The 243,793-nt window shown below is 41.5% G+C and overlaps 3 protein-coding genes across 3 annotated transcripts in view; 1 reads left to right on the plus strand and 2 right to left on the minus strand.

The window, feature by feature from the left end:
* Positions 1-526, minus strand: part of MEX3B (mex-3 RNA binding family member B) — a 4,284-nt gene extending 3,758 nt beyond the window's left edge. The window contains exon 1 of the mRNA XM_057544768.1: positions 1-526. This exon is cut by the window's left edge and continues 119 nt beyond it. Within this exon, the coding sequence (XP_057400751.1) occupies positions 1-173 (173 nt within the window). The 5' untranslated portion in view covers positions 174-526.
* Positions 527-78,581: 78,055 nt separating this feature from the next.
* Positions 78,582-213,806, minus strand: EFL1 (elongation factor like GTPase 1). Its single transcript, XM_057543843.1, has 20 exons — positions 213,652-213,806; positions 212,776-212,885; positions 210,065-210,132; positions 208,497-208,581; positions 199,876-200,009; positions 197,923-198,060; positions 196,097-196,311; positions 184,029-184,152; positions 182,226-182,302; positions 181,355-181,491; positions 180,217-180,339; positions 176,783-176,882; positions 172,681-172,832; positions 172,273-172,439; positions 161,090-161,228; positions 116,210-116,341; positions 110,792-110,939; positions 103,975-104,957; positions 93,374-93,558; positions 78,582-78,908 (listed from the first exon to the last, which is right to left on the minus strand). The coding sequence occupies exons 2-20, from the start codon at positions 212,864-212,866 to the stop codon at positions 78,720-78,722; spliced, it is 3,387 nt and encodes a 1,128-aa protein (XP_057399826.1). The 5' UTR covers positions 212,867-212,885; positions 213,652-213,806; the 3' UTR covers positions 78,582-78,719.
* Positions 213,807-213,834: 28 nt separating this feature from the next.
* Positions 213,835-243,181, plus strand: SAXO2 (stabilizer of axonemal microtubules 2). The gene is given in 7 exon segments (XM_057543844.1): positions 213,835-213,963; positions 216,089-216,203; positions 230,299-230,498; positions 238,085-238,255; positions 238,258-238,346; positions 238,348-238,626; positions 238,628-243,181. Coding segments are annotated over 6 exon segments (1,170 nt in total). The 5' UTR covers positions 213,835-213,963; positions 216,089-216,180; the 3' UTR covers positions 239,036-243,181.
* Positions 243,182-243,793: the final 612 nt, after the last annotated feature.

The raw sequence follows: 243,793 nt of genomic DNA on the forward strand, positions 1-243,793 counted from the left end.
AGCCCCAGCAGGGAGAGCTGGTCGAGCGCGAGCTGCAGGGCTCTTTGGTCATCCAGGGTCTCTCCCCCGCCGCTGCCGCCGCCGCCTCCCCCGCCGCCGCCTCCCCCGCCGCCGCCTCCCCCGCCGCCGCCGCTGCCGTTGCGCTCCAGGTCTGCAAACAGCGAGCTGGGCATCGCTCGGCCGTGCGCACCGCGCCCCGCCGGCCCTCTGCTCGGCGGCGAGAAACTGCGGCCACAAAGGCAGCCGGGAAGCGAGTGGTCAGGGGAGGAGAGGCCGGCCGGCTGCAGAGGGCTCCGTTGCTCCTTTCTCGGCGCCGGGAAGAGTGGGTCGCTCCTTGCGGTCCGCGCCGGGCAGTGGCTGCGGGAGCCCCCGCCTGGGTCCCCACCCCAGATCTGCTGGCGGGTGGGGTGGGGGCAGAGCTCGAGCGGCGGCCGCGCGTGCCCCCCAAGTGCCCGGCTGGCTGGCCACAATGCCGAGCGAGAAGCGAGCAGGCGAGCGACAGCAGCGTTTCTTTAAGGAGCCCCTCCCCGGCTCCTCCACTCCCTCCCGCCCGCCCGCCCGCCAGCCCTCACTCAGCGCTTTTTCCTCCTCTCCTCCCCGCCTCTTGACTGAGCCTCTGCAGCCAGACGGCTCCAGAGGGGGACGAGGGAGGCGCAACGTCACCGGCGGGAGCTGACTCTACAATGCTACTGACACTATCGCTGGGGGAGGCGATTGGCGCGCGCCGGGCCGGGGGCGGGCGGAGGCCGCAGGCTGAGCGAGCGGAGAGCGAGCGCCCCCCCCCACCGCCGCGCTCGCCGCAGCCCGCCCCGTCCTCCTCCCGGCCGCGCCCCTCCCCCGCCGCCGCTAACGCCTCTCTTTGTTGTCTAATGCGGGACCGGCAGGCTCGGGACACTTGCCTGCACCTATCAACCGATGACGGTCACTGTCTCCAGGTCTCCTCCCTCTCCAGATTAAGAAAAGGAAACGCGCCCAACTCTGATGCCAGGGGCCCGGCTCTAAGAGACTGGTCCTTAGAAAGTCCCGTTAGTGTCCCCCAAATAAACCACCCCTAGAACCAGAGATGCCACTGGAAGAAGCGTCTATTGTCTGCCCAAAAGGCGGTCCGAGCCCTCGGACCCGAAAGGCATGTCTCGAGGTCCTGGTGCGCACTGGCAAAGTGGCCCCCGGCGCGGGCTGCCCACCTGCACGGGAGCGCAGGAGACACAAAGGCAAACGCCCGGCCGCATCGCCGCTCGTGCGCGCGCGCGCCCGCAATTCTGTCCCCTTGGGCAACACTTCGCCCAACTGGCCCTGAAACTGCGGATCAGAAAGCCAGAAACCGGTTGCAGCGCGGACCTGGCCGGCCCCGCCTCCGGCGACCTCCGGAACGCACCGCGCTGGGGTCCTGCACATGCCACGCGCGCCAGCTGAGACCCCGCGGGCGCTGATACGCGCACGAGCGCCGCGCCGGCACCGCTGGGACGCCGGCCATACCTCCAGCGGGCGGTGCGGGCGTGCGCGCCCGCTGCTCTCAGGTCCCTCCCCGCCCCACGGTCGGGCCTGCGCAGTGCGCGCGAGGAGCGGGCGGGCCCTTTAAGGAGGGCGCGGCGGAGCGCGCCGGCCCCTCCCGCAGTCCCGCCCAAACGGGAGGTGTGCGCTCGCCTCCCGGCCGCTCTTTGTGCGTTTCTCGGGGTGGGGGTGGCGTCGGAGGGAGGGTGCGACGGGACCGGCCGGCAGGGACGGCGAGCTGCGCCCCCTCCCGGATCTCCTGGGGGCCGCCTCCGAGCGCTAGGGAGAAGAAAGGAGGCTTTGAGGGGCGGGCCGGAACGGGGCACGCTGCCCGCCGGGCCCGCCACTCGATCCCTCTCCGCCCGAGTCCCCCTCCGCCGCCGACCCGGGCGGATGCCCCCGGGTCCCGGCGCGCTCCCCTCCCTTGTTCCGGGCGCCGCCTGGCTCGCCGGGCCCCCTGCGCCGGGCCGGGGCCGTTCCGCAGAGCGGCCGGGGCCGCGGTTCGCGGAGTCGGCCAACGTTGGTGCAGCGGCACTCCTGCTGAGGACAATGAGGCCATGTGGCCGCAACCGCAGACAGGCTTGCTCGGGAATCCCCGTGGTGCCGCGGGGCGATCTCGGAACTCGAAGACAGCGGCTCCCCCAAGTGCTCCCTGCGTGACCCATAGAAGAGGGAGGGAGCGCCCCGGGCCTTGGTTTCTCATCCATAAAATAGGGGAAACCATTCCAGCCCTCCCCACCTCGTGGGTTCTGGGAATAAAATGTGACAATAGGTGGGAGCGCGCTTTGCAGGCAGTCGGGCAAACGCCTTTTGAGCAAACGAAGGTGTTTTTCCTTCCTTGCTCACCTGGAGCTGTCTTGGCAAAGAGGTGCTGATTATTTCCTTAGGGAAATGAGACTTAGAAGCCACTTACAGTGGTTATTTCCTCAGGATGTTTACATCAGCTTCCTGGTGTGTGTTTTGCTTCAAAGGGAAAGCTTGGTGAGGGGGCAGGGATTGGGATGGTGGGCGTGCTGATTCTTCTGAGAGAGCCACCACCTAGACCTCCAGTAGAGAATTCCTGTATTTTTTTAACCTGGTTTATGGACTCAAGTCCTACCAATTTGAGAATGAGGAGGGAGTGCCCTTGAGGATTCCTGCCGAGATGGAGGGCTGGGAATAAAGGGTCCTGGCTGGGGAGGGCCACAGAGGAGGCCCAGCCTGGAGTCCCTCACTAAGGGCCTGTAAACACCGAGACAGACAGGAAAAGCCCTCCTGAGTCCTTGGCATTTGTATCTTGCCGACACAACAGGCTAGCTTTGGCCTCTCAACTCTGTTTCTAGGGACTTCATAGACTCTGGATTGCGCCAACTGAGGTTTCTTTTTTCAAATCACAAACATGATGAAGGTAAAGTTGTTCTTCAGCTTCCACAGCTGATGAGGCCTGTACCCAGGTAAATGGGGGCCCTCCTCCCCAAGGTTGCCTGTGCTAGGGACCAGGCCTGCCATACATCCTCCCCCTCCTACCTGCAGTGTTAAGCTTTCAGATGGTCAGTTCAGAAATTGGTTTGGAGAACTGGATGCTTCCGAGTCCCTGGGTCATTCCCAGGAAGGTGAATACACTTTGTGGAAGTGACATGTTTCATATCTCTCTTCCCTACTAGATCAGGAAGACAGGAGCTCTACCTGCCTGTAAGTGCAAATGTTCAATGAAATCACCCATCTCACCGCCCCCCCCCCCCGCATGAAGGATAAGCTAAAACTCTGACCACAGGAATTCATGGAAAGCTGCCGATCGCGAGGTGCCCACGACCTTCCATGTAGCCCAGGTCACCCTCCAAGGGCCAGAATGCTTCAGTTAAACCTATACAAAGGTCAGCATGGTTTTCTGAAGACACCCACAAAATCAAAGCCCCTCCTGAGGGTAGGAGGGGGATGACTGTGGTGGCAGGAGCTGGGATGGCTGACGGATCCGGTTCCCAGTCCAGCTCTGTCCCAGTGTTTTTTGCCTGCAAAAAGAAGGTAGTGTCCCGCTTTCCATCTGCTTCCGGGGTGGAGGGTGGTTTAGCAAATGGATAATGATAGTAAAAGGTGACTCATTGTATGTTGCAAAGTCCTAAGCAGATGTATTGGTAAGTGGGTGCTTTCCCCACTGCCACTTCTTATCTACTTGTATCCAGTAATGACTGATCAGGGTTATTTTCTGACACTTGAACGCTATTATAAAAGGAACGATCTGGAAATTTTAACTCACAGTTAATGGCTTGAATAAGCCAAGACATCATAAAACTTGCAAAGTCCAGTTCTGTTTTTAAATGGATAATACACCCAACCCCAAAGTTTCTGGTTAGACTTTCCCAGGCGCCTTTAGGACCCCAGAGCTTAACTACTTTTCCTGATTAAGGACGTCCCCGATGTAGCCATATTATTTTTTTTATTAGCACAAGAGAGAAGCTTGCAGAATGTGATCTGGTAAGATAATAGAGAAGTTCAGTTGTCATAAAATAAGAAAAGGTAAAAACAAACCAAGATTAGCAAAAGACCACCTTGTTCTTGTTTCCAGAGGCTCCAAACTATTTTGCACACAGCTTGCTTCCTCTTGCAAACTAAATAGCTGGCAAAAGAAACTAAAATCCTCGTGGGAAAACAAGCACACTTTCAATCAACTCATTCAACATTATCGAGCACCTACATACTTTTTTAAAGGCACAGAGGAAAGTGCTGAAGCTACAGAAATGAAAAAGACAGAGGAAGCCTTTCCCTTGAAGGCAGTCTTGTCCAAATCCAGTTCCCAGCAGGGGTAAGTGCCCAGAGGGTAGTAAATCTGCCTAGGGTCCCAGGAAGCCTTCCCAGAGATGTGGATATTTGAGTTGTACTTTCAAAGGATGACATTAATTGAGGCTAGTGCCTAGCATAGCATATGATATCTCGTAGGAACTCAAATAATGTTTATTAAATGAATGAGTGAGCCAGATTGAGAAGGCTCGAGGTGTAACTTTCTTAAATATGTGGATGAATAACAGTCTCTGGGAAACAGCTCAGATTACTTCAGCCACAACTACATGATTTTGAATAATAATAACCACAAGTAATACTTACTAAGCACTTATTATGTGCCTGGCAGTTTTACCAAATGCTTTATAATGCAGTATCTTATTTAATCCTCTTAACTACTGAGGTCAATACTTTTATTATCTCCATTTTACACATGAAAATAGGTTAAGTCACTTGCCCAAGGAGAGGCACATTTATTCTTTTCCTTAAGGAGTACCCTTAAAATGATGTAATCTTCAAATATTAGATCCACTATTGAACCTAAGGTCTTGAAGTTAGTAAGTGGTACTTGAGCCTGTGATCTTAATCAACCCTAAGTTCCTTCCCATCTCTGAGCCATGGTTCCTCAGAGAGGAAATATTTCCAGCCCTGCTTCTGTAATGATCACATGTGTGAGGGGACTTGAAAGCATTTTGTTTTTCTGATGTTCTGTGGTTTTTATATCATTAACGTGTATGTGACATATAATACATGGAACACACATATTTTAAGAATATTTTAATAATATGGGAAATGTTCTCCTTATGTTGAACGAACACAGAAAAGGAGATAAGGAGTGTGTGTGTGTGTGTGTGTGTGTGTGTGTGTGTGTCTGTGTTACTAAACACTCAATAAGCATTAGAAAAAGCAAATGATGTATGGAAACACAAAAGACCCCGAATACCCAAAGCAATCTTGAGAAAGAAAAACGGAGCTGGAGGAATCAGGCTCCCTGACTTCAGACTATACTACAAAGCTACAGTAATCAAGACAGTATGGTACTGGCTGAAAAACAAAACAAAAACAAAAACAGAAATATAGATCAATGGAACAGGATAGAAAGCCCAGAGATAAAGCCACACACCTACGGTCACCTAACCTATGACAAAGGAGGCAAGAATATACAATGGAGAAAAGACAGTCTTTTCAATAAGTGGTGCTGGGAAAACTGGACAGCTACACGTAAAAGATTGAAATTAGAACACTTCCTAACACCATACACAAAAATAAACTCAAAATGGATTAAAGACCTAAATGTAAGACCAGACACTATCAAACTCTTAGAAGAAAACATAGGCAGAGCACTCTATGACATAAATCACAGCAAGATCCTTTTTGACCCACCTCCTAGAGAAATGGAAATAAAAACAAAAATAAACAAATGGGACCTAATGAAACTTAAAAGCTTTTGCACAACAAAGAAAACCATAAACAAGACAAAAAGACAACCCTCAGAATGGGAGAAAATATTTGCAAATGAAGCAACTGACAAAGGATTAATCTCCAAAATTTACAAGCAGCTCATGCAGCTCAATATCAAAAAAACAAACAACCCAATCCAAAAATGGGCAGAAGACCTAAATAGACATTTCTCCAAAGAAGATATGCAGGTTGCCAGCAAACACATGAAAGAATGCTCAACATCCTTAATCATTAGAGAAATGCAAATCAAAACTACAATGAGATATCATCTCACACCAGTCAGAATGGCCATCATCAAAAATTCTACAAACAATAAATGCTGGAGAGGGTGTGGAGAAAAGGGAACCCTCTTACACTGTTGGTGGGAATGTAAATTGATACAGCCACTATGGAGAACAGTATGGAGGTTCCTTAAAAATCTAAAAATAGAACTACTATACAACCCAGCAATCCCACTACTGGGCATATACCCTGAGAAAACCATAATTCAAAAAGAGTCATGTACCACAATGTTCATTGCAGCTCTATTTACAATAGCCAGGACATGGAAGCAACCTAAGTGTCCATCAACAGATGAATGGATAAAGAAGATGTGGCACATATATACAATGGAATATTACTCAGCCATAGAAAGAAACGAAATTGAGTTATTTGTAGTGAGGTAGATGGACCTAGAGTCTGTCATACAGAGTGAAGTAAGTCAGAAAGAGAAAAACAAACACCATATGCTGACACATATATATGGAATCTAAAAAACAAACAAAAAAAATGGTCATGAAAAACCTAGGGGCAAGACCGGAATAAAGACACAGACCTACTAGAGAATGGACTTGAGAATACGGGGAGGGGGAAGGGTAAGCTGGGACAAAGTGAGAGAGTGGCATGGACATATATACACTACCAAATGTAAAATAGATAGCTAGTGGGAAGCAGCCGCATAGCACAGGGAGATCAGCTCCATGCTTTGTGACCACCTAGAGGGGTGGGATAGGGAGGGTGGGAGGGAGGGAGATGCAAGAGGGAAGAGATATGAGGATATATGTATATGTATAACTGATTCACTTTGTTATAAAGCAGAAACTAACACACCATTGTAAAGCAATTATACTCCAATAAAGATGTTAAAAAAACAAAAAAGCAAATGAATAGTCTAGAAAGAAATACATCAAAGTTTGACAATGAATGTTCTTTAAGTAGCGGGTCACAATTTTATTTTCATTTTATTTTTCTGTATGTTTCAAGTTCATCTTTATTCAATTAATTTTTTAAAGTAATGCATGCTTAATTTAAAAATTGAATAGTGCTAAAAGTCTTAATAAAATAGAAAGCACCTCATCCCTGCTGTAAACAGAAGCAAAAGAAAAAAAAAACCTAAGCTAATCCTAGCACACATTTATTCATTTATTTTTATTAAAGCTTTTGGAATTGTGAAAGGGGAAAGTTTCATAAATTTTATTAATGGGCTTTTAAAAGTAGCTTGACTTCTAAAATTTAAACATCATTTAGTTAATAATCAGTAATAACCATCCTACAATATCAGAAAGGAATAAGAATAAGAGAAAGTAATTTAAAAATCTCTGATATACTGGAATTCAAAGAGCCTGGAAGCTCACCAATCTCCAGAAAGAAGTAATTCTTCTTTCTGAGCAGAGATGAAATAAATCAGTGGAATTCAAACTTGTTTTTGCAGTTGAATCCCCTTTTTTCCCCAGAGTCTTAGGTTGAACCCCTATCTATGAAACTGACAAAAAAATGTTAAGATCTCAGGTGTTAGTGTGTGGTCCAAAGCCTTCATTAGACAGTGAGCAAACTGAGGGCCAGAAATATATAATCTGACCCAATGTCAATTGCCCAACCCAGGGTCCTGACTTCCAATGTGAGGTGCTCTGTTCCCTTATTTTAGGAAATCTGGTATGGCCCCTAGTAAGCCCCTTCAATGTTTTATGGGTCATCTTCGCAGTGGTCTTACAGTCAAAACTGCTGGTATCAAACCTAAAAGGAATTCTACGATTGCTCCCCAAGTCTGGGTAGTAAAGAATAAGGAAGGGGGAGTGGTGGGGAAGATCTAAAGGCAGTGCCACTCACCTTTCCTCCCCAGCCTCTCTTCCCTGAACTAAATAGTGCCTCTTTAGTGAAGGCACTGTCTCAAGGAGCTATACAACCCTGCTCGGGAGAGACAGGTGATGCACCGGCAGTGAAGGTTCCAGACATCACAGCGGTGCTATACCTTCTTAGAGGGACTTCCATACCATAAATAAACAAAATGAGTGCTCCGTATTGGCATATGATACAAGTCAGGCACAATGCTAAACAGCTGGATACTTTGTCATCAATTCTCACAGCACACCCATAAGGTATGTACTGTCGATTCTATTATAGAAATTGACTTTCTCAAGGTCACATTTCTAGAAGAGTTGGAACTAGGATTGGAATCCAGCCACTCCAGAATCCAAACTCCAGCCGAACTTCTCAAATAGAAGTGTGTCCAGAAAAAGACAAACCAGGATAATGAAAAGCCTCAAAATCTTGATGTAAGAGAAATAATTGAAGGAATTATGACTCTTTGGACAAGAGGAGCTTCAGGCTAACAATATTTATCCCTCAGAGTTGAGAATGACAAGCAGATTAAAATAATAAAATAAAAGATAAAGTGTCTCACAATCATAAGTGCTCAGTAAACAGAGATTTAAAAAAATCAAAAGTGGGAAGGGACAAGGCAGGGAATGGACGGTTTTCTGATATTTAAAGAACTAGTCAGTGGGCGGCGGGTTCTGTGAAACTATGTGGGGTGAACAAGGATAGAAGCTACTGGAAGGTGTACTGGCATAGGATAAGAACTTGCTTAAGTGGCAGATGGGTGGGGTGGACCACTTCCAGGCAATGCTTACAAACACCTGAGGACCAGGAGACACCTACAGAGGGTTCATGCATTGGCTGGGCAGACAGGTAAATTTAATCAGTGGTGAAATTTCGAGTTTTTTTCAGTTGGTCTGTTGACATTCAACTAGTCACCTAGTCTCTGAGCTTCAGTTTTCTCATCAGTAAAATAGGAATATTAGTCCTTACATAGGCAGGTAACAAATGTGGGATAGTCTTTCTTGCCAGTGGGACGTAGACATAGTCTACATGAGGGTTTTCTCGTCAGACCTCTTATAAAAGTGATAGAGTACAGAATGAAAAAAGTAGTAAAAGCTCTTAAGTCTGTATCAGTACTTTATATGAGCCCATTGTCTCTGCTCTCATAACTTTTTTTAAAAGTAAGGAATACTTCTATAACCTAGAGAATTTGTGTGTGTACGTTAAACATCAGCCCCAAAGTCGAGATGCTAATTAATGAAATACAGCTGTGATATTCTGACAAAGAACTCTGAACTATCATCTAGTTTATCCTCATGATAAAAGCATTTTTTCCCATACATTTCAGTTCAAACAATAAAAATTATGTCAACAGGGCTATTGACATTTTAGCTAATAATAGAATCCATTATGTTACGTTAATAAAACAAATCTTCTGCAATTTTATTTATTAAAATTCTACCATTATCGCTGTAGTAAAATGTATCTGCTGCCATATAAAGAAGATTCACTAACCCTGACAACCAAAGAAATCAAGTGAAAGAGTGCTTTTGAGTAAGCGCAATCACTAGTGAACCTAACCAAAGAATTAAAATAGAGGTCATAAAGTAAATTCCACATCTCAGGGGAAAAAAAGAAATGTAGTCTTTAGCTGGAAGCATTATAAATAGGAAATAAAAAACAAAACACAATAAAGCATACAAAAGCATTAAACAACCAAATAAAGCAAATACCAACAAGTTGGTAATAACAGATATGAGGAGAATATATTCCTTCTTGAAAAGAGATTGATTCTCAGGTTGGATTTTACCTTGTAAAGGTCAAGGTCATGGTCTCTGGAGCTAGACTGCCTGGGTTTGAGAGCTTCCAGCCCTGCTAGTTTTGTGACCTTGAGAGCATGTCTCCCCTTCCCGTGCTCAGTTTCCTCATCTGTACAATAGAAGTGGTGATAGCACCTGCCTGCCTGGGCTGATGTTAGGTGTGAGGAGTGATGCTTGCAGAGGCACACATTGATGCTCGCATAGCTGATAAGAAAAACTCTGAAAAAAAAAAAATGAGCAGCACTTGCATTCTCCTGTGTTAAACTATGGTATGCAGCTGTAAAAAATTAAAACAGCATATAATGGCATCAGATGAGAGCTAGATAATTCCAATGGACATAAACATTTAGAAACAAACCCAAATTGAAAAGTATTTACTATATGACAAGGGTAGAAATGCAAATGAGTGGGGGAAAAGATTATTCCAAAAATGATGCTGAGATAGCTAGCTTTTTAAAAGCACTACATTGGGTTGATCTTTTTTTTTTAACCTCACAGCATACAATGGGATAAATTCCAGGTGGGTTGAGGAGTTAAGTTTGAAAAATGTAATCATAAAAGAACTGAAAGGAAATCACTGTTTCTATAATTTTGAAGTTGGAAAAGGGCTTTCTGAGCATGACCCTAATGGTGGAAATTATTTAGGGAAAGGCTTATATAAAGAAACCAAGAAACTGTACTGCGGGACAAAATAATGTACAGCAGGGCTTCCCGAAATGTGAGGTACCAGCAGTGACATTGGGAGGTACACAGATGAGTCTACTTTGTTTTAATTATTATATATTTATTTTAATTGTACTATAAGATCTTAGTTTACCAAATCTTAGAATTCACTGATATCAAGGCAAGGAAGAAGCTAAAGTTGGTATGTACACTTAGAAGGAAGTCAATTTGAACAAAAACATTAGATAAATAATATTAGAGTTTGTTCTCAGATATTGTAAAAATATATAATGCAACTGTTCACTATTTACAATAGCCAAGACATGGAAGCAATCTAAATGTCCATCAACAGATGAATGGATAAAGAAGATGTGGTACATATACACTATGGAATGTTACTCAGCCATTAAAAAGAATGAAGTAATGCCATTTGCAGCAACATGGTTGGGCCTAGAGATTATCATACTAGGTGAAGTAAGTCAGACAGAGAAAGACAAATACTATATGATAACATTTATACGTGGAATCTAAAAACATGTTACAAATGAACTCATTTGCAAAACAGAAATAGACTTACAGGCATAGAAAACAAACTTATGGTTACCAAAGGGGAAAGAGGGGGGAGGGATAAATTAGGAATTTGAGATTAACAGATACACACTACTGTATATAAAATAGATAAATAACAAGGACCTACTGTATAGCACAGGGAATTATAGTCAATATCTTATAATAACCTATAATGGAAAAGAATTTGAAAAAGCATATATATATATGTAACTGAATCAATTTGCTGTACTATGTATACATACATATATATATATAGCAATAAAATCACAAATGTATGGGTGAATGATGACTAGAGATGGAAACTATGGATGAGAAGATGTTCTAATTAAGCTAATTCTTTAAAAATTCATTTATAATTAGAATTTTATATAATTCCAATTAAAACACCTGCTTTTGAGGGGAAGTCTTTCAGAAGTACATCTGAAAGAACACAGAAGACCCAACAGAATAAGGAGTAGCCTTCACAATACCAGATATTAGCACATTTTATTTCACTGAACTAACAAACAGAACAGTGTGGTATCAATGCATTGAAACAGGAAACTCAGAAATAGACCCAAGAGTGTGTAAAGCTTTGGTAGAGACACCATCCTTTCAGCAAATACTTGGAGTGCCCATCCTGTGGGCACCGGGCTGGGGTATGGGAATAAAATGGTGAACCAGAGAGGGACGTGGGCCCTGCCCCGGCTCTGCGTGCAGTCTAGAAGGGAAGGTGGCATACATGAAATCACAGGGCAGGGCCCACGACTCTGTAAAATTGCATCTGTGACAAGTGCCATGTAGGAGGGGACCGTGGTGCAAGGAGAGTTTGTAAAAAGGGGAATTTGGCTTCTCCTTATCACATAGAGGACTTAATCTCTGACCTGGAAATAAATGAGACAAGAACATGTTTTCCTGTATAAAGTGACAAAAGCAGGATCAATTGTTCTTTATAACATTTTCTGGAGCACTTAGTATACACCAGCGTCATGCCAGCCGCTTTAATAATCTCAATAATCCAGTGAAATAGAGACCATCATGCTTTCCATTTTTGCCCTGAAGAGCACTGAGCCTTAGCTGGCATGTGACAGGCAGACCCGGGCTGTCCAAAGCCAGAGTTTTCCCTTACTCTCTTTTTCTTTCAACAGCTTTATGGAGGTATAATCAACATACCAAAAAACTGCACATATTCAATATTTACAAGTTGATGCGTTTGGACACACAGCACACCCGTGAACGTGAAACCACCACCACAGTAAAAGTAATAGATGTATCCATCACCTCCAAAATTCTCTTGTGTCTCTTTTGTGTGTGTGTGGTAAGAACACCAACCTGAGATCTAGTTTCTCAAATTTTTAAGTGCACATTACAATATTGTTAACTATAGGCTATGTGGACAGCAGAAATCTAGAACTTATTCATCTTGCATAACTGAAACTTTATACCCGTCGAACAGCAAGTCCCCATTAACCCTCACCCCGTCCATGGTAATCAGCATTCTACTCTCTGCTTCTAGAGTTTGACTACTTTAAATACCTCATATAAGTGGAATCATGCAGTGTTTGCCCCTCTGTGACTGGCTTATTTCACTTAGCATAATGTCCTCCAAGTTCATCCACATTAGCAGGATTTCCTTTTTTTAAGGCTGAATAATATTTCATTGTATGTATATACCACATTTTAAAAATTCATTCGTCTGTCTGTGGACATTTGGGTTGTTTCCATATCATAGCTATTAGTGAATAATTCTGCAATGAACATGGGATTACAGATATCTCTTTGAAAGTATGATTTCAATTCTTTGGGGTTTGTACCCAGAGGTGGGATTGCTGGATCATATGGTAGTTCTATTTCTTTACCTTTCCACCAAGAGTATACAAGGGTTCCAATTTCTCCACATACTTGCCAACACTTTGTTTTGTTTTAAAATAGCCATCCTAGTGGGGAGCTGCTACATAGCACAGGAAGATCAGCTTGATGCTTTGTGACGATCTAGAGGAGTGGGATAGGGAGGGTGGGAGGGAGGCTCAAGAGGGAGGGGATATGGGGATATATGTAGACATATAGTTGATTCACTTTGTTGTACAGCAGAAACTAACATAATATTGTAAAGCAATTATACTCCAATAAAGATATAAAAAAATAAAATAAAATAGCCATCCTAACAGGTATGAGGTAATATTTTATTGTGGTTTTGATTTGCATTTCCCTGATGATTAGTGATGTTAAACATCTTGTATGTCTTCTTTGGAGAAATGTCTATTAAAGTCATTTGCCCATTTTTTAATCTGGTCTTGGCAATGAAATCATGGATATGACATGAACAGCACAGTCATCAAGAGCATAAGTAAGATGTCTGCACAGCAAAGGAAACCATCAATAGAATGAAAGGGCAACCTACAGAATGGGAGAAAATATTTGCAAACCATATATCTGATAAGAGATTAATATCCAAAATATATAAGGAAAGACTACAAATCACTAGCAAAGAAACAAAACAAGGCAAAAAACAATAACCCAGTTGAAAAACAGGCGAAGGACTTGTATAAACACTTCTCCCTCTTAATCATTATACTGTGATACCAGCTGAATTTTAGGATTATACACACACACACATTTATGTATGTATGTGTGTCCTAAACATTTGCTCTCATGCCATATATCTAAATATTTCAAAGTTATAAATCAAGCTATCAGCTGTTGAATAAAATGTGTTCTAACCTCCTACCTAGACAAACAGACCTTCAAAATGGCCTGGGAGACCAGGTTAGAATTTAGAATTCTCAGCCTCCTTGGGGTTCTGTCCTGGACCTTGGTCACACAGGGAAGGGTAGCCTTGGCCACGACTCTGTGACTCCCACTCCTCTTCTTCCCACCCCCATCGGTTTCAGACTCCATCCCACATCACAAGGGGGCCTCAAGCACAAGTGTGTGGACTTCCCAGCTCCGTCCACACCTTGTTCCCTGCAGACAGTCACTCCCTTGGATGCACCTTGGGCCTAGAGGTGCACACACTTCAGTGCAAGACCTGGGTGGGCCATCAGGAGAGGTCCACACCGGGAGTATACTGGGGCCTCTGGGCAGGGAAGTCCCATTGTGACTTCATACTCTGGGGGCGGGGGGGGGGGGGGCATAGCCAGAGGACAGCAAAAGCATGGGGCCCAGGGCAGTGGCCTCTCTTGTCTGACATAAAATAACTTAAAATATTTAAAACAACAATTTGAGTTACAAAATAGCAATTGAGATAAGTACTATTATTATCTCCATTTTCTATGTAGGAAAAGATGACAAGTAAACCTGTATGCTGGGGGACAGAATGGTTGTAAAGAATCTTTCCACTTGTTACATTTCTCACTAGCTGCTTCTTTTCCTTCCTTTTTTTTCTTTCTCCCCCTCCCTTCCTCCCTCTCTTCCTTCCCTCCTTTCCTTCCTTCTTTACACAAATATTTAGAGAGTGCCCTGTGTGCCAGGCACTGCCTGGGCCCTGGGGTTCAAGGCTAATCAAGACGAATGCTCTCAGGGAGTTTACAACCTAATGAGGGGACTAGCATTGATCACACACAAATAAATGGATAATTACAAACTGGGACAAGTGTGCTGACAGATAAGCATGTGTTGATTTGTTGGTTGCCTTTGATTTAAGGTTTCCTGCTGAGGCGGGAAGGAATGTAAATCTGTTTTTCTCTTAAAGCCAGAGGCCTTACATATTTTCACAAACTTCCCAGTTCTGTACATCCATGGCCGGTGTAATGAAATTGTTAATATTCCCCATGTGGATTTAGGCAGAGAAGACCTAGAAGCTTATTATTTTTAAATAGCTTTGTGTCGAGGAGGAGAATCCTAGAAGGAAAATCTGCTTGTGCCTTTAACATTGGCAATTTGGATTTCTGATCGCCCATTGATCTTACATCTTTTCACTAACAGTGTTCATGGTTTCTCGTAAGGAGGAAATAAATCCCCGTGAACTTTACCTTGGGAAAGGAATGATTATATCTTTACCATACCTAAGGGTCACTTAGGCAAACATTCCCTAAGAGGCAAAAGCAGCTGGTCTTACCCTCTCCTCCTCCCCTGCCCTGTACTGAACAGTCAAGCTTTTTAAAATTTTTATTCCTTGCAGGGGAAAACCTTATTTGAGAAGTTGTATTTTAGTACACACACAAGACACAACACACACACACACGTTTTCCTGTACCTTTCTCAGGTTTGGTGCAGGTGCCCCAGGTTGAGGGGTGCCCACGGGAACTGGCACAACCTGGGATGGGTTTTCTGCCCTTCACTACTGTGTCCTCTCCTGCCAAACAGTCTCCGGAGGACTGACTTGGCTACTGCGAATGAGCTGCCCCCGCCCCTGGGAACGCTGGGTCTTCTCCATCTTCTCCATCCTGCCTGTGGTATCCGCCCGCCAGGCCTTTCCTCTAAGTTACCTACAGACTGCACAGCAAATATAAGTTTGTTTTAGAGGGGTTTTGCGGAGGGGTTTGTTTTGTTTTTTATATTTTTGCAGGATTTGGGAAAGCATCCAACACCAGAATCAGAGCTGAGAAAAGAATAAGGAAATGGCTGGGGAGGGGAGACTATCTTGTCTCCAAAGCATCTTTTATCCTACGAGCCTGCAACTTTTTAAAAAACCTCTCATATGCCCCCAAGCAGGGAGCGATCACCAGCTTGATCAAGGCAAGTGGGATAGAAACCAAACTCCTAGTGCAGCTTCTGAAGTGCTCCAAGACTTAACACCCAACCCACCACCACCAACCACTGTTACTACCACTGCTACTATTATTGCTACTACTACTGTTATCACTACTGCTACTGTTATTATTACTTATTACTATTGCTGCTACTGCTACTGTTACTACTGCTGCTGTTCCAGCTACCGCTACTACTAATACTGCTATTGCTACTGTTACAACTACTACTATGACTCCTCCTATTACTACTACAGTAAGTCCCCTACATACGAACAAGCTCCACTCCAAGAGCGCATTTGCAAGTCCAATTTGTTTGTAAGTCCAACAAAGTTAGCTTAGGTACCCAACTAACACAACTGGCTGTATAGTACTATACTGTAATAGGTTTATAATAATTTCACACAAATAATACATTAAAAACAAACACACACAAATAATAAAGAAAACGTTTTGACCCTTCAGTACAGTACCTTGAAAAGTACAGTAGTACAGTACAATAGCTGGCATCCAGGGGCTGGATCGAGTGAACAGGCAAGAAGAGTTACTGATTGGAGGAGGGAGAGGTGGTGGGAGATGGTAGAGCTGAAGGACCATCAGCAATAGGAGACGGAGGGCAAGCTGCAGTTTCACTCACGCCTGACGTTGATGGAACACATGTTCGAATCTTTGAAAGTTCGCAACTTGAAGGTTCATATGTAGGGGACTTACTGTACTACTACTACTCTTTCTCCTTCTCCTCCCCCTCCTCCTCCCTCTCCTTTCCTCCTCATCATTATCATGAACATTTTGCTATTATCATGAAGCACTTTTTAAGCTTGCAGGTTTGCTGCCACACTAGATGTGTATAACCCTGGGCGATGCCGTGATGCCTTCCATTCTCATTTATGAAATGAGGGTGGTCCTAGCTCACTTCAGAGAACTGTTGCTTTAAGTGAGTTGATGGATCTAAAGTAGATCCCGCAGTGCTCCAGCACGTAGAAAGCGTTCAGTCAAGGCCAGCTGTTATCCTCTCAACCCCCGCGTAGTTTTTCCACCAACGCAGCCCTCCATAACTCTGCCTTGAATCCCCTTCTCTTTAAAATTATTTTCCTTATGTAAATTTTCATCATCCTCTTAGGCGCTATACAAAGGCCACCTCCCCAATGAAGCTTCCCACACCAACCCCAGAATCAAAAGCGATTCCTCTCCCTTTTCATCTCCCAGCCAAGAGTTAGGGTCTGCCTTGGGCACCCCTTTCCTTCAGCCTGATATTAATGTTCTTCGTGGATTCTCTTACCTCCCCTGCGAGGCTGTAGGTTGGTTGGGGAAATCTCTACACCACTTTCTTCTAACCGTGTTACCTCAGAAACTGCTTAACCTCTGTGTCTCAGTCTCCACTTCTAGAAAATGGGGGCGGGGGGGGATATTCATTGCACGATGCTCGTGGAGTTAGCACAAGGATTTTAAAAAATGCTACACGTAATCACATCACGCGGTCCCCGGCAACAAGGAAGTAGATGCTCAGAAAATGTTTGTGGAGGGATTCTCATGGCAGCTGATGTATTGAAGGGTGAGAAGGTCTACAACTGGAGGGACACAGGGTCGCCTTGGTGAATGAAGTCAGCAGATGTGAGGGTCACAGATAGCCCTAGTTGTCCCCACTCACAGTGCGCAAGTCTGCAGCCACACAGACGCTACTGTCCCACGGCCCTGCGAGGCGGAGGCGGGGGCTCTCCGACTGCAGCCCCACTGTTCCGTGGCTGCAGGCCCGACACCACCTGCGCGTCTGCCCCAGCACGTGTCGGGCGGCTCCTCCAAGGCACAGACGTCACTGTTCTCCCAGCGTCACATCTGCAAGGAGACCCAACTGCCTTTCACAGAACTGGGCCAGCTGAACTTGAAACAGATTCAAGGCATAGAAATCGGGACAGAAAACCAGCCATGACAAGTCAGTCTGAAGGAACTCTCATTCAACCTCACCAGCCCCTGCTCCCTGTATTTCAAAGAAAAGCATTCATCACACCTTCTTCTCTGGAGTGTTGATTTTTCCCAAGGTCGGCACTTTTTTAAAACTTTTCATTTGGATGTAATTTCAAACTTACAGAAAAGTTGCACAAACAAGAATAGTGCAAAGAACATTCATATATTCTTTACCCAGATTCACGTATTGGTAACATTTATCCCATCTGCTTTATCATTGTCTTTCCCTCTCAATATAAATATAGGTACAGATAGAGATGGGTATAGATATACACAAAACTAGGGGGTACATCATGGCCCTTTACCCCTAAATACTTCATCATACATTTTTCTAAGAATAGGGGCATTTTCTTACAAACCCATGCTACAGTTACCAACTTCAGCATTGATACAATACTTTTATCAGTTCTACTGTCCTATTCCAATGTTGTCGATAAGGGTCAGCACTTTTAAAATTCTCTTCAAAATAAAAAAAGATGAAAACCTCAGATAGGTTGAATAGGGTCATATTTATTTTAAAACCCTCAGCTTTTGGAGTAAATCTTCACACACACACACACACACACACACACACACACACACACACACAACTGGCAGTGCTTTAAGCAGCCCACCTTGGTGGCCTTATATCCTTTTATGTTTCTGTTATCGTTGTGACAAACTGCTTCAGCATCTGTGTCTATTGTGCAGGCTGGTGTCACAGGTGTTCTAGGAAGGGAGCCCCGGCAGGTAATTAACATCTCAGGGAATGATCTACATGGAGTGGGGTCTGGCAAAGCCTGTAAAATGTACTCATTCTTTCAACAGTGAGCCATCGAGCACCTCCCCTAGGCTGGGCATCGAAGATACAAATATCAGAGACAATCTCTGTCCCAAATTTGCTTACATGACAGCTGAGAGCACAAACTTAGGAGCGGGATGAACCTGGGTTGTACTTACTTGTTGTGAGATGTGGGCGGATTACCAAGCTCTGAGCTTCACTTCCTTGAGCTGGGAAATGGGGGTGATAGTAAAAGCTACCTTCCAGGGATGCTGTGCTGATCCAGTGAGAACATCGGTCCAAAGCTAGTACAGTGCCTGGTACATGGAAGTACTCAGTAAGTGCTCACTGGTGTGACTGGTGGGGAGACAGGCACATAAACATGCAATTATTATAGCAATACAATCAACCGATTGCTATCATGGTGGTCTAGAGCACCAAGGGATCCCCAGAGATGGAAGCCCTGTGTCTTTCAAGTGGAATCAGAGATGTCCTCAGAGGAGACACTTGAACCAAGACTGGAAAGGTGACGTATATGCTGACCGGAGGGAGTCTGGAGGCTGAAGGGAAGGAAGAAGGAAGGAAGGGGAGGTAGTCCACGTCCCATGCAGAGGAAATTGCATGAGCAAAGCATGGACGACCAAAAGACAACAAATTACTTCATTGCGGCTGGCCTCAGAGCCAGAGGGGTAGGTCACTAGGAGGTGAGGCTGAAAAATTACCAGGGGGCCCAACGGTACCAGTGATGTGCAGGTAAAATTCCCACGAAGGATCACACACTAATGGAATCAGCCACACTGCCTTTCATCGGCATCAGGCACAGGCTACCAGGTGAGGCTAGAGCTGAGCAAACTAAGCCCCAGTGTGGTCCTGACCTTCCCCGTGTGGCCCTAGCTGGGGATCACGGCAAGTGAGTCAGGCAGCAGAGGGCTCAGCAGAGAGGGAACCAGCTCGGCGGGGGCGGGAGGGGGTGTGAGAGAAACTTCAGATAATCCATCAAGTAGTGATTGAGAGTTTTGACTGTGAATTAATTTTATGCCATAAAAGACCAATCCAATTCTGTTTGACTATGTAGCATCTTAAAAAGAAAACAAAATTAAAATGAAGCCCCAAAATTTAAAAAAAAAAAATTAAAAGGGAGGGGTGTGCGGTCAGCCCAGCCCTCCCTTTTAATTGCTCAAAATGGCCAGACGCTTTTTCACGAGAAATATTTTCTTCTGACAGTAAAATGAATAATGTTCATTACAGATGATTGCAAAAGTATTTCTTTAATCTCTTTTCCCACTTTCAATTAAGAACCTCTCAGTCATAGCTTCGTTATCTGGTGTGTCGAGTTAATGAAAGGCTGGTTATTGAACTCCCTGCAGTCTCCCTGCTTCCACCTTCCCTCCTGTCGTCTGTGAGTGCTGAGCAAAAACCACCTACCTCCATCTCCCAAGCACCTCTTCTCATCCTGGTGTTCCTTTCTATGGGGGGGGGGGAGCGGAGGGTCCCGTGGTGCTATGCCACGTGCTGGTTTCCCCAAAGGTGGCCCATTTTAAAAGCAATGGCTTGGGGGCTTCCCCGGTGGCGCAGTGGTTGAGAATCTGCCTGCCAATGCAGGGGACACGGGTTCGAGCCCTGGTCTGGGAAGATCCCACATGCCGCGGAGCAACTAGGCCCGTGAGCCACAACTACTGAGCCTGCGCGTCTGGAGCCTGTGCTCCGCAACAAGAGAGGCCGCGGCAGTGAGAGGCCCGCGCACCGCGATGAAGAGTGGCCCCCGCTTGCCGCAACTAGAGAAAGCCCTCACACAGAAACGAAGACCCAACACAGCCAAAAATAAATAAATAAATAATAAATTTTTAAAAATAAATAAATAAAAGCGATGGCTTGTGCTGAATGTAAAACCCCAAGCTTTTAAATAAGACCCATTAGCCGTGGTGTTTAACCAGAAGCTGGCAGCTGAGTTACCAGGGAGCTTTGTCAGCTCACACAGCCACCCGCTCCCCTCTTCCATCCTGCTTCACTTGGGGGGGGATGGGTGAGGGGACTGTGTATGGGGCTAGAGCTCCCCCGGTGATACTGACGCACAGCCCTGGTTAAGAACCTCCCCATCAGAAGGGGTTTGTTTATTCACTTCCTAGTCAGTGGCAAGAGACCCCAGAGGGAACTAGGTACGCCAAAGCCCGAAGCTGGAGTCCCCTCATCAGAGCTCCACTCTCCCCATTGTTCCTTTAAATAGCACAGTTCCCTGGAGCTTTTAAAACACAGTTTACTTTCAAAAAGTCAGTGCTCGCTCCTTCTCTTCCAGTAATAGATTTGCTCGGTGAAGTCAGGTTCTATAATCTGGCCTCGACCTGGCTCCGACAGCAGTTAGTGAAAACAGCACGGAGCAGAAACTGGATTTTTTTAGATTGCTTGTCCTGTTCACTGGGTCTTTTCCAAAATACTGCTCTTGTTTTCTGATTTTCAAAATATGATCTTATACAAATGCACATGAAGGGATTGTGGTCCACTTCACAAAGGGATTTTAAGAGGTTATAAGAGGAGAGTGTAGGTTCCCCCAAAGCACTGATAATCAGATTTAGTTTATCACCATTGGTTTTATATAAAATTCTTGGGGAATGTAGTTTATGCATCGGAGAGGCGCAGCTGCCACAAACGCGGCCTAGGTGTCCAAACCTCTGTACGGTCCACCTTTTGAATAAGGGCTACAGACTAGCAAGCAATGGCCTTTTCCAATAGCTCTGCCCATCAGAGCTTCTTGTCCTAGACCTTGAGCACAACCAGGCCTTGCTGTTAAAGGTGCACCTCTCCCACTCCCTTCTCCAGATGTTTGTGAAAAATTAAGACAAAAATCAAAATGCTCTTGAGAAATACCTGAATGAATTCTTAAGAGGAGTTAGAAAGAAAAACATCCTTCCTTCCCTGCCTTTGTGTTTTGATTATGTTTGGTGTTATCTGTGGTTTGCAGAACAGCAAACTATTCAACCCAGCTTTAAAACATACCCACACTGACACCCACACCAGGGAAATGTGTTGGAGGGACCCAGGATTCTCTGCCAAGGGCAGAAAATACACCCCTGCCTCGCCAGGGGCCGGGACCACTGGCTGGAGGGCAAAAGCTGTAGCTCACACTTTTCGTCTCTCTGGGGCTGCCCAGTCCCTGGCGTTCTCTGCATTTCTGCTTCATTCATTCACAGACTACCTTTCTCTGCTTATCTCCATGTAGCTCCTCAATCCAAGTACTTAACAGAACTTTCCAGAGTCTCTGAGTCACAAGTTTATTTTAGAAAATATCTGATTGGTTCAGCTGGAGTCCAATTAGCTGTAACAAGAGGAGGCTGGGTATCCCTCACCCACTGCCCTAGCATGCCTCCCCACGGCATCACTTCATCCCTGGCTCTGACTTTCATAAACTATTGTATGTTTCTGCTGCCTTTGTCCTCGCAATCCCTGTAATAAGCATTGCTGGAGGGTCTGTTGTTTTGGCCTACCTAACGTCTATTACTCCTCCTTCTGGCATCAGAACCCGCCTTTGCCTGTTGAAAAAAACCTTTGCCCCAAATGGCATCTTCCACTCCCCCTACCTGCCTGGCCAGTGGGTCGCAATGATTCAAATTCAGAAGATGAGCATATGTCACAAGCAGGGCCACTGAGAATCTTATCTAGGATTTTTGCTAGACCATTCAGGGAAAGAACCATTCTCTTTTTGCTGCAGGTGCCAAATTCAAGCCTGGAGCTGCTGGTGGCCATCTTGGCTTGCCCCCAAATGAAGCCAACACAGAATAAATGCAGAACCAAGAAACAGAAACAAATTGTGACAACATGGGTTTGAACAACTAAATCTGAACATGTCTGAAGCAAGTGGACCCCAAAAATCTCTTCTTTGCTTAAGCCAATTTGAGTTGGATTTCTGTCCCTTACATCCAAAAGAATCCCACTTAAAACACCAGTGGAAAGAAATTACTTCCATTCTTCTTTGTTGGTTTCAGCCTCATCAGCTACCACTCAAAGAATGAAAGAGCTGAAAAGCCAGTAGAGTTGATGGAGCCCAAGGCTTTATGGTGCAGAGAAGCTTCGAGCTTCAAGGGCTGGAGAAGTTTGCCTGAAGCAGGCTGACCCCTAACATGTGTGGCCTAGAATAAGAGGACAAGTGGAGGCCCACATACCACATGTCTAAATATTTAAAGGTTACCAATCAAGCTAACAAACTATTAAAGACTATATAGTCGGGACTTCCCTGGTGGTCCAGTGGGTAAGACTCCGTGCTCCCAATGCAGGGGGCCCAGGTTCGATCCCTGGTTGGGGAGCTAGATCCCGCATGCATGCCACAACTAAGAGTCTGCATTCCACAACTAAAGATCCCGCATGCCACAACTAAGACCTGGAACAGCCTAAATAAATAAATAATGTATTCTATCCCTCTACCTTGACATATATACCTTCATTTTTTACCTAGCAAGGCAGACCCAAATTTAGGATTCTCAGGCTGCTTGGAATTCTGCACTGGAGCAGATGGGCGTAGGAAAGCCCACCACCAGCATGGGGGCAACCTCCCCTCCCGTCCCACTCCCTCCAGCTGCATCCTCACTGCAAGAAACCTCACACTTGCAGGCTCACATCTCAGCCCACAGGACCAAGCTCTGCAGATCTGCCCTTCCCCACACACTCAGTGTGGTCTGCCCTCAGGAGGACGGACTCTGCAAAGGAGTTCGAGCAGGTCCCAGAATCAAACCTTGGAGTTTGGGGGGCAGAAAATTCCGGCAACCTGGGTGCCCAGAGAATGGCCTAAAATGGGGAGGCGCGGGCCTTGAGTGCTATGTTCCTTGGCCCTTTAGACTCCTCCCCTGAGAGGAAGACCACGCCTGCAGAGGAGCTAGGACAAGGCCTCTGAAAGCACGGAGCCCAGGGTAGGGCCCCTCCTGTCCAGGTCGAAGGGTAGTTCTAGGCTGAGGTCACACACAAGTGACTAGAACTTAGTTTGCAGGCCCCAAGCCATGTACTGGTTTCTACCTCATTCTTGGTATTTTTGTCTGACTAGAGTTTCTACTTTCTAAATTTGTATCGACCATTTAGGATCTGGCTTACTGTTTGATTAAGCCCAGGGCTACTGGGTTGCAGGGAACTTACACTGTCAGGGAAAGGTGTTTGCACGGCCCTTCTGACTGTGTCTTCCTGCAGGATGAAATTCAGTGATCCCGTCAGCTGAAGACATGTTTGCATTAGAAGTTCATTTTCACAGGAATGATCCTGCCCAGGCACAGACTACCCACCGTGGGGCAGTCCCGAGGACTGAACAACTTGCAGAATTACAGTTCATTTACTTCCTGATTTCTCAAAGCACTTTGGATGGTGAACATATGTAAACAAAAGTTTCCTGTATGGGCTCTTCTATGAGAATATTGGCATCTGCAGCTATTTTCAAGAGTCTCAGGATTATTATAATATTGGGTTGGCCCAAAAGTTCATTTGGGTTTTTCCATCACATCTTACGGAAAACCCGAACTAACTTTTTGGCCAATCCAATATGTTGCTGGTGGGAATAAGAGTTTGGAAGAAAAATGGACATAATGTTAAGGACCTATGGGATTCAGCAAATGCAACTTGGAGGCTCATACACAGATGGGAAGGCCTGTGTTGGAGTGTGTGACGGATAATTGTAGGATTTATTAAAAACTATTTATAGTACATCAGAAGCAATACAGTCCAGTCATGATACACAAGCACCAAAGTGTTAGACAAACTTTTTGTCCAATCCTATCGGTGTATCCCTGTGACTGTATTTATAACCTCATTTGGAGATAACCCTGAGGTGGAACTAGAGGCTCTTCCTGAATGGGAGGCCAAGTCACATGGCCCTCTATCCCCACCCAAGCATGTGCCTGGTCCTAGGTCAGTAGTGATCCTGGCTTTGGGGCAGATGCTCTGACCTCTGACCTCTGACCTGGAATATCAGCTTCCGGAGACCCACATGGTCCCTCCAGCCCAGGGCTGCTATTCACCTTGGAAGGTTTGCCCTCCTCTGTCTGCAGGTATGAAACAGAGCAGGACCCTATGGTCTATGCCCCCCATGGCCTCAGCCTGCCTTTTGTCTGTGGAAAAACTTTAGCCAAAGAATAAGTTTAATCAGAGAAGTGAGAAAATGTAGAAACAAAGGAAAACAGTCAAAGGAGACCAAATAATAATAGTTTAGTCATTAAGCATAGTCAAGGACTTTTAGTTCCTCCTTGAGGGCTGCAGAGAATATTCTGAGCCATATCCTGTGAGCTGTCTTATAGATACTGAAACCCACACCAGGTGGAGAAGTTAACCACATGATGACCAGACTGTAGCCATGACATAAGCTGCCACAATTCCAAGAATTGGCCTCAAAGAAATGGAAACAAACCAACCCTGGAACTGAAGACTAACTGTACTTAAAACAATCAAGATGATGCTGGTCAGACCACTGATGACCAAGTTCAAGATGACTGTCAGAGCTTCCTGTGCTGTTTCTGCATGTGGCCCCCTCCCTCCGCCTATAAAAGCTCTTGCCCACTGGTTGTCAGTGGGGAGAGTGGGCCTTTGGATAGGCTTCCGCCCTCCCCCGCTCCCCACATGGTTGCAGGCATCTGAAATAAAGCAAACTTTCCTTTCCACCAACCTTGCCTCTTTATTGGATTTTGAGCAGCAAGCCGCCAGACCCCGCTTTTGGTTACAGGTACCCAGAGGTCACCTTAAAGAAAATATTTTCTGCCCCGCTATGCAAAATGCAGCAATGGCTGTGGACATTGATTAACTCTCTTCCTGCTCCTATTTTCCCTACTTTTCTGCCAAATCCATGTAACACACTCCTTCCTTCAAAACTGCAGTGGAATAAGCCCTTGCTGGGCGTTGAAGACACAGAGCTAATAAGCAGTTGGTTCTCCAAGGCCTCTCTGCCCTAGTGAAAGAGACACGTATGTAGAGATAATCACCACCCAGTTGGATGAGTATGGAATTAGTTTTGGTTTATCTTTTACTTGATTTTACTGTTCATCTCCCCATCAGACTCTAAGCTCCTTGAGGATAGATGATGTCTGTTTTGCTTTCTATCTCCCCACGGCCTAGCACAAAGTAGGTGCTCACTAAATACTTGTTGAATTAGACAAATACTTCACGGACTTTCATATCTTGTTATTTCATTCGACATTCTTAGTGCTTAAAATGTCATGAGTATTTTTCAATACAATTACATTATCACTATAAACATCAGCTTCAATGACATTTCATATATTTCCTCTATCAGTGTTTTCCAAATTCATCTGACGATAAGAACCGCCTTGGAATGTAGATCCCTGGTCACCATCCCAGTCCCACTGAATCGGAATTTTCCAGGGACCGAGACCATAATCTGTATGGGTAACCAGTGCCTCGAGTGATTGTTAACAGGAAAATCTGGGACATTCTAATGAATTTATCAAGGATTACTTAACCGACTTCTATTTAGATGATTTCTAAAAAGTTTGTTTTTCCGCTTACAGATGATTTCTTTAGAATGTATGTAACAAGTGTAATTACTGGGCCAAGTGCAGCAAATCGCTTTCCAACAGGACTGTACCAGTCCATCAGCAGAGAGGAGCACCTGTTTCACTTCACCCCATCAGCAACAGCAGTAACAACTTCTTAAATGTCACTCATTGTATAATTGAATATTTCTCTCCTTGCATTATTTTTATTCCAGTTTTATTGAGATATAATTGACACACAGCACCTTGTAAATTGAAGGTGTACAGCATAATGATTTGACTTATGTATGTCATGAAATGATAATGTTCACAATAAGTTTAGTGAACATCCATTATCTCATATAGATACAAAATTAAACAAATAGGAAAAATTATTTTTCCTTGTGATGAGAACTCTTAGGGTTTACTATCTGAACAATAACATACAGCAGTGTTCATTCTATTTATCAGGTTGCACATTACATCCCTAGTACTTATTTATCTTATAACTGGAAGTTATATATAAAGTCCATCTGGGCTAATGTGTCATTTAAGACCAGTGTTTCTTTATTGATTATCTGTCTGGATGATCTGTCCATTAATGTAATTCCTTGGTTTATTTTGCATTGGTTTGATTCCTACTAAGACTGAACATTTTCCTATGTTTGTGGGAATACATAGTTATAATTATATTTTCTCAGAATTTTTTGATCCTATTTCTTGCCTGTTTAATTTTGGTGCCTTAATATTTTTTATCTTTAATGAACTCTTTATATATAAAATATCAAATCTTGGTCTTTCGTATTTTCTGCAAACATTTTCCCCCTCCTGTTGTTTGCCTCTTGGTTTGAGTTCTTTTTTGAACACAAAAGCTACACACACACACACACACACACACACATTCCCCTTTTCTTTTCTCATTCCTCCTATTACTTCCTTTGTTCCTGCATCACTCCATGGAGAGTCTATAAGTGTCATGTAGGCTAGAGGTCAGGGCTGAAGTTACAAACCTGGGGCTGGGAGTTCACAGCAATAGATGGCATTGAAGACTAGAGCCTAGATGACCACTTGGAAATAAAGTATTGAAAGAAAAGAAGTAAAAAATCAAGACCCAAAGGACTCCAACATACAGAGGTCAGGGCAGAGGGAGAGCTGGCAAAGGAGGCTGAGAAGGACTGGCCAGAGAGGTGAGAGCAAGGCCAGCAGCCTAGGGTGTCATGGAAGCCAAGAGGGGAAAGTGTAGAGAAGATGGAGCTCCAGGGAGAGTTTATGTCTAAGGGTGGACAGGCCTCACTCTTTCTTCGACTGGTTTCATGGGGTTTTTGGTGGGTTTAGTATTAACTGTTTCATCCCCTTGGAATTTCTTTAGAGATATAGTGCAAGGTGAGCCTTGGACTGCCATCAGCCTAGAGATGAAGGGAGGGAGCCCTGGACAGTTTAGCCCTTTCACTTTCTCCACCCTCCCCAACGAAGGGGTAAAGGAAGAAAACTGGTTGGGAATTGTTGTTTCCCTAACTGTGATAAGGGTGTGGTTTCCAGAACAGGCCCAGCTGTCTCTGCCTATCTCTCCCATTCTGATTAGAATGGATGCTTGAAGTGAAGGCAGAATTAGGGAGAAAAAAAGAATCTTGGCCAACCACAAGAAACTACTCTCGAAAAATCACTGTCAATTACCCTGTGACTCAGAAAGACAAAAGTTATGGCTTTGTATTTATAGATGAGGAAATACAGTCTGAGAGCAGTCACATGAGTTGCCCCAAATGCCATGCCTAGAAAGAAGTGGAATTGGAGGAGAACCCCTAGTCCAGCCGTTCCCCAGTGCACCAGGCGGCCCTGAAACTGGAAGAGCAAGATGAGGGAGTTCGACACTGCTTCCTTGCTTGAAGGGACATCTCTGGTCCCGACGTGTCTCAGAGAGACACAGACCTGAAGCAAGAGACAAGCGTTGAGCTCAGGTGATCTCATGGCTTTTTGAATTAATGTTGGGTTGACCAAGATGTTCATTCGGGTTTTTTGGTAAGATCTTATGGAAAAACCCGAACAAAATTTTTGGCCAACCCAATATGTTCTGCTTTCTTGAATGAGAGAGAGATTTCTCCAGGGCTACCTTCTCTCCTGGGGAAAGAAACAGGGCTCCATCCATTCCAGCCAAACCAGGCTGCTTTCACACTCTCGTCTGTTCCCTGCCCTCAGACTTAGCAAGGCTGAGAGATCTTAGTCAGTGGTGGGGCTTAATCACCTGACAGGCAAATCAAGTATATAATTAGGGTGCAGCAAAGCAGGGGCATTGAAACAATTCTTAGTAAATAATTTGATATTTTAGAAAAACATGGTGTTGCCATGGAGGAAATTAGCCATGTTGAACTTGCATTCACTTGTTTCAGAGTCTGGTATCGTGGTATATTTTGAATTTTACAGTGAGGTGGGATGGGGAGGGGCATGCCATAGTGTTTTCCAGGATTCAGGGCCTCTAAATATATCCTTCCTGCCTTGGTTAGGATTCAGGTATCTGAAGAGGCCTTGCTCTGCACCCCTGCCCTGGTATGGAAGGAAGAATTTGAACTTAAGGCTTTAACCTAATATCCTGACTCTGCTTAGGGAATCAATAATATGAATTTTAGAGGACTTGAAGTCATCTAAGTAAAGATTAACAACTGGCATGCAAAAGATGCTCAAAATATGACAGCTCTTGGTTCAATTACCACTAAATAGCTAGCCCTGCGGTCCTCTTCCATGTCAGGGATCAGCAACAGTCTTTCTGTAAAGGACCAAACAGTAAATATTTTCGCCTTTGCAGGCAATGCTGTCTCTCTGTTACAACTACTCAGCTTTGCTTTCTGTATCACAAAAGCAGCCATAGACAACATATATGAATGAGTGTGGCTGTGTTCCAATAAAACTTTATTTAAATATATGGAGATTTAAATTTCATAGATTTCACATTTCCCCCAAACCATTTAAAAAATATAAAACCATTCTTACCTATGGGCCATATAAAAACAAGCAGCAAGTCCAATTTGGCCCTCAGGCTGTAAGGTGCCAGCCTCCCATCCCCCCACCCCACCCCCACCTTGTTTCATGTTATCATTGGTTCTTTCTTACCGAGGACCAGCATCAAATTTTTTCTCACTCCTTAAAATGGAAATCAAGTACCAGCCTATCTTCCTTGTTAGAGCCACAGGGACAGTCCAGTCCCCAGAAATGCAACTGTTAACTTATTTATTAGCGCCATCACTCTCTCACAACCATGGAAATGTCGCTTTGATTGAGCCCCTTGGCCCCATGGGACACTGGCAGTCGCTCGTGGCAGAGAAGGGGAGCATTTGTCTGGTGATTTCCTGGCGAATGTGCCCAAATGGAACACAGAGGGTCAAAGTCCGGCTCCTCTGCTTCCCAGGCTGCGTGACGTCAGAGCATCTCCTCGGTGTCCACGCCCGTGGTGCTGATGCTTCCAGCTCACCGGAGTGTCGCGAGGATTCAGCGAGATAAGGCACATTCGGTACTCAGCCCACCATAGATGCTCGGCAAACGCAACGGAGATGATCATGAGCTACCAAAGCAAAAGCTGCATGCATGGTTTGTGGCGTGGGCTGGCACCTCAAGGCGGCACGCGACAGAAAGGGGCTTGGGGCTGGGGGAGCTCGCAGACATCTCCAACCTGTGCAGAGTGGCATGATGGGTTCAAGTGCTTTTTTGGCTTCCATGTGGCGGGTAGCAGGTTTGTATCTCCAGCTATGGTAAACAGAGTGTGCAAAGACGCCAATGCAACCAGCCAGCGCTTACCCTCCAACCCCTCAAAGTCCCTGCCTCTTCCCAATCACAGAAAAGAAACAATTTGGGGAGGAAAGTCCCTCCTAGTGTGACACCCCCCCGCCTTGGGTAGCTGCTCTCACTTCTGCAGACTGCTTTCCAGGTCTCCCCCAGTGCATACAGATGTTGACGCAGCTGCCAGACTTTGTTTAATGTTCTCCATCTACATGCACCTTATCCCATGTGGCTGCATTGTTGTCCCAGTTACCGGTGTTGGTGGCAGCATACTATCTCTCAGGATAGCTTAACCGTCATTGATGGTCTTAACATTTCCCGACTTTAGGACATCAGGTTAGAGGTTTTTTCCAATGTCAAATATAATGCAGTGATCTTTGTGCCCAAAGCTCTTTTATTCTGCTGAATCTTTTTCTTTGATTTCCTTTAGAGAGATTCTAAGGACAGGATCAAAGCAGTACTATACTTGGATCAGGCAAGAGGTGTCTCTCCAACCCTCCTCTGGCTGAGTCCTTCCCCACAGGGTAAGGAATCCCCAGACCAAAGGAACATGCCCACTTGAAGTCCATAACCCCCCTTCCAGGTACCTGGGACCCCCAGAAGTCCCTGCCCCAAGCTCATCTCCAGACCTGCTCCTGGGTCTCTCCTCCTGAGGTCCAATCTCATCAATAGGGAGCACAGAGCTGGACCCAAGAAATGGCTAAGGGGACCTGGGACAGTGGTCAGAGTTTGGACACGTGGGCTATGGTGTCCATACACATCCACAGGAGGTCCCTCCCAATGACAGATGACCTAGAAACTAGAAAGAAAATGGGTCTGGAGACCAGCGACTGGCATTCCCCATGTCATCACACTCCAATATGGAACTCCGAGGAGTCTGAGAACTTTAAACATGAACCTGGCCTTCGGTGGTTATGAAAATATATTTGACACAGTAGAAGGATAGAACACATTGTATTTAACAGTTCGTAACCTGATCTATGACTCAAAACTATTTAAGCATATGGTATATGAGGCTCCAGTTGTACTCTTACTTGGAACCCTGGAAATTATTAGGAGGAGTCCTGGGTTAAAGGTTGTGACCATTTTTATAGTCTCTTCTATGTCTATATTGCCACATTTCTTTTCCAAATAGCTATACTGGTTTACCATTTATGACTGTATCCATTTCATTATACTTTCTCAGCCACTGAGGATTATAGTTGCTGCTGCTATTATATTTGCTGATTCAGTAGGTGTGAGATGGTCTGTCAACATTGCTTTACTCTGCATTTCTTTGATCACTTGCAAGAATAATAATAAAAACCACCATTTATTGAGTGTTTATATGCCAGGCACTATGATAAAACGCTCTGCCTGCATTTTCTCATTCACTCCTCCTAGGAACTCTTTGAAGTATGTACAATTAGGATACCTATTTTAGAGATGAGAACAATGAACTTAGAGGAATAAAGGATCTTGCCCAATATTGCAGTTAGTAATCGGGGCAGCCAGAATTAGAAACTTGGTACATTTGACACCCAAATCTGTGATTTTTTAATTGTTATACACATCTTGCAGGTGTCTATTTCCTAAATGTATTTCCTCTTTGGTGACTGACTTTTTTATCATTTTAAACTTTTTATTTTGGACTAATTTTAGATTTTCAGAGGAGTTGCAAAGATGGAACATAGAGTTCCCATATACCCTTCACCCAGCTTCCCCTAGTGTTAGAATCTTACATAACCATGGTCCATTTGTGAAAACTTAGAAATTAGTATTCGTACATACTATCTAGGGACTTCCCTGGTGGTTGTTAGGACTCTGCACTTCCACTGCAAGGGGGCAAGGGTTCAATCCCTGGTGGGGGAACTAAGATCCCACAAGCCGCACGGCGTGGCCAAGAAAAAAAAAAAAAGAAAGAAACCATCAAAAAAACTATCAACTTCTCCTCAAAAACCAACACAAAAGGTGGAGACAACCACAACGTCCATCAACAGATAAGTGGATAAAAAATTGTGGTCTATCCATACAATAGAATTTTAGCCATTGTATTGGTTTCCCAGGGCTACCATAACAACCACCACAGACTGGGTGGCTTCAACAACATAAATTTATTTCTCACGGTTCTGGGGGCTGGGAAGTCCAAGATCAAGGTGTTGAAAGGTTTGGTTTCTTATGAGGCTTCTCTCCTTGGCTCAGAGATGGTGCCTTCTTGCTGTGCCCTCAGATGGTCTGTCCCCGTCTGTGTTGTCTGTGTCCTAATCTCTCTTCTTATAAGGACACCAGTCATATTGGATTAGGGCTCACCCATATAAACTCTTTTTACTTTAACTACCTCTTTAAAGGCCCTATCTCCAAATATAGTCACATTCTGAGGGACTGGTGGTTAGGACTTCAACGTATGAATCTTGGACAGACACAATTCAGCCTAAAACAGCCACAGAAAGGAATGAAGTAGTGAAATGCACTACAACATGGATGAACCTCAAAACACTATGTTCAGTGAAAGAAGCCAGACAAGAAAGGTCACATAGTGTATGATTCCATCTATATTAAATGTCCAGAACAGGCAAATCCACAGAGACAGAAGCAGATTGGTGGTGACCAGGGACAGGGGGGAGGGGGAATGAGGAGCAACTGCTTGGCAGGTACAGGGTTTCTTTTGGGGGACATGAAAACGTTTTGGAACCAGATAGAGGGGGTGGATGTACTAAATGCCACTGAACTGTTCACTTTAAAAGAGTTACTTTGGACTTCCCTGATGGCGCAGTGGTTAAGAATCCGCCTGCCAATGCAGGGGACACGTGTTTGATCCCTGGTCGGGGAAGATCCCACATGTCGTGGAGCAACTAAGCCCGCGAGCCACAACTACTGAGCCCGCACGCCACAACTACTGAAGCCTGCGTGCCTAGAGCCTGTGCTCCAGAGCAAGAGACGCCACCACAATGAGAAGCCTGCACACCACAATGAAGAGTAGTCCCTGCTCACCGCAACTAGAGAAAGCCCGCGCGCAGCAACAAAGACCCAATGCAGCCAAAAATAAATAACATTTTTTTAAAAAAAGGTTACTTTTATGCTCTGTGAAATTTCACCTCAACAAAACACCCACACACAGTTACCCACTTCCCAGAACCATCCTCCCTCTCATCTTCCCATCCGTTTCTGGGGTCCACCCCCAGCTTCCTGCAGTTCGCCCTTCAAATCCCAGGGTGCACCCCCTGACTCCCATGCTCTCGGTGCTAAGGCCCCCACTGCCCTCCTGAGGCCCTGGGAACATTCCTCCCTCCCTACAGCCAATTGAAACGCTGTCTTCTCTCCCAGCAAGTCCGGGTTTTCTGTTTTCCTGTATTTTCCCACGGAGCAAAGTTTGGTGCTTTTGTACAAGGCTGTGCCGTGTTCCCAGAGCTCATTAAACAGCCTCCCCTGAAAAAACAAAAACAGAAAACCGACTTGTCTACATATTTCTCCTACCTCTGCCCTGGATCCCTTCCTTTCTGCCTCTGTAGAGATCTAGCTTCATCATTTATCCTTGCACACTCACGTTTTCTCCCTCTCTCTCTCTCTCTCTCTCCCTCTCTCTCTCTCCTGTATCTTCAAATTCTCCCTCACGTATGCTCTCTTCCCATTACAATGTCAGCCTGTTCCAGCCTCTCCTTCATAAAGAGTTTCTTTCCTTCCCTCCACACCTCTCTCCAGTTCCTGACCTATTTCTCTGCCCGTTCGTGTGAGATTCTTTTTTTCCTTTTAAATTGGAGTATAGTTGCTTTACAATGTTGTGTTAGTTTCTGCTGTACAGTGAAGTGAATCAACTATACGTATACATATATCCCCTCTTTTTTGGGTTTCCTTCCCATTTAGGTCACCACAGAGCAATGAGTAGAGATCCCTGTGCTATACAGTAGGTTCTCCTTAGTTATCTATTCTATACATAGCAGTGTATATATGTCAATCCCAATCTCCCAGTTCATCCCACCCTGCCTCTCCCCTCTTGGTGTCCATACATTTGTTCTCTACATCTGTGTCTCTATTTCTGCTTTGCAAATAGGTTCCTCTGTACCATTTTCCTACATTCTCCATATATGCGTTCATATATGATATTTGTGACTCACTCTGTATGACAGTGTCTAAAAGTCCATGCACGTCTCTACAAATGATCCAGTTCCATTCCTTTTTATGCCTAATTGTCCATTGTATACATGCCACATCTTCTTTATCCGTTCCTCTGTCATGTAAGGTTCTTGAAAGAACTGTCACCTGTGTCCCCTCCGTTCACGCCTGAAGTCACAGAGGTACCCTGGTGTCAGTCTCACCCACCCACTTGAAACGACTCCTTCTGCTAGATAATTCCACCACCTTTAGCTTCCCAACCTAGCTTTCTCTTCCTCTAAGAAGCCTCTGCTGGCCCCCAAGTCTGGGATGAGATCTCCTGGGTGTTTCCCAGAGCACCCATGCTTACTTTGGCTGGAGCACCTGTCATATTGCACTGTGGTTGCCTGTTCAGCCCATGTCCCCTCCAAGATGGTGAACACCTGAAGGGACACATCTGTGTTTAAAAAACACTCTACACACAGCTCTTGAAAGCACTTGGCATGTTGTGTCAATGGACTTATACCCCTGTAATTTTCTAGGTGTCCAGCAACACTTATCAAATAATCTTTCATTGTTTCCTGGTTCCAAAATGCTAAATAATACATTTTTATATTTAGCCAAGTTTATTTCTGGGTCTTTTCTTCTGCTCCGTTAACCTATGTTTATTTATTTTGAACTTTCATGTATTTTAAATACTGACCTTTTAATAATTTTATTATAAATATTTCCTCTGTTTTTTAAAATAAAGTTTGAAATTATTTTGTGTATCTCCATTAATAAGTCTCTTGGCTTTTTTATTCTGATTATATTGTCTATAAAATGTCTCACAGAGAAAAATCCTCTTTCAATAACATTTAGACTTCCCATATGAAGCATAGTATAATTATTTATTCAAATCTTTATTTATATCTTCCAAAAATATTTTGTATATTGTTTTCTTTCTAGAGATTCTGTATTTCTGGGTACCATGTGCCCTTTCATTATTTTGCCTTGTAATATGTATATATATTTTGCTTTGTGTGTGTATATAATATATATATATTCAATCATGTGTATAAAGTATTTCATAATAAAAAATAAAAAAGATCTTAATATCTCAATTGTTTTATTCCCCTGTAATGAAATATTTTTATTAAATTCATAAGGATGATTTCTCTTTTAATAATTTCTTTCAAGTTTCTTCATCGCAGTGTGTTCAAGAATGCTCCTTTAGCTATACTTACCTGGCATCTAATAATGTACATTATTATGCCCTCTTAAAATGATGACATCCTTGTCTCTCTTTCCAATATTGTACTCCTCTTATTTATTTTTCACGTCCAATTACATTGTCTGATATTTGTATTGCTTCAAACACTCATCCTCCATCTGTCATTGGAAGGGAAAATCAGGGGTTCTGATGGGTGTGTGATCTAAGCTTAGTCAGAGGTACAAAGACAGCTGAGTTTCCATGAAATCCTTTATTGATGACAGTGAAAAGGAGGCGTGGTCCCAGGTGGAGGTCGGGGAGTTGATAGGGAAGGTTTCTTCCACTATAACTGATACAGACATTAGGTTGTTAAATCCACGTTCAGTTTTGACAAAAAGTTAGCCTTCCTTAGGAATCAGAACATTGGGCAGTACACAAATATGATTCTGTTTCATTTTTGTACTAAATGTTCTTTAATCCTGATAGCCAAAAATGGTTGTTTTTTAAGCTCTCATGCTTTTGATTAATTTCTAAACTAAGAAGGACAAAGAATTGTCTTCTGGCAATAAATATCTTCTGTCTGTTTTGAAGCCCCACCTGTCCCACCCTCCTGAGCAGTGCCTAGTCTGCACTCTACCTAAATGGCTTTCCTCTCTGAGCCTTAGTTCTCTTATTGATTAAAAAGTCATTGGACTAGATGACTGCCGTGAACTTGTGGGGATGTTGATCTATGTTGAAAGCACATTTCCTATTGGTATTAGCTGGCTGATTAATGGATTTGTTGATGATACCAAAACAGAGAAATGTGTTTCTATGGGTGTGGTTGCCAGGCATTAATGAAAAGCTATGTTGGGGGGTAAAATTGAGGCTGGGCTAGAGCTGGAGCTTCCAGGTTCCTTCTAAAAACAAATGTCAAGTCCCGGATTTTAGAAATAATTATTTGAACACATAGTTAAACATCACTTCTTTTGTGAACCTTTTCCAGATGTCCTTCAGACACAGAATTTCGCATGACTTCCTGAATGCTACTTTGTATACACCTCTGTTCCCTTACTTTCCACACTTCACCTGAATTATCTTTTTACTTGTCCTTTGCCCCCATGAGACAGTAAGTTCTCTGTAGTGTGGGGCTGTGGCTTATGACCTCTGTAAGGCTATAAGCCTTCAGCTAAGCACCTGGCAGGTAGCAGCTGGTAAGAGAACTTCTGTTGAATACGTGAGTGAGACAGAGAGTGAGTAGGTGAGTAAATGACTTGAAACCAGCTCTGTGGTGTAGAGCTATGCTGTCCAATATGGCAGCCACCAGCCACATGTGGCCACTTAAAATTCACTAAGATTAAATGCAATAAAAACTCAGTTTCTCCATCACACTGGCCACATCTCAAGTGCTCGATAGCCACATGTGGCTGGTGACTACGGTACTGGACAGCACAGACTACAGAAAATTTCCATCATGGCAGAAAGTGCTTTTGGACAGTGCCGGTCCAAACTCTTATCTGTATTACACACACACACACCCCACAGAGTTACAGGGGCTCTCCAGTGGAGTTACAAGGAGGGCCATCTCACTGCAAGAGATTTAGCTGAGTCACTACCAGATATGTAGGGCTCCACCGCTTTTGACGGGACGGGGATGGGGGGGGGAAGAAAAAGTTCTAGAGGAAATAAAAGGGGATGCCTTTGCTCCTAGACACCTTCTACTCCCTACTTCAAGCCCTCTTAGAGATCAGGATGCAAGGGGAGACCCAACTGCCATGATGTTAGACAGGATTTCATTCCTTTCCCAGACAATAAGCCTTCCATTATATTCCCATTACTCTATACTTTCGATTTATAAAGGGAAACTCCCATGTCTCACATGATAAATCATCTTTATTTATTTAAGGCTGGGAAGAGGCCAAAAAGCAAACTGTCAGTGAACAGCATGCTGTAACCACAAATGCCTGCCTGGAGAGCCCTCGTGGAGTGCACGCATTCCCTGCCGATTCCAAAGCACTCTTTGCTGGGCAATGTTTGCCAGGACATTTTCAAGTGTGCTGTGTGTTTGTCCCTGGGGCCTGATATTAAGCTCTGCTCATCCATCACCATCTGAAGGTCCACTTCTTCAGGAGAGATGCCTGGCCACAGAGATGACAGCCCCCTTTAGCCAGTTAGGGCTGTGCTCAGACACGGCCAAACTCTCCCATTCCCTTTTTGGAAACGGTAAGCAAAGGTTACTGTGGGCAATAGGGAAATGCAATCGCTGGATTCTTAATAAAAATTCAAAACTGCCCATGATATTCCAGGCAGCAGCTTCTATGAATGGAAGATTTTACATGAAAAAGATCTCAGAATTCTACTAAACAACAAATGCCACATAAACCATGAATTGTCACAATCTTAGGCTGGACAAATAGAAGGGGACCTTCAAATCAAGAAAGTAAGTGTCCCACTATGTTTGGCCCTGGGAATCACACACCAGTCCAGGGATGGGGGCAACACATTGGGATATTGTCTAGAGGGGACCACCAGGAAAGCGACAGAAATGGTGACGAACCATTGCCTTTGTCTGCGGAAACCATATTAGCTGACATTTCTCTGGACAGAAGGATGAGGATTCAAAATAAGCCATCAGGCTGAAATTATGACGAGGTAGATCGCAAACAGTAAGGATGGACTCTGGCGGCAAAAAAAAAAAAAAAAAAAAAAAATTATGTGGTGCCCAAAACATTATTTGTGAAAGTAAATGCCTAAGAGTTTCAGATAACCACAAGCTCATTATAAGGCAACAGCATAATTGGAATATTAAAAATAAAAATGTAAATGCTCATGAATGATACAGAGTGAGTGGGGGTGGCTAAAAGTGCCCCCAGCGCTGAAGAACCAGTGCTCACCTCCAAGTGCTATCTTAGGAAAGGGGTTCAGAGCAGCATAATCAGGATGGCATGGGCGGGGAGTGTTGAGTCTGGAAAAAAATATTGGCAGTACTGATGGATCTCTGTGGATCTCTTAAGGGTCACCTTACAGGGGAGAGATTAGATAGACATTTTACCTATATGGCTAATTGTTCTGAACAGGTTTCTGAGCAGAGAAAAGAGATGTTCTCGCTCTTTCCTCTGTGCTAGGGGCACCATGCCAGGGGCACGATTTCATTTATTCCTTAGGATAACTCCAGCAGGTAGGTCTTATTATCCTCATTTGACACCTGAGAAAGCTGCTTATTAAATATCAAGCTTGGGGCTTCCCTGGTGGCGCAGTGGTTGAGAATCTGCCTGCCAATGCAGGGGACACGGGTTTGAGCCCTGGTCTGGGAGAATCCCACATGCCGCGGAGCAACTAGGCCCGTGAGCCACAACTACTGAGCCTGCGCGTCTGGAGCCTGTGCTCCGCAACAAAAGAGGCCGCGATAATGAGAGGCCCCGCGCACCACGATGAAGAGTGGCCCCCACTTGCCACAACTAGAGAAAGCCCTCGCACAGAAACGAAGACCCAACACAGCCATAAATAAATAAAATAGTGTTTAAATAAATAAATAAAAATAAAAATAAAAATAAGAAGCCAGCTTGTATATCACCTGCTCTTTAAAAAAAAAAAAAAAAATCAAGCTCAAGGTCACAAGCTTATAAGTGGCATAGCTGAGATTCAAACCTGCACCTACCTGCCAACCGAGTCCCCTTCCTCCAGGGAGCCTCCCGTGACTATCTAGGAAGTCTACCCCCTTGACCTTTGACCTCTCTCAGGTATCACCTTTCCTCTCAGGCTTCTCCTCCTTCTCTCTCCATCCACTCCCTGAGATCTCTCCTCCTCCTCCCTCCACAGAACCCACATACAAGGTTTCAACCTTCATCACTCCCTGTTGGTGAGTCTTAATATTATCGCCTTAGCTGACCCACTTGCCAATTTCCATTGCCCCATTTCTACCCCCAGGGCAGTTTCATCACTGTTAGGTGCACAAGGTTCTAGGATGACTGAACAAGCAATCAGCATTGCTTGAACATCTACCAGGCTCAGGGTGAGCTGGGGTGTGTGCGTAGGGGGGGGGGGGCGGTGATCAGAAAGCAACCAACAGGAACAAAAAGATGCTCAGAAATCATCGTTTGATTGTCAAAGAGCACATTCTCTCCATAATTAGCTAGCACTCAGTCCCCGCCTTCCAGGAATTGCCCGTCCATTGGGAGAAAAAAGACAAAGACACAGTAACCAATAATTCAGGAATTGTGAAGCGATGCATGGGAGCACAGAGGGGGAAGAGCGAGGGCTGCAGAGGTGTCAGGGCCAGTGTTCTGGAGGAGTTTGAGGGGCAGACAACATGGGGAGGGCTTTCCAGGCAAAGTCACATTGGAAATAGAGGGTGTGGGGACTTCCCTGGCGGTCCAGTGTTTAAGACTCTGTGCTCCCAATGCAAGGGCCCCAGGTTTGATCCCTGGTCAGGGAACTAGATGCCGCATGCCTGCCTCAACTAAGAACCCGCATGCCACAACGAAGATCCTGCGTGCTGCAACTAAGACCCGGTGTAGCCAAATAAATAAATAAATAAATAAATAAATAAATTTTTTTTTTTTTTAAAGAAAGAAATAGAGGCGTGTGGAACTCCAGACCTGGGGCCTGCACTGCTCAGAGATGTCAACATGTGTGGGGTGATTTGGGGTGTTAATCACAAAGGTCAAATTGTCAGCTAATAACAAGCAGAGGTGAGGCGACAGGCATTTGGCATACACATGACTTAGGCACTCATGCTTGTTACTCATAAAGTTTGTTTACTAGAATAAGAGCACAGAGACTTTGGGAAGGGAATTTTGACTGTACCTGCTGATCAATTATAGATGTGCTACCCTCTGATCCAGCAACTCCACTCTCGGACTCTATCTTACAGGAATGCTCATTGTTCAGCTCAGCACTTTTTTTTTGAAATACTGGAACACTGGAAACAATGCAAATGCTTTTTGCCAAAGAATTACTTGGCAACTTATCAAACATCCGTTCAATGGAATATGATGGAGCTGATAAAAAGGAATGAGTTAAATACATATGTATCAACATGGAAAGGTAACCGTGATAAACTGCGTTTTTTTCAGTTGTAGATTAAAATATAGAGAGTGTAACTTCATTGTGCTTGTGTGTGTGTTCGCCCAGGAAAACATCTTAAAGTATATGTCTCAAACTGTACGTAAGGGTTGATGCTATATAGGGGAGGAAGCAAAGTGGGGGGGAAGGGAAGGATTTTGCTTTTTACTACACGTGCTTCTGGGTTGCTTAAAAGTTTTGCAACAAACGTGTAAAACTAGTCATTTAAAACATTTAAAATAAATTTTTTTGCCGCGTTGCACAGCATGTGGGATCTTCCCCAACCAGGGATCGAACCCAAGCCCCCTGCATTGGAAGTGCAGAGTCTTAACCACTGGACCGCCAGGGACGTCCCTAAAGTGTTCTTGAATGAAACAAATACAAAGAAGACACTGGCCTGTAATTAAATTAAGTAAAATCTAATAAAATATCTGCTCCATTCTTTCCCCACAGGGCCTCCCACCCACTGGATCTGAGAGCCTGAACTGAGGGGGTAGATATGCAGGCAGGAACCACAGCAAGTCGGTACCTTCCGCTGCTGGGCAGTGGTGAATGGTGAGGGAGGCAAAGTCTTGCAGTTCCAGCTGGAGGGGGTGCCACGCAAGGGGAAGACAGCCCGTACCGAGAGATGGAATTTTAGGAACCGACGTGTCTGATCCACTTCTGCCCTTCACCAGGCAGCCTCTCTGTCACTGACTGTCCTCTTACCGTCACTGTCCCATGTGCTAAGCAGACATCTCCCTTTTTCCTCCAGCCAGCATCACTCCTGGAGCCTGGCTCCTCACTCAGGCTGGAAGTCTCTCTTCTAACATAGCACATGTACACACAGAACATCAGAATCTAGAACCACAATATTAATGAACTGTATAAACCCACAAAAAAATGACATGGGTGCTGGACCAATGCCTAAGAGCATACCGTCTCTGAACAACTGACCATACTTCTTAAATGCACCTGCTAGCCTTGTACACATCAAGATTTTGAGGACTTATTACAAGACCATACCATGCATTCATCCAGTCTTTTACCAAGACTCTTACTCTATGCCAGGCTCTTTGCTAGTATATTAGTTAGCTATTGCTTTTGGCTGCTAGTTACAGTGACCCAAAATAAGAGTGTTTTAAACAAGCTATAGGGGGTATTTTTCTCTCACATAATAGGAAACCCAGAGGTAGGGAGTCCAAGACTAGTATGGTGGCTTCTTGATTTCATTAAAAACATTCTATAGTTCTGCTTTATCTTTTTTCCACCATTTTCATCATGTGGCTTCCAGTCTCAAAATTGCCTCATGATCACAATATAGCTGCTGCACTTCCAGTCATCACAGCTAAATTCCAGTCAGCAGGGAGGAGGAAAAGGAAATGACAATAAAGGCCTACTTTCCATCTGAATCAATCTCTTTCAAAACAGCTTTAATGGAAACTTTACCCAATTTTATTTGTATCCCATTGACCATCTCTATGTGCAAGGAGAATGGGAAATGTAGGTTTTTACTACAGCTCCTGACAATACAGAGGTTCTGTCAGTAAGGAAGAAAAGAAAAAGAGATATTAGGAAGACATTTCTCACAGCTGGTCACCATGGGTGATGCAGAGATTAAGACCCAGCTCTGCCCTCAAGGAGCTCAGTCTTCAGGGAGAACAATTTCCTTCCAAAACGGTTAAAAGAATAATTACATCTTGAGACATAAACTTTCATCTCGAGAAAGAGACTCTGTAATTTAGGATGGCATTATCTCAGAAGATTCTAGACTGTAGAGAATTTTGCTGAGTTTGTTTGTTTTCGTTCACTAAGAACTGTGTTTCTGTCTTTGAAATCTGCTTGGGCCCTGCTCCTATCCACCAGCATTTATATTCCTCACAGCTCTGTGCTAGGAAATGGGAGAATTTTTTGCTAATAGCAAATGTCCACAGAATTTCTGGGCAGATTTCCCTGAAAGACAAATGACAGCTAGAAGTAGAAGGTGCTGCAGTCCTGTCTGTCCCCTCCCCCTCCCTTAGGCTTATCCCAATCATATTCAGGTTGTGGGCACCAATGGCTGCGGCTTTATTAAGAGAGGGATTCCTCTAGGGAGGGTGTAAAACCCTCTGACTGTGCGTTATGTAGCTTTAACTCCAGACCCAGGAGAGACCCAATTTTTCTGTTTCATTTTGAGCAGATCCCTTGTTTTCTTAGATAAAGTCAATGTGGCGGGCTCTGATGGTTTTCTGCCCCCAGGGGAGAGGGGTGAATTTTAAGCTGGTTTCTTCTATTTCTATCTCCGCCTGGGGTGGGGATTTCCCCTGATGGAGCTAAGAATAGAGGAACCCGGAGCCGGAAGCCTGGGGGTGAGCACCCACTGCTGTCACCTTGACCTCTGCCATTCACCTGTGCCACTGCCCTCTGACTGCTCAAGGGGCAACCCAGAGGCTCAGCGGTAGGTGGGAGCGTCATGATGGGGGTGGTCCTGAGAGAGGGTGGGGCACCGCAGACGGCCTTGGGGAGTTCCCAGGAGAAGTGGGGTGGGGGGCACGGGAGGAGCAGAAGCAGGGCCCCACAGACACCCCGACAACCTTGAGAATGAGTCGCACATCCGCGCAGGTGTGTCTGACCCGGTTGTCTTTCATTCAGCCTTAATTAGGAGCGTTCCTTCTGCTGGGCGCTAAACCAGGCACTAGACACACTCTCCCTGCCCGGGGGCGCGGGGAAGTAGAATGTCCAAGGAGGGCGCTGTGCGAGGTCAAGGAGAAGCCCTCCAGTTGGGCTGATGGGCACAGAAAGCTTCCGGGAAGAGGCTCACCCAAACTGAGTTCCAAAGGATGGATCAGGCAAGCCGAGACTGGACTGAGCTGGGGCGGGGCTCTCTAAGCTTGGCCAGTGACTGCCTGCCTGCCCTGGGGGGATGGGGGTGGTACAAGGTGAGGCGGGGCAGGATGGGCGGGGCCATGATAATAGGACCACCCTATCAGGAGGAGGATGCTCCGGGGCCCAAGGTACGTGAAGCAAGGAAGGGCCAAAGATCTGCGTGGCTGCGTGGAGCACAGCTTTGGAGCTGGGCCGCCCGGCAGTCAGACAACAGCCTAGGAAGGAGAACCTGAACTCAGACTAGTCAGGACACTAGAGGCGAAGGGACAGATGCACAGGCTGCCAAAGAGATAAACCAATAACCACTGGTGAGTGATGGGGTGTTGGTGGGAAGTCAGGAGCCATGGAGGAGGACAGCCTGGTGTGGGGACTGGGTGACTTTGTCCCAGCCTCACATTCTGAGCAGGGGAAAGATGAGTCCAGAGATTGTCTTTGTGAGTGGGGGGTTTTGTGGGTCAGCTTGGGAAGCCCTCCCTCCGATCAGATCCGGGAGTCGGGAGAGAGTTGGGGAAATGCAGCCGATTCCCGCTCTTCTGCTGCCCCATAGGTCTGAAGACAAAAGAGGGTTGTCCCTACAGTAAATACATACAAGGTTCCCCTCGTGAGCATAACGTGCCATACGTAAGAAGGCGATGCCTCAAAGCCCGGCAGGGGCGGGGCAGGGGGGAATTTATATGGAGACTTTCTTGTCACTTGCAACAGGGAATATATTTCTTCAGAAAACCCCGATAGGTAAGTACTAGAATGAGCTCCATTTGACTCATAAAGAATCTGGGATCAGAGATGGAGAGTAACTTACTCAAGGTGACTCAGCCAGTTAGTGACAAACAAACAGAGCATCAGGTCCCAGGTCTTGTGATTCTTGGGTCAGATCCAGGGAGGGAGTTTCACCCAGTGGTTAGCCAATGGAGTTTGGAGTTTGGTTTGACTCCAAATTCTCCTTCTTACTAACCTCTCTGAGCCTCTGCTTTGTCACCTGTGACTTGAGGGTAAGGCTTCCGTCTTCTCACAGGGGCGCTATGAGGCTTGAGTGAGATAATGCACTGGAGCTACTCCACTGTTGCCGTTACTTAATAAGGGGACTAGAGGCGACCCTGCTCGGTGGGCACGACCCAAGGCCAGGAAGTCAGAGTCAGTCAATGGAACATGGATTTCCACTGGGTGGTTTTTCTTACACCCAGCATCCAGAAAAGCTGAGTTCATCCTCCCTCCAAAGCTACATGCAAACCAGAGTCTGGTCCCCAACTGGGATTGGAGGGAGAATTTAAAACCCACCCTCCTGGACTTCCCTGGTGGCGCAGTGGTTAAGAATCCACCTGCCAATGCAGGGGACATGGGTTCGAGCCATGGTCCGGGAAGATCCCACATGCCGCGGAGAAACTAAGCCCATGCACCACAACTACTGAGCCTGCACTCTAGAGCCCGCGAGCCACAACTACTGAGCCCATGTGCCACAACTACTGAAGCCTACGCACCTAGAGCCTGTGCTCCGCAACAAGAGAAGCCATGACAATAAGCCTGCGCACCGCAACGAAGGGTAGACCCTGCTCACCACAACTAGAGAAAGCCCACGCACAGCAACGAAGACCCAACGCAGCCAAAAATAAAATTAATTAATTAATTAATTAATTAAAAAATAAAAACCCACCCTCCTGGTGGGCCTGACTTAGCCTGAGGCAGCATACGACACTCCTGGCAGACACAGGCCAGCCTCCTTTGTGGACCCACTAGGCTCAGCGATTTGGTCCACACTTACCAGTCCCCCTCCTCCTCCCTTTCTGCCCGGTCCTCCCATCCAGGAGTTAGGCTCTGTGGAGCCGGGCCCAGGAGTGGGGCGGCCTGACTCAGCAGCAGCAATCAGAGGCCCGGTCTCAGGCAAGGGTGTGGGCAGGGCAGGCGAGAGGGGTCTAGCGAGGGGTGGGGGAAGCATGTCTTTGGGCTCTGCCTTCTGCACAGTCTGTGCCAAAGGCAAGCGGAAGATCTGACTCAGCCCAGCTGCTTCATCTGGGCTCTCATCACATGCTCATGGTCGGGACCACAGGCCCCAGCGACAAGGGCACTTAACCATAAGCGACCCAGCTGACAAGCCCACTGTCCCATTTCTGGTAAGGTCCCATAGGATTTCTTGAAATCTTGTTCATGGGGTTGCTATGGACCAGACACTCTTTTAATTCTAAAGTTCAAATGTAGCCTTTTCTTTTCCAAAAAAAAAAAAAAAAATCTGCCACAATTCAAAGAGAACTGTGTTTCTATAAAAAGGAAAAAAATAGTACTTTTTCAAAAAACCATAGCCCAAACTGGAGCATTTAAATATGAGACTGATGTATAAATATGCATACCCTCTCATAAAAATAGAGTGGTTTCAGTATATGTTATTTTTTCCCTTCATTGGTTGAATGTAATTGAAAATCCACCGAAAGCCATGCTGTGGTGAGTTAGCAGGTCACACCCCTCCCCCGCTTATGGAGACAACTGTTCATCCGGAGAATAGATCTTAGAGCCGCTTACAGGGGCATGGTCTGTTGATGCAATAGTTATCCAGTCCCCCGTCTCCGTTACCTCACACGGAGGTGCGTTTCCAGACCCCCAAACAGAGCTGAGGGATGGGCGGAGGCCTGAAAGAGATGGTGCTGAAGGGGCCACAGGGAGCATTTCAAAGGAGGGGAAAGTGGAGAAGACTTGGAGGTCCGTGTCCCCCTCAACGAGGTGCTGGGAGTACGCTTGCTCCAAGGAGAAGCTAAGGGAGCATCTCCTTGGAGGTGAGGCAACCGCATTGTGTAAGAGGCTTGGGTTCAGGTCCTGCTCCCTCTCTGTGTGGTGCTGGCCCAGTTATTTCATATCCCTGACTCACTCTAAACTGAGACGGATGATACTGATGCAGAGGTGTGCTGGAGTGACTAACTGAAAACATGCTCGCTCAGCTAGGAAAAGACGTGGGCAGTCACTGGGTCACCCACGGGAAAGGGCTGGACATGGTTGGCGCTCTGGCAGTCGAAGCATTTATTTTATTTCACGAGAACAAAGAATTAAGAACAGGACCAAGGATAGCCACGAGTGGGGATGAAAAGACAAGAAGAAAGCATCTCATAGTACCAAAAAGTAAGTAAGTGATTAAACACACAGGCACACGCATGGATGGGGGTTTGTCAAAGGACTGCAGGGCAGATTGAAGGAGCCCCCGCCTCCCATGGCCAAAGCTGGAACAATCTGAGCAACACAATAATTAAAGGAATATTGGATTATAAACAAAAGGATAACATAAATATGCATGCCTCCATACTGATGGAAATAAAAGACTGAATAAATTAATAAATGAGAGAGAAGAGACAAATGCCCCGTGCAAAAGAATCCCAAATCATTCCTGTTGGATGCTTCCCCGTACAGGAGCTGGAGCATAGCTCTCCATCCCTTAAGTGTGGGCTGTGTGTCCTGGCTTCCTTCAAGAGACCACGGGATGGGGCTTCTCTGGTGGCACAGTGGTTAAGAATCCGCCTGCCAATGCAGGGGACACAGGTTCGAGCCCTGGTCCGGGAAGATCCCACATGCCGCAGAGCAACTAAGCCCGTGCGCCACAACTACTGAGCCTGCACTCTAGAGCCCACGAGCCACAAGTACTGAGCACACGTGCCACAACTACTGAAGCCCGCGTGCTTAGAGACTATGCTCTGAAGCAAGAGAAGCCACCGCAATGAAAAGCCCGCGTACCTCAACAAAGAGTAGGCCCCACTCACCGCAACTAAAAAAGAAAGCCCGTGTGCAGCAACAAAGACCCAATGCAGCCAAAAAAAAAAAAAAAAAAAGACCACAGGATGGAAAGGGGGGGCCAGAAAGAGTAGCTTTACCATGGAGAAGCCTGACAAACACTGCTCACCCAAGCAATCAAGGTCAACGACAGCAGCCATAAATCACATTGACAGTACGTACTGTTGACGTTGGTGTGATAGGATGTAAATGGCACTTTACCCCTTTGGTCTTCCTCGAAAAAGGAAGACCATAACCCCAGTCTAATCGTGAGTAACACATCAGATCAATTCCAATAGAAGGTCATCCTACAAAATACCTGACCACAACCCCTCAACACTGTCTAGGCCACCCAAAAACAAGGAAAGTTGGATAAATCATCAACCAAGAGGAGCCTAAGGAGATGCAGTGACTAAATGCAATGTGGTGTCCTGGGTGGGATCCTGGGATGGAAAGAGGACATAGGGAAAAACGAAGGGAATCCAAATAAACTGTGGACTTTAATGAATAATAATGGACCACTATTGTTCCATTAATTCTAACAAATGGACCTTACTGGTATGTAAGGTGACAATAATAGGAGAAACTTTGTGGGGGGAAGGGGGGTATAGGGGAACACTCTGTACTATCTGCTCAGTGTTTCTATAAGTCTAAAACTCTTCTATTCTTAAAAAGTCTATTAATTTAAAGAAGAAGGAGGAGGAGGAGGAGAGAAGAAGGAAAGGTAATTCTTAGCACACGCTTCCATAAAGAGCTGACCTGAGGGAGGGCATGGTCAGCACATAAGGTGAGGTGACCCAGAGGAGGGGAAAATGGGGTATCCTCATACCCCTCAAAGTTGCGGGGAGGTGGGTGAACCTCCAAGATGAGCCAGGGGAAGGAGCTGGTGTCAGGGAACCGAGTCCAAGGCTGTCCGTGTGCCAGGGAATTCAATAGGAACACCCAAGGTGGGGAATTTCTGGTTCATTAAACTTGATTCTGTAAAAGAGGAAAATGTCTTTGCTATTTATAACCCCAAGAGCCTTCTAAGGAAGGGGTGCTCCATCCAACGAAGACCCTTTTGTTCTGCCAAGCACCTCTATGCATTCAGACCCTCCTGGAGCTGACTTCAAGGGGATGAAAGGGAGAGGGAGGAAGAGAAGAGATGGAGAAGAATCAGCAAAGTGGCAGAAAGCCGAGGGCTCCATGGGGTGAAAGGGCCAGTGAGAAGCCCTCCTGGAAAGTCAGCCGAAAGGACTTTTATAACAGGAATGTCAGACGTGCTGTTGTAAGTTGCTTGCATTCCTCCCCACCACCTGAACTTCCTTGGTGACCCACAACTCCCCCATAGAAGGTTCCACTAAAGCGATGGCCCAGGACATCCCCGGTGGCTTCCCTGGGAGAGAAAGAACGTGAAGAGTTTATGTGGGCAATCACTTGAATGGAGACGAAGAGGCAACTGCAGGGCACAGAGCAGGAAACAATAATTCAGTAGATGTGGGACGCTGGGTATGGAGCTGATTGTGGGAATGGAGATCCCCCCCGCAGTGGGAACCCAGGCATCTTGGGGAGAGTTGAGACTTCCATGCATCCTTTGGGGAGGGTCTGCCTGGAAGAGGGATGTCAACCAGTATCTCCTGGACCACCAGGGGCCAGGAGATGCCCGCTGACATCCAGGCTGCCTGCAATACTCTACCTCAGCGGTGGAGGGCTTGCAAGGGTGATCGGATCCATGTGGGCAGCATGGTGGGGGGCACATGTCCAAGGAAGTGTGCCCAGAGCCTTTCTAGGGAAGACAGGTACCCAGAGCTTGCACTCAGTTCTCACCATGGAGCCCTGCACCCAGCAGGTCCTCAGCATACCCTAGTTCCTTTTCCAGTAAAGCTCTGCTTAAAGAACATGCCAGCCTGATTGCGCCAAAAGAACACAGTGCAGTGCTGTTCCTTTCATCTGGGTGTGTGTTTGCCCCTCTGCTGACGATCATCTCTTATGGGTAACGATGAACACACCATTCACTAGTTAGCACCCACAGAAAACATCTGTTTTTCTTCTTTCTGGTTGATATTTGGAAATAGAAATCACTGAGTAGCTAAACTGATCGTGTGTGTGTGTGTGTGTGTGTGTGTGTGTGTGTGTTTGTGTGTGTTGGCAGGGTGGGGAGTGGGAGAGCAGGGAGACAGCAATGAGTGACTCTATTTAAAATCTCCCCCACCACCACTACTGGGCATATACCCTGAGAAAACCATAATTCAAGAAGAGTCAGGTACCACAATGTTCACTGCAGCTCTATTTACAATAGCCAGGACATGGAAGCAACCTAAGTGTCCATCGACAGATGAATGGATAAAGAAGATGTGGCACATATATACAATGGAATATTACTCAGCCATAAAAAGAAACAAAATTGAGTTATTTGTAGTGAAGTGGATGGGCCTAGAGACTGTCATACAGAGTGAAGTAAGTCAGAAAGAGAAAAATAAAGACCGTATGCTACCACATATATATGGAGACTAAAAAAAAAAAAAGGTTCTGAAGAACTTAGGGCTAGGACAGGAATAAAGACACAGATGTAGAGAATGGACTTGAGGACACAGGGAGGGGGAAGGGGAAGCTGGGACGAAGTGAGAGAGTGGCATGGACTTATATACACTACCAAATGTAAAATAGATAGCTAGTGGGAAGCAGCCTCATAGCACAGGGAGATCAGCTCGGTGCTTTGTGACCACCTAGAGGGGTGGGATAAGGAGGGTGAGAGGGAGGGAGATGCAAGAGGGAGGGGATATGGGGATATATGTATATGTAGAGCTGATTCACTTTGTTATACAGCAGCAACTAACACACCCTTGTAAAGCAATTACACTCCAATAAAGATGTTAAAAAAAAAAAAAATCTCCCCCACCAGCCGCAGCTTGCTGCCTAGCACAGAATAACTGGCATGGGTTAGGCTTTCAATACATGGTGTCTGTGGTTGCTGTACTGTTGTCAGGAGGCGCTGAAGGGTGGGGGGGAGATCGTGGGGCATGAGCATCGATCTCTGCAGTGGTAGAGTGAAGGCGGGTAGAGGGTTCTGGAAAAGCAGAAGCTTTAGAGCATCACCTTTGATGCTGGCCACAGGAGGACGAGCTCTCAGCTGGATGTGAGACAGATGTTTTAATCTGGACCAGACTTTTTAATACTGACATGTGACCAGTAAGTTTTTAGATCTTTCTGTGATGACATCAAAAGAACTGAAAAGGACTGCATGGCAGCAGCTGGGATATTTTTTAAGGCAGTTCCTTGTCTGTACCGCCTGGAGTTCCGATTGTTCAGTGAACCAGTTATATAGTTCTAGATGTTCATGTGGACAAGTTTAGAAAACACTTGTCTGTAGATAGATGGACATAAAAATCAAACTAGATAAGGAAAGAAAAGTATTATTCATATTTTTGTGAATAACATTACAGTTTTCAATGTAGTTTCTTTGTAACTTTTTATTTTGATGTCATTTCAAACTTGCAGAAAAGTTGCAGGATGAATACAAGGCGCTCCCATATACTCTCCACCCAGATTCACCGATTGTTCACATTTTGCCCCAGTTTCTTTATTTTTCTCCCTTTACTGTCCGTTTATTTTTTCCCTTTCTCCCCTGATATATCTAGATCGATATATACGTATATATTGTTATTTTTATAATATGTCAACTACGTTCTAATATCTTTATCAATATATTAAATGTTATTGTGACTATTAAAATAATAATAAATTTTAACAATATACTCATTACTCATATATTTTAGACAGACACAATTTCTGAACCGTTTGAGACTAAGTTGCAGATATTATGCCCTTTATCCCTAAATACTTCAGTGTCTATTTCCTAAGAATAAGGTAGTTCTTTTTTTTTTTTTTTTTTTTTTAAGGTAGTTCTTTTTCATACCCACAGTGCCAGTATCAAAATTAGGAAATTTAGCATTGATGCTATTATCTAATCCGTAGTCTGTATTCAAATGACATCATTTGTCCTAATAATCTTCTTTATAGTAAATTTTTTTCCTGGATCAGCGGCTAACCCAGAATGTCACAATTTTTTTAGTTTTCATGTCTCTTTCGTCTCCCTTAATCTATAAGAGTTCCTCAGTCTTTACCTTCCATGACCTTGGTACATATTTTAAAATACAGGCCAGTTAATTTACAGGAAGTCCCTCAATCAGGGGTGATCTGATGTCTCCTCATGATTCCATTTGGGTTATAAATTTTTTGGTACAAATACCCCAGAAGTGATGTGTCCTCAGTATGTCCTATCAGGATGCACGTGAAGTGGACTCATCCAGCTATTGGTGATGATAACGTTCACACCAAGGGATGGTCAGATATTAAGAAAATTGGGTTGCACCGGACACTGTTTTATAAACTGCTTTCTCACTTAACAATTTATTGCAAACATTTGGTATGTTTTAAATATTCTGACACAGAATCATTTTAATAGATGCATAGTTTTCCATTGTCACGTTATATTTACTTATTATAACTCCTATAATTTTGCCAAATTGTAACATTTTACCAAATATCTCCTACCATGAGCAATGTGATGCTGAATATTCTTGTAAATAATTCTTTTTGTATACCAAAGACTACTTCCTGAGGGTGAATCCCTAGAATTGGAATTGACAAAGGCTATACTTTTAAGGATAAAAGATGCTGTTCAAGGGGCTCCTGTCCTCACAAGCTTTGGTCCAACTTACGCTCCCCATCAGAGCGTGTGAAGGGGCCCGCTTCACCATCTGTCTCCCTACACCCTCCCCAGCTTGGGGTTTTGTCGTTTCCCCAAATCTTTTCTTGCTTTAATTTGTAATCCTTTAGTTAGAAAATTTGACTTTTGCATATATTTTGGACCATTTACGTAACTTCTTTTCTTTAGTTTCCTAATCATATCCTTTGCTAGTTTTTCCTTGAGTTTCCACCTTTTTTTTTTTTTTTGTCTGTGTTGGGTCTTCGTTTCTGTGTGAGGGCTTTCTGTAGATGCGGCAAGCGGGGTCCACTCTTCATCGTGGTGCGCAGGCCTCTCACTATCGCGGCCTCTCTTGTTGGGAGCACAGGCTCCAGACACGCAGGCTCAGCAGTTGTGGCTCACGGGCCCAGTCGCTCCGCGGCATGTGGGATCCTCCCAGACCAGGGCTCGAACCCGTGTCCCCTGCATTGGCAGGCAGATTCTCAACCACTGCGCCACCAGGGAAGCCCTCCACCTTTTGTTATAACATACAGTCCTTATTGTTATTATTGGATGAACAATTTGTAAATTGAGTTTTGAGTACTTTCTTGTTTTTTCTTTCCTTTGTGGTTTTTTTTTTTTAATTTCCAAATAGCTTTCCTTTATTTATAAGCAGAGTACATTTATACTTGTGTTTGTAATTTTGTCACATGCTTGTAAATATAGTTGTAAATAATTGCTCCACTGGTAATTAATTTGTGGTGTTAGGTCTTCAGGTTAAAGAGGACTACCTAGAAGCAAGTATAGTTTGGTGGCGAAGAGCACAGGCTTTGGGGTCAGGCCAACCTGGTGTTGAGTCCTGGCTCCGCTGGGTGAATCTGGGTGAGTCAGCCACACTGGGTCTCAATTTTCTCAGCGGTAAACTAGAAGATAATAATAGGGTCGTGGTGAAGATTAAATGAGATATTGTGTGTAAAACGCCCGCTCCTGGGCACTCAGTAAATGTCGGTTGTTAGACGGTTGTTTTGTTATTGTAACCGGTCTACTGAGGACCACATTCAAAGAGACTCTGATTCACCAGGACGTGTGGGAAGGGCAGACACAGTGTCCAAAAGTGAGCCGCTAAGGACGAGAAGCAAGGCTTTTAAAGACGTTTACGGCAGGGCTGGGTCTCAGGCTTGTTATGTAACATCCAGCATTGACCTGCTTAACTAGCTCTTCCAGGAGCCCCTGAACCCTCCTAACCCTTCCAGGCTCGAAGTTACAGCGTCTGAACGTTTAAGGTGTTGTTGTTTTGATGGGTTGACTTTTCTATGCTGTGCAGACGTCTGTCCCATGGTGACATCCAACAGCTATTTAAGGTCCCCAGATGTACATCTGCAGGCTGCTGACTTGGAGTTTTAACGTCAGTTGGTAGCACTTAAGAATCTCTAACTAAGTGAAGAATGAACTTGGAAAACATTGAGCCCAGTGCCTGGCACATAGTAGGTGCTCATCCAGTGCAAGTTGTTTCCCTTTCCCCCACTCTCTCTCTCCCGGTTACTAATGGACACAGCAGATGATGGGGAAAAGCATGAACCAGCAACCCAGTCCCAGTTCTGGTCCTGCTCATTACCTACTGTATAATATTGGGCAAGTTAGGTACCCTCTGAACTTCTCTTTGCTCCCCTATAAAATCATGGTTTTGGGGACAACTTGCTTTCAAAGAGCCCTTCCAACTCTAATATCCTATGATGTTATCATATGAGATTTGGCATAACTGCTTATCCTCAGAAGCTCACACTCTTGAGATACTTATACACACTCAAGAACCAAAACATGAGGCATGGGATGCAAACTTCCCCAAGAAGGGACGCCCGAGGGTGTTCAAAAGGGCCTCCACCCGCTTAGCCTCTTATCATCTGACCCGCTCACCAGGCACTAAATGCCCCTGTAGAAGCTCCAATTTGTCCGTCGCCCCCCAGAAGCCAGGTTTCCTACTCAGCTCCACTAACTCACTGCTTGCCAGGCCCCAGCTATGCAGTTGTTGGTAGGGGGAGGGCGGAGTTCTTTCCAGCCTCACGATGGAAATTTAAAGAAAATAATGCGAGACCTTCACAGATAGCTGCACACTCACCACCACAAATGGCAGCATCACAAAGACAAATATATAACATTTCAGAACTTGGGAGCGACCCATGCTCAGAAAGGGAGCAATTTGGCTGATACATGGCCATCCTGTGGTACAGCAGAGGGAAAAAAAGCAAAGTTTCTAATTACCCGGCCACAATCCTGTATTTTGATGTAAAAGAGAGGAAATAACTGAGCTCTCTTCTAGTCACAGACACACCAAGGGGCCAAGAGAAAAGCCTTCTGCCCAGATCATTGCTGAGCCCACAGCTGGCCTTCGGCCCAGGCGGGCCCAGCCAACGATCCTCAGATGAACCCCCAGAAGCCGACAGTGGCCCCACTTCATCCTCCCCGCCTTTTGCAGGGGCATCGGCAGCAATTTCCTTCTCAACACCTCTTCACCCTCTTCCGTGTCCTTTCTCACACATATGTGTTGGAATAGGAGGAACTGGGGTCAGGGAGATCAAGTAACAACCCTAGTTTACTCAGGAATACTGCAAACCAGATCGTGGCTCATCCTGTGCCCTGGGCACTTCTGATCTGGGCTCCCATTCCTCCTTCACTCTGTGCTTTCTGGAGCTCTGACACATCCTTCATCTCCGCTGCACGTCACCTGTGGCCACGAGGTCAGCCAAGGTCTCCTCTATTATTGGGCTGCAAAATTAACGGAATCAAGCTTCAATCCTAAGGTTTTTAGGGCATGACTCACAACCCATCTCAAGGATTTGTCAGAAGCGTCAGCACAGACAGTCTGGCAGGAAAGGATGCTGCCTTCCTAAGAATGCTTAGGGAACGCTTAGCTGTGCCTCAGTTTCCCTTAGCAGCCCTCTGAGCTGCGGGGGCTCGAGGCCAAGAGGACTTCCCCACTGTCCGGGGGAGACAGACTTTGCAGTGCTCCCTGTCTCACAGCATAGAAGCAATTATTGCAGCCCCCCTCTCCCTGACAACGCTCACAGAAACACACGCACCCTGCTACCAGCCTGTCTGGGTTTTACTAGTCATTCATTTTATTTTCAGGATGTATAGGCAGGAGAATGAAAGAGAGACTGCACGGCACGGGTGAGGAGAAAAGGAGAAGAAACTTGGGAAAGGGGAATGAGGGATCCTCTTGTGCTGGTGCTACCTTGCGTCCTGACACCGCTGACACTTGATGTATGATTGGTTTGACATTTCTCCTATCTAGACAACAATAAATCATAAACAAAAATCAGTTTATCAGAAAACATACAAGGAAAAAATATTAACACAGGTAGTTGTGATATTTGCCCCTCCCACAGCCTAACACAGCAAATTCCATATCTGTCCACGTTTCCCCTCCCCCTCCTTCCATGGGAGATCCTGGGTCTGCCATCTTGGTTCCTGGGCTCCTCTTCTGACAAAACGTGGTCATACCTCCAAGAGGTGAAACAGAGGGCAAACTGATTTCCTTCACTGATTTGGAAAAGGACAGAAATTTTGCTTACAGGAAAGAAGAAAAGATTTAAAGAGGGGGAGGAGGAGTGAGGGAGTCAAAGGCCAACCAAAGTTGGATTCGAGGACAGCTTTTCTTAGGCCCTGAGGTGAGGAAATGAGAAAGAGTTACTTCATTGGCATGTGAGAGCTGAGAAGAGCAAAGGTAATGGGGAAAGAGGATCTGTGGGTCGTGAAATTCTCCTTTGACAACCTTCGAGGGATCCCAGTAAAGAATTTGGAAAGACATTTGGAAATTCAGTCCTTGCCTCTGATAGTCCTCTTGTTTATTCTTCAAGATCTTCATCAGAAGCCATCTCTGGAAATCTTTAAAATGACCTCCTACTGACCTCCCATGTCTCTGAACTCCTAGTAGGCAAGTCCCATCTCAGTCCCCAGAGTCCAGTAATCTCCTCAGGAGTGACCCCTGATCTTGTGTCATTGGGTGGGAGGTGGAGTGGCTTGCTTACTTGAGTAGGTTGTCTTAGTCCATTCGGGCTGCTCTAACAGAATACCATAGGCCGGGTGACTTATAAACAATGAAAATTTATACCTCACAGTTCTGGAGGCTGGAAAGTTCAAGATCAAGGCGCTGGCAGATTGGGTAAGGGCCACTTCCTGGTTCATGGACAGCCTTCTTTCACTGTATCTTCACATGGCAGACGGGGCAAGAGAGTTCTCTGGGGTTACTTTTATAAGGGCACTAACCCCATTCATGATGGTGCTACTCTCATGACCTACTCTCATGACCTAATCCTCTCCCAAAGGCCCTACCTCCTACCTGTCTCTCTGGGGATTAAGTTTCAACACATGAACCTTGGAAGGACACATTCAGTCTATAGCACAAGACTTGCTTGCCTACATGTTCTGGGTTAACAAATGATGTCAGGGGGTTTGAGCCCCCAGTTTCCCCTCAGTGTGCTTTAGAGCCACAGACTGTTAGTGAGTAGCGAACAATAACAATGGTAGTAATAATAACAGGTGCTTATGATGTGCTAGGCACTGGGCTAAAGGCTTTACTTAACCTCATCTCACTTAATTCTTACAAAAGTCCCCAAAACAGGGATATTATCTTCATTTTACAGATAAGGAAATTTGGGCTCAGAGAGGTTAAGTGAGTTGTCCAAGTTCATCCAGCTTATAAATGGCCCTTCAGGATTCAAACATTGTCCTCTTTGACTCCAGAGTCCGATCCTCTAATCACTTTGACATAAGAACACACCCCCGTATCTATTTCTTTGTGTGACATATGAGGAGACCTAGGTTTACAGTGATTAAATCAGGGATGAAATCCTGAGGCTTCACCATCAGTGATTGGTGGAGCTTGGGCTAGAATTCCTGCCTCTTGGCTTCCTATTGGCTGCTTTATCACAGCACCCTCCTCTTCCAGCCCCTCCCTGAGAGGCTGGCCCAAGGCTTGAGAGCTTTGTGATCGGATGTCAGGGAAGGGGGTGGGACTGTGGAGCAGGGCCCACCCAGCGGAAGAGCAGCCCAGAGGACACTGGGAGGGGATGCAAGAGCACCCAACTGTGTCTTGGTTTGTCCCAGACTTCCCCAGTTTAAGCACTCAGGCTCTGGACAAACCCAGACCATTTGTCACCCTACTGGGACCTGAGCTGACAGCAGTGTCTTGGCCTTAGGTCCAGGCCTGAGGCCAAGGCTTCAGATATCGGAGGAGTCTTCGGAGCCCCAAGACCTGCCTGCACCCAATGAGAAGCCATGAGGTGGCCCAGGTCCTGGCTCTGCAGGCCAGCATCAACCAGGAGGGGGTCAGCTCTCTAGGTGAAGGGTCTTCAGGGCTAGAGGGCATTTTAAGTAGCCCGTAGTTATACCCATCATTTAACCGATGGGGACTCTGACATCCTGAAACCTCTCTCAAGACCCTGCAGCACGTGAAGGGCAGAGATGGACTGAGTCTCCTGGGCCAAATCCTACTCTTTGGTTAAGGTGTCATGTGGCTTAACTTCAGGTGTCTAAGTCAGGAGGTTCCCAAAGTGGGGTCCCTGGGGACTTGATAGAAGTGCAAATCCCCTGGGCCCTGACCCACTAAATTAGAAACTCTGGGTGCGGGGCTCAGCACTCTGTGTCTTAATAAGTCCTACAGGTGATTCTGGGCAGGGTCAAGTTTAAGAATTATATACTCCTAAGGCATGGATCTTCTAGAACACTGAACTCCTCAAAGGCAGTACTATATGACCTTTCTCTCTTCTTCGCATGTCCAGCATGGGACCTGGATGTCAGGCAGTCTCAGTACAGTAATAGGCTATGGTCCTGGGGCCCTGGGCCTCCAAAGGGGGTGGCCTCGATGGAGGTTGGGGGGAAAGGCAGGAGGCTCATTCTCCAAAAGGGGCGTCTGTTTAATGATTGCCCTTTAAGATAAAGTGGAGACTGTTAGGACTACGCTGAAAGGATGTTAGGGGAAGTGGTTGAAACCACATGGTGAGACAGGCAGATAGAGCAGGCAGAGGGTGGGGCTTATTTTAAGTGATCACTTCCCACCTCAAGCAGCCTGCTCTTGCCTGGTTCACTCACTGTTTTTAGAGCTCCCCAAGTGGCTGTCTGCAGGAACAGTGTCACCTGAACAAATTGACTGCTGGGGACAATTCCTGAAAGCAGTTTACTAGAACAGATCAATATTTAATTTCTAATGAGCAGTTTTCAATTAGATCCTAGACTGACTGCTGTCTGATTGGTCACCTGTAACCACTGCAGGCCTTTGCTCCAGCCAGAGGCCGAGTGCAGCTGATATTACAGCCATGATACCCTGCATGTTCGGTCCCACTGCTACACCTAGGGCAGCGGTTCCTAAGTGGGGCAGTTTTGCCATCCAGGAGACACTGGACAGTGTCTGGAGATATTTGTGGTTGGCACAAATGAGAGATCTAATGACCTCTAGTGGAGAGAGGCCAGGGGTGCTGCTAAACATCCTTCAACGCACAGGACAGAGTACCCACAACAAACAGTTACCTGGCCCCAAATGTCCATCATACTGAGGTGGAAACACCCTGTCTTACTTAGGGCTTCCTCTACCTGGTGATCAGAGTCACCTCCCTGATGGCCTCTCTACCTCCAATCTCACTCTTAAAAGCATCTTTGTTCGTGCCACAACTGTGTGCATGCATACACACACACGCACACCCCTTCACAGCACCAGTCACCTACAGTCCAAACTCCGCCCACTGTGTAAGCTCTGCACACCCAGGGCCCACTCGTCTTTCCATCTTTGTTTCCCCATCTCACTCCAGTCTCTGAACTAAAGTCCCTGTCCTGGTGACTCTCAAATTTGACTCTGCATCAGAATCTCCTGGGGGACTTGTTAAAACCATGGTTACCGGGCTTCGTCCCCAGAGGTTTTGATTCAGTAGGTCTGGACGGCGGGCTGCAGGATGTGCATTTCTTCTGGGTGAGGCCGCTGCTGCTGGGCTGGGGCCCACGCTCTGAGGACCTCCACCCACACCAGCTTCTCCTCACCTCTGGTCCTGTCCCCCAGCCTCTGCTTCTGTCCAGGATGCCCTTGCTTACTGTCCTCTACCCACCCAAGTTCTACCCTCAAGGTCCAGCTCAAACGCCACCTCCACCCTGCTGTTGCCCTCCTCTGATGCCCAAGGGAAGAAATATCCCAGCCTCGGCCCTCTTTCAGCACTGTGCACCTCTCCGTGGACACTTACTGTCTTCTTTCCCTGACAGTTACAGTAAGTCCTCTACATATGAACGAGTTCCGTTCCGAGAGTGCATTCATAAGTCCAATTTGTTCGCTAAGTCCAACAGAGTTAGCCTAGATACCCAACTAACACAATCTGCTATATAGTACTGTACTGTAATAGGTTTATAATACTTTTCACAAAAAATAATACATAAAAGACAAACACAAAAAATAAAGAAAACATTTTTAATCTTACAGTGCAGTACCTTGAAAAGTACAGTAGTACAATACAACAGCTGGCATCCAGGGGCTGGCATCGAGTGAACAGGCAAGAAGAGTTACTGACTGGAGGAGGGAGAGGAGGTGGGAGATGGTAGAGCTGAAGGATCGTCAGCAATAGGAGACAGAGGACAAGCTGCAATGTCACTCACGCCTGACGTTGATGGCCCAGGTTCCTTGCTGGAACCAGATGCACGTTCGCATCTTTAAAACTTCTCAACTTGAAGGTTCATATGTAGGGGACTTACTGTATTTAAATGCATGCTTTACAAGTCAGGCATGCTCCAGAAGAGTGGCTGGAGAGAGTTTAATCAAAGGGACTATTTACGAAGATGTGGGCAGGATAAAGGGAAACTAACAAGGATGCTGAAGCACCCCAAGGCTGGCAAGTATTGGAAGCCATGACCCCTGTGATGGACAAGGTGGGGAAATGGTCACTGGAATCAGGAGAGGGTCACCTGATAGGAGCTGCAGGCTTGGGAAGAGGAGCACAGACACCACTAGAGGGCAGCCTGGCAGGGAGGGAGTCTGGGGAATAAATACCCCAGCCTTTCTCTCCAGCACCCCCTGCTATCTTGCCAGTGCCTCCCACTGGCTAAACCCAATAAGAAAACAGAAGGCAAAGGGAACATGATGCAGCCCATAGACGTCAGCCTCCCAAGGCTCAGAGCAGGTGGAGAAGGTTGGAGAGTGGACCTAGTGGGGCAAAGAGAGGGTCTCCAGCACACGACTTCTCTCCCTACTATGAAATCCCAGAGTTATAGCATCCATGTCAGAATTGTCCCCAGGATCCACGACAAGCCTGGGCTTTGTATGATAGAGTAGGCTATTAATAAATATTTGGTGAGTGAATCGTTCATCATTAGCTGGTGAGTATGTCTGGAGATTAATTTTCAGATATTTTATGGAATTTCATCACTCAAAGAAGTTTCTCAGAATATTCTAAGAATGTTTATAGCTCCACAGAAAAACCTGCCAGCTGAGGCCCCCATGACGTGGCTGGGAAAACCAGCTTATCGTATTTCCCAGCCCTGTCCACCAATTTCTCACTTATATATCACTTTATCTTTCAAAGCAAAGAATATAAAATAGGGATGTATCAGGCTTGTGGAGGAATATTTTCTCAGATTTCAAGCAATCAAAGAAAACAGAAAGGAATGGAATCAACAACAGAGATACTAGTCTTTTTAAAGTGAAATATAACCAAACTAAAATTAAAGGGAAAAAGTTGTCTGCAAAACATATTTGCATTAGAAGTGATCATGAGTTCAAATTGATTAATTTCGTGTAAATATGTAAGAAAAACAACTTGAGCTTAAGAGAGAAGTGGTCTTCTATTCTAGCACAACTGGCAACCATTTATTGAGCACTTACTATGTGCTGGGAACTGTACTAAATGCTTTATGTATTCTATCTCATTTAATCCTCACAACTGGCATTTGAGCTCTGAACCGTTATGATTTTCATTTTCACAGATGTTGAAACTGAAGTACTGAGAGGATAAGTAAATTTTCCTGGTTCTCATAGTTGGTAAAAGGCAGTGTTGGAATTTAAATCCAATTTGCCTAATTAAATCCAATTCTCACTGGAGAATAGCTAAAAGTTGAAACCGTAATCACTATACAAATTCAATTCAGTGACTATCTGAGTGCCATTTACACCTACTAAATTAATTAACAATTTTAAAAATTATTATTCAGTTCCATTGCTGATGAGGCACTGGTGAAAGTTGTACCCACAGAGCTGGTGTCATGGTGGATGAATATACACTTCTGGGAAAGCAACACAGCAGAACCCATCAGAAATTAGAACCACATTCAGAGCGTTTCTACCATGATCAGAAGGCTGGTTCGCTGTCCTGTGGGAACAGGATTCTGCATGAGGGGCAAGGATGTGAGGTCTGGGTCTGGGCTTTGCACTCTTGGGGCAGGAGAAAGACGGTGTCTTAAGGTATGGGATCCACTGTGCTTTCATCTACATGACCCAGCCCCATCTAGGAGCAGCTTCCTCCAAAGGATCGAGGTCGGGGTGGGGTGCGGCACTGGTCAGCTGACTGGGCTGGATCAGGCACAGGATATGGTCCTACTGAAGCCCTGGGATGGTGTGACTCAGGCACTAGGACCCAGACAGATGGGCACAGCTGTGTTCGGAGTTGTAGCCTTCCCAGAAGACCCTTCGTTTGCTCTCACTGACCGGGCCATGGCTGGTCCTAGAGGTGACTCATATTGATGTCCAGATGTTGAGCAGGTGGAGCGAGGAGGTAGCGGGGTGGAGGTTCCTTGCTCCACCCTTCCTGAGCTGGAGGAGAGCGGTCTCCCTGCTGCCCCTGCTGGGAACTCTGAGAACTGCAAGGGGTTTTCTGACATCCCGGATCTTGATTTCTTCTGGTGACAAAGCAGGAATCTTCTTCTGCTCCTTCCCTGTCATCTCTTTGCCTGACGCTACCTCTATATTTTAGCGGAAGCAGCACGCCGAGCATCCCAGGTCTGCCACTCACGCGCTTAAACTCTCGCTTCCCAGCTCCGTCAACACTACTACCTGCCTCATAAGTCTTTCCTGAAACCACGAACATAGTGTTTCGTAAAGGCCTGGCACACAACAGGGAATCGATAAATATTCACTTTCCCCCTTTCCTTATTTTTATCCCTTTAACGGATTACAGGTGAAAACACCTCGGAGTGGTCTTCATTTTATACGATAAGGCCCATCTCGTGTGGGGCTTTCCCCTCCCTCACATTTTTCTTACAGGGCCAAAGGGCTGGACCTGGCGGCTGTTTCCAGCCCGGAAGAGTCAATCAACCAGGGGTGGGCAGGGCAGTATGGCAGGGCTCCACCAGGGGGCAGCAGAGAGCCGGGCTCCGTGGGCTCCGGGGCGCGGGGCTGGGGTCTGCACAGGTGACCTCAAGAGCAGGGAGACCTTCGCAGGCTCTGTCATTAGAGGCTGAAGGTCTGGGGGTTATGGGCTGTGTCACCAAACTGAAACTCTAGAGGCAGAGACCTAGGTGAGCGTGAGCCCAGCATGGCTGTTAGGTTAAAGAGGAAGTAGTTCCGGGACTTCCCTGGTGGTGCAGTGGTTAAGAATCCACCTGAAAATGCAGGGGACACGGTTTCGAGCCCTGGTCCGGGAAGATCCCACGTGCCGCGGAGCAACTGAGCTCCTGCGCCACAACTACTGATAGAGCCTGTGAGCCTCAGCTACTGAGCCTGTGCACCACAGCTGCTGAGGTGCACACCTAGAGCCTGTGCTCCACAACAGGGGAGGCCACTGCAATGATGAGAAAGCCTGGACGCAGCAACGAAGACCCAACGCAGCGAAAAATAAATTAATTAATTAATAAATCAAAGGCCGTTTCTTTAAAAAAAAAAAAAGAGGAAGTAGTTCTACAGAGTCCAGAAGAAACACTCTCAATCAGGGGAGTAATAGTAATAATAGCTGCTATTAACCAAATGTGCTGATATCATAAGGATATTACTGGAGGGATCTTTATATACATATGTACATATATAATACATATGTATATATGTATGTGTATATATATATATATATATATATATATATATATATATATATTTTTTTTTTTTTTTTTTTTTTTTTTTTTTTTAGGCCGTGGCATGAGGGATCTTAGTTCCCCAACCAGAGATGGAACCCGAGCCCTCTGCATTGGTAGTGCACAGTCTTAACCACTGGACCACCAGGGAAGTCCCGCCAATATATATTTTATCTGTGGTCATGTCTAATGTCAAACCTGGTAGACTCGGGCCATAGAGATTCTTCCGGAACATAGAGAAGATACCCCCAGCAGTCATGGGCTTCAGGACCTGGGGAGGGAGGAGGGTATTGAGTACAAGGAGATTCTCCCAGACAGGAAGCGGAAATGGAAACCCTGCTCTTTCCTCTTGATGGAGCGTGGAAGGAAGAGAGGCAGAGGAGGAGAGGCAGTGGGTCAGACGCGTGGGTCTTGGGTGCCCCGCGTAGCCCAGCTCCCAGGATGTGGTGGGGCTGGACGTTAACATGAAGGAAAAGCCAAAAGTGGAGGGAGGGGGGCTTGTGCTCTGCCGGTGCTGGGCGTGGAGCAGGCACGCCGAGTACACACGGAGACCCAGAGGCGTGAGGTGGAGAGGAGGCCTGGGTTAGAGCTCTCCAGCCCTCTCTTGGCCTGGAGGGGCCCCCGAAGAGCCGGCGTGCGACAGCCACGGGTTGAGACGCAGGGGCCTGCCATGGTAAGGGGTGAGGTGACTGCACCATAAAGGCCACAGAGTCCCCAACTTAGTAGGGGGCAGGTGGAGGGTGTGTCTGAGACTCAGAAGGCAGAGCAGCACCCTGAAGAGCTGGGGGAGGGGCCAGTCAGCAAGGGAGAACAACTGGACCCCAACCAAAACAAGAAAACAAGCTTCGCGTTAATCTCTGCACCCAGGGAGAAGAAGCCCACGGGGCAGGCATCCCTGCCTCTATGTCTGCTTTGCCTCTCGAGCCCCAGCCACTCCCATTCTCCTTCACAGCAGCCACGCTGGCCCTCTCAGGCCTTCAATGCTGCCATGCTTCCTCCAGCCACAGGGCCTTTGCACATCCCTTCTCTCCTCCCTCCAAACCCAGCCTCCTGGCTCAGTCCTTTTCTTCTCTTCCATACTCTCTTTTATAACACTTGTCATTTTATTAAGTTGTGATTTTGTATCTATCTTTGATTAACACCCACCTCCCCCCTAGGATTATAAGCTCCATGGGGGCAGGGACCACTTTTTAAAAAATATTTTTAATTTATTTATTTGGTTGTGCCGGGTCTTAGTCACGGCAGGCAGGCTCCTTAGTTGTGGCACGCATGTGGGATCTAGTTCCCTGACCAGGGATTGAACCCCGGGCCCCCTGCATTGGGAGCATGGAGTCTTAACCACCGCACCACCAGGGAAATCCCACCATGTTTATTTTCACGCATCACCGTGTGCCCAGCACCCAACAGACACTGGCAAATGACAGACCCTCCATCAGCGTTTGCTGAATGACCGGACAAACAGCTGAATGAGTGAACGTGTGGCCACAACCTTGTCTCCATTTTCGGAAGGAGGAACGGAGGTGAGCAGTGAGCTGTGTTCAGCACAGAAGGTGGGGGAGGAGGACGGTAGGGGGCAGGTCCCGCCCTCACTGAAAGAAGCAGACCTTTCCCCACATCACACAAGCTTTTCCTTTACCCCCCAAGTCAGAGCAGCATTTTCTTCTTCAGATGAAGAACCTGAGGATTTGCAGGGTCTTTAGGTTTTGTGTTTACTTCTCATGATGAAAATTTTCAGCAGACAAGAAAAGTGAGGAGGACTGTCCCATATCCATTGGAGAATAAATATTTTAAAGTAAATTACAGATATCATGGCAATTGACTGTCAAAGACTTCAGTTTGCATCTTTGAAAAATAAGGACACTTCCCTACATAACCCAAATACTGTTATCGCACCTAACAGACTGATCCAGAATTTCTTATTATCATCTCACACTCAGGCCTTGTTCATATTTCCCCAGTGGGCTCCAAAATGTCTTCTACACTTGGTTTCCTAGACCCAGGAGCCAAACAAAGTCCTTGCACAGAGCAGCATGTTTTGAAAACCATCTCAAATGTCTTAATTCAGACCATATGTTGACCAGCATGGAACACAGAACCAGACGTCTCCCATTTACATTCCGGTATCCTTGGTCCTTCTTCATTCTCATCCATTCCTGGATGGCAGGCAAGTCCAGGAAGGAATCGCCACGGAGCCCAGATCCCTGGGGACACAGGGCTCCTCAGGCATATTCCAGAAGCCCACGGCAGCCCCCAGGGGAGGCAACACGCAAGCCGCACTGCGGAGGAGCAGAAAGATGAACCATAAAGAATTTTCTTTTTCCGAACTTGCCAAGCCCTCCTGAGAAATCTGGCTACCACTTCTGAAGGAAGGTGCTGCCCCCCAGGCAGGTCCTGGGGGGCAGTGGTGAGGTCGACCTTTGAAAAGTCATCCACTTAAAGGACAAAGCACTTTCTCCGGTTCTCGGCCCCAGTGCAGCTGGCCTGGTGGCCTGAGGTCGGCCAGAGAGGCTGCAGACAGGCGTGTGTCACCAGAATGTGTGGAGGTCGAGCTGGGGGATGGACATGGGACTTGGCTGTGCCAGTGAGATTTTTTTTAATCTTGATGGGAATTTTGTGGTTTTCACAATTGCCTTGGGATAAAATAGGACCTTGGTTCATAGTCCCTCAAGTATGTAGCTGCTGAATTGTCCTTTAGATGACTCTCTTGGGTTTCCAACTTATACTTTTTCCCTTGGGCGACTGCAGGAGGGCAGCTTTCCCCGCCCCCTACCCTTGGCTTCCTTGCCTCTAAGATGAGGGAAAGACTGTGGGAAATTCCACCCCTAAAGAGAGTTTCCCCTAACCTTCCCCCTGAAACCGTGGGGTTTGGACAGACTGATACACGTAAGACTCAGTCCTATGGGGACGGTCACTCTCTGTGCTCCAGAAAAGCTGGGGGCAACCTGGAAACATCCTCAGTGCCTGCAGGAGCCCCACTCACCAGGTGGGTGCAGACGTGGTCGCCCAGGCCACCGTCCATCACACCTTTGCCCCCAAGCTGCAGCCTGGGCCCTGGCTCCCATCCGGCGTGGCCCCCACCACCTTTCCTGCCCATCAGGACAGGGTGCCAATCCCAGACAGAGAGCTGTGGGACTCGAACAGTGTGGAAGAGACTCCTTGCTCACCATCCCCTCCCTTCCCATTCGGTACAGATACTTCTCTGCTGTGGGGCCCGTCCTGGGAACAGCAGAATGGTTAGCAGCGGCCCTGGCCTCTACCCCACAAGATGCCAGGATCATCTCCAGACGTTGCCAGATGTCCCCTGGGGACCCAAATCATCCTCAGTGGAGAACCCCTGGTTTAGATCTCGTTTAAAAAGCCAGGAAAGTTGCAGAACTGTGTACACCAGCTGAGAGTTTCACTCTTTGTTGGGAGAACCTCAAACCATGCATTTCAGCAGTGTTCAGGAGAGCCCCCATTCTCTTCTTGGGGAGGCAGAGTGGCCACCAGGCCGGGCCAGTCGAGTCCCCTAGGTGTCCCTCCACTCATGCTGCGGAACAGTGCTGTCCCTAAGATAGGATGAATGGGGCGTTTCCCCCCTGGAAGTGTGAACCCACGAATGCTTTCCAGCCACCGAGGCCCTGCGTCCCCACCCTCTCCCTTCTTCCTCCCTTCCTTCTCACACCCTCATCCCCCAACCAAGGCCTCTGGCTCTGTCCGCCCTGAGCTGGACTCAGGCTGGGTGGCTTCTCTGGCCACAGCTAGAATGGCCCTAGGTTACACTCGTGGCTCTCCCAACACTCTAACTGCTGTCACCCCCTTTCTCTCATGTCCCAGAGGAGCTGCATCAGGGAGGTGGCCTTAGAGCCCTGGTTGACAGATCTGCAGGGCCTGGGTCTGAATCTGGACTTTGCCGATCCCTGGGCTGGCCCCTGGTCCTCCCAGCGGTCAGCACAGGGAATTCAGGTGATGAACGTAACTTCTGCGCACGGCGCCCAGCTCACCTCGGAGCTCTGATGTGTTAAGAAGGAGGCTTGTCCTAATATCATAAGGATATTATTGGGGGGATCTTAATATATATATATATATATACACACATACATACATATGCATATATATATACACATATAATATATATATATATATATATATATATATATATATATATATATATTTTTTTTTTTTTTTTTTTTAAGCATGCGGGATATTAGTCCCCCGATCAGGGATGGAACCCATGCCCTCTGCATTGGGAGTTCAGAGACTTAACCACTGGACCGCCAGGGAAGTCCCGCCAGTATGTATTTTATCTGTGGTCATGTCTAATATTTTATCTGCGGTCATGTCCTGCTTCCCTCTTCATCCAGTAGGGGATGGTGAGAGAAGGCTCAGATGGACCAAGCGGAGAAGAATGGGCAAGAATAAAAGGACAAGGGTCTGAGGGGACCAGGGAAAAGACACAGGAGGTCAAGGGGAAGCGGTGCCTCTGAGAGCCCTGTTGGGTGACCTTGAGAGCAGAGGGCTGAGGCCCGAGGCTCTGCACCCATGGGAGCGCCTGGCGGAGGAGAAGCCCCTGGGATGGAGCCGAGGGGTCACGCGCGGTCCTAGCCCCCTACCCCCGCGCAACAGACTCTGATGTAAAGGGGGGGACCATATCCCCTCTTCCCATCCTCTGTGGATGCTTGACGGCCTTGTAGTAAGATCTGTTGGCACATAGACTATATCCCTCTCCTCCTTCCCCAGAAGGTTTGGGGTGCTGGGCTCCCCCATAAATGGGTGGTTGTTTATTGTCACTTCTGCTAAGGATCCCCCAGAGGAGGTCAGCATCCTCAGGATCCAGGAGATTCTTTCCTGCTGGCCCTCCTGCCTCTCCCAGTCCCTTCTTCCGCCAAACCCACTTCCCCACCTCACTGAGCATCCCGCTGGGCCGGGCCTCTGGTTCTCAGTCTCTCGGACCCCTTCTGGCTTCAGTTCTTCCTTCGACCATCTCCCAGCAGCCTAAACTCACCTGCTCTCGTGGCCTCTCGCCTGAATCTCCATGCCTGCCCTGCTCAGCTCAGCAGTGTCCTCTGCCTGCCCTGCCTGGGAGCTTCACGGGGGAAAAAACAGTACCAATGTGCTGATTGACCTTGTCGTAAAGAAGGTCACCCAAGCCCTCCAGGCAGCCCTCCATGATGCTACAAGTCCTCCAGCAGCCCCGCCCCCCTTTTCCATGACTGCATCCTCAACCTTCACTGCTGCTCTCAGGGCGCCAGAACCATCTCCAGCCTCACCTCCTCAGGAGGATCTTTCTTCCTCCTTTCCCTGAAAAGCAAAACAAGATGAAGCAAGGACCATCAGAGGACTTGCTCTGTTTCGAATATAACCTTTTCTCCATCTTCACAGCTGCCACCCAGGTCAAGCCACCATCACCTCCTGCCTGAAGCACCACGATACTTCCCATTTGACCTCCACAGAGCAGCCAGAGTGACCATAAGTTAGCTCACGTCACCCCATCTAGAATCCTCCAAGACTCCCATTGCTCCTAGGAAAAAGATCAAATTCCTCAAATGGCCTTTTGGGCTCTGCCTGGTCTGGTACCACTTTCCCCCAGGCTGTCTCTGCTCTGGCCATGCTGGCCTTGTCTAAGTTCCTCAGACCTACAAAGATTCCCCCTGTCACAGGGCCTTTGAACATGCTGTTCTTTCTGGAACATGATTTCCTCTCCCATCCTGGTCTAGATATGCTCAAAGGTCACTTTCCCAAGAGAATCTTTTCTGGTCCCCCCCAGTAGGTCAGGTTGCTTTGGTATACATTCCTTCCTTCAAAGGCACTTATCCTAGATCACTGGGATGTCTTCCTCCCCAACTAGGGTCACCAATAGCTCCTGAGTGCCTGGCACAGCATTTGCAACATGGTTGGAACTCAATAAATGTTTCTTTGTTGAATGAACTTCACCTCCAATCCTTCATTCTCGGTGGACCATGTCCCATTCTCTCTCTCTCTCTCTCTTTTTTTTTTTTTTTGGCCGCACCTCACGGCTTGCGGGATCCTAGTTCCCCGACCAGGGATCGAACCCATGCCCCCTGCAGTGGAAGTGTGGGGTCCTAACCACTGGACCGCCAGGGAAGTCCCCGTTCTCTTTTCCTCTCCCTCTCTACCCACGCCCCACACCAAAGAGTCCATTAGAGGTGAACTCTTTCCACCGCTGTTCCCTTCACCACGCACCCAGCCAGGCTCTCACGTCAGAAATGGGCATTCGTGCCTTCACAGTCCCTCTGAGGCCGACCACGAGGATGCAGGGGGTAGATTCCACAGCTGCTATCGAGTCTTCCCAAAAGGCCTGAAAGTCTTTCCACTGAACACTAGATTGGGTGGATTTCTTGGAAACAATGTGCTTCTTACGAAAGAGATGAAGTTTAATGTTTTTCAGCAGCTTCTTCTTGGTCTGGCTGAATGTACCTAGCTAGCTGTGCTTTTCTGCCTTTTCTGGCTCTCATTTTCATCAGAGAGACAGCATGCCAACGCCCTGTGGGGCTGTGTTGAGAGCCAAGGCTCAGGAACGAGACGGACTGAGTCTGTTGTACCACTTCTTAGCTGTGTGACCTTTAGGAATTTATGGGGATATAACTAGTACATACCTGAGTCGATTGGGAGGCAGCCCAGCACAGGGTTTGGGAACATGAGGTCTGGTGTGAGAGCATCTGCATTCTAAGACCTTAATTCTTGTGTGTAAATAATGTTAAAACCCAGAGGGAAGGTGACTAAGGGTCACTCCATTTCATGAAAGAATTAGTAATCGGTGTGTGTGTGTGTGTGTGTGTGTGTGTGTGTTTCCCAAGAGCCCACAAGATTTGGAAAATATACCATTTACAAGTAAGCAGAGCTTCTTTGGGCCACCATCACAGGAAAACAGATGGAATCCCACCCCTCTGGCTCTTGTTCACCTGCCATTACATGACCTTTAGCTCTCAGAAAGGGGCCCCCCCCAGTTTCTTCTTGAAGTTCCCTGAGAGTATCTCTGAGATGCGTCCTCGAGGTATGAAAACGGAGCCGTGCTCCCTAGAGCCCTCGGGGTGTTGAGACTACACTGTGTTCTGGGCATTAGTGGGAGAGGTGTCTTTGCTCTCTCCTCAGCTGCCCTTTGGACCAGGAGGAAGGAAACTGTACGGTCTTATGTGTCTGGGGCTCAGAGATTTAGCGAGGCAGCTTTTTCAGTGTTTACTCACAGCCTGCAATGGGGTCAGGGAGATAAATCCGAAATGCAGATCCTCGGTGAGCTGAGTCGCTCCCGCCTTCTTTTCCCTGCCACTGTCTAGGGCAGTGGTTCACAGATATACGAGTGCATGAGAATCAGCTGGAAGGATGATGGGGCGCATGCCCAGTTCCTGATCCAGAAGGACTGAGGTAGGGCCGAGCGTGTGCGTTTCTGAACCGTCCTCAGGTGGTGTTGATGCTGCTGGTCTGGGGACCGCTCTTTGAGAACCCCTGCTTGAGGGCTTCCAAATCAAATCCAAGCAACTGTCCAAGTCCTCTTTCTAGAGTAGGACTCCTGCGACCTGGGACAGTGGCTGTAAGTCACCTAAATTCCTCCCATCCTTGCAGATGTAGAGACCTTGGTGAGGAGTCAGCAGGCAGCTGAGCTGGGTGCCGCACCCCAGAGCTGGTAGTGGAACTGAGCACGGCGTGTGCGTGTGCCATTCCGGGAGCCCAGCAAAGGGGATGGGGGTGTGTGAGCAGGGACCCTGAGGGTGTCGGCTGAGCAGCATCTATAGCTGTTGGCTTTCAGCCGTGCCCCACAGACCCCTAGGTGTTCCATGGACTCTGCCAGGAGCAGCTCTCTGCGCTGGCGGCCAGGTGTGGGGCTCCTCTTCGGCCCCCTCCCCCTGCCCTTCCGCTCCCGCCTGCAGCAGGGCAGGCTCTGCGTGCCAGGCTCTCAAAACCTTCCTCCTCTCACCAGAGTTCCAACAGGGTCCCTCCCTAACACCGTCCAGTTCGTGTGCAGATGCCACATACTCAACCAACTTCTCAGCAACCAGACGGCAGTGCCCTGAGTGATGGTGGAGGGCTACTCGGTTATTTATCTTATCTCATCTAATTATTTTTTTCTGATTATTAAAGCAATACATGTTGGATGTGCAAAAGAAACACTTGTTAGGAAAACATAATGTGGAAAGAAAAAATGGTCTGTAACGAAATCCATAGGGATAGTAAATTTAACAGGCTTGTAAATGTCTTCAGATTCTTTCTGAGCATTTCTTACTGATGCATACATGCATTATAAATACTTAATAAAATGGATTCAAAGTATAGTTTTGTAGCTTTTTAAAAAATATTCCAATATATTTCAAACTTCTGTGTCATTAAGTAAAGATTTTCTTCAAACTTTCTAATGGCTGTTAGTGATCCACTGTTCAAATACACCATAATTTACATAAGCAATTCTTCATTGGCTATTAGGATTTTTCCCTGTGGTGGCTGTTATTCACAGCCTTGTTTGGGTGTTTTTGTGCACTTGTGTGAATGTTTCCGTAGAGGAGATTTCTAGAAAGATGTCTAGGTTAAAGTGTATGACCAATTTACATTTTAACACATACAGTTGACCCATAATGCGGGTTTGAACTGCGTGGGTCCAATTATACCCGTTTTTCAGTAGTAAACACTACAGTGCTACCCGATCCGTGGTTGGTTGAATCTGCCGATGCTGAGCCGTGGGTACCGAGGGCCGACTGTAAAGTTATATCTGGGTTTTTGACTGCAGGGAACTTCAGTGTCCCTAACTCCTTGTGTTGTTCAAGGGTCAACTGTGTACCAAACTGGGCTGGGCCACTTCTCAAAGCTGCTTGTCCACGTCAGAGTCAACAGCTCCAGAGGGTGACATGTCCCCTCTAGCTCACTTCTCAGATCTCACCCTGCTGCAAACTACGGATGGATTCAATGGCATTCTACCACGGCTAACAGCATGTTACAAAAAATAATGGCAGCGGGGGTCTCCTTAGAAGGAGCTATGGGTATGACAAGGAGATAGACCGAGCTATTTGTAGGGGATCTGGGGAATTTTCTTGGAGAGAAACATCCTGTAAGAAGGCAGCAAAGAAAATTGGTCGAGTAGGTAGCAGAAGAGGGTAATAATTTTGAGTACAGCCGGTGACGGCCATTTGAATCCATCCCAAGCTAGGCCTCGGGGACACTTGTCTGGTCTGCTGGAGAGCAAGGTGCCGAGGAGTTGATTCACTCAAAACTCCATAAAACCCCAGGACACCAGGGCCCACTGCTTTGAGGCCTTTCCGACATAACGACACAGAAAGGAAGAGGCAAAAAAAAATCCACCTCTGCAGCTGTGGCAGGAGCATGGCTCAGTGAGCGGTGGCAGCAGCTGGCAGGGGACTGGGGTGCAGGTGAGAGGCAGCAAAGAAGTGACAGCTCCAGAGGAAAGGGAGCTGTGGTGCCCACAGAACAGTGCCCAGGGAAAGCGGGTCTGATCGGGGGCCTGTGTGAGACCCCCCCAGCCCCCAAACCCACCCCCGGGAGCCTCCTGCAGCATTTGGGGGGAAAGGAGGAAGCAGCAGGAGGTCCTGTATGAAGAGGGCCATCAGCACAATGATCCCTCCAGGCTGGATGAACCCTTGCATATCACTTAAGAAATATTAACGTTTTCTGGGGAAGGGAGTTAGCTCTCCAAGAGAGAAGCCCAGGGAGAGTCTCAGACTTGAGGGTACTTTTGCCTTCTTTGGAGAAATATTTGACCAGGAAGCACGCCTTTTCTACATCAAATTCCATTCCAAATGCTAAATCCTATTTATTTTGAAGGATTGAAGATGGTGGCAGGGGCAATTTTAAAACATTTCAAAGCCTCTGAAAACAGCCAAATGAATTCACCTCTGATTGACAGGCTCGAAAGTGCGGTTGTTTTAATATACGAAAATGTCTTTGGAAAGGGTAGCATATAAAATGAAAAGTGTGTATTTTCAATGATCTCATGTGATACACTTAACAGAAGAATTCTCCCAGCCCTGATTTTTCTAGACACTCGTGTTTTTAAAAAAAAAAAAGATAAAAGAAGGGGCGTAAACATTCATAACTAGACATCTCATAAGGTCACTTCTTTTTTCTTTCTTTTTTTTGAATGAGGGCAAATAAAAAAAGAAACATCTAAATCTGATGCTCAAACCACCTTTCCAGTTTGATCCAATCCTCTCACCTTAAAAGTCCATTTATAAGTGCCCCAGATCTTTGAGCTGGTTCCTCCCTTTCTTTGCTCCTTCTGGGTTTGAAAGGCAAATAACTTCTTCCTCCAAAAATGTTCTGTCCAGAATGAACACCATATGGATGCTCTTTTTCAAACTGAATACTTTTTGGTGAGTTCTCTCCTTTGACCTTTAGTCTCCCAATCCTAAAATAACAGTGTACACATTTGGAAAGAGTTAAGAGTTTCCATATCTACTGTAAGGTGGAAGAAAGTTAATTATCCAAATGAGGCCTTGCAAATTTTACTTAAAGTTAGACTTAAGATGTATAGTGTGCATTTTCACTTGTAAATCACGAAGCAGTTAAGATAAATTTCAAAAAGAGCAAAGTATAATTTTAAATAATTGTCAATTGAAATCTCTATGGTGGTAGTTTCCAAACTGAAGTATGCATCGGAATCACTTGGAGGGCTTGTTAAAACACAGCTTACTGAGCCCACCCCAGTTTGATTTAGGAGGTCTTAGGCGGGGGCTGAGAATTTGCATTTCCCACAAGCTCCCAGGTGATGCTGTCTGGGGACCACACTTTGAGAAGCACTGCTCTTGGACACATCCACGCCACTAAGACTTCTCTCTCAGGAAGGAGGAAGTGTGGCATTCCAGAAACACGGGAAGAGAGCCAGGAGAACTATGTTCTCAGTGTGGTTCTACGTGACTAAGTGTACACTCTTAGGTTAATCCATACACTTCCACCAGGATTTACTGAGCATCTACCATGTGCAAGGCACAGATGGTATAAAAAATCTTCACCTTCAAGCTTTCAAATAAGTAAATGGGGCAGGATCTGTACCCAAACCACACTTACCAGAATGCCCTGGGTACCATAAAAGAGATGCAAATAATATTATGGGCATCAGAAAAAGATAAGCTCATTTGGTTGGCAATGAGAAAGGTGACATCCTAATAGAGATGGCACTGGACCCAGGCCTTAAGAGATGGGAAGGACACAGGGTGAAGGTGGGGGGACAGCGGGAACCACAAGACATTCTTGAGCAGAGGAGGGTGTCAGGATCAAAGGTGTTGTATTGGTCAAGGCTGTTCAGTGCTCGTGATTTAAAGTCAACTCAAATTGACTTCGACAGAAAAAGGCGAGGAAACTAACTGCCTCATGTACCTGAAAAGTCCAGGGATAGCTTTGGTTTAAGGTACAGAATTTAGATGCTCAAAATTGTTCAGAAATTGGTCTCGCATCCATTCCAAAGAGGCCAAGGGACTTGAATACACCAACTGTCCCATCCTGGGTCACATGCAGGTGTGGTGAGGTCAAACCCACTCCAACCTCATGGACCAAGTAGGAATGAGGTGGTTTCCCCAAAGAAAAGCAGGGTGTTATTTCCAGAAGGCTTTTGTCTACTGGGTACTGCATAGGAGAAAACAACTAGGAACTACTATAGATGTGACTAGCCCAAACATGGGATCCAACAGGTCACTATCAGAGGGGGAGCCAATTTAACAAAAGGTCACTACCCACCTCTCAGGTCCTTTGCCAAAGGACTTGCTACAACCTGGCTTCCATTCTCGGGGTCTGCTCCAGGGCAACTCCCTCGTCCTCTGTCCCCTCCGCCTCGAGCTTCTCTACAGCAGCAGGAACCCTGCAAGGGGGACTGTCCAGGTGGGGGGAGGAGGGGACAATTGCAGTGGTGGCCCCTGTAGACCAGGCCTTGAAAGCCAATCTCTGGAGGATCCATTGTCTCCAAATGTCTAATCAGGGCAGGGTCAGCTCAGCTACCGTGCATCTTCCTCCCACCAGCCTTGAAGCCCACTGTCACTTTCCTAGAAGGTTCTGGATCATTCCTGTCCCTTGTGGATGCTGCTGTGCACTTAGTGGCCAGAGCAGGAGCCCCTGCTGCTCAAGTTCCTCCCGCTGCACCCAATTCTGCTGGGCGCCAGGCCTCCCCCCACGGTGGGCTCCCCGGGGAGCCCGTTCCGAGTAACCGCAGCGTCACCGGTCCGGGAACTGCTTTCTCCAAGGCTCTCTTGACCCACTTGCTCTTTGAAAAGGGGAAGGAATGGGCCCCTGTGCCAGAGGTACTGGAGCAGCACAGAGGGCTGGCTGGAGGAAGCCCTGGCTCTGGCCATGAAGGCAACATCAGTGCCTTGACCAGAGCAGGTCTGCACAGGGATGGTTATGCTCGGTGGATGTGGCTGCCTGGGGACCAGGCCGGGGAGAAAAGAAAGTAAAGCCTATGGAGGGTAAAAGGTGGAAGGAAATGGTGGCTGGCAGAGTCGTGGTAAGACTTGGTAAGAGCTTCCAAGTGAGGCCTTACAAATTTTACTTAAAGTTAGACTTAAGATGTATAGTGTGCATTTTCACTTGTAAATCACGAAGCAATTAACTTTCTTCTTAATTCTCACGAAGCAATTAACTTTCTTCCACCTTACCAGTAGACTTGGTAAGTCGTGGTAAGAGTCGTGGTAAGAGCTTCCCAGTGTTGGGAAGACAGCAGGCTGTGGTAGGAGCAGAGCACAGTGAAGTTCAAACGTCCCAGGTGGGGCAGGCCAGGCCCGTGGCGAGGGCCAGAGTGGCCCTGAGTGCTGCCTCCAAAGCAGAGGGGCAGGAAGGGGAGTTGGCGCAGGGGGTGCTTCAGGAGCTGGGAAGACCACACGGAGACCCAGGAAGCTAACGTCTCGGCTGGGCCTAGCCCTCACACTTTCCTGTAGCTCCCGTTCCAGCCGGAAGCACTGGCTGCCACGGGTTCACGAAGGATGGATGAAGGGCAGCCCACAGGCAAGCTTATCTGGCTTGGCCTTAAGCAGAATCAGTCACTGTCCAAAGGCCAACTGTATGGCGGTCCCCAAAGCGAAGGGTCTTGGGGCTGGCCGATCCCACTTGCTATGCTGTGGGGACAGCACATAATCTGACAAGGGGCACTGGCTACAGTGTAAAACCTGACCTGAAGGAAAGACCATGAAAAGTGAAGAAACCAGAAAGCAAGCACCCCTGGAATTTCGAGTCCTGCCGCCCTCCCCACTTTAGGTCCAGAGTGCTCAAGGTCAGCAGGATGGGAAGACCTCACTAGAGAAAAATAAAAGTGATATTTTTTATTTTTTCAAAAAGACAACAGAAAACAACTTTTAGGAAAAAAATGCTACAAATGGTCATTCAAAATTAAGAAATAAAAATTCTTCAAGATCACTGATTTGCAAAAAGGTAAAAGTTGCAGCTGTGATAAAAAGGCCTTTTAAATTGGACAAGAAAGGCTGTTTGTTTATGAGAAATCACATGAAATCTGGGACAGCAGAATTAGAGCTGCTACACCTTTTGCCACGAATCAAAATCATACAAAATAATCTCAGCCAGACCCAAAGGCCTGGCAGAGATGTGCAAAGGGCAACCCCCAAAGCAAACGTGCTCCCAGCGCTCCCAGCCCTGAGGCCGAGGTGAGCTGGGAGGGACCTGCGGGGTGGAATACAACTGCCTGGCCCTCTGGAACTTCCTCAGGAACACCGGAGGGAGGGGACACACGGGCTGGGAGAAACCCCATCTCCATGACTCAAGATCAAGTCTCTGGCCTTCCAGCTCTGGGCCACGAATGGCCAAGCTGGGAGGGCCTTGGCCCCTTCACTTCCGGAGCCCTTCCTCGTGTTCCGCCCCCTCCTGCCTCCCGTCTCCTCTGGTCGGTGCTCCCTTGCTTCCCTGGAGTCTGCGGCGTATGGCTCTGCTCGTTCCCTGCAGGGCAGACACGCCACAGGGTGAGAAGCCTCCCCACCGCTCATTCCTAAATTGCGAGAAGATGCTCTCTGTGCCGCGGGTTCTGTCTATGGAACAGGATCAAAGGAAAAGTCTTCTTACTCCCGTGGTCTGGTTTATGTTTTTAGGTTGACATTCATAATCCTGTTTTTAGAATCTGATCTAAATTCTTGGCTTTTATTATTAATTTTATCATTTTTTTCTAGCTTAGGCAGTTTAAAGTGCTCTTTGCCTTAAAAAGAAAGGATTACTTGGACTGCTTCACAATGGCACAGCTTCTAATTCCGGGATTTAATAATCTATTCACCTGGAGGGCTTTGGCTCCGGGACAAGGCTTCTATGGCTCTGCGCCTTATTTGTTGTTGTAAGACAGGAGAGAAGGGATATTTCTTATCCAGTTCCCTATTCGCAGTTCCAAGAGCACAGGTTAATCTAATTTTTTTAATCTAATTTCTGAAATCAATGATTTTTCCAAACTTACCAGCCATAAATCTGAGCCATATAGATAATGATTTTGAATCTTGGACACTGGTAGCTTTACCTAAGTGTGAGGCACAGAATATAAATGTCATAAATATAAAGATGCCCCAAATCCTCCCCTCGTCCTCTGCTATAGTGAAGATTCAGCTTCTGTTGATGATTTCCCTGACCTAACACAAATCAGGCAACAGTCCCTGGAATCCTTTTGTGAAGTACTCAGAGCAGGGCTTACCCAGAGGTGCAACTAAATGAGATATGGGACCATGGGTTGTGAATGTAACTTCTACGAGGCCGTAATGATTTCCTACTCCTATTCCCATAGAACACGTGTGAGGATCCAGTAATTCTCTCTCTCTCTCTACACAGACACAGACACGGACACACACACACACACACACCACACACCCCCACCCCATACACCCAGGGTCATAATAGGAGACGGATATTTCCCCTCAAGTCTATGAAAACTCTGCCCCTTCCAGACTCCCCGCCCCTGGCCCACCTGTGCCCTGGGATTGCCTTGGAAAAGGCATTATGTTGATGTTGCCTATGCCTGTCCTCTGAGACCTCAGGACCTCAACGCCAAGAATCCTCCGGGAGTGAGGGTCTTGGTTTTGTGGCTCCCTCACTGCCCCTGAGGCCTGTCTGTAAACGACTGCCAGAAACGGATCCCTATGTGAGAACAGGAACACCCCCATCCCACTTTGGGACTGATAACTCCTTGGTTCACTTCCACTGAATTCAGTACACTGAGGCTAGGGCCTGAGCGTGCCACGGGGACACGAAGTAGAGACACAGTCTCACTATGCTGTCACACGTGGACGGGGTATCCATGGCTGGGGCCCCGTCACCAATAACACACCACAGCAGATTACTCGCATGGCAGATTAGCTATAGCCCTTGGCCTGCCCGCTCGTGGTCATTTCTGCTTGTTGTTGTCTCCCCAAACGTGGAGAAGGAAGAGAGGCAATCTATCAACTTGACACGCCACTTCCCCACACCAGCACATCTGGCAGAGCCCAAGAGAATGCAGAAAGAGCTCTCTTTCTGGGTTATGCCTCTTTTCTCTATTAAATGTAGCATTTGCTGATAAAGTGTATAGTCTAAGAATACTTTTTATAGCCCATCTGGCAGTTTGAATGATATTATTTACAAATGCTATAAATCGATGTGCTAGCTTTTCCTGTGTTATCAAAATTTTCAGATAAACCAATACGTGGTATAACTCTCCTAAATTAATTCAGATATCAGTATCTGTTCCACTTAGACAGTGAATTATCTAGCTACATTTTCCCCAAAGTCTGGGTCAATTAGACTTGACCAGATATGCCAGGGCTCTGGTATTAAGAATGACATAGTTTATTAAAAACAACAACAACAAACAAACAAAAAACCATTAATAGCATTTCAAGCCTGGTCTGATAATTTTAGGTGTTTTGAAAAAGAATCCTTCTTTTAAGTGGCTATAAAAGGTATCAGCACAACATCAAAAATTACAAAATCTATTTTTGACTGGATTGCATTTGTGCCTTATATGGGGATCTCCCTGAATGAGGCAACTGAGGAGATTTAGGGAAAGTATTTACAATCAAGGCAATAATCTCATCATATTAGCTAATATCCCTTCAGTAAGGCTAAGAGGAAACAGCCAAGAGAATTATAGAAATTTACCTTTTTTTTAAAAAAAAGAAAAAGGTATAGGGCACAACTTTAATTAACATTTATTTAAATATGAGTGATGCAATTTATGAGGGAGTGTAAAAACAGAAGGTTTAAAGGCTAACAGTTGACCATTACATTGTTTTGCTACACAAATAAACCGTAAGATGAATCAGTGACTTGGTTTAACTAACCTAAAGGTAGCTGGTCTCTCGAGTATGCGGTCTCTCCAAATGATGTTAAATGCTGTGATTCAATGATTAAATATGAAATATGTTTAGGTGGAGGATGTAATCAGAAGTGCAAAACCCTGATGACAGGCAGAGGGGTGGGTGCTCAGTGTAGAGGACCCAGCCCACTGGGGGATCTGCACACCCTGCCCCCGGCACTTAGCAGGTTGCCCTCATCACAGCACGAGTCTCGCTGCCAAGGGGTTATACGTAGGGTAGGAAGAAGGCACCACTGCAATATTTATAACTTCTTGCCTTGTACCAGAATCAATTACAAAAACATTTTGGAACGCCCTCTTTAAAATATGATATGGATCAGCTTTATTGAAAGTGAATGCACAGAGATGATGCAGCATAAAGAAATTTTCCCAGTATCGAAGCCTGGGTGATACTTCCTAACTTATTACAAAGAGAAGAATCTGCCAACAGTAGTAGTTACTTATTTTTGCTGAGGGTTCTCTGCTTTTCTGCGTGCTCCACAATCTTCTCTTCCACATAAAGACCCTTCCGCTTTCGTACCGCATTCATGTACTTCCGGGCCTGGTTCTCAGAATCAGCCTTTTCCCCAAAGTGCAAATACTCCTCCTCAGTGGTTGGTACCCAGAAGGGGTCACTGGGAATGATCTTGTAAAAGAAGGTGACAGAATGTGCTAGATTAGACAAGTATACTTTCATTTCAAATGCCAATTCGTACAGTCTTAGCTTAAGAATAAAAGTGAAGCAATGAAGAGTTAAGCTTGCTAGAAATGGTAATAAACAAATATGAAGGATCACAGGCAGTATGAACAAATGGAAGTAGATTCAACAAAACTTGTAACAAACATATTATTCTTTACTCCTAGAGCCTTTACATAACACTAAGTAAGAAAACTATTAATTCTGAATAATATAATAGAAAAAACTCTCCCTTTCACTAGGATATACCTGGGTATCAGTGTCACTTCACTAATTTTGCCTTTGTCCTCAGCAAAGACCAACACATGTTAAGTCCATTCTTGATTATTCTGAGCTTTTTGCTCCAAAATTCAGTGCAGTATTAGGAGCTCAGTATTGCCTACAGATGAAGACCACATTCCACAAGATCAGCTTCATCAGTAATAACAGTGAGATTCTGACTTTTACATGCCTTGTTCTTTTTGTTGTTTTTTCTTATTTCTCAATTGGGAGGAAAGAGGTGGTATTTCTCAAGCGGTCTCAAATCCCAACACTTTTCCATTTAAAATGCAGAAATGAAAGAAAAATTTATTTTATAATAGTCACTCTTCAACACAAGAAAAGGAAATTTCTGTGGACCAGGAAGGGAGAGGTTCTTGGAGGGAGAGAAGAGAGCCCACAGTAATACGTGAGGGCAAAAGCCCCATCCACTTCCCATAGGGAGCCAAGCGAGCTGTGAACCAGGAGGGCCAGGCTTTCACTGCCCACTTAGGATGGGCCCAAAGCCACATAAACCAGGTGTGTGGGGACCAGAACCATCCACTCTTCTCTGGAGCTGGAATAACCATGTCTACCCAGGGCTGTGGCTGAAAATGAGTTGCAGGTCATAAGATAAAAGCCGTCACCTTCTGAAGCAGACTCGGCCCGTGCTGAGTCTGTTGTCCTGCACCATCCACATTGGTGAAGGCACCAAGCTGAGCCACTGCAAATGCTACAGTGAGAGCTATGGCACTCAGGAGGACAGAGGAGGAGAGAATTCCTGCTGAGAATGACCCTGCCAGTAAGATATATAGAAGACAAAAGGAAATCCAGCACCATGAAAGACAGGTGCCAGACTCAACAAAAGGGAGAATGAATAATCAAATAGAGATAATAAGGTAATCTGAAGAGAAAATTCTAGAGAGTTCATTTAAAAATCCTCCAAGAAATAAAGGAGACGGAGGTGGGGAATAGCATCCATAACACATTAGGCAGTTGTGAAAAAGAAAGAACTAGAAATCCCAGAAATTAAAATTTTAGACATTAAAATTTAAAAAAACACAAAGAAACTCAGTGGGTAGGTTAAACAGAAAACTCCTGAAGGGAGAATAAGTAAATTAAAAAGACAGATTTGATATTCAGAATATATAAAGAACTCTTAGAACTCAACAACAAAAAATCCCAAACAACCCGATAAAAAATGGGCAAAGGACTTGAACAGACATTTCTCCAAAAAAGATATACGAATGGCCAACAAGCAATTGAAAAGACGCTCAACGTTATCAGTCATGAAGGAAATTCAAATCAAAACCACAGTGAGGTACCACTTCACACCCACTGGGATGACTATTATTTAAAAAAAAAAAAAAAAAAAAAGGAAAAAAAGTGTTGGTGAGGATGTGGAGAGACCAGAAGCCTCGTGCATTGCTGATAAGAATGTAAGATGCTACAGCCACTGTGGAAAAGTCTGGCGGTTTCTCAAAAAGTTAAACGCAGAATTATCATACGACTCTGCAATTCTACCCATAGGTATATACCCCAAAGGACTGAAAATAGGAACTCAAGTAAGTATCAATACATATACATGCAAGAACATAGCAGCACTCTTCACAACAGCCAAAAGGTGGAAAAGCCTAAATGTCCATCAATGGACGAACAAACTATGGTATATAATACATACAATGGAATGTTACACAGCCATACAAAGAATACTGATACATGCTAAATGTGGATGTACCTCCAAAACAGTATGCTAAGTGGAAGAAGCCAGGCACAGAAGGTTACATAGTATATGATTCTGTTTGTATAAAACGTCCAGAATAGATCAATCACAGACACGGAATGCAGACTGACGGTCACCCGGGGCTGGTAGGGGAGTCTGTGTGTAAGCCCAGACCCAGGAAGGGCTTGGCACATCTCTAATTCCAAGGCAGGCGCGGAGGCTGGAGCGAATGTAACGCAGGGGTTGACGGTGCTGGTGCTGAAGTCAGATCTGCATGACTGGGGCAAGTTACTTAAAGGCATCTTGTGCCTTAGGTCTCTCGTTTGTAAAGCTGTAATATTAAAAGTCCTAATCTCCTATGATTGTATGAGGACTAAATGAGATCATCAATTTATGTAAAGTCATGCCAGGGATGTAGTAAAAGCACATCACCACTCTCTCTGACACTGCTGAATTCAAGACTAGGGCTACAGGTGTAAAGCACAGTTGAATGGAAGTGGAAGGGGAGAGTCTGGAAACTGGGCAGTGTCTCTGTGTACTTTTATGAACCACCAGCCTATTGTGGCTGGAAAAACAGACCCACTCAAAGAACTGCTCCTGCATTCTGTCCCCGGGAGATGAATCCCTTTGCTTCCACAGTCACCTCTGGGGACCCTGTCTGCCACTCTCCTCCCCCACCCCCAGCCACAACCACATGTCACAACCTCCTAAGTGTGTCAAAGCACAGACCAGTGCCCTCAGGCTGAAGAAAGATGACATGCTAGGTATGAGGACTCAAGTGTCATCAGGGTATACGTCTACAGAGGATAAGCAAAATCTCCAAGGGGCCATTAGCCAAGTGTTAGCAGGTTGCTGGGGCCCTGCCACATCCAAGTCTAATCTGACAAGGTACCAGAGTAGTGGGGTGATACTGCTGATCTGGAAGTTCCCACGCACTGGTGAGTGGATTCAAAGGTGACGAGAGGCTGGTGGAAGCCCGGGGGCAGGACAAAGGCAGTTGCAGGTGGGGGTTTTGTGGCTAGAGACAAGTGGTTGGTAGGAGAGATTCCTGAAACTGGAATACTGGCCCCAGCAGCGAGATGGGACTGGACCAGTCGAGCCATGTCCTGGCCAAAGCCACTGAGGATCTCGGGTCCTGTGTTGAAGCTGAGGCTCCCCTCCCCCTTTCCACAGAAGGCCCCCTCTTGCTTAGAGAGGGGAAGAAGAAAGTCAGGAAATGGAACATTTACGTGGGCAGTCATCCACAAAGACTATGCTTGTAGGAGACTAGTTTTAAGCCAGTTTTCAGTGCCCTCCTCTAACTAGTTGGATGATAAACCCATCATAGAATATAAAGAAGCCGCATGTTCTTAGCAGGTCTCAGTGGTAGCAGTGAATACATCTTTAATCCTGTTAAAAAAAAGTGACAAATTTTATAAAGAGAAATAAGTGAGGTGTTAGTTGGGAGATATCAGACTCAGACTGGCCAACTGAAGACCAGAGTGTCCTCTTTTCAAAAATGTAACTTCAGAGCTTCAGAAGGGTCCAGTTTTGCCTGGGCCCTCAGCGTATATTTCTGAGGTTTGCTCAGTTTGTTTCCCGAGCCGCCAGGGCTGCTTTCTGTGCCCATCTCCAGCTGCCCGGGGGACTCGACCCGATGTGGGCCCACTGCCCACACCTCTTCTGTCCAGCACGGCCAGCTGCTGTTTTCACCTTCACTCCTCCTGTATCTGTGTGGACATCTGGAAGCTTCTTGCCTCAACATGCCAAACAAACTCTCAGAAAAGGGGCAATGGGGTACACTTTACCAGAAAGTGACTAGCCTGGTCCAGTCCCACCTGACCGTGTTAGGGTCATTTTGAATTTTTCCAGTGTGGTAATGACAAGGCAACCCCAAAGGCTGTCCAGGTCTTGCTCCACAGAAAGGCATCCTTGAGGCGACAGAGCAGAGCTTGCTATCAGTTTGGAAGAAAAGATGCTTTCTTCTAACTGGCTCACCCAGAATTCATGTGCCTACAGTGAGAATGTTTTTTTGGCAACTCCACAGCCTAAAGAGGATGCCATTTTCTAACTCACAGGAAGAAAGGCACCCAAGTGCTAGCTGTTGCCCTGAGCATTACTACAAAAAAAAAAAAAAAAGCCTAGAAGAAAAAAGCTTTGGGAGCTCTGTTTCAATACTTTGTCCAATTTTCCCTATGGTTATGGCTAGCAGGTGGCAAACACCATGTCCAAAATACACTTCTTCCGTGTGATTGTGATCGCTTCTTCCTTACCCTAACGTGAACTTTAGCCCACCCCTCAGGGCTAATCTCAGTATTAAACAGCGAGTCTTGAGGTTATGCTGACATACATGTAGATCAGCACTGGCTGGTAATATTTTTCCTCCTGTGTCTGTTATTAGCTCCTTTTCTTCCTTTTTCATAGAAGGGTAAAACATAGAAAGAGAAATTATGAGATTGCTGACTTCAAAGGTTTCCTCATGGAAAATGCCTGTAATTTTATTTTCTCTATTTTTTGAAGCACTTTCTCTCAAAAGCTCTTGATTGTAAATTATATGGTGTAGTAGAATACAAATGAAAAAAAGTGCCTTGGAGTGAGAAGCCAGATCTCAACAACTGTGTTATTTCTAAACCTAACTATGGGGGAAAAACTGAGACAGCCAGAAAAGATCAGATCAATGACACTTAATTATAATGTAGTTTTCTAGACTTTCAAAAGATTTGAAGCTTTTGGGAACAGGACCATGACAGGTGGCAAGGGGATGACAGAAGGATGGTATAAAACTGGAGCAAACTTTCCTTGACTACATTTTTCTCTCAAGTTATTTATTAAAGGGCAGATTTGTAATGATAAGCTGTAACTAAGTCAAAAACTAATATTTTTTAAAAACTACTATTAAGTATGTCAGATTATCTTTCAGCCCCCCTGCCCTTTTTTTTTTTTAATTTTGAGAGACAAAGGAGACTGAAAAACCATCATGGCTTTCACATTGACAAAAACTGCCTGTTTTGTAAAACTTTGCTGCTTTATATTAACTGTTCCTAAATACTTATTATCCTCTTTTCCTTTGGTATTAGTATTTCAGGTGGGCATACAGATGACCTAGGTTCTGGGGGGAGGGGTAGGTAGGCACACATTTTCTATAAAGCTCAAGACAGTAAATATTTTAGACTGTGGGCCACACGGTCTCTGTTGTAACTACTCAAGTCTGCTTGAAAGCAGCCATATAAAATATGTAAATGAATGGGTATGGCTATATCTGAGTATATTTTATTTACCAAAACAGGTAATGGGTCATAGCTTGCTGACTCCTGAGTGAGTTAAAGACTGCATTGTCCAGCCTCCTTGTCAGATGGAGCCTTGTTAGATGTGGCGGGATGATGTGTTCTGGGCAATGGACTGGGCAGCATCCTCTTAACAGGACTATGCCCTCTTCCCATTGCCTATTCTTAATGGCCGGTATGCAGAGGTGACAGTAGCAGGTGAAACAGCCACTCTGGACCATCGGTGGAAGCCAAGTGTTGAGAAAGGCAGCAAAGTAGCAGAAGCCTGGGTTCCTTCCACAGTGAGCCGCACACCAGCCCTGGACTGCCTCCTGAGACTCAAAAGAGAATCTTCTGCTGAATTTGAGCCACTCTACTTTGAGATCCTTTTGATAGAGCAGCCTTATCTGTTTCCAGATATATAGCTGACAATTGGGAAATGATGAGAAGTTTAATTTATAGATCTTTAAAAAAATGTGCTTTATAAAGTCACTTTCAAGGACAAGGGTGACTACAAAATGATGAGGGGACTTCTCTGGTTGCGCAGTGGTTAAGAATCCGCCTGCCAATGCTGGGGACATGGGTTCGAGCCCTGATCCGGGAAGATCCCACATGCCGCAGAGCAACTAAGCCCATGCACCACAACTACTGAGCCTGTGCTCTAGAGCCGGCAAGCCACAACTACTGAAGCCCGTGCGCCTAGAGCCCGTGCTCCGCAACAAGAGAAGCCACCGCAATGAGAAGCCTGCGCACCGCAACAAAGAGCAGCCCCGGCTCGCCGCAACTAGAGAGAGCCTGGGAGCAGCAACAAAGACCCAACGCAGCCACGAAGACCCCACACAGCCAAAAATTAAAATAAATAAATAAATAAATTTATATATAAAAAAATAAAATGATGAGGTATTTTAAACAAACAATAGAATAAGTGAATTCAAATATATAATTCTTTCAAAAATGATGCCATTACAAGAGCTCTGAATATGTTTTAGATCTGTATTTACAGAGAATCCCAGGGATCACTTAACCTACACACTCTTTGTTCTGACCAAACATAGTAAAACCCAGTTTTCTGAACCAGTGCTGATCAAGGACATTTTTTTTCTTTTTTGAATTTTATTTTATTTATTTATTTTTTATACAGCAGGTTCTTATTAGTTATCCATCTTATACACATCACTGTATACATGACAATCACAATCTCCCAATTCATCCCACCACCACCACCCACCCCCCGCCACTTTCCCCCCCTTGGTGTCCATACGTTTGTTCTCTACATCTGTGTCTCTATTTCTGCCCTGTAAACCGGTTCATCTGTACCATTTTTCTAGGTTCCACATATATCATTAATATATTTGTTTTTCTCTTTCTGACTTACTTCACTCTGTATTACGATCTCTAGATCCATCCACGTCTCTACAAATGACCCAATTTCGTTCCTTTTTATGGCTGAGTAATATTCCACCGTATATATGTACCACATCTTCTTTATCCATTCGTCTGTCGATGGGCATTTAGGTTGCTTTCATGACCTGGCTATTGTAAATAGTGCTGCAATGAACATTGGGGTGCACGTGTGTTTTTGAACTATGGTTTTCTCTGGGTATATGCCCAGTAGTGGGATTTCTGGGTCATATGGTAATTCTATTTTTAGTTTTTTAAGGAACGTCCATACTGTTCTTCCTGGTGGCTGTATCAATTTACTTTCCCACCAACAGCGCAAGAGGGTTTCCTTTTTTCCACACCCTCTCCAGCATTTGTTGTTTGTAGATTTTCTGATGATGCCCATTCTAACTGGTGTGAGGTGATACCTCATTGTAGTTTTTATTTGCATTTCCCTAATAATTAGTGATGTTGAGCAGCTTTTCATGTGCTTCTTGGCCATCTGTATGTCTTCTTTGAAGAAACGTCTATTTAGGTCTTCTGCCCATTTTTGGACTGGTTGTTTGTTTTTTTAATATTGAGCTGCATGAGCTGTTTATAAATTCTGGAGATTAATCCTTTGTCTGTTGATTCGTTTGCAAATATTTTCTCCCATTCTGAGGGTTGTCTTTTCGTCGTTTGTAGTTTGCCGTGCAAAAGCTTTTAAGTTTCATTAGGTCCCATTTATGTGTTTAGTTTTGTTTTTATTTCCATTACTCTAGGAGGTGGATGAAAAAAGATCTTGCTGTGACTTGTGTCAGAGAGTGTTTTTCCTATGTTTTCCTCTAAGAGTTTTATAGTGTCCGGTCTTATATTTAGGTCTTTAACCCATTTTGAGTTTATTTTTGTGTATGGTGTTAGGGAGTGTTCTAATTTCATTCTTTTACACATAGCTGTCCAGTTTTCCCAGCACCACTTATTGAAGAGACTGCCTTTTCTCCATTGTATATCCTTGCCTCCTTTGTCATAGATTAGCTGACCATAGGTATGTGGGTTTATCTCTGGGCTTTCTATCCTGTTCCACTGATCTATATTTGTTTTTGTGCCAGTACCATATTATCTTGATTATTGTAGCTTTGTAGTATTGTCTGAAGTCAGGGAGTCTCATTCCTCCAGATCCGTTTTTTTCCCTCAAGATTGCTTTGGCTATTCAGGGTCTTTTGTGTTGCCATACAAATTTTAAGATTGTTTGTTCTAGTTCTGTAAAAAATGCCACTGGTAATTTGATAGGCTTTGCATTGAACCTGTAGATTGCTTTGGTAGTAGAGTCATTTTCACAATATTGATTCTTCCAATCCAAGAACAGGGTATATCTCTCCATCTGTTGGTGTCATCTTTAATTTCTTTCATCAGTGTCTTATAGTTTTCTGCATACAGGTCTTTTGTCTCCCTAGGTAGCTTTATTCCTAGGTATTTTATTCTTTTTGTTGCAATGGTAAATGGGAGTGTTTCCTTAATTTCTCTTTCAGATGTTTCATCATTAGTATATAGGAATACAAGAGATTTCTGTGCATTAATTTTGTATCCTGCAACTTTACCACATTCATTGATTAGCTCTAGTAGTTTTCTGGTGGCATCTTCAGGTTTCTCTATGTATAGTATCATGTCATCTGCAAACAGTGACAGTTTTACTTCTTCTTTTCCAATCTGTATTCCTTTTATTTCTTTTTCTTCTCTGATTGCCATGGCTAGGACTTCCAAAACTGTGTTGAATAATAGTGGCGAGAGTGGACATCCTTGTCTTGTTCCTGGTCTTAGAGGAAATGCTTTCAGTTTTTCACCATTGAAAATGATGTTTGCTGTGGGTTTGTCATATACGGCCTTTATTATGTTGAGGTAGGTTCCCTCTATGCCCACTTTCTGGAGAGTTTTTATCCTAAATGGGTGCTGAATTTTGTCAAAAGCTTTTTCTGCATCTACTGAGATGATCATATGGTTTTTATTCTTCAGTTTGTTAATATGGTGTATCACATTGATTGATCTGCATATATTGAAGAATCCTTGCATCCCTGGGATAAATCCGACTTGATCGTGGTGTATGATTCTTTTAATGTGTTGTTGGATTCTGTTTGCTAGTATTTTGTTGAGGATTTTTGCATCTATATTCATCAGTGATACTGGTCTGTAATTTTCTTTTTTTGTAGTACCTCTGTCTGATTTTGGCATCAGGGTGATGGTGGCTTCATAGAATGAGTTTGGGAGTGTTCCTTCCTCTGCGAATTTCTGGAAGAGTTTGAGAAGGATGGGTGTTAGCTCTTCTCTGAATGTTTGATAGAATTCACCTGTGAAGCCATCTGGTCTTGGACTTTGTTTGTTGGGAGATTTTTAATCACAGTTTCAATTTCATTACTTGTGATTGGTCTGTCCATACTTTCTATTTCTTCCTGGTTCAGTCTTGGAGGGTTATACCTTTCTAAGAATTCGTCCATTTCTTCCAGGTTGTCCATTTTATTGGCATAGTTGCTTGTAGTACTCTCTTAGGATGCTTTGTATTTCTGCGGTGTCCGTTGTAACTTCTCCTTTTTCATTTCTAATTTTATTGATTTGAGTCCTCTCCCTCTTTTTCTTGATGAGTCTGGCTAAGGGTTTATCAATTTTGTTTATCTTCTCAAAGAACCAGCTTTTAGTTTTATTGATCTTTGCTATTGTTTTCTTTGCTTCTATTTCATTTATTTCTGCTCTGATCTTTATGATTTCTTTCCTTCTACTAACTTTGGTTTTGTTTGTTCTTCTTTCTCTAGCTCCTTTAGGTGTAAGGTTAGATTTTTTTATTTGACATTTTTCTTGTTTCTTGAGGTAGGACTGTATTGCTATAAACTTCCCTCTTAGAACTGCTTTTGCTGCATCCCATAGGTTTTGGATAGTCGTGTTTTCATTGTCATTTGTCTCTAGGTATTTTCTGATTTCCTCTTTGATTTCTTCAGTGATCTCTTGGTTATTTAGTAACGCACTGTTTAGCCTCCATGTATTTGTTTTTTACGGTTTTTTCCCTGTAATTGATTTCTAATCTCATAGTGTTGTGGTCAGAAAAGATGCTTGACATGATTTCAATTTTCTTAAATTTACTGAGGCTTGATTTGTGACCCAGGATGTGATCTACCCTGGAGAATGTTCCATGTGCACTTGAGAAGAATATGTAATCTGCTGTTTTTGGATGGAATGTCTTATAAATATCAATTAAATCTATCTGGTCTATTGTGTCATTTAAAGCTTGTGTTTCCTTATGAATTTTCTGTCTGGATGATCTGTCCCTTGGTGTAAGTGAGATGTTAAAGTCCCCCACTATTATTATGTTACTGTTGATTTCCTCTTTTATAGCTGTTAGCAGTTGCTTTATGTATTGAGGTGCTCCTATGTTGGGTGCATATACATTTATAATTGTTATATCTTCTTCTTGGATTGATCCCTTGATCATTATGTAATGTCCTTCCTTGTCTCTTGTAACATTCTTTATTTTCAAGTCTATTTTATCTGATATGAGTATTGCTACTCCAGCTTCCTTTTGATTTCCATTTGCATGGAATATCTTTTCCCATCCCTTCACTTTCAGTCTGTATGTGTCCCTAGGTCTGAAGTGGGTCTCTTGTAGACAGCATATATATGGGTCTTATTTTTGTATACATTCAGCAAGCCTGTGTCTTTTGGTTGGAGCATTTAATTCATTCACGTTTAAGGTAATCATCGATATGTATGTTCCAATTACCATTTTCTTAATTGTTTTGGGTTTGTTTTTGTAGGTCCTTTTCTTCTGTTGTGTTTCCCACTTAGAGAAGTTCCTTTAGCATTTGTTGTAGAGCTGGTTTGGTGGTGCTGAATTCTCTTAGCTTTTGCTTGTCTGTAAAGCTTTTGATTTCTCCACCGAATCTGAATGAGGTCCTTGCCGGGTAGAGTAATCTTGGCTGTAGCTTCTTCCCTTTCACCACTTTAAATATATCATGCCACTCCCTTCTGGCTTGCAGAGTTTCTGCTGAGAAATCAGCTGTTAACCTTATGGGAGTTCCCTTGTATGTTATTTGTCGTTTTTCCCTTGTTGCTTTCAATAATTTTTCTTTGTCTTTAATTTTTGTCAATTTGATTACTATGTGTCTCGGTGTGTTTCTCCTTGAGTTTATCCTGCCTGGGACTCTCTGCGCTTCCTGGACTTGGGTGGCTATTTCCTTTCCCATGTTAGGGAAGTTTTCAACTATAATTTCTTCAAATATTTTCTCACGTCCTTTCTCTCTCTCTTCTCCTTCTGGGACCCCTATAATGTGAATGTTGTTGCATTTAATGTTGTCCCAGAGGTCTCTTAGGCTGTCTTCATTTCTTTTCATTCTTTTTTCTTTATTGTGTTCCACGGCAGTGAATTCCACCATTCTGTCTTCCAGGTCACTTATCCGTTCTTCTGCCTCAGTTATTCTGCTATTGATTCCTTCTACTGTATTTTTCATTTCAGTTATTGTGTTGTCCATCTCTGTTTGCTTGTTCTTTAATTCTTCTAGGTCTTTGTTAAACATTTCTTGCATCTTCTCGGTCTCTGCCTCCATTATTTTTCCGTGGTCCTGGATCATCTTCACTATCATTATTCTGAATTCTTTTTCTGGAAGGCTGCCTATCTCCACTTCATTTAGTTGTTTTTCTCGGGTTTTATCTTGCTCCTTCATCTGGTACATAGCCCTCTGCCTTTTCATCTTGTCTATCTTTCTGTGAATGTGGTTTTTGTTCCACAGGCTGCATTGTAGTTCTTCTTCCTTCTGCTGTCTGCCCTCTGGTGGATGAGGCTATCTAAAAGGCTTGTGCAAGTTTCCTGATGGGAGGGACTGGTGGTGGGTAGTGTTGGGTGTTGCTCTGGTGGGCAGGGCTCAGTAAAACTTTAATCCGCTTGTCTGCTGATGGCTGGGGCTGGGTTCCCTCCCTGTTGGTTGTTTGGCCTGAGGCGACCCAACACTGGAGCCTACCTGGGCTCTTTGGTGGGGCTAATGGCAGACTCTGGGAGGGCTCATGCCAAGGAGTACTTCCCAGAACTTCTGCTGCTAGCGTCCTTGTCCTCATGGTGAGACAGAGCCACCCCCCGCCTCTGCAGAAGACCCTCCAACACTAGCAGGTAGGTCTGGTTCAGTCTCCTATGGGGTCACTGCTCCTTCCCTTGGGTCCCGATGTGCACACTACTTTGTGTGTGCCCTCCAAGAGCGGAGTCTCTGTTTCCCTCAGTCCTGTCAAAGTCCTGCAATCAAATCCCGCTAGCCTTCAAAGTCTGATTCTCTAGGTATTCCTCCTCCCGTTGCCGGACCCCCAGGTTGGGAAGCCTGAGGTGGGGTTCAGATCCTTCACTGCAGTGGGTGGACTTCTGTGGTATAATTGTTCTCCCGTTTTGAGTCACCCACCCAGCGGTTATGGGATTTGATTTTATTGTGATTTCGCCCCTCCTACCATCCCATTGCGGCTTCTCCTTTGTTTTTGGATGTGGGGTATCTTTTTTTGGTGAGTTCCAGTGTCTTCCTGTCGATGACTGTTCAACAGTTAGTTGTGATTCCAGTGCTCTCCCAAGAGGGAGTGAGCACACGTCCTTCTACTCTCAAGGCCATCTGAATGAGATGGACGACTTGTCATCTCTAAGATATTCAGAAGCATGAGCTGCAAGTTCTGAAGGCAGTTTTCAGCAACAGCAGCACAAATGAAGAAAGTGTTTCACTTCTCAAGGTCATTACTTTGAAGTGGAATAAGTCTCTCTTCAGTTCTAAGCATCATTTAGCTGCACTGTCCTGTAATCACACATCTGGTCACTAAAACACATGGGGGATAACGCTAATGTTTTTCATTAGGAACATCAGTAATATATTTACACTATAGACATAGTTCTTCAGAAGTTGCCTTTATAAATCCATTCCTTCTACTTACTGGTTTGTGTTTTTATGTAAAAGTTGAGTGCCAAAAACCAAAACCAAAAAGCTAGAAGCTTGGATAAGTGGGAAATTACTACCCATAAGTGTGGGCATTAACAAATAAATGTTTTGTGCTACTGTTTTCTACATAATGAAGTAGAGCAATGGTATCTATTCAGATATAGGCCAATAAAACCATCAAAACATCATTTAGTTTCTAGAAAAAGATGCAAGAAAAATTTCATAGTAAGTCACTGTTAAAATGTAGTTTGTACTGACAACCAAAAAAATGTAACCTAAATTAGAACAACATTAACTTTAGTTCTATCAAGCACTAAGAATGTAACTTTCTCTTTTTAAGGAGAAGCAGACACAATTGAGCGTTTTGGACTAGCAACTTCACTTGTATCAATTTAGATGATATGAACTTGCCCAACTAAAATTAAATTTGCCTTGTCCAAAGTTAGTTTTGCTGAAGTGTCACCTTTCTTTACTTTGCCAGATTCACTTGACTATAGCATTCATTTTAAAGAGAAAGTTCTCCCTCAATTATTCCCATTCCTCTATACTGTCTAAATTTAAACTGCTCGTTGGAAGCATTCTAGAGAAAGGGACCCAGCTGGCTAAAGAAAGTGAAAGAAGTAAAAAGAGCTTAGCACTGAACCTAAACCATGAGCTTTGTTTAAATAGTTTAAGGAAAAAGTCTGGATTATTTGTGTGAAGTTGAGTGCAATGCCACATTGCTGAGAGAGAGCCAAAAGGAACATGACACGGACTCTAAGAATGTTGACAAGAAAACAATCTTCATGCCAGGGAGGGCCTACCAGTGTCAGGCACTAGGCTAGATATTCCATATACCTTATATCTCAGGGGCAAAACAAACTCAGGGAGGTTCCACAATTTGTCCAAATAAGTGGCAGAATTAATATTTGAAACCAGGACTTCTCAACACCAAAGTCAATGCTCCTTCCACTAAACTATACACCTCCACGGTACAAGAGAATAATGTGAAGTTACTTAGGTTCCCTGTAAACAGTGACAACAGAACTTTCTTAAAACCACCTTTCAAACTTACAACCTACAGTTTAAAAATGCTATTCCTGGCCTTAAGGCTTTGTCTTGAAACATAACACATTGCTTTCTGCACATGCCCTACAGCTTTCCTTCACTGCTTCTCACACAGGCACCCTCCAACCCAATGTCCTTCTCTCCTCCTTAGCTGCTAGCTTCTACCTTTCCTTTAAGGATCTGTTCACAAAGGCCGGCCTGACCTCCCCGTCCTTTCTTGTTATTATTTTCTTGGCCTAAGTTAAAAAACAATGTGTTCACAATCTTGTCTTCTCTCCCAAGCAGTGTGGACCTGTTAAGTTTGCATTTCTGATTACAGATAAGGTTTGCCTTTCACCTACCTTTCCCTACACTGACAATGAAGTGTTCTGATGAGCCATTTTATTCCACAACACTTGAAAGCCACAGGAGCCTCGAATCTCTATAATGGGGACTGAAGAATATGTAACACGTAATAATTTAAAGGTGTCCCTTGTAAGAAGCATAACTGTTTGCCTTTAAATGCTAGAAGTACTTTTTCCCCAGAAAAAACAATACCTTAAAGTTTCACTTTCAAAATATCTGTGGTTTTCTTATCTACAACATTATCTTTGGAGGGAAAAAAGGGATTAAATGTTCTGTCTTAAATTTTACATCAAATGAAACAAAAAAAGAATACATATGTGTGTGTGTATTACAAAGCACATATAACCTAAGGCTCATTCAATCTGGATGAAAAATGCCATCTGCTTTGTCCTGTCCATTTGACTGAGCAGAGCCAGAGGAAGGCCACATGGCCTGGGAAGTAGTCTGCTACTCTTGGCGCCATCTATAAGGAAGCACATCCGTAGATGCAAAGGAAGGAACGGGGATTTGGATTCTTACCTCCCAATGGCTAAATATCAGCTGCGGGCTGGCCAGGCCACTTGTCCTCTTCCTGATTTCATCAGCAAAGCCAAAGCTTTCAGCCACGGGCAGCACAGCCTTGATGATGAACATGTCTGTCCCCTCTTTCATTTCCTCTTGTAGCACTCGACCTTCTCTCTTTGACAAGACAGCATAGACCCGACCTGCAAAGCCATATACACCTTTTAAATTCATTGACCGGTTACATGTCTTGAGCGACACAAATATGGGACTACTCCTGTACCCTGTAACAATCAACTAATGATTAAGTTTGTTCCCAATAATTTTGGTTTACAAAAGCATGGGAAATTTTCAAGTGTTTATTTAAACAGTAAAGCGTTGACAATTATAGAAAAATTAGAAACAAATGATAACAAAAGGTGAAATCACCCCAAACTGCATTACCCAAAGACAATCCCCTCAACACAGTGTGAGAAGCAGGAGACTTTAAAAGGACCTTTTGATACAATTTCACTACAAGCTGTCTTTGGGTCTGAAATCCAACGAGATGAGTGTGACTGGGCTTTGTAAATGTTAAAATATTCTAATAATTTCAAGACATTATTAATGTGATGATGATAATTATCATGATGACAGGCTATTTGGGACTAGTAAGCAATCAACTGGCTCAATGACATTTCTATACTAAAAACTAAAGCTGCACATATATATATGCTTGCTCGTATTTGTTTTAAGCTGATAATATTTCAGTTGTACAAATATAAGGGTTTTATTCCCTGAAAACTGATAGCCTGGAATCTTTAATGTCTGGTAACAATTTTTTCTGCCACGTCACAGGAATTCTATCAAATCCTCTTGGCTAACACTTTTATTTCATCTTTAGGCACAATTCTGCCTTCCACTCAGGAGGGAGACCCCTTCCCCTCTGACTGGCTTCTGTATGACTGCCTCTGGGTGCTCCGACTATCCATTCAACTAGTAAGCAGAACAGACTGCAGAGATAAACTGGAGATCACAGACAACTGGAAGGAACTTGCTTTAGCTAATGGGTACACTCATTAATGCCCCCACTTTCACCTTCCACTTAGAAAAAATAATTTTAATTATGTAACTGATCTATAAATATATTATCCTTAAAGATTTACACATTGCAGTGAAGCAGAGTGCAAGTCTCCTCTGACTACCACACTGAGTTCTGGACTCTGCCCTCCGTCCTAAATAACTGGGTGGTGATCTGGTATGGATGTCACCCACCTTACTTATTTTTTATTTTTTAGACTAGGCACTGAGGACACAGGGCAAACTTTTCTCTCTGACTCAGATTTCCCCCTGGTGGTGGTTATTAGGAAGGATAAAGGAAAACAAATGGCAGGAAACCCATTGTGTCGCAAGGCTTAAAAATTTTAAAAAAAACCTTAAAAACTCTGGCGGGCCTTCTGCATCTCTTGGCTTAGCATCAAAACAAATAAATTAAAAATTCCATCAGTGATGACAGGCACAGTTGTCCTCTTCCCCACTCCCGCGCCGGCCTCCACAGTTTCCCCTGCTTCCTGCCCCACATGCCCTAAGGGACCGCCTCTCGCGTCTTCACCGTGTGCTCTTTCTTTAACACCCAGGCTCTACCGGTTGCCCTGAGCTCTATTAAAACTGTTTTCTTGAAATTTCACAATAATTTTCATATTCCTATCCTAAATGTCTTTTTCTCAATCCTCATTCTCTGTGATTTCTCTGCGGTTTCTGCAGCTACTGATCAACACCCACTCTGACAAATCTCTCCAATCTTAGCGTCACCTTCCTTTGGCCGCTGGCCCTCTAACATCCATCATTCTACTGTCTACTACAATAATTCTTAAAGGGTATGACTTCTTCCTAAGAGTATTCTTTGAGGCTCCATACTCTTCTCCAAACAAACTTTCCCTTCAGAAAGCCATTCATTTCTCATTTGTGTGGTTTAAATTATTAACTTTATGTCTGGGACTCCTGGGACTCTATTTCTAAGCCTGCCCTCTCACTGGACCTCCAATCCCACATTTACTGGGACTGTGGCTGCCAGGGCATCTCCACGGTGCAGCGCAACTTCCTTTTAAATTCAACGTGTCTAAGACACAATACATTGCCTATTGCAAAAGGCAACTCCACTCTTCAATTTTAAAGTCATTTCCCCTGTCATTCACACTAGAAATCTCAGAGTCAGAGAATCACAGAACAGTGGGCTAGAAGGGAACTCAGGGGCCAAGTTCTACCACAGTAGTCATTTAGATTCTGCTTGCATACGTCTAGAACTCACTTCCTCCCAGGGCAGGCCATTACATCTTTGGACAGCGCTGATTGGTAGACAATTCTTGAGCCCCAAGTTTCTAACCATTAGGCCCAGTTTTTGTCCTGTGGGACAGGTTTAACCCCTCGTCCACAGACCAGCCTTTAAGCTACTTGAAGACAGTATCCAGCCTTCTCTTCTCCAGTCTGAACACCTCCTCTCTCTCTGTCACGACCTTCCTTTCCTGTTCCATCCTGACCACTTGCCTATTTGAACGACTACAATTTATTTACGTTGCTTTTGGAACGCAGTTTCTAGAACTGAAAGCCATATTTTAGGTACAGTCTGAAAAGCTCTTGAAAAAAGCAGAATTAGTGTCTTTATTAGTGATCCCCTCTAGGTTATATATGACTTGCCTGAGATTCTTATGAGAAAAAAAACTTACTGTAATAGCTACCATGTGTGAACTAGTCATCTTTATTTACTCCTCTACCTCACTCTAAGGAAAGTTTTAAGGTGGTTTATGGAAGTAAATACAAAACAGTGGGGTGGGGAGGGAGAAAGAATGAGTAAATTGGGGCAAGCAGACTATGAAGAGCTGGGCCAGCAGGGACGAGCCGCCTGACTGCTGCTGCAGAGGCTGGCTGCTCCTCCCCCTCCCTCATGGGTCAGGCCAGCAGGCTTGGATCAATAATTATAATTGGAACTGAAAGTAATTAATCATGCAATTTTGGGCCATTCCATTTTAATTCCACTAAAACTAAATCCTAAAACTGGGACACAGTGATGGATCACTGAACAATGGAAAACAGCTATAACAAAACCTTCTAAATACACTTGGCGCTCATGACAGGTGTGTCCAATGCTTGGATGCACTCAGGGACCCTCTCCACTGCTGAGGTTACACTGAGAAATGAATGCAGTCCTATCAATGAGGATTTCTGATCATGTGGCCCCTGACAGAATATTTTGATACCCCTTCAACTGGTCATAACACCTCAGGCATTTGTTCACTCACTCAAAGGAAGATCACGGTGTGCCCTACCGTACGCAAGGCACCAGGGAAGAGGCATCCATCAGGAAAGAAGCGGCAACAGAAAGGTAAATCGCCTGAACTGGTTTTGATCAGGGCTCCACTTTTAATGACTACACTATAAATGTCTCAGCCTGTACTCCAGGCCCTCTATGACCTGGCAGGAACCCACTACTCCAGCTCCTGAAACTGCCAGACCCTAGAGCGCAGAGCATAGACTCTATGCTCTAAGCCAAGGTAAACCACTCACTGCCCACAGGACACGTTTGAGGTTTTTCCACTCTGAGCTCACAGTTTCTCCAACTCAGAATACTCTTAGCCCAGCTTTATAGTCAAATCCTTTTCATCATTTAAAGACCATTCAAAAACAACTCGTTCCACGAAGTGTTCTGTGAGATCCCAAGATCAAAATAATCTCTTCACCATTTGGGCTTTACTGAACCTAATCTGTTCTTTCGTGGCATTACAGATTCTTATATACATATCTTCCTCTTCCATAATAGGCAGTTAAGATTGATCTGCAGATTCTACCATCTTTAGAGCTGAAAGTTTGGCAATTAAAGGTATGCTATTTTTTTTCAGAATTTAGGAAAGGAAGCAGCTGTCCACAGCAATGTTTTCTCTAATAGTAAACAAACAGGAAACAATGTGAATTTCCAATTTGGGGATGACGGGAAGTAAATTACAGCACATCAAATTGATAGGATATTACGCAGAGGTTAAAATGAAAATTATGAATACTAAGTAGCCAAATGGAAGTGTGTTTATAAAACAAATAATAAATGTAAAAAGCAAAACATCAAACTGCCTCTACCATAATGCATAATAGCCATGCAAAATGTACTATTATGGACAAAGATGGTAAAAGAAAATGAAAAATGATAGGCTGACTTCCAAGGAGGAAGATTTTTCTTTCATCTTGTGGTTTCTGTTACTGTCGGTAACACTTGCAGCATAACTTCAATTAAAAACACACACACACAAAGAAATCGGTGGGCATTTCTTATTCTTATAAACTAGGTCACACAAACCTCTTTTCCTTTTGTCACAGAACAACCAGACTGCTAAATCAAGCAAATGTGGTCGACAGGATGCAGGTGGTCTTCAACCAAATATGAGATAAAGTGTGCTGTGGACGTAATGGGGAATGTGGGCTGGTTGCTATTAGATAGAAATGGATGTTAACAAGTCACTCCCACCCTGGAAGGATGTCCTTAGTGAACTGTCAGTGCTCTGCTCACAGCTCTGTGTCCTTACTATGATAATCAGCCACTTAAAAATTCAGAAGGCATGGTGATCAAATCCAAAGTTGACATGAAGCTGGCAAAGGTAATAAATTCTTTGACAGAATCAGGATAACTAGGTAAGGACCCAAATTTAATAAGACACAGTATGGGTAAATGCAAGGTTTTACTGTTGGGTTCAACCAACCAGTGTCCAGGATTAGAAAGGTAATGCTGCAGAGCAGTGTCTATAAAAACAACTGGAAAGGAGTTTACTTTAAGTTCAACAGAGGTCTTCAGTGCTGTGGTACAAAGAAAGCCAATTTAATACCTAGTTGATGAACTCAAAATTATTCCATCCATCATCAAAACCAATTTCAAAGTACAATCACTTTCAAAAGATTTACCCCGTTTTGAATTTTGCTAATCCAAATTTCTCATAAAATTTCAATAAAAACCCATATTTATTCACTAAATTCAATTGTATTTTACTAATTGTTTTACATAATTAAGCTTTGTCGCCTTAACTTATTTCTCAAAGCAGGAACCATGCTTAACATAGTGCTGGCATATACAGCTCAATAATTTTTGTTGAATTGAATTATGAAATGCTGGTGAAATATAAAAAGAACTCCAAGTATGAAGTAAGAATAGGTTTTTAAAAGTAAACAGTAATACTTACTAAGAATGTTTCTGATACATTAAAGCACATATGTTTTAACAATATAAGCATTTACCCCTACAAATAAAATAGAAGAACTATAATAATTGTAGATGTGAGTAAAACTAACACTAACAGAAAAAGTTATATTTTATATGTGAAGTTATTGCCAAAGGTAAAAACAATGGAGAGCAAGAATGAAAGGTGTTAACAGGTTAGAAGAAATATGAAAAGAGACAATTTACTAGTCACATGATGATCAATTAAAAACACAAACCAATTCTTATGTCCATTCAAGCTCATAAAAGGCAATTTTCATGGGTAAAAAATGGTAATAAAACCTCAGTTAGGAAAGCTGGTTTTACAAGTAAAGGAGGTCATTTTCTTGGGATTATTTCCCCACACAAAACAATTTTAAGATGATTATTTTTTCTGCAAAATTTCCCATTTTGACCATAAGCAATTCTATACATTTATAAAAGGATTCCTTATTTTAAAAATCTGTGTAGAAAAGTGTTTTAAAAAGAGACTAACTCATCTTACTAAATAAAAAAGACCTGACTTGTCCTTTTATTTGTCTTGTGCCAATTCTTGGAGAATTAAAGGAACCGACAGCAGTCTGAAGTTTTCCTGGAAGATCTCTGAATATCCAGGGAGGAAGCAAAATGCCTCAGGAACATAGAGGTCTCCTCATTTCTTTTTCCAGTTGAAGGTGGTGAATTAGAAAGAAAAAGGAAAACACAGGTGAAGAGCTGAGTATCCTGATAGACCCTGGATACTAAAAAGTGGTCATCATTACCAAAGAATCCCTCAAAACAAGAGAAAACAGGCTTAGGAGGAGATTCTCTAGTCTAAGCAAGAAGGCCTCAAACCAATTCAGGAATAAAACAAATTCCAGATCAAATCTAAACACAGCTTCTTTGTAAGGCAGTGGGTGTGGCAGCCAGTTGATCTCTGAGAAATGTATTAAGAAGGCTGACCAGCGACACTGGTACAGACTGTGTACAGTGGACCCTTGACCAACACAGGTCTGAACTGTGTGGGTCCACTTACGAGTGGATTTTTCTAAGTACACACTACAGTACGACACAATTCGCAGCTGAATCTACCGATGTGGAGCCACATACAGGGAGGGCCAACTGTAAAGTAATATACGGATTTTCAACTGTGTGGTCAGTCAGCACCTGTAAACCCTGTGTTGTGCAAGGGTCAACTGTACTAACCAATCCACATATACAAGGTTGACATTTGTACCTGGATAAGGCAAGGCAAAGACATATTCTGCTCCTAAGGGAGAAGAGGGCATATAACCCTGAGGGCTAAGATAAGCATCTATTCCTAGAAAGTGCCAGAACTGACTCAGCTGGCCAGGTGAAAAGTGCCAGGATGAAGATCAAAGTGCAGGATGACAAGTGATATTCAAGGGACTGCCTGGTCACATGCAGGGTCCTAGTGGTGACTTCCTAACACAGAAGGAAAAATGGACACAGAGGACTGACTCAACAAAGGTGACTCAACAGTCTGCTGGGAATTTCCAATAAATGCCAACAGCGGAACCTAGCTTCATGTGTTGTGCTGAAAAGCTGTCTTCTAAGAAAGGACAAATGCCACTCCAAATGGATTATGTAAGGAGAGATGGCCATTTAGGGAGGAAATATGTGTTCCTATTATGCTGGGAATAAGGGAGGGAAAGACAGGCATAGACCTACATGGACCCTAGACTTTGGGAAGACTCATTTCAAACACATAAAGGAAAAGAAAAACAAAAAACCGAACAGGCTTTAGGATAACAAACCCTAAGATAAAATTCCTTTGGGGAGTAACAAGAGTCTGAAAATATCAATCATGAATGATCCCAATGAGAAAAAAAGGAGGAGAGATCCTCCCCACTCAAAATAAATAGCTCCAAAATAAATCTGCTGGGTCATGGAAGGCACTCTGTTGTGCCTTCTGACTCCTATTTTAAGAGGACAGGCACAGTAGATAGAAGAAGAAGAAGATAGCAAACAACTAAGGGAGGATCATAGTATGTCCTGGATGTTGAAAACTAGAGTAAGGCAAGCCTACCAAGTAACAGAGTTAAAGACAACAAAAAGTGTCACAGCTACAACTTGGAGAGGCCAGTGTAACATTAATACAGGACAGCAAGAAGGCCAGGGTTGGTTCTCAACACCTATGTTACCTCCATTCTCTTCAGTAAGGAGAATGAGGAAGAAACTACAGCAAGTAGAACAAACATGATAGAAGAATGCTGAAGTTCAAGACAGCCGAGCAGTTGATAAGCAAGTACCTGGCCTTCTTAAATGAGTTCAAGTCTCCAAGACCAGAATTCTATCTCATAGCCCTAGAGAAATCTGCCCTTTTGAGAACTTGTGGATAGCAGGGTAGCCGCCAAACTACAGGTAAAAGGCAAATGATAAATGAACTTTTTTAAGGATAAAAGCACTGGTTTCCATAAACTACAGACTAGAAAGCCATACACTAATTTCCTACAGAATTTTAAGAAAACATTATAAAGATTTGTATATATTTATAGAAGCAAGAGGTAAACCTTTGGAGATGACATGGACTTTCTAACACAAAATCCTATCAACCTAAGCTTATTTCTTCTTATAAGATGGTTGGTAAGTTGATAATCAGGGGAATGCTATATATACAAAGGAGCTCAACTTCATCAAAACATTCAATTCACTACTTATTGAGTTTCACTTCTCACCAGACAAGGACACATGAAAAAAAAATTTTAAATGAATCAATGTGTGAAGATTATGGTGTTGAGGGACTTCCCTGGTGGCGCAGTGGTTGAGAATCCGCCTGCCAGTGCAGGGGACACGGGTTCGAGCCCTGGTCTGGGAGGATCCCATATGCCGCGGAGCAACTAGGCCCGTGAGCCACAATTACTGAGCCTGCGCGTCTGGAGCCTGTGCTCCGCAACAAGAGAGGCCGCGATAGTGAGAGGCCTGCGCACTGCGATGAAGAGTGGCCCCCGCTTGCCACAACTAGAGAAAGCCCTTGCACAGAAACGAAGACCCAGCACAGACAAAAATAAATAAATAAGTAAATAATAAAAATAAAAGGAATTCCAAAAAAAAAAAAAAAGAATCCACCTGCCAATGCAGGGGACACGGGTTCGAGCCCTGGTCCAGGAAGATCCCACATGCCAAGGAGCAACTAAATAAGCCCATGTGCCACAACTACTGAGCCCACGTGTCACAACTACTGAAGCCCACGTGCCTAGAGCCTGTGCTCCACAACCACAATGAGAAGCCGGCACATGGCAATGAAGAGTAGCCCCTGCTCGCTGCAACTAGAGAAAGCCCACGCACAGCAACGAAGACCCAACACAGCCAAAAAAAAAAAAAAAGATTATGGTGTTAAGACTTCTTTTTCTTGGCATTAAAAAACCCCAAAACTTCCTTCATTATTGTTGTAATGTTTATTATGTATTTTACACACACACACACACACACACACACACACACACAACCTAAGGGAAGAAATTAATTGTATAGACCCAGTTTACTCATATGTAAATATAGGAGTTCTACATAATTTCAGTCACTAAAATTTAAATCTGGTTTCTGGGGGAACAAAATAGGAAGACAAACTTATTAAAAAAAAAAAAAAAAAGAAAAAATGAGGTTGATCCTGACTTCTCACAAGTGAATGACAAGATGCAACTGCTGAACTGCATTAAAAGAAGAACGCTGTACCGCATGTGGGAGGTAGCAGCGTGTCTGTGTCTGTGTCTGTGTCTGTGTCTGTGTCTGTACGGGTGAGATGGTATCTGGGGTGCTGTTTATGGCTGCTTTATTTAAGAGGGAGGCTGACCGAATGAAGTATGTCCAAAGGACAGCAACTGGAACAATGGAAGGATTAAAAAAAATCATATTCTGAAAACCAGCTGAAGGATGTGGAGAGTTTTCCCCTAGATATAAAACTAGAAAACGAATGCTCCCCTCAAATATATGAAGTGTTATTGCATGTAAGAGGGACGAACGGTGGTATGAATGGTGAGAAACCAGCAGGAGACAAGACTTTTTTGCTCAATATGAGAAAGACAGTTTAATCCTGGAAATGGCTGTGAGCTGCCCATCAACAGAAGTATTCAAACAGAGGTGGTATAAGCATCTGTCAGTGTAGGAGAGACTGGAGAAGACCTCTGAGGTCTTTTTTTGAAGGAATTAAGACTGCTTGATTCTAGTTCTACCTCTGCCTTCTTAAATTAAGAATGTTCTCAATGGAAATGTGAAGAACACCTGGGAATGGTCTAGATCGGTGTTCCTCGAACTAAGCTACGGATTCCGTGAGATGTTAATAGGATGCTGTATTCAAGTAAGGTTGAGACACACCACATATTCCAGGCCATATCTGCAGATCTGAGTCACAGCACATACTGGCTTTAAGCCGTCCCAGAGTGACCAAATCTATGTACCTGTGTTTAACTCAACTGTTTTTGAAATGCTGCTATGGGTGCTCAGTTTCTCTCACAGGAACCTTACTGTGATGCAAGCCTAAATTTCTTTTTGGGGAAGAAAACCCCCAACAATTTAGATTTATGCTTTTAGGAATTAATCGGCAAAAGAACCTTACCAAAAAGAATGTAAAGGAACCACGTATTGACTCAAAGGACCTCAGAGCTCGAGAAAACACAACAATTTGGTCCACTCGCTCATCCAGTGCTCAATTCCCCCTTCTACCCTCCTCACCGCTGAAGCAGTTCCAAGATCTCAAGAGGGTAAAGAGAACTACTGTGTGCCAGGCATGGTTCTAGGTCCCATATTTGTGTTCTCATGCTACTCTTCACAACCTCCAGTGAATTATTACCTTCTTTTTCAGAGGTGAAGAAAATAAGTCTCACTGAAGTAAAATCTGTCAAAAGTCAAAATAGCTACCAAGTGCCAGGGTTCAACGTCTCCTGAGATCTTAAAGGTTCTTCTCCCAAAGAGAGAAAAATCAGCAGTAGGATCTGATATAATAGTTAGCAGTGGATAAAGTCCCAAATAATTTTCCTCTTCAGAAGAGACCCAGAATTCACAGAAGCCCTTTGTGTTAGGAGTACGAGAATGTCACCTTATTCTCTGATCGTTGTCACAACTTTGGTTACCCAGACTGATATGGTTATTCCCTTGTGAAAAACTACTGCACGGGTTTGGATGGTAAAATATATGAGAAGTTTAAACCTCATTTACCAGACCTTCTGTTACAGAAAAGTCTTTCTATTTTTGCAAACTAAAATATCCTGAGTTGGCAAAACTTCCGCTCCCTTGCCCCCAAGATCTTAATATTTAAGGCCTCTGGCTTTCTAAGATCTTAGTTCCTGAAAATCAGATGATAATGTAGCTTCTGCAAAAAAAAATATTAAATGAGTTTAAGCTTTCTGATCTGGGAGACTTCCACTGTTATTCATGGTATTTCTCACTGTCTTTACCTTTCTTGCCTTACCGAGAACATCACTGGTGGCCATGATGTCACACGTGTACATTGCTGCCATCAGACGCTGAGGTTTCACTTGCAGTGCATAGCGACAGGCTTCCTTCATGGTGGCAATGAGCTGTCCTGAGAAGGGTCCATAGCAGTCGGTGAGTGAAGACTCTCCTTTCTGGGAAGCCCTCTTCTCAAAGGGCTCGGAGCAGCCACCTTGTAGGTCTTGGTGTTCATCTCTACCAGAACAGGTTTCACCTTCCCCCTGTCCCTCTTTTACCAGGTCACTTTGTTCTTGATTCTGTTTATCACTTGCTGTTTGGTATTCAAATTTACTTAGGTCCCATTTTTCCAGAACAAAACAGACACCCATGAGAGGCTCCTCACACATGGGGCCAGAGAGGGTTGCTAGCTGGAAGCCACTCACGATGCTATTGCCCAAATCTCGGTATCTACTGGTTTCTTCTGAAGCTTTGCCATCTGGGCCTGTCCATACTGAATTCTGAAAATCTTTACTTTTATTTACTAATATGTTGGGCCCACATTTTCTTGGGCCAAATGACCAGATTTGGTCAACAGTGTTCCTCCATTTTCTCCCTGTTAGATGTTGCTCTAGTTTTCCTTTGAATTCCCAAATTTTCTCTTGGGTCTTCTGGCGAATCATCTGAGTGTTTTTACCCTCATTCAAAGAGGATATCAATTGCTCCATAGAACGAATCAAATCACTATTTTCTTCTAGAATCCGAGTGACTTCTTCTGGAAGGGGCATGGCTCGAACACTGAGTGTGGCAAGTTTATTGGGGGTTGTCATGGTGATTAGCCCACCAGAGTAAACTTGGATTCCTTCAGGGATTCTGTTTTGATCTTCTTTTGTTTGGTGTATGACTGCAACTTTTTGTTGTTTGCCTATTTCTTCATTGACCATGTCAACTTTGGGGGGTTTTGTGATTGTTTCTCTGAATGGAATAATGGGTTCAGATACACTGATTTGAATCTTTGCAAACCTACAGAGTCAAGAGAAATGATACAAGGTTATAATCAAAATGCCATCAAAACGCCCATGTAGAAATATCACATAATGAATATTCTGCAAAAACATAGAAATATAAAAATTATTTTACTAGGGAATATTGGTAATTTACATTATATCAGAATTCAAAAACCGCTTTCATTTCAGATTCAAAAGACCACCTCTAATGGGAACAGACCTTCAGGGAGTTCTTGGCATATACTAGAATCTCACTGCTTTGTTCATTCTCAAAATAAACCATGTATTTAGATAAGAATGTTTTGAGTGGAGAATAAATGTTTTAATAAGATTTGACATGAATTCTTTAAAATAATATCTGCCACTTTAAGAATCTGGAGAAGAAAAGATCAATGATTATAACTCTAAATAGACAAAAAAAAAAAAAAAAAAAAATCACAGAACTTCAGGATATCCAGTCAAATCCTGACAGTGGATTTGGCTTTGATGAGGCTCATGGTGAGGCTGGCAAGACCTAGGAGTTTGTCTAGAGTAGCACTCTCCAAAAGATCTTTCTGAAATAATGGAAATGTTTTATATCTGTACTATGATTCCAGAGTACTTGATATGTGGCTAGTACAACTGGGGAAGCAAAGTTTTAATTTCATTTAATTTTAATTACATTTAAATAGCCACACGTAGCTACTGAACATTTGAAATGCGGCTAATGTGACTGAGGGACTGAATTTTTAATCTTATTTAATCTTAATTTAATTTAAAATAGCCATAAGTGGTTAGTGGCTACTCTACTAGACCGCATAGGTCTTGAACCTCACTCTGGCACCAAGTTCAGAAAGCCCCGTTTCTCACAATGTGTCAAGTTTAGTTTCATGCTGCACTTTCTTCCAGATGAGTTACAAGTTCACAGAGGGCAGATTCTGGAAACTGGCATGGTCTGATTCTGATGACAATGAAACCACACAATCTTTCTTTTTCTCTTATTTTCTGTTTACCTCATTCCCAGGTAATACTAAAGCTTTGGTCTGGTCTACTATTGGCAAGGTGGATGGACATATGTATAAATGTACATATATATATGTATGTACACATACATAAATGCGTGTGTATGTACACATATATAAGAAATTTTTGGCTCTTGGAACAATGCTTTTTCCCTGGGAAATGTTATTCAATAAGGAAATTAAATACTAAAAGTAAAAGGTTTTGAAATGCTTACTTTTGATTCTAGATTTGTTTTTGCTTTCTATATTTTGTGGGTTTAGGGCAGGAATTTGGTTTATCTGATTTCATACTTTGTGATAAAATTGAAAACTCAATGAATGGATGGTTTTCTAAAAATATGTTACCAAAACTGATTTTAGAATACAGAACCTGAATAGACCATAATGTATGGAAGAAAATTAAAATTTTCTAAAAATAAAAGTCACTTCCAAGAAAGGTTTTGGTTTTGCTAGTGAGTTTGTTTGCTTTCAAGGATTAGTTTACTCCAATTCTATATACATTGTTGCAGAATACACAAGATGGATGTCTACCTGACACTGTATTCATTTAAAATTACTCTGATACTTGAACCTGACAAAGACAGCAGACATACACAAAACTGTAGCTCAATCTTACCCAAGAATTGAGATATAAAATCTAAGATAAAATAACAATGACAGGGGCTTCCCTGGTGGCGCAGCGGTTGAGAGTCTGCCTGCCAATGCAGGGGACACGGGTTCAAGCCCTGGTCTGGGAAGATCCCACATGCCGCGGAGCAACTAGGCCCGTGAGCCACAACTACTGAGCCTGCGCTTCTGGAGCTTGTGCTCTGCAACAAGAGAGGCCGTGACAGTGAGAGGCCCGCGCACTGCGATGAAGAGTGGCCCCTGCTTGCCGCAACTAGAGAAAGCCCTCGCACAGAAACGGAAGACCCAACACAGCCAAAAATAAATATAAATAAATAAAAATTAAAAAAAAAAAACAATGACAAAAATGGATATATATGAGTGTGTTTTTTTTTTTTTTTTTACTAATCACTTATTATGTATGAGGCACTGTGGTAAGTGGTTTACATGTGTTATTTCTTTAGTAGGTATATTATTATCCTCATTTTGTAGACGAGAAAATCAAATAAGAAAGATCAAATAACTTCTCCAAAGTCACAGAGCTAGTAAGCTGGGTTTCAAATCGAGGTCTGACCTCAGAATCCATGCTCTTAGCCATTATGCTATAATGAAAAATCCAATTAAACAGCATATTAAAGGAATAATTCACTACAACACTAAGTAGTTTTTATTATAGGTTCTAAAACTTGATTTGTATTAGGACATCTGTTAAAATATCACATTAAAAGTGTCTAATAAAGTAATCTATGTAACCATCTTTAAAAATGCTAAATTGGCATTTAATAAAATTTAATACCCACTCCTGGTTTTTAAAAAAGAAAAGCACTTAGAAATCTTCGAAACAGGGAAATATTTTTTAAATTATCTTTATTTAGAGAAAATATGTTCAACATACTTAGAACTTTCAAGAAAACCAACTGCACAGCTTTGAAACTATGAGAATTGAGTACTATGACACTGTCCTATTTTCCTCGTACCATAAGGTCATAAGGGCTACTAAAAGTCATATTAGTCCTTCCAGTTTCTAAGGTTCCCAAGAATTCTCCCATAGTCGTCACTTATAAGATTAATTAAAATCACTCCACACCATGGAAGGGGAGGTGTGCGTTTGGTTGTCACACCTACAAAGTGCCTCAGGGCTAAAGTTTCTTTAAATCCTGGCAGTGCAGAGCCTGTGATTACTTCAAAAGAAGTGCAGTAGACCCCAACTACATCAGCAATTTCCTGTGGCTTCCTGCCATATCTGATCATGACTACCTTGAGAGGTGTAGGATAAGAGCTCTGACAGTTTCTCTGGCCTAGAGACCACAGGAGCCTCCTTGTCTCCCACGCATGTACATAACGCATTCCTGCACATGTGTATCAAAGTCAAAAAAGCTTATATATTAGAAGGCATAGGCTCTGTCCTGTGAGAGGTAAAAAAACCCTCTAGCATTATATATATGTTCTTATTCTAAGTATATAATTGTAAAATTTAACAGTCATATAGAACAGTACACAAAACAACACTCTACTGGATCTACGACTTATCACAACATGAACACCATGTAAATAAACCACTACTCAAGTTAAGAAACAGAACATTACTAGCCCTCAGAAGGCCCCCTTATGCATTCTCCCAACCCCATGAAGGTAACTGCTATCTTGATTTTCATTGTAATCCATTTTAAATTATTTTTTTTATCACCTAAACATATAACCCCCATACTATATATAGTTCAGTTTGGCCTGCTTTTTGGACTTTATATGAATAGAATCAAACATTTTTTTCTTCAGTTGTCTTCTTTTGCTCAATATTATGTTGTGAAATTCATCCATGTTTGTGTAGTTAGCTTGTTCACTGAGATTATTCTATAAAATTCCATGGTATGGATTTACTGTAATTTATTTGTTTATGCATTTTATTTTGAGTTTTTTCCAGTTTTTGGCTATTAAAATTTTTGTTGCTATGAATATTATTGATGCACATTTGTCCAGCTTTGTGTTAAGTATATATAGAATAGAAATGGGAATAGATTTGCCAAGCCGTAGGAAATAACTATCTCCTACCTTAGTAGATAATACCCAAACTACATTCCAAAGTAGTTGTACCAACTCACGCTCCCACTAGTTGTGTAGGTGAATTCCTATATCTTTGCTCTACATCTTTGCCACCATTTGATGCTGTCACTTTAAAAAATTTCAACCACAAATAAGTAATTCAATTAAAATCAGTTTTAGATTTAAAGGGGGAATTTTACTTGAAATATAATTCTAAGTACCATAAAGCATTATTTTTAAAGAGGAGTTAATGGCCTGAGAAATGTAAGGTTATTTAACATTGGATTTTAATTTGGTAGCAAAGAGTGTGAAAAGAGAGAAAATAAGTTAGTTCAAAAACTCCAAAAAATAACATAACATTTCAGTACTGTTAAGAAAATAACCCTCTGAGAATTAAGTTACTATTTTAAAATACATTATGCCTTACGATTTATCCAATTAGGATTATTCTCTAATCAACATTATAATTATACCTTCAGAAATTCTAAGAAAATGGTGACAACATGAAAGAGACGGAAAAACCTACCTTCCAATTTTGTACTAATTATGGCTATAAAAACATTTAAAGAAACCCAAATGGATGGTGCTGCAGGAGCAGCTCTTCTTATTCTACTGTATTATTATTATTAGTAGTAAAGTAGTACTGTGTTACAACAACAACTATTACTACTACTACTACTACCACCACCACCAATTTTACTAGGTTGTTTTAAGGATTAAACGAGACACACAGAGTTCAACACAGTGACTAACATGTAGTATTTAGTATGTAATCATGTTGATTATTTATAATTATTATTTTAGCTATAATTATTATCATGGTTATTAAAGTCCCAGAAAATTGAAAAATAAAAGGAAGGAAGGCCATTACAGGGTGATTCATCAAAGAAAAACAAATGGCCAATAAACATATTAAAAAATGTTTCAGGGACTTCCCTGGTGGCGCAGTGGTTAAGAATCCGCCTGCCAATGCAGGGGACAAGGGTTTGAGCCCTGGTCCGGGAAGATCCCACATGCCGTGGAGCAACTAAGCCCGTGCGCCACAACTACTGAGCCTGTGCTCTAGAGCCCGTGAGCCACAACCAATGAGCCTGCGTGCCGCAACTACTGAAGCCCACGTGCCTAGAGCCCATGCTCCACAAGAAGAGAAGCCACCGCAATGAGAAGCCTGTGCACCGCAGCGAAGAGTAGCCCCTGCTCGCCGCAACTAGAGAAAGCCCGTGCGCGGCAACAAAGACCCAACGCAGCCAAAAATAAATAAATAAATTAAAAAAAAAAGTTTCAATATCATTACTAAGCACAGAAAGCGTATATTAACAATGAACACCTTTTATTCGTCTTCCAGGTTGGTGAAATTTTTAAAAATTATGATATACAGGGCTGGCAAAAGTTTGGGAAAAGAGACACTTTCAAATACATCTTGCTAGTTACAGTGTAAACCGGAACAGCCTTTCTTAAGGATAATATGGATCATAAGCCTAAAAAATATGCCAGCAATATAATATGCCACCTTTTGAATCAGCAATTATACTTCCAGAAGTTTATCTTAACCAAATAATCAGAGCTGTGTATAGATATCTGTAGGTATTTGAATACACATAGAACAGACTAGGGATTTATGGACCCAAATGTAATGGTCATAGTTATCTCTGCGTGGTAATTGAATGATTCTTTTTATTCTTCTGTATTTCCTTAATTGCTACAATAAATATATATTACCTTTGGAATAAAGAGGAAAAACATAATTTGCAAAAAGTTATTTGGGGTGCCTATTTTATGACACTTATGTATCACCATGATAGAGAAATACAAAGATTTACCAAAGGTTTACACTGTAGAGACCACATCAATAAGGAAAGGAAGTCTATCCTAATTACAGCCTATGTTTACAAAATATGATTTTGTTTTGTTGCCCTGATATGCTGTGTGTGTATATGCTTAAAGTAAAATACATATATATGAAAATATTTTATGACTCAACCTAAAAATGCAAAATCATGCAAGTATAGCAGTGAATACTATTTGTCAGTTATTAAAAATTAAATCTATGATCCAGTAACACAATAACAGTTCATGTTTAAGTTGAGGACACTTAATTTTTCTCCAAAGACAAACCACAGTGTAAGTTCAATGGGTTTAGGAAACGCTAAAGCATCCCACCGATTTTGGGGCTATCATTTCTCCATCTCTGTTATCACCTAACCTTTCTTTTAAGTCATCCAGGCATCGCTGAAGGTGGACTTCCCCTGCTGTGACTAAAACGTGCTCTCCCGTTTCCTGAATTAAAATCTGGACACAGGGATCAGCTTGGTTTAAGAGTTTCATTCCTCTGACGAGCTGAGGCATTTCACCTAGGTTAACAAAATGAAATACTGATTAAATACAAGATAAGGACTAAAATAATCTAAAGATAACATCCGTGAGAAAACTGAAGGGAAAAGTATAATGAAATAAACTCTTAAAATAATGGTTTATTGTTCTTCCAAATAATATAGCAATGTGAAGAAAACTACCCTCTAGTAATTTACCTGTACAGATAGCTCACATGAGACACGTGTCACAAACATATCACTGAGACTCCCAAAGCTGATCTATGCCACTTCTTCAAACACTCAGCAAATATAAACTACCATCGTTATACTTGTAAATCCACCTAAATGTATTACACATGTATATATACCTAGAAACGTAACAGAACTCTTCCCAAACAGTACCTGTAAAACTATAAAAGCAACAAATAAGCAAAGGAAGCATTCAGTATGATACTCAATTCAAGAAACTGTACCAGAAGCTCATATTTAAAATAATTATTTATGAAACTCCTTGACAGAACTGTGGATTTTAGAATAAAGCTGCCCTTTGGGTGAGAGCTGGGATACACTAAGCAGCCACTTTATCCCGTGAGCTATGGGCACCTTCTGCATTCCACTCTGCTGGTGCTTTAGGTATCTAATTGCTTGTTCCCTACAGTTCTTGGGGTACAGGTAGGGATTTGGATCCACATCTTGAGTTCGGCTGCTTTTTCACACCTTTCATATGCGTGGTGGCCACTATTCACTCAAGGCAGGTCATAGGAATTCTCTTGTTACTACCTTAGCAGAGACCTTGGCTTTGAAGGCATTTTTACGCAGTCTTGTTTCACTTCTACGTCTGAAGGAAGGACTCAGTTAATTCCTCAATGCTTGGTTTTCAACATGCTAAACAAACCAAACCACAGGAGCTTTCTGCAATCAGTTGTTTTTCAATATATTCTACCAAAGTTGACTACCCATATCTATTCCATATCTATTTATTTTCCCATTATCTATTTATTCTTTAAATAAGCTTTTCTTAATGATAAGTAACACTTTATAGTGCTAAGTGTGCCAGATAAGCACTTTACATATATGAACCCATTAACTATGAGGCAGGGATGATTACTGTTCTCATTTTATAGATGAGCAAACAGGCATAGAGAAGCTTAAGGAACCTGTGCTCAAGATCACAGACACACTGGTTTTGAAGCCTGCAGGCAGACAGCCATAGAGCCACACTCCATAATGGGTGTCGGCACCCTCACAGGTCGTGGTCATGAGCCACATATGGGATGCATGAAATGCTGACGGAAGACAGGGAGTGGGATTTCACTGTATGTGGGGGCGACGGATGTACCCTCATGTTTTCCTTTTCAGCATTTGTAGTTTTCCTTTGCCGAATTCAGTGGACAGATATTATCTAGTGTTAAGTTAACCTTCACAGAATTTGAAATATGGCTTAAAAAGATTCTTGCACGAAGACCACTAATAGTACATATCACACAAGCCCAAGGGAATAATTAAAAAAAAAAATGACAAAGCTTTTTGTCAGCTCTCCATCACCAAATTACAAAGTACAAAACAATGTTACCAGTATGAGGACCTAATAAATTCTTTTTTAAATTTTTCCTTATAAATTTATTTGTTTATTTTTGGCTGCACTGGGTCTTCGCTGCTGCGTGTGGGCTTTCTCTAGTTGCGGCGAGCGGGGGCTACTCTTCGTTGCAGTGCACAGGCTTCTCATTGCGGTGGCTTCTCTTGTTGCGGAGCATGGGTTCTAGGCACGCAGGCTTCAGTAGCTGTGGCTCACGGGCTCTAGAGCACAGGCTCAGTAGCCGTGGCTCGCGGGCTCTAGAGCGCAGGCTCAGTAGTTGTGGCGCACGGGCTTAGTTGCTCCGCAGCATGTGGGATCTTCCCAGACCAGGGCTTGAATCCGTGTCGCCTGCACTGGCAGGCGGATTCTTAACCACTGTGCCACCAGGGAAGTCCACAAATTCTTAAGAAAACAAAAACAAAAACAAAAAACCCACTCACATTCACATACACACTTAAATCTGTCACTTCAAGGCAAAGGTGACAGTGTAACAATAAGCAAAGAAGAAGCTTTTTCAAAAGAAAATTGGCCTGTCTGACCAATAGAATACTGCAGAAGTGATATGTGATTCCTAAGGCTAGCTAACAAAAGGTACTGCAGCTTCTGTTTTAGTGTCTTGGACTACTGGCTAAAGCCAGTAACCATTCTGTGCTCCAGGAAAATCAAGCAGCCATGAGGAGAGGTCCCTGTGGAGGAAGAACTGAGGTCCCTAGCAAGCACCAACTTATGAGCACCTGTGAGTGAACCACCGTGGAAGTCCAGTTAAACCTTCAGACGGCTGCAGCCTGCTGTGATATATGACTACAACTGCATGAGACATCCCCAAACTGAGCCCTTCCAAAATTCCTGACCAAAGGAACTGTGAAAAATAATAAGTGATTACTGTTCTTTCAAGTCACCAAATTTTGGAGTAATATGTTAGGCAGTATTACATAACTAATGCAACTATAAACCACAATCATAAATAAATAATACATATTCACCTATTTATATATACAGTACATATCTCCATCAAAGACAAATAAGAATATTTTAAAGACAGTTATTTCATTTTCATCTCAATTTTTAAAGTAATTTCTATGTTTGTGTGTATTTCATAATGTACATAAAACATCAGCACAAAAGTTCGTGTATCTATATAAACGTATGTATAGAGGGTTCTTTTATTTTAACTGATATGGATAAAGGATGAAAAAATTCTGGAAACCAGTAACTCTGCTCTCAGGTAAACAGAATTTCTTGGATTCCTAAAAATAAAGATCCAGAGGCAGGAGTCTGAATCCTGATTCAACCACTTACTAACTGCTAACTGTAAGGCCATGGGCAAGCTAACTAACTTCTCTAAGCTTCAGTTTACCTCATGTGAAGATGAGGATAAAAAATAGCACAGGGCTGTTGAGAAGATTAAATGAGATAATGTCAAATCCTTAGAATGTAGCACACAGTAAGGATCAATGATGACGCTGAAAATAATAATGGCTTTGGGCATGTGGAGTTCTCTGTGTCTGGGTGTTGGATTTTTTTTTTTTTTGGGTGTTGGATTTTGAGTAGACCCCGTGGGCATGGAGCAAAGTGGCGGCCACCATGACATCTGGACCTCAGCTTAGGAAGTCAGAGAAAGAAAAGTGGAAGAACAAATGCTCGGAATGCCTTCACACCGAAAGAAGAGTAAAAAGGCTGTCTTCGAGATTAGTTAACCAGTTTGTCAGCATGAAAAAGAAAAGAGGGCCTGGGGACACATGTTCTATTCAGAAATAAACAATGCAACTGCCCAGTGCTTCTCAGGGGCAATACTACTGGGAAGTTGAGGTATAGGAGGGTGGGACATCCCAATAGTCATTAGACATGTAATCCGTAGAGAGAGGGGCTATTGCCCCAAAGTAAGGATGGGCATAAGAAACTAGGGCAAAGAGTAAAGAGACAATAAATATCCTCTGAGGGCTCAGAGGAATGAGACTAGCGTCAAGAGAAGTATTCCCAGACATTCTAAATGTAAAATAAGATGTTGACACTGTAGTAACAAGAAGACAGAACAATGGGTATAAACTTCAGACATGGAAATATAGAATGGGGTACACTTCAATAACATAATCAAGAATACACATGGCAAATCCAGCAAGAATAATATACTTGATTGGGAAAAGTAGCAATACTCCTTTTAAAATTATGAAGAAAACTGGGTGCCCCTTCTATCATTTTAGTTTATTATTTACAAAGTTCAGAAAAATCTAATGCAACACATATGAGGAAATAAATTTTGGCACTCAGATGGACAATCTTAAGTAATTCTGTTTATTTGATTACCTTGTTTATGAGAAAGAAATTAATCTTACTGAGTCTGCTATGGGACAGGAAGTAAGCTAGGTTCTAGGATCTCTCATCTCATGTAGCCAAAGCTGTACAGAAGGTGGTCCTTTAGGACTGGGCTTTTACTCGGCTTGGATAATAGCACAGAGTAGCACACAACTATTAAACAGACTCCAAAAAATTATACATTTCTTTTAAAACATTATAGCTTAAATTCCTTTAATCCCTGTTTTAAAAGTAAGAAATAAGATTTAAATAAATACTAGAAACACCTAAGAATAAATTATGGTTGCCAGACTCAAATGTTACAACTTAAATAAAACTGAGCTTTCTTATATTGTATGTACTTCTTAGGGTTGGAGGCAGTTAGCAAGTAGAATAAAAGAACAAACCATGAGGGGCCGGGATCTGGACAAACCCACAAAGAGGAAGCAGGCATTACAAAGAATGGCGTAAATCCATGCAACAACCAAAGGCACTGTCAGTCCACAATGACAGCCCAGAAAGCATGCCTGTCTGAGGCCCAAGGCAGATAGCTATTTACTAAGACTGAGCCCAAAGGCCAGAGATGCAGTCCTCCAAATACATATCTGCTCAAGGGTCCCAGGGATCCTCAATGGCTAGAATATGTCTTAGGAACTGAGGCAGAGACAAGCTTTCAGAAGGCCCCAGCTCTGGGGAGAGGAGGGATATACAGATGCAGGGGCAACGAGGCCATTATATACCTCAACAGAAAACTGCCATTTTACACATTTGTTCTCTGGTTTCCTTAAAGCAGTCTGGAGATTCTTCACCAACGACCACTAAGCACTGGGAACAGCAAAGTCACAGGGACTAGAGGGGTTAGTTACAATCATGGGAAGTAAACTACAAGAGTCAGTGAGGACTGGCCAGGCAAATGGTATAAACCAAAGACTAAGAATTAGTTATTATAGGGACTGGCATATGTGGGTGTCATACAGCCAGAGAGAAAGAGGCAGGAAGTGCTTTCTAAACAAAGAGGAAATGCTCAGTGTCCAGATAATCTAGCAAACCTAGAGGGAAGGGGATATGAATTTTGAACCAAGAAGCTTGGGATAAGATTCTAAGAACCATTCACATAAAACATGAACTCTGGTAAGACACCACGCTGTGCCAGGGTTCTGGGGGATGCAGAGATGACCCTGTTTCTGCCATAAAGAAGAATACAGTGTCCCTGGAGGGCGAAGGTGACTAAAGACTCCCGGTTCCTAAGACAGAGGTTAGATTCCCCTCAAAATGTTGGTGGTCTGTATGGCCTCATGGCTGGGCAGGTTACTCCTGTTATATACTTTCATGAAAATACATAGTCTACTACTGAAACAAATCATGAGGAACCAAGCATTAAATGCAAGTATTTTAAAAATGTAATGAACATCACATGCTTTTAAAAACAAGGTCATCTTACTTGGGTGTTTCGGTTCAACAGCAACCCTCACAATAGGGGTGGCTTCAAAGTTGAGTGGTATAAATGGCGGGCAGGATGGCAAGGTACACAGTGTTGCCGATTTCAGCACAAAGTCTTGAAGGCCTCCTATTCCTGCAGGGAGGAAAAGATCCATGGAGTCAATAAAAGATGATAAATTCTGAATTTATGTTAGAAAAATAACAACATCAACCCAGTATATATGTCACAGAGAAAAAACACTAAACAAATTGGGCTAAAACACACCTACTTTGACCACAGAAATGATCATGTCCAGAAACATATGTCTGAAAATACTAATTACTTTTTAAATTGTAACTCTTAGTTTTTAAAATACATTAATTTGATGACGATGAGTCTCTACTGAAATAATCTCTTTTGCCAAATCTACTTGCTTGTGGGTAAAGGGAATTTAGAGACTTTTAGAGGAGAATATCAGTTATTCCCCCACCTCCCTCTCTTGCCCACTCTCCACTTCAGGCTCCCGGCTGATAGTTGCATAAGGCTCTAAAGCATACATATTTGTCTTTGAGCAGATAGGAGCAGAGAGAATGCCCCAAAAAAGTGAGATGAAGGGGTCATATTGAACCTCACATCCAGAGTAAGAGCAGACAACATTTTCGAACAAATTAAGAAACACAAGGGCGACTTTTGTGCTTTGGGGTTAAAGAATTAAGAATTGAAGAGGGCGTGGAAGGGGAGGCTACCTGTTTTAGGGGAAGGTGACATAGGAGAAATGGGCAGGGATATTTAATCGGCAGTCTGCTTTTGCATCTCGAGCTTAGCAACAACTATGAAGAGGAAACAAAGAAAACAACATTGCTGCCTTCAGCTGACAAACGGATGTACAGGCACAGGGCGCCGGGGTGCCACACCATCGACCATTCAGCCTGGTGGAGGGGAACTGAAGCAGAGGCTTCTGACACACAAGCTTGGAAGGTGGTTTAGAGGTTTCTTTGAGTCTGACCATACAGTGTGAAAAGTCCCCTCCCACAGCCCCTTCCGAATGCCTCCAGAATTCACCATCCCACTACATTAAGGGATCGCTCCAACTGTAAGAACACCTTCCTTACATTAGGCTGAAACGTGTTTCCCCCATCTCTACACATTGTTCTTAGTTCAGTTCTCCAAAGGTCCACAGAAAATGTGCTTCTTCTACTTTTACCAACTACCCTTTGGATTTCAAAGGCATCTGTCAGATCCTTTTAATCCTTTCCTGCTTCACACTAAACCTCATTAGCTCCTTTAACTGTTTAGTTCATGACATGACTTCTAGACCTTTCGTGTGCAGGGGATCCTCTTCAGACTACAGTTTCCAAGGAGCTAAATTCATTCCCAGTGCCTCTGGTTTATTTATTTGGTCAAGGTCTAAACTTATTGCTGTCCTTCTTAGCCCAGCACACAGAGAGACCTATACCTGGCCACAGCTTCTTGTTAATGCCCTCCATGTACCATGATGTAACACATCTGGGTCTGCCCAAGTTTCCACCAAGTCTACTAGAAATAACAACATCTCCCATGAGGCTAGGGGTTTAGGAAAACCCCACAGTAAATATTCTCTTTCAAACCTCATCCATCCTGCTTCTGACCTCTGATTAGCATGCATTTCCTTCCTGCACACACAGCACATGGTTTCATGAAAAGATAAATGCTGGTCTCTCCTCTGTATCACCAGGTTTGCAGGCTGCAGAAGGTCAGTATATTTTGAACACTGTCTCTTTAAACTTCTGGTTTACATTTTGCTGTTCAAATCACCAAATCTATTCTTGCTACTTAGATATGCCCAGATTTGTGAACAGATTAAAAACGTGCAAAAACAGAAACAAAAAAAGTCAATACCACAGTATTCCTAGTCAAGATTAAGACTTTATGGAAAAAGTTATGCTCCAAAGATAGTAAAAAAGTCACTATCTGTAATATGCCACTATTTTAACTAATTTTTTAATATAATTTAAAAATCTAAGAAAGGAACCATTAGAGTTATTTGGCTGAATCACAATAAAATGATTTAAAAATCACTGTGAGAATTTCTTGATGTACTATCAGATAATTATTAAGTGTACAACTTGATATTTATACAAAACACACTTTAAAACAAACTTTCTGTTTTAAAAATAATGCCATCAGGTACAATTTTGAAAAAAAAAAAAAAAAAAGAAACAAAACAAAACAAAGCGCCATATACCCATAACCACACCATTTGAATACTGTCACTATATTCATTCGATGTATTTCCTTTTTTATTCCCTCCTCTACTGGCACACATAATTTACACTGTTATAATCTCCATATAATTTTGTGTCATTTTTTTTTCTATTTAAATCACATGATTTTCACTTCAGTTGTTTAAATCACAATTATATCAATCAAGGAGGTATAATTCCTTCACATAAGGTTCACGTGCTAAAGCATTTTTCAACTGGGATTGGAGCTGCAGAATGTGTTTCCTTCAGGGAATCATTTTAGAAGTTTTGGGATGGGAAAAGTGATAGGTCAGAAAAAAAATACGCAAAATTAGCATGGCATGAATTTGTTTCAAGGATGAAAGAGGGTGCAAAGCTTTTTCCATGTATGTTTTCAAAAAAGGCATATGACTTAAATAAAAGATAGAGAAAAAACAGGCTGATGAATATGGAGCAAAAGGAATTTACTAAACACCAAGAATTCTAGCTTGTTTTTATACAAACGCCAGTAACTTTTGTCTGACTGAAGATGAACAATCCAAGTCCTCTCTGGTCCCAATTCTTCTCTATATAACAAGGAGTATTAGACATTTTGAGTGAGTGAACTCTAGCTTACAGGCTGGGGTGACACCTGAGTAAATACTGAGTTCTTCCACTGGGTACACAGGCCCTCACCAGGATGTGTACCATACCCTTCAAACTTTTCTTAATCAAAAATCAGCATTTTGCAAACACTGCCAGACCAAAATTTTTTCCAGGTTCTCTCTAATGTTTCCTTTTACAAAGTATTCCATTTTTAGTTTTTTTTTGAGAAACTGCCATACTGTTGTCCACAGTAGCTGTACCAATTTACATTCACACCAACAGTGTAGAAGGATTCCCTTTTCTCCACATCTTCACCAACATTTGTTATTTGTGTTCTTTTTGATGATGGTCATTCTGATGGGTGTGGGGTAGTATCTCATTGTGGTTTTGATTTGCACTTCCCTAATGATTAGGGATGTTGAGCATCTTTTCATGTGCCTGTTGGCCATTGGCATTTCCCCTTTGGAAAAATATCTCTTCAGATATTCTGTCCATTTTTAAATCAGGTTGTTTTGTTTTTTTTGATGTTGAGTTGTATTAGCTGTTTATATATGTTGGATATTAACCCCTTATGGTCATATCATTCGCATCACTTGCATATGTGACTGATATGACCCAGCAATTGCACTCTTGGGCATATATCCGAAAAAAATAAAAACACTACTTTGAAAAGATACATAAACCCCAATGTTCACAGCAGCATTATTTACAATAGCCAAGATATGGAAGCAACCTAAGTGCCCATCAACAAGTGAATGGATAAAGATGTGGTGTGTGTATGTATATATATATATATATATATATATATATATATATATATATATAGAATACTACTAAGCCATAAAAAAGAATGAAATTTTGCCATCTGCAGCAACATGGATGGACTTGGAGGGCATCATGCTAACTGAAATAAGTCAGACAGAGAAAGACAAATACTGTATGATATCACTTATTTGTGGAATCTCAAAAATACAACAAACTGGTGAATATAACAAAAAAGAAGCAGACTCCCAGATATGGAGAACAAACTAGTGGTTACCAGTGGGGAGGGGGGAGGGCAATACAGACATAGGGGAGTGAAAGGTACAAAACTATTGGGTGTAAGATAGGCTCAAGGATTTATTGTACAACAGGGGGAATATAACCAATATTTTATAATAACTGTAAATGGAAAGTAACTTTTAAAAATTATATACAAATTTAAAAAAATTTTTTTAAGTATTCCAGAAACAAGCAATGTTAAGGAGCACATCTTTTATGATATGAGACTGAAAATATTGTGTGGGCCCTGAGAGATGGATTGGTCTTCTGTCGACAACTTTTTTTCTTTAACAACCCCCTGCTGCACCAGCTGAATCAATCTAGGATGAGGGCACACTGGCAGCAGTAAGATGGTGAACTCATTACTGAATTCTAACACTGCTTGCTGGGGAGGAGCCTGTCAGCTGTCTGGAGAGAGAACAGCATTACTATCTTCAGGAAAGTTTCGATTTGTAAACTGCTCTTTCATTGCTGGTATAAAAATAATACTGGGATTAAAAAAAACTTTGTGGGAAAACGTGTTACTGCTCTAGCTAGAATATGGTCTCCTAATTGCCAAAGTTGTATTTCAAGACAACTTTAACATTACTACACCCAGAACCATCAACCGGTTCCTCTTACACTGTTTAATAAGACTGAGTTAATAGATTCCTTTAAATCTTCATAGTAAATGCAAGTTATGTATCATGGATGTCTACAGAGCCTCAGGCCTATGAGAGCAATAAACACTACTTTAGAAGAGATATGAGGATTCAGACAACTATTAAAACAAAACAAAACCTTTTTTTTTTTTTTTTTTTTTAAAGTACAGGTTCCCAGAGTAGTTGGTGAGAACCTAGAAAACCTTTGGTTTCAGAAGACTACCTTCTGCTCTAGGTCCTTCTGTCTTTGAATACCAAAGAAGCCCATATCCTCTGACTCTTAATTTTACGCCCTTATTCTGCACCTTCCTGGAAACTCAGATTCTGCTCTCCTTGAGTCAACTACATAGGATATCAGGGGATCCATGCACTTTATAACTCTTGTCACGGAGGGAGCAGGCAAGTAGGTACAATAAATATAAAATGGGCTTTTTCCAAGCCTGCCTGCCGAGCATCTCCAACGCAGACCAGTATTGCTGAAGTTTTCAGAGGACTGGTCCAGTCTGTCCATGATGCTAAACAAGTTCCTTAAATCAACTGCCCTTTACCTTTTTGGTGTTATAGGAGGCCCCGGGGAAAACTCTTGCAACAATGACATCACCATGTCAAGATTTTTTTCCTTCGTAGGGACAGATGGAGCTCATAACCAGCTAACAGTTACATCAAGATCTGGGGTCCTTTTCTCAGAAGAGAGACTACAGTAAATGGAAAATGTAACACCTTAAGAATCAAAACCTTTTTTTTTTTTAAAAGAGCCATCTAGACTTGCTATCTTCGTCTATATTCCAGAACAGGTGGAAACGTGGCCCTCAGGGTCCAGAACCATTTAAGGGAGCTATAATTAGGTGTCATGGTGGAGTCTCAATTTATGCATCAAGACCACTTCCATTTATGCCAGACCACCATTCCTGCGAAACAGATGACTCAGTAGAGCTGGCTGTCACCAAGGGAATTTACACAGTTGGAAGGGTCTAGGATTAAAATAGTGGAAGAAATTTCACCTTGGACCTGGAGGCAATGCAGAGTACCTGAATGGTGCCTAATATTCACTCCGAGTGAATAAAAGGGCAGTTACTTCTGACTGTCTCTTGGTGTGTTATACCATGATAAAGGATCTACTAATGCTAGCCCAGGAGAAAGGAGGAAGCACATTAATTAATTAAAATATTTGAAAACAATGTTTTCTATTAGAACAGAAACAGATGTGAAGGACTGTGGGGAAGGGAATACCAGGCCAGGGGCACAGCATATACAAAGTGCTGGAGTGTTGTGGGAACCCAAAGTAGTTCAGAATACCTTATGCATAGAATACACCAAGGGGCTGGCAAAACAGGAGGGTGAAGGAAAACAAAGAGATTATCAAGGGACGTGGATATCAAGCTAAGCTTAGACTTTACTCTGAAGGGTGTGGATATGGAAACAAGTAGATGAATTAGAGAGAAATGAGGTAAGCTATCAGTCTTGGTGGTTACGTAGGAGCTGGAAAGAAGGGACAGGAAGAAACGAGGATAAAATCCAGATTTCTAACTTGGTAAACTAAGCATTTCTCTACCCTTCTTTTAGGTTCATAAGTTTTTCCTATTGTTTTTATTAGTTCTTCATGTAATAAACATTTTAACTCTTATCATATTTTTTTTCTCCAGACTATAGTTTCCCTTTTGATTTAGCTTCTATTTTTTCTCTTTAGTACCTTTTTGAGCTTTTTCTATTTGGTGTCTAAACTTCAGAGCTTACAAACTTCAGTGCTCTCAAAGAACTGATATTTATTCAACTTTCTGTTAGTTTTCCAAGAATTTAGTTTTATGGGCAGGGGCACAACCAGGCACTTTCATAAAGTTTCTTCAATGAACAAGTGAACCTGAGAACAGTTCCTGCCCTCAGAGCTTAAAATCTGGAGGCGGACAAAGGCAGATAAACAGGCAATTACAATATAATGTGATAAATGTCATAATAGGAAAAGCACAAGGTTTATGTGGAGAGAGAAACTGAGAGGTTAGACTTCCTAGCAAAGCTGACATGTAGGAGTATCTGAGATAACTCTGCAGATGCTGTGGGAGGAGAGTGTAGAGGGGGGAAATGGCACCACTGGAGGCCCAAGTGAGAACCCGAAGTTATTATCTACAGCTGCAGTGTGGAGCAGAAGGCAGGACTGAAAAGACATTTTCATCCCATTCATTTCCACTTCTCTGAGATCTTGCAACTGCCATCAACTTTTTTTCCTTAGTCAACATGCATTCTTGTGATGTTTGATTTGGAATCAGAAGGACTTGAATTTAATTAAAGCTCTAACCTTATGCCAGCTACCTAATCTCTCCCTAGTTTTAGTTTCCATATATATAGCATGTGGTACTTTCATAGGGTTACTGTGAGCCTTAAGTAAGATAATCAAATAAAGAGTTACAGTCGCTGGCACAGAGGGAGCACTCAATAAATGGAGGTGGTGGCAGTGGTGGTTATAATTGGTTGTAGTAGTAACAGTAGTTGTCAGTAATAGTTTTGTTAATCAAAAAGTATTTTTTTGTGTATAGTATGAAGTGCATATTTAATTTTTATATATACTATTAACTAGTTAACTGTAAAGAAGGTTATAATAACTTCTCTGTAAGGTACAAATTCATAATCATATCCATTTATAAGCTTTGAATCCTGTCCCACTGACCTAAATTTATATTTTGTATAGTAACACATGGTTTTAAGTGATGCTCCTTCAAAGATGTGATTCCAATTCAAATGATTTCAGTAAAATGGAAGAAGTGTACAATGTTTAGCACATAAGAAGAATAAAATGCCTAGTATAGTTTAAAACAATGCTGGAAATTTGTTTTAAGATTTAAAAAGAAAAAAAAAAGAGATATGGCTTTACACAACCAGGAAATTGTAACCAGATTTCTTCTACCTTTAAACTCGAAATATTTCCAAATAAAAACAGGAAGCAGAGTCACTTCTGGATGAAATGGCAACTTCATCACAAGTACACAAAAGATCCTAGTTGAAATGATCAATGGAAGAAAACTAAGGAAAAACTGAATGAATAGTGAAACTAGACAGGGCACTTCAAACTTTGAGCTATTTCTGTTAACTGTAGATCAAATTAAAGAAAAATAGCAAGTGTCAGGTTATAACTCCATTCTTGAGAAATTAACACAACTTAAGAAAAATGATTACATACATAGTGTACTAGTGGTGGTCTATTTGATAACAGACCAATGGAAATGAAGAGCCTAGAAACATGTATGTGTGAGGGTAGAAAACCTAATGAAATGGAAAAAATAATACAATTGCATCTCTATCATACACCATCTAGAAAAATAAATTTTACATGGAATTGAAAGCACAAGTCATAAGATGACATCATACGACTGAAGACTGATAATGTCTTACTATATTATAAAATCTACAAAACAAAAATGCCATAAACAAAGTGAAAAGTTATAAAATAGATGTTTTCAATGTTTAAACAAGACAAAGGATTAGTAAGCATAATATATAAAGAACTAGTACAAATCAGTGAAAGAGACATGCAACCAACAGAAATATAGGCAAAGAATATAGTTTCAAGAAAAGACACTAAAAGAAAAGGAAGCTCTAAACATTAAAAAAACATACAAAAAAACCCTTAATCGCGTTAATAATAAGGTAAATGTAAATTAAAACAATGAGATACTATTTCACACCAATACAACTGGTATAAGTCTGAAAAGAAACCACGTTTGGCAGGTATGTGCAGAAATTATAGGTCTTATGAACTGGAAATGGGAACAAAAACTGTTACAATTATGCGGGAGAACGATTCTGTGATGTTGAGCCAAATACAGACTGTGCAACTCACCAGTTTGATTTCTACTCGTATATCTCAAATCAGTGTGAGTAGCAGGCACAATAGTGTTACCAGTAACATACCACAAACAGTGGTACAACTCTAGTGGTACAAATCTAGGTGGTTTGGTAATTACTGGGAACATTTCTGGTTGGGGTCGACTACAGGCATTAGTGGGCAGAACCAAGGACCAGTGCCTTGGAATGTGTGCAAATGTCCCACACAAAGAATTTTCCCAAACCACACAGCTTTTGAGTATTCTGCTGGACAAACCTATTAATAACGACCTGAGTTTAGATTTAACTCCATTTTAAAAGTGAAGTATTTTTTGCCCAATTTAACACATGTTGAATTTTCAGGAATTTTGTTCTGAAAACGAGCTACTCACCGTTTTACCAACAGCCACTCATGGCACCCCAGTCATCAGTACCATACATCTGCATCAAACTGCATCTGTAGCTGTCACATTCATGGTGACTACAAGTATGTATCTAACTTGATTATGCCATCTAGTATAGTCAGATTGGAACATTTACACACTGCAGGGTACTTCATTTTATTGAAAAAAAAATTCTTTAACCAGAAGGTAAGAAAACAGCCTTTTTGTTTCTCCTGCGCCTTGAATGCTTGCATTGTTTGAATTATCACACAGCAATAAACCCTGGGATTATGCTGTAAACGCATTATATTTGAATTAATACAATTTAGGCCCTAAAAACTGAAACTGTGCTCTCACCTCTGGGCTGCCAGACTTGGATTTCCCTGGTGCCTGGAGTCCGCAGAGGGAGTCTTGGATTCCTATCTGATAGGGAGCTGGAATGTTTCTTGAGGTTAATCAAGGTCCTGAGAGTGAGGCGTCTGATAGCCTCACACTGAAGGCCCTGTTCAATCTTAGTTCCACGGAAAGACCCTAATCTCCGGGTCCACTCACAGGCCACCCTGGTATTAGATGTGAGAATGCATCACCTGATGCCACCCCTGTGTCCTTTACCATTTGTAATGATCACTTTTCCAATGGTAAATATTTTCCTCAAAGTCAAATCAGGAATTATGGAATTTAGAGGGTCCTATTGAACCTTACATTCTAATATATTGTGATTTCTTTGCGAGTAGGGCTCAAAACATTGGGTGAAGGAATACTTCACACAATTCCTGTGCTTTTTAGATTTATGTCAATAAATTTCTACTGACACTTATGTTTACAGGTCTGTGCTGAGCACCTTGGAGGAGACAGAGATGAAGAAGACCAAGATCCTGCAACTTTCTCTCATTTTAGTATTACAAGTGCTCCTAAAGCACTTTTAAAACGCAGTCACATTCTTGCTGATAATTTATTCCAATCCCTGAACCTTGGAGCTTGAGATTTTTGTGACCATCGCCATGTGTCTGCATCTGGATGTGGCACAGTTACTATGGCATGGCACAGACACAACTTACTTGTACTAAAACCTACCAAAGAAATGTAATTCCTAAGGGGAAAAAATAACAATGATAGAATGTTAACGAAATTTTAAGCAAATATAGGTTATTTGAATTCAAGCCAATACTATTTCCAGTGCATGCATTACTTCCCTGTGAGAGGCAGCTTTCAAAGCAGTTCTGTTATTGTGCACCAATCACTTCACAGACCAATGAAGTAAGAATAAGTACTACAGGTTGAATTTTTTAATGTTAATATTACTACTATAAAACTACAGTAATCAAAACAGTAGGGTACTGGCACAAAAACAGAAATATAGATCGATGGAACAGGATAGAAAGCCCAGAGGTAAACCCACACACCTATGGTCACCTAACCTATGACAAAGGAGGCAAGAATATACAATGCAGAAAAGACAGTCTTTTCAATAAGTGGTGCTGGGAAAACTGGACAGCTACATGTAAAAGAATGAAATCAGAAGACTCCCTAACACCATACACAAAAATAAACTCAAAACGGATTAAAGATCTAAATATAAGGCCGGACACTATAATACTCTTAGAGGAAAACACAGGCAGAACACTCTGACAAAAATTGCAGCAAGATCTTTTTTGATCCACCTCCTAGAGTAATGAAAATAAAAACAAAAATAAACAAATGGGATCTAATTAAACATAAAGGCTTTTGCACAGCAAAGGAAACCATAAATAAAACAAAAAGACAACCCCAGAGTGGGAGAAAAGTATTTGCAAATGAAGCAACCAAAAAACAATTAATCTCCAAAACAGACAAACAGCTCATGCAGCTCAATATAAAAAAAACACAAATAACCCAATCAAAAAATGGGGAGAAGATCTAAACAGACATTTCTCCTAAGAAGATATACAGATGGCCCAAAAAGCACATGAAAAGATGCTCAACATCACTAATTATTAGACAAATGCAAATCAAAACTACAATGAGATATCACCTCACACCAGTCACAATGGCCACCATCAAAAAATCTACAAACAATTAATGCTGGAGAGGGTTTGGAGAAAAGAGAACCCTCCTACACTGTTGGTGGGAACGTAAACTGGTAGAGCCACTATGGAGAACAGTATGGAGGTTCCTTAAAAAATTAAAAATAGAACTACCATATGACCCAGCAATCCTACTCCTGGGCATATACCTGGTGAAAACCGTAATTCAAAAAGATACATGCACACCAATGTTCATTGCAGCAATATTTACAATAGCCAGGGCATGGAAGCAACCTAACTGTCCATCAACAGAGGAACAGATAAAGAAGATGTGGTACATATATACGCTAGAACAGGGGTCCCCAACCCCCGGGCCGCAGACCGGTACCAGGCCGTGGCCTGTTAGGAACCGGGCCACACAGCAGGAGGTAAGCAGCGGGCGAGCAAGCAAAGCTTCATCTGCCGCTCCCCATAGCTCCCTATTGCTCGCATTACTGCCTGAACCATCCCACCCCCCCATCCCCCTCCGGCCTGTGGAAAAACTGTCTTCCATGAAACTGGTCCCTGGTGCCAAAAAGGTTGGGGACCGCTGTACTAGACTATTAGCCATAAAAAAATAACAAAATAATGCCATTTGCAGCAACATGGATGGACCAAGAGATTAAGTCAGACACAGAAAGACAAATATCACATGATATCGCTTATATGTGAAATCTAAAAAAAAAAAGGGTACCAATGAACTTATTTACAAAACAGAAGTAGAGTCACGGATGTAGAAAACAAACTTATGGTTACCAGGGGATAAAGGGAGGAAGGGCTAAATTGGGAGATTGGGGTTGACATCTACACACTACTATATATAAAATAGATAACTAATAAGAACCTGCTGTGCAGCACAGGGAACTCTACTCAACACTCTGTAATGGCCTACATGGGAGAAGAATCTTAAAAAAAAAAAAAAGAGTGGATGTATGTATATGTATAACTGATTCACTTTGCTGTACACCTGAAACTAACACAACATTGTAAATCAACTATACGCCAATAAAAGTTTTTTTAAAAATCGTGAAAATATATAAAAACTGGGTATGGTTTGGTGCAAAGAATATATACTTCTGTAGAAAGTCAACTCTAAATAAATCTGTGCTGGAACTATATACTCAATATAACCCATAAGGGAAAAGAATCTGAAAAAGAATATACACACACACACATATATATATGGCTGAATCACTTTGCTGTACACCTGAAACTAACACATTGTAAATCTACTGTACTTCAATAAAAAATATTTTTTAAAAAATGAAAAAAAATGTTAATGAGGCTTTACATTATAGTAGTAATGGGTTTTAATTTTATAATATTATGAAAGCTCATCTGGTTAGTACTGGTATTGTAAAGCAATCAAACCTCTTTATAAAGGACAAAGGGATCTATGCTAAAGAGTTGGATTAATGTAGACTCAGTTAAAAAAATAAGTGAAAATAATTAAAGATGGGGCCTCAGATTTATACATCCATTCTCATTTGCTACCCTCTTGTAAAATGACAGATCAATAAATTTTCTACGAGGTAGCAGTTCTCATTACTATCTAAGAACACTCTAAATGCCTATCAGTATAGGACTGGTTAACTAAATATGCTATACGTGTCAAAAAAAAACCATACAGCCACTAATAAACTGAATTTTGAAGACTACTGAGCCACAGATAAAGCAGAATATAAAATTCTACATAGATAAGATTTATAGATAAAATGAAGAGAAATATAAAAATGAAAATTATAATAGTGGTGAGATTAAAAGTGATCATCTTTAAATAAAAAATATTTTGATTTTTACTATGAAAAGTTATTAGACACAAGCTACAAGAACTAAAAATTACACAAATTACATGGGTATTTAAGCTTTTTAAAGAGCTGCCATTAACAGAATCAAATGGATATAAACTATACAAACTGATATATGGCAAACGTGACACTGTAGTATAGTGGGGATTTGCTAATGATTTTAAGTCAATGGCGTATCCACACTGGCAGAAACAATCAATCTGACTTCCATCTCACACCACGTACAAAAACCAATTCAGATGGATTACAGGTCTAAATCTCATAAGTTAAAAAAAAAAAAGTCTTCTTCATGACTTTGGAGTAAGCAGATTTCTTAAACAGGACACAAAAAGCACTAATCTTAAAAAACTGATAAATATTAGACTATATTAAAATTAAGAACTACTGTTCATCAAAAGACACCACTAGAGAACAGAAAGGTAACTCACAGAGTAGGAGAAATCTGCAGTAAGTATATCCAACCAGGGACTTTTATGCAGAATATATAAAGAATGCCTACAAATCAATACAAAAAAGGCAGAGAATCTTAAAAAAAAAAAGTAGACAAAGACTTAATGATAATTCATACATGAGTAAAAGTCAATAGTTAATAAATAAGTCAAAAGGAGTTTAACTTCACTAGTCATCAGGGAAACCAACTACTATTCCATACACACCAGAATGGCTCAAACAAGAACAAAAACAAGTGTTGGTAAAGATACGTAGCAACTGGAACTTTCAGGTCCTCCTGGTAGAAGCATAAATCGGTACACTCACTAAGTCTGAACATAAACCTGCCCTATAACACAGCAACTTCTCTTCCAAGAGACATGTGTACAGATGTTCAGCAAAAGACATGTACAATAATATTCAAAGCAACAATATTCATAATGGCCAAATATTGGAAATAAACTAAATGTCCACCAACACAAGAGCGGATAAATTGTGGTAGTCACACAATACAGCAATGAGAATGAACAAATCACAACCATGTGCAGTGACATGGATGAATCTCACAATCAGAATGATGAATGAAAGAAGCCCGACACAAGAGCACATTCTCTATGATTCCATTTGTACAAAGCTTAAAAACAGGTAAAATTAATCTATGATGTTAGAAGCCAGGAGAGTTGGTACTCTTAGTGGTGGAGGGTGCAGGTGGCAGTAACTGGAAAGGCAGTTGGCTTCTGGCATGTGGGTAGTGTTCTGTTTCCGGATTCAGATGCTAGTAACACATGCATAATGTTCAGTTTATGAAAATCTATCAACCTGTGGTTTAAGATTTGCATATTTTTCTATACGACTATTATGCATCAATAAAAGTTACTTAAAAGTGTTATTTGGCTCAAATTACATGGGTATTTAAAGCGCTTCTGAGTCTCTTAGAGATGCCATTAGCTGCAACTATTAAAGATAAACCATTTCAGAGCCTTTAAAAAAGAACTGGCAGCAAAAGAGTGAGCGCATGGTTTGTCTCCTGTATCTTTTCCCTCCACATCATCCAAGGAAGAGTGAAAGGTGTCTTTCACCTCAGTGTCCTTACACGGATTCTTCTGAACATGTCTGTCCTTGAGCAAATCACTTCTCTATTCAAGTAAGTGCAGCCGGCCTCCTCCCGGCGGCACAGTTCTGTCTATTCTCTGGTTCCTGATGCTCTCCAGTTGATCCATTCAGAAGATGGTCCTTTTAAATACCCACTGGAAGATACTATAAATGGTTTAGAAAACTATTCTTTGGGTTTTTGGGTCTGTTTCATTTTGGGGGAAAACAAAACAATCCCCAGCAAACATCACACAATTCTCTAAGGCTGCCTTTATTTATGTATAAAAAACGTCCAACACATTAACCAAGATTTTCCAAGTGTCTCCTTCCATTCTTACCAGCTACCGCTGCTGAAATCTAACCACCATTAGAGAAAAATAATCTCAGCTCACATCATGGGAAATGTTTCTTTGGCTCTAAGAAAAACAGAGAATAAGTGCTGTGAAAAAGTAGGTCAGCAAAATAATATGAAAGTTGTTTACAGCTGATTATTTCCATAACACTGTCCATGGTGGCCTTGTGTACATGGGTCTCTTCAGCAAACACCCCAGAAACACTCTGAGGCAAGATTTTCATTTCTAAGTGATAGGAGACCCACAAAAAGGGTATGTCAGGCGACCCTCCTTTACTCTACCAAGGCACTTGGGTATGTTTCCTCAAACAGCCACAGGTGTCCTTCTGATTTATTAACAAGCTCTGTCCCTAGTGAAACCTGTTGCAAACTAAAGAATTCACCGTAACAAAACGCAGAAATGCTAATACAGCATCTGTAAAGAAGCTTCCGTAAGACAAACTAATGTGAACAACTGACTCAAGACTTCCCAGTCTGTGCCTACTAAGTAGAGTTAGATGGGCAATAACAAAATCCCACTGGCTCCCTGTCCACACCAGTTCATACAGGGCCTTCATCTTCCTGTCCATCATCTTCTCTAGGAATCCCAGGGGCTGTTCCTCATGGGCTCATGAGCTCACACTTGCCACAGGTACTTAGGCACTGGTGTTCTCATGGTGCAAAAACTCTGCAGGGGTCTCTGATGTAGGGGGAATGCTTCTTCTGTATGCTATACCCTGTTAGAGCACAGATAATGCTTGTGACCCAATGTCTTACAGAGGCCAACTCTTACCTTCCAAAGGTCTCAGTCATGCGAGCAACAGGGCTGGGCCAAAAGGCAGATCCAGTGACAGGTATCATGCCATTCCTCCCCGTGGAGACTAAGGCTTGGCTACTGGATTACCCTGTCATGTCTGGTTTCTTGTTCCTTTGGAGAAGTTTCCTTCCAGGAGGTACCTCAATCATCTTCAAGGGCCCTTTCTACCAATATCTGGATATGCTCCCCAGAAGGTAAGCAGTCCACGCTGAAGCTGATCCTTGGTACTTAACTATTTGAGTTATTATTCGACATTAAGAAAATGGCTCATGGTATTTGGCTCAGGAGCAGAAGAGAGCAGCAACACTACTGAGCACCCTCAGGCAGTGGGAAAAGCCTTCAGGGAGATACGGAAGCAGCCAGCTTTCCAGTACCATATCAGGTTGGTAAATGCCTCATCTGGAAAACAAAATCATCTCTAGAATAGTCTATGTTTTAGTAAACATCAAGGGATTTCTTTCAAACTTTGCACACAACTTTCATAGCTTGCTGGTAAAATAGCATTGTCGCTGATTTAATGACAGAAACATAAAATGTATACTTCAGCAAGTCCTTAGAGCTCCTCCCTTTCACAGGTGAAGAATCTGAGGGGTACAGTGGGGAAAGACTGATCCCAGATCCCAGTCGCTGGCAGTTCTGGAAAGAGCCCAGTTTTCCTGACTCCCAGGAGGAGGGTTTTTTCCTTTATGCCATGCTTCCTCAATGTGTTCCAGATAAGATGAATTACATTTTTCCAGGACCAATAAATAGTTATAATATTTCTGCTCCTTTCCAAAATCATTGAAATCTCATTCACATGCCTTTCGTCCCCAGTGAAGGAAAAGTAAAAATGCCAAATCTGTTAAAGAAGAAGGAGAGGGGAGGAAGAACTGGTGGGGACAAGGAGGGAGTGGGTCACCCTATCTATCCCCTGTAGAGCTGCTGAGCACACAGGAACAGAGTGCACCAGGGTGGAGAAGATGAGGCAATAATTCCTGAAGACTCCAGTGCCTATGCCCAGGATCATCCTTATGGAGGGGCAAAAGGGCTGGGCAAGTAAACACCTGGTGCCCTGTCTACAAATATCTCCAAATAGGGAAAACTGGTTTATAATGAACATCAGCTGAAACCTTCAAGGGACAAATGAGAGGGAAGTGCCTTGCCAATGTAAACACACTCAGATAAGGAAATGGGGAGAGAGCACTAGCTGTATTTTATCCCAGCTCCTACCCCTTCACTGGCAACACTTAGAATCTCAGGTGTTCATGAACACCATTTAGCTGTGCTGTCTTCTTTTCTCTGATCTCTTATCTCCTCCCCATTCCCACTCCTGCTATGGCTTTACTACCTCTCCACTCCGAGAGTCACCAGAATGTCTGGCACCTAGTAGGCCCTCAATAGATATTTGCTGAATGAATGAATGAACCTCATGTGTGTTAAATGTCAATTAAAATGAAGCAATAGCTGTGATTAGACTGGCAGAAAACCCAGAGCCACTACAACATAAATATAATACAATGATTGTCATCATAGCACTGTCTGAAACAGGAAAACCACCATACAGCAAACTAATTATTCATTAGGAAGGAACTGGTTTAAAATACTTGTGGTACATTCATAAAATTTATTTAGCCATGAAAAAGAATATAGTAAATTAGAATGTGATAACACTTGAAGATACAGTACTGATAAAATATTCTAAGATATATTATGATAAAAAAGCAAAGTAGAGTAGAACAACATTAATAATGAGATTCTTTCCCTCCCCTTTTAACATAAGAAGATATACTTGGAAGATGTTGGTATACTTGGGAAGAAGATATACATGGTATATGGGTAAACCTGACTAATTGTCAAGAACAACAGCTAGATTCTTAAAGTGGGCCCTTCCCAAAGAATATGGAATGGATAAAATGATATCCCAAGTTCCTTTAAGCTCTAAACATCTAGGGTCTTATGACTCATTATGAGCAAGTTTCCCTTCCACACAAACATGGCACACTCTATGAAAACTCAGTACACGACTTTGTCCTGAATTTGACTGTGATACAATGATCCCCAGACGACAAATAAGACTTGAGTTCATTTGTATTTTTGCATTTTGCATACAAGTCCAGGAAAACAATTTTTAAAGCCTCTGAATATCACTTAAGAAACAGTTTCATTGTGATTATACTTGAGGATGGAAAGGAAAAAAAAAACCAGTTACTTGATACATATCAGATTTATTATCCTCAGTGACAACACAGAAAATCACAATTAATCATGCAAAAGAGCTGCAGAAGTGGAAGACCCCTGACAGCCTGTTTGCTTAAAACAACCTGCTGCAACGTGAAATCTCCTTCATAATATCCCTAAGAGAAGATGGTCACAGCAGTCCACTTCCCTGATGGAGGAGCATGAATTCAAATTTATGTATGTGTGTGTATGAACTCACTTATCATTATGAACATCTACTGCATGACAAGTCCTCTGGTAGGCACATGAATATGGCACTGCCTCTACCCGGCAGGCTCTTCTTGGCTTTCTTGTGTTGTATTCAAATCACATTCCCTGTTATAACACCACTGCCTCTAGCTGTACTCTCTGGAAAAACACAAGCCTTTTAATACTTTTGAAAGCTAGTTATCACACCTTCCGCACCACTGCTGTTTTCATAAAACCCCCTAAAAACTTCTATTCCCTCTATGCTCCGTATATAAATTTAACAGAGGAAAGTACAACATTTAGGTCAAAAAAATCAGTTGCCCACACAGGTATATTTTTAGGCAGTCATTTCAGTTTCACAAAGGTTTTCAGTCTGTGGTTGACAATAGGTTTGCTGCAAACTAACAGTCTGAGGTAGCTGCTAATTCAATCTTAGGTTTCCTTCATGAAGCCTGGGAACCAACAGAAGGTTCCAACAATAGTCACCTATATTTGAAGTATTATTCTGTTAGGAAGGGCAAGGACAAAACTGAGTCCACCTAGAAATGGCAGAAGAGGATGGCAAGCTGCCTGTAAACCATATTTTACAGTCATGAAGCATAAGGAGCCAAAATGTGGTTTGAAGTCAGGTTTAATTACCAGAGCAGTCAGCTTGCAAAGGCACCGGCAGACAAACACATGGGAGGAAAAAACTGGGCATCCAACCTTCTATCAAGGCTGGAGCCTCTCCGGCCTGGGGCATCTGTAAAGGGCATGGGATGGAAAGACAATGATGAGATCTGCAGGTAAAAAGGATCTCCCAGCAGGAAAGAGGACTTGGTGGTGACAGCCCACTTATGACCCAGGTTTCGGGGGCAGATGGCAAAACTAAGCGAGGACTTGTCCAGGGAATTTTACTATGGAAGCCCCTTTGCTATATATTAAGTATTAAAATTATCAATTTCTCAAATGTGGGGAGGAAGAAAAGTTGCTAATCATATTTTATAATAATTTTGCCCTTAATATAAACTCTGTTTTCTTTAGTAACTCAAATAAAGCGTTACATATGCCAAGGTATATCTGCCTAATTCTTCAAGCACATGGGATAAAAACAGATCGGTCAGTGAAGTCTGTTTTCTTAGCAGGCAGCTCTCTCACTTGCTTCTTTGGTAAGTTCACCTCATTATTTTTTTGGGGGGAGAATACTTGCTCCTTAGGATGTGGTGTCACACCACCACTGAGGGCACGTTCCCTTATTAGTCATCACTGGTCACTGGCCCTTTTGTCCCTGCTCTACTGATCATGTAACACTACTACTCCACTGACTGCAGCAGAAGCCAGCTGAGGAGAATAGGGTTGGTGATAAACTGCACCCACCCTCCCTAAATCTGATGGAAGGAGCTGGAAGAAATGTAATAACAGAGGTTCTAAGGATGGTCTAGCACTGCATTTTTAGCCGTTTTGAATATTATCACTGGGTTTACAATAGGCCCTTGTGTTCTCTGTTTGTGAATAGGGTCAGCTGGCAGCTGGTTAAATTTCTTAGGGAGTTACTGAAGCCAACATTAAAACAAAACCAAGCACAGGATTCCCTAAAAAGTGCAAAGCACCGGGAAGTGTGCCCAGAAGAACAATGTCAGGTTATCTTATGAGTCCAAGAGCAGAATACTCGAGCAGTACATATTATTAATGAAGGGCTCACCTTTCCAGGGTGGCTAGTGTCAATCATGCTTTCCTCCCCAGGGTTTTTGGTTTCCACTCTATAGGGCTGTGGCACTCTAGGACCTCAGAGGTGAGGAGAGATGTGAAACAGGCTAGAAGAGGGGCTAAGAAAAGCGACCCAATCTTACAACTGTCATTATAATTGGTGGTAAATCATTATTTTTAATCTAAATATCTTGTCTTTGATATTGTTAGGGAAGTCATCATTATAAATATCTATCTTGGAAAGCACTGACTGCTATATTACTATGCAAAAGATCTGCAGTTGAGATATCCAGGATTCTCAACAGTAAATACTCCTGGTACCCACAGGAAACAGCAGAAGCCAAAAGAAAATTCAAATCATGACTATAACATACATTCACAGCAACCTCTGAAGAGTGATTTAGGAGCATTCAAAAGAGTTCTTCTGGCAATGGAGAAGACAAAACCCTGCAATCAGGATGACTTGTGAAGCGCTGAGCCCAGCTTCCTGGTGCAGGTGGGGGTGACTGACTGCAGTGCTCTTCTCCCTGAGAAGGAACCCAGTCCTCCTCCTGCACCACAGGTCATGCTTTACTTCAAATCAGGGCCCAGCTACACTCTCCCAGCAGGACCAACCACAAAAATAAACGACACCCAGGCTGTAAAATGGGAGGCACAGCAAACTGCCCAAGAGAGCACAGACACTTTGCAGTGCTCTTTCATGCCCTACTGAACAGTCCCTCCAGCATTTCATCTCCTACCTGGTATGTGGGGAATTTTTTCCCACATCTGGAAGAAAATGGAAGCCAAGTAGACTGTAAGGAAGAAGTTGAAAGTTCCTAACTCCCAAATTCCTCAGAGACTGACAGATAAGGGATTACTGGATGAAATGGGGTAAAACAATCTACTCTACAGCCAAAATAAGTATAATCATAAAAACAAAGAAATGTAAAGTCTTCTCATCTGAGGACTTTGGGACAAGAACAACTTAAAGAAGGGGGTGAATAAAAGTCCACTGTTCAGCTAAAAAATTAGGAGACCTTCGCTTCCCCAGACTGTGTTATTAACATGAAGCAAATGTGTCAGCGAAGGAAAAGGAAAAGACATCTGTCTTTAAACTCCCCGCCGCAATGAGCTCTCAGAGACAAAGCCAGTTTGAGTTCTGCTGACCATACAAATGAACTCACTATATATATATATATATAAAACCCCTCTTCCAGAAGTCATGTAGTTCTTAGTAATGCTGTGTGTGTGTATGTGTGTGTGTGTACACACACACACCCTTCCCCACCACCCTCCAAGTTAGGACATTAGGTCACCAATTTTCAAAAATAAAAGATTAAAATTACATCTCCACCCGACACAGTAAGCCAAGATAAAAATCCACATGGATTTAAAAGTGACATATGTATGCATTTTGTTTGTGTAAGCAATACATACTAAACAAAAATGGAGTGTTTATCAGGGAAAAGGACAAGACTATTAACTTTTCTCTATATGCCATTGTTTTGCTTAATTCATTATATTGTTTATCTCCCTAAATAAAAAGAGAGAAAAATGAATTAAATTATATAACTTAACTTTTAAAGATGGTTGAGTTTAACAATCAGTTAGCAAAATTCCTGAAAAGTTAACAATTGGCTCTTGACCATCTTGGCAATTGACCATTTCCCTTTTCTGTGTCCTGTAGGGCCTACTGTAGATTTTCCACACCTAAGCTTTCTAGAAATAACTTTTCGGAGCTTCCAGTTTATATGAGTTCCTGTAGAAACAGTCTATAACCTTCATGGTACCAAGGCTGACTCTGCTCTTACTTGCATGACCACCCTGTACCCCCTGCAACTGACATCTCATGATGATGTGCAACTAATTCCAGTAACGCAGGAGCTTGCTAAGTAGTCTTTTGAGCACCTCCCCCTCCCTCCACCCCCCACCTCACTGGAACCTCAGCCTGTAGTGATTTTAGCTAATTTCTAGAGCTATGTTGTTTATCATTTCCTTGAACTCTGAATAGAGGTCACCATACCACTTGGATGCTCTGTTTTACCTTCTTATGTAAGCTATTTTTGATCTGTTTTTAAGAGTGATTTCAAAAATGTTCTCTATTATACATCACCTTACAAAGGAAGTTAGCAAGGGGATGATGACAAGCACCAGGGCTAACTGTAGTGCTTTTCTACAGAGGACGCACTTGTCAATGAGCTAAGGAGCAAACACTGTGACATATATTTGGAGTTCAAGTTTCATTTTTTTTTTCCCAATAGTGAAGAAAAAATATTGTGAAATGGGTATCACTTCCACTAAGGCTGTTTGGTTAAGATAAAATGCAAATGTTTTAAATCAAGGGGTTACCTATATCCTATAGTTAGTTGCAAATTTAATTTCTACTTTGCTCCAAAGGTGATTTAAGAGATTGTATTTTAATATCTAACTGGTGAGAATTATTTTGAGTAACTTTTTATTACTAATTTCAAGTTTTAGTTTATTTTATAGTATAACAGCCAGAGCAGTTTATATTTGAGGGACTTTATTAAGATTTTACTTGTGACCTAGAATCTGATTTTAAAATCTGACTTTTACATAGAGTACAATGTTTGATGTATGCCTAGTGAATCCAGCATACATTCTAATGGGGGAACTAAATAAGCCCAGAAGGTTAGAGAAGTCATGAATCACATTTTTCTCCCTCTCAAAGTTCTGGAGACAGAAAAAGAAGCTTGATGTTGACTCCATTTTCTCTGTTTAGTGGGTATTCTGCTTTAAACTACCTGGATTTTCTGGACTATTTTCCTTATTCTTGAAATATTTCTAAGAGTCTTTCTCTCCCGCCCTGCCCCCCCCCCATCCGTAACTACACCCATTACTCAGGGTGTCCTTTCACCATGAGGGCCCAAGTCCACAGAAAATTTTCTCCCGTTCTTTCTTTCTAGTGTAGACGCATACACACACACACACACATTCGTATACACATCTATACTGAATTCTCTGTGTTTATTTTCCATGTTTCCAATCTTTTCACTCAGAATTTTAATCTTTTTCCTTTTTAGTTTTATTAGAATTTCTTTAGCTTTCTTTTCACTCACTGATTCAGGTTTCTTCAGTACTGAATCTGTTCCTCACCACTTTGTTTTAAAATCCTACAACCATGTTTTTAATTTCCAGTAATTTTTCCTCCTCTCAGATCATTTATTTTTCGTGACTATCAACTCTGGTTTTATCAATACAATACCCTCCTAATCTTACTTTGGATAATTTATTTTTCTAAGTTTTCTCCAGGTCAGACAGTCCTATTTACTCTTGTCGCTCAAACTGGTCTTTTTCTTTTGAAATGCTGTATCTTTCTGTATGTCCGTTGGTGTCTTCTATGTTCACTCGAAGAGAGGAAGTGTCCATGTTAGTTTTCTGAGTGATAAACTGTGACAGATAGTACACAGGTTTTCTGTTCTCATCTTGAGTCTTCACAAAATGAGGAGGGAGGAGTTTAGAGTTATTGAAAATTTCTTTGCCATCTTGGTGATGCAATTATCTCTATGGTATAAGAAAGGGCCAGCAAGTAGAATCAGAGAAGAGGGTTTAACTTTTGTCTCAAATAATATCTTTCTCATGTCCTGAGTAATATAAGCAATAATACTGATTTAATAGGGGCGTATGGGTGTGTGTGTGTTTGTGCACAGGCATGCACAAATTATCTTTAATGTCTGTGGAACATTTTAAAAATGGATACTAGGTCACAAGTAAAATCTCAATAAAGTCCCCAAAATATATGCTGCACAGCTATTATTTGATTCTCTGATTCACCTAGACTTTTTCCATCCTATTTTGCATGCCTACTGTGATTTTTAAAAAAGAAAAAAAAGGATTATCTGTCATAAAAATTATTTAAAACGTATTTCCACCTCTTTAGGTACTTAAGAAAAACTGACAGTTTTCTTTGCCCCCTCTTTTCTCCTTGGCTGCATCCACAGCTTTCCCTAAGCATATTACTTATTATCCACATCTCTGTAAATTATATATATTCATTGTAAAAAAGGAGAACAACAGAAGAGCTGCTAATTTCTAAGATTACTCCAAGCAGTAAAGTTTTCTTTTATAGAAAAGAAAGTTTAAAATTTCATCATTCAAATGTAGCCTATCTAAAACACCTGGAAATGATTTCAAAGTCACTAGTCTAATAGGTATTACTTCCAACCTTACCATTACTGGCCTTTGAAATATAGAAGCTAAAAGCAGACTGACAGATCAAATACTATAGATAAAAGCATTCTGAAAAGCATACAGTGCTATAAAAACATATGGTAGTAGTATTAAAAATAGATTTGGACATGAAATCCCAAACTCATTCATTTCAATGATTCCCTTAAATCTTGACAAAGGCAGAAAGTAGTGTGACTTTAATCCAGATCCAGTTCTGCATCTTACTGGGATCATTTCAGTCCAGTCAATTTTAATCAAATTACACTCCATCCATACATGATTAGAAACAAACTGAGAGGTTTTGGTCGAGTGCCACAGTTTTTCTCACAAAGCCATCATGCTCACTTTATTGGAGGACATTTGGAAATTACGTGATCAAATTTGAAAGTAACTTTTCAAGAGTTGCGTGCGGTCTTTCTGACAAGGAATAGCTTTATACTTGTGGCAGAGTTAAAATCTCTGGCTGTAACTAATTAGCTGGTGATAAAATAATCACAATGACAATGGACATGGAATACAAACCATAAAGAATCTTAGACTCTAACACATGCATGTTAACTGAATAAAATTTATGGCCTCACTCTCATCCATCCAGGAATATATGGCCAAGACACAGCCAAGAACATGGAAGAAAAGGATGGCTGAAGATACAACTAATGGGATTTTTTTAAAACATCTGTTGAGGCAAAGAAGGTTAGGCACACTGCATCTTAAACTAACAAATACAATAAAACCAGGTGCAGAAATGTAGGGAACCTACTAAAATAAATTAAATATAAGCAGATGTACCATTTTGTCCTTTAGGAATTACAAAAACTAGAATTACCCATAAATAATTATTAGTAATCATCATGCTTACTAAATAAGTGCTTTATGCTTAACTAAGTGCTTTAATAAACATTACCTTATTTGGGTTTCACAACACTATGGGCAGGAAGCCCCCACATGAATTGACAGGGGATTAACAATAGTTAATGAATTTGAAAATGTGTCAGAAGAGATTATACGCACTCATAGTGCAGTGCCTCTTGACACTGTGTGAGCAAGAGCCCAATACACATCTGCTGAACTGTACTAAACTAATAATATATTCAACAATAATTTTATAAGGCAAAGGAAAGAAGCAAAAAATGAAATGTGTGTGTGTGTGTGTGTGCGCGCACGAGTGCACGCTGTATAAAGAAAAGCTATGGAAGGATACATGCTGGTTTGCTAGCAATGATTATATCAGAGAAGCAGTTGAAGAAATGAAACTATTAATTTTTGACACTTCTATACTATTTGGATTTTTACTATAAGCATGTATTACTTTTGAAACCCAAATGAATGAAATAAAAATTAAAATGTACCAGCTAAATCTGCTAACAAAGGATGGATATAACTTTTAAAACAGAAAACAATTCAAATTGTATTTATCTTTTTAAATAAAAGAAAAAGAAAACACCGTAGGATTATGCTATGGTTTGTGATTATTGGATCCTGAAAATTGAATACTGAATTTTATGATCAAATATACTTGCTAGAGGGGAAAAAAACACAGATTCGCCAGTATTTATTGAGCACTAACCATCATATGCTAAGCAGTTACCTAATAACTTAGGACTCAGAGAATATCTGTACTCAATTTATCCACAGCCTTCCTTATTTACACCCAATTAGATCGCCTTCCAGCTTTGCAGATAAGCAACCTTACACTCTGAATATAAATTCAAAGATTACTACACTTTCTAAATATCAAAAGTTTTTAGTCATGAAAGTCTACAGCATTATTACATGTAAGCTCAGTTAAGTTGTCCATATTCTGCCTAAATTTGGAGGCACTTAGCTAGAGTAAAATTTGGCAAAGCCTTTAGAAAGACTCATTTTTTTCTGGTGTTGTCAACTGCCTATCATGATAAAGTACACGGCATATTTTGCAACTTAAATTCTAAAAAAGGACATTCTTCCCTCTTCTGGCTCATAAATGGTTAACCGTTACTAAATACACCTAGCTTTCAAATTAAGAAGCCAAACTTATTCTTTAGAAATACACATGGCCCTGGACTTCCCTGGTGGCGCAGTGGTTAAGAATCCGCCTGCCAATGCAGGGGACATGGTTTCAAGCCTTGGTCCAGGAAGATCCCACATGCCACGGAGCAACTAAGCCCGTGCGCCACAACTACTGAGCCTGTGCTCTAGAGCCCGCAAGCCTCAACTACTGAGTCCATGCGCCACAACTACTGAAGCTTGTGTGCTCTAGGGCCCACGTGCCGTAACTACTGAGCCCGTGTGCTGCAACTACTGAAGCCCGCACGCCTAGAGCCCGTGCTCCGCAACAAGAGAAGCCACTGCAATGAGAAGCCCGCATACCGCAACGAAGAGCAGCCCCCACTCGTCCCAACGAAGACCCAACGCAGCCAAAAATAAAATGTAAATAAATAAATTTATTTATTATAAATAAGTAAAAAAAGAATTCTTTAAAAAAAAAAAAAGAAATACACATGGCCCGACCAACTGGATGTGCTCACAGAAATCTCTTCTGTGAATTCCTTGTGTGGCTCTCCAACTACTTTCCCACTGGGTCTCTCCCACCTAACTTGGAGCCTACTCTCCTAACTCTAGACACATCGCTGTCGCCAACACTGCTGGTGGCCATGGTGGCTGAATTGAGCTGCTCTCTCTCTGCCTCGCGCTGGAAAACTCCTTTGCCTTCATATTTAGCAGGAGTGTCATCTTCCAGAAAGGACTTTAATTGAAAAAGAGTTTACTGAAAACTTATTTGAGAGTCTCCAGGTAACAAAACAAGATAAATGGAATCTCTTCCAAAACTGGGTTTGGTCAGTGGTGCTGTGGGACTGACTGGATCCTCAGCCCCAGCTCAATCCCAGCTCCTTTACCTGAAGGACATTATTCTCAGACGAGATGGAAATTCAGCCTTCCTTCTATCAGGCCAAACTGTTTTCTCAGATTCATTCCACAAGTATTTCTTGAGCACTCACTTAGTTCAAAGCATACTGCTGGATACTGCCAGAGATACAAGGATCAGGTACCATCCTCAAAGAACTTATAGTCTAAGTCTTAAATTGGTTGGATACACAAGTAACATTTCAGTGTTGACTCTTTTAAAGAATGATTTGAAAAACATAAAGGGCAGCCATTAATAGAATTAAAAATAGGATATGCCTTCTAAAACATAAGAGTATCTAAAAATACAGGAAAATATAGTAAAATACACACTAAAGCAGCATTAAAACCAAGCATAAAGTAAAACAATTAAGGACAAAGTATATCAGTCATAACTAGAGTGACAACAGAATTCACCATCCAAACTAGCATTTACAAAAGTGAAAGGGGGTGCTATTAATAACTTCTCCAAGACAACAGGCATAAACCAGGATGTCCTGAGCAAGCCAGGTGGTGACTTCTCCCTAGTTATAAAAATAAAGTTTGCTTTACTAAGAAAGGCGGATGGAGTTAATGGGTTCAAATGATCATCTTCCCTTCAGAATCTGAAAATCATGAAGCATACTGAAAAAAATGGAAAACAAAATAGGATACACAAAAATATTCTTTCTACAATTTTTGCAAAGAACAAAGCTACAGACTTGTTACATTTTAAAATAAATTTAAATTTGGTCAAATATTGTGAGTTTTAGAAATACTTTTATATCATTTAAAGTGAATATATACAACTTACCTATAATTACACCAGTAAACTAACATCTTCTACTTGTTTAGGTTTTTTATTTTTTAAAGGCAATTCTATATTTTAACATAGGTTTAACATACTGGGTTCAGTTATAAACTTGCCTAACCTCATAAAGGGAATTGTTTTCCAAATTTATTACCAAAAAAAAAAAACACTTCGGATATACTAGACTTATGTAGAAAATTAGACTTTTACAGGCCAAACAAATCCAGAAAACAAAGTTACTCAAAAAAATGAAGATATTTTGTAAGACCTGAAGAGACCAATGTTACATTACTTACAAACTCTTCTACAGCTATGAGATTTCAGGCTGTGAACAGCCCTAAGGTATCCCACATCTGGGCAGATTAATACGCCTACAAATGAAAGACAAACAGCCATACTTACTCACATGACACCCAGCCTACTGTCTACTCCAAGTTCTACATCTCTAAATTAATGCAGGTCCTTGGGAGAAATTAATTCCTGGTGAATACATTGACTATCAGAGGCAACAAAGAAGCAAACCAGAAGCATAGGACTGGTGGTCACGTGCTGGAAATTCAAGTTCTTAGTACTCTGGTCTTCCATTCTCCCTTTCTGATCTGTAGTCCCTCAATTTTCCCATATACAATCTAAAAGCCAAATTGCCAGCAAACTAATGAACAATTGTAATAATAGCTCCTAGAACTTCCACAGACTCTCCTTTCCTCCTGCTCAAAATTCTATTCCATCTCTGTGCTCAGAAGGTGCAACTGGGAGGGTAGCACACAGCCATGTGTCCATTCACTTACACGTGCACTGGAACATGTGTCCTAGTAAAGGGCACCCACTGTGTAACAGGTCCGGGCTCAACACCAGAGATGCCCAAAGAATGACGATCCTTGGCCCAGAAGCTTAGAGACACCAACTGAAAACACAAACAATGTAATGGAATAAATGTTCTAAGAGAAATGTATTAAAAGAGGTATAGGAACCCAAAGGAAGGAGCCAGATGTAGCCTACAGAAGGTGGGGAAGGCTTCAGAGAGGCTGCATCTGAACTGGGTCTTGAATCTGAGTTTATCAGGTAGTAAAGGGAAAAAGAACACTTGAAAAGAAGCAGCATGTGCTGAAACACAGAGGTATAAAAATCCTGATATATTCACTGTTAGTGGGAATGTAAATTGGTTCAGTCACTATGGAAAACAGTATGGATGTTCCTTAAAAAATTAAAAATAGAACTACTGTATGATCCAGCAATCCCACTTCTGGGTATACATCCAAAAGAAATGAAAACAGGATATCGAAGAGAAATCTGCACTCCCACGTTTATGGCAGCATTATTCACAATAGCCAAGATATGGAAACAACCTAAGTGTCTGTCAACAGATGAATGGATAAAGAAGTTGTCACACACACACACGGATATTATTCAGCCATGAGAAGAAGGAAATCTTGCCTTTTGCAACAGTATGAATGAACCTTAAGAGCATTACGCTTAGTCAGATACGTCAGATAGAGAAAGACAAACACTGCATGATATCACTTAAATGTAGTATATTAAAAAGCCAAACTCAGAGAAACAGAGAATAGAATGGTTACCAGGGGGAATTGGGGAGATGGTGTTTAAAGGTACAAACTTGCACCTAGCAGATAAATAAGTCCTGGAGATCTAAACCACAGCATAGTGATTACAAACAACAAGACTGTATTATAAACTTCAAAGCTGCTAAGAGGCTAGATCTTAATTGTTCCCACCATAAAAAAGAAACGATAATTATGTGACATGATAGGGGTGTTGGCTAACACTACTGTGGTAATCATATTACAATATATAAATGTAGCAAATCCACATGTGTCCACCTTAAACATAAACACTGTTAAATGTCAATTATATCTGAAAATAAAATTTTTTAAAATCCTGATGTATTCAGGAGTGGTGAGAAGTGAAGCACAGGGTTTGAGGTGGGGGGAAGCAGACAGTGAAGACTCTATGAGGTATGGATACAAAACAAGCATAGGCTCCCAGGTGTGTGACATCAGCAGTGAGGAAATATGAGGGGGATGGAGAAGGGGGGGTGTCTCACTATCTCACCTCTTTACGGTCTCTCTTTCCAAACTGGGTAAAACTGACAAAGTCTCACTGTTCACAACTTCTCTCTTCTCCCTTTTGAGAGGAGCCAAGCTATTTCTCCTCCTGTCCTTCCCAACAGTTTTCTTTTCCCCCCTTATAAAATGAAAGACCTGGGTTCTAGTTTCAACTCTCACTACCCAAGCTTAGAGGAGACCCAGTCTCTCTCTGAGTCTCAGACTTGCTTTTTATGGGAAGAAGAGACCGGACTACATGAACCATGAAACTCAGGACTCAATAAGCAGAAATGCCAAAAATCATTATAGCATATTTTCATTTTAACAATCATAGAAAGTGAGGAGAATCAGTAACAGACATATTCTAAATAATCTCAGCTACACAACGGTACAGGACACAAAATCTGCCTACTAGGGGATGGCTGGGATAGTGTGATTTGCTATGCAAGTCAAAACCACCTCACAGTTTTCTCATCTGCAAAATGAAGATAGGAAATTCACACTCAAGTTTGCAGTGAGACTTAAATAAGAAAACATAAACAAAACCAAGTCACTGGACACCTGGCATGCAATAGGTGCTAAGTAAATATTGGTTAAATCTAGTTTGATATATTATCTTTCAAGTACATTTATATATGTGCCATCTGTATTAGTATCAGTTAACAAAAAATATGCAAATACAATGACATTGGTTGTGTAAACTGTTTAGAAAGTGAAATTATTATTTTAGAAAAATTGAAGGCTTCTAATTGCATGGGAGATCAGGATATTAGTTGTATTTTATATGCTGCTTCATTGCCCACTAAGCAGCATACATTTTCATAGTAATGCTTTTTTCAACTAGAAACAACCCAAGGAGTCATAACTCAATTTCTAAGGTGACGAGGAAACCAAATGGAAAAAAATATACAATGAAACAATGCCTTTAGTATTTGGAAGAGAGGTAGGAGGGGCAGGAGAAAGAAAGAAAGGGCCAAAATAAATTTAAATTACTGCTTTGAAATCATTCTTCATGTTCAAACAGCACGCTAAACTAATTTCAATTTCTTTATCTTAATGATTCAGACATCTCAACCTCTGATAATAAAAGATGCCTGCCTGCATGTTTGCAAGACTCTGGCCTGCACAAGAGGGTATAGTTCATAGTGCCTACACAGAAGAATCCTATTTGTATTAACAAACTTCAGTCCAGCAAAGCACAAAACCTACTCAGCACTCATATGCCCTTCACGCAACAGCTTAATACTCTTTATAAATAGAAAGGCACAGGCTACAAATTTTACACAGGGGCTCCGGCGCAGAGCACAGGCTCATGCACGCGCTCACACACAGACACCCTAGTCTTTGTTCCTGTTTTCCAATATGATGAAAATCCATGGGAAAGGCTGCCCCCTTGTGTTCATCTCAGTGAGGCCGTGGGCCTTGCTAGAGCAGGAACAAACTGGCCGCAGATGCCTTTCAATATCCCCTGATGGCTTCAGAGAGCAGACTTATTAGCCCACTCGACCTCTCCCCAGAAATCTAGGCTGGTATAGATGATGATCATCACTTGGGCTTTCAGAGAAAGTGGCACTGCTTCTGAGTTGGTTCAAGTCCAAGAAAACCATTCTGGACCTCTATTAAGGCACAGCCATGTGCAGCTGGTCCTTGTACATACAAACAGGATGAGAACCGCTTTTACAACGCTCCTGGTTGTTAGAAGAGACCTTTAGAGGGATGGAATTCCTATCTGTCAAATGGCCTCTGGACCTCTGGCTTTCTGAATGACACCTAGAGAAATCCACAGATAGGAGGAAGGGCAAAGAGGATACTGAGAACAGCATAGCAACTAAAAGAGGTAGGAGAGCCCAAGATAAGAGCAATTAGGAAGGTTCCCAGAAAACCAACTAAGAGAGAAGGAAAGGCTTATCATAAGAGATCACCTGACTCAACCTTATTTTCTATGGATATGCTTTCAGGTCTGGAAGTTCCCACAAAAGTAGCCAACTTGCCAGAGGTCTCAGCTGGCATACCTAGTGCTTTTTCTCATGTAAGAGGCTACCTTATTGACTAGTATGGGATCAAAACTGTGAAGGGCCTATAAATAATTTGGAAGATTAAATTTAAGCACCCAGCATAAGAAATCTAACCTACTGGATAATATAGAACCAAACATACAGTAAGCATGAAATCCATGTATGTGAGAGAATGACTAAGCTATAAAATTAAGCAAACAAAGGTTTGTCTTTTCAGAGCAAACAACAGTTCAAAAAAGAAAAAAAAAAAAACTCCATCTTATTTTTTTTCTTTTAAGACACTCTGGATCCTGAGAAAGGAAGGCTTATCAGAGATATTGATATCCCTTCCTCTCTTCCCCAAATCCCTCCACCCCCAAATCTCAAGTGAAATGCCCAAAGAAAGGTAAAAATTAGGGAAAGGCTATGTCAACACAGGAAAAGGTCTCATCCAAATGCCAGAAAATTTGAAAAATGGAGCTAGATTAAAGGTCACCCAGGCATCCTAGAATTAATTTATGCCACAAGGAGAGCAACTGGTCTCTCCACAAATTAAAAAATAAAAGAGATCCTGGACCTCATAAATACCCCAGAGTAAGAAGGCCCAGGGCAGATGTCTTCATGTCAGGGAAGACCCTGGGGCACAAGCAGTAATTCTGGCTGCTTGCCAGCTGGCTCCATTTGAGACAGCCAGGCCTGGGGCTCACAACAAAAGAGCTTATATGAAAATGGAAAGGGCTTCTCCCCAAAACAGACTAGTATTGGTACAATTTAATGGTTTAAAATGATTTGGTATTAATAAAGTTAGGAGACCAGAACAACACAGAGCTGGGTTAAGTCGCAGCCCCTTCCTTAGCTCCCCCATCACTAGAAATGGCTTAATATGATAAGGATGTCAATCCTTCCCAAATGAACTTGTAAATTCACACACATAAAATTATTTCTTACTATAAAACATGTGTATGTATGAATGTGTGTTTATGCCTGGACAGAAGTTTGGAAAAATACACATTACACTGTATATTCTAAACACCTACAGTGAATACCCCTGGGAAGGTAGTTCACCTAGTATTTTCTATATTTACTGAGCTTTACAGTGAAAGAAGGTGATCGCAACTTACTTCTGTAAATAAAACGTCTCAACATAGATATTTAATCTACTGGAATTAAATAAAATGATCTCAAGTTCATATGGAAAAATAAATGTCCAAGAAGAGCCAAAAAAATTACTAAAATGAAAAGTGATAAAACCAGATTAAGAAAGAATGACTGAAACCATCAAAACCAAACAATACAGACTGGCAAATACATCAGAATAGAAACTAGAGCCCAGAATCAGACTACTATAGTATTTGTAGGAATCTAACAGTGACAAAAGTAGTGGTAAAACTTGGGGGTGGGGGGAAGGTTTATTTAATAAACTGTGATGGCACAACAGTTATGCATCTGGAAAAAAAAAACCTGGAATATCTGGCCTACGGGTAACCTGGTCCATGCCAGAGCTTGGCTGGGCACACGAGGGTTATGTAACATAAAACGGTCAAAGAACAACGCAAGAAAGAGTACAACAGCCAAAGTATGTGGTAGAGAATAAGAGAATTAAACAAAAAAAGAAAAAAGAAAAAAAAAAGAGGAAAAGTATCAGTGGAGCTTAAGTCCCTACAAATCACACCTCTGAGAATATGGTACAAAATAACACGTGGGGATAGACAAGCTCTCTAGGCTATGAGGCGATTGAGTTCTGCCTTCCCTTGGGAACTCCCTTAGCTCAGGAGGCTAGAAAGGGGCCTCAAATGGCGCCTGGAGGCAATTTCGGCCTTTACGAAGCCTAGAACAATGCTCTTCTCTTGACTGGACCAAGGCACACAGAAAAGAACAGAAAAAGACTCAATATCTCTGCTTCTCCAACATCAAAAAGCCTTTTTCAGCCCAGAATATGCCCTCTGAATCTCCCAGAACACCTGGGATACACTGAGTGCAGGAAGGAGCAATTCGTTTCAGTGTCTACATGAGCCAAATGAAGAATTTCCAGTGATAACGTCACCTTGCCGCCGGGACCCCGGATGATCATATCACATTAAAACATCACTATCCTGTTATCCTTAAATGAGAAATGCTCAGACCAAGCCAGGATTTTGCTCTCACCTAAGAAATTCCAGAATAATTATGATGAAAAGCAAATGTGTTCGCTTCTAAAGAAATGTTTTCCACACTCTTCCTTTTGTACCTGAGAACATTTTAAACTTTGAAGAAATAAATGATAAACCCCAAGTAGCTCTGGCTGCTCATGTGTTCTCTCACCTAAGCTCAGCGATCTTATTATTTGATTAATTCATTCATTCCTTCAACCAATATTCACTGAATGAAGTGTAGAGACTTACGAGGCCCAGTCCCCTTAAGGTATTTGCAGTCAGTCCCCTGCCCCCCAAATTAGCTTGTGTGAAGTGTTAGGATGGTATAAGCTAAGTGCCCACCACTGAAGGAGAAAGGGACTTCCTTCCCTAATAGAAGGTGTACTGGCTCTCCTCCCCACCCTATAAAACTGTAAAAAGGCCAAGTGCTTTTTAAAAGACCACCATATATTTTATTCCAGGGCAGAACCTAGTTGCTTTCAGCTTCTACTGCTCTTAATACAATTCCAGAGATCCAACTAAGGATTTACCTTACAAATGACAGCTTAAAAAAATTAATATATTTCTTTTTATTTTAAGAGAACAAATTATACTGCTATTTTGTGGTGTGCTTTATATTTATTAATCACTATATTTTCAGGATAACATTTCAGAAGAATATATAACTATTTTTATAGTTAAAACCTTCTTGCAAAAAAAAAAAAACAAAAAAATCAAATATCAAACCTTAACTCTGAATCTACCCCGAACAGCTCCTGGCTTTGTTGACCAGGCGCGTGATGCGGCCTCTCACGGAGTATCTGGGACGCCACCACCCGTCTGCTTATGTCTTCGCTTTGTGTTCAAGCTTGTATACATGCTTCTCAATAGAAAATTCTCTACCTCCTCCAACTTGCAAGCCACCGCCTTCTGCCTCAGCCACTCTTCCTCCTCTAAAACATACACTTCTGGAGTCAGGCTCCGACCCAAATGGAATGGAGTTCTAACATCCATGTTGTCAATTCAGAAGTTTCAAGAATCCACCCTTTCTGCCTTGCTTCTCCGGGAAACTGATTCCTTCTATCATCTCTACTTACCTCAAGCTTTCTCTTGAAGAGGTTACCAGAAGTTCTGATTCTTTGTTAACTCTGAATAACTAAGGATGAGAGGAAGACTCAGAGAAGTAGTTTCAGTAAGAGCCAAAGCATCTGATTTCTTCTCTACCTACATTTTTTGGAGGACATTTTTCAGACAGACTTCATAAGAACAACAGAGTACTTTCCCCAGAATGTTTATGGCAGCCAACTTGAATTTTTCAATTAGATCAAAAGAGTTATGTTTAAATAAGTGACATGCTAAATTAGAAAAGTGTTCTTTAATCTTCACAATTACGTGCTTCACTTATGATTTATTTTCTTAACAAGTGTGACAACTGGCAGTCAATTAATTAATGATAATATTTCCCATGGCAATCAATGGTAATAACCATGTTGCTTAATTAACATGTTGCCTTGTGATATTTTCTGAAACAAAATAAGAGGCATCATCCTGTTGCTTCCCATTATCCTCATCTGCAAGATGAAGTGAAAGATCACAGTAAGTACGTTGCCCAAAGCTACAAAGCTAAAGGGTTGCTCGGCTGGAATTTTAACCCAGAGTATCCTATTTCCAACCCATGTACTTCGTACCTCTCCACTCAATTCAACAGGATAAATTCTATAAAACAGCACCAATGGTGTCAAAGAAAGATATTAACATGGTCTTCCCTTCTGACTTAAAAAAAAAAAAAATTAGATGATATTTCAGGTATAAAAAAGGTAAAAAGAAAAATAAAACAGACAATATAGGCTCACTATTCACCTGACAAAAGAGAATATTTCCAATAATTTTTACCCCTCCCAATCACATCCTCTCTCAAGGGAACTACTCTGTTGAACTTCCTGTTTATCTTTTCATGTATTTTTTTTATTACATATGTATCTGCTTCTAAACAATATACAATATTTACATGTTTTTAACCTTTACATAAATGGTTGACAACTGGCTTGTTTTTAAAATGCACTATTTGTGAGACTGACCCAAGTTGATATTTATAGCGTAGTTCATTTTCATCCATGTATAATATTCTACTTTATGACTGCACCATAATTTACTTATCCATTCTTCTGTCAATGGATAATTAGGTTGTTCCCCTCCCCCCATTTTTTTGCTATCGTAATTAGTGCTATTATGAAAATTCCTGTACATGTTTCCTTGTTTGCAAGATTTAAAAGTTTCTCTAAGATATAGTCCTAAAAGTGGAATTGCTGTGTCTTGCCGTCACCTATTCTTCAAAGTGGTGTACCAATTAACAATTTACATCAACAGTTTATAAATGTTTTCACTGCTCCATCCCTACAACACAGGATACTGCCAGATTTTAAGAATTCCACCATTCTAACTGTTATAAAACAATATCTCATGATTTTAAAATACATGCATTTCTTTGATTACTTTCACATCTAATGGGTCTGCCACATTTTAGGTCATACTAGAAACATGTTTCTCCCTCCAACATCACACCTTCCTCTAAACCACATACTTCATCTTTTCTGAAAAGACCAAAAGAGATGTCGAGCCTTCTTAATTACTGCCACCACTCAAAATCCATAGTTACTGTTATCACTCAAAATCAGCTTCCTTCAAACTATCTTCATAGTCTTTGCAGAAATACCTTTCTTTTTGGAAAAATTTTTAAAAATTCTATTTAACCATTTACCCTCTCCCCCAAGACTATAATAAATATCTTCATAGCCAAATCTTTGTGTACAATATTAATTATTTCCCTCTGAATCAATCCCTAAAGGTAGCACTTTTGGGTCAAAGGATATGATTATTTTTCAAGATATAATTATCTTTAAAACTCTTGATATACAATGCCAAGTTGTACTCCAATGGATGGTATCAATTTAGGGGTATAAGAGAGTATCTTGACAGTCAGTCGTCAGCTGGATAAAACCAAATTTGGCCTTGTCAACAAGACTATTGTGTGAATCATCAAGGATTGCTTCCCAAATTTCATTTAACCATTTACGGAAGTCAAATTATTTCCCCATTCTGTCATGCATTAAAAATACTAAGAAAAGAGGTCAAAGGTCTCACCATCAGCTTCTTAAACTTGACCTCTGCTTTATCCATTACCACCTACGCTTTCAGCTTCCTATATCTGACATTTGATCTGTCAGTATCTTATGAGTTTAGCTAAATTCCAGGCTCTGGCCTCCCCAGTGCTGGCATGACAATTATACAAATAATTATTCAACTCACAAGTGTGATTCCAATATCACTTGAAATGGAATATGACTTGTAGTACGTTTACTATTATGTGTAAGTTCTAAATACAACTGCTCACTTTTTCAACTATTGTATCTGAAACAGGCTTGGTAGGGCCAAAGACAAATGGAAATGAGGAAATTGCAACAAGCCTATGAGCTGAGTTTACATGAGGTGGCTCAATGACACGTGAGCCTGCCCCCTCCCGGCCAACCAGGTCTCAGTGGTTATTTCCTCCACGTTTAGACCTGGGGCAGCTGCAAAATGTCTAACAATAGCCAATATATAGTCCCTCTATGACGGGCACTCGACTCAGGCCAATCTTATGTTTCCATGTCTGAGCAATACTCATGGACTTCCCATCTCCATGTCTTCCTAAAGCCTCACTGCAATCCCATTTATTTTAGTCAAAGTACAACCTGATGATCTGCTAGCAACTGCTCGCTATGGTTTCTCCATGCATTATCACACGCTTCAAAATCTTATTCCCTCCCAAGCCTTCTTTACTCTCACCAGCCGACCATGTTTTTTACACTGTTGAGTTGAGAGAGGTTATATTCTATATACCACTAACCATTTGAACATTTTACTGCATCCCTCATCTTTCCCCTTTCACTACCTCTTTTTCTCTCTGAAAAACAGCTATTATCAAACTCTATTATACACACACACACACACACACACACTTTCCCTCTCTCTTTGCCTTGACCCAACCACTCCTTCACACCATTAACCCGTGTCGCACCTTTCTTCAACTGAAAAACTTCAGCAAAAACTGTTTCAATTACCTCTTCCTTTATTTCCTGTGACAAGCTGGTCTCTATTTTATAAGTGCTATTTAAGAGTAAAAGAGGACTATCATATTTGGAGACGGAAGGGAAAAAAATTCCCATCACATAATCATTTGTTCTCGTATAATATCTAGAGTGGCAATAAACTTATTAATAGTCAATTCTTAGGTTATGAAGCTGTATTAGTCTATCTATTCAAAAGAAGTTACGTAGTTTTAGCCAGTTACTCCAGTGAGTGAAAATGAGGATTCAACAGACACATCTTAAAATAAGCATTTTACTAAACCATATGGTAACAATTCGATCTTAGGTAACAGACAAGAGGACTCCAGCTATCTCATAACCTGCTCAGCTGCCTTAAGGACTAAAGGGATCAACAGCTTGTCGCATTTAAGTGCAACTGCAGTACACTGGTTGAAAAGTGTTGAATTAGATAGAGTGTGTATAAAAATGTAATGATAAAAAGAATAATGCATATAAAACTAAAGAAATCCAGCCAAAGTTATAAGTAAGATTCAGGCTATAAATACTTTCATCTGAAAAAAAAAAGAAAAAAAATGAACCAACTCTTTTGAATAAAAAAGAAAGGGACAATAATAATTGATAACATTATCAAATCACAACTGACAACCAACCAGGTATAGTTGCTTTCATGGTGTTAATCAAACTTCTTAAGGGCCAGAAAATTCCTGTGTCATTTAAACTGTTTGCAAAACAAGAAGCAATGAAAATATCCCCTAATTTGTTATTTCTTCATACAGCTAGTAGAAAGCTGATATCTAAATTCCACAAATATAAAATATACAAAAAACTATAGATCAGGCAAACTTACAAATACTATAAACACTTTACAGAAAAACTACTAACAAATAGAATCCACTGCGCTATTAACATATTGAAATATACTCTTCAAATAGTTTATTCCAGGAATACAAAGCTGGTTTGATATTAGGAAACGTGTTAATGTGATTCACAATATAAGTGGGTCAAAAGAGAAAAACATGTATCACCTGAAAGATGTGGAAAACACCACGTGATAAATCTCAATATCTATCCACATTTAAAAAATTAACCTAGTAAACAGAAACAGGAGGATACTTTATTTTAATTGTAAAGACTATCCAGATCAAATCTCATAGAAACACTAAAATGTTTACAGGAATTCCTATACTATAAAAGGAATAAGACACCACTCTTAAGCACTGTTCTAAGGGTTACAGCAAACATACTTAAACACAAGGGAAAAAGCTATAAATATTGTGAGAAGAGATTATCTCCAAGAGAAAAACATACAAGTTACAAAACAGTAGAGAAAGTGTGATTTTTTTTAAATTAAAAACATACTACTGAACTGTACACTTAAAAATGGTTAAGAAGGTAAATGTTGTGTCATTACATTTTTATCACAATTTAAAAATATATATATACACACACAGATTAAAAATAAAAAAAAAAGACTGGTGGTTATCCCTATGGTAAGAGATAATTCTTATTTAGCTTCCCTGAACTTTTCAAATATATCTCTATCATGACCCACATTATACTGAAAACCATCTTTTAAAAAGAACTTCTAAAAAAAAAATAACCCTTAGAATTCACATATAAGCCTTATGACCTCAAAATAAAAAAGACAAACTTATATAGTGAAGAAATAAAGAAAATACAAACATAGAATTGATCATGAGAAAGACAGTCTACCAGATTGAAAGAATCAAACTTTTTATGTGCCCTGCCAAGATGATTTACAAGTGAACTATTTCAAAACTTTCAAAGAAATGATGATTATCACATTCTATAGAAATGTCTCTAGAATAACAAGGTCCAAAATGGTAGCCACTAGCAACATGTGGTTACTGAGCACTTGACATGTGACTAGTGTATCTGATGAAGTAAACTTTTTTAATGTTATCCGATTCTAATCTATTTAAATAATGGCATATGGCTAATGGCTACCAACTGGACAGTGCAGCTCTAGAGGGTAGAAAAGATGGACGCTTCCCATTTTGGAACTACCATAACACCAAGAAAATAATGTCAATTTTATTAATAATACAAGAAAAGTCTGGATGAAATACTAGAAAATTGAATCTAACAGTGCATGGAGAAAATATGAAAATGCTCAAGTACTGTTTTTTCTAGAAACACAAGGACATCTTAATAACCAGGAAATAAATATAATTCATGATATCAATTATAGCAAGGAGAAAAGCTCTATAACCTTGTCTTCAGAGGCTGAGAATGTATCAATAAAAATTAAGTATCTATTCCTGATTTTTAAAAAAAACCCAAAACTTTCCTAGCATGATTAAGAGATATGAATCAATAGGCATCAGCAAACCTGAAACTAAAATACTAGGAATAGCTTCATTAAAGTCAGGAAGGAACAAGACAGAACAGCAGCTATAACTATTATTTATCATACTTTTATAGGCAATAAAAATAAAAAGAAATAAGACACATAACTCTTAGGAAACAGGAGAACAAATTCATTATCATCTGCAAAGAAAACTTACTAAAATCAGTTGGAACTATTAATACTAAGAAATGACTAGTAAGGCTGCTGGTTATTTACTGATTAAAACAGAGTCTTTCCAAGTGGAAATGTTGATAGTAAGGCATATTTAAAAGAAATTCACTAGTAAGTGAATTTAAAGTATTACAAATGTACTACAAAGGCTTAAGAGTCACCAACTGCTGAGCCTTCCCTTGAAATAATCAAATCAAACCTGCTAGTAAAACCCTTCAATGGCTTCTGCCTCGTCAGTCACCCCACATGACTAAGGAGAACACATACACTCCCTCTCTCCATTTAATCCACACTGATTTCCTATCAACCCAGCAACCAACCACGGCAAAACTAAAACCATTTCAGGAAAAGGCTAATTAATATTTATTATTTTCTTCATGTTGCAAAAAGAGGAATATCATGTTTCCTCTTAGAATATGTCCCTGAAATTTTTAAAGATTTAACCATATGGAAGAGATCTAGAAGTGTGTAAGAAAAGGCTAAAGATTTGGAATCCTAATTCAATTTCCCCTCACATTTTAATAGGCGCCTGTAGCAAACATTTATTTTTAGAGAAATTCTCAGTAGAGAATTGAACAAAAGACTATTGTGTGTTCAACACAGTAAGGTTTCTCTGGTCCCATCTATACCAACTTTTCAAACATCAGGTTGGAATTAAATGATTTTAAACTTTAAATTGACTATTTCCAGACCATAAAATCTAACCACACTTAGTCGGTGTAAGTATTCCAAGTGAGTTATAGCTGAGTTCAAGTGTGAAATATGCATTTTTCAAGTACCAATAAAGGAACTTTCCTTTAGACTTTACACTGACTTGTTCAAGAATGCCATATAATGTTTTCATTTCCCTCCCCAACAAAAATTTTCATCTGCACCTGATAAATCTGACTTGGTATCGTTTCTGATGAAAAGCATATGGGTATCGGTCATATCACTCTACTATTTTCTTATTAAAATGAGAATTGTAACTTTTTCTGTAAGTTAGGAAGAGTGAAAAAGAAGTTTACAGGCCTGCCTGATCACTATGAACATCGCTATGTCTTAATTTGCAATATGTGTCCTACCACGGGCCTGCTAAAATACAAAAGGAAACAAGAAATTATCTATGATTAGTGGTGTGGTCATCTTAAAACATGTCCACAAATTCCTTGACATATCTCCCAGCAAAGGTGGAGTTAGTTCCCTCTCTTTGAGTATGGACCCGTCTTAGCGACTCTCACTTCTTAATAAAGAGAAGGTGGCGGAAATGAGACTGAAGGCTTTAGAGGCGGGTCATAAAAGTTGATACAGCTCCCTCCTGGCTCTCCCTATTGGGATGCTCACCTGCAGAACCCAGCCACCATGCTGTGAGGAAGCCAGGCGGCCACATGCTCCAGCCCCAGTTCCACTTCCAGAAAAGGTCCCAGCCGACAACCAGCATCAAACAGCAGACAAGTGAGTGAAAAGAGCCTTCACATAACTGTAGCACCCAGGCTTTGAGCACTTCAACTGACACCATGTGGCACAGAGACAAGCTGTCCCACCAAACCATGTCCAAATTGCAGATTCATGAAAAATTTACAAGTGCCTTTGTTTTAAGCCACTAGGCTTTGGGTGGTTTATTATGCAGTAACAGATAACTGGAACACGTAGATTAATTCAACCACATTCAGCCACTCAACTTATTCTTTCCATTCACCCCCTGCCCACCCCCTGCCACAGGAAGACAAACCTGTTTTAAGTAAACAACAACAGTGCTGACATAGAAACCTGATAGCTAGAATCCCAGCATTTGTTACCCTTGCTGGCAATTAGCTTTCTCTTGTTCTGTTTGCTTCTCACCTCTTAACATACCAGAATTCTTGGCCTTTTCCTCTGTCCTGCCTTAAACTTACTCCTAGCTTTGAAAGGTTGCTTTTATTAAACATCTGGCTTATGAAACTGCTACTACTGCTACATATGCTCCAGTTTTTTAATCAATAAACAAGTGAAATTTGCCTTACAAAAGGTAATTCTGACTCTCAGGCTAGTAACTAGTTCAACATGTTCTGACAGAGCCACTGAAATGGGTTCTCAACCCAACCAAGTAACCATATCAAAAATGTACTGTTCCTTCTAAGGAATACTAGGAAGGGAAATATCCTAATAACTAAAATAAGATTTTTCTCTAAAAAACACAAACCTGAAAAGTTAAAGTCTGAGGGAACCTTGGAGATAATCTAGTTCAGGACTTTTTTCAACCAGTGGTATACTGACATAATCCAGGGAAGATTTTCATGACAAAAGTATTAAGAATTTGTATCTTACTCCATCCTCACTGAAATGTCAACCTGCCATAATATAATGGCAATTTTAAACTTAAATTCTGTTTGTACTTTATTTTTACATTTGTATGCATGTATTTTATAAACAAGACGTACAAAATATAATTTTGTTTATATTTTACAGCTACAGCAATAAAATGTATCCATACAATGCTATTTAATGTTCTGTCCTTAAAGTTTAGAATGTATGATAAATATAACACAAGAAGCCCTGGGAGTCCATAAATAGTCTTTGCAGAAAAAGAAATTAAAGTAGCTGTTCTATTTTTACTATAAGAAATGTTGGTAAAAATTTCTCTAGTCCAAATCATGTGGCAAAACTGAGGATCAGAAAGGTTATACAGTTGGCCTGAGGCCATATAACTAGTTAGTGGCAAAACTATGACCAGAATTTTGGTATACTCCTGTTCTCTAGTCAGGCATGAGGCTCCATTAGATTTGGATTAATAGAAGGAAAACAATTACTGTCTGCTTCAATTCAGAAGGTAAGTCAAAGTGGTTGGCTGGATTCCAACCCCTTCAATGCTACATTTATAATCATTCTGGAAGACTATCTTCCTCCTTAATGTAAAGAAACAGAACCTTAATGAAGGGGCCTCAGGCAACACCAGGGCAATGTGGAGGAAATGTGGCTGACAGTGTGGACTGGCTATTCAAAAGCCATTCACAACCCCAATATCCCTTGCCTTAATTGTAGAGACTATAAGAGACTCAATCCTTGGCCTCCACTGCAGCTAGGGGTGATGACATGACAAAATTACAAAGAAATGAGGATATATACATCAGTCACTAACAGGGCATTTCTTCCCAAATAAAAACATCAGTGCTATGAGAAGGCCTTTGGCCCTTGTGCCCTCTTCCTGCCAGGAATGTCGATGTGATTCCTGGAGATGCAGGAGACATCTTGGTTCCATGGGGACAAAAGCACATCCTGAGGATTGCAAACAGGCAAAGAGAAGGAACCTGGCTCCCTGATGACATAGGAGAACCATCCCACCAGCCCTCAACTCTCTGTCCTCTATCTTAAACTTCCTACTGAGTGAAGTTTAAGACTATGCAGTTGGTTTTTTGATTACCTGCAGCTAAATACAATCCTAATTCTTAAACGAAATAAATCTGGCTTTTCTCCCTAATCCATTTTGTCCCAAAGTTGGGTGTCCAACTATCTTATTTTTTTATCACTGAATTTGGTAAATGAATGTTTAATCACCTCCACCACCCTAGCTCGTACCAACACCCCAAAATGTTTTAAAAGATCAGTAAAAGAGAATGAGGCATGTCTCTTTTCTCCAAGACAAAGACAGTTTTAACTTGTAGTAGGTCTCCTGTAGCAGATGGCAGAGTTAAGGGCTGCCTTAGGAGGCAGATGAAAGAGAGATGGTTTCCCTACTTATAACCCAGCTGACCTCAGTCCTGAACAGCATATGGAAATCTAGAAACAGAAAGAAGGAAACCAGAACTATTGCATGTCAAGTTCCTAACCTCTACTGGGGAAAGAGCACAAACAATGAGCCTTAACTGGAGGGGATACTATAAAAACCATTCACTCAACCCTTTATTCAATACCTTTTCTTTCACTTGAACATTGTGTTAAGAGATCTTCGACCTCATCTTCCATTTAAGAAACAAAATTAATCGAATCAAGAGAAATACAGTAATCCCAAGGAAGGCTTATAAACAAAAATAGGGTGTTTTCTGTTCATCTTCCCATGTCCTTCCTGATAAAATATTTTGCTGGCTACGGAAGCTCGTAAAGTTATATCAATTGTTAAGGTTCAATAGCATTTTCCAAAGGGGTGAAAAGAATGGGTAACACTGATGAGAAGCTAGGAATTCTACTAATTTCATACCAAAAAAACAAAACAACAACAAAAAAGGAATGAAAAAGTTTTAAAAAGAATGTATCCCAGCAAGGGAGCATCAAAATGCTTTGGCATATTTCCCGGACTAAAGTGGACAAAATCCAGCTGTTCTGGACCAGTAGTCTAGATCATTTCTCTAAAACATAAAAAGAATCCCCAGCCCAAGCAATCACCCAATAAATAGCTCTATAGCTGACAAGGACCCTAAGGGTTCAGAATGGGATACAACATTCCACAACACACTCAGGTTCCTGTGATGATCCAAGGGAAATTCCTTAAGCTAAGTCTTTAGGATTGCACTAAGGACCTTAAAATGTGAATTCTGCACACAAAGAGCAGAAGCCAAGCAAGTAATAAACATTATGGAGATAAGGAGCAGTATTTATGGATATATAATATAAAGCAACATTCAATGGATAAAAAATATTGCGAGAAAATAGACCTTTACATCAGAATAGTTTCCGATAATTTAGAACCAGAAGTGTCTTATTCATCTAGACTGACTTTAATGTGAGCAGGAATTCTCCTTCTTGCTCCCAAACAAATGGAACTCCAGCTTAGGATAGCGCATTCACAGATTACTTTTTTTTTAAAGTAGAACTACCACAATTTACAGCAAGCTATGGCTGTACATGCTAATTACTCAAATGCACTAAGTTAAAGCCTAAGGACACCAGACAAAAATAAACAAACCAAAAATGAGATCAAAGTCATTTCCTTTGAAGACTTCACTTAGTTTGTGTGACAGGTAATCTCTCAGAATGGACTACAGATATAATACATAACACCACCCTACCTAGCACATTTCCTGGAGGTACCTTCTCTAGATCTTCCAGTTCCCTTCCCATCAGAAGATACAGGTTTTCCAGGGTACAGCATGCCATGTGGGGGACTGGGGGAAGGTCATCTAATGGAGCTGAGAAGCCTAATGGCACCTAGACAAAAAAATAAAATAAATAAATAAAGGAAGATAAGTTAGAAGGCATCAAATGAAAAGATTAGTTAATACCTACAAAGTTACTTTTATTCAAAAGTAAGATATAGTGCAGTCATATTTCATGTACCTGAAACGGCATGATACAAAAATAAGTCTCAGTTTATGAATAAATTCTGAAATAGTGAAACCTCTCAAATATTCAAAAATTGTCAAGAATTCCACATAACCATAAGCTTTATGGCTAAGTAATATAAATTCTGTTGTGACCTGGTAGCACCACATTAACTAACAAACAAAAATCCCCATAGCCCTTTGCTAGTATTTACATGAACCATGTCATATACCAGTTCTGGTGACCACTATGCTATTATTTCAACACTCATTATTACTATTATCACTTAAAATTGTAATAATATTATTATAATGCCATGTCAATTATAATCTTATTATAATGTCCTTTAAGCATTCAACAAGGGCTGGTGCTAATGCTGAGTAAGACATAAAAATGAGTAACTTTGGAAGAGCAGTTAGACGTAATAAACATGCCATGTAATGGCCAAACAACTGCTATTGATATCATATGCTACACTGTTCATCTGGAAGAGAGCATGCTGTGAAATATTAGGGACTCATGAGAAGACACAGCACACTCACATGCAAAGATATACTACAGGGATAAGAGATTTATGAACTCCCCCTACATCATATTTATTCTTATGGAGATACTGTCTCAAATTATTCAAGACATTGTCTCGAATAATTCAGTGATCGCCATATAAATGCAAGTGCCCTGAAAGCATTTCAACCAAGGAACCAACTTATCTTTGATACCGAAAGGCCCAAGGCACTGTGCCTGTGCTGTGAGGAGAATAAAACGTCCAAGACATAACATATACAAAGATAATTACCATTGCAAACCTAGAGTGAGTGACAAAAAAGCAGTACAGGCAAGTAAATTCATAAAATCTCAGAGGAGGGAGAAGATAATGTGTTAGGGTAGACGTGGAAACTTCATGAAAATGATGACCTTTCAGGCACCTGATACATTTAAATGTACATGTTCTGACTCAGTGACAACTCTGTAGGGGAGCTCTAAAGATAGGGTGGAAGAAATTTAAAATATAAGGATCAAATTGGAAGAAACAGAATTATGCAGACAGTATGATCATTCACTTAAAGCAAACTACAGATAAATTATAATTACTAAGACAATTTAGCAAGATGGCCACAGACCAATATACAAAACTTAATTAACTGTATGTCTATAAATCAGCAATAGAAAATATATATATTTTTAGAACAGTAACTTTTACAATATCAACAAAATATAAGAGAGCTAGGAATTAGTAACAAAAATGATTAAAGATTTTTACAGAGAAAATGATAAAACTTTAATAAAAAACATTTTAAATGACCTAAATAAGTGAAGAGCTATACCTAATACATTCATGGATAGAAAGATTCAGCATTGCAAAAAGTTGACTAGTGCCATACATGTACCGATTTAAATCAATACCAAAGTCTCCACAGGACTTTTCATGGAACCTGACAAGATGACTGTAAAGTTTATAGAGAAGAGTAGAGAGTTAGGAATAAATGAGATACAAAGAAAAACAAGGTAGAGGAATTTGGCCTTTTAGATGTCAAAACATGTAGAAAAGACGACAACACTGAATAGGGACAGTGACAGACAAACAGAAAAAATGAAGTCTAACAGTCCAGAAACAGACCAATGTACATGTGAAATTTTATTTATTACAGAATTGACAAAGCAGATTAGTGGGTAAAGATAGGATTATTCAATTAATGATGTTGGAACAACTGGTTATTTGTATGCAGACAAAAATCAAATTGGATCCCTTCTTCATACCACATATAATACAAACACTAACTTAAACATTTAAACATGAAAGGCAAAACATTAAACTTTAGAAGAAAACAGAAAATTTTGTGTCTTCAGTGTAGTCATAATTTTAAATTTCTTAAACAAGTTACAAAAAATAACACCCATAATGGGAAAGACTGATGAATTCAACTACATTAAAATTAAGAACTACTGTCCACTGAAAGACACTAAATAAGAAGTGTGACAAGTCCCAAACTGACGAAGGAATTTGCAAAACTTAAAAATGACAAGGAATTAGTATCCAGAATACACAAAAGAATATACAAACTTAATATCCAGAATATATAAAAATCAATATTAAAAAGTATATATTGTACAATAGAAAATTATGCAAAAGACCCAAAGAGATATCTTCATAAGAGAAAACAAGAATGACCAATAAACATGTTAAAAGAGTAATAAGGAAAATGTAAATTAAAACCATAACAAAACACCATATCATACCCATTTGATTAGCAAAAATTAAAAGCCTGACAATACCAAATTTTGGTGAGGACGTGGAATAACTGGCACTGTTAAACCCTGCTGCTGGGAGTGTAGGTCAGAACTACTTTGGAAGACAATTCGGAATTATCCAGTTAAGCTGAAGATACACACAGGCAATTCCACTATGGGCATATTACCTTGAATTTTTTGCAAATATGCACAAGGAAGATGTACAAAAATATTCAATGTAGCATTGTTTCGATTAGCACAAAATGAAAGCAGCCCAAATACATATTGAAAGGAAAATGGATAAATAAAATATTTCTATAATGAAATATAATACAGCAGTGAACAATAAATGAACTACAGGAATAAGCATCAACATAAATTTACCTCACAATGTTAAGTTAAAAAGCAAACTGGAGAGTAACTACAGTAAGATTCCATTTAAACAAAGTACACAAACAGGATATTCTTTAGTGATGCACACATAGGTTGTAAAATTATAGGGAAAAGCAAGACAAGGATGGAGCAGACAGACTAAAGGCAGTCCTCCTATGATCCCTGCCTCCTGGTGTTCACCTCCTGTGCAATCCCTTCCCCCTCAGTGTGAGTGGGGCCTGTGACTTGCTTCTCACCAAGGGAATATGGCAAAGGTGATGGGATGTCACTCCCACGATGACCTCATGTCACACAAGACTCTGTCTTGCTAGTAAATTCACTGTACAGTCTCCTCTTGGGCCTGATGAAGTAAGCATCCAGGCTGGGAAAGTCCACATGACAGGAAACTGCAGGCAGCCTCTAGGAGCTGACAGCAGCCAAAAGAATCTGGGGCCCTCAGTCTCACAGTTACAAGGATGTGAATTCTGCCAACAACCTAAGGAAGTCTGGAAGCAGATACTTCCCCAGCTGAGCCTCCAGATGAGAATACAACTCAGTCAACATTCTCATTGCAGCTTTGTGAGACCCTAAGCAGGACTAGATAAGCTGCGCTCAGACTCCTAACCCACAGAAGCTGTGAGAAGAGAGAGCAGAAGCAAGAGAACTACAATTCTGCAGCCTGTGGAAGGAAAACCATATTCACAGAAAGACAGACAAAATGAAAAGGCAGAGAACTTTGTACCAGATGAAGGAACAAGATAAAACCCCAGAAAAGCAACTAAATGAAGTGGAGATAGGCAACCTTCCAGAAAAAGAATTCAGAATAATGATAGTGAAAATGATCTAGGACCTCAGAAAAAGAATGGAGGCAAAGATCAAGAAGATTCAAGAAATGTTTAACAAAGACCTAGAAGAATTAAAGAACAAACAGAGATGAACAATACAATAACTGAAATGAAAATTACACTAGAAGGAATCAATAGCAGAATAACTGAGGCAGAAGAACAGATAAGTGACCTGGAAGACAGAATGGTGGAATTCACTGCTGTGGAACAGAATGAAGGAAAAACAATGAAAAGAACTGAAGACAGCCTAAGAGACCTCTGGGACAACATTAAATGGAACAACATTCGCATTATAAGGGTCCCAGAAGGAGAAGAGAGAGAGAAAGAACCCGAGAAAATATCTGAAGAGATTATAGTCGAAAACTTCCCTAACATGGGAGAGGAAATAGCCACCCAAGTCCAGGGAGCGCAGAGACTCCCAGGCAGGATAAACCCAAGGAGAAACACGCCAAGACACATAGTAATCAAACTGGCAAAAATTAAACACAAAGAAAAATTATTGAAAGCAACAAGAGAAAAATGACAAATAGCATACAAGGGAACTCCGTAAGGTTAACACCTGATTTCTCAGCAGAAACTCTACGAGTCAGAAGGCAATGCCATGATATATTTAAAGTGACGAAAGAGAAGAACCTACAACCAAGATTACTCTACCCAGCAAGGATCTCATTCAGATTCGATGGAGAAACCAAAAGCTTTACAGACAAGCAAAAGCTAAGAGAATTCAGCACCACCAAACCAGCTCTACAACAAATGCTAAAGGAACTTCTCTACGTGGGAAACACAAGAGAAGAAAACGACCTACAAACACAAACCCATAATAATTAAGAAAATGGTCATAGGAACATACATATCGATGATTACTTTAAACGTGAATGGATTAAATGCTCCAACCAAAAGACACAGGCTTGTTGAATGGATACAAAAACAAGACCCATATATATACTGTCTACGAGCGACCCACTTCAGACCTAGGGACACATACAGACTGAAAGTGAGGGGATGGAAAAAGATATTCCATGCAAATGGAAATCAAAAGAAAGCCAGAGTAGCAATACTCACATCAGATAAAATAGACTTGAAAATAAAGAATGTTACAAGAAACGAGGAAGGACACTATGTAATGATCAAGGGATCAATCCAAGAAGAAGATATAACAATTATAAATATATATGCACCCAACATAGGAGCACCTCAATACATAAGGCAACTGCTAACAGCTATAAAAGAGGAAACCAACAGTAACATAATAGTGGGGGACTTTAAGACCTCACTTACACCAATGGACAGATCATCCAAACGGGAAATTAATAAGGAAACACAAGCTTTAAATGACACAACAGACCAGGTAGATTTAATTGATATTTACAGGATGTTCCATCCAAAAACAGCAGATTACACTTTCTTCTCAAGTGCACACGGAACAATCTCCAGGATATATCACATCTTGGGTCACAAATCAAGCCTCAATAAATTTAAGAAAATTGAGATAATATCAAGCATCTTTTCTGACCACAACACTATGAGATTAGAAATCAATTACAGAGAAAAAAACGTAAAAAACACAAACACATGGAGGCTAAACAATACGTTACTAAATAACCAAGAGATCACTGAAGAAATCAAAGAGGAAATCAGAAAATACCTAGAGACAAATGACAATGAAAACACGACGATCCAAAACCTATGGGATGCAGCAAAAGCAGTTCTAAGAGGGAAGTTTACAGCAATACAAGCCTACCTCAAGAAACAAGAAAAATCTCAAATAAACAATCTAAACTTACACCTAAAGGAACTAGAGAAAGAAGAACAAACAAAACCCAAAGTTAGTAGGAGGAAAGAAATCATAAAGATCGGAGCAGAGATAAATGAAATAGAAACAAAGAAAACAATAGCAAAGATCAATAAAACTAAAAGCTGGTTCTTTGAGAAGATAAACAAAATTGATAAACCCTTAGCCAGACTCATCAAGAAAAAGAGGGAGAGGACTCAAATCAATAAAGTTAGAAATGAAAAAGGAGAAGTTACAACGGACACCGCAGAAATACAAAGCATCCTAAGAGACTACCACAAGCAACTCTATGCCTATAAAATGGACAACCTGGAAAAAATGGACAAATTCTTAGAAAGGTATAACCTTCCAAGACTGAACCAGGAAGAAACAGAAAATATGAACAGACCAATCACAAGTAATGAAATTGAACCTGTGATTAAAAATCTTCCAACAAACAAAAGCCCAGGACCAGATGGTTTCACAGGTGAATTCTATCAAACATTTAGAGAAGAGCTAACACCCATCCTTCTCCAACTCTGCCAAAAAATTGCAGAGGAAGGAACACTCCCAAACTCATTCTACAAGGCCACCATCACCCTGACACCAAAACCAGACAAAGATACTACAAAAAAGGAAAATTACAGACCAATATCACTGATGAATATAGATGCAAAAATTCTCAACAAAATAGGAGCAGACAGAATACAACAACACATTAAAAGGATCATACACCATGATCAAGTGGGATTTATCCCAGGGATGCAAGGATTTTTCAATACACACAAATCAATCAATGTGATACACCATACTAACAAGCTGAAGAATAAAAACCATATGATCATCTCAATAGATGCAGAAAACGCTTCTGGCAAAACTCAACACCCATTTATGATAAAAACTCTTCAGAAAGTGCGCACAGAGGGAACCTATCTCAACATAATAAAGGCCATATATGACAAACCCACAGCCAACATCGTCCTCAATGGTGAAAAACTGAAAGCATTTCCTCTAAGATCAGGAACAAGACAAGGATTTCACTCTCGCCACTATTATTCAACACAGTTTTGGAAGTCCTACCCATGGCAATCAGAGAAGAAGAAGAAATAAAAGGAATACAAATTGGAAAAGAAGAAGTAAAACTGTCACTGTTTGCAGATGACATGATACTATACACAGAGAATCCTAAAGATGTCACCAGAAAACTACTAGAGCTAATCAGCAAATTTGGTAAAGTTGCAGGATACAAAATTAATGCACAGAAACCTCTTGTATTCCTAGAATAAAATACCTAGGAATAAACCTGCCTAGGGAGACAAAAGACCTGTATGCAGAAAACTATAAGACACTGATGAAAGAAACTAAAGATGATACCAACAGATGGAGAGATATACCACGTTCTTGGATTGGAAGAATCAATATTTTGAAACTGACTCTACTACCCAAAGCAATCTACAGATTCAATGCAATCCCTATCAAATTACCAATGGCATTTTTTACAGAACTAGAACAAACAATCTTAAAATTTGTATGGAGACACAAAAGACCCCAAATAGCCAAAGTAGTCTTGAGGGAAAAAACGGAGATGGAGGAATAGGATTCCCTGAATTCAGACTATACTACAAAGCTACAGTAATCAAGCAATATGGTACTGGCACAAAACCAGAAATATAGATCAATGGAACAGGATAGAAAGCCCAGAGATAAACCCACGCACCTATGGTCAACTAATCTATGACAAACGAGGCAAGGATATACAATGGAGAAAACACATTCTCTTCAATAAGTGGTGCTTGGAAAACTGGATAGCTACATGTAAAAGAATGAAAGTAGAACACTCCCTAACACCATACACAAAAATAAACTCAAAATGGACTAGAGACCTAAACATAAGACCAGACACTCTAAAACTCTTAGAGGAAAACATAGGAAGAACACTCTTTGACATAAATCACAGCAAGATCTTTTTTGATCCACCTCCTAGAGTGATGGAAATAAAAACAAAAATAAACAAATCGGACCTAATGAAAATTAACAGCTTTTGCAAAGCAAAGGAAATTACAAACAAGATGAAAAGACAACCCTCAGAATGGGAGAAAATATTTGCAAACGAATCAACGGACAAAGGATTAATCTCCAAAATATATAAACAGCTCATGCAGCTCAATATTAAGAAAACAAACAACCCAATCCAAAAATGGGCAGAAGACCTAAATAGACATTTCTCCAAAGAAGACATACAGATGGCCAAGAAGCACATGAAAAGCTGCTCAACATCACTAATTATTAGAGAAATGCAAATCAAAACTACAATGAGGTATCACCTCACACCAGTCAGAATGGCCATCATCAGAAAATCTACAAACAACAAATGCTGGAGAGGGTGTGGAGAAAAGGGAACCCTCTTGCACTGTTGGTGGGAATGTAAATTGATACAGCCACTATGGAGAACAGTATGGAGGTTCCTTAAAAAAGTCAGAATAGAATTACCATATGTCCCAGCGATCCCACTACTGGGCATATACCCAGAGAAAACTATAATTTAAAAACAGGGCTTCCCTGGTGGCGCAGTGGTTGAGAGTCTGCCTGCTAGTGCGGGGGAAGCGGGTTCGGGCCCTGGTCTGGGAGGATCCCGCGTGCCGCGGGGCGGCTGGGCCCGTGGGCCACAGCTGCTGGGCCTGCGCGTCTGGAGCCTGTGCTCCGCGGCGGGAGGGGCCGCGATAGTGAGGGGCCCGCGCGCCGCGATGGGGGGTGGCCCCCGCTTGCCACGATTGGGGGAAGCCCTTGCACGGAAACGAAGACCCAACACAGCCTAAATAAATAAATACACTTATAAAACAAAAAACAAAAAAAAACACACATGCACCCCAATGTTCATTGCAGCACTATTTACAATAGCCAGGTCATGGAAGCAACCTAAATGCCCATCGACAGACGAATGCATAAAGAAGATGTGGTACATATACACAATGAAATATTACTCAGCCATAAAAGAATGAAATTGGGTCATCTGTAGAGACGTGGATGGATCTAGTGACTGTCATACAGAGTGAAGTAAGTCAGAAACAGTAAAACAAATATCGTATATTAATGCATATATGTGGAACCTAGAAAAATCGTACAGATGAACTGGTTTGCAGGGCAGAAATAGAGACACAGATGTAGAGACGTATGGACACCAAGGGGGACAAAGGGGCTGGGGAGGTGGGAGGTGGTGGTGGTGGGATGAACTGGGAGATTGGGATTGACATGTATACACTAATATGTATAAAATGGATAACTAATAAGAACCTGCTGTATAAAAAAATACATAAAATTCAAAAATTCAAAAAAAAATAAACTTAAGGTTGATGTTTTAAAAAAAAAATGCAGAGTCTGATTCAGCAGGTCTGGGGTGGGGCCTGAGATTCTGTATTTCTAACAAGTTCCCAGGTGATGACAACATTTCTAGTTCATGTGAGTAGCAAGCATGAATAGGTCTGTGTAGACAGGAGGCTGGAAAACAGGTAAGGGATACATCACACAAAAGCCACACTGAGGAGTTTGGGCTTTCTCCTTAGTGCATTGGTGAGACACTGATGAACTTTAAGTAGGAAAGGGATACATCATATCTGCAGTTTTAAAAATGACTCTGGTTACCGAGTACATGTGTGTATGTGTTTGGGGGAAGGGTGTGTGCGTGCAGCACATTTCTGCTCCAGAGACATAGTGATGTCCAGCCCTAGAGAAGTCACCTATAAATTCTCGGTCAGATGTGAACAGAAGCAGCAGCCAGCTGGGAAAGCAGAATGGTAGGCAGTGGTTCTGAAACTTGAACAGGCAAGGAAATCACCAGGAGGGATTATTAAAACAGATTCCTGGGTCTAACCCTCCAGAATGTCTTCTTCCGTAGCTCTGGAGCAGGGCCTAAGAATCTGCACTTCTAACAAGTTCACGGGAGATGCTGGTACTGCTGGTCTTGTCTTGGGATCACACTTTGAGAACCACTGGTGTAGTGGAAAAAGCACAGGCTTTGGGGGCCATACAGATATGAATTCAAAGCCCTGACCCACCACTTCCTAACTGTGTGACTTTGGGCAAGTTTTTTAAACTCTCTGAGTCTCCGGTTTCTTATTTGTAATAAGAAAACAGTAAAATAATACTAAACTCATGGCAGGACAGTTGACTAATGATGGTGGTAAGGATTAAGTAAAGTACACATAGTGTGTGCCTGCTAAGGCAGAGTGGCTTTGCTTTGGGTTGCACTGGAAGGCAGGACCAATTTAAAAAAAAAAAACAAAACTGTGAGATGAGAGAACATGTATTGTTTTAAGCTGCTAAATTTGTGGTCATCTGTAACATGCAGCAATAGAAAAAAATAATACAAAGGATAAACACAAAATTCCAGGAAGGGATATGTCTGAAATATTCACTTTTTTTTTTTAAGTAGCTGAAATTAGGTTTTACGGGGATCCAATTACTGAAATAAGGAGTCATTTGTGCTGTCAATTCATTTTATCATTCCTGCTTTAGTCATCTGACACATGAAAGCAGTTGATTTCAATCCTGAGCCCCACAAGAGCAAAGATACACTATGTACAGAAGATAAACTGGAGTGCTCGTGGAATTTCTAATGCCCAATAAATCAGTGTTTCACTAAATAACAATTTCTTACTCCTCTTGACAGTTTAGAGAGTAAAAAAGGAAAAAAATTAACCAAGACCACCCTTTCTGATAAATAACAAACTATCAATTACGTGTAAACCAAGATGGTAAGATGATCATAAATGGATTTTTATACATGCCATCACAGCACTTTCACCCCCCCATAAAACCTAACCCTATACACACCAACTGCTGTGCTCTTTCTTGCTAAATCCAAACATGTCACAGACTAGCACGAACTGCTTAGCCACCACTCAGCACTGCAATGTCCAAGGATCAGACTGCTAAAACTGATGGAATTAGCATTCAAGGCAAGGCAAAGTTGATGGCACAGACTTCTGTCAACTGCCATCTCCCTCTCTCTCATTCATACAGCAGCTCCCCTGGTTAACCTGCAAGGAGAGGAGCACGTGCTTTTCTGCTCGTGATGCCGCACGTCTTAGAAGCTCCTAACTTACTGCTTCTCGCTGATCCTGACTGGCTCCCTGGACCTCTGGCATTCATCCTATGACCTTTATCATTTATTTACTACATATATACCTTGTTTATGTCCAAAAATGTTCTGACGGCTCTAGCTTGTGGTTTCTTACTTGCCCTTTGGCTCAGACATATTTAGATGCTGGCTGTTCACCGACTTTCAGACCCTCCTGATCAATTTCTGGGATCTGCCTGCCAAGAAACTGTTGCCTATCACCTGCTCACTGCCCATGCCTTTGGCCTGTGCCACCTAGTTTTTGGATATTTCTTGAACATCTGCCATTGCCCTGGCTCCAACATGACATCTGTTCTTACCAGTTCCTTCCTCTAGCCTTGAGCAGAAAAGCCTTATAATTAACTAAATAAGCTTTGAAAACATGGTTCATATACTGGTTTAATTTCCTAAATGCTACTAAGCGAGACAGGTTTACCAAATGTTACTGAAGTAACACAAGAGGAAGTACATGGATTCACCTGAATGTGCCTTTCTAGAGACAAAATAAATCTACTAATAAGGTAATCACCAATCTCAACCAATCTGACAAGGTATCAGAACCTTGAAACAAACTAACATTTTACTTCCAATTCTTACCCGCTGCAAAAACTCAAGAGGACTGTATTTGGGCCCCAAGACGAAAAGTTTCTTTCCTCTTCGAGCCACGCCACTGAATACTCGAGCAAATGCAATAAAAGGCTCTTGGTCATTTCCTTCCTGGGGCACAGGTTTAGGGGTCTCACTCTCCACCTCTTGCTCATCACCTGCCAGAAGCCAAAGGATAATAAGTGCCAGGAATGCTCTCTCCAATCCAGGGACTGCTGAGAAACTCAGAGGGAACAGGGAATATGCTATATTCAGCCCAGTTTCAGCAAGGAAACACCAAGAATGAAAGTATACTGCTAAAAGCTACCTTTAAAGCTAAAAAGCCCAAGAGCTAAAGGATGAGTGTCCCAAGTTATGTAAAAATCCCGTCTCACCAAAGCCTATTTAGGAAAGCTATACCTTTCGGCTCTTCTCCCTGTGGACTCGTTTCAAGGGCACTCCCATCCTGGGTGGGCTCCAAGGGTGCTTGGCCCTGCGCGGCTGCCAGCTTCTCCGCGTGCCTTCGTCTTGCATGCTCACGCCTCTCAGCAATCTCCTCCTGAGTGAGAGGTCTACAGGAGACCACAGATACGTTAACACCTGGCAACATCAAGCATCTCTCAGTCTGTTCAAGCAGAGAAACAGCAAGTATTAACGTAGCTGGAGAAGATGATGGTTGGTCCCCAGTCCCATCCGGGCGGAAGGTTTCCCCAAGTTCTCTCCCTCACTGCAGCAAGAGGAGAGAAGGCCTGTCGGGCTTTCTCTGAGAATGCTGCGTCCCCAGCTAGTCTGAGCTTATGAACTGACATGCAAGAGCCCATGTCCCCACACAGAGCCACACACAACAGCATGGAACCTTTCTTAGGTACCGATGTTCCTCCTCGATAAGGCAAAGGACAGGAAAAGGAAGGGTGTGAGTAACAGACACTGGGGCTCAGAACACCCCTGTAGAGAGATAAGCATAAGACTTCAATGAGATTGAGGTTTTCTCCTCAAGTACAAAAATATATCTTCATGGAGAACTGAGGTCCAAGAAGAAGGGTCAGGCTGAACGCTGGCAATTCATCAGGATAAGAGGTCAAATAGTGATTATCAGTCATTGTGTTAGACCCAAGTACCACCAGAGAAAAGGCAGTGCGTGGGTGTGTCTGGCTGTCTGCTGGGGGGTTCATCTGGAGGGTGGGTCATGTTGCTTGATCCTGTCACTTTGTGCCTGCCTCCCCTGCTGTCCCCCACTGTGATTTTATGATTCCTGCTTCACTCCCTGGTCTCTGACTTGACACCTGGCTGATAATCTCGTCTCCCAGCCTGCCATTCCCCTTTCCCCTTCTCTCTCCTTAAGCACTGGAATCCATTCAGATGGCCATTCTGAGAGTGCACTGTCCACGTGCATTCTAAATGGCCACATGCTCTTGGAGATCCTGATGTCAGGTACCCTAAAACCCCTTTTTACTTTGTGTAGGCTACCCTGGGAGGTGAACGCTTAAGTCACTGACTGTCCACTGCTATCCTCTTCAGACACCTGCCTGCTAGACAAGACCTCCCACTAGGGCTGGACACCAATTCTACTCCCTTAGCACCTGCCCCTCGAAATCGAAGAATTCGGTTCTAGGAGTCGGCCCCTTCTAGTCAGACCCATCCCAATGCAGGTAGCAGGGCTGTGACATAAGACACAAAAAAATGAGAGCACGATCTTTGAGAATGCCTTGCTCAGGTGTCGTTAGGCAATCAAACCTGCTGGCAGTTTCGCTACAAGAGATAAGCTCCTCCTTACTGGAAGCTCTACATGTTAAAGGCCTTTCAAATACAGGATAAAAGCTGCTTCCTCATAATTTCTTGTCATGGCTCTTGTTCTGTCTCCTGGAGCAACATCCAACAAACCTTCTTCCCTCTGCCTTCCTTTCAATCATCTGCATTCATGCCCTTCTCCTCCCCCTCCCCCTTTTCTTCTTCAGGCTACACACTCCAGCTGCTCCTTCAATCAACCCTTAGATAACTTACCTTGTTTCTAGACTTTTGCTAAAATCTTTTACAAGAGTATCTGAAAAGTATGAATTAAAATATAAATGCAGAATACATTATTATTACTACAAACAGGGTGGGAAAAAAAAACCTGATGCACTTGTTAGCACATGGAGAGAAACTGTCTCTTCCAATGGGCTTATCACTATGATACGGACATTGTGTTCATCACTACGTATATTATAGCACATATTATCAAAACAAATGACACAGGTATTATTACTCCTAGTTTACAGACGAGAAACTGGAGGCTTAGGAAATTTACATAACTTGATCCAAAGTGACACAGACAATAAATGGAGGAGCCGTAATTCAAATACAGATATGACTCCAAACTCTATACTCGTTATCATCAGGCTATGTCTCCCATCCAGAAGGAATTAAAGATGATAAAATCATCATCACATTCAGTAAATGTGGTTTTATTTTAGCTTTGGTTAAGGAAGAAGCATATTTGTTCACATATATTAAATCCTCATTCTGCCTGAGCTCATAACATGATTAGCATTTTATATTCACTAAGTCAGCATCAAATGCATGCAGGCTTGCTGTCCATCTACATGTTTATCCATCCATCCAGTTAACGCCTACTATGTGCCAGGCACTGCTGTGAGCACTGGGAGTGGTGGCAGAGGTAAACAGAGCAGACGGAAGCGAAGTCAGCAAGGTTTTATATGAAGAACCCATTGTGTAAACTAGTATCTATTGAGAATAAAGAGGAATTTATTTGCAAGAAAACAGAGCTCTACTAGTCAAGGAACATCTGTGGGTGGTGAGTTACTGAGGCTGTAGCTGAGCTAACTATGGATGACAGTTCTGAGGGGACGGCAGTCAGCAACAGCAAGGATGAAGGAGACCAGAGGTGAGAATACTGACTGGAGCGTCAAATGGCAGACTGGGGAGGTGAATCTGGAGAAGAAAGGAAAAGAGGCAACGACACAAAACCACCCACCCTCAGGATTCCAAGCTGAATGTTCCTGCTCTGGCCTCTGCGAAGCTGGCCGAGGGGTGGGCTGGGAGAGTGTCAGAGAAAGGGCTGGAAAGCTGGCTATAGTTGGTACGATCAGTAACCACACCACCAGGTAGCTGAGATGATGGGAACCAAGGGACCAAGGAACACGGCTTCTATCTGAAGATCACATCTTGTTACTAAAAGAAGGTGGTTCTCAAGAAGGAAGCCAAAGGAACACAAAGACTCGGGATTCAGAGGGAGAGGAACTGCCTCAAAAACTCCTAGTAGGATGTTACCTAACAGGTACTTATCAGCAAGTAAGTATTCAGCAAGAATTTGATAGAGTACAGTTGAGAACAGCAAAAGCAAAGGCCCAGAATCTAAAAAGGGCAGGCAGGTTGGAAGGTTGCCTGCCTAGATTTAGAGGTGGAGGTTAAAAAGCTGCACAGGATGACAGAGGCCAGATTCCACACAGTGAAGTAGAAGACCATAGGTTTTCAAGCTAGACAGATGTAGATTCAAAAACTGTTTTGGCCTCCTTCTAGCTATGTGACCTTGAGTGTACTACTTAATCTTTTTAAGGCCTCTTAATTTCCTCAGGTAAGACTGAAACATTAAACAGTTCCATTGCAGAACTGTTGTTAGATCTAAGGGGCATAATTAATGGTGAGGCAGGAATATTATAAGTTTAATAAACTGCAGCCAATTATTAGTGTTATCATCATTATTAATTATAACATAAAAGAGTAAGATCTGAGATGCTGCCTGAGGTACCAGGACCTTCTTCAGAAGTAATATTTATATCCTTTCTCTCAGATTACTTGAAAGATTGTTACACAGAATGCCCCCAGAGTAGCTGTGGATAGCACAGAAGAGGAGCTTCCAAGCTCCTATATCGAGTGAATCTCTTCATTCCAGACACCAAAATCATACTGAAGGAAGGATGGCAAATGGACTGGCAGAGTTAGACACTGGGGCAGGGGAACCAGCTAGGAGACTGCTGCAATAATTCTCACGAGAAATGATCACGATCTAATCATTTATACTAGCGGTGAGGGGGGGGCAGTGCAGCTGGGAAGGAGGGGAAGACACATGACCAACTCATATGATGTAGAATAGATCCTCCAAGACTCTGGAAACTTGAGAAATGAGCCATCTCCCTCCACACACGCACAATACACGTGAAGATCAGCAGAGATACTCACCCATCCAACAATCTCTACTGGGGCAGACAAGACAGGCTTAGATTAGAACCTGCCTGATGTTCAATAAAAGTTAACTGTGGCTACCCCTACTCTTACTGCTCTTCAAACTGACATGAATTCAAATCAACAGTCCCAGAGCTGATTTCAACAACCATCTCCTACAGAGGTATCACAAAAAGATAAAGTACCCTGCAAATTTTATGTTCCCGCAGGGGCTGCGGCGTATGAATTCCAGGCTGAGGAGAGAAAGCATTATCTGCACCTTCCCACCCACACCCTCACTGCAGCCCTGTCAAACCTACACCACTTCCCTGGCCCAACCCAACTTTCCTTTTATCCTTACCTTGGCTTATTCTGAGGCAAAGCCTTAGCATCAACTGCAAACATTTTGGAAACAAAGATAATAACCGGAGCAGTGTCTTCGCTTCCACATTTCATAAAAGCTAAACAGACAGGAAGTAAAACTGTTACTGTTTTTTCCCATTATTAAAGAGCCAGATTTTTCTGAAAACAATTAGGAAGTTTAGAACATGGCATCATCTAAATACGTAAGCAACCTATAATGTTTTACCACTATGATAAAAATTGCATCTGGAAAAGTATAAAATTGCTAGAAAAATAGTAGAGCAAGCGCAAGAGAACTGGCAGAAATGAGGAAAGAAAAGCAAAACTGATAGGGTGGGAGAAGGGCTGGAGGAACTCCCACATAGAACTAAAGCTAGGAAATGGGCTTAACCACCCACCATAAGCCCTCAGAAGTGTTTCTTGTGGAGAAGGGATAGAACTGAGAAATTTTACCAAAGGTCAACAGTCAATAGGTAGCTTACTAATAAAATACATAAAAACCAGTAGCTTTTCCAATCCCTCACAAAAACAAGTTAGAAAATAAAACAGACAAAAATATCTTATCATGATAATAACCAAAAACCTTAGAAATGAATTAAGATTCAATACTATAAAGATGTCAATTTTCCCTAAGTCTATAAATTTTAACACAATTTCCTATCAACATATTGACATTTTTCTTAACCTACATAAAAAAACCATTGGTTAAGATAAAAAACCATCGGTTGGTAATTTTTAAAAAAAAATCACCCCACATCAAAATAATTCACACATAAAGAATTCAACAGTAAAATTCAAGTAAGAAATAAAGGAATCAAGAATTAAATGTCTATCAGAAGTCTTGCCAGGGAAAACTTTGAAAGGCTGTGAGGAACAAAGTGACACGCCCTGACTTCAATTTTTAACAGGATCACCTTGGCTGCAGTGTTGAGAAAACATGAAAGGCTATCAAGAACAGCAGCAGGGATACCAGCTGGAAAGCTATTATAATAACCAGATGAGAGATCATGGTCCAGGGAGGACCCAAGGAGGCAGAAGTGGAAATGTTGAAAAGCAGTTGTTCTGGATATATTTCAAAGGAAGAGTAAACAGGATTTGCAGATGGACTGGATGCAGGGGCATGAGATAAATGTGGGAATTAAGAGCATGCCGTTGTCATGTAAAGCCTTGAGACTGGAAAAGATCAGCAGGTAGAAAACAGATGAGGTCCAAAGACTAAGCCTTGCTTTGGGGCATCCCACAGTTAAAAAGTCAGGGAGATGGAGAGGAACTGGAAAAAGAGATTAAGAATAAACAGCCAGCTCTGATGGCAAATATTTGGCTTGGCTTCCTAGCCTCAAGAGGCTATTAGAAGTTCAATCTGGAAATTCCTTATGAAAAGTTCCAGCAAAGCAGATTTAAAAGAGCCTATATGGTCAGTTACTATTCTTGCTGGACCTATAAAAATAATCAGGCCAAGTTTAATGAAACTAAACTTACTCTGCAAACAAATTAGTCTTAATTTGGCTATCTTGGGTAGAAATCAGGGTGACTTCAGAGAGAAAAAAATTATGTTTCAATAGAAACTATAATACACACTTGTGGATATTCGATTCTATTTCTGTTATCATCTTCGAGGTTTTGTTTTTCTACTGGTAAACTGGACTGGATCCTGAATTCTTCTAGTTTCCTCAAATATTTGGCTACAACTCTCCAAAGCAACATTTCCAATTTTTCTCCCACTTTTGATTCGGAATCACTGAGAACCAAAGCTGCCCCTTTCCTGAAGCCCTGCAAACTGAAGCTGAACAACCTGCAATACACTTAAGAGAGACCACCACACAACATCCCATGTTTAGACAATCTTCAGGCCTGTTGCTGTGTAAGCCGCTCAGAAAGTTTACCTGAACACTCAACGACATCATCAACGACATTTCACACTGCAGATGATACTTGACTCTGACATCTAGAAATCTTGACTGGCTGCCTCCTAGGTTCAGAAGTTGGTTTATAATTTGCTCCAACCATTAACCTTTTTCTTCTGTCTCCATAGAAATGCCTCTTATAATACCTGATTGCTTGCACCTTATAAGCCTAACTTTGAGAGCCCACCTGCATCACTGCCTCCAGAAATGAATTTAACTAGACAGACCTATTGTCAGGACTGAGACTGGTTTAATGAGATGGAACAATCTACCAACTCAGCTTCTGGACTGTGACACTCCTTGAAGACATTTCAAAGGCAGAACTGTTGAAGAGCAAAATTTGCCACCCCAGAATGTGTTTCTTTGGCATGAGGATTAATTTAGGCTGATTATTTTTAAGAAGGAGAAGACTCAGGAAGTCCTTCTTCTTATGTCCCCTTAGCTGTCTAAAGAATTCAGATACGGGGCCTGGTCCCGGAATAGAGCTATCACCAGAAAAGAATATGCAGCTATCACTGTAAAGAATATGGGCCAGGTGTGGTGGGGGAAACCTGGCAGGACCTAGAGATCAGAGTCCACTCTGTGTCCCAGAGTCTCTGCACAGCCCAGCAAACATTCTTTTCAACCAAACTTTTGCTTTTCCATCTTCATGTGAATTGCCTTCCTCCCCTTTGAAGTCCTGAACCACTCACAGTATTTAAGGTGAGGGTTTCGGCCAGTTATTCTGTTTTCCTGGGTCTGTCCCATGTATATATGTTACTAAACTTTGTTTGATTTTTCTGTTTTAAAAAAAAAAAGAAAAAAAAGAATAAATAGCCAGGGAGACAGGGAGAAAGTAGGAGTATGTGGAAGCCTAAAAGTCAAGGAAAAAAGTGACTCAAGGAGTAAGGAGTGATCAACCATGTCAAATGGTAGTGACGGATCTAGTCAGATGAGGATTGAGAACTGGCTGAAAGATATAACAAAGGACAGTCAACAGCGGCCCTGAGAACAGCAGTGACTTGGGGGGCAGGGGCCGCAAATTCAACAGACTGGGAGAAAAGGAACAGGAGAAAGTGAGCGCACACACATGAACTTCAGGGAGCCACTCGGAGCCGGGGATGGGAGGGTCCCTCTCATGGGGAGCGCGTATAGCGGGCTTCAAAAGAGCAGCACAGCCCCTGGAATCACTTTTCCACAGTCCCTGGGGACACAGCCATGGTGGTGATATGGCACTTTAGGAACACATTCCTGGCTATTTAGGAGGATGGAATACAGCATGATTATAAGATTATGAAATGTGATCAGGGCAAAAGGTAGGGGTCTCAGAGCCTCTGGTATCCCCACTCCACTGGCAGAGCAAAATGTCTCTAGCAAAACTGAAATGTTAGAAAACAAAAGGCAACTGGTGAAATGTTTGTGAAATTGTTTATCTGTAGAATTGGCCATTTGGCCATTTAGCAAACTAGCATTTAGCAAATTGGTCTAGAGTAGTCTGGACTTAGGACAATCAAAAATATGTTACCTGCTGTGTTCATCTTTACCTCACCTGCTTTCAGCGCCTGGGTTTCCGGTGGAAGAGAATCAAATGTTTGCGATCCTGCGCACATCAGTTTCTCCACTCTCTCGGCTGTAATATCAAGGGGACTAGGAAGTTTCTGACACACCATAGCTGAAGTCTGTTGTTAAGGACTCAAAACCTTGAGCAAGTGCCCTCCACCATGGCAGAGATTCACAGTATGCACTAAATACTGAGGTAACAATGTATGTCTATAAGATGCCTGGGCTGTAAGGCAGCACTACGCCATATATCACATCTCAAAATATGGATACAATTTCAGGGAGTTCATGGACACTCTAGAGCCCAGAGAAGATCCTCGTGATAGATATTCTAACACTGACATCCTACGGAACAAGTGAGGAAGGACAACAGAGCTTAGGAGCCTGGCTAACTGTGACCTTTTAAGTCCTCAAAATCTTTTATGTGGTTTCATAGACTGGTATAGAACAACCATCAGCCACAAGCTATGATACAAGAAGGTCCCCCGCCAGAGCGAGTGTCACTGTAGGGGTATGTGTCTATCACAGCTCTGAGATCCACTGCTGGTTCACTTCCAGGACACTGCGCCCCAGCCCACTGCAGGGGTATGCCTGAGTACACACAGGTCAAGGAGAAGAAGATAGTCTAAATTCATCTATAAAATCACTTTAGTTAATGTAAGCCATTTAAAATCAAGTCTTTTTGGAATCACTAATGTGAGAGGAAGTATCAACAAGCTAACAAAAATATGGGTCTAAAATGAACCAGTGCTATATAAAAAAATAAATAAAATAAAATTCAAAAATAAATAAATAAAATGAACCAGTGATCCTAACATAAACATCTAAATTATCTACTTATATGTAAATCTTAGCCTAAAAGTTTTTATTTTACAGATTACTAAACAAAAACTAAAAACATTTTTAAAGAACATTCAGGTTGATATTAGTATTAGTCCTAGTTAATATTAATATATTCATTTTTAAAGTACTTAATACAGTTTCATGGTAGAACCTTAAATAACCCCAGAAGACTCTGGATGGAAATGCGTTATTTTCAGAGGATTTCCAGATTGCCAGTAACACACTGGTTTTTCTTGTTTAGTCAAATCTATGATTTCATTAAAAACCATTAAAATAAAGGATACCAAGAACAGCTTGAGATATGGGAAGCCACTGACTGCAAATAGCATTGATCTGAACTTTAGGATCTGAATGCCGTGCCTCTCGGGCTCCAATTTTTAATCCTAAAGAAGTCACGATTTTATCAATTTTTTCTTTGTCCCTATAGTAAACGTACAGGATGGGTGGGGGGTGAGGGGTGAGGAGAGAGAAAGATCACATAAAGACACAAAGGAGCAGTGAGGAAAAGGGACTCAACATTGTTTGACACATTTATTCCTAATGTATTACTTTTACTACAAAAAAATAAAAACGCTTGAAGGGGCTCCTGCCACAGGAGAAAACTGCTCAACCTCTACCCATACACTTCCAAATGAACTTTTCTTTAAAACGTCCCATGAAGCACCATTCCACAATCTCCCTAAAAAAGCTATGTCAACTGGTAAAGCAATTGTATAAATAAATACTAAAAAATCATTATTCCATCTCTGGAACAACTTAGAAATTTACTGAAGCAAACATTCTTTTCCATGTGTATCAGGCAAGTTTTTCCCCAGGTGCCCCATTAGTGATCCTTGATATCAAGCACCTTTTCTACTATAATTACTATTTTATTTTAAACTGAGCTTGTATAAACAAAAGTCTAATGTTTCTTTCCATCCTTTTATCTCTTCACCTCAGCACTCTATAAAATATTGCTGTTCTCTCCCTCCTGTCACCCTTTACTTGGGTTACACATACTCCTTTAAATTGTTTCCAAGCCCTGTAATCAACTCCTCTGTAAAGGCTCTGTTCATTTTTTCGGTCTATCTCAGCTTTCTGAAGTGTGACTCATCAAACTGAAAAGTGAGGCAAATTATACTGCCCAATTTATGTAACAATTTATAACAGCCTTACTTTTTCAAGACAGCATCATACAAACTCCATATATTTTCCAGGATCAACTGTACAAATAAAGGTTTCTTTCCTTTTGCCTGTAAAAAAGGATGAATGGGCTTAAAGTTCTGAATATTTAATCGGTATCTTACATATTCATTCTTGACATGTTTTATTATCAGTGTTTCATTTCTACTAGAAAATATTTACCCAACAGAAAAGTGGAGGAAAGTAGCTATAAGAATGCTCTAAACAGCCAATAATCTACAATCAGTAACAACCCACTGTTCTCTTCCTCCAGGAACCATGGACTTCACAAATAAGACCAGTTGCCCTTTCACTGCCATCAAAGAAATACATGATACCCAAGCTGAGAGCTAAAACTTCACTCTAAAATTTCCATGGACTTTGTTCTAAAGAATGTTCTTAAACATGAAAAATGTTCAACTTCAAGGAAGAAGATATTAAAAAAACCCCAAAAAACCCCTACTATTTCTCTTACCAAACTGTACAAAATAATATCAAGAGCACTTTGAGATGGATAATATACAAGAGCTGGAATATAAACTGATACCCTCTTTCTCAAGAACTATTGGCAAGGTATTGGGAAATTAGGCCATTACCTTTGAATGCCTGGTTAAAAAAAGGTCATTGTCAAGACATAAAAATGTATTTATCAAGATGCCCACCACAGCTTTACTTAAAAAATCAAAATATTTGTGAAACAGAAATAAAAATTATGTCCAATCTTACAGAATTTATGTAGATTCTACATTTATGTAGATTATGTAAATGATGATGTAATAGGGTCCTTATGTGACAGGAACTGTTCTAAAGACTTGTCTTGGATATTTCATATAATTATCATAACCACCCTGTAAGTATTACTATCTCCAATTTGCAGATGAAAAAAACTGAGACAAATGTCACAGAACTAGTAAGTGGTGGAGCTGAGATTCAAACAGAGTTGGATTCTCAAACCATGCTCTTTCCCACTTCATACACTGGCTCCCTCTTAAATACACTGTTTATAGAAAGCTTTTAATGGCAACGGAAGATGTTCACAATATGATGTCAAGCACAAAAGCAGCTACATTATATAAATAGCAAAATCTCAACTGAGGGATGTATGTATCTATCCAGAAAGAATGAAAGAAATGAAAACCACAGCATCAGCAGTGTTGGCTTCTAATATTTTTTCTTTCCTGTGGCTTTATACTTATAAATACCTTCTTAAAGGAATATATATGTTCTTCAATGAGAATGAATTTATAAAATCCTGAATTTTACATTTAAAAAAATCTTCCAGAAAAGCATCCTCTGAGGCTATGTGATTCAGCAGCCTTAATCACCTCAATCGATACAATGAAGTGCTCCAGGGAGCACCTGCCTCTCCACATCAGCAAAGCATGGTGACTGACATTCAATGAGAGAAGGCCTCAGAGAGACTAGGGATAAAGTGTGGGCCACACAGTGATGTCTGAAAGAGATGTCTCTTTATGAAGGGGACACACAAATGCCTGATGGAAAATATGTGTCTTCAAGTTCACATGCACAGGATCTGAGATTTTTGCTCCTCTTAAAAAGAAAAAACAAACAAACAAACAAAAAAACCCAGGCAGTCCTTTGTTCCCTATATTTAAAGAACTCTATTTAAGCAATACTTGGATATAAGACACATGAGCTTTAGCCAAATATATACAGTAGAAAATCCCTCATGAACTGACTCCCATAAACCAAGGCCAAATTACAGGTGTCTTACAGTACAGGTTTTCATAGGGCAACAATGTGACCAACAATCAACAGGGACGTATGCCACATTACCTGATCAACCTTCATAACCTTCTTAGCCTTCATATTTATGTAATAATCTCCCCACAAGGTTTTCAAAAGAACTTCCTTTTTGATGCCAGTTTTTTGACTGTAGATTTCGGCAAAGTGTTCAATTCTGAAAGAAAAGCAAGTGTTCACGTTATTAATAACAACATAAATAAGTATGAGTACAGCTAACACTTGAGTGTTTCTGTGCCAGGTACTGTTCAACGTGCTTTAAATGTCATTTCAACTATCTTACAAGGTAGGTACTAATTATCTCCCCCATTTTATGGAAAAGGATAATGAAGCACGAGATATCACACAGGTAACAAGTGAAGCTGGGATTCAAACCCAAGCAGTCTCGCTCCAGAGCCCAGCTTCCTGTCCAACTTTCCCTAAATTCATATGAATTAGAGTTCATGCCATACCTCCCTTTTTTAATTCTGCGTGTGTAAAACAAGAGGAATAATGGCCAAGGAAATGCAGGCTCCAGCTGCCCATTGCAGCCACGCCAACAATAAACTTTGTTTCAGCCCTTCACTGCTATAGGTACCTATTGCTCACAAAGAAAACAAACTCTAGAGCCAGAACATAGAGAACCAGAACCTTAAAAGCCTAAAGGCTTTTTAGCATCCGGGATTAAACAGGAAACAGATAGATACACACTTAATTAACTCTCTCCAGCCCTTAGAGAAGCCAGTTAGCACCAGGTCTGCTCTACTGCACACCCCAGCCACATGAGAGCGGTCACCTGACAAATAATGATGCTGTATATTACAGCATCTGCAGTGTCTGGGTAAAGGGCCTAGGAAAAATACCTTTTCTGCAGGGAACAGTATGTTCCTACATAATCTAAGCTTTGAGTCCAACTCTCAAAGTACCAGCAACTTAAAAGACGCCTGCTATATTCTCCAATGCAGAAGGAATCCAAAGTTAACAGATTCTAGACAATTCTTTACCTGTCAGTCAACAACTGTGGAATCTAGGGGTTAACTACAACCAAGTCCAATTAGCTGATATTCTCTTACGATAATAGAAGCCTGGTGGGAGCAATAAAAAGCTGCAGGAGTGGAAGTTAATTATGGTTGGAACCAGAAATATGAAGAGCATCAGGCAGCAGCTTAGAAGCAAAAATAGATGCTACAGAAACTGCTAAAGATAAATACCCAATGCCCCCTCTCACTGAGGGCCAAGGGAGAGAAAAACACCCATCAGGAATCAAAATTCATATCATACAGTTATAAGCTACTAACATTCTGAAAGAGATGGCCTCAAAGGTCCATCATTTCCGAAGTAATTCACTATGGTAAGCTTTATTTCCCATTTGATCCAACAGTTATTTATTTAGTAGAGGTTTTTTTCACTTTTCCAAAACTTTAGTTTCTATGATTATTTTATTTATACTTATCATATAAAAATTTATATATAAATTGTATATATAACATGTATATAATATATAATTTATACATAATTTATTTATATATGTTAGTATCACTATATTATTATTTTTTTAATTTTTTATTTATTAATTTATGGCTGTGTTAGGTCTTCATTTCTGTGCGAGGGCTTTCTCCAGTTGTGGCAAGTGGGGGCCATTCTTCATCACGGTGCGCAGGCCTCTCACTATCGCGGCCTCTCCCGCTGCGGAGCACAGGCTCCAGATGCGCAGGCTCAGCAATTGTGGCTCACGGGCCTAGTTGCTCCGCGGCATGCGGGATCCTCCCAGCCCAGGGCTCGAACCCGTGTCCCCTGCATTGGCAGGCAGATTCTCAACCACTGCGCCACCAGGGAAGCCCTCACTATATTATTAATTCATAATCTTTTTCGTCTTTTTGGAGGGAACCCATCTTCTCTTTACCAATTTTTACCTTACTCCATAGACATAGCTTTCCTACTCTGGAGGGCTGAAAGGAGCACTCTTGATCTCTCTCCCACTGCAATGGCTACTCCACAAGCAAAAAGAAGGCCAATGGCCAACACTTATTGGGCAGAGTTCCTATGCCTCAAAACGGAAGCAAGCTCTGTCTTGCTCCCTACTCCAGGGATCAGTAAAAAGAGCCAAGCTTCCTCCTTGACTTCCTGGAGTTAAGTACACCTAGAGCAAGGCACAGAACCTTCTTTCCAGAGGCAAGTCAGCAGACCTTATCTCACCCTGGGCTTTCCATCTCTCAACACCTGATCTTGCCAGACAGGCTGCAATCCTCCATGCAGATTCGCAGAACCATTACAGGACCTACAGGAGGGAGACAATGGGAGGCAACTACTGTGGCCTGAGGTCCCAAGCACATTCTCCAGCCTAACTCTACCAGGGAGCCCTGTTCTTTACAGTGATGCTCGCTGGGTCCTCAATAAATAGAGCCAACACTTTGATCATCATATTGGCAACTTGGGTCCATTCTTAGATGGTTAGCGCTGGAGATAATGACTGAGTGATTTGTATAAGCTTTCAACATAGTTTATATTCCTTGAACTTGAATTGTTTGTTTGCCTGACATAGGATCAATTTTTATATATCCTTCATTGACACTTAAAACAAATCCTGACTTTAATTATAATACTATTCATATGGTTTGTTTCTATTTGATGTTAAACTGTGATATGATGCAATCCCCCCAAACCACATGCCTGTGGATTTCTACTTATACTTCTATTTTTGCCTCATGAACTTTGCTGTTCTGATCATTAATCTCTTTACTACAGAAATGTGCCAATTATCCACATAAAAGTGATCCTTATGCCACATTTGCCATAAATTCTGCTCTGCTTATCATTAAGATCGCCAAACCTACTTTCTTTTTATTCACACTTGATTGACATTGAGCCAAAGCTTTGGTGTTTACCCTCTGTCCCTTATGCTTTATGTTTATTTTATTTAGCAAACCTCTGGAAATTTCCTTCTTATAAAAGACAGTATCTCCTCAACAGGGGATTCAAACATTTACTGTCATAACTGTTCTGATTAGCTGGATTTCTATTCATGCTTCTAGGATTTTTTTGTTGTTGTTGTTGATTTGGGCTACCCAGACTGTTACGTTTTTTTTTATCCTTTACAACAATGTGTCAGATATGTCTTGTTTTTAACTCAAAAAGTGGTAAACAAAGATTTTCACAAACACTGAAACATACTATAAAATCATAAATTACAGTAAGAAATTGGCCATTTGCAAAAGTCCTCAACAAAATACTAGCAAACAGAATCCAACAGCACATTAAAAGGATCATACACCATGATCAAGTGGGGTTTATTCCAGGAATGCAAGGATTCTTCAATATACGCAAATCAATCAACGTGATACACCATATTAACAAATTGAAGGGGAAAAATCATATGATCATCTCAATAGATGCTGAGAAAGCTTTTGACAAAATTCAACACCCATTTATGATAAAAACCCTGCAGAAAGTAGGCATAGAGGGAACTTTCCTCAACATAATAAAGGCCATATATGACAAACCTACAGCCAACATCGTCCTCAATGGTGAAAAACTGAAACCATTTCCACTAAGATCAGGAACAAGACAAGGTGGCCCACTCTCACCACTTTTATTCAACATAGTTTTGGAAGTTTTAGCCACAGCAATCAGAGAAGAAAAAGAAATAAAAGGAATCCAAATTGGAAAAGAAGAAGTAAAGCTGTCACTGTTTGCAGATGACATGATACTATACATAGAGAATCCTAAAGATGCTACCAGAAAACCACTAGAGCTAATTAATGAATTTGGTAAAGTAGCAGGATACAAAATTAATGCACAGAAAACTCTGGCATTCCTATACACTAATGATGAGAAATCTGAAAGTGAAATTAAGAAAACACTCCCATTTACCACTGCAACAATAAGAATAAAATATCTAGGAATAAACCTACCTAAGGAGACAAAAGACCTGTATGCAGAAAATTATAAGACACTGATGAAAGAAATTAAAGATGATACAAATAGATGGAGAGATATACCACGTTCTTGGATTGGAAGAATCAACATTGTGAAAATGACTCTACTACCCAAAGCAATCTACAGATTCAATGCAATCCCTATCAAACTACCACTGGCATTTTTCACAGAACTAGAACAAAAAATTTCACAATTTGTATGGAAACAGAAAAGACCCCGAATAGCCAAAGCAATCTTGAGAACGAAAAATGGAGCTGGAGGAATCAGGCACTCGGACTTCAGACTATACTACAAAGCTACAGTAATCAAGACAGTATGGTACTGGCTGAAAAACAGAAATATAGATCAATGGAACAGGATAGAAAGCCCAGAGATAAACCCACGCACATACGGTCACCTTATCTTTGATAAGGAGGCAAGAATATACAGTGGAGAAAAGACAGCCTCTTCAATAAGTGGTGCTGGGAAAAGTGGACAGGTAGGTACATGTAAAAGTACGAAATTAGAACACTCCCTAAAACCATACACAAAAATAAACTCAAAATGGATTAAAGACCTAAATGTAAGGCCAGACACTATCAAACTCTTAGAGGAAAACATAGGCAGAACACTCTATGACATAAATCACAGCAAGATCCTTTTTGACCCACCTCCTAGAGAAATGGAAATAAAAACAAAAATAAACAAATGGGACCTAATGAAACTTAAAGGCTTTTGCACAGCAAAGGAAACCATAAACAAGACAAAAAGACAACCCTCAGAATGGGAGAAAATATTTGCAAATGAAGCAACCGACAAAGGATTAATCTCCAAGATTTACAAGCAGCTCATGCAGCGCAATAACAAAAAAACAAACAACCAAATCCAAAAATGGGCAGAAGACCTAAATAGACATTTCTCCAAAGAAGATATACAGATTGCCAACAAACACATGAAAGAATGCTCAACATCGTTAATCATTAGAGAAATGCAAATCGAAACTACAATGAGATATCATCTCACACCGGTCAGAATGGCCATCATCAAAAAATCTAGAAACAATAAATGATGGAGAGGGTGTGGAGAAAAGGGAACCCTCTTGCACTGTTGGTGGGAATGTAAATTGATACAGCCACTATGGAGAACAGTATGGAGGTTCCTTAAAAAACTAAAAATAGAATTACCATACGACCCAGCAATCCCACTACTGGGCATATACCCTGAGAAAACCATAATTCAAAAAGAGTCATGTACCAAAATGTTCATTGCAGCTCTATTTACAATAGCCAGGACATGGAAGCAACCTAAGTGTCCATCAACAGATGAATGGATAAAGAAGATGTGGCACATATATACAATGGAATATTACTCAGCCATAAAAAGAAACGAAATTGAGTTATTTGTAGTGAGGTGGATGGACCTAGAGTCTGTCATACAGAGTGAAGTAAGTCAGAAAGAGAAAAACAAATACCATATACTAACACATATATATGGAATCTAAGAAAAAAATAAAATAAAAGGCCATGAAGAACCTAGGGGTAAGACGGGAATAAAGACACAGACCTACTAGAGAATGGACTTGAGGATATGGGGAGGGGGAAGGGTAAGATGTGACAAAGTGAGAGAGTGGCATGGACATATATACACTACCAAACGTAAAACAGATAGCTAGTGGGAAGCAGCCGCATAGCACAGGGAGATCAGCTCAGTGGTTTGTGACCACCGAGAGGGGTGGGATAGGGAGGGTGGGAGGGAGGGAGACGCAAGAGGGAAGAGATATGGGAACATATGTGTATGTATAACTGATTCACTTTGTTATAAAGCAGAAACTAACACACCATTGTAAACCAATTATACTCCAATAAAGATGTTAAAAAAAAATCATAAATTATAGTAAGAAATTGGCCATTTGCTTAGACCACTGTCTTCAAACCCTTTTCCAGTCCATCATTTATTTACACATACATACACATACACATAAATCTTTGAAAATCTTGTTTTTCATCCTTTACATTCGTTTCAATCCCCCAGTTACCACAAAAGTTGCTTATAAACATCAAACCTTTCTTCATTATTGCTTAGTGCTTTTATTCCTGTGTCTGTCATTAGTTATAATTTTAAAACACTGACAGTTTCTAGCACAACTTCTCCATTCTTGAATTCTATTTTAATTCATTTCCTCTACCGAATAACTTCAAACAAGATTCTCAGAAAAGATTTGCAGAACATGTTTTCTAAGACCACTGACCTATCAGTCTTTTGCCCTGAATGACGGCTTGGCCAAGTATGAAATTTCTGGGCCACATATTCTTTTGTGTCCAAGGTACCCAATGGATTAATGTTAATTGCAGGATTCTAAGACACTGCTGCACAAAGACAAACAAAACTGTAAGGAAGGGCTTTTCATCGTCTTTTCTTTCCTGCCCCTGTTTTATAGGACTGGGGCCTCAGCTCTATTTATCTTAATCGGGAACTAGATCGTTGCTGCCACCCACACAAGTCAATGTGTTTCTGCTTTTTCAGAGCAGATTCTCCTAGAGTAACAACTATTAGCAGGACAGATTTAAGCCACACAGCCACTAGTCACACTTCTTAATCCTGTCCCACTATGTAAGAGTTTATAGAACCATCTGCTAAATTCTGAAATGTACTCATTTCCCACTTTTGGTGACAACTTTCCCTATTGAAGTTGCCAACTTTCCCCATTCACTGATATGTTAGAGGAAAATTGGAAGGAAATGCGTCTCCAGTGCTTTCATTTCCACCAACCCTTTTCCATAAATTAACATGTCAACTAGTTGAGAACAGGCACTAGTAGATCTATAAAGATGACTTTGTCTAATACAGGGGAATTCATTTATTGACTGAAAGTATGTAAAAATGTCCAAAGTTGTGAGAAGTTACCCTCATTCTATTCATTCAAGTCTCTCCCCATTCCTTCTTCCACAATAAACTTTCCCTAATTTATGAGATTTAGACTAAAATTCACATAAAACATTCAATTATTTATGAAAATCATTACAAGAAAAGGGCAAGCCCCTTACCTTGTGGCTCACTAGCAAAATTTACAAATTAAGAAATCAATAGGTCTGACCCTGTTATATGAATGAATGAATCATTGTACATTTTAGCTCAAAGAAATTCTTAGAAATTATCTTAGACCTATATTCTTATTTTTCAGATGAGGAAACAAGGCCCAGAAAGATGACAATGGTAAGTCATCAACTACATATGAAAAGTACAAATTTTCAAGTTTGTAATTTCCATTTTCACTATATATCCATTATCTGAATTTATTTGTCTGGTATGACCTTTATAGGCACCAAATAAACCAAGGTATCTATAGTTTATTACAAACTAGCACAGAAAAATTATGGTATTATAATTTATTATGCTGCCCAAGGCAAAATGTGTTCAGTCAAAAGGAAGTTGAAGGGCAAGTTCCTGTAAAAAGGAAAACAAGGAACAGCCAAGGGTGGTTTCACCTGGTGCATTATTTCTGGTTCTATTATCCCTGCAAATTATATGTAAGGTTAAGCCTACAACTAAAGTAAATTTCATTATATCCCCACAACTGTTTACCCAAGCCGAAGACATTTTTCTCAAAATAAAAATCCGCTGAATTTTCTGATTTCACGGGTCAGTAATGGTTGTGGTTAGAAATGTAATCAATTACCTAGCACATTCAAAACTGATATCACTACTACTTGGCCTAAGTGTGTACATACCCAGAAGGGGCAATTAGAAAAAACAAGGTCCCTATATTCCATAGTGAAGATCCCATAGAAGCACTATGGTAAAAAAGCATGAACTTCAGTGCCAGGCAGACTTTAAACTTAACAACAGCTATGCCACTCAGTGGCTAAGTGATGTTTAACAAGTCAATCAACGTCTTTGAACCTTAAATAATAAATATTAATACCTATTTAAAAGGATTGTTCTGGGACTTCCCTGGTGGCGCAGTGGTTAAGAATCCACCTGCCATTGCAGGGGACACAGGTCCAGGAAGATCCCCCATGCCGCAGAGCAGAGCAACTAAACCTGCGTGCCACAACTACTGAGCCTGTGCTCTACAGCCGGTGAGCCACAACTACTGAGCCCACATGCCACAACTACTGAAGCCTGTGCACCTAGAGCCTGTGCTCCGCAACTAGAGGAGCCACCGCAACAAGAAGCCTGCACACCCCATCGAAGAGTAGCTCCTGCTCGCCGCAACTAGAGAAAGCCCGCGTACAGCAATGAACACCCGATGCAGCCAAAAATAATTAATTAAAAAAAAATTGGAAAAAAATAAAAGGAGTGTTCTAAGAATTCAGTGGAATAATTTAAGTAAAGTGACTAGCTCAATGCCTAGCATACGTACACCCTCAATAAAGTTAGTTTCTTTCCACAGTAACTTCTGCTAGTGTAGATAATAAAAGTTGATAATGTATTTGCTCATATATGCATAATAACCTCCAGATGATACACAAGAAACTGCCAGGACAAACTAGTTTTCTGTGGGGAAATGAACTAAAAAGCTAAGGGATAGGGTGGGAGACTTTTCATTGTATGCATTTTTGTACCTTCTGAATTTTGAATTTATTCAAAGAATAAGGTTTAAAAAGTTAATTGCATATAACATCTACAAAGAGATGCAAAACTGGTTGAATGTTCAAAAATCAATGTAATCTACTATATTAATAGTTAAAGATCAAAAATCATAGGATTATATTAATTGATACAGAAAAAGCATTTGAAAAAATCTAACACCAATTCATAGTAATAACTCAGAAAAAAAGGAGTGCAGGGGAACTTCCTTACCTTGACAAAGAACATTTAGAAACAACTTAGAGCTAACATTATACCTCTTGGTGAAAGATGGGGAACAAGGCAAGTATGTCTACTTTCCCCACTTATTCAAACAGTGCTAGAAGTTCTTGCCAGTGCAACAAGGCAAGAAAAGAAAGGAAAATGGCACAGGACAGGAAGAAATAAAAGTCCTTATTTGCAGATGACATGACTACCTTGTACAAAATCCCAAGGCATCTGCAAAAAACTCTTAGAACTTATGAACAGGTTTAGCAAGGTGACAGTATACAAGATCGACACACAAAAATCAAGTAATTATATTTCAATACAGTAGAAATGAATATGTGAACACCAAAATAAAAAATACAATACAATTATAATTTCTAGAAAAAAAGAAAAATTAGGTGCAAGCCTAATATAATATGTACAGGACTTAAATGCTGAAAACCACAAAATGCTGATTAAAGAAATCAAAGAAAATCTACACAAATGGAGAAACATACAGCCTCCATGGATTAGATGATTCAACATAGTAAAGGCATCAATTCTCCTTAAATTAATATACAAGTTTACCATGAATTTTCCACCAAAATCCTAGCAAAATTTTTTTTGCAGATATAGGCAAAGATTATTATAAAATGTATATGGAAAGGCACAGATCCTTGAACAGCTAAACCCATTTTGAAAAAGAAGAATGTGATGGAAATAATCCACCCAGTTTCAAAACTTATTATACACTTAGAGTAATCAGGGCTATGTGGTATTGGTGGAAAGACAGACACACAGATCAATGAAATAGAATATAATACTCAGAAATAGACCCACATAAATATGTCTAACTGATTCGGACAAAGGTACAAAAACTATTCAATAGAGGAGGTATAGGCTTTTCAATAAATGGTGTCAAAGTAACTGGGACACCCACAGCCCCCAAAATGAACCTCGACCCAAGTTTCACATCTTATACAAAAACTTAACTCAAAATGAATAACAGACTTAAATGTAAAAAGGAAAACTATAAAACTTCCAGAAAAAACATGAGAGAAAACATTCAGGATCTAGGGCTAGGCAGACTTCTTAACGCCAAAAGTGTAATTCATAAAAGGAAAAATCGATAAACTGGACTTCCACTCAAATTAAAAACTTTGCTCTGTGAAAGACACTTATTAAGGTGAAAAGCGAAACTCTAGACTGGAAGAAAATATTTATCAAACACATATGAGACAAAGGACTAATATCCAGAATATATAAAAAAATTCTCAAAGCTCAAAAGTAAAAAATAAATAAATAAAAAATAAAATTAGAAAATGGGCAAAGGACTATACAACGAAGCAGGTAGTCAAGAAAATGAAAAGGCAACCTATTGAATAACAGAAAGTATTTGCAAATTATGTATCTGATAAGGGGTTAATATCCAAAATATACCAAATACTCATACAACTCAATAGCAAAACACCCAAACAATTCAATTGAAAAAAAGGACAGAGGATACAAACAGACATTCTTCCAAAGAAGACCTACAGATAGCCAACAGGTATATGAAAAGATGCTCAACATCACTAAATGTTGATCATCACTATCAGGAAAATGCAAGTCAAACGACAATGAGCTATCACCTTACACCTGTTAGAATGGCTATTATCAAAAAAGGTAAGAAATAAGTATTGGTGAGGATGTGGACAAAAGGAAACCCTTTGTGCACTGTTGGTAGGAAGGCAAATTGGTACAACCACTATGGAAAATATTATGGAGGTTCCTCAAAAAATTAAAAATACAACTACCATTTGATGCAAGTCCACTTCTGGGTACTTATGCAAAAAAACCCCAAAACACTTGAAAAGATATATGCACAACACCTTCATTGCAGCATTATTTACAACAGCCAAGGTATGGAAACAGCCTAAGTGTCCACTGATACATGAACGGATAAAGATGATGCAGTATATATACACAAAACGGAATACTATTCAACCATAAAAAAGAATGCAAACTTCCCATTTCCAACAACATGGATGGACTTTGAGGGCATTAGGCTAAATGAGATATGTCAGACAGAGAAAGACAAGGACAAATACTGCATGATCTCACTTACATGTACGATCTTTAAAAAACAAAACCAAATAAACAAGCAGCTTACAGATACAGAGAATAGATTGGTGGTTGCGAAAGGCAGGGAGTAGAGGGTTGGCAAAGTGGGTGAACGGGATCAAAAGGTACAAGTTTCCAGTTATAAAATAAATCAGTCATGGGATGTAATGTATAGCATGCTATAGTTAATAACACTGTATTGTATAACTGACATTTCTTAAGAGTCAATCTTAAAAATCCTCATCACACACACACACAAATTTTGTAAATATATATAGTGAGATAGAAACTAACTAGATTTACTGTAGTGATCATTTCACAATATACAAATATTGATCATTATGTTGTACACTTGAAACCAATATAATATGTCAATTATACATGAACAAAAACAAAATGGGCAAAGGACATGAAAAGACATTTCACTCAAGAGGATACGCAGATGACAAATCAGCTCATGAAAAGATGTTCAATATCACAAGCTGTTAGGAAAATGCAAATTAAAACCATAATAACGTATCAGTATACACCTATCAGAATGGCTAAAAAAAGAAAAAAGAAAAAAAAATAGTGACAATACCAAATGAGGGTGAAGATGTGGAGAAACTGGATCACCATACATTGCTTGTGGGAATAAAAAATGGTACATCAGTTTGACAGTTTCTTTAAAAACTAAACACACAACTACACTATGACTCAGCAAATGCATTTCTAGGCATTCATCCCAAGGAAATGAAAACTTATGTTCACATGAAAACCTACAGATGAATGCTTACAGCAGCTTTACTCATAGTAGCCCAAAACTAGAAAAAACCCAGATGTCCTTCAATGGGTAAATACTCAAACAAACTGTGGTACAACCATACATGGCATAGTACTAAGCAATAAAAAGGAACCAACCAGTGATGCACGCAACAACTTAGATAAGTCTCTAGAGAATTATTCTGAAAATCCAATCCAGAAAAGGTTACATATTATTCAATTACATTTCTATAACATTCTTGAAATGACAAATTATAGAAATGGAGAAGAGTTAGTCATTAAGGAGGAGTTGGAAGTGGGAGGAAGTGGGTGTGGCTATATTAGCAGAACATGAAGGCTCTTCATGGTGATGGATTTAATCAATGTTAATATCCTGGCTGTGATATTATACTGCAGTTCTGCAAGATGTTACCTTTGCAGGGACACTAGGTAAAGGAACAAGAGAACTCTCTGTATTCTTTCTTACAACTGTATGTGAATCTACAATATCTCAAAATAAGAAGTTTAATAAAAAATCAATTGGATATAAAATCCACAAAGAGATTTAATTACATTGAAACACTTACCCAAAGCCCCACCCATCTATTGCGCTTGTAAATACCACATTTCCCTGGTCTGGAGAGAAGTAAAGGTGAGAATCATCCGTGTCCTCCAAGCCAGTGCTCCAGTCATACACTTGCTCCCCTTGCTCAGAATTTGGATTCACTTGGGATTCAGTCTCTCTCTCTGCTCTTTCTTCTAGCACTTTAGAAGTAAAAAGAGTTCCTGTGAGTGCATTAATCTAGGAGAGATGGTAAAATGGCAGAATGTCATTCAGATGCTTAGCACGCCCATGGCAGGAGACACACTGTCTAACCCTTGCTAAGCCTAGAATCGTAAGTCACAGTTTGAGCTCATATTAAGCACACATGGATGGCGATGACGTTTATAGCAATCATTAACTTATATGCTATCAACCCATTCTTTCCACACCCAGCAAAACTAAACTGGAAGGCTTTTGAATGGTCATTTTTGTGCTCATGAGTTGAAAGCAGACACTAATCTGTCGTATCCTCAACTTGTTTTCCAGGACCAGGGCCAGGTGTCACTAGAACTCATGGTTTCCAACCCCCACAATCTTCATTTATAACCTTAGTCAACTCCCTCACCATTTCTCACAGCAGATGTTTGAACTGTTTGCCCCTCTCTTCAGGCCCTCTTCCTGACCTCTAACCCCCAACTGTTTTCACTCTCAAGTAGGTAATCTGATTTCCTACCTCCGAGAGAAAATGGAACCTATTACTCAGAAATCCTGCAAGCTCCCCATAATTCAACCTATAGGTCCATCTATATCTACAAATACTGCTGGTCCTTCTCCTTCCGCTGCAAGGCAGGAGTATTTCATCTGTACCCATCCCTGACTATCTCTTCAGGGAACTAGATCCACTGATCCATTCTTTTTCACTGCTCTACCTTTATCATTTCCTTTCTTCAGCAAATAAATATTCTCAAGTTGGTCTCATCAATGGTACTCCACCGTCTTGAAGAAGACATTTCAAACCTCCATGCATGGCATACAAGGTTCACCATAATCTAAACCCTATACTCCTTTCTACTCCCGCCTCTTTTCACTACTTAACAAGATCTAATTCTTCAACTATAACAAATAATTTGCAGTTCTTTGAATGAAACATTGTACTATGCTTTTTTTCCTTTATAACTTTGTATATCTCATTCCTTCTCTCTTGAAGGACTTTACCATAAGTCTCCACCTGGAAAACGCTACCTCTCTTCCATCCAAGGCCTCTTTTGGTTGACTTTTCCTCACTCTCCCTTTCCTCCTGACCCAGTCTGGGTGAAGCAGCCCTCATTTATGCTCTCAAATCACATCCAGGGTTTATGTCATTGTTCTCCAAATATCTCTTTTAAGTGTTTGTCTCCCCTACCACACTGTGAGAGCTTTGAAAATAGGGACTCTTATCTGTCTTTACAGTCATAATCCTTAGCACAGAGTGAACATCCAAGAACTCATTCATTCAACATATAGGTATGTTAATGTTTGCTGAATAAACGAATGAATGCTTTGGTAAAATTTCATCTAAAGACAGGTAATAAAAAAAGCCAAAGAGTCTCCTAATATTGCTTCATTGTGAAACCAAACTACAGGATTTTAAACAAGAGAACACTGAAACCTATTGTCCAAGCTTTATATTCAAGGATGCTGCCAGGTGATGGAGGGGGCTCCTAAGATGACACTTGTTCTATTGCCTCTCTTGTGGTATGATGACTGTGACACATGTGAATCTAAGTAAGTGAATTTTCTGTAGCAATGCCTCATACTCAACTCAGCAACTTCCTTACAACTCTTCTTTGAGCCACAATTTTTCAAATACCGAAGTAAAGCATAAAATACCTGTTCTAAAATATTCTTGAGGTGACAATAGGCCTCCTGTGGGGTGAATTTCAGTTCCACTATCAAGCGATCTATCTTATTAATCACTAAAACTGGACGGATGCTTTCAAGCCAGGCTTGTCGCAGAACTGCCTGTGTCTGATTAAAAAAGAAAGGAAAATGTAAAGCTCGTGATCTGAAATAAGTAAAGCACATTTGAAAATCCTGATTAATAAGCAGCTCATTTCCATACTCCTTGATCACAACTCAGACCATGCCAGTCAGACACAGGTGTTCACCAGACATTCACAAAGTATATAACACAGAAGCAAAGAACTACAGACAAGAAACTGTCCTTGCCTTTATGGAACTGACAATTTATTTAAGAAGGATAAATAAAATTATGTAAAAGACAGTGAAGAGTTTTGTGGAACTTTGCACACACACACACACACACACATACACACACAAGAGTTTACTGAATTTTATTCAGTAAATAATCAGAAAACAAACACTCATGTTGCCAACACACAGGTCGAGAAACAGAACATTCCCCCAGAAGTCCCCTGTGTACACCTTCCTGATCATAAACAACCTCTCAGCATTAACCACTATTCTGCTATTCTAAAGTCAGGTCTGTTCATTTTACTTGTCTTGTCAGGACACCTAAGACACTACAAAGACTAAGGCTGTGCTTCTCCAGTTGGGGGACCTGCGCCCTTACAGGCAATCAGACAGGAAGTTACAGAATAATTACAGCATATCTTCTTGGAATTATCAAATTTTCTCCATTTCTACAAGAAAACGTCATTTCATTGGGCTTTTGATTTATTGCGCTTCACAGATGTTGCATTTTTTACAAACTGAAGGTTTGTGTCAACCCTGCGTCAAGCAAGTTTATTAGCACCATTTTTCCAACAGCATTTGCTCACTTCATGTCACTATGTCACATTTTGCTAATTCTCACAATATTTTACATTTTTCACTATGCATCTATTTGTTGTGGTGATCTGTGATCAGTGAACTTTGACGTTACTATGACAACTCAATGAAGGCTCAGATATGGTTAGCATTTTTCAGCAATAGAGTATCCTTTTAATTAAGGTACGTACATTTGTTTTTTAGACATTATGCTATTGCATACTTAACAGACTTCAGTATACTGCAAACATAACTTTTATATGCCCTGGAAAACCAAAAAAAATTCATGTGACTCGCTTTACTGCGATATTCATTTTACTGCAGTGGCTCAGAACCAAAACTGCAATATCTCAGAGGTATGTCTGCAATTTAAACCTTTTCTTATTTTTTTTAAAAAACATTAAAACAAATAAGGGCATTTAAGAAGTAGGACACAAAGGTGACAACATTTTTAAAGATAAAACATAAGGTTTCAAACAAAAATTATTTTTAAAACTAAGTTTAGAAAGCCACTCTGAGTTTCACGTCGACCGGAGTTATATGTTCACTCTGGCCTTTGGGGTGAACTTTTTGAACTTTGGTGGGAAAGAGAAGAAAGTCTAGGTTAAGGATCTGGAAGAGTAAGAGAGGGCAGGAGGAAGGCAGAGAGACAGCGTGTGTAGGTGGGAGGGGGGTAGACTGAGAAACCAACAGAAGAGACTCTCCCATCTCAGTATCTTGCTATCAATTACCTCTCACAGTTCAGAAACTTTTCCACTGGAGTGAAACCTCCAGATCCTCCTAAACACCTCTCCCATTTTTGCTGAGTCCCTCTCCAAGAGGACATGACAGACACGTCAAGGCACCTTAAAGTCATTCTCTCTACTATCCCTTCAAAACTTGGGGGATTTGACTCCATCACAGACCAGAACACTACCGAATATGAAATGTAAAACCAGCTTTCTGATGGTCAGTGAAATGCCTCAAGTGGCACAGAGTCATCGACAGTCAGTTCCTCCCCTCTCCCCACACCTTCTTTAACCAGTTAAATATTTCCATGTTACGATCCACTACCTGCGGACAGACCCCTTCCACAGCGTCCACTACAATGATGCACCCGTCACAAATGCGAACAGCCGTCGATACTTCTGAGGAGAAATCCACATGTCCTGGAGAGTCTATCAGATTAATCAGGTACTGCTCCTCACCTGAAATGAAATTGGAAGACACACATTTTCAGTCGTGCAGGTACACAGTACTCTTCCTCAGGCAACCCAGAGTAAGACAGCTTCTAAGAAATGACTGAATAAAGCTAAAGAAGACAAAAGCTCCATCAACAGCTACCATTCCAATTTAGGAATTCCCAACGATGGAACTATCAATTCCAAATAGCGTCGGTATAAAAGGTTACAGGATTTTATTATTCTAATAATCCAATAACCACTTATCAAGAGCTACTGTGAGCCAGGCACTGTGCTAAACGCTTGTGCTAATCACACATGATTGAGCCCTTAAAATATCCATACAACATAAACATTCCTCTACTCACTGTGCAGATTAGGAAACTGGGACTACAGGAAACTAATGGAAAAGACACAAAGCAGGTGGCCAACTACTTCCCTACAACTTCTCAAAGAGCAGTGTGTGAATATGCACAGCAAGACTTACACTCAATTCTAAGTCACAAATTTAAAGAGCAGCTGCTATGTGCCAAGCAGTGTGCTATGTGCTCTCACATTTGATATACTGTATTCTTTAATCCTCACACCAAAGTTGTAAGCTCAGAGCATGACTCATGCCTATGTGTCCTGTTTTAGCACTGAAAGTCTCACATCCCATCAAACGCCAACGTCAGTCCCACGTCCCACTAAGCCCTAAGTCAGTCCCAGGCAAACCAGAACTACTGGCCACCCTAGGTTACAGAGACCTCATATTATCAATAAAACATAATTAAGTAAACCAGCCAGAAAACCGGTAGTTCATCAGAATTCTACACTCATTCCCCATTCACTGCTAAATTTGGTACAATTCTCTTTCAATGGCATAATAATTACTTAAATGATCAAACACCTGAATATACCTATACCTTACTTTTGCTCCTCCTCTTAACTCAGTGTTTTTCAACTTTTGTGTGCTCCAAAACTACAACAGGGCTGAATGTTATAACTTATGGGGCCATTTAAAGGAATTTCCCCAGTGTGATGTTAACAGCTTGATGACCTGATTAGTGCCCTGTGTGATACTCATAATGATAAAACAACAACACTGCAGTAACCAAAGCCAGAGCTCACATTTGTGGAGTGCCTATCTGGGCACTATCTGGCACTGTTCTAAACATTTTATAGACATTATCTAACGTTTACTTACAACAACCCTTGCAGTAGTTACTACCATTAGGCCAAATTTACAGAGCAGGAAACTAGGGCACGGAAAAGTAAAATATCTTTCTGAAGAACATCCAGCTAGAATCCAACTCTAAGGTAAATTGCCTAAGATCAAAGAATTCAAAATGGTAGAGTGAAAGTTCAAACCCATCTACCTCCAAAGTCATACCTTTAACCCCGATCCTCAAGATGGCATATATTTAATCTCACATGCCAAGATTCCACTAGTAGTGAATTTCTGAACACTAGGTTAAGGATTCCAAAATGCAATGGGCTCAGTGGGAAAGACTGCCATCAATCAGCAAGACTGCCTTCTTCAATACCACTCCTTCCCCTGCTTCCTCTTTTCATGCAAATTGCTTTGTAAGGAATTCTGGCTCTGATGCACCCACCAGGGAAGACTCCAACCAGAGAGGACTGTGGACATCTCTAAACAAAGTCAAAGAACCAGTGCCCTGGAACAATGGCCCCGTGTGCCTCCTTAATCGAGTCTTTTACTGTCAGGTCTCACAGCACCAGTCTCACAGCTACCCTTCAGGATAAGCACCAGGGTCCCAACCAAATAAACCAGAGAAAAATGAGCAGTGCTAGCAAGGTTCAGGGTTCTATCCGCTCCCATCACATAAAACAAAAGTTATGAGATTCTTGAAATCATTCAGCATTTTTGCAGCCCAACCCTTCATTTCATAAACATGCTAAAGCCCCCAAAAGGGAAGAGATTTACCCCAGGTCACAAAAGCAGTTGCAAGACAGAAACACACCCGGGTCTATCTACCACCTTAGTCACTTCCTATGAAGGTCACAGATGCCTCTACACTTTGCAGCTGAGGAAACAACACTTGTTTGTTCATTTGGCTAAGAACCAGAAAAAGAAACCAACCCTGGAGTGAAAAAAGATTGATGTTCACTTCCTGGAACCCATATAAGGGTTCTAAACCTCTGCAACCTACTCGGAACTTCTCTATGTTCACATCACCCTGGAGAGAAAGTCAAAGATCAAGGACCAACTATCTTTCGCTCAATTTCACATGGCTAATATGTGCCATTACCATAAGGCATGGGATGGGGCCTATTGTCAGAGCAACTGCAACGGTAACAGCAGCGCCCCTTTGACTAACACTCAGAGAGACAGAGAGATACACGCGCGCACACACACACACACACACACACACACACACACTTAAGATGAGAGACTTTAGCATGCTCAAGAGCTGACAGTTAGGCACCAGGACAAAGGAGATAAGTCCAGAGCACAAGTCTTTCACAGTGACAGGAGGCAAGCAAAGATACTAATAATGTTACATTTTGAGGGGCAGTGGCAAACAGTTGAGAAAATTCTCCCGTGTTCTGTGAAACAGAACGTAAAAATGTCTGCTGAGATTGTGGGAGAGGGACTGAGAGGTGGACTGGAAGAGACTAGAAGGTTTAAGAGAGCTGTTGGAGAGAATGAGCAAGGCCTGACAGACAACATACTGGAAGTCGGCCAGCAGCCCGAGGAGCAGCCGAGAACCCAGCCCAAGTATAAGGAGGAAAAAAGTGTAGAGAGTTAGCTCTACCAAGGGTTAGAGTTTTACTGGGAGGACAGAAGGTGAAGAAAGCAAACTGAGGACCTTGGCAAGACTGTCAGCAAAAAGACAAATCTGGGTTGTATGAGGCAGGAAGTAAACGAAGGACAGTGATGCGGCTCAAGAGACTGAAGGGCTTTCTGAAATCAAAGAATGGCGACCTCGCTACACAGGCGAGAGAGCTGGGAAGAGTAAAGGTTGTGGAGAAGGGAGTATTTGAATTTGAAATGTCAAAGATGCACAGTTCTGGATGATGCTAAAATCCAGCAAGTAGCCATGCCAGAGGGAGGGTGAAGTGGAGATCTACACGTCACTGTTGTTGAAGCCATGCCGTTGGAGAGGTCATTTTCAGAAACGGTAAAAGCTACCTTGGTGGATTTGGGCAAAAAGGAAAACGATGAGCCAGGTGCCAAAGTCATTAATGAACGGGGACCGGGGACTGTAACCGGAAGCTGACAGTGGTAAGAAAGGTCGAGAATAATTGGATGGACAGTAAGAGTCTCAAAGGAGATGGAGTTTTAAAGCAAGGGTGGAAGAATTAAGCTTTGAACCAGAACTAGTGAACAAGGGGAACGGCAATCCCATGTCCTAACCCAGAGGTAGATGGAGCATGAAAGAATGAGTAGCACTCACTTGAAAGAAGGATAAGAAAAGCAGTGTCCTCAGAAAACAGCCAGCAGGAGGAGGAGGGAACAGCAACAAAAGATGTTGCGGATGCAGGGGTTATTTGTTTACCTTGGGATGTTTTCAGAGAAAGTTTTGGGAAGGAAGGGAACAGTGAGAGGTTGAGGGCAGAGCAGGCATTAGAATCACAGAGAAACATGGGGAAGAGATTACTGAGAGGCCAGATCACAGGACTTCCATCTTGGGCAGTGACCAAAGACAACAGGGATGCGGGTAATGCTGGCCACAAGAAGATGTCTGTAAGTAGTCGCAGCAATCCCTGGTGGACAGGAGACATTTACGCTTCAGGGAGAATCAGCCGTGGCCAGGACTGACTGATTTCCAAGAGACTCCTGGTGCAAACGAGGAGTCTGCAAATGTAATTACTTGGCTCCCAGGACTACTACCACATGCTAACTACTCTGTCTTCAGGGGAGTTTCTTAGCCCCTGTGAACTCCATTTTGCACACATGTAAAATGAGGATAACATCCATCTCACAGGATTGCTGTGAGGATTAAACAAAATCACGCATATGAGGCATCTGACATAGAATCCAACTATCGTGCACCCGTTTTCTTAGATCTGGCATCAACTGAATGCTTCACAAAGTAAAGCATTCATTATCTTAAGAGGAAAAAATCTGATCTTTAGTCAAACAAGGGACAATGGAACCCTTCCCTCCCAGTCCTGGCCCCAAAGGAAGAGGACAGAAATCAGAACCTCGGGTTAATGTTCACATATCTGGAAGGGAAGGGAAGCGACTGATACATGCTGGCCTTGTGTGAATCTGGATGGCATGAATCAGTTTCCCCACGGCCTAGTTTTAAGAGATTAAGACCAGAGAGCCACAGAGTTGAAACCAACATGGGTGTAAACTCTCCACTTGCCCACAACTACAAACCCCTATGGAGGTGTTTACAAAGAGGTGAACCTGCACATGGATCTCTTTGCAGAAAGCCCTGCCATATCCTTGGTCTCCACATTTGGAGTACATCCGAGCTACAGTGTGGCTGCCACCTGGGTAAATACTGAGTATCCCACTGAACCAGGCTGTTAGCTAGCTAGCACATATGCCTGAAGTACAGACTGAAAGCCTGTAAGTTAAAGCCCACTGCAGTTTGTTCTACATGGTGCTTTACAAATTTTTAATAAGTTGCCAGTATTTTAGAAATTGGAGGATTTTACCAAAAATCTTGATGCCAACTTTTCTTGGAAAAAAAAAAAAAAACAGAAAAATACAGGGCATCAGTCAGCTGCAGCTGGCGAGCACTAGCCCCCAGCCAGGTACTGGGGGGTGTTTCATGGGTGGGTAGAGTCTGCTCTCTAACTCATAACAGTCCCACCCAGACTGCCTCATTCATGCAGAGCTGTTGACAACAGCACTGCGTCAAGAACTAATAATATAGTACTTAATAATCCAATTAGACTGGTGTTGGAATAAGTAGTCAACTCTTTGGGGGGAAATTTAAGTTAGATATCTACCTCACAGCTTGCATGTATACACATTCACGTGTACAATTATGGTAGGATTAAATGTAAAAACTGAAAGGATAAAAGAACTGGTGGGAAACTAGAAGTAATTTTTATTTCAGTCTTGTGTTTTAATGTATAATCTACAACATACTGAATTTCCTATAATACATATAAACGTAAATTTATTTAAAATTTTTAAAAAGACGAATTAAAATGAAAACTTCATTTCAGAAGTTCTGCAATAGCAGTATTTGCTCACAGGTATAGAGAACAGCTACAGGGTGGAAAAGACAACAACAGGCCTTCGGATAACAACAGTCCAGGAATTTCTAAGTACTTAATCCATCTGAATACACTTCTCTCATCTATAGTTGCATCCTAGGCTAAAGGATTCAAGGTATTACATCCTCTTAGGATTTTTTATAGAATGTATATTAGGATTGGGATTATTTCCTAACTCTTGAAATGACCAGATAAATGCATAGTATCCTTGTGGGAAGGGCACAAAGAGGGGTGGCTAAGAAATAGGAAAATAACAAGATTTAACAATATGGTCCCAACATTTGTACCAAATTTTAGTCACAAATGTAAAGATGAGAGAGGCTCCATTTTCTCAAGGAAGAACTGGGGCCCTGGAAAATGCTAAGATAAGAATATCACCTTGGGGCTTCCCTGGTGGCGCAGTGGTTGAGAATCTGCCTGCTAATGCAGGGGACACGGGTTCGAGCCCTGGCCTGGGAGGATCCCACATGCCGCAGAGCGGCTGGGCCCGTGAGCCACAACTGCTGAGCCTGCGCGTCTGGAGCCTGTGCTCCGCAACGAGAGAGGCCCGCGCATCGCGATGAAGAGTGGCCCCCGCTTGCCACAACTGGAGAAAGCCCTCGCACAGAAACGATGACCCAACACAGCCAAAAATCAATCAATCAATCAATCAATCAAAACATACGCATCTGATTCAAGATCCTCATTAAAAAAAAAAAAAAAAAAAAAAAAAAAAAGAATATCACCTTGATGGTTTTCAACACTCTATCTGTAATATGCATAGTTTTGGTAAGCTTATTTGTTTACCTTAAACTAGAAAAATACCTTATCTTTCAATCCAAGTGAGGATTTGAAAAAATTTTTGAAAGCTGGTTAAATTAAGAGTCAAAACCAGAAAGCACTTCATTAACATTTAGTACAGAGATCCTCAACTAACAGGGCATTTGGAAGGGGCATGGGAAGGAGGGGAAGAAGTGGTAAACACAAAAATCACCTGCAGAGTTTCTTCAACCATCAGGTTTCCCTCCTCCAGAAGGGAGATCCCCTTCAGGTTGTCCCACCTTCACAGCAGGAAATGCCCCATTCCAGAGAGTCAATGCTGAGACAGGGAGGAGAATGTATCTCATCTCTCGGATGTTTTGAGAACATGTCTCAGTCAACATCCCCAACTTCCATCCCCATTTTGCAGATGTGGAAAGCAAGGCTCTAACTGTCAAGCGTGCTGACTGCCTAACCCACAGCCCCTTCTAGGCCATCACGGTCACAAAGAAACATGTGGAATACTTTATGGCTCCACTCCAATCACCACTGATCAGACTAGGAGATGACCATCCAACCCCAGACCGGCAGTCCATAGGTGCAACTTCTGCCAGAGCCTGGCATCAAAAGACAAGCTGAGCAACATCCTGCTCTTGAGATGTATGCTCGTAAACGTAGGAGAAAGCAGCAGTAAGCAACAGAACTAAGGGAAAAAAACAGGAGTTGAGAGGAGGGGTCAGGGAAAGGGGAGTTCATGAAGATGGAGGCACTAAGGGTAGGCAAAAGCTATAAAACAGAGAAAAGACTTACAGGGTAAAAACAGATAAAAACAGAGAACTCAACCCAAGGATGACAGTGGAGTTCCAGAGGGAAGATCCGTTAACTTTTACTGATGGTCTCTAGAGCCATCCTGGATCCAGAATCAACATCTGCCTTCAATTTCTTTGAGATGTCACTCCAATAATGCTCCTGCTTTTGCATTTTCATGAATACTGTCTCCAGTATCATTTCACACATATTCTGTCAACAAGCCATCCCACCCCAACCCAAGCTAGCTTAAGCCTCTGCTCTGTGCAATCAAGAAAGTATATCTAGGACAGTCTGAGAGCAAGTTACCCAAGGTCATACAGTTCAACAAAATAAAGATTAGACCATTCAATTCCCTGGGACCTATAGCCATTTTCCTGCAACACTGTACCACAAAGACAAAAGGGAACTGGAATGACTGAAGGTCATGATACATAAAGTAAACCTTCATAAAATGGTTTAAAAAGGGGTGAAGGAACTGGAGACAAAGTCCAGAGAGCAACTAAAATTCACACTAAAGTAATCTTCAAATGAAAACAGACTAATAATATGAGTGTGGAAAAAGGAAGGCTACAAATGTCTTGAACTCTATAAAAATAAGGAGAGAAAAGAAATAAACTGACCACTGACCCATTCACTGGATCACAGAATGAGGACGTTTAAAAGGTGAGAGGTAGTTTTTAAAAAATAAGGCATCAGTTTAAATACTAAACACTGGGAATTCATGTACCTAAAAGCTTCAAAACTGGTTTAGTTCAAAAACACTGTAAGACTGACCTCAAAGAGAAGAGTCATGTCCCACATACTATAACCCTTGGTGTCAGTGCCAGAGATATGAAGGATAAATCACAGGTCATTCCATTAGGAAAATGAAATATAGCTTTATTATTTTCTTCTAGTTATACAAATTCACATTTTGTGTAAAATTTCCAAACAGTACAAAATGAATATTTTGAAAAGTGTAAGTTTCACATAATCCAGCCCCTAATAACTACAGTTAAGGTTCTGGTATGTGTCCTTCCAGACACCTTTATCTGTATACATAATATATTCTTATTACTAAAACACATTCATATCTTAGAAGTATTTACTCTGCAACTTGCTTTTTGTCTCCTACTTTACCTTTTCTATATAATTACATATAGGTCAAACAGTTGTTTGAACAGCTGCATAGCATTTCACAGCATGGATGTATCAGTTTACTTAACTATTTTCCAAAGACAGACATTAAGGTTGTTGGCATTCTTTTCCCTAATACAAACTTTTGGGTGAATGTCAATGAACATATATCTCATGTGCCTGTATGACTGTTCCAGTCAGATAAATTCCTAGAAGTGTTACTGTCAAAATGGCATCCTGATCTGGGGATAAAAACCATACTGATCATGGCAATGCGCACACAGTCAAGTAAATAAGACTCTAGATCTAATAGGCAGGCCATAGGACAGAACGAGGACCTAGCGAGGAAATGGGACAATAAGGCTGAACCAGCAAGGTCCTAAGACTCCAGACCTTCCCTCTGAAGAAATCTATACAATCACCTGGGTGGATGGGGGCAAGTGTGAGCTGCCAGTTCTTCTGCCCTCAAGCCAGTCAGAGGTCCCCATCTGTACTCAAATCTGGACAGCCTGACTCTGATCTAACAACAGATCATCTGGAAAGGCCAGAATGAAATTTGTGGAATGTAAAGCAAAAAACCTGAGGCCTGAAACTAATTCAGGAAGAGAAAGAAGGACACAAAAGATACAAAACCATTGTTCTTTAAAACACAGATCGATTTACCTTTTGCATAATGTAGTGAAATGGCACTGGATTTCATAGTGATCCCTCGGACCTGTTCATCCTCTCTGCTGTCCATGTACCTTAACTGTAAAAATGCAACATATGCATCCTTATTTCCCAATGAATTAACATGTAATATTAAAATGGACTGATTTGGATTTTTGTTTTAAACACTTAAATTTTTAGGCTTATTGCCATGAAGTTGTTCTTTATGTCCCATTATTACCTTCTTAGTCTCTGCAGCATTTTTCTTTCCTAGTACCACTTATTTCTTCCTCCTTTCCTTTCTCCTGATCAACTTCTAACTTTTTATCAGTTGTAATGCAAGACAATCATAAACTGTCTACATTGCCAGTAATTTTTTTTTAATTAATAGGCTTTATCTTTTTAGAGCAATTTTAAGTTTATAGAAAAGTTGACTGGAAAGTAAAGAGGTTCCCAAGCATCCCCTCCCCTCCTACACACACAGTTCCCCCTATTACTTACATCTTATATTAGTGTGTAGTGTGGTACATGTTACAATTAATGAACCAATATCAATACACTATTATTAATTAAAGTCCATAGCTTACATTAGGATTCACTCTTTAAATGTATTATGATGTGTCCACCATCACTGTATCATATTTGTTAGCTGTATTAATCTTTTTGAGGAACAAATTGTGGCTTCATTGATCTTTTCTACTTCATTAATTTATGGTTTATTATTTCCTTTCATCTACTCACTTTAGAGTTATTGTACTTTTTCTCACTTCTTAAGTGGGAAAAATAAAAGCACTTTATTATTTCATTCAACCCAGTTTTTTTAGCCTTCTATAGACAGTATCTTGGGCCAGTTCCCCACCCAACGTGCCTCAAATGCCCAAGTCCTCCTTCAGTATCTTAGGTCTACTTTTTTAGTTCAATTTTGCTTCTCTATCTCCTCTTCTCTATATTACCAGTCACCTGATAAATCCTGCTGACTATATCCTAAATTCACTGAAGGGAGCAACATCTCTACCTTTCTACTGCAAATAAATTATTCCAATTTCTTTCAGTTCACAGCTAGAAAGAAAGGTCTCTATCATTTCGTTTCCTAAAACATGATCTTCATCATGACCCTCAGGCTTCAGAAGCCTTCCTTTGGTACTCAGGTTAGCCTTCAAGGTCTTTGTAATCTGATACATTTTTTCTACCTGCACCTTTTTCTCTCTCAGTATAGGCAAACGTTCCATCAAATCAAGCACAATCCACAAATTAGCCTTTATGCATTTTATCCACATTATTTCCCACTGTGAAGCATCTCTTCCACCTGTGAAATTTTCCACAATCATGCCAGGTTATCATCTGATTGGTTGCAAAAACTCATTCTTGCACTTATAAAATATTAATATAAAGTAACATAAAGCAATATAGAAATAACTTTTTCGCAACCATCTATTTTATCTTGCTAAATGGATTGGCAGCTTCTTAGATGCATGAACTATGCTTTATACTTTTTCGATCTTTAAGAACACAACAAAGGACTCATCACATTGTAGATTTGCTAATATTTACTGAAATGCAAGTATATATCAAATATAACATACCTTGCCTGCCAGGCGGCTGGAGATGATGCCATTGCTAGATATAAGACAGTCAGCCAGAGTAGTTTTTCCTGTTAAAGTAACAGTATTAATTTAAATCGATTTCTTTTTTTAAAGGGTGAGGCAGGTAGATTGTAGCAACAAATTTAACATCTAACCATAGAAGTGGTTTAGCAAATATCTCCTATTTACCTATACTAAGTGAAGCGAGATGCAACGCGCATTTTAATTAGAACTTTGAACAAAACATCATCGGGAAGGACACAGATTCCAGCACTCCACAGTGCTGTAATCTGTATTGCCCACCCTGTGGATCAATGTCACTTTAAAATCCGTCAAGCAACATTTTTTTTTAAGGACAGAAAAAAATTTTTTAATTGAGGCATAATTTACACAGAGCAAAATGCACAGACTCTTAAGTGATAAGACAAACCACTGTGCCAATCAAAATATAAAACATCTGACAAACAACTTTTACAGTTACTCAAATCTGTCCGACAAAGAATTTGATCAAGTTTATTGTAATTATTACATCAGTCATCAGATATCCATAACTGTGTCCAGGCCTATAAACTTAAACTCTTGATAGCTCAGCATGACAAAAGGATAGCACAGCAATCACGTTTTCCTCTGAATGATATACGGGGTAAAACATCGCCACAAAACAATGGAACATTATCTTTTGCCGTATTTCCCCATGTATGGCCTCAGCTGGCTTTTGCCAGTTAAACTGTCTGAAGAAAATACCCATCTGGCAAAGAAATTCAGGAAATTTACCCATATCTCCTACTGTTTGCAAGCCAATGGAGGGCATCAGCTACACCGCAGTGACCAATGCTACCCAGTATCCAAACGTAAACCCAGGAATCTACTCTAATAATAAAAGAAATTCTTACGATACTCAAGTACCCATTTGGACCTCTAATACTGTATTACGTGCTTGCCATGTAAACATTATGTATTAGCATATAACCCTAGAGCGTCACTTTCCTGCTTCCAACGGAGTAGAACATTCTAAGTACGGCGAGCATATATCCCCCCAAATGCAAGTGTCAAGAAAGCAAGGACTTTGCTTTCTTCATAACTGTATCCCTAGGACCAGAACAAGGCTTGGCATATAAGAAACATTCAATGAATTATCTGTTGAATGAATAAATGAATCACAGGTTTTCTAGGATAGTATTATCTTAACATACTATTAAATAGTAAATTTTAAAGTAATTTGCTGTACACACACATGCCACTGACTTGCTGCATGATTTAATTCACAAAGCAAAAAAAATATACTTTTGTCAAACTTCATGTCCTCAAACCGTGAGCAGCATAATTATAGAAACTCATGGGGTAGGGTATCACCAGATTTGTATACAAAACTCATTCTCAGTTGCCTTCACCTACAAAGGGATCCATCACCTCTCCTTTTAGTTCCCGTAACTACTTCACTTCAACTATTATATCAATGGCAATAGCCACCTAACCTCTTTCCTGCCCTTCAATCCATCCTAAACACTTCCACCAGACCATTCTTACTAATGTACTATTTGATTACAACATCCCTGCTTTATTCTGTTCTCCCAATGGCTCCCTATTACCTAATAATAAATGCCAATGATCATCTTCATGATAAAGCACGTACCTGCCAAGGGCTTCTCATTATCATCATTTAATCCTCACAGTGCTATAAGGTAGGTTTGGTTTTTATTCCAGTACACAGAGGCTGTATACTGAAGCTCAAAAAGGCAAAGTAACTTGAAATGGAGTTTTGAACTCAGGTTGTCTAACTCCAGAGCTGGAGCACTTAACCCATATCCTAGTGCCTAGCTGGCATGAAGGGCTCTTTAAGATACAGCCCAGCCTACCTCTTCACTTTTCTCTCTTACTCCCTCACCTTCAGGATGGTATATAGGTTTTATTTCACACTCCCAATCCTATCACTTGGCTGTGGCTACGTGAACTAAGAAGCTGTCTGAAACCAAGCACGCGGGCTTAGCAGGAGGCAACGCTGTGGTATGAAAGCAATGTCTGTGAGAAGCTAAGCACCATGCATCCTTGCCCCCCTCTCATGTCCCATGCTTTGGTCACATACATTTCATTCTCCCCTTGCTGACATTATTCCCACTTGAAATGTGTGTCCCCATCTGCCACCTTGAATCACCCTTCAAGGGTCATCTCTAACACTGTTATAAAGCCCTTTTCTTAACCCATTACTAGCTTCCCGACCCTCCAGCTCTCTCAACCCTTAAGAGTCTACGTTTTGCCTGTCTCATGTTGTGCTGCCTCAACCCCCAAATCGCCTCTCTATATAGCTGGGCTGGTGCCCTGTGCATAAATCTCTACCTTCTGACATAGCTAGCAAAATACCTCGAACTTAGCAGATATTCAATAAACATCTGACGAGTTAAACAGAATCACATAACACAGGTTCTGAGGACATTATGTCAAGACTACAGATGTGTTATATTACAAAGCCATTTCAAAATACTTGACAAATACTTAAAAACTCAACTTCTCGTTTAAAAGACAACAAAATATACTACATAGAAGAATAACAATCACTAGTCAGCTGTGTTCCTCCCACAGCAAACTTTTAAAGGAAATAAGACTTGCAACTTAGCAAGCATCACTCTCAACTGCCCACAGCATCACTCCACTGACACATGCGGAAACACACCCCCTTAATTACTGAAAATAAGCCATTTAGAAAGGATTCTTACCATGGTCAACATGAGCCAAAACACAGATATTCCTGATGTTAGCAGTGTTTTTCTGGAGTTGAATCATCTTATCCAAACTATTGAGCACCATGGTCACTTATTTCCTGTGACTAATAATTAAACATGTATTACAAATGGCTGAAGATCCGGGCGTTAAAAGATAAAAGTTTCTACTGCTGGGAGCTGACAAGACTTCTCGAGTCCCTTAAAGTAAGAACCCAACGGATGCTTACTGAAGGGACAGACCCACCCAGGCCAAAGTCCAATTTGAGCACTTCAGCAAATACTGTACCACGACTGTACTTGCGGAGTTTACTCATCCTTCCGGATCGGCCGTTTGCGATGAATCACAAAGCTCGCGGGGGTTGGGTGCACAGTGACACCTGGAACTCTGCCCCGTACTCTGTACTCGGGCATTATTTCTCCAGGTCAGTGATTACATACTGGAAGGGTCTTAGGCAGGAGGGAGAGAAGATGCCGACATCTCTCTCTTCCCCTGCTCGATCTTTTCCCAAGCCTCTCCTATCACTCCCACTTGCTTTCACTGGAGGTAAAACACCCAGCTTCCCGACTAAATTTTGGGGTCACGTGCAGGTGCACTGAACGTCTTCCATTCCTTTCCACACTGGGGAAACAAAGAAAAAACAAACCCTCAACTCTACATTCCCTTTATCCTCACTCTCTTTTTCTTTGAGGATCCCGGGTCCGCACTGAGAAACGGCCGGCCAGGCCCGGACGCTACGCTCGGGCGGCAGCCGCTCCCAGCCCGGGCTCGCCCCTAGCCCCGTCCCCGCCCTGCCGCCGCGACGACCCGGGACCGCCACTGCCTGGAGTTGGCGGAAGAGGACGTCCGGACGCCTGCGGGCCCGCACTTACCGGCTCCCGCCGCCCAGCCAGCCGCGCTCGGATGCCAGCGCCCGGCCACACCACGCGCGTCGCAGGCGCCCAGACCACCGCGTCCACCTAACGCCCGCGCGCCGGGGGCGGGACTGAGGACGCACGACCTTTGGCCCGCCCGCGTCTCTGGTGCCGCCGGAAGCAGGCGGTGCTTCCGTTAGCCGCGCCCCGGCAGTTGCCGAGGCCGGCGCGGTGGAGCTGCCAAAGCTGCGGGTGCGGAGGAGCTGTGGAGCCGACCCCGGGAGCCGGGAGCAGGAGGACCTGGTGTCTGTGTCAGATTTGTACCTACGGGTAAGAAACGGCCGGTGTGGCGGCCGCCGTGGCTTGGAAGCGAGCTGGGGTCTCGGGGAACGGAGCCCTCAGAGTGGCCGCCCCGCCAAGGTGGAGGACGCGGGCCCAGCGACGTCCCACTTATCCCCGGGTCCGCAGATGCTCGCTGCGCACCCGCCGGCTACCGCGGGTTAAGCAGTTCTGCTTTGTCGGCTCCTATCCAGGGGCGCAAACTGAAATGCTGTGGCGCCAGGCGGATGATATACGCCTGTGTAGCAGCGGCTGGATGTCAGGCTGCCAAGTGGAGAGACCTGATCCGACGGGGAGAGTGTATGCCCACAAATTTTATTTATTTATTTATTTATTTTTGGCTGTGTTGGGTCTTCATTTCCGTGCGAGGGCTTTCTCTAGTTGCGGCGAGCGGGGGCCACTCTTCATCGCGGTGCGCGGTCCTCTCACTATCGCGGCCTCTCTTGTTGCGGAGCACAGGCTCCAGACGCGCAGGCTCAGTAGTTGTGGCTCACGGGCCTAGTTGCTCCGTGGCGTGTGGGATCTTCCCAGACCAGGGCTCGAACCCGTGTCCCCTGCATTAGCAGGCAGATTCTCAACCACTGCGCCACCAGGGAAGCCCCATGCCTACAAAATTTAAAAAACATAAATAAAAGGAAACGTAAGGGGAGTAGAACGGTGTGCAAGTCTATGAGTTTTCGACCCGTGTTAACGCTGTCTTCTGTTCCTAGCTTTCCGTCCCGGCCTGACCATATTCCCGTTCCCAGTCCCATCCAAACTGGTTTCCTTTGGGATCTGACGGACTGAAAAGGTAGTAGGTAGTCTCCTGAAACCCTGAATTGGTCAGTGAGTCCTGCCTAACCTATAAGTAGTCATCTCCTTCCTCAGCTTCCTTGCTGACCCAGGGATTAGACCACTATTTGCTAAATAAATATTATGAATATGTCAGTCCTGTCGTACAGTAATCCCCTCCAAAGGAGAAACACTTCACATGGTGATGGAAAGCAGTTTCCCCGTAGTTTCATGGTAAATGTTGTTTTTAATTACTAATCGGATGTAGATTCAAAGGTAAGTCGACCTTTGAGGATTTGATTCATATCTGAAAACCCTGATGTGCAAGAAAATTGATTAATTTTTTTTCTGATCTTTAAATTAATTTCTATCCAACCTAAGTTCCTTTCCCATCCAGCTGTCAGGAAATTTCAGTCTTCATTATGTTGAGGCTCCCTTTTCTCCAAGCAGTAAAATGATCCAGGGAGCAGAGGCATTGCCAATGCAAGAGGAGTCTTCTCTGGGCTTTAAACATTGGTAATGCTTCCCACTGAAATGTCTCTTGCTGAAGTTCACATAATCCCTTCAAGAGTGGTGCCACCGCTGCTTTCAAGTTTATGTTTGAGGTACAAGAATCTTGGCAAAGCTGGGAGCCACTGTTGTAGGGTTCCACCTAGCCAACTCTTGATATCCGGCCACCTCCTGGAACACTGATAGAATGGGGCAAAGACCCCCGCTCTTCTAAGAACTCCCTCCCCCTCATCTTCTACCTCCTCCCTCTCTCTGGGGAATCGTCTCCTCTTCCCTCTTTTGCAGTCCAGGGCCATCTGTTTCCTCTTAGGACCTCATTTCCAGAAGGACATCTGATTTCTTCTCTTCATGAATTGTTTTTAAAAAGACAGGAGAACGTGTTGACTTCAGGCAGCTTATATCCTCGGTCCTTCCAAAAGGCCTGCAAGAAGGAAATATCAGGGTCCTGACTACCTGCTTGAAATAAAGGAGGGGGAAAAAACAAGGAGAACAAACGCATTAATATTTCAATACATTGCCTCTCTTTCGGAGGATCAAGATTGTCAAGAGACCCCTTCAGGGAAATTTTGACCTGCATCTGCTACTTTTTCATCTTGCTGTTTGAATCTTTTTTTTTTCCCATACTATGTAACTGAATCTTTTCAAATGTCTATTTCTTTCACTATATCAGTCAAAACAACCATCTATCTCAGAACATCGTTTCCTCTGCAATGTGTATATACAATTGCTCCTGTGAGTTAAACTATGATAAGTTATTTATGTTTGCATAGGCGACATCATTGCCCACATGGAACCACAAGGATTTATGAAAATTCTGACGTGTCTTGTCCCACAGCTGAATGTTTGGAAAACTATCCTGTGTATGGCAGTGTTCTTCCACCTCAGAGTCTGAAGCCCAAGGAAGAATTTCGAGCATATCGTGGTAAAATGGAAGGAATAACAACATTTAAGTAAATATCAAGAAACTGTTTGCTTTACCTGTTTTTCTCCCCACTCTTCTGGGGTTTTTTGTTTCTGTTTTTTGAATTTTATTTTATTTATTTTTTTATACAGAAGGTTCTTATTGGTTATCCATTTTGTACATATTAGGGTGTATATGTCAATCCCAGTCCCACTCTTCTGGTTTTAATAAGGTGTTTTTGTTTTTAACTCTTTAAACTATTTAGTTGATTTAAGTTGAACCAGTGTAAGAAGCAAGAGACTAGTTGAGTCACAACTTGAGGAAAACAGAAAGATGAGAATTAAGTTAAATGAGAAAAATGAGAAGGAAAGGGGATATATAAAAAGTTCTGTTGGCTTCCCTGGTGGCGCAATGGTTGAGAATCTGCCTGCTAATGCAGGGGACACGGGTTCGAGCCCTGGTCTGGGAAGATCCCACGTACCGCGGAGCAACTAGGCCCGTGAGCCACAACTACTGAGCCTGCGCGTCTGGAGCCTGTGCTCCGCAACAGAGACTACGATAGTGAGAGGCCCGCGCACCGCGATGAAGAGTGGCCCCCGCTTGCCGCAACTAGAGAAAGCCCTCGCACAGAAACGAAGACCCAACACAGCCAAAAATAAAATAAATAAATAAATAAATTAAAAAAAAAAAAAAAGTTCCATTGATTGTTTTTCTTAACCTCCTAAAATCTGTTGTGTTTATCTGCTTTTCACTGTGACCAGAACCTAGAGGAATGCAGCAGCTTCCTAGTGGTTATGTTTGTATCTACTCTAGCTTTTGCATCTCTGATCTGTTTTCTAACTTTAGCCAAGATGACCTTTTTATGTACTATTTATTTTTTATTTTATTTTATTTTTTTATTGAAGTATAGTTGATTTGCAATGCTGTGCCAATCTCTGCTGTACAGCAAAGTGACTCAGTTATACACATACAGACATTCTTTTTTTATATTCTTTTCCATTATGGTTTATTGACAGGATATTGACTATAGTTCCCCGTGCTATACAGTAGGACCTTGTTGTTTATCCATCCTATATATAATAGTTTACATCTGTTGGGACTTCTCTGGTGGTCCAGTGGGTAAGACTCTGTGCTCCCAGGGCAGGGGGCCCGGGTTCCAACCCTCGTCAGGGAACTAGATCCCACGTGGATGCCACAGCTCACTGTTCACATGCCACAACTGGGAAACCTGCATGCCACAACTGGAGATCCCGCATGCTGCAGCTAAGACCTGGTGCAGCCAAAATAAATTAAAAAAAAAAAAGTTTACATCTGCTAATCCCAAACTCCCAGTCCATCCGTCCCCCATCCCCCACCCCCCTTGGCAACCACAAGTCTGTTCTCTATGTCTGTCAATCTGTTTCTGTTCTGTAGATAGGTTCATTTGTGCCATATTTTAGATTCCACATATAAGTGATACCACATAGTATTTGTCTTTCTCTTTCTGAGTTATTTCACTTAGTATGATAATCTCTAGTTGCATCCATATTGCTGCAAATGGCATTATTTTGATCTTTTTTATGGCTGAGTAGTATTCCATTGTATATATGTACCACATCTTCTTTATCCATTCATCTGTCGATGGACATTTAGGTTGTTTCCATGTTTTGGCTATTGTGAATAGCGCTGCTATGAACATAGGAGTGCATGTATCTTTCTGAATTAGAGTTTTGTCCGGATATATGCCCAGGAGTGGGATTGCTGGATCATATGGTAACTCTATTTTTAGTTTTCTGAGGAACTGCCACACTGTTTTCCGTAGTGGCTGCACCAGCTTACATTCCCACCAACAGTGTAGGAGGGTTCCCTTTTCTCCACACCCTCTCCAGCATTTTTTATTCATAGACTTTTTTTTTTTTTTTTTAAACAGTGAGTCTGATGGCTTTGATTCTGAACTCCCTGTCTTTTAACAAGGAAGTTCTTTTTTTTTTAATTAATAGACTTTTACTTTTTTTTTTTAAGTATTTGTTTTTTTTTTTTTATTTATTTATGGCTGTGTTGGGTCTTCGTTTCTGTGCGAGGGCTTTCTCTAGTTGTGGCAAGCGGGGACCACTCTTCATCGCGGTGCGCAGGCCTCTCACTATCGCGGCCTCTCCTTGCGGAGCACAGGCTCCAGACGCGCAGGCTCAGTAGTTGTGGCTCACGGGCCCAGCTGCTCCGCGGCACGTGGGATCTTCCCAGACCAGGGCTCGAACCCGTGTCCCCTGCATTGGCAGGCAGACTCTCAACCACTGCGCCACCAGGGAAGCCCTATTCATAGACTTTAATGGTGGCCATTCTGACTGGTGTGAGGTGGTACCTCATTGTAGTTTTGATTTGCATTTCTCTAAATAATTAGTGATGTTGAGCAAGATGACCTTTTAAAATGCAGATCTAATCCTGTCACCTCCCTGCTAAAACTGCTGTTATATTTTCCCATTATATTTAATGTATACCAAAATCCCTTCATTGTTTGCTCCCTGCTTTCTTCTCTGATTTATTTTCACTGTAATGCCCTTTGCACTCTTACGGTTACATCTCATAGGACATTTTTCATTTCTTGAAAGTACCAGGCTTCTCTTGTCACAGAGCCTTCCAAGATACTATGTTACCTGCGTGGAATTTTTCCTGCCTCTTTACCCTAATTAATGCCTATTCAACCTATATATCTCAACTCAGTTATCACTCTGAAAAGCCTTCACTGACACTCATTCAGTTTTCAGGCTAGGTAAAAGTCCCCTATGTACGTTCTCAAAGCATCTGCCTATTATTTATCATTAGATTAGTTTCAGTGTTCCATGAAAGCAGGAACTATGTCTATTCTTATCTCAGCACTCTATTTCCAGAAACCTGTTACAATGCCTACTAGCTCATAGTAGGCACTCACTATTTATTCAGTGTGTGAAAGACAAAAAAGTCCTTTTAAGCCTAAACTTTTCGTTTGGACTCAGCTTTTATGATCTTTGTCAATTCATTGGTTTCTTTTCTCTATTTTCTTAATGTGTACACTATAGTCAAGGTACAATCTTAGGCATTACGTATAAAAATATCAATAAAGAGAGTTTCTTGCTTTCCAGGAACTCATACATCAGCTTTCTATAATTTAGGGTTTTTTTTGTTTTGTTTTGTTTTTTTACCACTTCATGTGCTTTTTTAATGGCACTGAAGCCACGGTGTGCCCTCTCCCATACACACGCGAACACATACGTGAGTGTGCACACACGTGTTCACATAATCTCGTTTAGCCCCTCACATGCGAATTCTTTTTTTTTTTTTTTTTGGTTGGCATTATTCTTTTTTTTTTTTTCTTTTTTCCACACACACACACACACACACTGTATTTTATTTTTACAAGAGATAAATAGACTGACACCAAGCATTGTACATGGATGACCACAACAAAAGCAACAATGATTGCAATTACCAAACATGAAACACACTCATACTATGTCATAATATTGACATTCAGTCCAGTAATCCTCCACTGTAACAGCTCCTTTACTTTGCAGTGAAAATTGATTTGTATATTCTTTGCCTCTGAGTCCTTGTGGGATTTTTTTTTTTTAATTCAGACAGAAAGTCACAAAAATTATACTCATCCTCATCAGTTCACTCAGTCCCATGTAATTAATTTTTTTTTTTCATCTTGATCTTTTGTTAGCACTTTTATGAGTTCATCAGTTTTTCATTAGAGTTCTGAAAATGCTTATTCATTCAGTTCAGCAGTACAGTCAGTTACCAGAAACCTGTACTTGTCAGAGTCTTTTCCATGAATTTCTTGAAGATGAAACCCTTTTATAGGAACATATTTGCAAAATCATCAGAGTACACCCAGAACTGTCTGTAAATGACAAAAGACTTAAAAATGACCACGGTTAAAGATTTGATGAAAGTTCATAATAATGCAGTTGACAAGAAAATTAGTTATTTCTGAGATATACATTTTAAAGTAATAACTAGGATTATTACTTATAACATTATACCAGAACATATAAGATTTTTAGAAGTTTCCTGTAATGTCTGAAACATTTATATTAACATATTTCCATACATATTTCCATACAAATACAAATATAAGATTTTTAGACATTTCATGTAATGTCTGAAACATTTATATTAACATATTTCCATACATATTTCCATACAAATACAAATATAAGATTTTTAGAAATTTCATGTAATGTCTGAAACATTTATATTAACATATTTCCATACAAATAACCCAATGAAAGTTTAGTATTAGTTGTTTTGTTTGTTTTTTTATACTGCAGGTTCTTATTAGGCATCAGTTTTATACACATCAGTGTATACATGTCAATCCCAATCGCCCAATTCAGCACACCACCATCCCCACCTCACCGCAGTTTTCCCCCTTGGTGTCCATATGTCCATTCTCTACATCTGTGTCTCAACTTCTGCCCTGCAAACTGGCTCATCTGTACCATTTTTCTAGGTTCCACATACATGCATTAATATACGATATTTGTTATTCTCTTTCTGACTTACTTCACTCTGTATGACAGTCTCTAGATCCATCCACGTCTCAACAAATGACTCAATTTCGTTCCTTTTTATGGCTGAGTAATATTCCATTGTATATATGTACCACAACTTCTTTATCCATTCGTCTGTTGATGGGCATTTAGGTTGCTTCCATGACCTGGCTATTGTAAATAGTGCTGCAATGAACATTCGGGTGCATGTGTCTTTTTGAATTACGGTTTTCTCTGGGTATATGCCCAGTAGTGGGATTGCTGGGTCATATGGTAATTCTATTTTTAGTTTTTTAAGGAACCTCCATATTGTTCTCCATAGTGGCTGTATCAATTTACATTCCCACCAACAGTGCAAGAGGGTTCCCTTTTCTCCACACCCTCTCCAGCATTTGTTGTTTGTAGATTTTCTGATGATGCCCATTCTAACAGGAGTGAGGTGATACCTCATTGTAGTTTTGATTTGCATTTCTCTAATAATTAGTGATGTTGAGCATCTTTTCATGTGCTTCGTGGCCGTCTGTATGTCTTCTTTGGAGAAATGTCTATTTAGGTCTTCTGCCCATTTTTGGATTGGGGTGTTTGTTTCTTTGATATTGAGCTGAATGAGCTGTTTATATATTTTGGAGATTAATCCTTTGTCCGTTGATTCATTTGCAAATATTTTCTCCCATTCTGAGGGTTGTCTTTTCGTCTTGTTTATGGTTTCCTTTGCTGTGCAAAAGCTTTGAAGTTTCATTAGGTCCCATTTGTTTATTTTTGTTTTTATTTCCATTACTCTAGGAGGTGGATCAAAAAAGATCTTGCTGTGATTTATGTCAAAGAGTGTTCTTCCTATGTTTTCCTCTAAGAGTTTTATAGTGTCCAGTCTTATATTTAGGTCTCTAGTCCATTTTGAGTTTATTTTTGTGTATGGTGTTAGGGAGTATTCTAATTTCATTCTTTTACATGTAGCTGTCCAGTTTTCCCAGCACCACTTATTGAAGAGACTGTCTTTTCTCCATTGTATATCTTTGCCTCCTTTGTCATAGATTAGTTGACCATAGGTGCGTGGGTTAATCTCTGGGCTTTCTATCTTATTCCATTGATCTACGTTTCTGTTTTTGTGCCAGTACCATATTGTCTTGATTACTGTAGCTTTGTAGTATAGTCTGAAGTCAGGGAGTCTGATTCCTCCAGCTCCATTTTTTTGCCTCAAGACTGCTTTGGCTATTCGGGGTCTTTTGTGTCTCCATACAAATTTTAAGATGATTTGTTCTAGCTCCGTAAAAAATGCCATTGGTAATTTGATAGGGATTGCATTGAATCTGTAGATTGCTTTGGGTAGTATACTCATTTTCACCATGTTGATTCTTCCAATCCAAGAACATGGTATATCTCTCCATCTGTTGGTATCATCTTTAATTTCTTTCATCAGTGTCTTATAGTTTTCTGCATACAGGTCTTTTGTCTCCCTAGGTAGGTTTATTCCTAGGTATTTTATTCTTTTTGTTGCAATGGTAAATGGGAGTGTTTCCATAATTTCTCTTTCAGATTTTTCATCATTAGTGTATAGGAATGCAAGAGATTTCTGTGCATTCATTTTGTAACCTGCAACTTCACCATATTCATTAATTAGCTCTAGCAGTTTTCTGGTGGCAGTTTTAGGATTCTCTATGTATAGTATCATGTCATCCGCAAACAGTGACAGTTTTACTTCTTCTTTTCCAATTTGTATTCCTTTAATTTCTTTTTCTTCTCTGATTGCCGTGGCTAGGACTTCCAGAACTATGTTGAATAATAGTGGTGAGAGTGGACATCCTTGTCTCGTTCCTGATCTTAGAGGAAATGCTTTCAGTTTTTCACCATTGAGAATGATGCTTGCTGTGGGTTTGTCATATATGGCCTTTATTATGTTGAGGTAGGTTCCCTCTATGCCCACTTTCTGGAGAGTTTTTATCAGAAATGGGTGTTGAATTTTGTCAAAAGCTTTTTCTGCATCTATTGAGATGATCATATGGTTTTTATTCTTCAATTTGTTAATATGGTGTATCACATTGATTGATTTGCGTATATTGAAGAATCCTTGCATCCCTGGGATAAATCCCACTTGATCGTGGTGTATGATCCTTTTAATGTGTTGTTGGATTCTGTTTGCTAGTATTTTGTTGAGGATTTTTGCATCTATATTCATCAGTGATATTGGTCTGTAATTTTCTTTTTTTGTAGTGTCTTTGTCTGGTTTTGGTATCAGGGTGATGGTGGCCTCATAGAATGAGTTTGGGAGAGTTCCTTCCTCTGCAATTTTTTGGAAGAGTTTGAGAAGTATGGGTGTTAGCTCTTCTCAAAATGTTTGATAGAATTCACCTGTGAAGCCATCTGGTCCTGGACTTTTGTTTGTTGGAAGATTTTTAATCACAGTTTCAATTTCATTACTTGTGATTGGTCTGTTCATATTTTCTGTTTCTTCCTGATTCAGTCTTGGAAGGTTATACCTTTCTAAGAATTTGTCCATTTCTTCCAGGTTGTCCATTTTATTGGCATAAAGTTGCTTGTAGTAGTCTCTTAGGATGTTTTGTATTTCTGCGGTGTCTGTTGTAACTTCTCCTTTTTCATTTCTGATTTTATTGATTTGAGTCCTCTCCCTCTTTTTCTTGATGAGTCTGGCTAATGGCTTATCAATTTTGTTTATCTTCTCAAAGAACCAACTTTTAGTTTTATTGATCTTTGCTATTGTTTTCTTTGTTTCTATTTCATTTATTTCTGCTCTGATCTTTATGATTTCTTTCCTTCTGCTAACTTTGGGTTTTGTTTGTTCTTCTTTCTCTAGTTTCTTTAGGTGTAAGGTTAGATTGTTTACTTGAGATTTTTCTTGTTTCTTTAGGTAGGCTTGTATAGCTATAAACTTCCCTCTTAGAACCGCTTTTGCTGCATCCCATAGGTTTTGGGTTGTCGTGTTTTCATTGTCATTTGTCTCTAGGTATTTTTTTATTTCCTGTTTGATTTCTTCAGTGATCTCTTGGTTATTTAGTAATGTATTGTTTAGCCTCCATGTGTTTGTCTTTTTTACGTTTTTTTCCCTGTAATTCATTTCTAATCTCATAGCGTTGTGGTCAGAAAAGATGCTTGATATGATTTCAATTTTCTTAAATTTACTGAGGCTTGATTTGTGACCCAAGATGTGATCTATCCTGGAGAATGTTCCGTGCGCACTTGAGAAGAACGTGTAATCTGCCGTTTTTGGATGGAATGTCCTATATATATCAATTAAATCTATCTGGTCTATTGTGTCATTTAAAGCTTCTGTTTCCTTATTTATTTTCATTTTGGATGATCTGTCCATTGGTGTAAGTGAGGTGTTAAAGTCCCCCACTATTATTGTGTTACTGTCGATTTCCTCTTTTATAGCTGTTAGCAGTTGCCTTATGTATTGAGGTGCTCCTATGTTGGGTGCATATATATTTATAATTGTTATATCTTCTTCTTGGATTGATCCCTGGATCATTATGTAGTGTCCTTCCTTGTCTCTTGTAACATTCTTTATTTTAAAGTCTATTTTATCTGATATGAGTATAGCTACTCCAGCTTTCTTTTGATTTCCATTTGCATGGAATATCTTTTTCCATCCCCTCACTTTCAGTCTGTATGTGTCCCTAGGTCTGAAGTGGGTCTCTTGTAGACAGCATATATATGGGTCTTGTTTTTGTATCCATTCAGCCAGTCTATGTCTTTTGGTTGGGGCATTTAATCCATTCACGTTTAAGGTAATTATTGATATGTATGTTCCTATGACCATTTTCTTAATTGTTTTGGGTTTGTTTTTGTAGGTCCTCTTCTTCTCTTGTGTTTCCCACTTAGAGAAGTTCCTTTAGCATTTGTTGTAGCACTGGTTTGGTGGTGCTGAATTCTCTTAGCTTTTGCTTGTCTGTAAAGGTTTTGATTTCTCCATCAAATCTAAATGAGATCCTTGCTGGGTAGAGTAATCTTGGTTGTAGGTTCTTCCCTTTCATCACTTTAAGTATATCATGCCACTCCCTTCTGGCTTGCAGAGTTTCTGCTGAGAAATCAGCTGTTAACCTTATGGGAGTTCCCTTGTATGTTATTTGTCGTTTTTCCCTTGCTGCTTTCAGTAATTTTTCTTTGTCTTTAATTTTTGCCACTTTGATTACTATGTGTCTCGGTGTGTTTCTCCTTGGGTTTATTCTGTATGGGACTCTCTGTGCTTCCTGGACTTGGGTGGCTATTTCCTTTCCCATGTTAGGGAAGTTTTCGACTATAATCTCTTCAAATATTTTCTCTGGTCCTTTCTCTCTCTCTTCTCCTTCTGGGACCCCTATAATGCGAATGTTGTTGCGTTTAATGTTGTCCCAGAGGTCTCTTAGGCTGTCTTCATTTCTTTTCATTCTTTTTTCTTTAGTCTCTTCCGCAGCAGTGAATTCCACCATTCTGTCTTCCAGGTCACTTATCCGTTCTTCTGCCTCAGTTATTCTGCTATTGATTCCTTCTAGTGTAGTTTTCATTTCAGTTATTGTATTGGTCATCTCTGTTTGTTTGTTCTTTAATTCTTCTAGGTCTTTGTTAATCATTTCTTGCATCTTCTCAATCTTTGCCTCCATTCTTATTCCGAGGTCCTGGATCATCTTCATTATCATTATTCTGAATTCTTTTTCTGGAAGGTTGCCTATCTCCACTTCATTTAGTTGTTTTTCTGGGGTTTTTTCTTGTTCCTTCATCTGGTACACAGCCCTCTGCCTTTTCATCTTCTCTGTCTTTCTGTAACTGTGGTTTTTGGTCCACAGGCTGCAGGATTGTAGTTTTTCTTGCTTCTGTTGTCTGCCCTCTGGTGGTTGAGGCTATCTAAGAGGCTTGATGGGAGGCTCTGGTGGTGGGTAGAGCTGACTGTTGCTGTGGCGGTCAGAGCTCAGTAAAACCTTAATCCTTAATCCACTGGACTGTTGATGGGTGGGGCTGGGTTCCCTCCCTGTTGCGTTGTTTTGCCTGAGGCAACCTGACACTGGAGCCTACCCGTGCTCTTTGGTGGGGTTAATGGCAGACTCTGGGAGGGCTCACGCCAAGGAGAACTTCCCAGGACCTCTGCTGCCAGTGTCCTTATCCCCACGGTGAAACAGAGCCACCACTTGCCTCTGCAGGACACCCCCCAACACCAGCAGGTACGTCTGGTTCAGTCTCCCCCAGGGTCACTGCTCCTTCCCCTGGGTCCCAATGCACACATTACTTTGTGTGTGCCCTCCAAGAGTGGGGTCTCTGTTTCCCCCAGTCCTGTCACAGTCCTGCAATCAATTCCCACTAGACTTCAAAGTCTGATTCTCTAGGAATTCCTCCTCCCGTTGCCGGACCCCCAGGTTGGGAAGCCTGACGTGGGGCTCAAAACCTTCACTCCAGTGGGTGGACTTCTGTGGTATAAGTGTTCTCCAGTCTGTGAGTCACCCACCCAGCAGTTATGGGATTTGATTTTACTCTGATTGCGCCCCTCCTACCGTCTCACTGTGGCTTCTCCTCTGTCCTTGGACGTGGGGTATCCTCCTTGGTGAAGTCCAGGGTCTTCCTGTCAATGATTGTCCAGCAGCCAGTTGTGATTCTGGTGCTCTCGCAAGAGGGAGTGAGAGCACGTCCTTCTACTCCGCCATCTTGGTTAATCCTCCCCTTCTTTGTCTAATTTAGGGTTTTTGAAATGCTCTGTAACCACTTTAATTTTTAGTGCTATCCATTTTCTTTTCATTTCAGATAGAGCTTATTTTACTTACCTAGCAAAGGTGGAGACCTTCAAACTTTTACTCCAGTAATTGTACCTTTAACATTTCAGGCAACTCTTGCAGTGCTTTGGTGATTCCAGTTACTTCTGTAGGTTTGCAGCGCTTCCAGAAATTTGAAGATTTTCCATAGTCCTCATACTTTGGTGTGATTTGGAATCATCTAGAAAGTTTAAAATTGCAGATTCCAGAGCTCCACCTAAAATAGTCAGTAGATAATGAAGTGGATCCCAGGAATATGCATTTTTAACCAGCATTGCTGGTGATTCTGTTGCTACAGACTCAATGCAATGGGCAGATATTGGACTGTTCACTGGGTATGACAGGGAACAGAAAGAAGGGCTTTCCCACTATGTTTATAGTCTTGTGGGAATGATAGTCCTGAAACAAAAATCAGATAAACAAGATAACAACACATTATAGTAAATGAGATGAAGGAATTGAGCAATTGGTTGAGATAGAGCACATGGGAATGTTTGCTCTTTTCTCTTCACCTTTACTCCTTTCTTTCTTGATGCCTTACTGATTCATAATGGAAATTTGAAATAAATTTCACACTATTCACATTTATTGAATAAAGATTTTGCATTTAACCAACTCTAAGTGTTAAAATCAGGAAAGTTTAACCTGCCACATCTTTCTTTAAAAGGCAATTGCTTTTCAATTCTGGGCTTTCTCAGTTGCCTTGTTCAAGTAGCCTGTAATAGTAAAAAAATAAAATGAAATAAAAAAAGAAATGTCCCAATTCCCAAAAGGTTCAAATATGCCAACAAAATTAAAACTTCCATTTCTTAAATCATCATCTTTCCACTTACTAAAACATTAGGTCTTTTCTTCATAGTTTGACTAGGGAATTAGCAGTATTTCCAAGAGCCGTATTCGAGGGGTTTGGAACTCTTGCTTGACTCCCTCATGGTGACCACACTGACTAGGCAGCAGAAAGCAGCTGATTCATCTGTACAAACAAAGAATCATGTGTCATTCTGTTGTATACTTTTCTATAATATAGGAAGAGACTGTGTAAAGAGCAGATGTCTGGACTTGTACAGGACTTTTGATCCTTTATAGCATTACAGCTGTAGCACAGTAGATGATTGCCAGAGTTGGCAGGAAGTCTGCCCTGAAAGTACGATTCCAGACATGTCAAATGTTTTAGGATATATCAGATGAATAAGAGTGCATTTACCCTTTACTACTTCTCCATAGAAAGTTGCTTTGGGTTTAGAGGTAAACTTTCTAACTCTTAACTAATCTTACTAGAGAAACTAAGACTTCTAAGCTTTCTCTGCCCTCTCCACTTCCTGACTGCATTTTAGCCTATTCCTCTCTAGCTGGTATTTGGAAAGAGCAAAGAACAACTCAGATGTGTTGAGAAGCAGAGGTATGGGATTTCTACTATTATTTATTCACTAAATAATATTTCATAAGCATTCGTTAAGTGTCAGGCGCTATGCTAGGCACCTGGGATACAGTGGTGAGCAAAACAGTCATGATCTCTGTGCTCACAGATGTTGCAGTCTCGTGAAGGTGGCAGTCAAAAAAAAAATCACTCAGAATAAGTATAAAATTGCAACAGTGATCAAATCTGTGAAGGATAGGCGCAAGGTAACTTTGGATCCAGAACAAGAGGCTTGACTTTATCAGGGAAATGAGAAAAATGAGCTAAAATCTGAAGGCTGTAAAGCAATTAACTGGATTAAGACTGTAAGAAAGTGCCTTCCAAACAGAAAGCAGCATGTAGCAGGAAGGAGCATGGAAAGAAGGAAATTGTCAGAGAAGGCCAGCAGGAGCAGAGAAAGCAAGAGGAAGCACGGTGTGATTTGAAGCTAGTGAAAGAGGCCATGTTCAGTTTCTTCTATATCCTTAGAGCAATAAGAAGCCACTGAAGGTTTCTTTTCTTTCTTGTTTTTTGTTTGTGTGTTTGTTTGTTGAGGGGGGTACGAAAGAGAAGTGAGGAAGAGGCTGGAGAGATGAGGGCAAGAATGACCTGATCAAATTTATGTGTGAAAGGATTACTTTGGGTGCAATGTAAGAAAAGATTGGAGAGAGAACTAGTAAATGAGTTTAGGAAGGCATTGAATTGATTTGAATGAGCTATTACGAAAGCTTGGAATGGTGATGAGAGAGAAAAGCAGACTTAAGAGATATTTAAGAGGCAAAATTGACAGGAGTTGATGATGAACTAAATATAGGAGGGAGGTGAGGCGTGAAGTGTTAGTCCTGGGTTTCTGAGTGCACCTGAAGAGATGGTGATGCCAGTCACTAAGATAGGGAACAAGCCAATAGGCCCAGATTTGTTGCGGGGAAATAGTTTGATTAGGGGTATACTAAGTTTTGAGGTGCCACTGAATATCCAACAGGCCACTGTAAAAACTGGTACGGAGCTAAGAGAGGAGGTCTGAGTGGAGACGTATGAGTGAGAGGTGTTTCCATATAGTTAGTAATTGCAGCTGTGGGAGTAGAGGCGTTGTCCTCAGGAGGGAACATTGGGTGAGAAGAGGAGAGTGGGTAGCCCCAGTGTCGAGGAACTGCCCAACTTCATGACTGAGTATAGGAGGGCGAAGCTGCATAGGAGACCAAGAAGAAATAATGAGGAAGGCAGGGAGAGAGAATTTCTCAGAAATAGAGGGAGTGGGCAATAATGTCAATTACAACTTGAGAGGTCAACTAAGATGAGGAGTAAAAACGTCTGATGGATTTAATCACAGAGAAGTCATGGTGCACCTTCAAGCTGTGTTAGAGAAGTGACAGTGCTGGCAACCAGGTTGAAGTGGGTTGATGGGGGTGAGGAAATGGAGTTAACAAGTCTAAGAGGTTACATCGTGACTAGAGAAGGGATTCAGTGAGTTTTGGGTTTTGGAGCTTATGGACATATACAGAAAATATTAATTAATACAAGATGGTTTAAATAAATGATACAATGAGTGAAACAGTCCATAGTGTCCCAAGAAAAAAAGCAGTTTTGAAGACTTTTAGTAATATTTGTAGAGTTAACATATCATCCTTACTGTGTACTAAACACTCATGTGTATGCTGTACATGCATGCATGTGTCAGTCCTTCAAACAACCCTATGAGGTAGATGGTATTATTGTCCTATTTTATATCTAAGGAAACTGGAGCATAGACGGGTTAAGTTTTCCCACATCATAAATCTGGTGAATGACAGAGCCAGGTAGTCTGGTCAGTCTGAGTCTGTGGTCTCACCATCCCACCAGACAACCTCAGTGTCTGCAGTACTACCTCTGCCACAGAATGTTATATAATGCCCAGGGTGGCTAGGGTACCATATGACTCCTATCCCTGGCAAGGGCTTCTGGGGATCGGAAGATGGATAAGACCCACATCAATACTATGAATATGATTTATGTCTAAAGGCCAGAGTTTAGACATAAATTATTTCTTTAATTGATTACTTAATGATGAGCAGAAAGACAGCATGACTTCAACAAGAAGAGAGCATGCCCAAATAGTTTATTAGAGTCTTTAATAGGATGAATAAGGATTTTGACAAAGTGGACCCAGGCGATATAGTTAAAATTGTTTTCAGATTCATTAAATCTTTAACCTGAGATTTCCTTCCAGGTTAGGAAAAAATTCAATTATTTGAAGATTTTATTTATGTAAGATCCAATTAACTGAGGATCCATTGTAAAGATGTTTTGAAAACTAGGATTTTTGACATTTCTTTTTCTTATATTTAGTCACTGGATAGGACATAAAGGAATTCAATAATCTCTTTCAAGTAGCTTATCAACCATCACCATTTTAATATCTTCTTAGACTTTTCAAGTAAAAAAAAGTCTGAAAAATTTTAATACTACATTGAAATACTTAGAAATAAAAGAACCTGTGAAGCTATGTTTCAAATTTATATATTTCAGGTCGGATTCTCGTCCTTATGAAATAGTCAAACAGCCTTGCCATGCACCAGAAGAGTATAAACCAAAGCAGGGGGAGATTGATCTTGGTACTACCTACAAACGGCATCTTAATTCTTGTAAAGTGCAGCGTGTGGCAATAGCTCGGCCTTTGGAGAGACAAGTTAAAAAAGGGAAGTGGGATACTGTCCCAACCTATAAAGGTAACTTGCCATTTCAAAAATTAAAGAGCCAAAAAACAAAAACTTACTTCCAGCTTTGAGATCTAACATCAAATCATGATTTTGGTGCATTGCCAAACTTAAGTCTCCGTGACTTAGGAAAACACTTTTTTCTCTGTCGTCCAAATAGTATTGTATAGTGAGAAAAAAACAGACTGCTTGATGGAGAGTTAAGAGACCTGGATTCCTGTCCAAATTCAGACACTTAATTAGTTTTCTCTGTCTCAAACCATGAAAACAAAGGATACCACTGAACAAGCATTATGTCATATTTGTCACATTATGCCACAATAGTCGGCACTGTTCCTTTCCTTCCATCCCAGAATGAGTTGAAACTTTACTGAGCATACTGGAGCCTTTGAGAAAGTCAAATTAAGAGCAACCCTCTTCTCCATTCAAGTTCTGAACCAACCGATAAAGCAAAAGAGTTAGCAGGTAGAGAACCAAAATACTCCCTTTATACTGATAAAGGCTGGAATAGAGGATGAAGCTTGCATCTATTAGCAGATGGTCCCTGATACTGAACCTCAGAATACAGTAGGCTTGTCCACCCAGTGAGACAGTGTTGGAGCACCACATAGTCAACCTGCTCCTCCAAGACTTCCAGCATGGAATACCTTCTGCCTCCTGGCAACTGACTTGGAAGAGTAAGGGCTGTACAACGTATGACCGGTTTCTTTCCAAAAATCAATCTGATTATATAATAGTCTGTTTCTTTTTGGCAGGGAGTGGGGTCCTTTATTTTTAAACAATAGGCTATCTTGTTAGTTCATATTTTTTCTTTCTTTTTTTTTTTTTTTGTTAATAACGTAATTGCATATTTAGGCTTAAAGCCTTTTCACTAGTTATGTGATATAACTGAATGGGTATGTCCTAATATAAAACCCTTTTGTAAGAGTGATGCCATCCACAATAAAAGTAATGATTTATACTTTAAACCGGTAATAGCTGAATACATACTTTTTCTTTAAATGTCACTCTTACCAGTTTAATGGGTAACTATAAAGTATATGGTATCAGTATGCTGTGATCTATATGTCAGCCCAGGAGGGATATCTATACAAAGGACACATTTTTAAGACAATGCATATGGTGAACAAATATATTGTTATAATCTAATATAGCATATAGTAATTGCTAAGGTATATATTTATTGGTATGCAGAAGAGATAGTGTATTGTGTAATAATTCGACATAAAAGATAATTGGTGAAATGTCTGTACTAGGTCTTTTAAACAACCATAGTAAGATTTTCTTTTTTTTTTTTTTCCCCCACCAAGTCTATTTAAAAATACAACAGGGCTTCCCTGGTGGCACAGTGGTTGAGAGTCTGCCTGCCAATGCAGGGGACACGGGTTCGAGCCCTGGTCTGGGAAGATCCCACATGCCGCGGAGCAACTGGGCCTGTGAGCCACAATTGCTGAGCCTGTGCGTCTGGAGCCTGTGCTCCGCAACAAGAGAGACCGTGATTGATAGTGAGAGGCCCACGCACCGCGATGAAGAGTGGCCCCCACTTGCTGCAACTAGAGAAAGCCCTCGCACAGAAACGAAGACCCAACACAGCCATAAATAAAAAGCCCTCGCACAGAAACGAAGACCCAACACAACCATAAATTAATTAATTAATTTAAAAAAAATACAACAATATTGATATTCCTTGATACTGTGACTATTTACATATGACACACACACATACACACCAACACTAGTTCTGGCTTCTCATTACCTGGGTTTCCTATAGATTCCTGTACTTCCACTTCCGTAATCCAATGTTGAGGATTCCTGGGTTCCTTATGGCCTTCCCTCTCCTCATATTCCCTAGTGAGGAAAAGTGATCCTTGTATTTCCAGGTTTTCAGGCATGAGACAACAAATACTAAGGGCCAAGGGAATAATTCGTCTTTCTGCGTGATGATTGTACTGCAGGTTCTGTAGATACCTACTGAAGGACAGGTCTGTAGCTGAAGAGAAATCACAATGGGAAGAGACTCTCTCACTGTCACCTAAGAATTAAAGAACAGAGCAAAGGCAGAAATGGGATATGATTAAAAACAAAAACGAAAAACTCTACAAGATGGTGAGAAGGGTGACATCTAGATTCTGGAGATGTGGTTCTGTGAAACTGGTGACTCTTAGACAGAAACATACCTGCCCCTAGCAGCCTTGCTTTAGAAATTCATTCAGATTAAAATGTAGGTAATGAAAATAGGTCAGTATTTGATTTGATACTTTTTAGGGATTACTCTTCTGTGTGCTGGGCACTATAAGGAATAGAGATCTGAATTGAGCATGGTTGTTGACATTTAGAAACTTTACAGTTGAGTTGAGAAAAAAGAGTAATAATAGCCTGAAGAATTAAACAGTCATACGAGAAATAAAAATATGAGATATCACAAGGAGGGGCGAATAATTCACTAGAAAATTAATGGAACAATTAGGGCTTCGAACACTTAGACTAAGCAGGATATCACTGCAGGCTAGTCTGGGAATGCATCACAGACTAGTAAGTATTGATATATAGAAAGAGGAGGGACATCCTAAAAACTAGGATGAGATGAGCAAAAAAATCATAAAGCCAGAAAAATAAGAGGGTTGTTCAGTGAACATGGTGGGAACCAGAGAATTTCAGGACCTGAGAGATTGGTGTATAGTTCTAAAAATGTAGGTTGAGGTCAGATTGTGAAGTCTTGGTTGACAGACTGAGGAGCTTAACATTTTTCTAGTAGCCACTAAAAATTTTTGAGTTCTGCTACCAGATAGGATATAGCAGATGGCAGAAAGCCATTACTTCCACTGAAACAGCCTAAAAAAATACATAAATTTTTTAAAATATTTTTTTAATGGAAGCAAAGAACTAAAATAACAGAGACAGGGGAGCCCTTCCTAGATGAGCTGAGATGGCCAACTGTGTACTTCTCTGGGAGCATTTGTCAAGTCTAGGCCAAGGCAGAAGATTAGGGTAGCATCAGCAGCGGGACCCTCCTAGGGGGAAGGGAAACCAGTGGAGCACCTGACATGTAGGCTGGTGTGACCAACTGGCATCTGTAAATACCCCAGATGTGTGGCTGGTTTCCCTTGTGGGATGTCTGCTGAGTGATTAGGGGGCATGGTGGGCTAGAGGACTGGGCTAGAAAGAGCCCACAGAAATATCCCAGTCTCACTTGGGAGCAGGTGCTTAGGGGAGAAAGTCCCACTGGAATGAAGGCTCTACCACAAACACATCACAGGTCTTGTCCTTGAGAAACTTGTAACTAGAGGAAGACTGTGTCTAACTGAAGGTGCCGCCGAATGCCAGCCGTGCTCGGTTCCTGACTGGATCAAGGTGACCTGCCCCATATCTTATCTTCGTAACATAGGAAAGAGCAAGCTGTCTTCTGTTGAAAATAACATCGATTTTAGTTTCTATGGTTTTCTTATACATGACATCCAGCATAGAGTAAAACATTATGAGACCTATAAAGAATCAGGAAATATTTAAAGAGGTGATGGTCAAGAAATTTCCAAAATTGATGAAGGAATCAGACTCCAGATTCAAGAAGCTCGACTAACCCCAAAATAAACACAAAGCCACGTCTGGCAAATGTCGTCAGACTTCTGAAAACCAACTAAAGATAAATTCTGAAATTATAAATTCTAAAGATAAATTCAATTAAAGAAAGCCCGTACGCAGCAAAGACCCAATGCAGCCAAAACTAAAATAAATAAATTTATTAAAAAATAAAAAGATTGAGCCTGGACCTGGACAACAGAGGAACACCCCCTCCACACACCCACCCACCAGATTACTGAGCACTGAATAACAAGCAACAACAGTGTACCATTGGAGAGACACAAGGTTACAGAGAGACATTCTCTGAGGTGCAGGTGCAAAGAGAATGCCTAAAGCTGAGGATGGCGCATAAATTCAGAAAACCAGCCCTCCCCCCCGCCCCCGCCCCAAAGCACAAGATAATGCCAAAGGAATTTAAAGCTGATGGTACACTGAAGGTAAGCCTAGCAACAACAAAAGCCAAACCTAGCTCAACTACTGATTGAGCTGACTTACCCCCCTCACTAAAGGCCTGGCAAATGAAGATGTATATCCATTTCTGGACATAAATACTATTTATCCCAGTCTCTACTGTGCTACACACAATATCCAGCTTTCAAATACAAATTATAAGTTGCACAAAAAGTAACATTTTATTGAAACACAGCAATGCCATTCATTTACATATTATCTACGGCTGCTTTCATGCTACAGTGTCAGAACTGAGTAGTTGCAACACAGACCATATGGCCCACAAAGCCCTAAATATTTAATTAATGAAAATGAAAAAATACGATATTAAAATGTGTGGGATGTATCTAAAGCAATGCTTAGAGGGAAATTTATAGCATTAAATGTTTGTATTAGAAAAGAAGACAGTCTTAAATCAATAGCTTAAGGGTCCATCTTATGAAACTAGAAAAATGAGCAAATTAAACCCAAAGCAAAGTAGATGGAAAGAAATAATGAAGAGCAGCAATCAATGAATCCGTAAACAGAAAAACAATGAGAAAATCAATGAAACCAAAAGCTGAATCTGTTAAACGATAATAAAGTTGAATAACCCTAACCACACTGACCAAGAAAAAAACAGACACTAATTACAGATATCAAGAATGAAAATAAGGATCTCATTATAGACTCTGTAGAACCTTATCTTACATTATTGTTTCTTCCATTATTCTTATCTTTGATGATTTCATCAGGTTGCTATTCATTCCATGTTTGCCTCAAGAAGGCAAAAATTAAAATTTAGGAAGTAAAATTGACAGGACTTGAAAACCACTTGAAACAGGGAGAAGGGAGTGAGGGAGAGAAGATTAGCTGGGTGAAACCTTTACCTGAGATACCAAATTCAAAATAGTGTTTTCTTGTTGATGTATTATTTGTGGGGAATCTGAGTCTGAGCAAGATGGTGAATTCAGTTGGGGCATACTAAACTTCAGTTTACCTCTTGGATATCTGAATAGAGATGTCTAGTAGGAAGATAGATATGTTAGTTTGGATTTGAAGGGAGGTCTGGAGTGGAGATTCAAGTTTGGGAGTCATCAGCTTATAGGTAGGGTTAAAACTGTGAGGTTCGTTTGATGATGTGTAGATTGAGAAAGAAAGGATAGAGCCCTGTGACTTTATAAAAATTGCCCCCAATTCCTTGGTGCCATAAGACAACACAGGGAACAGAGTCCCAACTACTAAAAGAAAGAACTCACATATACAGCTGAGGACTTTTGTCCTCAAAGAAGAACCTAGAACGGCTCACTATATAAGGCTGGAGATGGACCTCTGCATAGAAATGTTCATGGTGAGCAAACACATGCAAGCACCTCATGGACTTAAAACTGTTCAGAAGAAAGCAAGCTTCCTGTCTAGATTTTAGTGGCTAGAAAGCAAAAGAATGAGCTGAGGAAACTGGATTGCCCTTATCTTACAAGGGTAATACTGTAGCTGCCAAATGAGCAGACTGCATTGTTAGATGTGGATGGCATTATATTTTCTTTCCATAAGTGTCATAAGATACTAAGCATAGATGATGTTAATAAAGACTGTGATGTTTTAAGGCATTGCTATAGATTGTTATTAATAAATATTCTAGAGCAAATAATAAATTTTCTAGGCATATGAGCGTAGGAATATTTATGAGAGGCAAATCAATTTTCTGCAGTTATCTGAAATTGATATTCTTGCTAATACATGCTGTCAAATCTTGTCTCTCAGTCTCCAAATTCTTCCTTCCTTTTTGAAAACCAAAGTTGTTTGTTAAGGGAGAAATATTCTCTTTTTCTCTCATGAAATTAATGTCATTTTCTTGTAGACATTTTGGCAACAAAGGTTCTCCCTGTATGTTTATAGGGAACCATAGGTCTTCAATAACATCCTATGGTTTCCTTTTAGTTACTGAAAAATAGTGCTATAACTTTATACTTTAGATTGCAAACAACAGAGATTCCTTCTTGGTGCCTCAAGAAAAAGCGAGTTTATGGTAAAGCTCTATGTGAACTGGAAACGGAAAGCTATCGGGTACAGAGGAAGCTTGAGGGAAGAGCTGCTCCCTCCATCTCTGCCATGAGCTACATGGCTTCTCTCACAGCATCTTCACTTCCCTTTACACGTCTTCTCTGACTGCCATTCTACTAACTGGCCTCCTCTGACTATGTATCATCTCTGTTTCCTTACAAGTCTATTTTGAAGTCTTCAACTTACCATAGCTCTCCACTTCTGCTTCATGGCATCCTTTTACATTCTTCTCCCACTTTTATCTAGCTCTGTATTTTCAAATTTAGGCTCACAAGAACGAGCATGTGCTTGACCCAGATCATCTTTTCTTGCCAAGTTGTTTCTTGCCAGGCCTCTACTACCCTACAGATTGCCTGCTCTTAGGTCAGGTATCCACTCTCATTCACACATTTGCAGCTTGAGGGTGGTGGGAGTAATCATTTGGTTTAAGACTTGGCAATCTTGGCAGAAATGCCTATGGCTGAGGAATTTGTCTCTTCAAAGGAGGTATCCACATAACAAGCATTTGAGTTTTGGCCTTTCCAATAAACAGTGCATGGACTTTAGCCTAGACTCTAATTCTTTATCTTGTACATCTTCTGCCTTTTATAAATTAATTTTTCGTATTTAGAAATACATATTTTGGGGTGAAGTCAATTCTGTAGTATTTCTCAGCTTTCCACCTTTCTTATCTAGAAATGGAAAACCTAAATAACCCTCAGTTGAAATATAAGCACTTCAGTTTTCCATCCATGGTCTAGGTAAGCTGCAAGAAGCAGAATTAAGGTATTTAACACTAAATACCAGACTCAGCTCTGATGTTCATTTCTAAATTCCACATACAATTTCTAACACTTTAGAAAGCACTCAGTTTTGGCCCCTCACCTCTAGATGACCCTTTATCGTTCAGGAATGCCTTGAAGCCCATTTCCTCCAGAGGAAAAGTTGAAGCCAGTGATCTTTCTGGGACAGTACAAGTTACCCTGTAGCCTGTGTCTTTGCTCAGGGAGTCCAGTAGGCTTCCTAGGGTACAAAGGAGTTGAAATTTTCTCTTCTTTGAGGAGTCCCTCCAAAGCAAGGAGTAATACCTACATCATTTTCACCCACACATCAGGGCCCTTGATTTTATGGTAATCCCTAGATTTCATGTTTTACTTTAGCATTTTGTAAGTTAGAGCAAAAATCCCAATGAGTTCCTGGGAACACAACCATAATCTCCTAAACTCTGTCTTCACCCAAAACACAACCTTCTTGGCTTTCAAAAACTATCAACAATCAGTCTCAGATGTTCCATTCCCTGATGTAATCACAAGAATCTTAAAGTGGAAAGTTACACATATTAAAGTGGAGAGATAGGCTAAGGAAAGTGGAAGTGAAGAAAAAAGAGTAAATCTCAGGGGAATCAGTGAAACTTATTGCTTGATTGGTGTTCAGATTTCTAAAAGAAATGAAAGGATGGCAATGAGAAAAGTCAGTCATGATTTTTAGAAGGTGGTGGTTTTCTTCAGTATTTAAACATGCTCTTTTTGTGTTTTTTAATTTTCAAGATGATTATAGAGCTTGGGACATTCGGAAAAGTGAACTTTATAAACAAGAACAAACTTACTATCCCCCTACTGTGAAGTTGAGAAGTACAGCTACATTTCAGGATGACTGTGTTCCTTGTGAGATAAAGCCTAGGCAAAGCTTTAAACCCAGCCCTGCAGTCAAATGCTCTACAGTCCCCTTAATGGTGATACAAGTCATTGCCTTGATTATGTACCTCATCAGCTAGAGTTCAAGTTTGCAAGGCCAAAAGAAGTTTACAAGCCAACCAACCAACCAACCTCTTGAGGATCTCACAACTCACTGATATGACTTTCAGGGTCTTGTTGGTGAAAATGGAAACATCTGCAGACCTCCATACACCAGAGTGTTCCAAAATGCTGAATTTGAAGGAAGCACTGAATTCCGTGACAGTTTTCAACCATGGGAAATCCCACCACCCGAAGTCAAGAAAGTACAAGAGTATGTCCCTCCCGCAGGTATCGTGCAATTACACAGCACAAGCCACATCGATTATGTTCCATATGAGGCCAGACGTGTTGTTCCTTCCCATCAGGCCAGTTTCTTGTAGAAGAAATAACAGTTTTCCTTTCCAAGGAAAAAGCACCACGAAGGAAGATTTTCCAGCGCAGGAAAGTTGTTGTCAAAGACTTATTAAGCAGGAGCAGCAGATCCCCAACCCATCTGGAAAATTTGATAGTTTGAGCACTTTCAGATCTCACTATATGCCACATGAATTGATTCCAACAGAGAGTTGCAAACCTGTAAATGTTCTCTTTAAGAGTTCTATTCCATTTGATGACATAACCGTGTACTCTCCCGAGCGTGCACCAAAGAAACAGGAAATCTGCCCTGCTAGTTATCCTTCTCCTCCAGGTTATATCTTTGAAAATACAAATTCCCGAGGTCATAAATTCTTCCACACGATCGCTCCCATGGTGAAGGCCTTCTAATCATCAAATCATGTTTAAAAGGAAGCTAACTAACAGAACGTTGGCTTCCCAAGGGCAAAACCAATTTTCTATGGTAGAAAAAAAAGTTTATGAGAGCTGGAAAAAATCATGTTTTAAATTTTTAAACGAGATTTAGAAAATTTGTAACAGGAAATCAGGATTTTAAAACCCATTTTGTATTAATATTTTAACCAAGATTGTTCTTTAATATGCGTTCTGAGAGTTGCATATTGTACATTCCCATCCGAACTATTTTAATCCAAACATACTTTCTGGTAGCTTGTCTCAATCTACTATCATTTGTACGTGTGTTTATAATTATGGCAATTATAGGGTTATTCATACATGAGTTATCTATAAGTGCCTTAGGACTAATAGAACACCATTGAAAATGATACATGGATTCTTTTCATTGAAAATGATACATGGATTATTTTTTCAAGACAACAGTATTTTTTCCCTTAGATTTCAAGGCATCTGCATAGTGTACCCTGAGTCAACTTTTGGTTGGCAGTGTCAAGATGGCTGCACCGCTCCTCGCTGTGTTCAAGTTAGAAAGAGGCATTGTGGTATGACAAGTAAAGGCTCTGTGGGTTGGGAATCAAAGCACCTGCGTTCAAGTTCCAATGACACCAGTTTCTACTTGTGCCATCCTAGGCAAGTGACTCTTGTCTTTGAGGCTCAATGTCTTCATTTGTAAAAGAATATCTGCTCTGCCTACCTCTGAAAAGTTTTGCTCTGAGCATCAGGTCATGTGATACAACATAATGCATAAAGTAAAAGTGCTAACCAAATGTCAGGGATTGTTAATAAGTCATTCAATCTCTTTCTGTACCTGTTTCTCTGTTTTCAAATTAGGAGAATTACCTACTCAACACTCACTTTCTGTCCTGTAGCAAGGATTGTAAAATAACCTAATCTGCTTCGAGCTTACGAGTAGTATGATTTCTGAGACAAGACTTGCCCTCTAAAGCTTCACAAGCACCCTAGAAGTTGTTACAGAGAATGGAGAGCTTGGATGGGGGGAATAATGTGGTTCGAATGACAGTACTTACAAAAAGGAAAAAGCATTTGCGAGAGTAGTTTAAGGAATGACTGACAGCTCTGAAGAAAATTTTCACGGTAACCTCAGGTAATTATGCACCTAATTGCTGCTCCCAGAATCACGGTGCAGAAGAAGAATCAAGCTTGGTATGGGCACAATTATGTCCTCCTCCTCCTCCAGTGTGAAGAGAAATGCCAAGAAGGGAAGGAAGGAAGGAATGGTGCCATTAAGTGAAGCAGAAAGAACAGACTGCAGTTATAAATGCTGAGCCTTCCCTAATGAATTAAACCCTTAGTGGGTGTTTTTTCTTTGATCAATGATGCATTATGGGATAATATGATTTATTTTATCTTTTTAGTCTTTAGTAGCTTTAGAACTGTTTCAAAATATATACTTTACTGAGAACAAGTCCGTCAACAATTGGTTAAAATATTTTTCATTATGTGGAAGTAGTTTGTTTTTATTTACTTTCATATTAATTAGGGAAAATTATGTTGAATTGATATATTAGTCGTATTAATAAAGCATCATTAAATGAATTTTCATGAAATCATTTCTGCAACAAATATTCTCTGGAAAAGAGAACTTGTTAATAAAGTATTTTCCAGGATAAACTCTACATAATTCACACACACACACACACACACACACACACAGTCACACAACATTTTAACAGCACTGGAAACTAGTAATATTATTATTTAACCATCTGCCAGATTTAGAATGAATTTCCACTAAGCCAAACTTGGATAAATCAGATGAAGGAAGGAGGGCATTTGGAGACAAAATTTCCACCCCCACCCCGTCCCATCTCCATCCTGTCTCCCTGCATGTCCCTGTTGTGGAGAATAAGACCACAGAATGAGACAGAAAGGCTTTGTAGTTTATAAAGCCTGCAGGGACAACAACGCTGAGTGCACCCTAATGTAAACCATGGACTTTGGGTGATTATGCTGTGTCAGTGTCAAGTCGCCCATTGTGACACAAGTACTCTCTGGTGCAGGCTATTAATAGTGGCAGGCTGTGCATCTGTGGGGGCAGGAGGTACAGGGTTACTCTGTACTCTCCACTCAATTTTGTTCTGAACCTAAAACTGCTCTAAAAAATAAAGAATATTAAAAACAAAGACTGCATGGCAGAAAGAAAGGAGGGTAGTGTTCACCAGTCAGAGGTTGGGAAGCCCGTACCCCAGCCCCTGAATACATCAGATTTACAGACTTTCTTTCATACAAAACTATCTAAGGCCCTCTCTGAGAATCACTGTGTGAGAGGAGTCTGGTAATATGAAGCGAAGAGGAGACCTCTGAACATACATCAGAGAAAGGGAAGGTGAACCTTGTCATCATAAGTTAGCAAACTTCAAAAAGGCTGTTTAAAAAGAGTGCTGATACAAAAACAGAAATATAGATCAATGGAACAGGATAGAAAGCCCAGAGATAAACCCACACACATGTGGTCACCTTATCTTTGACAAAGGAGGCAAGCATATACAGTGGAGAAAAGACAGCCTCTTCAATAAGTGGTGCTGGGAAAATTGGACAGGTACATGTAAAAGTATGAAATTAGAACACTCCCTGACACCATACACAAAAATAAACTCAAAATGGATTAAAGACCTAAGTATAAGGCCAGACACTATCAAACTCTTAGAGGAAAACATAGGCAGAACACTCTATGACATAAATCACAGCAAGATCCTTTTTGACCCACCTCCTAGAGCAATGGAAATAAAAACACAAATAAATGGGACCTAATGAAACTTAAAAGCTTTTGCACAGCAAAGGAAACCATAAACAAGACCAAAAGACAAACCTCAGAATGGGAGAAAATATTTGCAAATGAAGCAACTGACAAAGGATTAATCTCCAAGATTTACAAGCAGCTCATGCAGCTCAATAACAAAAAAACAAACAACCCAATCCAAAAATGGGCAGAAGACCTAAATAGACATTTCTCCAAAGAAGATATACAGATTGCCAATAGACACATGAAAGAATGCTCAACATCATTAATCATTAGAGAAATGCAAATCAAAACTACAATGAGATATCATCTCGCACTGGTCAGAATGGCCATCATCAAAAAAATCTAGAAACAGGGCTTCCCTGGTGGCGCAGCGGTTGAGAGTCTGCCTGCCAATGCAGGGGACATGGGTTCGAGCCCTGGTCTGGGAAGATCCCACATGCCGCAGAGCGACTAGGCCCATGAGCCACAACTACTGAGCCTGCGCGTCTGGAGCCTGTGCCCTGCAACAAGAGAGGCCACAATAGTGAGAGGCCCGTGCACCGCGATGAAGAGTGGCCCCCGCTTGCCGCAACTAGAGAAAGCCCTCGCACAGAAACGAAGACCCAACACAGCCAAAAATAAATAAATAAATAAATAAATAAATAAAAATAAATTTAAAAAAAAGTTGTTTATATGAAAAAATCTAGAAACAATAAATGCTGGACAGGGTGTGGAGAAAAGGGAACACTCTTGCACTGTTGGTGGGAATGTAAATTGATACAGCCACTATGGAGAACAGTATGGAGGTTCCTTAAAAAACTAAAAATACTACCATACGACCCAGCAATCCCACTACTGGGCATATACCCTGAGAAAACCATAATTCAAAAAGAGTCATGTACCAAAATGTTCATTGCAGCTCTATTTACAATAGCCAGGACATGGAAGCAACCTAAGTGTCCATCATTGGATGAATGGATAAAGAAGATGTGGCACATATATACAATGGAATATTACTCAGCCATAAAAAGAAATGAAATGGAGGTATTTGTAGTGAGGTGGATGGAATTAGAGTCTGTCATACAGAGTGAAGTAAGTCAGAAAGAGAAAAACAAATACAGTATGCTAACACATATATATGGAATCTAAGGGGGAAAAAAAGGTCATGAAGAACCTAGTGGCAAGACGGGAATAAAGACACAGACCTACTAGAGAATGGACTTGAGGATACGGGGAGGGGGAAGGGTAAGCTGTGACAAAGTGAGAGAGTGGCATGGACATATATACACTACCAAATGTAAAATAGATAGCTAGTGGGAAGCAGCCGCATAGCACAGGGAGATCAGCTTGGTGCTTTGTGACCACCTAGAGGGGTGGGATAGGGAGGGTGGGAGGGAGGGAGATGCAAGAGGGAAGAGATATGGGAACATATGTATATGTATAACTGATTCACTTTGTTATAAAGCAGAAACTAACACACCATTGTAAAGCAATTATACTCCAATAAAGATGTTTAAAAAAAAAAAAAGAGTGCTGATAATGTACCTTTCAAAGGGTCACAGTGTCCAATATAACATGAAGAAACGTCCATTTTGTTAAGGCTTTAGCTTTTCTTCTCTCTCCACTCAATGGTGTTTTACATGGATGGGCAGATTTTCACCCTATGTCACAGACCTAGGACTTTCACCAATGTCGCCCGTCGCCATCCTCCCCTCCAACAGTGCACACAGTTTGATAGCTGCCAGGGCTATCTCTCCATCACCTCCAATGTCCCCATCAATACTTCTTTATTTGTAGCCATTATGGAAGTATAATGACAAATGACACAGATTTGGAGCAACTGGAACACTGTATGTCGTTAGTGGGAACAGCCACTTTGGAAAACAGTTTGCTAGTTTCTTATAAACATGCACATACCATATGAGCCAGCAAATCCACTCCTTGGTATTTATCAAAGAAGAATGACAACTTAGTAGTTTTACACAAAA

Source organism: Balaenoptera acutorostrata, chromosome 3 (genome assembly GCF_949987535.1).
Source record: "Balaenoptera acutorostrata chromosome 3, mBalAcu1.1, whole genome shotgun sequence".
NCBI classification, from domain to species: Eukaryota; Metazoa; Chordata; class Mammalia; order Artiodactyla; family Balaenopteridae; genus Balaenoptera; species Balaenoptera acutorostrata.

Coding starts and splice junctions, on each gene's coding strand:
- EFL1 (XM_057543843.1), bottom strand. CDS start 212,866: ATGGTGCTCAATAGTTTGGATAAGATGATTCAACTCCAGAAAAACACT. Junction 93,559..103,974: donor GGCCACCAGTGATGTTCTCG/GTAAGGCAAGAA, acceptor ATGGCTTTGCAG/GTCGGGTCTATGCTGTCTTG. Junction 78,909..93,373: donor TGATATTTAGCCATTGGGAG/GTAAGAATCCAA, acceptor TTCTTTTACAAG/ATCATTCCCAGTGACCCCTT.